The sequence below is a fragment of the Talpa europaea genome (genome assembly GCF_964194135.1).
Source record: "Talpa europaea genome assembly, chromosome: 15".
NCBI lineage: Eukaryota > Metazoa > Chordata > Mammalia > Eulipotyphla > Talpidae > Talpa > Talpa europaea.
In genome coordinates, this window is record NC_140083.1 from 73118180 (window position 1) to 73362508 (window position 244329).

The 244329-nt window shown below is 48.2% G+C and overlaps 7 protein-coding genes across 19 annotated transcripts; 3 read left to right on the top strand and 4 right to left on the bottom strand.

Moving 5' to 3' along the window:
• Window positions 1–30064: 30064 nt before the first annotated feature.
• On the bottom strand, window positions 30065–79702 carry TULP3 (TUB like protein 3; the record flags this gene model as incomplete). Of its 2 annotated transcripts, none has more annotated exons than XM_084255512.1 (11): window positions 30065–30198; window positions 31249–31420; window positions 32784–32882; window positions 34753–34867; window positions 35406–35518; window positions 37858–38055; window positions 38445–38575; window positions 40331–40507; window positions 41208–41367; window positions 51011–51062; window positions 79662–79702. In XM_084255512.1, 11 exons carry the CDS (start codon window positions 79700–79702, stop codon window positions 30065–30067), a joined length of 1392 nt encoding a protein of 463 aa, XP_084111638.1. The 2 variants fall into 2 exon arrangements, with proteins under 2 accessions (XP_084111638.1, XP_084111637.1); XM_084255511.1 differs by having other exon boundaries at window positions 79650–79702.
• A 1837-nt stretch (window positions 79703–81539) lies between these two features.
• On the bottom strand, window positions 81540–83547 carry RHNO1 (RAD9-HUS1-RAD1 interacting nuclear orphan 1; the record flags this gene model as incomplete). Of its 2 annotated transcripts, none has more annotated exons than XM_084255665.1 (2): window positions 81540–82159; window positions 83422–83547. In XM_084255665.1, 2 exons carry the CDS (start codon window positions 83545–83547, stop codon window positions 81611–81613), a joined length of 675 nt encoding a protein of 224 aa, XP_084111791.1. In that variant the 3' UTR covers window positions 81540–81610. The 2 variants fall into 2 exon arrangements, with proteins under 2 accessions (XP_084111791.1, XP_084111790.1); XM_084255664.1 differs by having other exon boundaries at window positions 83380–83547.
• A 6728-nt stretch (window positions 83548–90275) lies between these two features.
• On the top strand, window positions 90276–101297 carry FOXM1 (forkhead box M1; the record flags this gene model as incomplete). Of its 11 annotated transcripts, none has more annotated exons than XM_084256477.1 (8): window positions 90276–90798; window positions 91390–91541; window positions 92414–92605; window positions 95578–95706; window positions 96373–96417; window positions 97037–97106; window positions 97290–97465; window positions 100272–101297. In XM_084256477.1, 8 exons carry the CDS (start codon window positions 90276–90278, stop codon window positions 101295–101297), a joined length of 2313 nt encoding a protein of 770 aa, XP_084112603.1. The 11 variants fall into 11 exon arrangements, with proteins under 11 accessions (XP_084112603.1, XP_084112606.1, XP_084112607.1 ...); XM_084256480.1 differs by having other exon boundaries at window positions 90276–90774; window positions 97034–97106; XM_084256481.1 differs by having other exon boundaries at window positions 90276–90774.
• Window positions 101298–103007: 1710 nt separating this feature from the next.
• TEX52 (testis expressed 52) lies at window positions 103008–107903 on the top strand (the record flags this gene model as incomplete). The annotated part of the gene is made up of 3 exons (XM_084256109.1): window positions 103008–103101; window positions 103988–104538; window positions 107618–107903. The coding sequence occupies exons 1-3, from the start codon at window positions 103030–103032 to the stop codon at window positions 107901–107903; spliced, it is 909 nt and encodes a 302-aa protein (XP_084112235.1). The 5' UTR covers window positions 103008–103029.
• A 9942-nt stretch (window positions 107904–117845) lies between these two features.
• On the top strand, window positions 117846–124713 carry NRIP2 (nuclear receptor interacting protein 2; the record flags this gene model as incomplete). Its single annotated transcript, XM_084255833.1, has 6 exons — window positions 117846–118037; window positions 122581–122733; window positions 123546–123628; window positions 123960–124078; window positions 124311–124363; window positions 124621–124713. The coding sequence occupies 6 exons, from the start codon at window positions 117846–117848 to the stop codon at window positions 124711–124713; spliced, it is 693 nt and encodes a 230-aa protein (XP_084111959.1).
• Window positions 124714–127234: 2521 nt separating this feature from the next.
• Window positions 127235–139472, bottom strand: ITFG2 (integrin alpha FG-GAP repeat containing 2; the record flags this gene model as incomplete). The annotated part of the gene is made up of 12 exons (XM_084254685.1): window positions 127235–127338; window positions 127431–127604; window positions 129426–129543; window positions 130284–130375; window positions 130471–130524; window positions 130687–130784; window positions 131155–131303; window positions 132060–132199; window positions 132959–133130; window positions 133294–133335; window positions 134386–134481; window positions 139377–139472. The coding sequence occupies 12 exons, from the start codon at window positions 139470–139472 to the stop codon at window positions 127235–127237; spliced, it is 1335 nt and encodes a 444-aa protein (XP_084110811.1).
• Window positions 139473–145050: 5578 nt separating this feature from the next.
• On the bottom strand, window positions 145051–153001 carry FKBP4 (FKBP prolyl isomerase 4; the record flags this gene model as incomplete). The annotated part of the gene is made up of 10 exons (XM_084255834.1): window positions 145051–145275; window positions 146611–146850; window positions 147373–147558; window positions 147822–147905; window positions 148006–148096; window positions 148788–148944; window positions 149204–149324; window positions 150128–150270; window positions 150655–150799; window positions 152897–153001. The coding sequence occupies 10 exons, from the start codon at window positions 152999–153001 to the stop codon at window positions 145174–145176; spliced, it is 1374 nt and encodes a 457-aa protein (XP_084111960.1). The 3' UTR covers window positions 145051–145173.
• Between the last annotated feature and the right edge of the window lie 91328 nt (window positions 153002–244329).

Sequence of the window (244329 nt, forward strand, 5' to 3'; positions counted from 1 at the left end):
TCTTGCATAAGCATCCTGATGATTGCTTAAACCCCAAGTGCTGGAAGTGACATCACCTCCTATTCCAACATGAAGTCATGCAATTTACGATGGAGCATTTCTGAGGATGCTTTTGCTTCCTCCACGCCACCCAACATGGTTCCAAGCCCCGAGCAGCAGATGCCCAGGGCACACCTGTTCAACAACCGTCCGGTCATCAGGGTGCTGCCATCTCTCACTTCCAGAAGGCAGGCCCTCTTTGCGGCAATAGCAGATGAGGTCTGTCTGAGAGATTCATGACGTGGAACTACAAGGCACAGACACAGGCCTACCAGTGAGACCAAAGGGCCACTACCACTGGGTTTTTCCAAGCGCATCATTAGCCTCTCCCTCGCTCACATACTAGCTTGTGTGGGATCTAAGGACCATTTACAGGTCATTTACTTGATAAACACTTACACAGTGTTTAGCATGTGCCATGCGAAAAACTAAGCACTTCACAGATATCAACTCATCTAATCTTCACATCAACCCTATGGAGTCGGTTCTATTAATATTCTCAGCCACATTTTGCAGAAATAACTTGCCCAAGGCCACATAGTTGATAAGAGGCAGAAGAGACACTGAAAACCTGGCAGGCTGGCTGTACAGCTGCTGTCCAAACCCAAGTCTCCATACCCATGTGGCTAAATGAGCTCTTAAAAAGTGGCAGCCCAAGCTAGATGCTGTTACATGGAGAATACACGCTCGATTTCTCGTGCTTTATAGGAAAAACTTTAACTATAACCATCTCAATTATACTTTTTACCACTCATTACCTGTTTCGATGGTACTATTTTAGACACAGTAGCTTAATAAAATATATAAGCCCAATTCATTTTACCCATTTCTTTTTCTGTCTTGGCTCCTAGATAACTGAAATGAGGCACCTAGATAAATCACATATCAGCTTCATATCATATTTCTACAGGACGGCACAGCTCTGAAGTCGGGGCTCAGAGCCGCCACTCATGCTGGGATGATGTGCCCCTGCCAGCCTGTCCCAGCTCCTTGCTCATTCAGTTGTACAAGGATGATGGGGCACAGGCAATTTCTTACATCACTCCATTCTGCCCCCTCTAACTTCTCAGGACTGCCCTTTCATACCCCACATTTCAGCCTTACCTCCAGCCTCGGGGGTGGCTTTATCTCCCTCCTGTGAAAACATCATCAAAGAAAAATACTTCCCTTACCACCTACTCTTGACATAATACCCACCTAAATACAGGTGGAGAAACCGAGGCCCAGGACCACATGGAGGAGACCTCCTCCAAAGCATCCCCAGCAAGTTCTACCTAACACTACACCATGAAATTCCATGTGGTCTACATGGAGAAGTCCAGACTTCTGGTCCAACACAGAGAAGTCTAGACTTCTGGTCCAACAGACCTGTTCTGCTGTTGCTCCAAAGAGGATGTGCCTTCTGGAAGTGAGAGATGGCAGCACCCAGGTCCCTCACAACCTCAGCTATGGAAGGGTATCACCAACTCAATACTTAACAGGGCTACGTGGACCCACCCTCCAGCTCCCAAGGGGGCTGGAGCATCACACAGCCTAGTAGACAAAGGTTTTCCATGACGCAGACCCCACCATAGCTCCAGCCCACCCAGGGTTTAGAGACGCAGTGGGAAGAGTCAGGCTGGCCTGGGTTCACTCTGCAGCCCTAGCATGATCTCCTTGTGGCTTTTCCCCCCTTTAATAGAAGTTCAAAAACAAACAAACAAGGGAGTCCCTGGTGGTGCAGGGGATTGAGTCACAGCACTGTGAGGCTGTCAGCGGCCGCTGGGGCACAAGGTTCAATGCCTGGCCTGGGAGGTGACCCAGTCTCACCCACTGCTCCCCTCAGCTGTGTATTTCAGCAGATTTGCCTGTTCTGTTTCCCACTCTGTCTGTCTCTCTCTGTCTCTCTCTCTCTATCACACACACACACACACACACACACACACACACACACACACACACAGTGCCTCTGGCCTGTGCCCCAGTTCTTGCATGCATTTAAAAAAAAAAAAAGCAAGCAAACCCTATCTCAAGGAGCTGCTATGAGGCTTAAAAGAGACAATATAGGCTGAAATGTCTAGAACAAAGCTTGACACCTAGTAAGCACTTAATAAATGCGCGTCTCCCTTCCCCTTCCTTCATCAACAAAAAACCTCAAGTCTTTCCACAAACGCGATAGTAAGTTCATAGTCTGCATTTATATAGTTGATGTTTTGAACTTGAATGCAAGACTTGACATTTAAATCCATCAGATTGCATTTATAAGTTTAACACTGCCAGATGTCAAGTAATTTTCAATGGCTAAAAACTGAAAACAATTTTTAAAAGTCTAGAAGTTTGCAATTAAAATGTATTCATGTAATATTACCCACGTCTTACAATTATAGCTTTAAATCATTGTTTATGACATGGAATATTACTATAAAGTATTCAGTAGGGCCTCCCCTGGTGGCGCAGCGGGTGAGCACTGGGTTGCGAGGCTGCCCGCAGCCTCTGCAGCGCCAGTTCAATCCCTGGCCACCGGGGAGGGTCCCACAAAAAAAATAAAATAAAATAAAGTATTTAGTAGGGAGAAACAGACTAGAATATAGTTGCAATTACATTAATATACAGATTTGCATGGACACGGATTTAGAGGCATCTACACGAAAATATTAACCATGCCCATCGCTGAGTTGGTACTATGTACCACTTTGTTTTCTCCTTTAATAAAGATTTTCTGGGGCCTCCCTGGTGGCGCAAGGGGTTAAGACACAGCACTATGAAGCAATCCACAGCCTCTGCAGCACAAGTTCCATCCCCGGCCAGGAAGGCACCCACCTGGCGCAGCAGACCTCCCCTGCCTCGCCCACTGCTCCCCTCAGCAGTGTATTTCAGTCAATCTGCTTTTTCTGCTCCCCACTCTGTCTCCGATGAAACCTCTCACCCACACACCTCTGGCCTGTAACCCAGTTCTTGTCTGCATAAATAAATAAATCTTTAAAAAAAAAAAAAGATTTTCTACAATGAGCCTGTACTAATTTTAACAGGGAAAAAAAAAAGTTTATTTCATATTTCTGCTAATCTCAGCCCTCTAGTCCAGTAACACAGTTTCAAGTCTTGGCTCTGTCTTGCCATCGGCTTGCTCTCCTAAACACCCACGGAACTGAAAGAGGACAAAGCCAGAGAGAGAGCTCTGTGGTATACCACCGGAAACACCCCAGGGTGCTGGGAGCTCAGTACCCAGGGTAGTTTTTCCACCAGTTACAAATCCATCTCACTGCTGGATTGGCCTGATGGTGTTTATTTCTCTTGAACCCAAGAAAATCATTAGATTCAAAGTCTGTTCTGAAGGTTCCGCCACCCAAATTAGAGTCTTTTCCCAAGACTCAGAGGAACACCTGTTGGTTACTCAACTTCATTTTTGAAGTTCCCACAAATTGGTTGTTCAAAAATCTGACCTGGATTTTGGCAAGGGATCAGTAAGACGTTTACCAGCCTGTCCTTTCCAGGAGCCCCTGGATATCTCAGGCCCCTGAAGAAACAAATCAGGACTGTATTTGTTATTTAGCCACCCTTCCCTTCTCCCATTCTTCAGGGCTCCTCCCCAGCCCTGCAGTGTTCTGTGGTCACCCACTGCCGTCTTTCTCTCAAAACCTGATCAATAGGTAAGAATCTGGTGACCTGAACTCACAAAAGCAGCTCAGTGAGCCCTAACCCTCTTCTCCCAAAACTCGCCTCAGCACTTCACAAAGTCTGTTCTATCCAGACAAAGATGAATGCGAGATAAGAGTGTTCTGCCTTCCAGAGCATTCCACCACCTGCTTCAAGCAGGACTCTCCCTCTACCTGTCCTGGTTGTCTTCTTGCTCTGACAGTCGCTAAAAAAAAAATCCCTCCTTGTTACCCAGCTGACCCGGGTCTATGGACTCCCCACCCAGAGCTCCGCCAGAGATCACCTCCCCAGTCAGCTATTGCTCAAGGCTCCATGCCAGAATGGAGGTCAGCCAAGAAGAATCAAAAACGAGCCTTTTATCCCAGCCGGGAGGATTCACACAGACATCTCAGGGGGTTGAAGGGGAGGGGAAGACCTGGTTTTGGCAAGACTGAGTTGGGTTGAATGGAGGCTGGCAAAGACCACAACACCTTTGCAAGCAAGACACAAACCAGCAAAGCAGCCAAACAAAGGGCCCTAAGCAGCTCAGGTTTCACTGAGTCAACAGCCCCCTCGGAGGAGAGGCCCACCCTGTGTGTCATCAGCCCCTCCCCAGTGCCCTTTGCACTGCCCCCAATACCCTGCGTTTCCTTCAGGCCGGATATGCGATCCCATCCCCCAGGAGGGTCACCCCTGCCTTAGCACAGCTCCCATTTCCTGCCCCTGGTGACTCCTCTGAAGTCTATTGTTCCCATGAAGTTTGGGTCAAAGGAAGCAAGTCCCCACCCATGGGGGCCCGCCTACCCTCACCGCTGCCAGGGAGCCTGCCAGTATAAAGGCCGGAGGATGTGGGCAGGGATCTTAGGGACAGCAGTTCCAGTGAAAATTTTCCCAAAGGTCCAGTCACTACCAGCAGAAAACTCCAGGCCGGACCACATAGGAGACGTGCAGTTATCTAGAGGACAGCTAAACTGACACAGCAAAAGCCAGGGAAGAACTGTCATTCCAGAGGGGTCTAGGCAACACTGGAATTACAACACAAGAGTTGGAGACTGTACCCCAGTATTAAGCCCTGCCCCCAATTCCACCTGGGCCCCTAAGTCGGTTACCCCCCTCCAGAGGGAGAAGGCTGGAAAACAGCTGTTCAGCTCCAATTTCAGAGCTTTAAAGGGAGCTGTTGTCCCAAGTCTGCCAACAAAGGGTCATGAGGGGCAAAAGAAGACAGGCAAGGTAAGCCACCCTCGTAAGTCCTGCATTATTCCCCCACTGCCCCAGGGCTGACCTCAACTGAGCAAAGCTGATGACCAGAATCCTCAGGCTTCCACCGGAGGGAGGGGAGGAGCCACAGGCCAGTCACAGGTATTGCCCTGTGACCAGCACAGGTATTACCCTGTGACTCCAGCACGGAAGCCAAAGGAGGCTATGACATTATGTGAATCCCAGGAGATCTGGAAAGACAGGAGACCCACCTCTACCTGGCAGAGTAACATATAGAGGTTGAGGAGGCATCATTTTAAAGACCTCCAGAAGGACCCTTCCATAACAGGCATCCTTGGATGCTATAGTTCTGTGCATTCCACTGGGATGGAGGGGAGTATTTCTGCCTCCGAACCACTTTATCTGAGCCACAAGATGGACGACACGGCCCAAGGCACACTGTTCCAGATACACGCCTGCTAGATGAAGGTGGCTTGGGAGTCTGGGCACTGGGATCCTTGAGCAGGAGACAGAATGCTAAGTGAAAATGGGATTCTGGCCCAGTTCTGCTACTCACTGGTTGACCTTACTATCCTCTGGGCCTCAGGCTCCCCATCTTTAAAATGAGGGTATCAGGGGCCTCCCTGGTGGTGCAAGGAGTTAAGTCTCAGCACTGTGAAGCTATAGGCGGCCACTATCAGCAGCCACTGCAGCACGAGTTCGATCCCTGGCCAGGGAGCTGACCCACATGGCGCAGCAGACCTCTCCTGTCTCGCCTGCTGCTCCCCTCAGCAGTGTATTTCAGTCAACCCGCCTTTTCTGCTCCCCACTCTGTCTCTGGTGAATCCTCTTACCTGGCCCCCCACCTCTGGCCTACATCCCAGCTCTTGTATGCATAAATAAGATAAATCTTAAAAATAATAATTAAAAATAAATAAATAAATAAAACGAGGGAATCAGATGCTAGCATTTAGAGTGTCCACACGGTTTACCCTGGGGTCAAAGCAGAAGTGAAATTAGAACACAGGTGTTAGGAGACACTGTGATAAAACCCTAGCCCTACCTCCACCTGGGTCTCTAGCTATCCTGGTTCCTAAACATGAAGAACTTCATGCAGGGCCTACTGTAAGTGCTCAATTCATGTTTGCAAAATAAGCATAAATGAACACAGCAGAGCTGTTCATAAATGAACACAGCGGTGCAGAGAGGTCCCTGGGAAAAGAGGTTCCGAGCTGAAAGAAGCTTAGCAAGCTGGCTTTTGCGTCTCCGGGATGTACCACACACTATGCCAGGCTCTCTGCAATCACCGAATTTTCACAACCAACTAGACAGATATTAATTAGCCCCCCTCCTCTATTACTCACCAGGGAGCTGAGCCTGAGAGCTTAAAAGTAGTGAGTGACTGTCAGGATTTGTACCCAGATATTTCTAACCCCACGCATGAACCCTCTCAGCTCCGTCACTGCTGCCTTAGGACGTGGACACCCTGGATGCCCCAGGCACGTACTTGGTCTGCACAGGTGCAAGTGAGGAGGCCCCCACCAGGACATCCGCATCCTTGGGGTGAATGGGGGAACAGCACCGAGAGAGCCACTTGTTCCTTCCTTTCCAAATGTCCTAAATATCATGCCTACAGCATCTTGCGGGGATGAAGAAAGAAGTGGGGCCGGGGGTGCCTGGGTGCACCCCCATCATCACCATCACATACCAGGTCACTTCCGCCAGGCTCCTGGACAGTGTGCCTTGCTCTCTGCCATTCATGTTTCCAATGGCAAAACCCCAGATGGAAAAAAATAGAAAGCAAAGAAGAAAGGAAGAAATGGGGTAACAGAGAGAGGGTCTTCTCACAGGTCACCTGTCAAACCAGAGGCAGCCTCACCCTGCTGGGATTGATGCCAACAGCACCCCACCCCAGGCCCTTGGCCACGGCCCCCTGGCCACAGCAAAGTGTCAAGTGGTGCAACAAGTGGTGAAAAACGAAGGATTGTACCACTCGATTCTAGACCCACAGGAAGGCGTGCCTTCCGGTATCCAGCAATTCCGTTTTGTCCTTGGGGCCAACTTTAAGAGCAGTCTATACAAATCTCAAGATTCAAAATGGTCTCCTCTTTCTGGGGGTCTCCACAATCTGCTCCACCAACAAAAGTCAAGGACCTCACCTTCCCTGCAACCTGGCCGTTCCCTAAACTGTTGCCGGCAAGAACAGAAGCCCCTCTCCGGCAGAAAGACAGCTGTCTGCCTGAGGCAGGTACAGACAGCTTCCCTCCAGCTCTGCCCAGGCCGGAGGGAATGGAGCCTGGGGGCCACACACTCCAACCACCTCAAATGATCCCTGAACACAAACAACCCGGGGAAGAACAGCATGCCTGGAACCAACATCCTCACCGAGAAACGCACACTGAAGAGCCGTGGCCAGGCACGGAGTACTCAGTACTCAGCGGAGATAGTGGGGTTTCACACGGACTGTGCTCTTCCCGGTGGAAACACACTCACGTCCAACACAAACACGGCCTCCCGAAAGCCAGGGTGAGTCACATGCGATCTGCTATCACCCTCACCTACCCCCAAAGCTACAAAGACAGGGCAGTCGGCAGGCCACGCTAGCTCATCGCAGGTTCCCGTTCCTCCTGATCTGAACCCTCCTTCACTAGGAAAGGGTGCGCTGTGCGGGTTCTGCTCCCCGGACCCTCCAGATCCCAGGATGGTACACAACAGGCTTCTCATGCCCCGGAGAGCTGGGACCTTTCGTAGAGGTCCCCTCCACTGCGGCAAAGCGACTTCCAGGGCTGTCTCCCCCAAGTCTGAAAGCGCCCCGCTGTTCGGAGGCAGGGGCGCTGCGCTGCGCGCCGGGACACCCGTTCCCCCAGCCCGGTCCCTGCGCCCCGCGCCTCCGCACGGTCCTCACCCGCCGCCCCCACGTGCCGGCTCCCCCTACCCCGACCACCTCCCCAGATGCCGGCCCCCGCGCAAATTCCCACGAGCCCCCCAGCCTCCCGCCGGCTTACCGGTCCCAGGGTGCGGGGAGGCGGGGCGGGCGCGCTACGCCAGTTCCACGGGGCGCACCGCGAGCGCAACCTTCCAGCCGCGGCTCCGCCGAGGTCCCGGGAGGCCGGCGCCGGCGCTGCAGGACGACAGGACGCGGGTCAGGCGCGGGGGCGCGGGCTCGGGGCCGATCAGCTGGGCTGGGGGAGGGCGGGGCCGCGGGACCGAGCCGACCCCGCGCGCGCCGAACCCAGTCGCCGCCGGCCGGCCGCGGGGCGCGGAGCGGAGCGCGCGGAGGGAGGAGTTTTCCCAGAATGGGACTGACGGGAAAACACCGGAGATCCCTATTCCTGGCGGAGTGAGTCAACGCGCGAGAGGAAGGCAGCCCGGGGGCCGCGGGTCGCGCGCGGGGAGCGGGCGCGGGGGACGGTCCGGGGCGCGATCGGGCGGAGCGCGCGGAGGGCGAGGGGGAGAAAGGGCAGGAGGGCGCAGCGAGCCCGGGCGGAGAGGTCCAGGGCGGGAAAGGGGCGCGGAGCAAAGAAAAGAGCGAGCGGCGCACGCGGCCCAGGGGCGCGCGGGGCGGGCGGGGCGCGCGGGGGGCGGCGGGGCGCGCGGGGGGCGGGCGCCACTCACCTGCGGGGCACGCGGCCGCGGGCGGGGAGCCGGGAGCTGCGGGCCCTCCCACCCCCGGGCCTGGAGTTTGAAAGGAGCGAGCCTGGAATGCGCGGAATGAGGGCTGGTATGAGATGCGCGCAGCTGAGGGAGGGACCGCGAGGGAGTGGCGGCCCCGCCACCGGCCCCTCGGGGTGGAGATTGCGCCGCGGGCGGGGGCGGGGCGGGGCCGAGGGAGGGGAGCCCGCCGGGGGAGGGGGCCGCCGGGACCCTTCAACTTTGACCTCGGTTTCTGGATCCGGCCTCGGCCGCTCCCCCGCGCGCGCACTTTCTCTTTGATCTCCGGGCGCCGAGCCGTCCTCGTCCCGGGCCCCCCTGTTCCTTCCCTTCCTGGCGAGTCTCGGAGGCTCCTTCGCTGGAGCTCGTGGAGGCGGGGGCGCCCCGGGGTGCGCCCTGCCTCCCGGGCGTCTCCAGCGTCCCCCCGCGCGGGTCCCCGAGGGGCAGGCGAGGGGCGGGCGCGCGGCCGCAGGAAGGGGGGCTCCCTCCCCCGGCCCCGCCGGAGGACACTTGCTCGCCAGGAAGCAGGAACTCGCGGGCTCCGTTCCCAGATCCGCCGCCCGTGCCCCCGCACCTGCCCTCCCCGGCATCGGCCTGTCCAGTCCTTCCCTTGCGTCCCCCGCGGCCTGAACAGCCGTCGCCACCGGGATCCAGCGAGTGGGGGGAAGGGCGCGCAAAGTGGTCACGTAGGAGACACCTTTTGGGCGCGAGGAGCTCGAGGAGTACTTAGCCAACGTGGATTATGTGTCCACCAGAAGCGGTGAAAGCAGGCATGGAGGGTAGGAGAGCGCAGTATCCACCCTGAAACAGCTGATGGCTTACTGGATCGAAGAATCCTGCCGTAAAGTGGGAGTCTCAGATCCAAACCAACGTGCCCAATGTATTTAGTGTCTCCCTGAGGAGCGAGGTCCTCGCGATCCTCTTTGGAAGGCTCCCAGACGCGTTGGCCTAAAGCTGTAGGTTCCCCCTTGTTTGGGAGGCTGAAACCAAAGGACTTGTGGCTTTTTCCGAAAATCAACCCCAAGCGCTGAACCCTGTTTGCAGGGGTTGTCCAGATCTTATCTCCCTCACCAAACAGAAACTTCCTTGAGGACAGAATAAATGTCTGATTTATCTGCTTACCACCCAGCGCCAGCTCAGGGCATAGGAAATGTTAAAGTAATGAGGGAAGAGGTTACCATGGAGGATATTGACAAGAAAATGCTATAACACCCAAGTCGTTTCCAGAAGAGTTCCCAAAGTGTTTTGGGGCAGTGACGGCATCACCGGACCAAGTACTCAATCTCGTTAGATGAAGACTTTGAAGGACGCAGCTCTCATTTGGATATATAACTTCTGGTATGCTTGTTAAATAGTGAGTCACACCAGGGCTTGGTCACACCTTACACGCATGAGAACACTGCGGCACAGGGCAATCGGCAGGCACCAGGTGAAGGAGGAATTGTGAGCACTGGCTGCTTTACGTAACAAGTATGTTTTTGAGTGTCTGTTGACTTGGAGCACCGTGCTCTGTCCGCCCAGAGAGAGGCCGCTGGCCTGGAGGAGCTGAGACTCCAAGTGGGAAGACAGACAATTGTACAGAATGCAGTGGGAACCCAAGGGAAGGGACTGTGAAAGCCAAGATACAGTGGTAGCATTTATCTTGCTGTAGAAGAATCTGCCAGAGACTGGACAACCCGCAAAAGTGTGGTGGTCTAGGGCCTCCCTGGTGGCGGAGCAGTTGAGCGCTGGGTTGCGAAGCTGCCTGCAGCCTCTGCAGCACCGGTTCGATCCTTGACTGCTCCCCGGCCACCGGAGGAGGGTCCCATATGGCGCACAGACCTCTCCTGCCGCCCGCTGCTCCCCTCAGCAGTGTACTTCGGTCCTTCTGCCTGCTCTGCTCCCCGCTCTGGCTCTGGTGAATTCTCTCACCCTCCTGCGCTTCTGACTGTACCCAGTGCTTGTATAAATAAATAAAAATAAATTTAAAAAAAACTTTATAAAAAAAAAGTGTGGTGGTCTACACAGAAGGGATGTTTGAGAAAAATCTTGTAAGCTGGCATGGCTGAACAGAAGACAGAGAAAAGATTCTAGTAAGTGGGTGCCAGGCTGTGATGATCAATTGTATGTCATGCTGAAGAGTTTGGGTATTCAAAAGACACAGGGGTGACAATGCCACCATTAGAATGTCCCCTCTGTTGGGATTGGATTGGAAATACAGGGCCCCCTAAACTTTAGCAGTGGTCCTGGGGTTTAGGAGCAGCAAAAAGTTTTGAGAAACAGACAAAAAGGCAAAATCAACATGAATAGGTGACTAGTTTGGCTGTGAGAGGAGAGAGGAAACAAAACTTCCCTCTAAACTTTGGCAACTGAACAATGGATGATACCATTAACCAAGATAAGAATTCAAAGGGAAGGAGAAGTGGGCTGAGATGAAAGGTGAGGGCAGCCAGGTTCAGAGGCTTGAGAGGAAGGCAGGCCAGGAGTCCAGAGCAATCTTTGAACATACAGGGCAGAGGAAATTTGGAGATCACACTGGCTTGTTCCCTCCAACTCTGTTAACTGCCCAGGACAGTTAATGAGTGACCGAGGCTGGAATGGTAAGTCTCAGGTCTTCAGCCTCTTAGGCTTCCAGAGAACTCTGTGCCTTCAGCAATCTCACACTCCCAAGCTGTCCGCATCCCTCTGGGGAAAGGAAAACACGTGGCCAGAGAAAACTCTGCAAGGTTAATAAAGACTGACAGTGATTTTTAAACCCATGTCCTGCCCTGACCAGGGGTATGTCCATTTCTTAAGGAACAAGACTCATTCATAGACTCTGAGGAATGACTTTGCTGGAAATATTTCAGCTGTCTGGATCAAGCTAGAAGAGGTACCTGTGGCTGTCCTCAGATTAGATCTATAATCCATAACTCACTTCCTAGTTATCCAGAGGATCCCAGATCCTGGAACCCACCTGTCCTGAAATGGAACTTCCCTCACTCAAGCTGGATAATGAGGGGTGCAGAAAAAGGAGGTGGGGTGGGGTCAGAGCAGGTTTTGATGTGGGGATGATACTTGTGTTGACCATAGTCCAGAAATCAAAGTAAAAAAAATCACATTAATTACTTTTATAATATGTTGCTTGGTGTTATTTCTATTTCTCTAATGCATTTTGTTTTTCCAATGCATGTGGTCAGTTAAACAAATTATCCATATGATGCTGTGTTAAATTCAGCCACATCTATGTGATCACATTCTTTGTAGCTGTTAATAAGATGTTTTTTAATCAACCAAATGTTCATGATGTAATCATTGGAAAAGCAGATGCTAAAAACAGAATCTATAGAATACTGGGTTTTGAAAAATAAATAGACAAGTATTTTAGAGTGTTTATCTCTGACAGGTTAAGATTAAAAGGAGTTCTTTATTTTCCTTTTTTTTCTTTTTATTTTTTTTTTTTTAAAAAGCTTTATTTATTTATTTATTTATTTACTTATTTATTTATTTATACAAGCACTGGGTACTGTTGGAAGCATGGGAGGGTGAGAGAATTCACCAGAGCCAGAGCGGGGAGCAGAACAGGCAGAGTGACGAAGTACACTGCTGAGGGGAGTAGCGGGTGGCAGGAGAGGTCTGCGCACCATGTGGGACCCTCCTCTGGTGGCCGGGGAGCAGCCGGGGATCGAACCGGCGCCGCAGAGGCCGCGGGCAGCTTCACAACCCAGCACTCAACCGCTGTGCCACCGGGGAGGCCCAGGAGTTCTTTATTTTCTATAACAAAAACTTGTACTTCTTTTATAATGGGAGGGAATGTGACTAGAACAAGATACTTAAAACGCATACCTAAATTCTCCACAACTTTGAAGAAAGGATCATCCACAATTAGATTTAACAGTCTAATAAGAAGGTAAGGTGGGCAGAGTCAAGGAAAGAAGGCCTCCTAACCCATACTTAAAAGATTTTTCCAAAGCAGGCCCCTGCCCCACCTTTAAAACTATCCTGTGTTGACTTTCAGCATGGTTATGGCAACTGAAATTGAAGTTATTTTTTTTTTGTAGCCGCCCTATTTTTATTCCTATCGCTTTCTTCCTTACGATGTTTCACTCCAGGGCCTCCCTAGTGGCACAGGGATTAAAGATAGCACTATCAAGCTATCACCAGCCACTGCAGCACAAATTCGAGTTCAATTCCTTGGCCGGCCAGGGAGTTGACTCCTGTCTCGCCCGCTGCTCCCCTCAGCAGTGTATTTCAGTAGATCTGCCTGTTCTGCTCCCTACCCTGTCTCTGGTGAATCCCTTCATGCCTCCACCCCCCACCACCACCCCCCCCCGCACCTCTGGCCTATACCCCAGCTCTTGTATGCATAAATAAATAAATCTTTAAAAAAAAAAAAAAGACTTTTCACTCCACACCTACTGAACTGCATCTTGTGTTTTGAGTGACTAAACAGAACTTTATTAAAGTTGTTTGCAGTCTTTTCTCCTCTAAAGAAGAAAAACAGGGCCTCCCCGGTGGCGCAGCGGTTGAGTGCTGGGTTGCGAAGCTGCCCGCAGCCTCTGCAGCGCCGGTTCGATCCCCGGCTGCTCCCCGGCCACCAGAGGAGGGTCCCACATGGCGCACAGACCTCTCCTGCCGCCCGCTGCTCCCCTCAGCAGTGTACTTCGGTCCTTCTGCCTGCTCTGCTCCCCACTCTGGCTCTGGTGAGTTCTCTCACCCTCCCGCGCTTCTGACTGTACCCAGTGCTTGTATAAATAAATAAAAATAAATCTTAAAAAAAAAAGAAGAAAAACAGTCTATGTGACAGAGAATAGATTCTAGGTGGACAGTCTAGGGAACAGTGGATGACAGGGCTGAATTATGTGCCCCTCACCCAAGCATGTATTGAAGTCCTAATCTTCAGTACCTCAGAAGGAGAGTGGATTTGGAGATAAGGGCTTTAAAGATGTCTTTCAATTAAAACAAGGTCTTTGGGGTGGGCTCTAATCCAATCTGACTGGTGTTCTGATAAAAGGGAAAGATTAGGGCACAGACCACCACAGCAGGACATGTCAAGATGCAGGGAGAAGACTGCATCTCCAAGCCCAGCAGAGAAGAAACCAACCCTGCCAGCACCTTGACCTTGGACTTCTAGCCTCCAGAGCTGTGAGAAAGTTTAAATTTTTCTTTCTTTCTTTCTTTCTTTCTTTCTTTCTTTCTTTCTTTCTTTCTTTCTTTCTTTCTTTCTTTCTTTCTTTCTTTCTTTCTTTCTTTCTTTCTTTCTTTCTTTTCTTCTCTCTCTCTCTCTCTCTCTCTCTCTCTCGCTCTCTCTCTCTCTCTCTCTCTCGCTCTCTCTCTCTCTCTCTCTCTCTCTCTCTCTCTCTCGCTCTCTTTCTTTCTTTCTCTCTCTCTCTCAGAAGAACCAGGGCACAGGCCAAATATGCGGGAGGGTGAGAGGATTCACCAGAGACAGAGCGGGGAGCAGAACAGGCAGATTGTGAAATACACTGCTGAGGGGAGCAGCGGGAGAGTCAGGAGAGGTCTGCTGCACCATGTGGGTTACTCCCTGGCCACCGGGGATCTAACTAGTGCTGCAGAGGCTGTGAATTGCTTCATAGTGCGGTGCTTAACCCCTTGCGCCACCCAGGGAGACCCCGAGAAAGTTTCTTTCTAAGCCACCCTGTCTGTAGTACCTTAAGACAGCCTTTGAAAATTAATGTGTTCCTAGACTGAAACAAAACACTGGGTTTCTGGAGCTTTCTCTACATAATCCTCAAGCAAGTGTTTCTCCAGAGTTCCGAGGGGTCTTTGGGATCACCTATCCAGGATCTTCTAGGGAAAAAAAATCAAAAGGAAGGAAAGGCTCTCTCAACCTTATTCAGATAACATTTTCATTTTCTGTAACTGATACAATATCCTGAAAATGAAAGTTAACAGCAGCCATGTATTATGATCTTACTAGGAAGTTAGTGTGGGTTCAAATAACAACCGGGCCATGTACTAATTATGACCTTAGATGCTCCTCTGAGGCTCAGTTTCCTCAGCTCTTACTTTTTCCATTCCCCATTTATTGAACATGCATGTCTTTGACTCTGTGGTAGGTCAGCACTGGAGACAAAGGTCACAATCCCTGTCCTTCAAGTAATGGTCTGATAGGGAAGCTAGACAAGAAACAACTGCTAAATGTTGTTCCGAAGATAATTAAGTTTCAAAAACCTGAAGCTGAGTTTTCTGTAGATCAAAATTCTCCAACAGAATTTTCAGCTGTGATGAAATGTTCTTTCGCTACACTGTCCAATGTGGTGTTCGCTCACCCAAGTGGCTAGAGAGGGCCTGAGACACAGCTATCCTGAATGTTCACTAGATCTGAACTTCATTTATTTAATTTAGATCTGAATAGCTCCTGGCCACCGCTGTGGTGTTTGACGGCTGTCCGCAGGCAGTTCGGTGACGCTGCAGGGCTGGGGATGAAGGTCAGGAGAGCGAGAGACAAGCAGCATGAAGATGGAGGTGTGGGGTTACTGAGTATGAGAGTGAGAAGAGGATTAAAATGAATAATGCGTCCCTGAAATGCTACATACTTCAAATACATTGATAGAATTTCTTAGCATGTGAAGGGTTGAGTATGGGGCACCAGCTAGGAACTCCACAGCACCCCCACAGTAAAATGCTTGTGAGAGGGGCCTGTGGGGACAGAAGAACATCTCCAGGGTATAGTAAGTGAAGGAGCAAGCTACAGAGCCGGGTATAATATGATGCTCTTCGTGGGCCTCTCTGGTGGCACAGGGGTTAAAGACAGTGCTATCAAGCTATCGCCAGCCACTGCAGCAGGAGTTCGAACCCTTGCGGCCAAGGAGCAACACACAGGGCGCAGCAGACCTTTCCTTCCCCACCGGCTGCTCCCCTCAGCAGTGTGTTTCAGTCAATCTGCCTGTTCTGCTCCCCACTCTGTCTCTGGTGACTCCTCTCACCCCCCACATCTCTGGACTACACCCCAATTCTTGTATGCATAAATAAATCTTAAAAAAAAAAATAAAAAGCAAAAACATGATGTTCTTCTGTGCACCAAGGCTGGGAAATGACACAGTTTTGGCTTTGCGTGAAGAAACACTGGAAAGAAATGAAAAGTGGCTTAACTATAGGAGTAGTAGGATGGGGCAAAGGAAATAAAGAGAGATGTGGGAGAAGTCTGTATTTATAAGCTTACATTTAAAATCTTAAAATTTAAGCAAAGAAAAATAGTAAGTCTTGAAATTTATCTATGTATTTGATACAGAACAACCTAAGACAGGCCAAAGGCAAACTCCAGACATATTTTGAAGCTCACATTTTTATTTCACGTGGATATTTTTTTTTTTTATAGAGGCATGCTTTATTTGTTTGCTGGTTTGTTTGTTTGTTTTGTTTATACATGCACTGGGTACAGTCAGAAGCGCGGGAGGGTGAGAGAATTCACCAGAGCCAGAGCGGGGAGCAGAGCAGGCAGAAGGACCGAAGTACACTGCTGAGGGGAGCAGCGGGCAGCAGGAGAGGTCTGCACGCCATGTGGGACCCTCCTCTGGTGGCCGGGGAGCAGCCGGGGATCGAACCGGCGCCGCAGAGGCCGCGCGCAGTTTCGCAACCCAGCGCTCAACCGCTGCGCCACCGGGAGGCCCTCACGTGGATATTGTTGGTCCTGCGCACGCATTTGTACCCTAGAAATTGCATTTAGAGCCAACTTCTAAAATCTCCATCTCATTTCTAGCCTTCCCCTGCCTGTCACCCTCCTTTTTCCTCAGACTGTGCTTCCTTCCTAACTTTCCTGCCCCCAGACTACAAGAGAAAGAGACTAGTGGGTTGTTGTTCTTGGAAGACTTGGAAATCATAAGCAGCAGCCTCTGGGTAGAGGGCTCTGCTGGCTGCTAAGCCCTGAGATACTCTGTTAAATCACAGTGGGTAAGCAAAGGTGCTAACAGCAGAACCATCCACTCTCTTGCTTTGGCCCCTCCAGCTTTTTCCTCTCCAAGGCTCACTCCTCTCTTGTGCAGAGTTCTGGACCCTAGCCACGCTGGAAGGCATCTGCCCAGGAGCTCACGCCTGCAGGAGTAAAGGGCTAGGCAGAGCCAGAAAAAATCATGGTGTTGTAGAGCAACCCCGATACAAAACGGGGTGCCTGACTGTGGGTCCTCACCCGCGCGCTTAAAAGGACTTATCAATGCTCTACTGCAGGCACACGTGAAAGGTTAATAAAAGGTTTATTTACAAGGGAAGGGGAAATGAGGAAATATACAGCTCTGGGAGAAAAGCGGGAGACAAAGTTTTAAATGAGTCCTACCCGATCCGCCGATCTGGAACCCCAAAATGGCGCTCTGAGAGCTGGCCGCCAGCCAGGAGCGGTGAAGCCGGGAGGCGAGCGATCGCGAGCCAGAGAGAGCCCTAGGCCCACGTGTTTGGTTTTTTATATCCAACCTGGCTGCCCAACTCCACCCTCAGGTCCCAGCCACCCTCCCCTTGGTGGTGATGGGATTTGTCTTCCCCAATGTCCTGATGGTTTTAGTCTGGAGTGGGGGTGGAGTCCACAAAGCCTGTATGGGATTAACTCAGGACATCACTTCCCCCTAACAATTCTCCCCTTTCACTTTTTGCCACCATTTCCATGGTGATGAAGATCAAACATATGGATGCTGGGATACAGTCTCAGATGAAAGTTTTCCAGGGTTCCAGTCTGAAAGAAAACGAATCCCTCCAGGTATTGTCCATTGTGGAAAGCAAAAGTCCTCCATTCCTGGAAAAACAGTTCATCAGTCCCAGCCGAAAAAAAACATCTGGAGGCATTAGCCAGAACAAGACAGCAGATATGTCAAGATCACAGGAAAAAAAATGTTAAAATGGTTCAACTTATGCAAAAATGAATTCTCTCAACCTTGATCCCAAACTTTAACAGCATAGCAAAAGTTTGCAATTAAGTCTACTTTTAAACCATTTTGCCTATTTTTGCATAAAATCACAGGGCAGAATAACTAAGCAGCAATTTTAGCTGGCTTTGTTGAAATACTCCATATAGGATCAGAGCGAACCATTGGCATCCGGTCAATGTAGGCTTCAGGTACAAAGTTAGTCTCATCAGACTCCACCTGGGCTTTCCTCTTCTCGAGGGTACCAGGGCATTTTCGTTGGCCGGGTTGTCCAGTCCTGCCAATGGAGGCAAGCTTCCTCACCTTCTTTGGAGGTCTCTGGAACCCTACAAACAAGGCAAACAGGTTCTCCTCTTCTTGGTTCAGCTCTGTTTCAACTTTCTGGAAGAACTCCACACAAAGCCACACAATGAAACTTATGTCCAATTTTTTTCAGTTTAAACAAAATCCCTATGGAAGTTATACAAAAACAGACTCTGAGATAAGTAGTAAAAGATTACTACCACTATTTTTATGCTGTGTTGGTATCAAGGGGAGAGAAAATGCAAATACAAGTTAGCTTTGTTGGAAAAAAAAAAAATTACAACCTTGCTGCAGATCCTGGTCACCAAAACAAGAAAACTTTGTGGATTTAGAGCAAAATGCAAAAAAAATCATCAGTATTATTATGTCAAGGAAAACTTAGTAAATATGAGGCGTATGTCCAAGTCTATTCAGTCCTTAGTAGAAAAGTTTTACTCTCAACAGTTCCATCAATAGGAATCTGTTGAGACCTTTTCTCCCTATATTTTCAGAAACAATTTCTGTAGATGTGAAACAATTGAATTATATAATATTACAAGGTGACAATCACCATTGACAATTTACATACATACCAGATACTACTGTTAACATTTTGTACATACCAAAGTTTTACCATTTTCCCAAGTGACAATGCTTCCCTTCCAGTTTTACTTCATTAGGTAAAATCCAAATAGAAAAAAATTCATCTAATGCCTTTCCCAGGAGGAAAGGGAGAAACTTTGTGGAGTGTCTCAGGAGCTCTACTGAGGTTCCACAAAATTTCCTTGCATCAGCCAAATGACAGGCTACCAAATTTGTACTTGAATTTAGATTTCTGGGAAGCTTTGCCATAAATATCAGAAAAATAACAGAAACAACAATGTTCAATCTCTATGAAGGCACCGGCTTAGTTCAGTAGCACAATGTTGACAATCAAACCATAACCTTTAGTTTTTTTCTCATAACTGGAGACTCTCTTTTTTTTTTTTTTTTTTTTTTTCAACGTCTATGGGCACCATGTATACCAATTAGTCAATCACTTGAGGTCAAGACAAGGACACAAGGAAAGGACATACAGACATACAACATATAGACACAAAGAGCTCATTAGTTACCATTTATCACGCGTGGGATATCTCATGCAACTGCAGTTTCACTCATTGGCCAAAGTAACAAAAAGAAAGCAGAGAAAAAAATCTCAAAGGTAAAAAAAAAAGCAGAAAGTTAAAAAAATAACAAAATCAAAATCAAGATTGAAAACCTTTCTGTGTAAAAAAAAATAGTGGCACCATATGCATGATCCTAGATGTTATTTCACGTCTCCTAAACTTTGAAAAGAAGAAGATTGGTTAGAGCATGTTAGTTTTCTCAGGGTTTCTTCAGGAAAAAAAAATGAGTCCTTGGGTATCCTGTAACAATAACTGGAAAAGAAGTCAGTAACATTCAAGTTTTTGTCTGTTTCTTAAACAAATACCTCAAGTCCTCAATGGGTTCACAAGACCAGTGGGACTTCGTCTCTGGGTCAGTTCCTCCTGGGGCTTTCTTAACTCTGGAATGATGTACCCAGGGTTTTATGCCTGCAAGTTTCAGAGAAGTATGTGTGCTCAACAAGACATCATAGGGACCAGTCCATTTTTCTGACAGCTGGTTTTGAGCATCCCCGCTCTGCCAAGTCTTCAGTAAGACCTGATCTCCAGGTTTGAAGGGATGCAATGGTTGATCAGGAGGCATAGAGATCCTTGAGGTTGCAAAGTTATGAATCACTGCCAGAACCTCCTGGATGTGTTTCACATATTGCGTGATCCGGCAATCTTGTGTTATTTCCGGACTGGCTTTCAGAACTGAGGCCTGAAAAGGTCTTCCAAACACAATCTCAAAGGGGCTTAATTGTAGCCCACTTCTAGGTGCCACTCTTATGCGGAGGAGGGCAAGGGATAGTACCTGGTCCCAACGAAGTTGTGTTTCTTGGCACAGTTTTGCCAAGGTTTTCTTCAAGGTGTGGTTCATCTTTTCTGTTTGCCCGGAAGACTGCGGTCTCCAAGCAGCATGCAATTTCCAGTTTATCTGTAACGCACTGCTTACTGCATGGGTGACGTCAGAGACAAATGCCGGCCCATTATCACTCTGGATAGAGTCCGGCAACCCAAAGCGAGGAATTATCTCTTTCAGTAGCTGTTTGGCAACCTCGGAAGCTTTTTCCGTCTTTGTGGGAAATGCTTCCACCCATCCCGAGAACGTGTCGACAAAAACCAAGAGATATTTGAAATTGCCTGTTGTTCTAGGCATTTGTGTGAAGTCCACCTGCCAGTCCTCAAAAGGACACTTGCCCCGATATTGAACCCCAATGGCTTTAGGGTGGGAGTTAGTCTTGGGGTTATTCCTGGCACATAATTCACAACCTCTGCTGATCCGTTGTGCTATTTTGTGTAAATATGGGCCCTTCAAATATGGGCGCACTGTTTCTAATAAGGCATCTCTCCCATAGTGAGATCCCTCGTGAAGATGTTTTAGCACCGGATATACCAGGGCCTCCGGGAGGAGTATCATCCCATGAGAGTTTACTCTCCAAGTAGAGCTGGGATCAAACTCAGTAAATCCCCATGCACGAGCTCTCTCCTCATCCCGCTCGGTGTATTCAGGAGCATACTGAGTCAGGTCCACAAGAGGGATGAGTGCACCCTGGAGGGCAGAATGGGCAGAACGGGCAGCGGCCTTAGCCACCCGATCGGCTGCCCTGTTGCCCTTTGCCATGTCAGACCCACCCTTTTGGTGGCCAGGACAATGCATCACGGCAACAGCTGATGGTAAAGCTACTGCCTTTAACAGGGCCAGGATTTCTAATGGATGTTTGACATCCTTGTTACTGGCAGTAAGAAGTCCCCGCTCCTTCCAAATGGCCCCATGCATGTGGAGAATCATAAAAGAGTACTTGGAGTCGGTAAATATATTGACTCTTTTACCTTTCGAGAGTTCCAATGCACGGGTCAGGGCTATTAATTCAGCTTTTTGCGCTGATGTACCTGCCGGAAGAGCCTTGGCCTCCACGGTGTTCTGGAGCGTCACCACTGCATATCCAGCACATCGACGGCCTTGGTCCATGAAGCTGCTGCCATCTGTAAATAGCTCCCACTCTGGGTCTGGCAGAGGCTGGTCAGTTAGATCTGGTCGGCTGGCATACACTGTGTCTATGGTTTCTAAACAATTGTGGATTAAAGTGTCATCCTCAGGTCCATCTGCATTGCTTGGAAGCAGTGTGGCGGGATTCAGGGAGTTAGAAACCTGCAGCTTCACATTAGGATTGTCTAACAGAGCTGCTTGATATTTTCCCATTCGCCCGGCAGTCAACCAAAGTCCACCCTTCTGCTCCAGCAATGTCAAGACCTGATGTGGCACACACACAGTGATGGGCTGACCCAATGTAAACTTCTCTGCCTCATGTAGGAGGTCACAAGTGGCAGCCACAGCACGCAAACATGGAGGCCATCCCTTGGTGGTGTGGTCCAATTGTTTGGACAGATATGCAACGGGCTGCATTTCTGGTCCCAACAATTGGATTAGTACTCCAAGGCCAACACCCTGTCTCTCATGTACATAAAGTTTGAATGGCTTCCTAAGATCTGGAAGCCCTAATGCTGGTGCTGAAATCAACTTTACTTTTATTTCTTCAAAGGCCTTTTGACATTCTGAGGTCCAAGACAAAGGTTCAGAGTCCAGGCCTTTGAGAGCATCGTACAAGGGTTTTGCTATTAATCCAAAGTTAGGAATCCAAATCCTGCAAAACCCAGCCATACCCAAAAATCCACGCAACTGTCGCCGGTTGCTGGGGACTTTAAGGGCTGAAATTACTTGTTTCCTTTCTGTCATCAAGCTCCGTCTGCCTTTCCTAATTTCAAACCCCAAATACGTCACCGTTTGTTTACAGATCTGTGCCTTTTGGGGTGACACCTTATAGCCACATTCTGCCAGGTGGTTCAGTACCACTATGGTATTTTCCAGACAAGATTTGTAGTCTGGACTTGCAATCAATAAATCATCTACGTATTGCAACAAGACGCCCTGGTTTAATTGAACCTTCCTGAGATCCCTGGCCAGTATTTCCCCAAAAATAGTTGGGGAGTTCTTAAACCCCTGTGGAAGCACAGTCCAGCAATACTGGAGAGTGCTCTTGGACTTAGGGTCTTGCCACTCGAAGGCAAAAAGCGGTTGATCCTGGACATCTATTGGGATACAGAAAAAGGCATCCTTCAGGTCTAATACCGAAAACCACCCAAAATCACCAGGTATGGCAGTTAATAAGGTGTAGGGATTAGGCACAGTGGGATGTAAATCCCGAACAATGTCATTAATGGCCCTTAAGTCTTGGACAAAACGGTACTCGCCTGTATGGGGTTTCTTCACTGGCAGAATCGGAGTGTTATACGGTGAGCGACAGGGCCGAATGAGTCCAGATTGAAGGAACCTTTTCAATACTGGCTCAATTCCCCTCAAGGCTTCCTCCTTTAAGGGGTATTGCTTCCTCCTCGGGGTTCTACTCCCCTCTATCACTTCTATCTTTACAGGTTCAGCATTTTTCGCACGTCCTGGGGTTCCATCAGCCCATACCCATTTACTTACTCTTTCAACAATTTCTGGAGGTAAAATTTCACCTTTCGGTGGAACATCTTGAGTAAGCAACATCTGGAACCGCAGAGCATGCTCTGGAGGCACCTGTAGGTGAAGCCTCTGATGTTTTGGTGAGAATATAATTCGTGCGTTGAGCTTACTTAAAAGGTCACGACCAAGGAGAGGGATTGGACACTCTTCCATGTATATGAAGCTGTGCTGGAGCTGTGTGGTGCCTAGCCGGCACTCCAAAGGTTGCAGGAAGGGTGTCTGTTGTGACTTCCCTGTAACCCCAATGACTGCTGCAGTCTTTTTGCTCATTTTAGTTAATTTCGAATTCAAAACTGAGTATGTTGCTCCAGTGTCCACCAAGAAATCAATCAGACGATCCCCCACAGCGAGGGTTACCCGGGGCTCTGAGGGGGTTATTCTAATGGGCTTCTCTAGATCTAGTGGAGCCCCCGGGCACCCCTATTCTGCATCTGAACTTTCTCCATGAACTATCATTTGTCTCCTTTCCTCTGCACTCGACTCTAGATTCCTCCTACTCTGTCTGTATTCCCTCCTATCTTCACCTGAGGCTCTACCCTGTGCTGTCATTTGTCTCCTGTCCTCTGTACTGGGCTCTCGATTCCTTCTCTGTCTGTATTCCCTGTCATCATCTGAGCCTCCACTCTGTGCTAACATTTGTCTTCTTTCCTCTCTCCTTGGTTCCTGGTTCTGTGTGCTCCTTCTATATTCCCTCCTGTAACCCCTACGTGAATCATCATGTCTTGGGGTTCTCTGTCTTCTATCCTGCCTTCTATAATTATTGCATCTGCCGCTTCCCTGTAACCTGGGACAACTGTACTTCCAATGTCCCTCTTCCCTACAGAAAGCACACTGATTTCTTCCTAGGGGTTCACGTCTCTGTCCATTATTGTTTCCCTGAAACCCTGTTCTGTGTTCTCTTTGTAAAAAAACAGTCGCAGGTTTCGGTCTCCTGTGCTCTCTATTATTATAAACCCTGAATGCCAGGTCCACTACCTGGGACGGACTCATCTCAGTGACGCCGTCCACCTTAGCTAACTTTTTCTTTATGTCTGGGGCACTATGGGTAATGAAAGCCGTAGTGATCAGACGAGCATTTTCTGGGGCATCTGGGTTTATGTCCGTGTGGTTAGTGTAAGTTTGAATAATCCTCTCAAGGAACTCTGACGGATCCTCATTAGCTCCTTGCTCGAGTTCCAATATTTTGTTAAAGTTTTTTTGTTTGGGGATCCCCTGCTTCAGTCCTACCAATAAGCATTTTTTATAGAGATCCAACATCGCCGTTCCTCCATTGTTAGGGTCCCATCCAGGATCTCTCTCTGGGACAACAATCTCCGGCTCTGGGGACTGCCTATCCTGTTGGTGGAGACGGTCAGCCTCCTCCCTGGCTTTCCTGAATACCATCCTCTGCTCATCCAGCGTTAATAAAGTATGCAGCATGGACTGTATATCTGCCCAGTTAGGGCGGTGGGAGACAAAGATAGAGGCAAACAAGTTCGCCATCCTCTGAGGAGCCTGCCGGTACGAGGGAACAGAGCTCCTCCAATTTAGGAGGTCCGCAGTACTGAACGGATGGTGCGACCAAAAGTACCCAGCAGGTCTCCCATGTTCATTTAAGCCACCCATTGGCATCTGGCGAAGGGGAAACTGCCCTGCCTCAGGTTGATCCTTCCTGCCAAAATGGGTGCCGAGTCTAGTGTGGGGAGGGGACGCCATTTTAGTGTCCTCCCCAGAGGGCAGTGGAGGCTGTGCAGCCTCAGGGGTCTGTACGGGAGGGGCTTTGTCACGTGGAAGAGGATTTTGTCCTCGTGTATTTAAAGTATTTAAAATATGATGCTCCTCCTCTTCTAACTCTGCTCGCTGGCTGTCCTCATGGAAAGGGGAAGGTCTATCCTTTCTCTGCACCATTAGCCTAGCCTTCGCCTCCGCCATATCTAATTTATGGAGGGCGGCCTGCATCTGGTCCTGCATACCTTTAAAAGCTGACTCAAAAGTCCGATTTTGTTGTTGCACTTGAGACAGCATGCTTTGATAAGCTGACTCAAAAACGTTACGATTTTCATCCCTTATACTCTTAATAGTTAAATCAAAAACCTGATTTAGTTGTTGTATGGCCACGTTAAAAGCCTGAATTTGTTGTTGCACATTCTCAGTATGTGAAGTAGAACTTCTACCTCTCACAGAAACAAGAATGTAGCAAACTGCGCTTACACATATTACCAAAAAACCACCCAGAAGCACAGTCTGTAAAGGGATGGCTTGTAAACCACCCATGTATGTATACAATAGTAAAATCACGTGCCATACACCAGGCTTCATCAAATTATTTATATTAATGAAACTGGTGGTGATATTTAATGGAAGAAGGCTGCTCAAATTCAAGGCCGGAAGGAAACTGAAAGAACTCAGGCTAGGGATGAAACTGTATAGGCTCATGGTTGAGGCCATATTTGAGTCAAAACACACCCACAAGGGCTGTACGCACAGGGAAAAAAAAAAAAAAACAGACTTTTCAGGACTAGAGACAAATATTATACTGCTAGTCCTGCAGAACTAGTGCGCTTATGGTGACCAACGCAAGGAATGTTACTTTGGGCTGGTCAACCGCGGGTGTAACTTGGAAACCACGCTGGGCGCCAAACTGTTGTAGAGCAACCCCGATACAAAACGGGGTGCCTGACTGTGGGTCCTCACCCGCGCGCTTAAAAGGACTTATCAATGCTCTACTGCAGGCACACGTGAAAGGTTAATAAAAGGTTTATTTACAAGGGAAGGGGAAATGAGGAAATATACAGCTCTGGGAGAAAAGCGGGAGACAAAGTTTTAAATGAGTCCTACCCGATCCGCCGATCTGGAACCCCAAAATGGCGCTCTGAGAGCTGGCCGCCAGCCAGGAGCGGTGAAGCCGGGAGGCGAGCGATCGCGAGCCAGAGAGAGCCCTAGGCCCACGTGTTTGGTTTTTTATATCCAACCTGGCTGCCCAACTCCACCCTCAGGTCCCAGCCACCCTCCCCTTGGTGGTGATGGGATTTGTCTTCCCCAATGTCCTGATGGTTTTAGTCTGGAGTGGGGGTGGAGTCCACAAAGCCTGTATGGGATTAACTCAGGACATCACTTCCCCCTAACAATGGCAGCCATTTTGATAGAAATATTTCAAAATTTCCATTAACTCCAGGTCTTTTGTTGTTGTTGCCTAGGCTGTTACTCTGAGTAGAAGAGGAGATGTGTGTAGACAGTCAGAGATGTGAGGTAGGAGGGGCCCCAGACTGGAACTTGGATGGTTGGTTACCCAGTTAAACTGTCCTTTTTCTTTCCCGAAAAACTACCTACAATTGCTATATAAGCATTTATAGAACGTTTATTGCAGCTGTGTGGCTACAAAAAAAAAAAAAAAAGTCAACTGAGTTGCACTGTTCCTTTTTTAAAGAACATTAATGAAAGTGATAGATTGATATTTGCCACTCTCCTACCCCGAGTGCTTGTGCTTAGTATGTGCCAGATCCCAGGCATTTTACCCGGCGGGAGGCAACTGGCTTCTAGACTCCAGACCTCCAGGAGAGAAGCATGCTGCAGCCCAGGGTGCTCAGGGAACACAGCACAACAGTCCAGCTGCTGAGTCACTGGGCCCTGGGGACTCCAAGCACAGCAGGAAATCTGTGCTATTCAGTCGGTTTAAGATGCTTGTAATGTGCATCACTGGTCAGCAGGTGGCACCATGACACCACCTACGGTTTAATTGCCAATGGGTCTGACTGGGCCCGAAGGGCGGTCCTTCATTTATTGTGGAGTTTCTAGGATTTTGTGGGTAAGGGAACAGTCTGTGTCAGTAATGACTGTGATAACTAGGAGACAAAAGTGGGGGGAGGATGCAAAACAAATTTTTTTTTTTTTAATATATAAAGATTTATTTATTTATTTATACAAGCACTGGGTACAGTCAGAAGCGCAGGAGGGTGAGAGAATTCACCAGAGCCAGAGCGGGGAGCAGAGCAGGCAGAAGGACCGAGGTACACTGCTGAGGGGAGCAGCGGGCGGCAGGAGAGGTCTGCGCACCATGTGGGACCCTCCTCTGGTGGCCGGGGAGCAGCCGGGAATCGAACTGGCGCTGCAGAGGCTGCGGGCAGCTTCGCAACCCAGCGCTCAACCGCTGCGCCACAGGGGAGGCCCTAGGATGCAAAACAAATTGATAAGCAAATTGTCAAAGGTGTGTCTGGGGAGGTGGGACAGAACAGGGTTAGTGCTTGGCAAGGCCCGGGCTGGGGTCCCTGAAGGGAGTGGAGAGAAACCTGTGCAGCAGTGCATGGGCAGGAGAAGCCTCTCTGTCTCGAGGGGCTGGAGGCTAGAGGCCGAGATTTTATCTGAAGCAAAATGGATTCCCCCACGGCTGTGCTTTCTCAGCTGAGATCATCCATGTGCTCCCTGCTATTCCAGAATCTTCCAGCCCAAGACACACACAGAATCTCTACTATCGTCTCTTCTCATGAACTTTGTCACTTCATCCAGGAGGCATTAGCCCAAAATGTGTTTTGTCAAATCAAATGAAACACATTTAGGGGAATTCCGGGCTGCTGTCAGCCATGAGTGGCAAGAATCATATAATCCAAGAGTTGAAGACACGTAATTCAAAACCTTTCACTCTGTAAGTGAAGGCAGAGGCATGTGACAAATCACTGGCAGAAAAGGGGCTGGGACCCAGGGCTTTTGCCTATTGAACCATTGCTCCCCCCAGCCCCACCCCACACCTGTAATGCTGTGTAAGGAAATGAACTGATGCTAGATTGTTTATCATCTACTCTCCTTCTGATCAAAAAGGAGCCTTTTGTAGACCTGGTTTAGATTTTAAGTAACACCTGCTGGTATCTTTTATGTGAACAAGTATGTCACAAGTAATCTAATCAGCCATGCTCCCAAGCTAAAATGAATTACACAAAAAAGAAAAATCGAACTCGTAAGATTTAGACTCTGAGTCCAGCTGTCATCTTGAGTTTTAGGTTCTTCCTGCTTCTTTCCATGTAACTCCTGGTCACTGCAACACTGGTAAGAGCAGGAAAGCTTAGTAAAAATGTGTGAACATGTAGTTATTTTTCATTTGTCTGTATAAAGTAGCTTTAAGATTGTGGACAGGGCCTCCCCGGTGGCGCAGCGGTTGAGCGCTGGGTTGCAAGGCTGCCCGCGGCCTCTGCAGCGCCGGTTCGATCCCCAGCTGCTCCCCGGCCACCGGAGGAGGGTCCCACATGGCGCGCAGACCTCTCCTGCCGCCCGCTGCTCCCCTCAGCAGTGTACTTTGGTCCTTCTGCCTGCTCTGCTCCCCGCTCTGGCTCTGGTGAATCCTCTCACCCTCCCGCGCTTCTGACAGTGCCCAGTGCTTGTATAAATAAAGATAAATCTTTAACAAAAAAAAAAAAGACCATGGACACTTAGAGGCAAGAGGTAGAATCAGTTTCAGTGTTAAGAATTAATTTTGTGCTGATTCAGTAAGCAGAACCAACAAGATGACCCCCAGGGGCTGAGCAGTGCAGGTGTCCAGAACAAAGGAACCCCCTACTCCCTGTGACTCTCTGTGCTCAGCTCTTAGCTCCATCCTCTGTCCAGAAGACATGGCGCCAGCCAGCGTCTGGATACAGGTTTCTCAGCCTGCACTCCTGCTGTACCCTAGAAGGAAAGCTGATGGTGATACTTACTTGGCTTAAAATAATTGACTAGTTCACTGTTTCCAAGTGGTGAAAATGATCACAACATGTCAGAAGGAACTCAATTTTTTTATATAAATTATTTTTATTTCTGTAGCATACAAAAGGTATAAATATGATTTATATAAAACCAGTCACCTGCACGCTTAAGCAGAGAGTTTATGAAGCTAGGGTCTGTATCTCTCCAAGTCAGAGAGCACAGGAGGGAGCAGGATTGGATCCAGTTGCCCCGTCAGATCCCCGTCTCCGGACGCTGTCGTATACTGCGGCTGGAGATGAGCGAACCGCTTTCTGTTTTCGATGAGGCAGCTTATTCGACAGCCCATGGGGACAGTGGCACTGGAGGCCTGAAAGGCTTGCGGGCACTTCTATGAATGAGGCACTTGATGGGGCGCATGCCTGAGATGGAAACTGATCATATCAAAAGGAAGCAGGGAGGGCACTCCAGAGGAGGGTGAGCAGAGGGTCTCTGTCTCTTCCGGGTCTCTTCCCTTCACACTGCTGTTTGATGTGAAACAAGTAACCAGAAACAGGGGCGAAAAACAAAGTCCTTGAAGGGAAATGTAACGGTGAACAGCCATCAATTTTTTGCCACATGCTGGCAAACAGCTCGGTGCTCGAAGGCTAGAACTGACGAAGTTCTTCGAGCCTCAAGATTCAGGTACATTCTGAGACCATGGACTGGTGGTAGAGTCACAGGCTCTGCTGGGAGGTGCTAGCAATTGAAGGACGGGGCAAATATCGCATGATCTGAGGAAGTGACAGGAGCATAATCTGCACCAGGCCTCAGGGAGCTGGTAATAGTAAGTCAAGGAGCAAGGCCAGGGCACTGCCCTACAAGGTTGGCAGAGCTCAAGTGCCCACTGGTCTGCACCAAAGCTCTCCCACCACCAGTATTGATGACAATGACAGTGTTGACATATGATGTTCTCACTCGCACACACACTACAGGTGTGTGTCCCGCTATACTAATGGCTCCATGGTTACAGTGTGGGAGGCACTCCTGGGTTGAAAATGAAGGCAAGTGTCAAATTACTGTCTTCACTAGACTAAGGTGCCTAGAGAATTTATGCTTTTCAGCCTTCACTGAAATTAAGACAATTATCAATATAAAATCCTTAAGTGACGGATCACAAATTTGGCCACAGGCACTGTGAGATTAGTGCCAGGCAACCTACTGGGGCGGGGGGGGGGGGCGGGGGGGGGCGGGGGGGGAGATGGGGCTGTGACATCAGTACCTCCCAAGACCCGTGGGGAAAGCAAGTCAGTTCTCAAACAGATACCACCTGGAGAACACAACTCCAGGATTGTTTCCTGGTGCGTTAAGTTCTCCTCTTAGGCACTGGATGGCATTGCCTCTTCATGGGCAAGTAAGAAAGACAAACGAAGCCAACTGTGTGGCTCAGAATGCTCACTGACTTTGGGTTCTCCTGGCTGTGACAGTAGAAGATACTCGAAATATCATCGTAGTCCACTTCCCACCAGTGTGGTCTCACACCCACAGGCCCTCTTGGGGAGATGTCAAGCATCTTTGGAGATGAACCTGGAGCGGGTATATTCTGGCCCACAGGCCCATCAGGCCTGCCTCCTGGTTGCATCAATGAAGTTTCCAGGGGCACAGCCGCACTCCTGTGTCTATGGCCGCTTTCATGCTACATTGGCAGAGCCAAGTTACCATGAGTGAGACCATCTGTCCTTTACAGAAGTTTGCAAACCTAGAGACTAGGGGCAAGTTAGAGAACCTCTCTGAAAAGGTCTTCAAAAGATGATCCGAATATTTAATTGTTAAAACCTGATTCTAGCTGCAAGTTTCCAAGCAGAGGAAATCTGACCTTGGGGCAGGGAATCTGTGGGGCAATTAATGTGAGGACGTTACCAGTGTGCTCTGGACAAGTGTCTCTGCCTTGACTATCTCACCCACATTAAGCTGTGAAACCCAAAGAGGAGTGTGTATGTGTGTGCGTACGCATGTATGCACACACAAACACGTGTGTACACACATACACACACTCATTTCCAGGATCACACCAAACAGGGTAGGCTGCCACTCTTCATGTCCTGGGGCAAGAGCAAGGGAGGCCACGCTGCTCTGGAAAGGCCTGCGCAGAGAAGACTGGCACCGCAGCTGGCTCATTCACACGCTAGCTTGCTGTCAAAGCTGGAGAGTCCGATGGCAAAGGCCTGAAGTGCACACAGCGGGTAATTGTAGTCCAGCGTGAACACGTCATCCGCCACACGTCCAAACTGCATGACTATATAATCCGCTAGAAATAGAAAGAAATCAGGATGTTAGAAGAGAATGTGGTGGGGCCTCCCTGGTGGCGCAGGGGTTCGAGACAGCGCTAACAAGCTATCACCAGCCACTGCAGCATGAGTTTGATCCCCGGCCAGGGAGCTGACCCTCATGGTGCAGCAGACTCCTCCTGCCTTGCCTGCTGCTCCCCTCAGCAGTGTATTTCAGTCCGTCTGCCTGCTCTGCTCCCCACTCTCTCTGGTGAATGCTCTCTCCCCCCACACCTCTGGCCTTTACCCCAGTTCTTGTATGCATAAATAAATAAATGTTAAAAAAAAAAAAAAAGAAAATGTGTGGTTATACTGGGGGAGAACCTGTTGAGGATACAGAAAAATTCTCCAAATAGGTCAGTTAATCACCAGGTCTCTTTAACTCCCACTAAGAGAACGGGGGGCTGCTCCCGACAGAGCGTGATAGGGTGAGAGGAGGAAAAGAGAAGAGTCGGTGTCTGGTGAGGAAGCTTAGTGAGGGAGGCCTATTTGCATCTGCGTCCCACAGTCTCCCCTGAACTGCTCTGATTTGCCACAGGAAGTCTCACTCTTCTGCCCTTGTCAATACGGTGGTTGAGAAGTTTTACTGTGAAACTGTAGCTTGATGTTTTGAAGAAATCCTCTTGAGCCTCCCCTGGTGGCGCAGCAGTTGAGGGCTGGGCTGCGAAGCTGCCAGTAGCCTCTGCAGCGCCAGTTTGATCCCCGGCCACCGGGCGAGGGTCCCGCATGGCGCGCAGACCTCTCCTGCCGCCCGCTGCTCCCCTCAGCAGTGGACTTCGGTCCTTCTGCCTGCTCTGCTCCCCGCTCTGGCTCTGGTGAATTCTCTCACCCTCCCGCGCTTCTGACTGTACCCAGTGCTTGTATAAATACATAAATAAATCTTAAAAAAAAAAAAGAAATCCTCTTACTTCATTATTTAAATGAATCTCTTTTGACTATAACTTCCTATCATGATGCTCTTTTCCCCATTGAGGGGCAGACGTGGGAACCTTTTCCCTCCTGGTCCCACCCGACCCTTCTCAAGGACCTACGGTCATTTCCGTGGACAATCTGGAAGTTCTTCACAGACGCCTGTGTGACGCGGCCGTGGAAATTCAGGACGTAAGACTGGGTGTCATCATTCCAGACCGGGGCCTTGTTGTGCAGTTCGATCAAGTTCTCCATGGTTTTGTTTTGCCATTTTGAAAGCAAGCTCTCATGGTCCTGTGTGAAGGAAAAGGCAATACTTTGTGCAGAGCACTGTACAGACTCATTCATTTTCAACTCTGAGGTAGAAAGGAGAATAGGGGCTTTTTGTTTGTTTTTCTCATTTCAGAAAGTAAGACTAAAACAAAGGCAAAAATTAAGCCACTTTTCTTGGTCCTTTAAATCCAAGTACATTGGTTTTCTAGCCAATGGGAAACCAAAACAAAAATTTTGTTAATCTGGGGCCTCCCCGGTGGCGCAGTGGTTGAGCGCTGGGTTGCAAAGCTGCCCACAGCCTCTGCAGCGCAGGTTCGATCCCCGGCTGCGGGCGAGGGTCCCACATGCCGTGCAGACCTCTCCTGCCGCCCGCTGCTCCCCTCAGCAGTGTACTTCGGTCCTTCTGCCTGCTCTGCTCCCTGCTCTGGCTCTGGTGAATTCTCTCACCCTCCCACGCTTCTGACTGTACCCAGTGCATGTATAAACAAAACAAACAAACAAACAAACAAACAAACAAACAAATAAATAAAACATGCCTCAAAAAAAAAAAAAAAAAAAGAAGAAGCGCAGGAGGGTGAGAGAATTCTTCAGAGCCAGAGCGGAGAGTAGAACAGGCAGAGTGACGAAGTACACTGCTGAGGGGAGCAGCGGGCGGCAGGAGAGGTCTGCGCGCCATGTGGGACCCTCCTCCGGTGGCCGGGGAGCAGCCGGGGATCGAACCGGTGCCGCAGGCAGCTTCGTAACCCAGCGCTCAACCGCTGCGCCATCGGGGAGGCCCCTCCTGCGCTTCTGACTATACCCAGTGCTTGTATAAATAAAATAGATAAATCTTAAAAAAAAAAAAATTGTTAATTTGTTTGATTCTTTTTTTTTAAAGATTGATTTATTTATTTATACAAGCGCTGGATACAGTCAGAGGCACGGGATGGTGGGAGTATTCACCAGAGCTAGAGCGGAGAGTAGAACAGGCAGAGTGCGGAAGTACACTGCTGAGGGGAGCAGCTGGCGGCAGGAGAGGTCTGTCGCACCATGTGGGACCCTCGCCCAGCAGCCGGGAATCGAACTGGCGCTGCAGAGACTGCGGGCAGCTTCCCAACCCAGCGCTCAACTGCTGTACCACCAGGGAGGCCCAATTTGTTTGATTCTTATATAGCCCTTCTCTTTGCAAACCAAGTAGTTTCAAATTCACCACTTTAGCAACCACTTTTCCACAGCAACTTATCCTTAGCTTCTGGAGTGCTGGCATTCCTAAATAAAAGTGTGAGCCTTAACCTACATTGTTCAGGTTCTGGGAGAATCAGTTTTTTTTTTTTTGCATTGACCTCCCCTGAATTGTATTCTTGTCTCCCAGGGTCTACTGCTGATTAAATCTGTTTTTACTTACATTTCGTGGACGAAATGGGATCCGTTCATGGCTCATATTCATCCCAGGAATGATCACAGACATTTTTCTTGGACCTTTAAATCCAAGAACATTGGTTTCCTAGACAATGAGGAAATAATACAACTTGAAAATAGAAAGGAAAGAGACTGCATTCTTAACACAAGACTTTCTTGGGGATGGAAAATGTTGACAATGTCAAGAGCACTGAAAACTATTTAATGATTTAACGGTAGTTAAACAAAGGGAGACATAATCCAGGATAGGAAGGTAGTACAGCACCTTTTTTAATACCTATTTTGAACACTTGAATTTAAAATAGATTCTGATGGCTTGAAACTTTTCTTTTTATTTTTTAGTCTTTTTTTTTTTTAAAGATTTATTTTTTATTTATACAAGAGCTGGGGTTCAGGCCAGATACGTGGGAGGGTAAGAGGATTCACCAGAGACAAAGCGGGGAAGCAGAAGAGGTGGACTGACTGATACACTGCTGAGGGGAGAGTGGGTGCGGCAGGAGAGGTCTGCTTCGCCATGTGGGACCCTCGCGGGCCCTCCAGGATTGAACTGGTGCTGCAGAGACTGCAGACAGCTTCACAGCGCTGCGCTCAACTGCCTGCGCCACCAGGAAGGTCCTATTTTTTAGTCTTAAGTGAAATCTGAGACAACTGTGAGCAAACTCTAATTTGATCATCAATAATAAATAGTGATTTCCCAATGAGGGCACAACACTATGTGGTATACCAGAGAATTACAATTTAAATTAAATAGGTCTGTACCAGGATATAAAAAACTCAAATGCCTATCAAGTCAGGTAGATTATATGTGAATAAGTACATTAAATAGGTGGATATAGATGTCTCTATACATGTTCATATGCATACATGTACATACATGAAAATCATGCAGCATTAACATCTAATTGATGTTGAAGCTGAGAGAGAAAATACTATATGTTGTAAAGGGCTAAGTAGTTGTCAGTCACAGAGATAAAATCAAATCATGAAATGAATCCCCACTGAAGAGCTGAGACTCTTGGATCAAAGCAACAGGTGAGTCAGGTTAATTCCGTCTTCTTTCTTGCATTCAACTCTGCACGCCTACTGTGCACTGGGCCTGTGTCAGTGTGGTTGTGGCTAAGATTAAGAGTTTTGCACACTCAATCCTTTAGCCATTTGAATCAGATTTACTGTTCCAAGTCACACTTTTCTAACCATTATGTGGGTAGATTTTGTGTTCATTATATCCTAGTCTGTAATTTGTATAAATTGACCACCTGTTGTCATTAAAAAATGTTTGCAAAACCAGAAAAACAGTTTAAACACTGTTGAACAGGTAATAACAGGAGGCGCAGGCATCACAGGACACGTACAGAGGGTACCACGCCCAGTGGTCAGAAAACTTCGCTGATAACATCTTGGGTGCTGATTAGGCAAAGGGCAAGGAAGGAAGAAAGGAAGGCTTTTAGGGTACAGCAAAGGAATTACAGGGGGCCGTGAGGCCAGAATGATGGGAACAGGAGTCTGAAAGGAAGTGGCAAAGTCTCAGGGCTGTACGCCGCATGCTGCGGGTAATCATGACAAGATCTGAAGCCAAGACACGATCAACTGGAGCTCAGGTTGGGGGAGATTTACCTGGTAGCAAGAGAGAATGAACTGGATAGAAAAAGCAAAGAGATCAGTTTCTAGTTTATTGTAACCTCTAGCCAAGGAAGAGGTAATGAGGTCTGGCATTAGGAAGAGAGAACAGCAGATGAGGCCAGAAAGGTTTTAAAAGTGGAAAATAACTAAAGTTGGCAATTCACAAATAATTAAAATCTGATACATAGAGAAAACGATACCAGCAACAGAAAAAGAGATAACAAAGTAGAAGCTAGGTGGGAGGGAGTCTACACTTCAGCATCAGTCCCGTGGCGTCTGAAGAGCCGCAGGATATCTTGGAGACCGGCGAGGAGCAGCTCTGGGGACAGACTTACGTAGCAGATGGCAGCCAGCTCCTGTCGGGTGTAGGCCTTCTCCACCAAACCTTGGGCCTTTGTTGGGCTGACACCATGGTCATAAACTGTAAACTTGGTCCCCATGAGGTTGGATCTGGAACAGGAGAAAAAGTGATCACGATCATCTGTATTTTCCTCTTACACAAAGGATGTGGGAGACGTAGTAACAGGATCAAGCCTATCTGCCCAGTCTCCAACGTTCATCATCCTTTTTTGTTTTTTTTTTAAAGATTTATTTATTTATGCATACAGGAGCTGGGGTGCAGGCCAGAGATGTGGGGGGTGAGAGGATTCACCAGAGAAAGAGTAGGGAACAGAATAGGCAAATATACTGAAATACACTGCTGAGGGGAGCAGCGGGCGAGACAGGAGAGGTCTGCTGCGCCATGTGGGTCACCTCCCTGGTGGGGGATCGAACTCGTGCTGTAGTGGTGTCTTAACCCCTTGCACCACCAGGGAAGCCCCCATCATCACCTTCTTAAAGACCTCTCATTAAAACAAGTAAGAGCCTTAGATTTTCTTTTAATTTTTTTTTTTTTACATGCTCAGTGTAAAAAAGATAGGAACTGTTCTAAAACTACAGGAATAAAAATTTCAGAAAAAACAGGGCAGCAATACAAGGCTGTGCTCACCTGAGTTTGCCAATATAACTTTCTCCTTCACGAGACAAGTCTGTTGGGTCTGTGGAGATAAGGTAGTTGGATGTTTTGCTCTTTTTCCGCTTCCGACCTGCAAGAAGAAATATCTAGAAAAAGAAAAAAAAAAAAAGCCAGTCAAAAATGAAGTCAAGGGCCTCCCCGGTGGCGCAGCAGTTGAGCGCTGGGTTGCGAAACTGCGCGCGGCCTCTGCGGCGCCGGTTCAATCCCCGGCTGCTCCCCGGCCACCGGAGGAGGGTCCCACATGGCGCGCAGACCTCTCCTGCCGCCCGCTGCTCCCCTCAGCAGTGTACTTCGGTCCTTCTGCCTGCTCTGCTCCCCGCTCTGGCTCTGGTGAATTCTCTCACCCTCCCTCCCACGCTTCTGACTGTACCCAGTGCATGTATAAACAAAACAAACAAACAAACCAGCAAACAAATAAATAAAGCATGCCTCTATTAAAAAAAAAAAAAATGAAGTCAAAAGAAGCATCATGGTTTGTTCTACCTATTTCTTGAGCAAATGTTTAGCCAGTGCCTATCATGTACCAGTCCACCTTTGGTTCTTCTGTATACATTTTTTACAGGTTTAATTTACTTTCATTAATTTTAAGCTCCTGGACGGCCCCAGTGGAAACCTGGGTTTCTGGTGTGGGTCTTTTCAAGCTGGTCATATGCTGACAGGGAGACCCAATACAGAGGTCAGGGTGTGACAGCTGAAGGCTGGGAGATGGCTTCAAAGGTGCTCTTGGGGAAGCTGCCTGGGGTGGCTGAGGTGCAGCAGCCATCAATGCCAGCAGCGGCTTCTTGGGCACAGAAGCTGAGATGATGCCAGTGCCTCTGGGGCAGGCAAGAGGTGCCCCAGCATTTCTCTATCAGGGTTTCCCTATAATACAACTTATCTAAATTCACTAGCTTGATTTTCTATACAACTTTATCCCTTAAACCTCCAGTGACTTTTTAAAAACACTTCTTCCAATTCCTTGCTTGAGCCTTTGCAACCTTAGGAGAGACTGCATTCTGACTGCCCACCCTTTCTGTCATCCTTAGGAATGCCAATGTCTCTCTCTCTCTCTCTCTTTTTTTTTTAAAGATTTATATATTTATGCATACAAGAGCTGGGGTACAGGCCAGAGGTGTGGGGGGTGAGAGGATTCACCAGAGACAGAGTGGGGAATAGAACAGGCAGATTGAAGTACCCTGCAGGGGAGCAGCGAGCGAGACAGGAGAGGTCTGCTGCGCCATGTGGGTTGCTCCCTGGCTGGCCAGGGATTGAATTCATGCTGCAGAGGCTATGGGCAGCTTCATAGGTTGTGTCTTAATTCCTTGCACCACCAGGGAGGCCCCTGGCAATGTCTCTTAATGCGCCCTTTCATTACTGGTCTAACCCCCTGTGACTTCAATGATATGATCACTGTCGTGTTTATTCTCCCTGCCTAAACCTACTAGACTTGGACAGTAATAGAGAAGCCGGGGTGGCAGAAGCTAAGGGAAGAACTTTGGAATCAAACAGGGGTGGGTTCCAATCTGGCCCTGTCACTTGGAGTAGTACGTCATTCCCTAAGCCCCAGTTACCTCCTCCATACAGCAAGAAGAAACCCTATCACACATGGTTGTTACAAGTGTTAAGTGATAATATATCAAGCAGTTAGCACACACTCTGTCATAAACACTCAATAAGTTGTGGTTATAGTTAACAATGACATCTCCTACCCTCACCTCATTTCTAGGCTCTTAATATCAACCACCAGAACCTGGTTTTAATACAAAATAGGTTTTTTGTTGAAAGTATTAAATTGTCGGGACTCCCTGGTTGTGCAAGGTGTTGTCTCAGCACTATCAAGGTATTGGCAACCACTGCAACATGAGCTCAATCCCCGGCCAGGGAGCTGACCCACATGGCAGAGCAGACCTCTCCTGTCTTACCCACTGCGCCCCTCAGCCATGTATTTCAGTAGATCTGCCTGTTCTACCTATACCCCAGCTCTTGTATGCATAAATAAATAAAATAAATCTGAAAAAAAGTATTAAACTGTCTCAAATGTATATGCAGAGTTAATGAGAATTTCTAGGGTGAAGACATTTCACTTGCATGTTCTTTATTTTTAACTCCATCTATTCCCAAAAATGTGCGCTTTCTTCTACAATGTCATGTTCTATCTTAACACAAATAAACAATAGCATAAGTGACACCCTTGCCACCATACCCCCCCCCCAATAAAAAGGATCGAGTTAAAAATAATTACCTTTAAATATTTCCGTACATTCTGGGCAAAAGTCTTTTTCTTGGGGTAGGATGGGATACAGACTCTGCCTATTAGACCGGGAACTCTGTGAAGCACCTGGGACTCAAAAGCCACCTTCCTCTGCTCTGATCCCAGTGCTGTTCTCTGTCCCCACAACACTCTTCCCTCTGTCTCAAGGTCTGCCTTGAGTATCAATTTTCCTACCTTCCGATTTTCATCCTTTTCCAAGTGCATATAGTAAGTGGGGAAAAGACCCCGATCCATTCCCTTTTTGTCCCTGGTTATCCGACACTTGACGGTGATGCCTCGAGGGGCAGGACTATAGGCAAAGTCCTCTAAATTCTCCACTTCTCCCAGCTGGTTATCAGCTTGTGGGGCTGCAGTACTGGAAGCGCCTGTATCCTGAGAGAACAGTCACAGTGGGCAACAGGAAGTTGTCAGAAAACCTCAAAATCTCTCTGAGAAACACTTAACAGACAAAGTCACTTAATGAGTGATCCCTTTGTCTCCAGTCTTCTCACAGGGGGAGGGTACTCTGAAGAGCTAAATAAGTACATGCAAACTGAGAGTAAGAAAGGCGCTCAAAGGCGCGTGGGAGACAGCTGAGCAATAGCTGGCATGGGACAGCAGATATCAGAGAGGTGAGGAACTTTTAGTTTGAACTAGAGCAGAAAGCTTTTGAATCTTATTCAGGGATGATCTTTAAATACTGAAGATATGTTTGGGAAAGATCTAAATTAGCTGTAATTTAACTGACTGGCTTTAGCTAAAGAAGTTTCAGAACTACATACTGTGGTTGACTTCTGGCTGGATGCAGAATTGGGTCTGTCTGCTTCTGAATGTGGAGAATGAGCTCTTAACTTTTTTCCTTCTTCTTCCCCATCAGTCTCTTCCTCATCAAAGTTCAAACTACCTGAGATACCTGTCAGACAAGAATGGTCAAAACCTGTAAACACTGGTTTAAAAAGGCAATCTTTGAACCAAAGATAATTTTAATTTTTTTTGCTTAAAACATTCCAAACTATAACTCAAGACATGGCTCTTGTATCTAAAATCTGACAAATCTTCTTTGTATTCTTACTCAGGGCCTTCCCTTATTGTCCTTTCACTGTTGCCACCCTAATTTAGCACTTTGAAACATTATATACATGGGAAAAATATTTGCAAATCATGTATGTGATTAAGGATTGATCTCCAGAATATATTAAGAACACTTACAACTCAATGACAAAAAAAAATTTCAAAAAATGGGTAAAGACTTGAATAGACATTTCTCCAAAGACATATACGTGGTCAATAAGCACATGAAAAGATACTTAACATCATTAATCTTTAGGGAAAAGGCAAATCAAAATCACAATGGGCTACAACTTCACAAGCAATGGGATGGCTATAATTGAAAAAAAAATCGAACCAGAAAACACCAAGGATGTAGAGGATGTAGAAAACTCAGAGCCCTTTTGCACTGCGGGTGGCAAAGTAAAATATATAGCCACTGGAAGAGAGTACGGTGGCTCTTTCAAAATCAAATATAGAATTACCGTATAATTCAGCAATTCCTCTCTGAGAAGTTTCTCAAACCTTCAACTCTGGTTTGGGCGCCTCTCTGGGTGCTTTCCTCAAGGTGTAGGTGCATAAACACTCAATGAGGATAAGCACTCTTTGAGGACAGGGGCCACGTTTGCTCTTGGATTCTAAGTGCCTAGAACAATGTCTGCTGTGCAGTATATGCTCAATGAATCTAAATAAATGGATAAGCGTATTTGTTTGCATGTGCATCTCCTGATCCACACAGTCCGGGCCCAGCAATGCCTATCCCAGTGGAGGCGCCAGATACCCACTATTATAGGACTTTGGTCGTCTCATCTGAAAGGGACATGATCACTTCGTTCTCATTATAAAATTCTTTTTCTAAGGAGACTGAAGATTACAAAGGACTTCTAATATGTATGGAAATATTTATGGAAATGGTAACTCCAACTGGCAGAAAGTAGGCCCTGGTAGGAAAAGTACCAGCTTAACTATATTTTGATCCAGTTTGCCACTAATCTGGTTATTTATCTTATCATTAGATCAGTATAATTGTGAAATACAGGCAGAGGAGGGTTGTTGAGTAACAACTTTCTCAAAGAAGAAGGGCAGGAACAAAAATCAAGAGTCATATAGGGCCTTCCTGGTGGTGCACTATGAAGCAATCACAGCCTCTGCAGCATGAGTTAGATCCCCGGCCAGCCAGGGAGAAACCCACATGGCACAGCAGACCTCTCCTGTTTCACCTACTGCTCCCCTCAGCAGTGTGTTTCAGTCAGTCTGCCTGTTCTGTTTCCCACTCTGTCTCTGGTGAATCCTCTCACCCCTGCATCTCTGGCCTGTACCCCAGCTCTTGTATGCATAATTAATCTTTGAAAAAAAAAAGAGTCATATATAATAACTAATGCTGCTGCTATTTTATAGTTATTTATCTTATTTTCCCCAGACAATAGGATAAATACTTGTATTGCTGACAATGACCAATACTCAGGGGTCAAAGATGCCTGACACAGTCATCTCTTAAAACCTAATGTCACATCACGAGCAATTTTGAGTCATTTATATTGTTAACCAAAAATGGAAGTAAAGGAAAAGATGACAAATGACTCGGAAGAATAATTGTCTTAAAACCATGACTAATGTTCACCATGCTTTTGGAGAATCTCCTGAAGATCTGGCTTGGGAGCAGGATCCAGAACACTGTCCCCATCAGCACTCCCTTCAGTATCCTCTTCTGTGGCAGAAGAGCCGACTGAAAGGACATGAATTTTGGTTTCCAAATCTTGACTATCTGACTTCAGGAAAGCAGCTGGCCCATCAATACCTAGGAATCAGAAGGAAAGAAAAAGAAGGAAAGTAGTATCTCCACGTTGGTTGGGTGGTTTAGCTGCATGTGACAAGAATTAAGAGCTATGCAATCACTTTACTTACCTTCCTTCCTTAAGGTCCACAAGGATATCTGTTAATAGAGTAATTCAGGGCTGGTGTTCATCTTATTAAATTTTACTAAAGCAAAATGTACTTGATGTTGAACTATAGAAACTTAAGAAAAAAACATGAAAACAAAGTTTTCCAAAGCTGAGATCCTATCCAAGCCAATCAAGTTCAGGGGAGTTGATTTAGGAGTTCCTGATTTAGGAGTTCTTAATCCACATTTAGAAGCTCCTTTGCATCCTCACCATCTCTCTGAGATGATCGTTTGCGTCCTATCTGTTGGAAGAATGGACGCGCCCCACCTACTCCTGGCTTCATGGTTAACTCTGCTATGACGTAACAAGGCTACATGCTCTTCACAGGCCAATCTGGACTAACTCACTGGCATCTGAAACAGAGGTTCTGGGATGGACCCGAATAGTAAGGTCTGTCCCATTGATCAGGTTTATTCTAACTCAAAAACCCAAAACGTGATTTTAATGATTTCTGAAGATTCCTAGTATCCCTTGGTCTATCTGAGAATGTTCCTGCCTTCTCTTAGTTTGTGAGAAGGGTGCCCCAGCAGGCAATGCTGCTGTCTAAATACACACCGTGGAGGATGACATCATTGCGCAGGGCATGAGGCTCCACCAAAGGGGTTTGCTCCTCCGTGCCTCTTGGCTTTGACCGACGTAACCTGGCTTCTGGATTTGGCTGGACCATGAGCGGCTCAAGGCGCTTTTTTCTCTGCTTCTTCTCCAGCAGCGCTCTCTAGGGGACAATCGGGACATTATAGCCAGGAGATAAGACCAAGATATTGCAAACACTCAGGTTTTCATGGATCCTCACAAAACCGCTCATAAATTAATTTTTCCCACCTCAGAAGTAGGAAACTGACGCACACAGAGGAGCAGGGATCCGGTCACTTCAGTAACAAATATTTACCAGACATCTGTCAAGATCTATTTGAAATGGTACAACCCAACTAGCCAAGGTGAGAACATGACTCAAGTCTACAGAAAAGATATATTGTTACTGTATTATTAATGGCACCATGATCACAAGTTTAAAATACAAACACATATGCCTGAGGGGAAAGATGAAAGAACACAGCAATGCATCTCAGGGGGTAGCATATGGACAATTTTTCCCCTTTTTCCAGTTTTCTATATTATCTTACTTTTGTGACTGGAAGGTGAAAAAAATATTATTCTCTCACCCCCACATTACTTTTACATCTCAATTCACTAAAAAGCAGTATGTTTTGCTTTCTTGTTCATTTTACATAATTAGATGTCAAACAAATCAGGGCAAAGGATAAGAAAAACAAGAGCAGCTGGGAAATTCCAAGTAGAAAACAGTCAACTCTATGGGAAAAGCAAGATAAAGAATCTGGTGACAAAAATAATCAAGAAAGAAGCATAATTTCTGCACAGCAAAAGAGACAATAACAAAAACAAAGAGAAACCCCACCGCCTGGGAGAATATTTTTGCACCCAACACTAATGATAAAGGACTGGTCACAAAAATCTACAAAGAGCTGATGAGACTCAACAACAACAAAGAAAATAATCCAGTCAAAAAATGGGCAGAAGAGCTAAAAAGAAACTTCTCTGAAGAGGAAATGCAAATGGCCAACAGGCATATGAAAAAATGTTCAACATCACTTGTCATCAGGGAAATGCAAATCAAAACTACCATGAGATACCATCTTACCCCAGTGAGAATGGCACATATTAAAAAAAACTAGCAACAACAAATGTTGGCGAGGGTGTGGAGAAAAAGGAACTCTTCTACACTGTTGGTGGGAGTGCAAACTGGTCCAACCACTATGGAGAGCTGTGTGGAGATTTCTGGACCTACTAAACATAGAGCTTCCATATGATCCAGCAATTCCACTCCTAGGTATTTACCCAAAGGACACAGAAACATCCATTCCAAAGAACACCTGCGCCCCTATGTTTATAGCAGCACTGTTTACAATAGTTAAGCTTTGGAAACAACCCAAATGCCCCAAAATAGATGACTGGATCAAGAAGATGTGGTACATATACACCATGGAATATTACTCAGCATTCAAAATGAAAAGGAAGATACTAGTATGTCTACTATTTTTCTTTGTCTTTGCACTATAGAGTTTATCACGCAGGCAGCCACCAAGGGAGTCGGTAGGGTTGATACCCTAAAAGCAGGCTCGCTGAGTGGCAAGCAGGGTGCCATCATTATGTTTGAGGGAAAGGGTGTGAGGAGGTGCAGGATGTAGAGGAGGCAAGGGGTTTGTGTTCTCAACCTGAGGAGGTGCTGGGCAGCACATACACTTTTTAAGGCTCAGCAAATAGGAATTTATAATTCATAGAACTCATTGTGGGCATGGGGTATCCCGGAATAAAAATGTCAAGCCCCAAGCTAAGAATAAAGTCGTAATTGGAAAGCAAAGATATGGGCCTCCCTGGTGGTGCAAGGGGTTAAGATGTAACCTATGAAGCTGTCCACAGCTACTGCAGCACGAGTTCAATCCCCAGCCAGGGAGCTGCCCCACATGGCGCAGCAGACCTCTCCTGGCTTGCCCGCTACTCCCCTCAGCAGTGTATTTCAGTTGATCTGGGTTCCCCACTCCATCTCTGGTGAATCCTCTCACCCCCCACCCCACACCTCTGGCCTGTACCCTGGTTCTTGTATAAATAAATAAATTTTTTAAAAAACGAAAAACAAAGATATTATAAGCTATTTTATGGTTTCTTAGGCAAAAAGCTCTCCACTTACTTTTTCGCAGGATAGTGTTTTCAAAAAGGGCCACTAAAGGAAGCATTACTCCAAGGGGGAGAGCACCAGCAGGCCAGGAAGTGTGTTTTTCCTGAACTGAGCTGATGAGAGCATGCAGATTGATTCGGGGACACAGAACTAACAGAACTGTTCTTTTTTACACAGTCCTGCACACAGAGGAAAGAGCGGGGTAGCTGAGATAATGTGCCACTATGGCCTCTGCCATCGAGCAGGCTGGGAGGAATGACTGGGGAAGGAATCATAGTAGCCCCAGGAACAGTGAGCGATGAACAGAGACTGGAAGAGGAGCGCTCCCCCTGGAGATTCATGATACTTAGCTGTTAGAACTCTTTGCCAAAGGGGCTGGTGACGTCTCAGCGCACCAACAGAGCCATGCTCTCAACCCTGTAAAGGGCATTCTAGAATCGTGGTCACTGGGCTGCTATCAAAGTGAGTGTATGGCGAAGCCTTCCTCTGTCAACTTCAACACCTGTCAAACTCATTTAGATCAACAACTTTAAAAACAGCTGTAGATTCAAAGGGTGAACTTCAGGGTCACAGTTACGACAAGACAATGTTGAACAGATCTGCCACTGTCCAAGTTTGTGAACAAGAAAATACTATAAAATATCTGCATATGGGAAAATTATCAACTTGGTAAATCTGTCACCTGATTCAGCATTGTAACCACCCTCACATGGTTGGATGGGGAAGGAAGGAGATATTGACTGAGTTTCAATGTAACAGTGTCAACTCATATTTCATTTATGTCTTAACTTCCCTGAAAAGCTGAGGGCTTGAAATGAGGGTACATGAACAAAGAACTCCTCACCGAGTTAGGGAAAGGTCAAGGGAGTCAGGAAGGACCAAAGGTGACCAATGCCCTAAAGGTAATGAAAATATGGCACCTTCAGGACTTTAAATTTCATGTTAAATAAGCCTTTAATTTCTCCGATTTCTTTCAAAGTTGAACACTAACTCAAAGAAACCATCTTCTCCAAAATCTGATGGTAAGTACAACTATCATTTCTGGGGATCAAAATGTTGAATGATGATGCCAAAATCAATGAGGAAATAGAAATTAGATGGGGTGGGGGACAATTTTCCATGAAAAGGCTTTAACCAGGGGGTTAAGACACAACCTGTGAAGCTGTCTGTAGCCACTGCAACACGAGTTCAATCCCCAGCCAGGGAGCAACCCACATGCCACAGCAGACCTCTCCTGTCTCTCCTGCTGCTCCCCTCAAGCAGTGTATTCAGTCAGCCTGCCTGTTCTGTTCCCCACTCTGTGTCTGGTGAATCTTCTCACCCCCCCCCCACACCTCTGGCCTGTACCCCCGTTCTCATATGCATAAACAAATAAATCTTTAAAAAATAAAGGCTTTAACCAGTAAAATAATAAAAGATCAGTCAAGCTTCAAATGAATACTAGCCATTTGAAGTTTAAATGACTTCACTGATTTCTCAATTTTCCAAACCCCCTAGAGAGGACTGACTTTATTTATTACATGATGATGATTCATTACATCAGGCGACTCCTGAAAGAGGATCACTGACCGAGGGACCATTAGCAAGAGCAAAACAGTTACCTGGGGGTTATTTGTTTGGCTAAAAATAGCTAACCTTCCCCGCCCACAAAGTGAGCTCATAGGGAGACAAGGCTAAAAGTTTTAAATCAGACTTTTAAAAATAGCAATTTAGTGCACGGATGACCTCTCTTAGAATGTTCTGTGCAGAGAGATGGGCAACCTGACACAAAGGGTCGCGGCTGTACTACAAGAGATTGGCCACCAGGTGGCGAAGATGTTCTCTACCCAACATGCAGCAAGTCAGTCCTGTCACTCGTGGGTCTGAAAATCTTTATGTTCTGTTGTCAGCCAAGGGGTCCACATACCTTGAAAATATGAGGACCAGAGTGAGACCAGTAACAAGAAAAGAAAAATATACTCAATGGGAGATTTTTAACAAATGGTGCTGGGACAAGCAGATATCCACGTGCAAAAGAATGAAGTTGGATCTTTCCCATACCACACCATTAAAAAAAACAAAAACAGATCACAGAACGTCTATAGCTCTTAGAAGGAAACACGGGAGCAAGCCTTTGTAAGCTTGGTTTAAGTAATGGTTTCTCAGATATGACACCAAATATAAAAGAAGCAAAAGAAGAAATAAAACTTTTGTGCTGAAAATGTCACATCAAAAAAGTAAAAAAACAAATCACCGAATTTTTACAACTAATATTTCTGAATTGGAACTTTGATATAGAATATATAAAGAACTCCTTTACATTCAGCAACAAAGACAATTTAAAAAGAGGAAAGAATTTAGATAAATATGTTGCCAGAGAAGACATACAAATGGCCACCGAGTCCAAATGCTCAACACCCTGAGTCATAGGGAAATGCAAATCAGGACTGTAATGAGATGCCACTTCACAGACACTAAAAGGGCTGCAATCAAAGTGAGGCATAAATAATACGCATGGGCAAGGAAATCATTAATGTACGAGAAACGGAAACCTTGCACACCACTGTCAGGAATGCACAATGGCTCAGTCACTTTGGAAAACAGTCCGGCTGCTCTGAAATGCTAAACGCAGAGTTACCATCTGACCAGCAGTGCCACTCCTATTGCCCAGGGCATGTTAGGTACACCTTGGTGTACATGAACTTAGGTCTATTACCTGATGATATGAAAACATGGTGACACAAAAACTTATATATAAATATCCCAGCAGCATTATTTGTAATGCTGGAAACAATCCAAATGCTCATCAACAGATGAATGGATAAACAAAATGAGGTCGACCCACAAAATGGAAGGCTGTTTGACAATAAAATGGGATGAAGTACTGATATATGCAACAACATGGAAGGACCTTAAGTCAAAATGTCCAGACACAATTTATATGCATAATTCCACTTATCTGCAATCTAAAGTCACTATCCTTCAACTAGGTATATACTTATGGCATGTGATTTAGCTCAATAAAGCCATTCAAAAATCTATATGGGACAAAAACAGCCATGTGTAAATTATCTGTGAGCCTAGGATTTTTAAACATTAAATTCTAAGAATATACTGTCATGAAAAAAATATAGTTATGAAAGAAACTAATTAGTAATACTATAAACTGGATGTGGACAAAGAAGAGAAATGATCTCTATGGAGATAAGGCAACACGGAACCAGAGTGCAAGATTTACCTTGCAGGAGTAGCCAAGGAGGCCAGTGTCCTGGCCAGACACCAACATATCTCATTCCTTTGGCAGGGAGAACCCTTTAGTAGAAGTGAATTAATTATACCATCATACATTAATGATTTCTATCACAAAGATCATTTCACAAACTCTACTTACTCTGATTTCAAACTCACTAAGTCACTTGCTAATTTATACAGACTAAAAGGAATGTGATGAACAGCTGACTCAGGCACAGAGTTCCCTACAAATTACTGATTTGGCTTTATCACTTAAGGTATTTGTTAGTATGAACCAATCCTCATGAGACTGCTTCACTTTGGTTGCTCTTAGCAAACAATGGCTGATCCTGTAAAGCTCACAACCAGAGACTGGACCATGGGGACACTCTCACTGCAGGATGTCTGAGGACTTAATCTACCATACACCTGAGGCAGGGGTGGGAGAGAGGCTCCCCAGAGTCTCCCACTTCTATTAACAATCACTGTCACGGCAAGTCACTGCCACTGCCTCTGGCGGAGTGCACGGGAGCCCCTGGGTGGGCCTCCACGTGCTAAGCTGTGAAGCGCACACCAAGACACCACCAGGTGATACAGCACCTCACCTTCCTCAACATGCCTCCATCTTGTAGGTCCCATACTCTACGATGCTGTCTAACATTCTATTATTTTGTCCAGATCTCCTTATAAATAAAATAACTAGGGCCCACAGAGTCAAGGGTCTAACCTAATCGCACAGCTAATGAATGGCAGAGCTAGAACTAGCCCGATGTCTTATTTATCACTTGGCAGCGCTGCTTTCTTGCTCTGGGCCATTCGAAGGCTCCACTGGCATGGGCACAAAGTTCCACAGTCCCTGCCGAGTCACTTCTTTCTCGTGCAGGTGGCATTCAGGGCTCTAACAGTATCCCACACTACTTAACAGTGAAATGTATGCATCAGGTCCAAAGAGATCTTTTTTGAATCTAAAAAATTTCCTATAAAACGTCTTTACAGGGCCTCCCCTGGTGGCGCAGCGGTTGAGCGCTGGGCTGCGAAGCTGCCCGCAGCCTCTACAGCACTGGTTCATCCCCGGCCGCTGGGCGAGAGTCCCACATGGCGCGCAGACCTCTCCTACCACGCCCAACCAGTGCTTGTATAAATAAGAAAGGAAGGGAAGGAAGGGAAGGAAGGGAAGGAAGGGAAGGAAGGGAAGGAAGGGAAGGAAGGGAAGGAAGGGAAGGAAGGGAAGGAAGGGAAGGAAGGGAAGGAAGGGAAGGAAGGGAAGGAAGGGAAGGAAGGGAAGGAAGGGAAGGAAGGGAAGGAAGGAAGGAAGGAAGGAAGGAAGGAAGGAAGGAAGGAAGGAAGGAAGGAAGGAAGGAAGGAAGGAAGGAAGGAAGGAAGGAAGGAAGGAAGGAAGGAAGGAAGGAAGGAAGGAAGGAAGAAAGAAAGAAAGAAAGAAAGAAAGAAAGAAAGAAAGAAAGAAAGAAAGAAAGAAAGAAAGAAAGAAAGAAAGAAAGAAAGAAAGAAAAAAACGTCTTTACAAGACATCTTTACAGACGTACCACCCAAAGCAGTGATAGTGAAGGCAAAGGTCAACAGCTGGACTACATCAAATTAAAGAGCTTTTGCACAGCAAAAGAGACAATAACCAAAATAAAGAGAAACCCCACCAACTGGGAGAACATTTTTGCACCCAACACTAATGATAAAGGACTGATCACAAAAATCTACAAAAAGCTGATGAGACTCAACAAAAACAAAGAAAATAATCCAGTCAAAAAATGGGCAGAAGAGCTAAAAAGAAACTTCTCTGAAGAGGAAATGCAAATGGCCAACAGGCATATGAAAAAATGTTCAACATCACTTGTAATCAGGGAAATGCAAATCAAAACTACCATGAGATACCATCCTACACCAGTGAGAATGGCACATATTAAAAAAACTAGCAACAACAAATGTTGGCGAGGGTGTGGAGAGAAAGGAACTCTCCTGCACTGCTGGTGGGAGTGCAAACTGGTCCAACCACTATGGAGAGCTGTGTGGAGATTTCTGGACCTACTAAACATAGAGCTTCCATATGATCCAGCAATTCCACTCCTAGGTATTTACCCAAAGGACACAGAATCATCAATTCCAAAGAACACCTGCACCCCTATGTTTATAGCAGCACTGTTTACAATAGCTAAGCTTTGGAAACAACCCAAATGCCCAAAAATAGATGATTGGATCAAGAAGATGTGGTACATATACACCATGGAATATTACTCAGCAATCAAAAAAGATAAACACATGCAATTTGCTGCAACATGGATGGAGCTGGAAGGGATCATGCTCAGTGAAGTAAGTCAGAAAGAAAAAGAAAAATACCGGATGGTCTCACTCATAGCAGGAATCTAGAAAACTTAAATATGGACCAGGAAAAAGAATAACTACAAGAAAGGAAAAAATCAAAATCAACAAACAACTATGAACCAGAGACACTCTTTGGGGGGGAGGGGAAAGGAGACATTGGGGTCAAAATTGGGGTTGCAATTGTATGGGGAATATAAAAATAAAAAAAAAAGTCAAAAAAAAAAAATATGTCACAGAGCAAAAAAAAAAAAGACTTTACACCTTAAGGGTGTGATCCTATACCTCCAAATCAAATTCAAAGTTGTAAACCAACATGCCCCCGACCATAAGACAAATGTAAAAAAACCATTGTCTTTGTATCCATTCTCTCTCTGAAAGGATACATTAGAAATCAGTCACAGCCTCTGGAAAAAAGCCCAGAACCAAGAAGAGGAAGAGAGACTTTCCTCAAATATCTTTTTTGTGTTATTTTAATTCTTATATATACATTCATTACCGATACGAAAATCATATTTTTTAAATTGAGCTATAAAAGGGCTTATAACAGTCCCCAGCACTTATACCACACATGTACCGCATGAAGCATTCTCAGAAAATAAAAATTAAAAAATATTTGGACCATTTTCTTTTACTTACAGAAAATATATTTATATTAAAAATTGTGCCAGCGGGCACATCAACCTCAGCAGAGGTTTCAAGGCAGCCAATCCACGCAAAAACCCGGCTCTAGTCAGGCTCGGCTGGGCCAGGACTCCACGGTGGCGCTCACACCCTGTGATCCCCAAAGCTGGAAGCAGATTTTTCAGAGTGGCCTATTTCGAGCTGGGCACCTACAGGGATGCAGGTGCCAGGCTGAGAAGCCCCTTCTGTTCCGCCGGGCATAGAGGGGAGGCTCGCATGTGGCCTCAAAATCTGCACAGGGGATCTTGGGAGCAGGGGTTCAGAGCAGGGGTGCCAGCCTCGCCACCCGCTCTCTGCTGCACTCCCCACGGGCCGTGAGGCTGTTGCCGGGTAGCGGCAGGTCGGCAGCGGCTCTGCAGGCCCTCGAGGTTGGGCTGCCCTGTCCCCGGGGGGCACCAGGGGAGGCAGCCTTGGACCTGATCAGGGCAACAGCACCCGAGAAAGGAGGGCGCTGGCGGTCTCCTGGGGCGCGAGGCCCACTCCAAGACACCCCTTCCTGGCGCACACACACTCTGTGAAGATGTTCCTCCTAGTTTTCAGTGACTCCCCTCTGAAGCAATTTATTGGGCTAGAAGTCACTTTATTAATTCCAATGACAACATAAAGAAGCAGGATAAAAATCTGCGGTCATTTTAGTCACCTCTGGCACTGATTACTGAGGACCCTACGTGGGCAAGACTAGGCTATAGACGACCCTGAATTAGAAAACACAGGGAAAAAAACAGGCCAGAAAGCAATACAGGTTGGATGTAGGCTCTGAGCTGGCTAATTATGAGAATCATAGCATGAAACAACTTAAACTCTTCATTTATTCCTTCCTCTAGTCAAGTATTTTATGAAGGACTATTGTGAGCCCAGCTCTCTACTGGGAGCTCCTGATGTGATGGTCACCGAGAACAGACCTGGTTCTGTTCTCATGGAGCTGAGTCTAGTGGAGGAAACGAATATAAGCCAAATCATTGCAAAAGAAAAAAAAAAAAAGAAAAAAAAAAAAAAGAATTTAATGTGTAACTGAAATTGGGACCAGTGCTGTGAAGAAAATTATTCCGTAGGCAGTGGAGGCTTTTAAGCAGCACCGCAGCATGTTCAGATCTGCATTTTAGGATTAAAAAAATATCATGTAGTTAGATGAAATTACAGTGTAGAGAAGTATTTAAGGCAGCAGAACCAATTTACTACATAGAAATACAACACTAACATTCTTCTAATTCTTATGAAAGGCACTAAGGAATTTTCAGTGATTCCAACTCCAAAGTCAGTTTTCTTGCTGATGTCCCAAAAACACTTTGGTCTTGTCAGAGTCCAGGCCCTGGTTCAGCAAATACTAACTCCAGACATTATTTAGTAAGATCAGAACCTTTTTCTGTCCAGTATCTCCACGGCCCAGCTAATACTGCAGTTCATCAGCATCACGATCACTTCCTTCAAAAGAGCTCACCTGGTTATCTAGTTTCAACTGGCGAAGCTTCATAGTCTCATCTTCAAAGGCACTGTATGATAAAATGAAAAGAAAGTGCATCAAGAGAAAATTCTTTTAAACCATGTCAACTTCATCTTTTCTACCTAGCTACTCCGTAGAGTTATCTGAACCAATTAATTCCATCTTAGGGAAAGCATCAGTTTCTGTAGGACTTGCCATCCATTTTTTTTTTTTTTAAGATTTATTTATTTATGCATACAAGAGCTGGGGTACAGGCCAGAGATGCGGGGGGTGAGAGGGCTCACCACAGACAGTGGGGAGCGGAACAGCAGACTGACCGAAGTACATTGCTAAGGGGAGCAGCGGGCGAGACAGGAGAGGTCTGCTGCGCCACGTGGGTTTCTCCCTGGCCCGCCGGGGATCAAACTTGTGCTGCAGAGGCTGCGGATTGCTTCAGAGTGTGGTGCTTAACCCCTTGCACCACAAGGGTGGCCCAGACTTGCCATCCTTAATGCCACATTTATTCCTGAGACTGAAATGGCCAAAGAATAACAAAGAGGTGTAGAACAGTGACCCCTGGCATGCTGAGATTTTTTTCTTTCAAATCATATATATATATATATTGAGTAGTCATTATATCCTGGGCACAATACTAAGTATTACTATGTATTTCCATTTATTACTCATGACAACTCTGTAAATTAGGTACTATTATTTTTTACATATGAAGACAAAGAAACAGAGACTTGGACAGCTGTGCATAGGTTAAACAGAAATTGATGTTCACACTGGTCCCTAGTTTCCAGAATCTAAATTCTACATACATATATACATACATACATATACACACTTTACTTCTTTTTTGGAGCTAATTCTGGAAACTAGGTTGTGTATAAATCTTACTATATAGCTCACTGGTTTCCTTAAGATTTGGCAAGTCTTTTAACTTACTGGGTTTGCCATTAATAAAACGTTGTACCAGTCATCAAAGGAGGCTGTTAAGTAGATGAACAGACAAGATTTAATAACACTAGGAGACAGATGCACTTGATGGAAGGAAATAACTATAAAAATGGAATCAAATTACTGTCTTCCATTGAGAAACTAAACACTCTGAACTTTTTAACTTTCTGAAACTGTTTCTACTTTTGACAGTTTCCTAATGAGGATTTTATTTCATGACTCAACAATCTTGGAAAGAAAAGTATGAAATAAGGCAGAAGTGGTTCTAAATTATTCATATTATAAATCTTTACTGTGAACTTACTGTAGGCGGAAAAAAGCAACAACTGTAAATGCAAAGTCCTATTTGAGAAGACAAATCTGATGGCCACAAAGAGAAACACAGCTTTTCCTAATTTGGGGTTAATACTCCAAAACATCTATGGCTTAATGGCTTACCACTGCATCCTGACACTTCAGAAGGTTTTATATTTATTGATCATGCTTACCAACCTGGAATTTATGTACTATTTCCAAGACCCTTCCTGTCTATTACCCTGTAAGCAGATTTCATAACCTCTTAGAGACAGGAGTAGAGGTACATTGTGAGTCTCTGACAATTCTTTCTACTCATTTCCTTATAGTCTTTAAGTTTAAAAAAAAACAAGCTGGATATTCAAAAATAAATCATCTGCTTTCCCCCAGTTCAAAGAGGGACAAATAAACATGATCTACTTCTGGCCTTGACCTTCTAGCTCACTGCATTTCTACTAGAGATATTCCTGATTTCCTTTATGTTCTAAAAATCCCTGTTCACATATTTTAAAACCCTCGTTTTATGAATACAGTGCTAGAATATTATTAGCATTTTGCTATGTTGGTATAAATTTGAAGAACATTCTAAATAAAATGACTAAGAAATATGTCATAAAAAATGTTATTATACAGAAAAAGGTAACTTGGTGAAAAAATGACAGTCATGGGGCCTCCCTGGTGGTGCAAGGGGTTAAGATACAACCTATGAAGCTATCCATAGCCACTGCAGCATGAGTTCGATCCCTAGCCAGGGAGCAACCCACATGGCGCAGTAGACCTCTCCTGACTCACCTGCTCCCCTCAGCAGTGTATTTCAGTCAATCTGCCTGTTCTGTTCCCCACTCTGTCTCTGGTGGATCCTCCCACCCTCCACACCTCTGGCCTGTACCCCAGTTCTTGTGTGCATAAATAAATAAATCTTTTTTAAAAAAATGACAGTCATAGACTAGTATTTCCAACAGCTACTTCTATGAATGTTTCTCCTCTAACTCACTCCACCCTTTACTAAACCAGAAATGCAAAACATTTTAGCATGAAAAAAAATCATTCCATCCTCTCTCCCTTACCAAAATGCTAAAACCTCAACACTGCTAAATTTTAAAAGACAACTGAAGTCCTTAAGCATTTTCTTAAGACCTGTAATAGTGAAGAACCAGGTGTGTCTTCAATGCCCTGTTTTGACACCACTTAATTCCTTTCATCAAGTCTGGGCAAGCTGAACAATTTAAATAAACAAGGTATAATCAAAGCATTTTGGCCTGAACAGAGAAGAGACACTAAGGGATGCGATATAATTCTAACATTTAGAAGGCTTCATACATCACAAGTTATACATCCTCTGATCTTTAGTTTTAAAATTATAACTTAAGTAAAAATAATAAAGATATTTTACATATTTACATTAAATCTACTCTAGTTTCTAGTCTAAACTAGAATATGATCTGACTAAATTTGCATTTTTCCTTTAATATTCCCTGTCCATTCCAAATTAAGATGTTGATTAGCAAGCCTAACCAAGCCTGGTTCATAAATCAAAACAAAACAGAAAGAGTTCCTACAAAGAAATGGCAGTACTTACAGTTTTCTCATGGAAAATTTCCATTTACTGGATACAAACAAGAAAACTCCAAGAAACATACATCTTGAAGAAACAAGGATCTATCACTCAACTGTGGCAGGTGCGATGCCCACAAACACCATCCTCTTGAACTCTCCAGTGACTCACCAGCCAAAGTCTCAATGTGAGAACACCTCTAAAGCTTTACCACTGCAAAATACACACAGAAGCTTCTGAGCCTCGGTTTACCTATCCACCTTTGATTATAGGCACCAATTAATAAACACAGAATGAATGATAGAACATCGCCATTTTAAAACCATCACATGAATAACTGCCTCTTGTAAGAGACATCAATGAATGCTATAACCATTGCATGAAGCAGGATTGTGAACATAATCAAGTGTCTCTGCATAGATTATATTAATTAGAAAAAGGAAAAGGTAATTTTACAATGACAGAATCTCAGGAGACATCACCTTAGCCAAGCGATGGGACAGAGCTACTATATGTACTGGACATACCGGGAAGAATGTAATGAACAGATGTGATATTCCTGTCAACAATGTTTAACCTAAACCTTCTCAGAAGGAAATAATCCAAATGGAGGTAAATTCAGCACAACAATAGTCAGAACTCTTCAAAAATGCTGGCATCAAAAAAAAAAAAAAAAAAAAAGAGGGGGGCCTCCCTGTGGCACAAGGGGTTGAGACGCAACCTATGAATATCTGCAGCCACTGCAGCATGAGTTCGATCCCTGGCCAGGGAGGTGACCCACTTGGCACAGCAGAGCTCTCCTGACTCGCCCGCTGCTCCTCTCAGCAGTATATTTCAGTCAATCTGCTGGTTCTGTTTTCCACTCTGTCTCTGGTGAATCCTCTCACCCCCCTACACCTCTGGCTTGTGCCCAGCTCTTGCATACATAAATAAATAAATCTTTAAAAAAAATAAATAAAGAGCTCTTCTGGGTTAAAGTAGAGATTTAAGCGATTTCTGAGAAACGAACACAACACAGTCCTTGAATTCTGGATCAAAATGTACACATGGTAGAAACTACGGATGCATTGATGTACATGTGATGCACATGTAGAAACTACGGATGCATTGATCCGTAGAAACTACGGATGCATTCTACACATGGTAGAAACTACAGATGCACTGAGGTATCTGACATTAGCTAGAGAATGGTGAATGTGGCGTACCCCATGTGTGCTCACAGGATCGTGGTTGGGGGAGTACGTCCTTCTGTATAGGAAAGCCTTTACAAAAGAAGAAACAGGACATAAGGATGGCACTGCCACACTTCTCTGAGTACCCTGGATCCCTGGGTCATAATAAATGAATCAATGAATGAATGAAGGAGTTGGTTACAGAAAAAAACACAATTAATAAAGATAAAAGGAGGGCCTCCCTGGTGGTGCAAGGGATTAAGAAGCTACCTACGAAGTTATCTGCAGCCTCTGCAACATGAATTCAATCCCTGTCCTGCCAGGGAGCTACACACATGGCGCAGCAGACCTCTCCTGTCTCACCTGCTGCTCCCCTCAGCAGTGTATTTCCGTCAGTCTGCCTGTTCTGTTCCCCACCATCTCTGGTGAATCCTCTCATCCTCCCGCACATCTGACCTGTACCCTCTTATATAAATGAAATAATCTTAAAAAAAAAAAAAAAGAAGTGGAGATGGTGTGAAACAATAAAGAATTACCCAACATCAAATGTCTGCGAAACCGAGCGCCTACTTTAAAACACCACTCATGTGCTTGCTACCCTGAAGCAGGACTAGCAGACCTTGTGGTCCATTTGTTTGAAACATTAACTAACATTTCAGTGACCTACTAGATTCTCTAAATATTTTACACTTTCAACATTCCTGTCAAGTTCCCTCAGCCTGCAAAAAAAAAAAAAAGAAAAGAAAAAAGAATGAATTTCTCCATTCAGGGGGAAATCGGGGGTGTCAGCTGCCTCCTGCAGGTAATCAGGATGCGCTTAGCTGTAACAGCGCTTAGATGCAATTTGGCCAATGATCAGGAGGCTAAACAGGTCCTCCTGTGGTCCTGAAGGGGGTAAACACCATCCTTGCCAGGAAAGCAGCAGGATAAGACTTGCAGAAATGAAGGCGGTGAACAGCCCGTGGCTTTTTTAAGAGTAAGTGGCATGAACACCTCCTTAACTGCTCCATAACATCACAAGTGGTATTTTTCTGTCTCACAAAATAGTTATAGCTAAGAAACAACAGAGAAGGAAAGGCTTATCACTACTTCACTCAATAAATACCATAAATGCTAATATGGATTGATAAAGAGGTCAAGTTACAAGACAACTGATTCATTTGAGGTAGAGGAATGAATAATTGTAAATCCTTAATTAGTTACCTGCATGAAGTAAAAATACATACAATTTATAAACATTTGGTTCAACACAACCTATCAGAAATAAATGTACTATGTGTGACAAGGAATTACTGGAAAGATGATTTTATAGGCAAGATGAAGGGAAAAAAGGCTTACCTCAAGACAATAGCTACAACAACGTAGTTTTTTTTTTTTTAAGATTTATTTTTTTATTTATTTATACAAGCACTGGGTACAGTCAGAAGCATGGGAGGGTGAGAGAATTCACCAGAGCCAGAGCGGGGAGCAGAGCAGGCAGAAGGACCGAAGTACACTGCTGAAGGGAGCAGCGGGAGGCAGCGCCATGTGGGACCCTCCTCCGGTGGCCGGGGAGCAGCCGGGGATCTAACCGGCGCTGCAGAGGCTGCGGGCAGCTTCGCAACCCAGCGCTGAACCGCTGCGCCACCGGGGAGGCCCAACAATGTAATTTTTAATTCTTAAATCTAGCCCTTACTTCATGCTTAATCACAGATTTGACTACCAACCCTTTGGGAGAAAAATGTAGGTTTGATTATTATACTTTCACATAAATCCATTCACATACTTTAAAAAATGAACAAAAAGTCAACAAATTGGGACCTCCTTGGTGGCACAAGGGGTTAAGATGCAAACTACAAAGCCATCCACAGCCTCTGCAACGCGAATTCGATCCCCGGCTGGCCAGTGAGCAGCCCACATGGCGAGGCAGACCTCTCCTGCCTCGCCCACTGCTCCCCTCAGCAGTGTATTTCGGTCAATCTGCCTGTCCTGTTCCCCACTCTGTCTCTGGTGAATCTTCTTGCCCCCTGCATCTCTGGCCTGTACCCCAGTTCTTGTATGCATAAATAAATAAATCTTAAAAAAAAAAGTCACAAAATTGGACTTCATCAAGATTAAAAAAAACTCTTGTTCTGCAAAAGATATTTTTATGAAAATTAAAAGTCAAGCCATATACTGGGAGAAAACATTTGAATATACATATCCAAAAAAGGATGGATTTAAAATGAAAAGAACTCCTACCAGTTTACTGAGAAGACAGCCCAATTAAAAAACGGACATAAAATTTCAACATTCTTTCCATAAAACAAGATACACAAATGGCCAGTAAGTGAATGGAAGAAGCTCCACATGATTAGTCGCTATGAAAACCACAAGCCATCATCAAAACATACTCACTAGAAAGGCTAGTGGCACCACCCAGTGTCCAGGCACCATCTGCCACTGGCCAAGTGGGCCCCTGCCTCTCTGGTCCCCTCCGTGCCCTCTGTTTTCAGTCTAAGGGTGGGTTTGGTTGCTGGCTTTTCTCCCCATGGCCAGTGCCGGGGAGGATGCAGAGCAACTTGAACTCTGCTGTAAGCAGATAGAACATGAATAACCACTTGGGAAAACAGTTAATTTCCTTAAAATGTCAAACATAGCTACAGTTTGATGCAGGCACTCCATTTCTAGATGTTTACCTGAGAAATGAAAACATATGTCCTCACCCACCCCCAACACAAAATCCTACCCTATATGTGAATGCTCCTAGCAGCCTTATTTGTAGTAGCTAAACACTGAGTACAATCCAAAGGTCCATCAGCGGGTAAATGGATAAACACATTTTCTCTGGGATACTACTCAGCAAGAAAAAGAAAAAAAGCTATTGCTACACTCAGTATAATGGGTGAATCTCAACATCATTCCAACTCAGTACATAACAAAAAGGAAAGCATACTTTAAGATTACATTTATAGGAAAGTCTAGAAGATGCCAACCAATCAGTGGTGACAGAAAGCAGATCTGCGGGTGTCTGGGGTTAGAAGAGAGGGATGATAGGGGAGTAGAAGGAAACTGAGGATTATGTTCGCTCTCAGGACTGTAGTGAGGGTTCCCGGGTGTACACATTGTCAATATGCATCAAAATGTGCAGGTTAGGCCTCCCCGGTGGCGCAGCGGTTGAGCGCTGGGCTGCGAGGCTACCCACAGCCTCTGTAGCGCCGGTTCGTTCCCCAGCCGCCAGCGAGGGTCCCACAAAAAATAAATAAATAAATGAATAAAATTCACATACAAAGGAAGCTAAACAAGTAAATAAAACTGATTCAGAGATTCCATATGAATTCAACATGGGTATAATACACTGTGCACATCACGAAAGCCCATTTTGCTCTATTTAAAATTTTTTTTCTATTTATATATGTATTTATCTTCTTTTATTGTCAAAATTCATCTACATCTCATGCTTTAATGATAAAGTGTTCTATTTCCCAGATAAGATGTGTCCTCTGGAATTTAGAAAACCTACATAAGGGACCAGGATAAAGACTAATTATAATAAAGGAAAAATCAAAATCAACAAGCAACTATAAACCAGAGACACACTGGGGGGTGGGGGGGGCGGGGAGGGATTAGGGTCAAAATAAGGGGGGGTGGCAATTGTATGGGGAATATAACCAAGATGAAAATGCATACATTGTGCAAAAATGAAAAATGATGTAAAAAATACATAAAATAAAATAAAATAATATTTGAAAAAAGATGTATCCTCTGATGAGTAATATAAAAAAGGAAGGCAAAAAGGGAGCCATCTCAACTCGGGGTAAAATCTGAGTGGGGAGAAGGTTGTTGAGGGCTAGACCCCAGGTGCAAATGCAACCAGCATGTCTGGCCATGCCCAGATACTCCACCACCCAGAAGAAAATTAAAGCAAACCAGGCAGGTAAGTCAAAGACCACCCAGGGTTGCAATCTGACCAATCACAGTTTAATAAACTTATAAATTAATCTTAACAACTCAACCAAGTTTAATACATCTATAAATAGAAAAAAAAATTTTAAAATAGAGCAAAAAATGGATTTTTGACATGCACAGCAAATTATACCCATGTTGAATTCATAGTGTGTTAAAGTAACTTAAAGTCAAAACTGCACGGACTGAAAACCTTGTTTGCATAAAGTCGACTTGAGTGTGGTTCTGGTCCCACCTTTTTATGTCTGTAAGTAATCCCCACAAAGAGCTACTCCAGGGCCTCCCCGGTGGCGTAGCGGTTGAGCGCTGGGTTGTGAAGCTGCCCGCAGCCTCTGCGGCGCCTGTTCGATCCCGGGCTGCTCCCCGGCCACCGGAGGAGGGTCCCACATGGCGCGCAGACCTCTCCTGCCGCCCGCTGCTCCCCTCAGCAGTGTACTTCAGTCCTTCTGCCTGCTCTGCTCCCCGCTCTGGCTCTGGTGAATTCTCTCACCCTCCCGTGTTCTGACTGTACCCAGTGCTTGTATAAACAAAAAACAAACAAACAAACAAATAAATAAATAAAAAAAAACCAAGCGTTTCTATAAAAAAAAAAATTAAAAAAAAGAGGGGGCGGAGCAACATGGTGGCGAGGAGACGCTGCGAGTAAGATCTCCCATTAAAAAAAGTTAATAGGGAGGAAAAGCAGCAGGTCCCAGTGAGAACTGGGACACGGAAGATAAACGGACGACTCCAGCAAACTGCCCAAAGAAGAAAGTGGCCATAAAAGAGGACCAGAAGGGAGGGAAGCGCAGAACCCTGCTCCCCTCCCCCGCCCACAGAGGCGGCACTCTCCGACCGGCAGAGAGGAGGGAAACAACAAACCAAAACGGCCAACAAGAACAAAGGACGCAGCAAGCAGGACTGTGAGTGGAAAGGAACTATTTCAGCCACCACACCCCGTGAACGGGAGCTGAGGAGAACCCTGCAGGATCCGCCGTGGAGGTGAGCTCCAGGCGCCATTAAAGAGAGCCCCGCCCCCCAGGAGGAGACCAGCACCAGCACACAGCCCCGGCCGCCCGGTAAGCTTGCGCGGAAAGTGGCGCGCTGGAAAAGCAGACGCGGATCGGGATTGCGCGGAAAAGCAGTGCGGTTGAAAAGCAAATGCGGATCCAGATCGGATCGCAGCTGCCCAGGTCCCAGCGCCTGCAACCTAGGCTTGCGGGGAGACCGTGGAGGCCCTCCCTGAGTGAGCAGGAACAAGGCGCCCAGGCACGGGAGCGGTGCAAAAGGCGCCATTCCCGCGCCACTGATCTGGGCTACAGCCCGCGTCCTGGAACTGAGGGCTTTGGAACTGAGACCCGGGGCACGAAATTAGGGGCGTGGGTTCCCCACGACGGTGGGGCACAAGGCAGACACAGCACCCCAAAGCCGTTGAGGTGTACCCTACCATCCCCGCTCTGCTCCCTGTCCCACGGGGTGGAAAATCAGCTCCCCAAGGGCTCTAGGAGAGATCTCTGGCGCCACCTAGCGACTTGACCCCAGCACAGGCTACTGAAGGAGCTAGTGGCCAGCTGGGGAGTTAGCCCACACCGGGCTCCTTCCGAACAAGTAGTCTGAGCCCACAGGGAGAGCGAGCACCCACAGCCGGGGCAGACCAGGCGCGCAGAAGAGTGTGCCTGAGACCAGACGCGCAGGGAGTGTGTCCCACATCACCATTTTAGAACAGGGACATTTCTTCAGTAAAGACTACCTGCAGAAGGCTTCCTCAGGAGCCAGAGGTGAGCGGGGGAAGTTCGCCCACGCCAGACCCCCTCTGGCCTGCAGTCCAAGCCCAGAGGGGAGCAGGAACCCACTGCCGGGGCAGACCAGGCGCACAGGGGAGTGTGTCCCCACATCGGCATTTTAGAACAGGGACCTTTCTCCAGTAAAGGCTGCTTGAAACTGACAGATGACTCCTGGAAGAACCAGAGGGGAACAGAGAAGCCCACCCAAGATGCCGGCCAGTCCCAACAACACAGTGTCCCAACGCATACGGCAAATTAGAAAACAGACAGTAGGGAGGAGAAGAACCACACGCAACCTAGCAACTCTCCAGAGAAAAAGCACACCACAAAAAGAAAACCAGCCCCCAGATTGCAACGACAATAACTTGGAAGAATATCTGAGCCTTCCAGAAAGAGAATTTAAAATTGCCGTGATTAAAAAACTGACAGAAGTCATAAAGGAAAACAATGATAAGGGGAAAATAATCAACGATCAGAAGAATGCAATTGAGTCCCTAGAGAGGGAAAACAATGGTCAGAAGAAAGAAATTGAGTCCCTAAAGAGGGAAGTAAAAGAAATGCAGGAGATCAAAGAATTAATGGAAGAACTAAAGAATTCTGGGAAAAGCAATGAAAGCAGAATAGATGAAATGGAAGAACGAATAAGTAATCTTGAAGACACAGAAATAAAAAGAACCAAAACAGAAAAGGAAAGAGAAGTACGAAGGAAAAAGAACGAAGAAAGACTTCGGGAACTATCTGACTCCATGAGGAAAGGAAATATAAGAGTTATAGGAATCCCAGAAGGAGAGGAGAGAGATGTAGGAACAGAGAAAATATTCAAAGAGATAATTGAAGAGAACTTCCCAAATGTGAAGAAGGAGCTGAAAATTGATATACAAGAAGCAAGAAGAACACCAAACTTCCACGACGAAAGGAAAAATACAGCAAGACACATAATAGTAAAGCTCCCAAGAATCCAGGACAAGGAAAAAATAATGAAGCTGGCAAGAGGGAAGAAACAGATAACATTCAAAGGAAAACCAATCAGGCTGACATCAGACTTCTCCGAAGAAACACTACGGGCAAGGAGAGAGTGGAGGGACATAGTCAACAGACTCCAAGAAAACAGATGCCAACCAAGAATACTCTATCCCGCAAAGCTCTCCTTCCTCTTTGAAGAAAGAATATGGACCTTCCCAGACAAACAGAAACTCCGGAATTTCATTGCAACTAAACCCCCACTCCAAAAAATACTACAAGGAGTCCTAAAGCCAGAACCTCAGAGGGACGAATAACAATGAAAGAAGGCCAAAAAAAAAAAAGTTATTAAAAGAATAAATAAATAAAATCAAAGGAAAGACAATCACAATGGCAAATACAGATGTGAACATATCAATATTAACTCTAAATGTAAATGGACTAAACTCTTCAATAAAAAGACACAGAGTTGCAGCCTGGATTAAGAAACAAAACCCAACCTTTTGCTGTCTCCAGGAAACACATTTAGCTACAAAAGATAAAAATAGGCTCAAAGTTAAAGGATGGAAAACAATCCTACAAGCAAATGGACCAAAAAACAAAGCAGGAACAGCTATACTTATATCAGATAAAACAGATTTCAAACTCAAAAAGATAAAAAGAGACCCCAATGGTCACTACATTATGATCAAGGGGACAATACTTCAAGAAGAAATAACACTCATTAACATATACTCACCAAACGAAGGAGCACCAAAATATATCAGACAACTGTTGTCCTCTCTGAAAACAGACATCAGAGAAAACACATACGTAGTGGGAGACTTCAACACACCACTATCAACAATGGATAGATCAACAAGACAAAAAATAAGTAAAGAAACCAAAGCTCTAAATAAGGACCTAGAGCAATTGGGCTTAACAGACATCTATGGAACACTAAACCCCAAAAAAACGGAGTACACATTTTTCTCAAGCGCACACGGATCATTCTCCAGGATCGATCACATACTGGGGCACAAGACAAACATCAACAGATACACCAAGATTGAAATCATATCAACCATCTTTTCTGACCATGAAGGCATCAAACTAGAAATAAACCATAAAAAGAAGGCAAGGAACATTCCTTCCTCATGGAGATTAAAAACCACACTACTGGAAGACCACTGGACTAATGAGGAGATCAAAGAAGAAATTAAAAAATTTTTTGAATTGAACGACAAGGAGGACACCAATATCCTAAATGTATGGGATGCAGCAAAAGCAGTAATAAGAGGAAAATATATAGCAATAGAAGCTCACATCAAGAAACAAGAAAGAACGCAAAGAAACAACCTAATCTCGAAGCTCAAAGATCTAGAAAAAGAACAACAAAAAAACCCCAAAACCAGTAGAAGAAAAGAAATAATAAAAACCAAAGCAGAAATAAATGAAATTGAAACTAAAAAAACAATCCAAAAGATCAATGAAACCAAGAGCTGGTTCTTTGAAAAAATCAATAAAATAGACAAACCCCTAGCCAGGCTCACAAAGGAAAAAAGGGAGAAAGCACAAATAAACAGGATCATCAATGAAAGAGGAGAAATCACAACGGACACAGCAGAAATCAAAAGAATAATCAGTAACTACTATGAACAGTTATATGGAAACAAGTTTAACAATCTAGAGGAGATGGACAAATTCCTACAACTCTACAATCACCCAAAGCTAGATAAAGAAGAAATAGAACACCTAAACAGACCAATTACAATTAGCGAAATTGAAATGGTAATCAAAAACCTCCCCAAAAACAAAAGCCCAGGACCTGATGGATTTACAAATGAATTCTACCAAACATTCAGAGACGAATTAGTGCCTATCCTTTACAAACTCTTCCAAAAAATTGAGAAGGAAGGGACAATACCAAACACGTTTTATGAAGCCAACATTACACTAATACCAAAACCGAACAAGGACAACACAAAAAAGGAAAACTACAGGCCAATCTCCCTAATGAACACTGATGCAAAAATCCTCAATAAAATTTTAGCTATCAGAATCCAACAATGTATCCATAAGATAATTCACCACGACCAAGTAGGATTCATTACAGGGACACAAGGATGGTTTAACATCCGAAAATCAATCAACGTTATCCAACACATCAACAAAAAGAAATATAAAAACCATATGATAATATCAATAGATGCTGAGAAAGCTTTCGACAAAGTGCAACACCCATTCATGATAAAAGCCCTTGAAATTCTTGGGATACAAGGAACATACCTCAACATCATAAAGGCCATCTATGACAAGCCAACAGCCAGTATCATTCTCAATGGTGAAAAGCTGACAGCAATTCCATTAAGATCTGGAACAAGACAAGGATGTCCACTCTCACCACTGCTTTTCAATATAATACTGGACGTCCTAGCCAGGGCAATAAGACAAGAGAAAGACATCCAAGGAATCCAAATAGGAAAAGAAGAAGTCAAACTATCACTATTTGCAGACGATATGATATTATACATAGAGAACCCCAAAAACTCCACAGAAAAGCTAATTCAACTCATCAATCAGTTCAGTAAAGTGGCAGGATACAAAATCAACACGCAAAAGTCAGTAGCCTTCCTATACACAAACAATAAATCTGAAGAAGAAGAAATCAAAAAAACCATCCCTTTTGTTATTGAAACAAAAAAAAAATCAAATATTTGGGAATAAATCTAACAAAAGAGGTAAAGGACCTATACAAAGAAAACTATAAAACACTGTTAAAAGAAATAGAAGAAGACACAAAGAAATGGAGAGACATCCCCTGCTCGTGGATTGGAAGAATAAACATTATTAAAATGGCCATCCTTCCAAAAGCAATATACAGATTCAATGCTATTCCAATCAAAATTTCAATGTCATTCTTCAAAGAAATAGAACAATTATTGATGAAATTCATATGGAATCACAAAAAACCCCGAATAGCCAAAGCTCTCCTGAAAAAAAAAGAAGGGAATGGAGGCATCACACTCCCAGACTTCAAACTATACTACAAAGCCATAATCATCAAAACTGCATGGTATTGGAACAAGAACAGACATACAGACCAATGGAATCGAATAGAAAATCCAGAAATAAACCCACAGATTTATGGTCAACTAATCTTTGACAAAGGAGCAAAGAATATGCATTGGAGCAAAGAAAGTTTGTTCAATAAATGGTGCTGGGAAAACTGGGTCGCTACATGCAAAAGAATGAAGCTTGACCACTACCTCACACCATACACAAAAATCAACTCAAAATGGATTAAAGAACTAGACATAAGACCTGAAACCATAAAATATATAGAAGGAAATATAGGCGAAACACTACGTGATTTGCACATCAAAGACATCTTTACAGACACATCACCCAAAGCAGTGATAGTGAAGGCAAAGATAAACAGCTGGGACTACATCAAATTAAAGAGCTTTTGCACAGCAAAAGAGACAATAACAAAAACAAAGAGAAACCCCACCAACTGGGAGAACATTTTTGCACCCAACACTAATGATAAAGGACTGATCACAAAAATCTGCAAAGAGCTGATGAGACTCAACAACAACAAAGAAAATAATCCAGTCAAAAAATGGGCAGAAGAGCTAAAAAGAAACTTCTCTGAAGAGGAAATGCAAATGGCCAACAGGCATATGAAAAAATGTTCAACATCACTTGTCATCAGGGAAATGCAAATCAAAACTACCATGAGATACCATCTTACACCAGTGAGAATGGCACATATTAAAAAAACTAGCAACAACAAATGTTGGCGAGGGTGTGGAGAAAAAGGAACTCTCCTGCACTGCTGGTGGGAGTGCAAACTGGTCCAACCACTGTGGAAAGCTGTGTGGAGATTTCTGGACCTACTAAACATAGAGCTTCCATATGATCCAGCAATTCCACTCCTAGGTATTTACCCAAAGGACACAGAAACATCACTTCCAAACAACACCTGCACCCCTATGTTTATAGCAGCACTGTTTACAATAGCTAAGCTTTGGAAACAACCCAAATGCCCAAAAATAGATGACTGGATCAAGAAGATGTGGTACATATATACCATGGAATATTACTCAGCATTCAAAAAAGATAAACACATGCAATTTGCTGCAACATGGATGGCGCTGGAAGGGATCACACTCAGCGAAATAAGCCAAAAAGAAAAAGAAAAATACCGGATGGTCTCACTCATAGCAGGAATCTAGAAAACTTAAATAAGGGACCAGGAAAATGAATAACTATAAGAAAGTGAAAATCAAAATCAACAAAAAACTATGAACCAGAGACACTTTTAGGGGGGCGGGGGCGGGGGCGGGAGGGGAGGGATTGGGGTCAGAATGGGGGGGCTGCAATTGTATGGGGAATATAACAATAAAATTTATAAAAAAAAAATTTTAAAAAAATTAAAAATAAATAAATAAATAAATAAATAAAGAGCTACTCCAACACACAGCTCCAGTGCTTCTTGGGTTTGAACATACTTCGCTGTAACGTGTGACTTCGAGTACCTTTGCTGTAACAGGTCCTTACTAAAACCAATGAAGAGATTCCTCCTCCCAGACCCCCATCTTTGTTTCTTGAGGTGTCCTATTTTTTTCCTGACCAATTCTTTTAAGTATCAGCGACATTGCAAATTTCACACTGCTCTACAGAAAATCACACAACAAAACATCAAAGAGAAAGGGCATTTCAAGACTGCACTATATTTACAAGAATCCTACAACTGAATTAAAAAACCAAGGAAAGTCAACAACTGAAGCGAAGAGCTTTGCTCATGACTCCTGGAAAGTTTCCTCCAGAGTTGACATAGAAACACAAATACAAACAACTCCTCTCTGCGGAGCAGAGTGAATAAATAATCATTCCTGTTTCCTGCTACCTCAGCTCTATTAGATTTTTAAACAACACACCCTTGCTTGTGAATTGTTTTGTTAGTGTAAAGATTGAAAATCCGCTAAGATGACAGATAAAATAAACAGAAAGGACAAGAGCGATCTACTTAAACATACAAATTGCCATCTTAGTCTTAGTGAGACCAGTGACTGCTCACCGGCCACACTGCTGCAGTCCCCCTGTGAGGGAAAGTCTGCTCCCCTTCTCGCCTAAGATCTGTCTTACGGATACTCTTTTTTTTTTTTAATTTATTTATTTATGCATACAAGAATGGGGGTACAGGCCAGAGGTGCGGGGGGTGAGAGGATTCACCAGAGACAGAGTGGGGAGCAGAACAGGCAGATTGACTGAAATACACTACTGAGGGGAGCAGCAGGCCAGTCAGGAAAGGTCTGCTGCGCCATGTGGGTTGCTCCCTGGCTGGGGATCGAACTTGTGGTGCAGTGGCTGCGGTAAGCTTCATAGGTTGCGTCTTAACCCCTTGTGCCACCAGGGAGGCCCATGTCTTATGGAGACTCTTAAGCTGAGAACACTGACTTTAGGCCCTTCCAAGGCATGATAACTCTCTGGGCAAGCAACTCGAATTTCCAGCATTTCCCTTCTCTAAGACAAGTGACAATAGCGATGACCTCATAAAACATCTAAGAGAAAAGTAAAATCAATCAAAATTTAGAGGAATAATTTAAGCACAAGCTTGACAAATGACTTACTTGGACAAATGACTTAAACTCTGCCCACCTCATGCACAATGTGAGGATGTTAAGAATACGTCTTTTTTTTAAATAATATGTATGTATAAGATTTAAATGAATAAATATATGAAACTTAGCTAGTGTCAGGCACATAGCACTCGTTAGATCTGTATTCTTTTCTGAAATGCTACTTGCTTGTGTGCTGGCTCAGCATAAAGAAACCCTTACTGTTCAAAGCAGCTTATATCTATTTTTTAATTTATTTTTTAAATTTTTTACATCATTGTTCATTTTTAAACAATATTTGCTTCCCCCCACCCCCTCAGGTGTAGTCCCCACAGAATTTCCTTCACCAAGGCAAACGTGCACCATCACCTCAGTTCCTTGTGTTCCTCCCTCCCTCCCTCTTATCCCTCTCCCTCCTCCTCCCCTGCAGGATGTCTCCAATTTATAATTGTCAAAAGCAGCTTGCATTTAATGTGTTTTTTTTTTTTTTTTTGGTGGGACCCTTGCCAGTGGCGGGGGAACGAACCGGCACTAGAGGCTGCAGGCAACCTCGCAGCCCAGCGCTCAACCACTGCGCCACCAGGGAAGGCCCAGTTACATTTAATGGTATTAACAATAGTAAAAGTTAAAGAAAATCTTAGTGTCAAAATAAAGTGGTCTAATTGTAAAATAATGAGGACTCCATAAATTGAAGCAGCTACAAACAAACTGTGACCTAGTTTAGTATAATTTATCCAGGTGTGGGAGGCTTACCCTAAAACTTTCACAAAGAAGGGCCTCCTGGATGGTACAGGCGTTAAAGACACAGCACTATCAAGCTATCACCAGCCACTGTGACTTGAATTCACCCCTGGCCAGGGAGCTGACCCACATGGCATAGCAGACCTCTCTTGTCTTGTCTGCTGCTCCCCTCAACAGTGTATATCTGCCTGTTCTGCTCCCCACTCTGTCTCTGGTGAATCCTCTCACCCCCAGCACCTCTGGTCTGTACCCCCGTTCTTGTATGCATAAATAAATAAATCTTTTTTTTAAAAAACCTCATGTTTAAACTGACAGAATTATTTTTATGTTTCTCATTAACTTATTACTTCCAAACTTTAGTCAATTTTCCAGTATGATTATAAATTAAATGTTACGATTTTTGCTATTATTGTTTGTAGTAGCAAAAGACAGCCCATTCTAATGTTCACCAACAGGAAACCGGTTAAATACACTGTATACACACAATGGAACAGCACACATCTGTGTTTTAAAAAAATAAAAAAAGAAGCCATGAATGAAAAAAACACAAATTCTTAAAGTACTGATTTGAAGTGATTTCCAAAATGTTCTATTAATTGGAAAAGGTAAAGTGCAGAACACTGGGGAATATATGCTACCATTTTGAGAAGCAGCTCTCCAAGGGGTTTGCTTTTCTAGTGGTAGACTATGGTAGACTATGGTTTTCTCATTTATGGAGGGAAAAAGATAAATATGCGTTTTTCTTCTTTTTTTAAAGATTCATCTATTTAGGCATACAAGAACGGGGGTGGGGTATAGGCCAGAGGCGCGAGGGGTGAGAGGATTCACCAGAGACAGAGTGGGGAGCAGAACAGGTGGATTGACTGAAACACACTGACGAGGGGAATAGTGGACAAGCTAGGAGAGGTCTGCAGCACCGTGTGGGTTGCTCCCTGGCAGGCTGGGTATCCAACTCGTGCTGCAGTAAGCTTCATAGGTTGTGTGTCCCACCCCTTGTGCCACCAGGGAGGCCCCGAAATATGCGTATTTCATTTGAGATGCAGAGAATATCTTTGGAAAGAGAGTCTACCTGCAGGCTGATGTCAGCAGTGCTTCAACAGGCAGGGGATGGGAAGCAGTCTTACTTTTCACTGTGTACTTTTTAATCCTTTTAATTTTTGTACCACATAAAGGTATCCACAAATATATTAAACATCAATTTTTAGCACATTAAATAAGAAGAATAAAAGAACTTGAAATTATAAATGGTTAAAATCAACATAGGGGCCTCCCCGGTGGCGCAGCGGTTGAGCGCTGGGTTGCGAAGCTGCCCGCAGCCTCTGCGGCGCCGGTTCGATCCCCGGCTGCTCCCCGGCCACCCGCGGAGGGTCCCACATGGCGCGCAGACCTCTCCTGCCGCCCGCTGCTCCCCTCAGCAGTGTACTTCGGTCCTTCTGCCTGCTCTGCTCCCCGCTCTGGCTCTGGTGAATTCTCTCACCCTCCCGCACTTCTGACTATACCCAGTGCATGTATAAACAAACAAACAAATAAAATAAATAAATAAATAAATAGAACATGCCTCTATTTAAAAAAAAAAAAAAAATCAACATAGGAGGCAGCTATGCCCTGTTGTATATTAATCAGCCCCTTCTCTAAGTTACAGGAACAATCATCTGCTCTCTGCTAACTGCCACAGAGGCTCACTTGCAATATGCTCAAAGGTTCCAAATGGCTGCATTTTAAAATGGAAAAAAAAAAAGACTTTAAATTATGTTCATTATCTTTAAACTAGAAACTGAAACAGAGGCCTTAATCACAATTAGCAACACCAGCTCTCAGAACGCCCTCGAAGAAGGCTGCATTTTGGGAATTCAGCCTGACTTCCTGCAGGGATCTGTTCAGGAATGAGGACACACGCCTGGTCCACGTGCAGGCTTACGGGAGGTAAAGCTGCCCGGGTCTGCCTCGGTACCTCCCATGGGCGCCCGTGCTGCAGCTGTAGCATCAGGAGACACTCTCCTCTTCTCTGGGAATTCTCTTGTTTTCAACTAGAACACAGCAACTGCCAAAACAGTGCCTCTGCTGAGCTCTGAAGTGACATGCGTAGTAATTTCTTTTATGGCTTTAGAAACAACACTTCCAACACTCAAAGAAAAGCAAAATTACAAAAGAATCTTACTCACCAACTTTCTAACATTACTCATATTATTAATGGCATGTAGTTCTTAGAACATAAAAAGGTTGATAAATGAATTTTAGAGACAGGTGACAAAAATTCCTCTCACATACGCCTTAAACAATATTCTCATCCATCATCCCTTGCTTTGACTTTGCAAAGTAGGTAAAGATTAGGTATTATTATCCCCATTTTATAGTAACGCAGCTATGGCAAACAATTACGAAAATGAAGGCCCACCTAGTTGGTGACCTTGCCTAATGATGAATTACTGTAAAGTGAAATTCATCTTTAAAAAACCTTTGTTTTTTTAATCTCAGATGAACCTTTTACAGACTTAATAGAACATATCTCTCCTGTTGGCAGCACACGCTACCACAGTCCACCACTTAGGGCCTCCCTGGTGGCGCAAGGGGGTTAAGTCTCAGCACTATGAAGCTATCTGCAGCCAGTGCAGCAGGAGTTCAATCCCTGGCCAGGGAGTTAACCCACATGGTGCAGCAGACCTCACCTGTCTTGCCTGCTGCTCCCCTTAACAGTGTATTTCAGTGCATCTGCCTGTTTAGCTTCCTGCTTTGTCTCTGGTGAATCCTCTCACCCCCACACCTCTGGCCTACACCCCAGTTCTTCTATGTATAAATAAATACAGTAAATCTTTAAAAAAAAAGATATACAAATGACCCCCCCCCCCAAAAAAAAGGAAAAAAATTTCAACATTATTCACACTAGCGATGAGTAAATCAAAACCACAAGGTGCTACCTCATATCCACTAGCTTGGCTATCATTAAAAAAATAACCAACCCTTGGGAGGATGTGGAGAAACTGGAACCCATCTACATTGCTGGTAGGAATGCAAAATGTAGCAGTCTGATAGTTCTTCAAAATTTAAAACCAAGAGTTACCATGTGACCCAGCAACTCCATTTAAAGTTGTTGAGAAACGCAGGCAAAATTATAATATATGGGGCCTCCAATATATGTACATACAAAGACTCAGATGATAATGTTCACAGATCATTATTCATAAGAGCCAAAGACTGAAAACAAAGCAAATGTCCATCAATTAATAAATGAATCAATAAAATCTGGTAGAACCCCACAAGAGAATACTATTCAGCAACTAAAAGGAATATATGCAACATCAGTGCAACATATGCATTAATGGACCTCAAGAACATTTTCAGTCAAAGAAGCCAATCACAGAGCATCACTTATAGTATAATTCTATTCATAAGCAATGTCCAGAATAGACTAATCCAAAGAGGCAGAAAATAGATTGGTTACTGGCTTGGGCTAGGAGTCAAGAATAGAAGAAAAGGGCCTCCCCGGTGGCGCAGTGGTTGAGCGCTGGGTTGCGAACCTGCCCGCGGCCTCTGCGGCGCCAGTTCGATCCCCGGCTGCTCCCCGGCCACCGGAGGAGGGTCCCGCATGGCGCGCAGACCTCTCCTGCCGCCCGCTGCTCCCCTCAGCAGTGTACTTTGGTCCTTCTGCCTGCTCTGCTCCCCGCTCTGGCTCTGGTGAATTCTCTCACCCTCCTGTGCTTCTGACTGTACCCAGTGCTTGTATAAATAAATAAATAAATCTTTTGAAAAATAAATAAATAAATTATGGGCAAGTAGTCTTTAAATTCTGATTTTGTACCTGATCACCTATCACTGGTGCACTGGTTAGTAAATGGCTTAGTGCAGCAATAGTTTCATCTAAGTGGCACTCCTTGATGAAGGAAGGATTTCCTGCTCCAGAGGAAACTGAGGAGACAGAGGGAGGCAGCCACAGCAAAAAGACCACCAAGAGTGGAACATGTGCTCCTATGAAGGGCAAAAACGTCACCCCCAAAATTAAAGTAAGAGAGGCCACCCATAGAACAATATATCCTTGGAGCCTAAAGTTTTATCTTGAAAAATAGTGCAAATTAGTGCATTCTACTCAATAATGTAGCTGGTTCTATTTTAATATGACACCCCCCCCCCCCGACTGCCCTTATAATAATATATATGAGTGTGACTTTCCAGGAGGAAATCTTCTTATAGTGTGACTTAGTATAGGGAATGACAGTCCGGGTCCAACTTGGCGCACTGCTTATTTCTGTATTGCCTGTGAGCCAAGAATAGCTGTTTTTACATTTTTAAAAGGCTAAAACAATGAGAAGACTAATATTCTGTGACATGTAAATGTTATGTGAGCTGCAAAATTCTGTTTATAAATCATGAAACAGTCATGTTTATTCATTTGTGGCTCAGTCCCCAATGGACATCCTCCCTGGCTTGCACAGCAAAGCTGAGTCTTCTGGACTGAGACCGTTACGGCCTGCAAAACCTAAAATATTTAGCATCTGGCTCTTTATAGAAACGGTTTGCCGACCCCTGGCTTGGCATACAGCAACTCAAACTAAGGGACTGGACACCCCATTTAGACAAGCACGGGTGTGCAGTTAGAGCAGTTTCCAACACAACATAACCTCACAGAGCCTCGTGTTTCCTGGTCTACAAAATGAGCACAAAAATAATGTATAATGTTAATGTGAACCTTAATCTATAAGAGTATTGTGAGGATTAAATAAGACAGCCCATAGTAAGCACTCAATAAAAGCAAAGCTACTATTGCATGAATCTTTTCTCTCTGGTGACCATTTTAATACTCAAATATATTACCTTAATCTTGTCTTCTCTGACAAGCCTTTAAGCATTTCACCTCTTTTATTTTTTTATAATTTTTCCACAAAAGAACTAGGGTGTAGGCCAGAGTTGCAGAGGGTGAAAGGATGCACCAGAAACAGAGTGGGGAGCAGAACAGGCAGATCTACTGAAATACATTAAGGGGAGAAGCTAGCAAGACAGGGAGGTCTGCTATGCCATGTGGGTTAGTTCCGTGGCTGGGGATCGAACTCAGGGTACAGTGGTGATATCACTGAGACATAACCTTTAGGCCACCAAGGAGGCCCAGAATTTCACCTTTTAAAAACTTTGTAGCCTTTCTATTAGTGGAAACCTAGATCTTTCTTAGAATTTTCCTTGTATTAAATCAATCCTCAAAATTTTGAATTTTTATTGATATTGAAAGTGTTCATATGTTATCCAGTTGCCAGTGTAGTACAGTTCCACTTAGGGAACAACTATATACTGTGTGCTAGAAACTTAAACACAGCCTCATCTAAATCTCATGATAAATCTAGAATCCCATTTTCAGAGATCAAACTATTTGCTCAAGGCCACATGGCTTCCCACTGAAAGACAGAATTCAATCACCAGCCTCAAACCCCTCCCTCTACATGCACCCCCCACTCTCAGCATGGGCTTCCCGCTCTGCATGCCCCCTCCCCTAGCATGCATGAACGACCACATGTATTTATTGGGCAGCCGAGTCTGGAATTTTATTATTAGGGTATGTCAACATGTTTGCCAAGAATCTTTTCAGTTAAAATGCCAGTCCAGCTGATATTTTTAGGTTTACCAGATTTTCTAAGCCAGTGAATGGATTTCTTTTTTTTTTTTTTAAAGGTTTATAGAGGCATTTTTTTTTTTATTTGTTTGTTTGTTTTATACATGCACTGGGTACAGTCAGAAGCGCAGGAGGGTGAGAGAATTCACCAGAGCCAGAGCGGGGAGCAGAGCAGGCAGAAGGACCAAAGTACACTGCTGAGGGGAGCAGCGGGCGGCAGGAGAGGTCTGCACGCCGTGTGGGACCCTCCTCCAGCGGCCGGGGAGCAGCCGGGAATCGAACCAGCGCTGCAGAGGCTGCGGGCAGCTTCGCAACACAGCGCTCAACCACTGTGCCACCGGGGAGGCCCGAAAGGCACTATTTTAGCTTCTACTGCCATACCAAGAACACATCTGACTAGAACAGGGCACATATACATCAAATGAGAACTCCCAGAAAAGATTCCGTGGAAGTCTATCCTTTCTCATCTGAGGAGAACGCTAGTATCCTTGGCTTGGCTGTCTTCGAATTGAATGACTGCCACAATCTGGAGCTAATTAATTGAAGCTGGAGAATGAAAATCCATTTCCTATGAGGCCCATTCAGTAGAGACACAATCAGAGAAGGAGAATTGCTTGGGGAGACAGCAGCAATGAGAAGGAAAAGTTGGCCACTGATTTGATCACTCATTTGGCCCCAAAGAAAGCCACAAGGAAAATTACTTTAGTGTGAACCCCCTCTATTTTGCAAGCCCCACACAGCAAATGCAAAAACCATTCTTTTCAGTGAACAAAACAGTTATTTAAAATGTCTGGTTTGATCCAGAAATGAAAGACTCTCTTCTTTATAGACTTAAAAAGGGGCATTACTCAAATTCAAAGTTCACTCTACCTTCGGCCTGATTCTCCCTGACTCAGGAGTTGCATTTTCTCTCTTCAGGAATGGGACTTATTTCCCTTCTCCTTCTGGTGTAAAGATGAAAGTATATTCTTTTTTTTTTTAAGATTTATTTATTTATGCATACAAGAGCTGGGGTACAGGCCAGATGTGTGGGAGGGTGAGAAGATTCACCAGAGACAGAGCCGGGAACAGAACAGGCAGACTGACTGAAATACACTGCTGAGGGGAGCAGTCTGCGAGACAGGAGAGATCTGCTGCCCCATGTGGGTTGCTCCCTGGCCGGCCTGGGACTGAACTTGTGCTGCAGAGGCCGCAGATTGCTTCATAGTGCGGTGCTTAACCTCTTGCACCACCAGGGAGGCCCCAAAAGTATATTCTTTTGCCTAACGATACCAGATAAATATTTCTGCTCCCTTCCCACCGGAAGAAATGCATTCTCATTTGAACTTTACTAAAATGTCTTGATTTCTTCAACTGCTTGATCCAAAAAGAATCCAAGTGTAACCAGTGTCAGTGTTATCAGTTATAAGCACAAAAGGGGCAAATGGCGCCTGGAACATCGGAAATAGATGTCCTGACAGTGGGTGAGAAAAAGAAAAGAGGAGACAAGAGCTCAAATGCTGGATTTTATTTTGACTACCTCAATTACTTGTCATGTTACCCTTAGGTATTCCGTATCCCTGAGTTAAGGCTTCATTTCTCCATGTAGAACATGAAGAAGACGCCCTCTCTGCTTTATCAGAGGTAAGGAGTTTAAAATAGATCATGTATGTGAAAGCCCGATGAACTCTGCAAAGGCACACAAATGTAAGCAGCATTACTGATCATTTTTTCTTGACAGGTCTCCCCCTTTTTTGTTTTATTATTATTTATAAATGTATTATTATTTATAAATTAGTGTCAGTCAGATCTTCCCTTTAAAAAAAAAAAAAGGTATCTTAAGAATTGTTCTCAATCTGATAGGGGGAGATCCTAATGTTACTTCAATTAAAATACATAAATAGGGCCTCCCTGGTGGCGCACAGGGTTAAGACGCAACCTGTGAAGCTAGCTGCAGCCACTGCAGCACGAGTTCGATCCCCAGCCTGCCAGGGGGCAACCCACATGGCTCAGCAGATCTCTCCTATCTCGCCGGCTGCTCCCCTCAGCAGTGTATTTCAGTCAATCTGCCTGTTCTTTTCCCCACTCTGTCTCTGGTGAATCCTCTCACCTCCTGCACCTCTGGCCTGTACCCCAGCTCTTGTATGCATAAATAAATAAATCTTTATAAAAATACATAAATTTATTTTTAAAAAAAACTTTATTCACTCAAAACTGAATTTGCCTCTAGTTTATGTCACACAGCAAATCACTGACAAAATGACACTATTTCAATAAGGAAACAAGCCAATCCACCATTAAAATAGTTTCACACTAAAACCTACAATCAAAGGCAAACTATAGGTTTACTGAAGTTTCTTCCTACAAACTTAAATACTAATAATCTATCCTTCAGGAAGTCTGTCTGAAAAATAGTTCTTGTTTTCTTCTTACAGCCTTATTTTCTATACATTAATAATAACCAAGGAAACTTGCAGTAACCATAGGTCTTATGCTAAAGATACATTTTGCCCATGATAAAGTAGAAATCTGATAAGGTATCAGATTTGAGATTGCCATATTCTACCCTGAAACTTAAAATCATCAAATTTTAAGAATGGGAAAGGAATATTGAGAGATTATTTAACACAGAATATCTTTGGAAGTTCCCCTAAGAAACCTACCAATGTATGAACAGAAAGGTGACACAAAAACTATGAGAAAAGAAGATGTATCTTTTTATTGAGTATCAGTCTGTACCTTTTGAAATTTGAGCCATGTGCAATTTACAAACATATGTACTTGTTAATCAATTTGCTATCAATCACTGAGGGAACACAAGGAAATCCTCATTTTCCGAAGGAAAACACTTGAGTCAAAGAAGTTAATGAGCTGCTGAGACACTGCTAGATGGTGAAAAAAACTGGAACTAGAACTTAGAAACCTACTAGAAGCTTCCAGTGTTTCCCACTTCACATAATGCTATGTGGTAAAATAGCAAATGCCCTCTTATAAGTGATAAAAATATTACAATAATTCTTTTCAGAATGGTGGCCTTGCAGGGGTGCTGGTGACTCGTAAGACACAAAGCTGATCGTTAATGTTTCCATAGAAGCTCCAAGGCAAAGGGACAGAGATGACAATTCTCATTACCAAGACTTATGCCAAGCAGAGTTAACAGAGACAGCCCATAGATCAACCTGGGGATAGTTAGTTTCCCTCCTCTATGGCATAATGGGATTCAAGCTTGTAATCAGGCCAGGAAAATTCTGCAGCATTCCTAATTGCTAAGAGTCAGGGTGTCTGATGAGGCAGAACAGCTTTAGTAGTACAAAGAACTTATTGCTAGAGAATTGACAGGAAATCAAGCAAAAGCAGACTACAGGAAATTTCTACTTTGAAAGAAGTCATAACAATTCCACTGTGGAATTTGTCTTGAATGGGAGAACTAAAGAAATAACCAAGGGCCCCTTCCAGTCCAAAATGATCAAATACAGAGAGGCAAGAGGCAGTTCCAACTCCTAAGTAATTCAAGCATACTTTTCCCCTTGGTAAAAACTGTTAATTTTATCTTTCAACGGGCACAAATGCAGGAGCAACAGCAGGGGAAGAATAAGAGACGCCAGACATTAAAATGACCCAAGGATCTTGGAAAAAAGGAGATTTGTTAGGGGGCTTATTCTTTGCTTTCTAGGACTGTATGTAGCTAGACCTTCACATTTGGAGAAATACATGCATGTCAGATGTCCACTGTAGCTAGGGATTCGTTATTTTTAAGCACTGGGTAAATCTGTTTGCCAACAATTAATGATCTGATGAAACATTTTAAAAAGAGAACATGAGAGAAGATAACAAGACACATAATTATGTCAGGCCAGGAAGCCATAACCCACAGCCACTGCGACTGTTCATATTTCTAAAGAGAAATTGTGGCTTATGGACAAAACATAGGCCAAGGCTTTCTATGTCAACCCTGGGTCACAAAGTCACATCACCCCATCCAAGTCTCTCTCATCACATCTTCTATTCTCTAACAGGAACAAAAGGCTCAAGTTCTAGGGCCTCCCTGGTGGCGCAAGGGGTTAAGCACAACACTGTGAAGCTATCCGCAGCCTCTGCAGCACAAGTTCCATCCCCAGATGACCAGGGAGCTACCCACAAGGTGCAGCACACCTCTCCTGTCTCGCCCACTGCTCCCCTCAGCAGTGTATTTCAGTTAGTCTGCCTGTTCTGCTCCCCGCTCTGTCTCTGGGGAATCCTCTCACCTCCCACACCTCCCGCCTGTACCCCAGCTATTGTATGCATAAATAAATAAATCTTTGAAATGAAAAATTAAAAAAAAAAAGGCTCAAGTTCTTGCACTTAACCAAGCACTGCCATCTCCAGGGAATGGAGCATAAAAAATGTCTAGCCTCAGCAAAGGTCCTAAGAGTCCTCTTTCAAAGTCCTTCTCCAATTTTCACTTAATATTTCAGATAAAGGAAAAATATTTGAAGTTGACTTGTTAATAAATTTTCTACATTGTTGAAAATCAATTGGCCTCATGGTAAAACAGGCACATCATTAAAAAAAAGAAAAAGTCACTGGAAACTTTGAGGTTAGATGATATCCTTCCCATTTAAAGGTATTCATATTAAAAAAATCTATCAATGTATTTTATAGAAAACAGTAAACACACAACCCGAAGTTAAAAATGCAAGAGAAACATTTCACTTCCTCTCAGCAATAAATGAGTTAAACAGAGATAGAAGCTGCACTAAACATTACCAAAGGCAGGAGAAACATTTGGTGACTCACATTTTGCTTTGATGTCAAGTTTAAAATTAAAGAGCTGGTTTCTTTGGAAAGAAAATGAGGGGAAACTTTTATGTTATCCCTCTAAACATCAGGACCAATAAATGAAAAACTGTTTTTGCCTCCTAATCCCAATTTCAAAGACAATTCCTTTATTTCCCCCCCAAAATCATGAGTCATATCAAACATCTGGCACCATGAAATTTACTGTCTAACATGCATTCAGTGAAGATTAGCGCTCACAAGTACCATCCGAATTCATCAAATACGCTAAATTTTAACTTTTACCTCCTACCACTTCCCTATGTAACCTCGTAAATTACACTTCTCTGGGTCTGAAGAAAAGAAAAAAAAAAAAAAAAAAAGAGCAAGGAACAACTCTCCCGTAGCGCAGTTCTCACAGACATAAAACTTGCTGAAAGAGGAAAATCGGTGTTCTCTACCCCAGGGCCTCTTTAGTGACCATTTTAATGGCTTAACCTTGTTTAAATATCCACTAATCTGAACAGCAGACGAACCCTTACCAAATTTTTCATTGCCAAGGTAATGGAATAAAAAAAAAAAAAAACAAGGAATGCAGTTGATGTGAATTATTCAAATCATCAGACAAAGCCCAAGTTTCAAGCTAATGACATTACCCTGCTCCCCATTAACTTTTCGTTAGCCTCGCTTACAAGAAATTAACAGGCTGAGATTTAGGGCCGGTTTATTTCCCCGGCTCTCCCTCTGGCGGAGGCAGGAAAAAAGGGGGCATCGCAGAGAAAGAAAATCACAAGCCGATGGCACATTGCAAACAACTCAGTCCTGCAGCAGTGATCGTCTTACGGAGCAGAGAGAGGGGAAACAGGTCTGCCTTTTCAGCACCGGACTCGGGCTCCAGATTCCTGCACTCCCTGCCAAAAGCACCGGCGTTTGCGCAAATTACTAAATAATCACCCACAACCTGGTGCCCCGACCCCCGGAGGAAAGACTTTACCCAGCCTCAGCGCTGACACCTAAGGCAGCGCTTGAGGCCCCGGGCCGGCGCGCTCGGAGAGAGCGAGGCCCGCAGAGGGCAAGGCGAGCTCCTAAGGAAGGACACCCCCAAGTTTCCCAAGCGGGGACCCGAACACCAAGTCCCGGCCCCGGTGCAAGAGCTGCAGCGTCGCTGCCCCCCGCGGCTCCCCGGAGAAGAGCAGACGCTGCCCCGCCGGGCGGGGAGGGGGCTCGGAGCCTGCAGCCCCTCAGTCCCGCCCGCACGCCCCCGAGCCCCCGCCCGCGCCCCGCAGAGCCCCCGGGCCCCACCCCACGGGCTCCCTGCGCCCCTCCGCGCCGCTCTAGGGGGGCTCGGCCACCCCCTCCCTGACCTGTCCCCGCGGGGAGCGAGCCGGCAGCGCGACGTCTCCATCCCCGCCGCTCGGAAGCCGGCAGCGCAGCCAGCCCCGGGACGCCGCTGCTAGGGTGGCACGCCTGGCTGGCGACCGGGCCCCGCCCCCTGGCAACCGCACCCCGCACTGTTGCCGCCAGCGATTGGCCCGCGCGCGCGCCGCTCCCCTGCCATTGGCTGCGGCCGCCGCCCGGCGTGCGGGGTTTCCAAGGGGCGGGGGCGCGGGGGGCGGACGGCGCCTGCGCCGGGCGCGGGGCGGACGCGCCGGCCTTGGGTCCTGGGAGCGCCGAGCCTGGAAGGGGCTGAGGGCGGAAGGACGTGTTGGCTCCCGCTGCAATGCCCAGCCACCCACTCACTGTCACTCGGGGAGCGGCCTCCCCGCCGCCCTTGCGTTTGTACCCAGAGACCACCCGGAGAGCTCCCAGCTTCTGGGATGTTGGGACTCACAGACCTGCGGCCGCACCCCTGCCCTGCGGCCCCTGCTGACTCCAGCCTTCCCAGGACCACGCTTGACACGCCCGGCAGCCATTCCTCGTCTAAGGCATCTTGCATAGTTTGCTGGTCTGACACCCCAGCCACGAAAGTCCTGCACGTCCTGCTCCAGCCCAAGCTTTTAGAGCATTCCTACCCTGCTCTCGGGACTCTCCTAGGAATCTTTTCCATCTGTCTCTCTCTGCAGCCTGTGGATTGTCTTCAAACATCCATATCCCGTAGGAGAACTGCTGTTTAAATGGCTACTCTTATCCGATAAAAGCCTTATCCCCCAACCATCGTTTTCTCTCTCATTATTATCAACTTATATACAGCGTTGCAAGTCCCTTCAGACACCCTGACAAGTTACTGCATGTTGATTTCAGTTTACAGCATCTGGAGGTCCAAGCTGTTGGCACATTAGTTTGAGTTTCCAGAAGAGCAGAGCACCTCCTATCCAGCCCTCCGTGTGACCCTGAGCATGGCTCATTATCTACTTGTAAAATAAACCTCCAGTTGTAAACTAAACAGAGCAATCAATCCCTGGTTGTCTAGCCCAGGCTGGACCGCTGACACCTGAGATGCTCTTTGCTTGGGCAAAAGGGCGATGGGGACACTGTTGACCTGGCAGTCCTGCATTAATCACAATAAGAAGTAGCGTTCTCTGAAAACTATCCACATTTATTGGCATACACTTTAGACATTTATGAAAGAATCATTTTCCCACCCTCGTTAGTATTTGACTAGCTCCTTTGGTTGGCAACAAAAAAATAAAAACCAGCAAATCTAAGTAACATACCTCCCCTGACCCTGATGTATTCAATAAAACAAAGCTAGCTGCCCTTGCTTCACGGCGCCCTTCAGCAGATGAGCCCGGGCAGCTTAACTATAAAGTCAGTGTGCTTTGATCTTTTTCTGCCCATCATGTCATGGAGGTAGCTCCCACAGAGTCGGCATTCAAAAATGTACCAATGAATTAGTCTGTATGAGGGGGCTAAGGGATTAGTGGTGAAGGAAATAAGAAAGCTTGTGTGGACTAACAGAGGCAGGGTTCTCTAAAAACATTCTGTACACATTTATTTACATACATTTTAAACAGTTACTAAAAGATACTTTAAAGTTTTAAACAGTTAATATTAGAAAAATATAAAGTAAACTGTTTATGACACTAAGAACTGTTTATAATACGAGATATTTTACACTTGATCTTAGCCAAAAGGCTGAGAAGCGATAATAAAACAAGATATTTTAAAAAGCAAATCCGGGAATTCAATTTCCTGTAACTCCAGGGCTCTAGTTAAAATATCTTTTTTCTATTGATATTATTAGTGTTATGTTCATTTTATTCTACTGATGTATTCTCCTGTGAGCCACAAAAGTGACATAGCAACGTTATGAAAACCAGCCATCCATTTCTTGCGACTGCTGAGGAGGAAGGCTAATGTCTGAAAAATTCAGTCAGCTTTTCACAAGGAACTGGCTTTTACTCAGCTTCCCTGTCTCCTGGAGATAAGTTAACAAGTGCTGCCGTCGCCTCCACGTGACCTTTATCCCATACTTGTCCTCTGGAGTGTCTTCAGCCAGAACAGGCACAGGCTGTGGGGTCTTGGGAGTACTAGTGTAAAGGGAGCCTCTTGGAAGGCTCTTCCCCCTCAGATCTGAGGGAGTGGGCCCTTCCTTCACAGATGACTCTGGGGTCTGGATATCAGGTGGGATGAACACATAAGGTAAGCTTTGAAGTGCATGTACTGACAGTTCCCCACAGCTTTGGGGACTGAGCATTGGAACCAGGGGCCCTCCAGAAACGTCCTGTTCTGGTTGAGCTGGGCACTCCCTGATTGAAGGGATCTCAATTGAGGCTGAACTGGAAGACTGTGGTGTCTCAAAAGTTAGATGGGGGAACTTGGAGGTGGTAGATTTTCGACTTGAATGTCTTGCCTGGTCTCGGCGAAGAGGTTTCCGGTAGGTTGGGAACCAGCTTTCTGTTGTATCAAATTGAGGCGATACCTAAAAGGTAAGAGAACCAAGAATAAACTTGAGAAAGGAAACTACATCCAATGACCAGAATCCAAAATGGGAGCCCACTCAGTAGCACGCATGAAACACAAATAGTCACCTAATGGGACGCATGAGTTTGCACAAGTTATTCTTTCACACTAACCCCAACACCTAGCAGAATGCCCAGCACAAAGGTGGCCCCCAGTAAATAATGAATGGCTAACTACAAGAATAGGCAGTGAGACCTGGTATGAAAAGTAACTCGCCTAGGGCCTGATCCATAAGGAGTTCTCAATAAATGGTCATTCCTCTTCATCATCCATAGGATTCTCACATTAAAGTTTCCTCACCAGTCCTAAAGCATTACTAAGGTTCTTCACAAGCAATCCTGCACAAGTCATATTATTAAGCACTTTTATGCCAGCTTTATATTTTTACCTGGCCCTGGCCCATTTGCTATCTACTTTCCTGACATACAATAGCTATATTCTCTTCCCAGGGCTTTTTTTTTTTTAAGATTTTGTTTATTTATTTATTTATTTATACAAGCACTGGGTACAGTCAGAAGCGCGGGAGGGGGAGAGAATTCACCAGAGCCAGAGTGGGGAGCAGAGCAGGCAGAAGGACCGTAGTACACTGCTGAGGGGAGCAGCAGGCGGCAGGAGAGGTCTGCGCGCCATGTGGGACCTTCCTCCGATGGCCGGGGAGCAGCCGGGGAACGAACCGGCGCTGCAGAGACTGCGGGCAGCTTCGCAACCCAGCGCTCAACTGCTGTGCCACGAGGGAGGCCCACCCAGGGCTTTTAAACAGTCGATATAACATGTGCTGTTTCTGTAGGATATTTTTCAAGGTTCGCTCCATTACATGGTGAAGAGAGTACCTCGCTAAAAACTCCCTCTCACATGACGCTCAGGGAACAATCTCATATTTTACTTATTCTACCCTCCGTCTGGCTTTCTTTTCCATCCACAGGGCCATGAAACTTTTATACCAAATTATTTCAGAGGAATGTTCAATGCCTCAGTTGAATTTGGAAAATATACCAAAAAGAAAAAAAAGGAAACAAACAAAAATCCAGAGAAGATGGCTGACAACAGAAGGAGTGCACTGCCTTCTTGTCCCATGAATCTTCCTATTCTTTGGAGGCCCTGGTGCAGGGGCAGAAGAGGCAGTAGTCTGGTAAGGCTGACAGAGCAGAAGTAAAAGTAAGAACGCCATGGCCTGCCTACCCAGGAGGTGATGGTGCTGTGGTCAATGGGCTTGCTGGGTACCCGTCTGGTGTGGGTGATGGGACGCAGTGGCGCTCTAGAGTGGTGTTTGGGGCCCTCCAGTGGTGGTTGATGGAATAGCAACTGGGCTTTCTGGGCACTTCGACGTCGTTTTTTTCTGGGAGGCATCAATAGGCGAATGAAGACCAATTAGTAGCCACATGGTGCTGGATGTAGTGAGACTGGGGGAGAGGCTCCAGTTCCAACCCATGCCTGCAGAAAAGACAAAAGCTGGGATCAAATAATTCCTACAATTTCCCCATGTTTCCTTAAACTGTCATTCTATAAACTACGACCTCTGCCCACAAAGTGGTGGAGAACATGGCTTCCTGTACCACTGAGGAAAAGTACAATAGTTCACACTCAACAACTTTCATTCAGTTAACATTTATCAAGCACATGTTAAGCACCATGCTGGGTGTTAGGAATTTAAAGATGAATAACCATTTATTGTCAAACACCTATAGGACACAAAGATCAGACCGTCCCTGTCTTCAAAGAATTGAAAGGTTCCTAGAGGGAGACAGTAACAATAGTGAGAAGAATGCTTTCATTCACCCAGCAGAGGTTTCCCGAGAGGCTGACCGAGGGCTAGGACGGTGAAAGCAAAGCATGCTCCAGGCTGGGGAGCAGCACACACAAAGGCACACAGACAGGAAGACTCACAGATGCCATGTCGCTGGACTCAGGATATGAAAAGATGAATGGCAAGAAATGAGGCTGGACCTGGTGTCAGAACTGGGTGTGCCATGTTAGTTTGGACTTGAGCTTCAATAGTCACTGAAGATTACCCAGCAGAAGGATATGATCACACTTGGGTTTTTAAAAATTTCTTACCTCCTGACAAGTTTGAACAAAATACAAAAGCAGACTGAATAGTAGATTGAACCTCAGAGTACCCATCGCTCAGGCAAACACCATCACCCATGGCCAATCCTGACAACTACATCACATTCACTCCTCTATTCTGTATTTTTCTTTAAAGATTTTTATTTTATTTATGCATACAAGAACTGGCCAGAGGTGTGTGGGGTGAGAGGATTCACCTGAGACAGAGTGGGGGAGCAGAACAGGCAGATCTACTGAAATACACTGCTGAGGGGAGCACTAGGAGAGTCCTCAGGAGAGGCCTGCTGTGCCATGTGGGTCAGCTCCCTGGCTGGGGATCAAACTCATGTCGCAGTGGCTGGCAATAGCTTGAAAGCACTGAGATTTTAACCCCTGCACCACCAGGAAGGCCCCCTACTCCGTATTATTTTTAAGAAAATATGATGTTCCCAGCTAGTATATCATCCCCACCAGCACAACTAATATATAAGTTTATATATTATATTTACATATTTATATAATATACATTTATATGCATTGATATTTATAGCTATTAGTTCCCTAATATCATCAACTATCCCATGTTCAAATTTTCAATTGTCCCATAAATGTCCTAATTGGCTTTTTGGTTGTTTTTGTCTTTTAGACACATTGTCCTGGGAACAGCTATAAAGGAGAGATTAAGTATCCTGGAAGTAGGGGGTACAGTTAGGCGCTTAGTGTGTTACCTAGTGAGAAACAATGAGGCCTGGACCTTGGCTATGTCAGTGGTGACAGGAGGCTAAAGATAGAGGCAGGACCATGAGAACCCACAAAGTGATAAAAAGTCTGGCAAAATGTTCACTGAATCTGTTAATCAGATTTAATCAGAGCTTCATCAATGGAATGGTGGGAAAGATGTTTGCATGCAACAGGCAGAGAGGCAAATGGGCGTGCAGCTGAGCATAGTGAGAAGTCACTCAAAGGGGCAGAGAGGTTCCAGTCTACATTCATGATTTATTCTGTCAACAAGTGAAAAGTAATATACGCTGACTTAAGGTCACTAGGCAGTGGAGATACTGGTTAAAAAAAAAAAAGGTAAAGTCTCTAGCCTCAAGGAACCAACATTTTAGGGAGAGCAGATAACAGATACATCTATGTGTTTGTTCATTCATTCATTCATTCATTCATTCAATAGTTACTGCATGCGTAGTGTGTGGTAGGCACTGGCCCGGGTGCTGCAAATCCACACCAGAGAACAAAACTAAACAGCTCTTACCTCCAAGTGGTGAGTGATGAGAAGTACTAAGAAAAATCAAACAGGACCAGGCCCTCCCTGGTGGCTCAGGGGTTAAAGTCTCAGCACTATCAAGCTATCGCCAGACACTACAACATGAGTTTGATCCCTAACCAGGGAGCTAACTCACGTGGCACAGCAGACCTCTCTTGTCCCTCCTCTGTTCCTCTCAGCAGTATATTTCTATAGATGCACCTGTTCTGCTCCCGACTGTGTCTGGTGAATCCCCTTACACACACACACACCCCACACCTCTGACCTACACCCCAGTTCTTGTACACATAAATAAATCTTTAAAAAAAACAAACAGGACCAGTGGTTGAGTTGACCGAGTGCTATTTTACACAGGCTTGTCAGTGGAGGTCTGGCTGAAGACGTGATATTTGAGCAAAGACCTGAGTGAAGAAAGAGAACAGCAAACAAAGCAAAGAACAGTCCAGGCTGAGAGGATTTTAAGTGCAAAGACCATGAGGTAGGAATATGACTCATTCAGGAAACAGTAAAGTCAGCGTGGCTAATTGGAGAATGCTAGATGAACCAGTCCATGTGACCAGACTCTACAGGTTAGGTTCTGAATTGAATTATTCTTAGTGTGACCAAGGAAGCTGTTCTGGACAGGTGACAGAATCTGATCTATACTTTCAAAAGTATAAATAAGCACTTTGTAGACGACTAGGGATGGGGGTGGGAGTGGAAAAGGAAGCAGGGGACCTAGTTAGAGGGCAGCAGCCATCTAACTAGCTGAGACAGGATAGTCATCAGCCATCCTGCTGTAATTAGAGCTCCACCCCCTTAGCTACCTAAGGCCTTTCCCTCTGCTTATGCTTTGGGGCCTTCCCGCTCGCTAGACAACCTGACCAGTAATCATCTGTTCAGCCTCAACAGCCACTTCAAAACACTTAAATAGAAATACTCAAGTATTTATATAATCAGCTTAGAATTCTCCACACACTTCCAGCTTCAGCTCACACAAGCCCTTCAGGTCTCTTAGCTCAAATTTCTCAGATGCCTTCTTTGCATATAGGATCAGATCCCGCTGCCTACTGACAGCAACTAGATGTCTCACAGGCACCTCAACCGCAACATGTTATAAGATGATTTCATGATCAGTCTCCCGCATCCTATCCACAAAAGCGATTCTCCTCCAGGGCCCTAGCTCAGGGAAGGGGATCATCATTCATCCAGTCATGCTTGCGGGGCCTTGGTATTTCCCCCCCTGACCCCCCATCCAATCCAGCCCCAGCCCTGTCAATGTTATATTTTAAATTCCTCTCCAGTAACCCCAATTCTACCTCTCTCTGTCCCTCCCCCTCATTCTGGCCCCCCCTATTTTCTCTCACCACCCTCCTTCTAGTTCCAACTATTCCAGCCTGGAGTACAGCCATAGCCTAACTGGTCTACTTTAATCCACTGGGACACCCCCTGCAGAGGAACTTTTTAAATGCAAATCCCATCTTAAACTCTTCCGCGGAAAGTTTTGATTTTTGGATAAGGACAAAGCCCTGCTGGCTCCCCTTCCAGCTTCATCTCACACCACACTCCCTTCAGGTCTCTGACTCAAAATCCCCACACATTCTTCAGCCCTTGTACTCACCAGGCCTCCTCCAGCCAACTGGCCTTTGCCAACCGCATGCCTCTGGCTTTGAAGGTCTCCAACTGCCTTCTTGTATAAAGACATCAAATCTCAGACTAAGCTGCCTTTCACCCGAAAAGCCCTTCCTGGCCCCGCCTAGGGCAAGACCTCCTTACTGCAGATACCCCAAGTTATCATAACCTCCTGTATCGCTTCCCGGCTACAAGGCTCCAGGTTTCCTATCTGACTCCACGAAGCGCTGGCACGTCCCCTCTCCCGTTCGCCCGGCTCTATCCTTGTGCCCACCCCGAGCCTGGCACGTAGTAGGTGCCCAATAAAACGTGTTTCCTTACAAAGCCCTGTCTTACATATGCTGGGCTGGGGGCGGGGCACGCGGCAGAAGAGGGGTAGAGACCTAGAGCTGAGAGGAAGGGCTGATTTAGGGGGCGTGGGTGGTACTTTTAGGGTGGGGGGGAACTTGAACAAAACCACACGCTGAGCCTCCCCTGGTGGCGCAGCGCTTGAGCGCTGGGCTGTGAAGCTGCCCGCAGCCTCTGCAGCGCCGGTTCGATCCCCGGCCCCGGCGAGGGTCCCACATGGCGCGCAGACCTCCCCTGCCGCCCGCTGCTCCCCTCAGCAGTGTCCTTCGGTCCTTCTGCCTGCTCTGCTCCCCGCTCTGGCTCTGGTGAATTCTCTCGCCCTCCCGCGCCCTGACTGTACCCGGTGCTTGTATAAATAAATAAATATTAAAAAAAAAAACAAACACACACGCTGCTGCCCTCAAAGAACCCCGGGTCTAGACGGCCGGGGCCCCGAGCGACCGTCGGGTGGAAGCACTTGGGGCTCAGTCCCTTCTCAGGGAGGAAGTCCAGCCGCGCTGACTGGGGGGCCGGGAGACCCGGCTGAGGCGGCGGCCGGGGGGGCGGGCGGGCCGGCGGGCGCCCCGGCAGCGCCGCTCCCCCCCCGGCCCCGGCGCTCCCCGCCCGCCCGGCACCGCGGGGGCCCCCTGCGCCCCCCGGGCCGCCCCACGAGCCGGCGCCGCCGCCGCCTTACCCGCCGGGCCGCGAACCCGGGCGCCGCGCCGCTCCGCTCGGCCGCGTTCGAGCCCGGAACGCGGAGACACGGGCCGGCGCCGATTGGCCGCGCCGCGTCACGTGACCGCAACGCTCCGCCGGCGCCAATTTCAAACAGCGGAACAAACTGAAAGCTCCGGTGCCCGACCCCACCCCCGGCCCGGCCGGCACCCCCTCCCCTCCCGGGATCCCCCGGGATTCCCCACCCCTCCCGCTCCGCCGGGGTCCCGGCCGGCCCGGCGCGCGTCCCTGTGCGGGGCCCTGGCCCGGCCCCAGGTCGGAGGAGCCCGGAGCCCGCCCAGGAGCCCAGCCCGGCCGCGGCGGCCGCTGCAGCCCGGAGGTGAGCGGGGCGGAGGCGTGGAGCCCGGCCCGGCCCGGCCCGGCGGGGGCTGCGGGCGCGGCCTCGGGCGCCGAGACCCGGGGAGGGCGAGCGGCCGGCCTCGCGGGGCGGGAGGGAGGTTTGGAGCCGCCCGGGAGGGGGTCTGAGCCGGGTGCAAATTTTTTCTGCATCCGCCCCCGCCCCCCCCACCCCCCATCCAGGGCTTGTCCGGGCCAGAGCACCGCCGGGCCCGCCCTGGAAGTTTGACCTCTGCACCCTGCTCGAAGCCTGGAGGGGCCGGGGGCTCTGCTTGCTAGGCAGGCCGAGCTGGGAGGAAGACGGAGGTGGTTCTGCACGGCCACACGCCGGCGTGTTCACACACCCGCTGCCCCAGGTGCCGTCACCGCTCGGCACCACGGCCTCGACCCGGCGGGGCCCTTGTCCTGGTTCCGGAGAACCCTGCAGGGCTTCCCCTGGTCAGGACCCGCTGGGGCCAGAGTAGACACTCTGGAAGTCCCCCGGATTGTATATGAAATGTTGGCGATGATAGGAAGTGGGTGGGGGCAGAGAGTAGAAGGGCAAATTAACCCTTAGCCCAAGAGGGTATTTTAAGGGTGAGGAATGATTATAATAGCTACTGATTGATGGGGGGCGGGGTGGGGGGGAGGCAGGAAGATACAGGAGGTGGAAGTAAAACTGAGATTTGAGGCAACAGAGGTACAAACGGAAAGGGAGGAGGCAAGGTGGAGCACCAGCCTGTGAATTTTAAGCAGGTGGCAGGGTCCTGAGTGTGACAGTCATTTCAGGGAGACTGAAAAGAGTCAGCCAGTCATTACTCTGTCTCTCCAAGTCCTTCTAAAAAGAATCACCCAACTTTACAGAATGGTAAGGTCGTCCATGTGTCTATTAAAATCAACAAAACACTTTTTTAAAGATGAAACCATTTTAACATTAGAAAACCAACTCTGCATATTGACACATTCTATTAGTCAGAAGATAAGATTATAATCTTAGTTCTGCAAGAGAAATTAGGGAAAAGCTTAAAATATGAATAAGTTACATGCAAGTAGTAAAATGTCACTATTTTGCTCAATGTGAAAAAACATGTATGTATGTATGTATGTATGTATGTATGTATGTATGTATATGCATAGAGAGATAATGGTCTGTGAAATGAATGGTTCCCCTTAATGTTAATGGGCCTTGAATAGAACAGTTTCACTATTTTCTGAGTTTTTGTAAACTGGGAGATGATTCTTCTGTGGTGTGGCCATAGAGCACTAGTATCACACTAGTTTCTATTTGTGTGGGCGCTGATCCTTTTATTTGTAAAGGCTGTACCCTAGAATAACTTTTGGGATCAGACTCCTCATTACCAAATGTCCTCCTATTCCAGCATTCCTGTCCCTACAGTCATGGCAAGTGATCTGTATTGTAAGCAGTAATAGAGATTTCCACATTCTGGTAGCTGCCCTGTTTATTTCTGTAGCCAAACATTCTTAAGCTTCCAGAAGACCTTTGGCCATTGTAACCTCCCCAATCCCACTTGCCCCCTTTGAATTGCCTATTTCAGTTTTAGCTTTGTTAGCAGAATGTGTCTTGTATAGTCTGAGGTCTTTACAAAGGCCCCAGGAGCATTCACATACTCCTGGTCATAGAAAGAGGAACACCTCCCTCTAATCGGCTCTCCTTCTCAGCCTAACAGAATCTCTGACATCCTGCTGCTCTGTGCCCTTTCCAGGGTCCATGCTTGTGATTCTCAATGGAGAGTGAAAGCACAGATTCATAATGAAAACCAGCCCCCATCGGCCACTGATTCTCAAAAGACGGAGGCTGCCCCTTCCTGTTCAGAATGCCCCAGGTGAAACAGCAGAAGAGGAGCCCAAGAGGTCCCCTGCCCGACAAGAGGCTGGTCAAGGGCAGGCCTCCAAGGATGAGCCTGAGTCCAACCCTTGCAGGTTTCCAGCTGGAATCAAGATTATTAACCATCCCACCATGCCCAACACCCAAGTGGTGGCCATCCCCAACAATGCCAACATACAGAGCATCATCACAGCATTGACCGCCAAAGGAAAAGAGAGTGGCAGCAGTGGGCCCAACAAATTCATCCTTATCAGCTGTGGGGGAGCCCACACACACCCACCAGGACCCCAACCCCAAGCACAAACCAGCAGTGATCCCAACAGGACAGAAGTGATTCCTGAGACCCTGGGGCCAAAGCCTGCAGCGAGGGATGTGAATCTTAGACTACCTGGAGCCCTTCCTGGGCAAAGATGGGAGAGCTGTGGTAGGTGTTCTGCATGGCAAAGGGGTGAGGAACCCAGCCTTTCCTTTCTGGAGGCAAGGACTGCAGTCAGTCGTGTTGATGCTTACAACAGACAGGCATCTCGCCTGGACCAGGAGAAAGTCTTGCTTTCTTCATCCTGAAACCTTGACCTAGATCCTCTGAACACTATCAAAAGGGTTGTTGCAGTTATACTTTAGCATTTCTGTTGCCTTCTTTCTATTGGAAAAGGATTTGTTTGTTGTTTCTCTTTATGCTTTCCATGGGCTGTTTAAGAAAGCAGAAATCTTTTCTCCATCTTAATAAAGGAGGAAAACAAGCATGAGGAAGAAAAATGACTTTCTTTGTGCAGATACTCAATAACCCCTTTGTAAGTCGCCTTGGCTGTTCTCCGAGGCTCAGTGTGGCTCAGATTGAAATGCAATTAGAACTATGCTCCCAGATTTCTCCTGGAATCTTTTAAGGGGCAGAGTACCTGAGAGCCACAATAGACTCAGGATGCATTCCTGCTCTCAGAGGGTAGAGATCTTGGAAGGGTGACCCCCAGCCACCCTTTTGGTGGGCATGCTGGGCATCAGATCAGGTAGCTAAGTGGCATCTTGGATTGTCTCCCCTCAGCTGGCGGTGAGGCAGCAGGTTGCACTCTCGACAATAGCTTGACCAACATCCAGTGGCTTGGAAAGATGAGTTCTGATGGACTGGGTTCCTGCAGCATCAAGCAAGAGATGGAGGAGAAGGAGAACCAGCACCTGGAGCAGAGTCAGGTTAAGGTGAACTGTTCTGCCACTCACTAGGGAAGTCAGGGCTGGCGCAGGAATTTCAAGGAAGGGCAATGGATAGAGTGACCTGGGGAAACAAAATTTCCAAGTCCCGGAAACAAAATTTCCAAGTCCCCTTGGTGTTAGTCTGTGTAACCTTTGAGCTACTTTTCTGCCATCAGTGACATCTCTTCCTCCCATCAGTGACATTTCCTTGAGGGCGGATTGCTCTAATATCCCATTAGTGAGTTTGGTACTCTGTCCTTAGCAGTACTTAGCAGGAGTTCAAGAAATGATGTAGAAGTCTTAGTTCAGGGTGCCACTGAAACTTTTAAAAAGGCATCCCAACAATACAAAAGAAATAGAACATCTTTAACAAGATAATTTTGTTAGAAGATACTAGCAAATAAAGGGAAGAAGACTTAACCAAATGCCAGCTATGCAGATGTGTGTCTGTCCCCTACTCTTGGGACTGGTTCTCTCATACAAATATTGAAATGAGCCGACTTTCTGTATATCACATCAGCAGTAGGAATCAGAGTAAGACCCAGGTCTGAGAAATGGCCATCAGGGCTTTAAGAATCAAGCTATGCTCAGGCCTTCCTGAAGGGTTGCACCTAGAAAAGACTGGATGTGAGCTTATTAATGGGAAAAAATGAACAATGACAGAGAGATGGTTCTGTATCGTTTAGGAACTGAGCTATATCATCTCTAAGATCCTAACTAGAACTGTATTCTATGGAATAGGATTCTAAAGGGATAAAAGTTTCCTTTAAGGGATCTTTTTTGAGGTGGTATTGGCGGGGGGGGGGGGGGGGGGGCTGATGGTCAGGTCTCCATGTTAACCCCTTCTTTCCTTCCCCCTGACTTCTCATAAACCTCAGGTTGAAGAGCCCCCCAGCACATCCACTTCTTGGCAGGACTCGGTATCTGAGCGGCCCCCCTACTCTTACATGGCCATGATACAGTTCGCCATCAACAGCACAGAGAGGAAGCGCATGACCTTGAAAGACATCTACACTTGGATCGAGGACCACTTCCCCTATTTTAAGCACATTGCCAAGCCAGGCTGGAAGGTACTATATCCCAGAGTCCAGGTCTCTTTGGCCAACAGTTTGACACAGATTTGAAGGAGTTTGTGTCTAGTGCCTTGGGGGAAACAACTGAATGCAAAGGATGCTAGAACTATAAACAAGGGCCTCCCTGGTGGTGCAGGAGTTAAAGTCTCAGCTCTATCAAGCTATCAGCCACTGTGGCAATAATTGGATTCCCAGCCAGGGAGCTGACCCACAAGGCACAGCAGACCTCTCCTATCTCACCTTGTGCTTCCCTCAGCAGTGTGTTTCAGTAGATCTGCCTGTTCTGCTCCCTACTCTGTCTCTGGTGTATCCTCTCACCCCCCCTCACCCCCCTCCCACACCTCTGGCCTATACCGGGGTTCTTGTATGCATATATAAATAAAAATAAAAAATCCGCTGGAAGGGATCATGCTCAGCGAAATAAGCCAGAAAGAAAAAGAAAAATACCGGATGGTCTCACTCATAGCAGGAATCTAGAAAACTTAAATAAGGGACCAGGAAAATGAATAACTATAAGAAAGTGAAAATCAAAATCAACAAAAACTATGAGCCAGAGACACTCTATGAGGGGTGGGGGCGGAGAGGGGAGGGATTGGGGTCAAAATAAGGGGGTTGCAATTGTATGGGGAATATAAAAATAAAATTTATAAAAATTAAAAAATATATATAAAAAAAATTTTTTTAATCTTTAAAAAAAAAAATACAACTATAGGGCCTCCTTGGTGGCACAGCAGGTTGAGCGCAGTGCTGTGAAGCTGTCCGCAGCCTCTGCAGCACTGGTTTGATTCCCCACCAGCCCAGAAGATGCCCGCATGGCACAGCAGACCTCTCCTGTCTCACCCGCTGTTCCCCTCAGCAGTGCTTTCGGTCATTCTGTCTGTTCTGCTCCCCACTCTGTTTCTGGTGAGTCCTCTCACCCTCTCATGCCTCTGGCCTGAACCCCAGCTCTTGTATAAATAAATAAAATGTATAAAAAAAAAGTAAACATATCACTTAGAAGTGACCCAGTGTTTAAAAAAGAAAAAATACAACTATAGACCATGTAGCTTTTGGATTGTGACCTGATCCTGCCACATCCAGGCAAAATCATCAATAAGGGCTCTGTACCCACTTTATCTGTACTACCTAAGGTTTGTGGCAACTCTTCCATGTAGCGTCAAGCCCATTTTTGTGCTACTTTTTGCAGCATTTCTGGGTCACCAGCTAGAAGGACTAAGTAGGTTTATGAAAAGATCTTTAAAAAAAAAAAAGATTTTATATTTATTTTTTACATAGAAGAACTGGGGTATAGGCCAGAGGTGCAGGGGATGAGAGGATTCAGCAGAGATAGAGTGGGGAGCAGAACAGGCAGATCGACTGAAACACACTGCTGAGGGGAGCAGTGGGCGAGACAAGAGGTCTGCTGTGCGATGTGGGTTAGTTTCCTGGCCGGGGATCGAACTCGTGCTCAGTACCTTTATAGCTTGATAGCACTGAGACTTAACCCCTTGCAACCAGGGAGGGGTTTCACCAGTTTATGAAAAGATCTTTTTTTTTTTTTTTTTTAGATTTATTTATTTATTTATACAAGCACTGGGTACAGTCAGAAGCGCGGGAGGGTGAGAGGATTCACCAGAGCCAGAGCGGGGAACAGAATAGGCAGACTGACGAAGTACACTGCTGAGGGGAGCAGCGGACGCGACAGGAGATGTCTGCGCACCATGTGGGACCCTCGCCCGGCAGCTGGGGATCGTACCAGAGGCTGCGGGCAGCTTTGCAGGCCAGCGCTCAACTGCTGCGCCACCAGGGGAGGCCCCTATGAAAAGATCTTAATGAAAAAAAAAAAAGTATTGTTGTCTGTGAGGCTCATGACTCAGGATTCCCCTCCTATAATGTCACATATCCCCTCTGGAAGGCAGGGCTTTTCACTTTACTCAGGAGATGCCTGGGAGACATCATGGCTCACACTGCAGTGTCTGAGCCAGCGCTCCTCACAGGCACTCAGTTCTAGACCAAGGGGTTTGTTATTTTGCCAGTCTTACCTCTACTTGTTTTTTCCTTTCTTTTACTATCTATTATGTGTCATGGTCCCACTCCTCTTTCCTGGGAACAGCTGTCCAGCCTAAGGAATGTAGGACAGGTGGTAGGCTGGCTGAGGTATGCTCTGCCACTCAGAGGCTCAGGGAGAGAGTGCTAGGTGGCAGGATTGCAAGGACACGTGCCGGCCTCTGCTGGTACAGTGGGAGAGGCCTGGAGCTGACTTCCCTTCAAGGGCTATCAAAAGTGATGTTTCTCTGGCCCAACCACTATGGAGAGCTGTGTGGAGATTTCTTGACCTACTAAAGATAGAGCTTCCATATGATCCAGCAATTCCACTCCTAGGTATTTACCCAAAGGACACAGAATCATCAATTCCAAAGGGCACCTGCAACCCTATGTTTATAGCAGCACTGTTTACAATAGCTAAGCTTTGGAAACAACCCAAATGCCCAAAAATAGATGACTGGATCAAGAAGAGGTGGTACATATACACCGTGGAATATTACTCAGCAATCAAAAAAGATAAACACATGCAGTTTGCAGCAACATAGATGGAGTTAGAAGGGATCATGCTCAGCGAAATAAGTCAGAAAGAAAAAGAAAAATACCGGATGGTCTCACTCATAGCAGGAATTTAGAAAACCTAAATAAGGGACTAGGAAAAAGACTAATTAATACAAAGTAAAAATCAAAATCAACAAGCAACTATAAACCAGAGCCACACTACAGGCGGGGTGGGGGGTGGCCGGGGAGAGGAAGGACTAGGGTCAAAATAAGGGGGGGGTGCAATTGTATGGGGAATATAACCAAAATGAAAATGCATACATTGTGCAAAAATGAAAAATGATGTAAGAATTATATAAAATAAAATATTTTTTAAAAAAAGAGAGGAAAAAAAAGTGATGTTTCTGAGGCTCACGCAGCTGATGACTGGGTGTTGTCTCTTTCAGAACTCCATCCGCCACAACCTTTCTCTCCATGACATGTTTGTGCGAGAGACGTCTGCCAACGGCAAAGTCTCTTTTTGGACCATACACCCCAGCGCCAATCGCTACTTGACATTGGACCAGGTGTTTAAGGTGAGTGTCCTGGTTTCAGTTAACAGAGCCAGAGCTGCCGATCATGCTATCCTTCTCAAAAGGAATCCAGAGCTCGCGATGCTCTTGTCTGCTCAGGGAAGACTTAGAAAGCAGCCAGCTCATTGGCGACTTGCATAAAACTCACTGAATTAAGAACAGCTGACCAGTACTGAATGCCACGTTTCTGTGCAAGGCCTGTCATGGGGACAAGTGCTCTGATGCCAAACAGGGCTTCCAGGGGCGGCGTCTCCCCAGCTCCCTGTGCCTAACAGTGTTAAGATACAGCTTCCCACACGCTCTCTCTTGAGACTCCTGATTCAGGGGGTCTGGGATGAGCCCAGGAAAATGTGTTGTCAACAAGCATCTCAGTTGCCACCTGGGAAACCTCAAACAAAAACTTTCTTTAAAAAAAAAAAGTCCTTTTTCTTCAGGCTGGAGACCAGAAACTGAGCCACAGGAGCATCTTTTCAGAAAGAAGCAATTGTTTGGGAATTTCAGAATGCCCTTAAATGCTGCTGGCCACTCTGACAGTCCTCCTGGGAGGGAGTTATCTGGGGTGGCCCTCAGCAGCCATCAGGAATAGGTGTTTTTCCCAGTCTGGTCAGATTGACCCCATCAGTGGTAACTTCCTCTCCTTTTTTTCCCCCAATGCCTGACCACCACCAGCCACTGGACCCAGTGTCTGCACAATCGCCCGAGCACTTGCAATCAGTAAGATTCTTTCCTCTGGCTCGGGGCTTGGCCTTGCTTTCCTCTCCCTGCTCAGCATGGCTTTAGTGGACAGGGACAACAATAAGCAGGGGACAGGGAGCTTGTGGCCATGTGACTGCCAGCCCTAACCACGGGACCCCCTGAATTCATGGGAGTAAGGAAGTTTGCGACCACCACGGCATCTCCCCAGAAGTAGAGCTTTGCCCACCTCACCATCCCCCTCCCACGGGCATCATGAAGGTGCACTGAGCAGAGCAGGGCATGCCAGGAGGCACAGCTATGACAAGCACGTGGCATAGAACTCACAGGTGACAGTTTCTCTCCCATGGCTAGCTGGCTTTCCTTTGCCACTCACAGAGCTAAATGCTTTAGCCTCCCCTGGGGACACATTCGGAAGAGGTGGTAGGACTGTCCTGCCATTATATATCTGTGCGTCCACCTTTCCCCACTAACCAAGGCTTTGAGACAGTGCTGACCTGCACCTGCTCCCCAGACTGGCCTTTTCTTTCTGGGCTGTCGGACAGCTTGGTGCAGTGCCAGAGCAGCTGGTGGGGTCCTCCCACCTGTTCCCCTGCCTTATTAACCCAGGTTTCTTTCTCTCCCTATCTGCCACAAGCAGCAGCAGAAACGACCCAATCCTGAGCTCCGCCGGAACGTGACCATCAAAACTGAACTCCCACTGGGCGCACGTTAGTATGGGAGAGTGGGCCGCAGGCCTGGTCCTAGTTCGGGGGCATAGCTTTAGGGATCAGGCTCCGGGATTCTGTTCCCAGCTCAAAGGGATCTGAACTCAGAAGGCGAGCACAGCTCCTGGGATTGAGAAGGGGTGTGTCCCTGGACCCCTGCTCCTGATCTCTCTTATTTCCTCCTAGGGCGGAAGATGAAGCCACTGCTGCCACGGGTCAGCTCGTACCTGGTGCCCATCCAGTTCCCAGTGAACCAGTCTCTGGTGTTGCAGCCCTCGGTGAAGGTGCCGCTGCCCCTGGCGGCTTCTCTCATGAGCTCAGAGCTTGCCCGCCATAGCAAGCGGATCCGTATTGCTCCCAAGGTGAGTGACTTCTATTATTCTCTGAAGAAAAGCTTCCATCAATTAAAAGTGTTGAATCTATGGCTTGCAAAGCACTCTACTAAGTGTTCCTTGCAGAGCCTATAAATCTAGTTGGGAGGACAGGGCATAAATATATAGGAAAATGTAATGGTATTATGAGAGCTAAAAATGAATTTAGATTCCAATGTAAATATTCAGTAAATACCCAATGAGTTGACAAGGGTAATTATGATAGATGGACTTGGGTAATTAAGTTCACAAGGGAAGTAGGTTTTAGAAAGATTTGGGTAAACAGCCAAGCTTGGAGAGAACATTCTAATGTGCAGGCCATCAAGGCAGGAAATACCAGTTTCTGCTTAGAAATAGGAGAGTGGATGGGTGTCAGCCCAGCTCAAGGTCTCTCAGCTTCGGTACTATTGACATTTAGGGCTGAGTAATTCCTTTGGGGGTGGAGGGGTGCTGTCCTGTGCACTAACGGATGTTTGCAGCACCTTGTCTTTCCCCACTACATGCCAAGAGCACCCCCGCCCATGTCACCCACTGCCACCCCTCCGCCCTGTAATAATTTTAAAAATGTCTACAGACATTGCTAAATACCCTGAGAGGGGGATCACCCCTGGCTGAGCATCACCCATCTGGCTTACAGGGAAGGTGAGGAGTATAAGTTAAGACCATAATGTAGAGGGCCTCCCTGGTGGCGCAAGGGATTAAGATGCAGCACTGTGAAGCTACCTGCAGCCACTGCAGTATGAGTTCGATCCCCAGCCTGGTGGGGCGGCGGTGAGGAGCGGGGGTGACCCACAGGGGGTGGCGCAGCAGACCTCTCCTGACTCTCTCCTGCTGCTCCCCTCAGCAGTGTGTTTCAGTCAGTCTGCCTGTTCTGTTCTTCATTCTGTCTCTGGTGAATCCTCTCACCCCCATGCCTCTGGCCTGTACCCCAGTTCTTACATGCATAAATAAATAAATCTTTAAAAAAAAAAAGACCATAATGTAAAAGGGGGTGGGCAGGGTATAAAAATAAAAGAATACTAAGAAAAAACCACGTTGTGATGGGCTACCAAGTCTGGACTCCGCCCTATGAAGAAGGGTCTGTGGGCAAGAGCTCATTTGCAGCAAAGTTAGGGACCTCTGCCCCCTTCGCTGAGATCAAAGTAGCATGGGCTCGAGTTTCAAGAGACTTGGGTTTACTTTTTGTTGGTGGTACTAATTTTAAAAATGTTTTGAATTATTCATAACATCATACATACCACCACATATAATTTTACATAAATTCATTCATGTGGTTATAGCTTATTTACTGTTTTTGTTGTAATATAGCCTTTCAGACCCCCTTTTTTTTGCTTCCCTCCCCCTGCTTTTACCCACATACCTCTGCTCCCCCAAATAGCCCAATGTACTATTGTTTTCCATATTTTTCCACACTCTTGAGTACAACAGACATACATGTACAGCTAAAGGCATTTTACATATGCATTCACACACACAGAGCACTTGGAAGTGGGACCATCATGTGCACACTTGTGTCTCTTACATAGCTCTAATCCATTGTTTCTTAATGGCCACATAATAGTCCATGGTGTGCTATGCCATACATTTCTAACAATGCCACTTGTATGAGAACATTTTGTCTCTAGGTCAATATTGTGATCAATATCTTTGCAAGTATCCTCATTACCAGAGCTTCTATGGAATAGAACCCTAGACATGAGATTGTGGAATGAAGGAGTATTTTAAATTTTACTAAATGCTACTGCTTTCCAAAAAAAATCTGTGATAATTCACATTTCCATCCGCAACACACAACAAGACCTGTACCGTGATCAACTGTGGCAGTGTTCGTCTTCTAAATATTTGTCAATCTACTATTTATAAATGACAGCCCCTTCTTTCATTTTATCTCTTTGCTTTTTTTTTTAAGAATAATTTCTTTGATTTTCCTGTACTTTATTTTTTTTATATATATTTACTTATTTATACGAGAACTGGGGTACAGGTCAGAGGTTCGGGAGGTTGAGAGGATTCACCAGAGACAGAGCGGGGAGCAGAACAGGCAGATTGACTGAAACGCACTGCTGAGGGGAGCAGCGGGCAAGGCAGGAGAGGTCTGCTGCGCCATGTGGGTTGCTCCCTGGCGGGCTGGGAATCGACCCACGCTGCAGAGGCTGCGGGCAGCTTCACAGCGCAGCGCTCAACCTGCTGCGCCACTGGGGAGGCTCTTATCTCTCTTTGCTTTTCGGTAAATTTTAGCACCTTCTGGCTGTGTTTAGAATTGTTCAGTACGAGATGTTTATTTATGGACAGTGACCCTCTTTATACAGAGCTTATATAGGGTTTTATTAATAATTTGTGAGAGTTTTTTGTTATAAACGTATTAACCTTCTGTCTTTTATGCTGAAGATAAATATAATATATATATATTATATATTTTTTTAATTTCTATTGTTTATTTCTTAATCTTGCTTATGGTATCTCTTGCCACATTAAGATTTTAAATTTTTATGTTCTCAAATACCTCACTCTTCTCTTTTACAGCTTCTGGGTTTCCAGTCTTGCTTAAGAAGATGACCCCTACCCTCAGATTGTATCTGTAGTCTCCTAGATTCTCTTTCAGGATTTGTATGGTTATAATTTTCCTCTTTAAGGCTTTGTCTATCATATTCTACATATTTAATAATCTTTAAGACGGAAAAGACAAAAAGGATGATGACCTACGCGTCACTTACTTTCATCTCATCTTATGTGGTGACTAAGTTGACTCGCTAGGCCTTGGGAACCCCCTCTCACCTGCCCCCTGCTTCCCTTTCAGGTGCTGTTGGCTGATGAGGGCATTGCCCCTCTGGCCGCCACAGAACCAGTGAAAGAGGAGAAACTCCTGCTTGGAGAAGGGCTGTCTTCTCTGCTTCCAGTTCAGTCCATCAAGGAGGAAGAAATCCAGCCCGGGGAAGAAGTGCCTCACGCAGGGAGACCCATCAAAGTGGAGAGCCCGCCCCTGGAAGAGTGGCCCTCGCCCTGCCCTTCGGTCAAGGAGGAATTGTCTCGCTCCTGGGAGGATTCGTCCCACTCTCCCACTCCCAGGCCCAAGAAGTCCTACTGTGGGCTCAGGTCCCCCACCCGCTGTGTCTCTGAAATGCTCGTCATCAAGCGAAGGCAGAGGAGGGAGATGAGCCGGTCTCGAAGGAAACAGCATCTCCAGCCTCCCTGTCTGGATGAGCCTGAGCTGCTCTTCTCCGAGGGCCCCGAGACCTCCCGGCCAGCCACAGAGCTCGCTCGTGCCGCAGCATCCTCTGAGTCTTCCTGTCAGCCTGGCTACTCTCAGGTGGAGGGAGAACCTTTTAAGACACCCATAAAGGAGACACTGCCCATCTCCTCCACCCCCAGCAAATCTGTCCTCCCCAGGACCCCTGAATCCTGGAGGCTCACACCCCCAACCAAAGTAGGGGGGCTAGATTTCAGTCCAGTACGAACCCCCCATGGTGCCTTTGGCCCCCTGCCTGACTCCCTGGGGCTGACAGATCTCAGCACCACCCCACTGAAAAGCATCCCCCTCTTTGACTCACCCCGAGAGCTCCTCAATTCCGAGCCCTTTGACCTCACTTCTGACCCCTTCAGCAGTTGTTCCCCATCAAATATGGAGGTCCCCAAGCCAGACTCCCCTGAACCACAGGTTACTAGCCTTTTAGCCAACCGTTCTCTGACAGAAGGCCTGGTTCTGGACACAATGAACGACAGCCTCAGCAAGATTCTGCTAGACATCAGCTTCCCTGGCCTGGAGGAGGACCTGCTGGGCCCTGACAACATCAACTGGGCCCAGTTCATTCCCGAGCTGCGGTAGAGACACGGCCTTCCCCTTGCTGCTCAAGCTGTCCACTCTCTGGGGGTTCATGTCACTGGGTAGTCCAGGCCCTCTGAGAACAGCAGGCAGAGACCGTCCGCTCCTCCAGCCCCACCTTGCCTGTTATGCCAAGACAGACGTCACACCACCGCTGCCACCGGGCCTCGGAGAGCTGCGAGGCCCTGGGAACCAGTCTTTTCCACCTTATGCCTCCTGAGAGATTCTGATTCCCCACTGCCCCTTCAGGGTGGGAAGAGCAAAAACAAGGGTGAAGAGAAATTAGAAAACTCCCCAGTCTACGGCCATACCACCCTGAACGCGCCCGATCTCCTCTGATCTCGGAAGCTAAGCAGGGTCGGGCCTGGTTAGTACTTGGACGGGAGAAAACTCCCCAAACTTTGCATTCTCCGCCCAGCAGTCTCTCACCTTCCCTGTAAATAGTGTATATTCTCCAAATTATCCTCTAATTATAAATGTAAGCTTATTTCCTTAGATCATTATCTAGAGACTGCCAGCGGTGGGTAGGATGACAAGGTTTCAGTTGCTTCTGTTCCTTGTCTTTCGTTCCTAGGGAGGCAAGGAACTGCAGTGCACGGTTTCTTCCAGGCTCAAGGTTCCTGGCTCGAGGATTTTTACTATAGGCACCCAGCCAAGGGCATCTGCTTGCCAGAGCCCTTCCCTCCACCAGCCCACATTTCCAAGTCAGCTTTCCTACAAGAAGAAATCCTGGTATAGAAAGGTCTTTTGTAGTGGGTCAAGAGTTGAATCGGGGTGGGGGAATGGGCTCATCTGAAGCAAAGAATTTGGGTGCCCAGATGTGCACCCATGAGATGTTTCTCTGATAATGTCCCTAATCATGCCAGAGAGACTAGCATTGATAAGAACCTGGCCAGAAGCTCAAGAAGGCTAAAAGGACCCTGACCTGCCTGGCTTCCTTAGCTTGCATCTCAGCTTTGCAAAAAGCCACCCTAGGCCCCAGCTGACCGCATGCATGTGAGCCAGCTAACAACACTACTGTAACTACCTGCTCAATAAAATCCAGGGTGGAAATGCTGGTCTTTGTGTTGGTATCTGGTCCTCAAAGCAGAAGGCGGGGTTGGAAAAGAAAGTGGGTGATGAACGTAGCAGTCACAGAAGAGGCAAGGTCTAAAGCTACATGAAGCAGCCCTAGAAGGAGAATGCAAATGACTTGAGTGTGGGCCACCTGCCCAAGCTCCACACAGGCTCGCATCCTTTCTGACACAGAAGCTAGCGGTTTTCCCAATGCTGGGCCTGTACAGTTGGTCTCTATAGAGCCTATGGCCCTGCTGGTTAATTGAAGCCTTTTACAGCTCCCCAATGATGGTAAGACCTACAGAGCAGAAAACCTCCCCCGATCCCCGCCACATTAAGTGCTTCACGAGCACCCCTACTGCCAAACCAAGATCTGGATGCCAGCCTGCCCTGCTTTTCTCCTCCCAGCCCTCCTAGGCAAGCCCCTTCCCAGAAGCAGCTCCTGTTGCCATCTATTGCAGTCAGAATTTGAGTCCTATACCCTGCGTGTCTCACCTGGAAGGCATGTGGGAGCAAGGAGCCCAAGGGACTGACAGGTCTCCCAGGGAGGTCTAAGGGCTTCCTTGCCTGCGTCACTACCCAGGAAGCATCACCATAGCAACCCCAGCAGCAAACAATGCTGCCTGGAAAGCCTTCACCACAAAGCTGTCCCTCCTGGCAAACAGACCCAGGAAGCAGGATGGCCAGTAACCTACTAAGAACACCCCGAGGATGGAGTAGCCCATCCCAGGACAGAGAACCCTTCCTGCAGGTAGGGGGTGGAGTATCATCTCCTAAAGTACCTTTTTGCCCATGCTGGGCTGGGGGCTGTCCCCTGGGTGGGCAGCAGTCCTCCTGGCCACTGTCTTCCTCTCAGGTCTGTGATACTGTGAACATGGCGAGGAGAGGCCTAGTTAGAACCACATCTCCCAGGCCCACCCCAATGATCTTGCAGGAATGACTTAGGGGGCGGGTCCAAGAAACAGGTGGGAGCTGGGAATCAGAAAAGTCCTAGGGGCGAGAGGAGGGAAAGGCAGACAAGCCTTTCCAGACAAGACAGGCTCTGCTGCTCTCACTGCCTTGCGGGAGTGACCCCCACTAGTCTCGCTTTTGGCATCTCTGAGATGGGGACCATAATAATACTTGCTCACACGGGCTTCAGGGTTCACTGACACCTGGATAGGTAGCACATACTGGCTACTGTTTACTGCATAGGGATGGGGTGCTAGAAAGGGAAGCCACCAACATTCTAGATGCTTTCTTGTATTTTAACAAGAGGTGAGGGGAACACACCAGTGACAGAAAGGAGCCATAAGACTTTCCTTCTCTGCTCAGGAAGGGGCCTCTCCCCTCCCATCTTCCTTAGCCTGCTGTGCCTGTAAGGAACATGGGGGCACCAGAATGGGCAGGAGGGAGGAGGGTGGGAAATTAAAACCAATCCATGATTGATGGAAAGAGAAGAAAAGCCAAGAAACCCATGAGGATAGTAGAGTAGCCATAACTTCTGGGGCAGGACAGGAACGGGAGGGATCCCCTGCCAGGCACCAGTGTTGGTGGGAGACCCTTGCATCAGGAGAGGCTGGCAGCATGTTCTCTGCCTGCTCCCAGGAAGGAGAGGCAGAATGCTGTGCCCCAGGTTCCTTTTGTCTCTCCCCCAGATGGTCCATTCCCATGAGTCCCAGCCGACCAACCAAACATGGGCTCAGCGTGAGTTCCTGCTCCCCAATGAATCCTGGGAGCTGCCTGGCTTCACCACGCAACGCTACCACCATTTGGCCCTGAAGCCACCACCCCGCACAAAAACTAAGTCCAAGGTGCATCAGCAAGTCCTCTCCCCTTGCAAGGACGCAAGCCAGCACACCTGGGGCTTCCACACGTGGCTCGACGTGGGGCGATTGCCCCCCACCTTTCCCACCCGGCCCGACGAGCCCTATGATAGCAATGTCTGGCGCTGGCTGACCGACCCCAACGCCCATCGGCGCCTCCCAGCAGAACCTCCCGTCCCCCCTCCCTCCCTGCTGGGCCCAAACAGCTTTCTGGCCTTCATCCACTCTACTCCTATCTTCTTGGACGTGAATAGGAAGAAGCAGGTCATTTGTAAGACCATGAAGGAGCTGAGGGAGGTGGAGAAACTCAAGCTGAGGAGTGAAGCAAGGGCACCCCCCCTCGATATCAATGGCAACATCCTGCCCCCAAAGAACTTCAAGAAGTAAGAGGAACCCCTTCCTTAGGGAGCTCACCCAACCTACCCATGTTTGGCTGGCCCCTCCCCCTCCCGATTTCTCTTTAGGATGGCCGCCCTTCCCACCTCTGGGTCATCTGAAACCAAACTCTTTTTCCGTAAGGAGCTTGAGGGAAGGGATGGAGACAAGGTGAGGACAGACAGGCAGGGCTTCCTTAGAGAACTGCACTTGTATGTGTACAACTGGACTTACCGCCTGCTGGGTGATGGGAAGACAGAGAAAGGGCATCAATCCCTGAGCTCAAGTTGCTCACGAGAGGCCCTGCATTCATGCATGCGTGACAAGACAGTTGTCAGTGCAAAAGCACACGCGCCAAGTGCCCAGAGACTGGGCTGAAGGATATCGACTGTTAGTGGAAATCGCTAAGACCTGGAGGCAGAGGCTTGGGTTAAAGTCCAGACGGTTTTATTTGGACAAATTGCATAGTTTTTCCAGACTCACTTCCATCATTGATAAAATGGGGGTGGTAAATACCACGCCTGCCTCAACGGGTAAAGATAAAGTGGATTCACGAAGAGATGAAAGCATTACCTGCACAAAAAAATAGACACAATGACAGAAATCCAGAAGAGGGAGGGAATGCTGTGAGCTGGAGCATTCTCCCAGGATGGCTACATGAGAAAACTGGATGAAGGCTGGAAGGAGGAAAGGTCTCAGGCAGTGCTGACTGAAGGGGAAGAGGCAGGACTGGGAAAGGAACTGAGAACCCACAGGTCCCCCTCCCTGCCCAGCAGGAACCCCAGGTATCTCCACACCCTTTGCAAACCAGGCACTGGGCATGAAAGGTAGAATGTCTCAAACTCCAATTCCAAAGACATATTAGCAGGAACACTGAGGAGTTGGAGAGGGAAGCTGTGGAGATTTTTTTTTTTTAAGATTTATTTATGCATGCATGCAAGAACTAGGGTACAGGCCAGAAGTGTGGGGGGTGAGAGGATTCACTAGAGATAAAACAGGGAGCAGAACAGGCAGATCAACTGAAATACACTGCTGAGGGGAGCAGCAGGCGAGACAGGAGAGGTCTGCTGCGCCATGTGGGTAGCTCCCTGGCCGGGGATCGAACTCGTGCTACAGTGGCTGCGGATACCTTCATAGGTTGCGTCCTAACCCTTTGTGCCACCAGGGAGGCCCGTGTGGAGATTTTTAATCTTTAAAATATGTATACCAACAGCTGGTGATTGTGAGAGATTATCCAGGACCTCGGCTTCTCTCTGCTGGCCTTGCATGAAGGTGATTGACTGCTAATATGTGCAAATGCTGGGCATACAAAGGTGAATAAGACTTAGATCATGCCTCAAAAAAAAAAAAAGTCAGTTGAATGTGTTGGATGTTGTTCTAATCACTTTAACTGTATTATTTAATCTTTCTACTGCACTCTGATTAGAGACGATTATCATCAAACATTTCACAGACGGGGCATCTGAAATACAAACAGGTCAAGGATCTTGCCCAAATTCTCATGGCCACTCAGTGGCAGAGCTGAGATTTGAACCCAGGGAGTGAAGCTTCAGAGCTGCCTTCTTAACCACTATGCTCTACTTCCCCTCTTTTACAACTAGACATGTCCACAGCTATTTTTAATATAATATGATGTTCTAGAAAGGAAGTATAAGAAAAATGCAATTATAAAAAGAGCTTAGCACAGTACTTTGGCATACAGTAAAACATGAAGGGGTGGAGACCAAAGCAGGAACCTCTGGAGTCAAGAAGACCTTCAGATTCAGCCGGCTCCACCACACACTTCCTCTACAACCATGACTTTCTGAAATTCATCTGGGCCTCACTTTCCTCAAGTATGCATTGGTTCTGTGCCTGTTACTTTGCAGGGTAGTTAGATGATGAGAAGGCAAGGAGCTTGGCTTAGCGAGAGGGCCCTATGAACTGTTGCTATGAGGACAGGGTCTCCATGGGAGTACGATCCTCTTTTGACTTGTTTGCTGCTGTAAGTCCCTTCCCTGGAGCCAGGAGGGAATAAGGCTTGCTACTCACGGAGCAGGTGGTGTTTGAGCTGGACCTTGAAGGATGCATAGATGTTCACCAGCTGGGAACAAGGAAGAGTAGCAAGAAGAGAGGCCAGTTGGGTTCTGATGAGCAGCTCTCTGAAGGGCTGAAAGCAATTGCTCAAATGACTCTAAATGAGTTAGAGAGCAGGTTCTGAGCATGAGAGACTCAGAGGACTTCAGACAGGTAAGAAAATGTCTAAGCTTCAAGATGCTCATCATCTTGCTGAGGAAAAGAACATTTATGTACAAACCCTGCCATTCTCAGTTCCGGTAGTAGTAGAAACACCAGGGTCTCTCTTTAAAAATGTTGGAAAAAGAGTTGAGATTTTGAGCTCCACCTGGGAGAATCTAACTTAATTGACCCAGGGGACAACCTGGGCAACAGGTATTTTTACAGAGCTCCCCAGGGTGATTCCAATGTGCAGCCAAGCCTGAGAACCTCTGTTGTCAACAAAAAACAGCCAAAGGGCTGTCTGTTGAAACAGATGCCAAGGAGTCAAACCAGAGGGTTTTTGCCTCCATACCGCCATGGTTTAAAAAGTCAATTTCCTACTGTTGAATCTAATACTACAGGCTGTAGAAGAGGGAACCAGCAGCCCAGGTGGCAGGTGGCAGCAGGTAGGAGCGGGAGGGGCTCCTGGACACCACCACATTCACTGGCGATGAGAAGGAGCTTTTGTACCGAATTCACTCTTGGACGCACAGATGCTGCATTGGTGAAGGAGGTGGGCTTAAAGAAGTTAGGGTCTGGATAATGGTATTTATTATATGCCATACGTCAAAAGGATGAAAGACTGGCCATCTCAACGACTTCACTTCATCAACCTAATGCCAACATACACAGAGGGTACAGACCACTTAGCATAGAGCAGGATCCAATGAAGAGGAGCTGGGGAAAGCCCCCCCCCCCCCGCCCTCCAACAGCCTGAGGGCTCCTAACCTGTGGAAGGCAGCACTACATTTTCCCTCTCACCCTTCTGCCCTGCCTGGGTCTCTCCTTTGACCTCTCTCTCTGTTCTCTCCACACCCTTTTCCCCAACAGGTACCAGCACTTTTCAGCTGGGGGAAGGTTCGAACCCCGTGGCCTCCAGCTCATGCCCAACCCACTTCCCAATGATTTAGCCAAGGGTTGGCCCTGCCCGAACCCTCTGCCTCATTACCAGGAGAAGGTGCAAAAGCTAGCCCTCTTGCCCAGCGCGCCCCTGAGCCGGGACCTTGTGAACAATTACCAAAGCCTGCTACAGGATCGGGTTGCCCTGCCCCTCTACTCTCTCTCCAAGGCAAAATTTTTCATAAGGATGAGCAAGAGAAGACCTGGATACACGTAGAAGAGCGTCCAGGCGGGTAGGGAGCACAGTGGGCACAGAGACCTCAGGCTCCTCTGTGCTCCTCCAAGGCCTGCCCCTTCAGCTAGAAGATTTGGGGTGGCTAAAAGATGTGAGGCAGAACAGAGCCTCACCATGCCCCCAACCTCCAGCCACTTCTGTACCCCAGGCTCCTGGAGACATTCCTGAAACTAAATTGTTATGTCTTCCTCGGAGGATTCTCATAACAGGTGGGGAGACTGGGGGATGAGGTAGGGAGAGTTGGAAGAGTGAGATGTCTAGTTCCCAGAGACAAAATGAGGAGTAGGGGGGAAGAAGGGGTATGTGGCTGGGGGTGGGGAGGGGAAAGAGGCCCTGTAAGAAATGTGGATAATTAGAAATTACCTCCATGTCCGTAACCCAATGCAAAGGATCAGGGGTACAAGCAGCTTCACAAGCTGTAATAGCCTTGGTTCCACCTCTCCCTGGGTCATTTGATGTCTGGACAAAGACTGGAACTGCAACTCTGATGGATGGCAGATCCCCACATAGGGTTTGGGGGAGCAGTGGTCAGGGCAGAGCCAGGAGGATGGCAAATCAGGTCACAGGAAGGCTGACCAGGCCTCAGCAGAGGGACAAGAGTAGACCAAAGTAGAGGTGCAAGGTACAAATCAGAACTCTCTCCCCAGAGACTGAGCCTGTGCTGCCATTGACCCCAGATATCTTGGCTTTGGGGATGGGGTGGGGGAGAGGCTGCAGAGACAAGCAGCTAAAGTAGAGGCAGGTGAAGCACATTGGTCAGAAAGCTGCTGACCCCTCTGGAGAGGAGATGGGGTGGAGGAGGGCCTGGAAGAGGCCTGATTGGGAGTGACTGGACAGGGGGCCACCTCACCTCCTCCTACCCCCGTCTCACACTGCCAAGTTGGTGATCTTCCCCTACTGGGCTTCTCTTGGCCTTCTGCCCCTGCCCTCTGTACCCACTCTTATCAAGCCTGCAGGCACCTGGGCATCGAGACCCCACCCGGGTTCATTTAACCACTAAGCAGCCATGTTACCCTTACACAAGTCATCGTGCCCTCGGGCATTCAGTTCTCTCATATTCAAACAGAATAAACAAAGTAAGCCCAGCTCCCACAAAGTATCTGGCATGTGTCAGTCCTCCATAAATGAAGCTGCCAACCGTTATTCATAGAATAAAAATAATGAATTGATGGAATATTATTCAGTCATGATAAGGAATGACGTAGTGATTCGTGCTCCCACAGGGATGAACCTTGAACACAAAATGCTGAGCGAAAGAAGCCAGACATATATGATTCCACTTATATGAAATGTCTAGAATAGGCAGATCCACAGAGGTACAAAATGCATTGGTGGTTGCCAGGTGCCAGGGACAGGGAGAGTGGGGCCTGACAGCTTAAAGGAGGTGAGGTTTTGCTTGGTGTGATGAAAATATTTTGGAGCTAGATAGAAAGGGGTGGGGTGAAACATCATGAATGAATGAAATGCCACTGAATTGTGTAGTTTAAAGTGGTAAATTTTCTGTTATGTGAATTTTCTCTCCATTAAAAAAATCATAATAAATAGTCATAAGTAGAGGATTTCAAAATTTCCTTCCAGTTCCAAATCTATAATTCTGTTAAATAGTCTTCCTCGACACCTCTCCCCATATCTGTGGGGGTATGTGTGTGGGAGCCGGGGAAGAGTAGGGAAGACGAGCAAAAGGACAAATGGGCATTTCCTGAGTGTGGGGGAGGGGTGCCAGGGTTCTGGGCATGGCCTCTTCTTTCCACTGTGGATTAAGGGTGGCTGGAAAGCAGGCGGTCCCTTTACCTAGAACTGTAGCTCGTCAGAGGTGGGCAACCCATTAGGAAACAAGTAGTGTCTCCCCAGTGTTGTTTTTTTTTTAAAGATTTATTTATTTTTTTACTTACACAATAGCTGGGGTACAGGCCAGAGGCATGGGAGGGTGAGAGGATTCACCAGAGACAGAATGGGGAGCAGAACAGGCAGACTGACTGAAATACACTGCTGAGGGGAGTAGCTGGCAAGACAGGAGAGGTCTGCTGCGCCATGTGGCTAGCTCCCTGGCCGGCCAGGAATCGAACCTGCGCTGCAGAGACTGCAGACAGCTTCACAGCGCTGCGCTCAACCCGCTGTGCCACCGGGGAGGTCCATCCTCAGTGTTTCTATGGGTAAACCAAGACCCCTGGAGGGGCTTTGTTGTTCCAGGCCAAAAATTCAGGCTGTCTCCCCACCCCCTTGCAGATAGAATGGGAGGTACTAGCTGAGAGCTCTGCCAGGACCCATGTTGTCATCAGTTTCTCTACTGCCATGAAGCCCAGGTTGGGGGGCGGCAGCAGGGAGGAAGGTCAATGGGATTCTTCAGAGAAAGTCTCCTGCTCTCTGGCCTAGAGTGAGGGGCGAGCAGAGAGGCAAGTTGCACTTACACAGACCCCTGCCTGGCAGAACCAGACCACAGAGGCTGCTAGCCTCGCTACAGGAGTCCCACCTTCCTGCTCTGCTGTCTGGAGAGCCCCCTCTTCTCTGCTGGCAGGGGACCTAGCGGCTCCTCTTGTCCTCTGGCCACCAGAGATTCGGGAGTGAGTCTCCTGCAATTCCTGAATCTAGCAGACAAGAAACTGTATGTGGGACAAGACAGTGACCTCCTGCATCTGGAGACTCTTCTAAGGCGATGCCCTCGCGCAGGCTGTAAGCATGAGCACCCCCATGCTCTCACACACACTGATGAACATGGGGTTCTCAGAAGCCTTTGGTGGGAGAAATGGGGACCCCTGTCACCTGGACCTGCTATATAGTATTCCACCATGTGACTATACCACATTTAGGAAATTTAGGTTATTTTCCCCCTCGGAAGCATTTATATTAATGTGCATTCCATCAGCAAGGTATGGGGACAGGTGTCACCTCCTCTCCAAATCAGGGTATCAGACTTTTTAAAGCCTTGGTCATCTGTCATCAGATTTTTCTTTCTAGCCTTTCATCTTCACCATCATTAAGATGCATTGATAAAGCACCTGCTTCTGTGTGTTGAACATTCTCAGACTGAGTACCCCACCTGAGCCCTGCTCCCTAAGGGTGCAGTCTGATCCAGACACCATGATTACTAAGAGGGGATCTGAGAGGGAGGCAAAGATAGACACCCTCCTTCCACAGACCCAGAACACGGGGTTCTAGAAGACCTGTGCTCTGTTGTCTAAGACCCCCTGCTTCTTGGACACTGATTAATGTCACTGCAAGAGGCCTTTGGTCACTTCTGGGCCCACACCTCCGCTTCCACAGGCACCCTCTCCCTAAGCCCAGTCTTCATCTCAGGAGCTGGGTTGCTGGAGTAGTTCCTGAGTTGCTGGGTCTGAGGAATGGTGGGGGGTTGGTCGGTGAGTGCTGGAAGCTGTGGAGGCAGCCCCAATCTCCGGCCCCCCCACTCCCCCCCTCCACACACACAGGGAAGATAGAGGGCCAGTCACATTGCCAGTGATGAACTTCAGTTTTCCTCTGATGGTCTGCCAAGGTTGCCCATCTAATCACCATACCCCCCAAAACCCCACTGCTGCTCCCTGAGAAGGCAAATCAGAGCCAGGATCACCTTCCCCAGCTGCCTCAAACTCACCTCCCACTCTCCCTAGGAACGCCTGGCTTATCATTTCTGCCCATTGCTGACTCACTTGCTCCAAGTCCTTTGTCTTTGAGCTTCTCCTCCGCCCGAGTCCTCTCCTCAGTCGTGCTGTCCACTGAGTCACATACATTTATTCTGTGACTATTCACATAGTTGCCTGTGTCATGTTAGGAGCAAGTCAACACGCTCTCGGTGGGCCCCGGCACAGAACTTCACAAATGCCCCTGTGCTCACGCTGCTGCTCTGGTCATGATCCAAGGTCAAGCTTTTGTTTTGTTTTTTTTTAAAGATTTGTTTATTTATGCTTACAAGAGCTGGGGTACAGGCCAGAGATGCATGTGGGGGGTGAGAGGATTCACCAGAGACAGAGTGGGGAACAGAACAGGCAGACTGACCGAAGTACACTACTGAGGGGAGCAGCAGGTGAGACAGGAGAACTCACCATGTGGGTTCTCCCTGGCTGGCCAGGGATTGAACTCTTGCTGCAGAGGCTGCAGATTGCTTCATAGTGCGGTGCTTAACCCTTGCACCACCAGGGAGGCCCCCCCAAGGTCAAGCTTTGCTATGCAATTTCCCTTATACCACCATCACCTTCACAGGGTACATTGACATGCTTCCTACAAAATAGTTGGTGACATCCTTAGCACTAAGATCACTAGAAAGTGGGGGTGATACCCGGGGTGCCAGGAGAGGCCCAGAGTTTAAGCAAAGAGGAAGAAAAAACTGCAGGGAAATAGAAGTAGGAGAGAAAGCAGGTAAACAAAAGGAGGAGGAAGAGAAATGCTGAAACCAGTGAAAGGTGAAATGGCTGTCTCTGCTAGAACTCAGAGGCCCAGATATCAGATAGATTTTCTGAGGGCACCCGCAGGATCAAGGTGGGGGTACAGAGCCCTAGGGATGAGAGGGACTGGCATATATGCCGCATATGTACAAGGGAAGAATAAAGAGGGGTCTGAGTGACTGTTGATGGCATCAGCTGGATTCTGCAACTAAAAATATCAGGTGAGGTGCTCAACTGGCTATTCTAGTGTCTTGTCCCCTGAGTGGTCGGGATAGGAATGTTATATTTCTCCTGGATCCTTTGGAGTCTTGCCTAACAATCCATCCATAAATTTTGTATAACAGAGAGAAGTGGGGAGAAAACGTACCCTGCCCTTATAAAGCCTAGGATCTAGTAAGAAGATGGACACATATGCCAGTATAACACAGTGTGAGAAATAGAGGAAGAGATATTTGATCTAATGGGACTATGAGAACAAAGATGAGTGGCATTTAAGTTCAAGAACTTAAATGTGTATCCAGTTCCCAAATGACAGTAAACATTTACTCAGCACTTGCTATGTGTCAGGAAATGTCTTGAAAGCTTTTCATGAATCAACCTATTAATTCTCACAACACAGTGAGCTAGGTCCCATTATGACCTTCATTTTAGAGATGAATAGAGTCAGAGTGAGTTTTTGACTATTTTGTATTCTGCCGTTCACTTTTCCCCCCAAAGATTTATTTATTTATGAATAAATAAAGAACTGGCATACAGGCCAGAGGTGCAGGAAGGTGAGAGGATTCACCAGAGACAGAGTGGGGAGCAGAACAGGCAGATTGACTGAAAATCACTGCTGAGGTGAGCAGCGGGAGAGACAGGAGAGGTCTGCTGCACCATGTGGGTAGCTCCCTGGCAGGCTGGGGATGGAATTCATGCTGCAGAGGCTTCTGGATAACTTCATAGTGCTGTGCTTAACCCCTTGCACCACTAGGGAGGCCCCCGCCTTTCATTTTAACTTCATGGCAACTCTACAAATTACATATTATTTTAACTTTATAGATAAGGAAATAGATCCCAATGGATTAAGCACTTCACCCAAAGCCCACCAGTTAGTAATGACCGAGTTGAGAATACTTGACCAAGCAGATCTGAGTTCAAGTCTGTGCTTAGTCTGCTTTCATCCATACAGACAAACACTGGACCTTTTTGTGCCTTGGGTTTACCATCCATAAAACAAAAGAAAGTCATCCTCATGTCAAACATAAAGGTCTGATATTCGAAAGACCTACTCTTTTGGGGTAGAGGTTGGGAGTGATAAATTTCAAAACTGGCACAGGGTTTCCCGGACCCGTGTTCGGAAGGAAAATGATGGAAAATAGTTTCATTCCTGTCTTCAGAGATCTAACAGGGCCAGAGGAGAAAGCCTGAAATAGAACTGGCTGCCCTTAACCTTGCAGGGACCTCAGGGAGCTGTTTATCTAGCTCTGAATACCCATCGATGAAGAATATTCTGGGAATTTCCTTATGTGGCAGGGTATTTGACTGGATGACTTCACTGGGTCAAGTGAGTTCTCCTTCCCTTCCCTACCAGCAGAGATAAGGATTGGCACTATTTAAAGTGCCAATTTAAAGAATTTCCTGAGTGTCTCAGGGGGTGCTGGTGCTCTGGGAATGGCCCTTTCTTCCCACTGTGGATTAGAAATGATGGTGGAAAGTATAATGTCCCTCTACCTAGGATCCTAACATATCCAAGGTGCACAGGCCAATAGAGAATAAGTTAACTCCCCTTAGTGTTTCCATTTAAAGGCATGAAAGTTTATCATAAGGAAGGTGGGAACGAGCTAAGCTCCATCTCGGCTGAAATTTGGACAAGAGGGCAGGGATTCTGCATATAGCTACAGGGATTTAGGCTAGACATAAAGAAGGACTTCCTGACATACTTGAGAGATATTGGAGAAGACTAGATCAGTTCAGAGGAAATGAGCAATGAGTCTGTTTAGACCAGTGTGTCCAACAGAAATATAATGGAGTCATATATATAACTTTGAGATATTTAGTTGCCACATTAAAAAAGTAACAAGAGACCGTTGAAGTTGATTTTTCTAATGCATTTTATTAAATAAGTCCAAAATAGTCTCAATACAAAATCAATCAGTCTAAAAACAATTCATATTTCCCTGTTTTTCATATAATTTTCAAAATCCAGTGTGTATTTCGTGCTCACAGAGTATCTCAATTCAGACTAGCTCAAATGCTCAATAACCATATGTGGATAGTAGCTACCGTATTGTCAGCACAAGGTCTAGAATTGCTCATGATTTTCTGACACCCAATGACAAATACAAGGTATAGCCTGTTTTTGTCTAAAGAAAGTTCTTTAGAAGACCTGAGGGCCTCTAAAGAAAAGGTCAAGAAAATCTTACCTTTTTGAGTCCTTCTTAGCCTTCATCATCACTAGAAATGAAAAGACTCACTGCCATGCACCCACTCAGCAGCGATCTGTACTTCTTTCAGTAGGGACACCTCTAACTCCCCAAGGCCTGTCAGATTAAGACTTTGGTAGGGGGCCTCCCTGGTAGTGCAAGGGGTTAAGCACAGCAATATGAAGCTATCCGTAGCCACTGCAGCATGAGTTCGATCCTCGACCAGGGAGGTGACCCACATGGTGCAGAGACCTCTCCTGGTTCACCTGCTGCTCCCCTCAGCAGTGTATTTCAGTCAGTCTGCCTGTTCTGTTCCCCACTCTGTCTCTGGTGAATACTCTCACCCCCTGCACCTCTGGCCTATACTCCAGTTTTTGTATGCATAAATAAACAAATCTTAAAAAAAAAAAAAAGATACTGAAGAATTCCACACCAAGGAATGAATTTCTAAGAATCCAGTTGGAAGAGATGCCTTTCAGCATTGCAGCCCACCCAGCCTCTTACTGTGCAGGTCCCTCACTGGCCTGTCACTGAGTACAGTTAGTCCTACAAAACAACCATAGGAACCCAGCACAAAATGTCAGCGGATACTCTTCCACCTCCATCCCAGGCAGATGCATGGTAGTAATAGAAGTTAAGGCATAGAGTGAGCTGGAATATTCCACTAAAACCAAATCTAAATGAAGCCAGGGTTTGCACAGACAGTTTGATAAATGGAATCATGCTGCAGTTTGGTTTTCATTTAATTTTAGTCTCCATCAGTATTCTCCTTTTAGCATAATGGAAACTGAGCAGGAATTGGGAAATAGAACATAATGGTTTGATTCCTGATGCTGCTATAGGGTAAGTGAATCTTGGGGGAGCTTTCTAAGTCTCAGTGCCTAATTTCTTGGTGCTGCCATCATAAAGTACCACCTACTGGCTGGCTTAAACAACAGAACTTTATTGTCTCGGAATTCTAGAGGTTAAAAGCCCAAACTCAAGGTGTCGGTTCCTTCCAAGGGCCAAGGAAGGATCTTTTCTATGATTCGCCTAGCTCCTGCTGGTTTGTTGGCCATCTTTGGCACTCCTTGACTTACAGATACATCCTCTCATTCTCATGTCATTCTTCCTGCATGCATCTCTGTGTCCAAATCCTTTCTTCAATAAGCACACATAATTAGGTTCCACCCTACCAACCTCATCATAATTTGGTTGTCTCTATAAAGATCTCTCCAAACAAGGCCACCTTCTGAGGGCATAAAGTGCTAGGCGCTTAACACATGTATCTGGAGGGACACAATTCAACCCGTAATGCTTAGTTAACTTCCTCATCTGTAAATGGAGATCATAATATAATTCATCCTCATACAATGATAGTGCCTACAAGGGGCTTGGTCCATAGAAGACCAGTGGCTATCTGGTTTATCTGGATATGCATGTGTCTTAGTGGTGTCTGGATCAGACGGCACCTCTAGGGAGCAGGGCTCAGGTGGGGTACTCAGTCTGAATGTTCAACACATAGAAGCAGGTGCTTTATCAATGCATCTTAATGATGGCGAAGATGAAAAGCTAGAAAGAAAAATCTGATGACAGATGACCAGGGCTATAAAAAGTCTGATACCCTGATTTGGAGAGGAAGTGACACCTGAGGAACCCCATACCTTGCTGATGGAATGCACATTAATATAAATACTTTGGAGGGGGAAAATAACCTAAATTTCCTAAATGTGGTATAGTCACCTGGTGGAATACTACATAGCAGTTAAGGTGTATGAACTAAAGCTATGCATATCCTGGGGATTGATCTCACTAATAAAATACTAAGCAAAAAGTAAGATGCAGAAGAATATATAAAATGTATCAGACAGAAGTGAGTAACATACTGCTTAGGACTCTAGAAATGTACACTCATAGAGAATATAAACAGAAGTACAGAATGACAAACAAATTCAGAAGGGGGTGTTATCTGGGGAGAAAGAGAGTATATAGGGAGCTTCAGCTATATTTGTAACAGTTTATTTTTTTAACTAGGTGGTAAGTCAAGGGTATTGGTTATTCTTTATAACTTTCTGTATGCTTGGATTATACATTTTTTAAAGATTTATTTATGCATACAAGAGCTGGGGTGTAGGTCAGAGGTATAGGAGGGTGAGAGGATTCACCAGAGATAAAGTGGGGAAGAAAGCAGGCAGATCAACTGAAATACACTGCTAAGGGGAGCAGCGGGCGAGACACGAGAGGTCTGTTGCACCATGTGGGTCACCTCCCTGGCTGGGGAACGAACTTGAGCTGCAGTGGCTGCAGACAGCTTCATAGTGCTGAGGCTTAACCCTTTGTGCCACCAGGGATGCCCCCTGTACAATTTTTTTTCAGTCAGCCAGGACTCAGGAAGGCTTATATAAAACTGGGCCCTACTTGGAAGATTCAGAGTTGCTCTTTCCACCCCCTGGGACTCAGAACCCAGAGTAAACTCCTGAAGATTCATCTAACATCGGTCACACTGACAGGCAGAGACCCAGAAAGGTGAAGCCCTTCCTGTCTCAGAGAAGAGAAGAGGAAAGGACTTTTGGATGCTGCCCCCCTCTGTTCTCAACTCCAAGTCCTTGGCTACAGAGAATCCCAGGTGGAAGAGTCTGGGTGGGTGCAGAGCAGACCAGTGCACACGCATATGCCTGCAGCCCACACACACACCAAACACGCAGGCAGGCTGCCGCCCACACATTCTGACACATGCTTCTGTCCAAATAACCTGGCACACAGGCAATCTGACAGTTTACAACACCGCTACCTACACCTAATTGTGTGCGTGCCTGTACACACACACACACACACACACACACACACACCCTGACCAGGACCCCAGAGTTGGAGCCGCCGCAGAGCCTGCCAGCTGCAGGCCAGCCCTCCCTCTCTTCCAGTGCTGGGCTTTTCCAGCGGAGCCTCACTCCCTCTACTGCAATCTCTGGAAATTGGTGTCTGACGCTGCTGCTCTTGCACGTTATTTATTTATTTCCTCTTTTCCTCCCGCTGAGACCCTCCTGTCAAGAGACCGGGCCGTGGGAAGCTGCAGGGACACACACGGCAGCAGAGAGGACAGACAGAAGGCCCACTCAGAAGCCCCCACCCTGAACATCCAGATCATCAAGTCCCCCGAAGGGGCCATGAGCACCGGGCAGGAGGCCAGAAGAGAGGAGGGAGACTCCAGGAGGAGGGGACAGGAGGCAGAGCTTCGGGACCGAGCCCACCTGAGCCAGCAGCGCCGGCTCAAGCAGGCCACCCAGTTCCTGCACAAGGACTCAGCTGACCTGCTCCCCCTGGACAGCCTCAAGAGGCTCGGCACCTCCAAGGACTTGGTGAGGCAGCCCTCTCCCCTCCCCACCCCCCAAATCTCCCCAATCCTTTCTCTGCACCTCCCCATATCCTGAGGAGGGGGTGGTAAAGTGCAGACCCTAATCCTGCAGATCCCCCCCCCCCATTCAGCTGCTAATGGGGGAGAGGTAGTCGATTCCCATGGCTTGGTGGCTCTGAGGTATGCTGTTCTCATTGCTCAGTTTCCCCTAAAGGGCTTGCAGTTTATCTGGGTGTGGTGGGGAGCTGTGTTGTTTAGGAAGAGAGGCTTCCAGGGACACAGGCGCCCTCTGGGGCAGTTGGAACAGCTGGGATGACTGGCAGGTTTCAGGGTACAACTTCTCTCCCCTCCCTAAACTGTAAATTCCCTCATACCAGGTCTGTCCACTCATTTGCTTCCCTCTCCCCCAGAGCCCCCTCCCCCTCCCCCCCCCCCCACAAAACCAAAGCATTAAAGGTGCCAGAGCACCGGGGCTCCCATATGGCTGGTGCCTGGGCCACCTGGTCTCTGTAAGCTCCCTCTCCTCCCTCAGAGGCAGGGGGCCCTTCTAGGCGCCTTTCCTTCCATCCCCCTGCAGCAGCTTTGGCCTCCAGCTGCCATGGGGGGTGGGGAGGACTAAGGAGGAGGTGAGAGGGTCAGGGGAAGCTGCATAGACGCTCTGAGAGACAGTGGTGGAGAGCATGGGCTTTGAAGCCACTTCACTTGGGTGTGGATCCTGGCTCTGCCACTTACTAGCTCAGGCGAGTTTCTTTATGTCTCGTGGCTTAGTTTCTTCCTCTGTTAAATGAGGTTAAATTAATAGCACCAAGCTCCCAGGGTGGTTGTGAGAGTTAGCTGAGCTAATACCAATAAAGGAGAGTTATCTGAGCTAACAGCACCTGGGTAGGAAAGAGTCTATGTAAACTCTAACTGTTGTTCCTCTGGCTACAGTTTCATTTAGTCTGGGAGAGAGAGCAAACTCTGAGGCCCCAGAGAATACAGTGATGAATCTGGCCTCTGGTTCAGAGACAAAAGGACGACTTTTGTAGAAAGGCCTGGAACAGCAGCTGGAGGGTCTGAGAGGAAGGCACTTGAACACACTGAGCAGACAAAGCCATTTCCACGCCCCAGGCCGCTCTAGCAGCTTCCTCGCCCTGGGAACTTGGAGGCAAGCACAGTTTTCACTGTCTTTCCTTTCTTCCTACCTTTCCACACTGCTCCCAAATGTCTACGCACCCCCAATCCCATGCCCCCCAAGGAATCCAGCCCATAGGCCCAGCAAATCCCTACTCCCATGTCAACAGCCCCCAAAGAAGCGTGGTCAGAGGAAGAAATCAACTCAGGGAACCACCAGGGACTTGTTTCTGTTTGCTTGGTCAAGAAGCAGGGATGCAACAGGAAAGCAGGCTCTGTGGCTTCCAGTGGCTAAGACCGTTGGCTCCCAGGGACTAGGACCCTGTGGGGACCATCCTCCATCTACCTGTTCCTAGAGAAGAAGGTCTATAAACATTGCCTTCCCAGAGTGGCAGATCCAACTTTCTGATGAAAGTCCTGGGCACTTTTTACCCCTCGCCTGTGCCTCAGGCCCTCCTGAATTGATCTCCAGCAGTTACCTGTGTTGCTTTGGGAGTGAAGACATAACAGGCTGGGAGCACCCACTGTCTTCTGCAAACAGCACGTTGGTGGGAGGATCTAAAACCTGTATCCATGGAAAAGAGGGAGGACGGACTGGGAACCTCAGGGCCCCTCTTTCCGACCAGTCCCAGAGCTTGCTGCCTTTTTCCCAGAGCCTGATCTCCTGCTGGCAGCCTTGCTGGCAGGCAGCAGCCTCCAGGGTCTCATTAAACCATGGGTGGAAAAACAATCCCAGGCTCTTGAGGACAGAAGGGAGAAATATGTGTAGAGCCTGGAGGGCTACAGTCATTTTTCAGCAAGCACTTATTGAGTACCTACTGTATGCTGAGCCAAGTCCTGGGATAGAGGGCCTCCCTGGTGGCACAGGTGGTTGAGCGCAGCGCTGTGAAGCTGTCTGCAGCCTCTGCAGTGCGGCCACAGAGACACCCACACGGTGTGGCAGACCTCTCCTGTATTTTAGTCGCCTGCTGCTCCCCTCAGCAGTGTATTTCAGTCAGTCTGCCTGCTCTGTTCCCCACTCTGTCTCTGGTGAACCCTCTCACCCTCCTGTACCTCTGGCCTGTACCCTGGTTCTTACATGCATGAATAAATAAATCTTTTTTTTAAAAAAAGTCCTGGGATATAAAGATGAATGAGATACAGACCTGACCTCAAGGGGTCTCTAGGCTAACAGGGAGTGAAATCCACAAATATCTATGAGAAGCTTGACAAAGGCAGCTGCCCCAGCTTGGTGTAGGAGTGGAAGAGTACAAAGAGCTCAGTGAGGGCTTCCTAGAGGAGGTAAATCCTGCATTAATTGTAAGATATACATGAGATCCCAGACTTAAGATCAGAACCACTCTCCTGAGCAAAGTGTGTTGAGCTGGTTCTCTAGTCTGGCCTAAGGAGTGAGAAAGAGGAATTTCAGGAAGGGGGTGAGCAGGAGCAAAGGCAAGAAGACGAGAAACAGCCCAGCAAGAGCAGTAGCAGCAGGGGCACTGGGACAGATGTGCAGGGTGGGGGGAGATAAGGCTGAAGACTGAGGTGGTGGTCACCTTACAAAATCTGGGCTCTACCACATGAGCTTGGAGAGGGGAGAGGGCTTTTTTAAAATTTTTTTTATTTTTGTGGGACTCTCACTGGTGGCCGGGGAACCAACCGACGCTGCAGAGGCTGCGGGCAGCCTCGCGGGCCAGTGCTCAACTTCTGCACCACCAGGGGAGGCCCAGGGGGCAGGGCTTTGATGGCTTTTAAGCAGCAGAGTAACATGACCAGTTTTATGTTTTACTTTGGTGCTTCCAGAACTTTAATGTGCACCTAGTCATGTGGGGAGTCTCCGATTCAGTAGGTTGCAAGTCTGCACCTCTAACAGGCTTCCAAGGAACATGAAAGCTGCTGATGTGACATTCGGAGCAGCAAGTGTTTCAGATCATTGACGGCTCAGGTTCTTAGGGACATAGGGAGGATTCCAGAGACACGGGAGGGCTGTGGTGAGTCTGGAATCAAGGTGGTAGCAGAAAGGAGGCATGTGGTCTGAACGGTTGGTACCCACGGATGGTGGCTACGTGGCTTTCTGGCGGAGGCAGGGAGTGTCAGCTGCAGCCTCTGGGCTGGGCCGAGCTGGAGCTGCGCTGACAGTGGAGGCAAGGCAGCTGACTGGAGCCATGGCCAGCACTGGGGTGGCAGTGGCTGGAGGGTGGCTGCTGCAGGATTCACAGGCTGTTGTGTTTGGGATCCATGAAGCATATGGAGGCTCAGGTCAAACAAGTTCTTCCAGGTCTCCCCAAATCTGCCTCCAGGGGTGGCTAGTACAGAGGTGGGTTTGAGTCCAAAATCATGACATAAACAGCAGTAATACTAGGCATGAATCCTGCTGCCAATAAAGGAAAATAAGAGCTGTTCATCTACAAGTGAAGCTTTTAACTCATCCCCCACACAAGGGAGGATCTCCTTAAATAGTAGCCAAAGCCAGGGAAGCCAAGGATTTATTAGAAAGTCAAGCTAGGGCCTCCCTGGTGGCGCAGCGGTTGAGCGCTGGGTTGCGAAGCTGCCCGCGGCCTCTGTGGTGCCAGTTCGATCCCCGGCTGCTCCCCGGCCACCGGAGGAGGGGCCCACATGGCGCGCAGACCTCTCCTGCCGCCCGCTGTTCCCCTCAGCAGTGTACTTTGGTCCTTCTGCCTGCTCTGCTCCCCGCTCTGGCTCTGGTGAATTCTCTCACACCCCCCCCCCCCCGCGCTTCTGACTGTACCCAGTGCTTGTATAAACAAAATAAACAAACAAACAAATAAAACATGCCTCTATTTAAAAAAAAAAAAATCAAGCTAAAGCAAATGTATGATGAATTTTAAGTTCTATTTATGTCTATGAGTAGAAAACATTTATAATAAAATGAGTAAAACTGAAAAAAAAGGAGGGAAGCAGTCTACTATAAATTCAGAGGGCACAACTGGCAGAACCAGGACTGAAAAGGGTGGGGTGGATACAGGGGAGAGGCGCTTTGAAGATTTTGATTTCTTCTTCTTTTTTTGGTTTTTGCTACTTTGACGTCTCATCACACCATCAACCCTGAGATCTGTAACCCACTGAAGGATGACGTCAAGGGGGGAGGGTGGGAACAGGGAGAAACGTGAAACAAAGTGTTGTAGACTTGAGAGAAAATGTTTATCAAACATAGTAGTATGTTCGACATAGTCCCATCAGCCAACAGACCCATCTAACCCAGAATGGCCCATACTCTTCCCATTGCGCTGCTGACCAACTTGGGGTTCCAGAGAAAGAGTCTTATTTGCTATTGCTATAATGATCTGACCGTTGTGTAAACACCTACCTTTCCTTTTTCCTTTGAGACTGGGGTGGCCTTTTGGGGGAAATCCGGGACATCTTCGGTGGGGACTGAGCAACCTGTACACTTGGGTTTAGACTCATCTACCTTCATTGTTTTATGATGGAGCCAGCAGCCGCACAGCGTGATCCAAAGACGCCTGGTGGAAGGAAACCAGAGTCGGCTTCAGGGCGAGACTCCCCTGGTGCAGGCCCCGATTCCTGGCCAGGAGGACAGGAGGAAGATGGGCAAGGCAGAGATTCCAGCTCTTCTGGTCAACTGCAAGGTGAGTGTCTCCCTGGCTTTCCTGAACACTCCTGCTCACCACCGCTCACTTTACACACTCACGTTCTTGCCTGGGCAGGGAGGGCAGCAGGAGAAGCAGCGTCTTCCCCTGCAGCCTGCACCTAAAATGGGTTCCTCCAGCTTCTTTACTCTGCTTCCAACCATCCTCCCTCCCTGCAGTTCACGCTGTCACTGCCACTTCTTCCTCTCCTCTATTGAAGTATAGTCTTCCAAGGTATATGAATCCTCCTGAGTGTGCTCCACGTACATGAAGATGTGTGCTCACGCAGGACGCCATCCTCCTGGATCGTGTTGATGGCCTTGTCACCTTGTCATTTAACCACCAACCCACACTGACCTGTCCCTCATCAATGCTGAGGCTCTTCTGCCTTTGCTCTGTCTCCCCTGCCTGCTCTCCCATCATTCTGTTTCTACATTTTCAAAACAAGATTTATATATTTATGCTTACAAGAGCTGGGGTACGGGCCAAAGGTGCAGTAAGTGAGAGGATCCACCAGAGACAGAGTGGGGGGCAGAACAGGCAGACTGACTGAAACACACTGCTGAGGGGAGCAGCGGGCGAGACAGGAGAGGTCTGCTGCGCCGTGTGGGTAGCTCCTTGGCCAGGGATGAACTCATGCTGCAGTGGCTGCCGATAGCTTGATAATGCTAAGACTTAACCCCTGCTCTACCGGGGAGGCCCCCCTTCACTTACTTCATGAAAGAGAATCATCAAAGGGCTGGGAGAGGTGAGAGGTCCAACCCCGCTGCATTTTCCCAAGACTCACTGCACCCCCCGCCCCTCTGTCTCAGTGTCGGGACCAGGTGCTCAGGGTGGCCGTGGACACAGGCACCCAGCACAACCAGATCTCTGCTGGATGCCTCAGCCGCCTCGGGTAAGAGTGTGGCCCAACGGTGGAAGGGGGGTGTGTCTTCTTTTGGGGCAATGAAAATATTCTGAAATTAGACAGTGGTGATGGTGGCCCAACTCTGTGAGTCCTCAAAGCCACTGAACTGTACTGTAAAAGAGAGACTTAGAGCATATGAACTCTATCTCAGTAAAGTTGTTAGTAAGAGAGTGGATGAGGGTTCTGGAGGGAAGACTCCTGTCTAAGGATTGGGCTAAAGATTGAATGGGAACCCCAAATGTGGTGGGGAGGGCTATTAGCTGTATACTGGGGAGGAGGTGGGTAGTGTGGTGGCCCTAATCCTTGTTCCCCACCACAGGTTAGGGAAGAAGGGTCTAAAAGCCCCAGGGGACCTGGCACCTGAGCCCCCAACCCAGGTGGAGCAGCTGGAGCTCCAGCTGGGACAGGAGATGGTGGCGTGCTCGGCCCAGGTGGTGGGTAAGTTTTCCCTGCAGTAGCCCACCTTCTCACCTCTTCCGCCTTCTTCTCCCCAGGGGGGTAAAGGCAGAGCCTTTCAGCCCTGCCATCACCAGAAAAGTACACCAAAGATGCTCTGCTTCTCCCCAATCTCTGTCAATATTCTTGACCTGGGGGTGGGGTAGGCAGAGAGTAGGGCAGCAGGCACCACCGGGGACCCCCCAATCTCTTCTTTTCCAAATGTTTCCTGCAGATGTTGAGAGTCCTGAATTCTGTCTTGGGCTGCAGACTCTGCTGTCTCTGAAGGTAAGGAGGCCAGTATACTCGCACCTACACTTAGGGCCTGACCCAAAGGGCTGGGGAAAAGCAGCAGGAGACACAGGTGTGGAAGTGGGGTTCAGGTTCCCATGAGACATGGAGAGGGGCGATTTCACCTTTGCTTCCATACAGCTTCCTTATTTGCCCACCAGTGAGAAATAAGAGCTGTGTTCCCCCCCACAGGGGTCAAGAGCCAGGGGGAGGGGGCTGGGAGGTGAGCTCACATTTCCCCTCCACACCCACAGTGCTGCATTGACCTGGAACGCCGAGTGCTGCGGCTGCAGGCCCCGTTCCCAGAGCTGCCCTTCCTGCCTTTGTACCAAGAGCCTGGCCAGTGACTGCTGTTCCAGGCGGTCCCCAGGGGAAAGACCTTGCCTTCAGGAGAGCCCTGTGGGGTACAAGGGCATGTCTAGAGGCAGGTAGCTGGGGACTGTGTCTGTCCTGACCCTGCTGTCCCCGTCCCTCAGAGACCACATTCCTCTTTGCTTCTCTGCAACTGCCCGACGCCCAGGAGTTTTCACGAGAGAGGCCAAAGATCTCAGGGTTCTGGTGTCCCTGTTCTCCCTCACTCCCCCCCCCCCCCCCCCCCCGAGAACAGCAGAGCCCAATCAGGGCTGCAGACAAGGACATATGCAAAATGGGGTTCCAGGCTGGGCTCTGGGCATGATGGGAACTGGCCTGCATCAAAGGCTGCAGCAGACTGCTGTTCTCTCCTTGCCCCCCAACTCCACCCCAAACTCCCCTGACAGCGCTGTGCCCACGTCTCTCACTTCGCCTCCTAGGGCTTACTAGACTGCCACACCTCATCCACTGGGGTCCTGGCCCTCCTGGTGCCTACCTTTCCTACTATGCCCATCCCCCACCACGGAGTAAAGAGAATTCAATCCACCTAGGAAAGTGAGTTGGAGGAGCCCCCAATGACCAGCCCCCCAGTCTGGGAGCTCCTTCATGTGTTACCTTTTCTGGGCTTCCAAACCTCTGAAGCCAGTTACTGATGGTCCCACTCAAACCTTGGCTAGCTCGCTGATATTTACTCCAGATATTTATCCTCCTCCACTTGTTTTTTCACCCCTGAGTCCCCTGACTTTGGGGGGTGTGTGGAAGGGTTCTGGGGAGAAGTGACTCCATAAGGATGGTGGTGTTATCAGTACACACACTTGGATGAAACAGTATTCTTTCTTATTTCTAGAACTATCCATCATATTAGGCCTTTACCTCTGGGCCTTGGAGTTTGAGCTCATCTTGTTTTGGAATCAGTGGCTTTTCTATCCCCAACCAGGCTCTGTGCCAAAGCACACAACAAGGATTCTCCTTTGACTTCCCGGTAAAGAGGGGAATCCAAACCTTAAGGAACCAGATTCCCTGAGTGCCTCTCTAGCTGGTTTTTCTCTCAAGTCACGGATTAAGGGTAGAAGCCAGTCGTGTAACTAACCTGAACTAGGGAACTAGGATACTTGGGCTGCAAACCAAGTTGTGAGCCTGGGGTAGATCAGAGAACCAGGAGCTGCCCCGTGGCACGTGGCATGGCCTTTCCCAGCTCACGCCCCTGCCCTCGCAGGGAAGGAGCAGGGCGCCCTATCACGCGTGGAAGAGTACCCTGGCCCCACACTGCCTTGCTCATGACCTCGGCTTTCCTGGGTCCCACCTGATTCGCTCCCTTCAGCCTCTGCTGCTTCTGTAACTGCAGATCCCGGGCCCAGTGGCGGGCCTTAGCTCAGCTGCTCTCCTTCTGAATAAACACCTGTTTCTCTACACCGATGTCCTCTGTCTGGCTCCCTGCTTATCAGGAGTTGAAGATCCCTTTGCCCTGATAGGAAATATGAATGTAGACCCCTCCCAGGTCAGGATTATTGAGAGGAGTGGCTTTCAAACATGTTTGGGCACCACTTAACAGCAGGAAAGAGTTTACACTGTAGGCACCACACACACACGTACGCACGCAACACCCAGCAGTGCTAACCTGCGCTGTGAGCAATACTCTGGTATCTTCCATTCTAATTTATTCTTTTCCATTCCATTTATTCAAAAAATGTTGATCACAGTCTACCAAAGAATTACAACCTATAACTTGAAAGACACTTATTTAGGGCACGCAGAATCAAGAGCAGAAGGTATAAAAGTGGTCCAATATCTGATCTGATGCTGTGGTCTGGTTCATAAACCGGCATCAGATTTTAAACGTCTCCTGTCTAACCATGAGGTGTTTTGAGAGGGAGATGGAAGCAAGGCCTGCGAAGCTGCATGGTACCTGAAGAACACGGCTACTGAGAATGTGCTGAGCTAGTGTCTTTGGTAATCATCTCAGGGTTGCTGGGAACACAGGAAGACCAGACTGTAAATTGTCTGTAAATTTTAATTGAAAAATCCCTCCAAACCAAAGTTAGTTGTTTGTCATTCCAGTCAGAGCTGCTGATGCGGATGGCTTCTGTGCCACAGCGACGGTGCTCAGGAAGGGGTGGGGCCCTTACCTCACGGCTCTAGCAGCATCTAAGCCTGGTCTCCTAAGGGTGTCAGGGCCACACATAGATCTGTATCCCCTCCTCACAAACAAGTCTGCCTTCTTGACAGAGGGAGTGGGAATTCTGGGCATAGGAATGTACCAGACGATGTGGAACAAGGTTGGGCAGACCTGCTGACGCGTTGGGTAAGGTACGCAAGGAAATGGGCAGAGGGCAACCTGTCTCGTCTTCCACCAAAAAGACCACGAGATCTAGAGTTGACAGTTCTTTAGTTGACCCCAGGGTCACTGCCATCCTGCCGTGCTCCTCTGTCATGCAGAGTCCCTATCCAACCAACAACACGGTACCTTGAAGGGTGGGGAGGTTCAAGGAATCTGCCTCAGCCAAGTGGCAAGCCCAGCTAGGTGGGATCCTGGGAGTTTGTGGGAGCACACTGTGCCAGCTGGTCTGGATGGTAGAGGGTTTGGTGAAGCAGTTTGCGGGCAGCTGGGAGGTCATCAGGATCTGAGGGCAAGAAAGGGACTGGTAAGAGGCCTCGGGTTTTCTGGGCATTGTGCCATCTGGCTCCCCTGGGCTGCAGTTCTGCCAGCACTCACCAACGCCCAGCTCCTCCAGCAGGCTCTGGTACTCTGGCTCGGCCTCCAGGAGTTTCAGCAGGTTGGTGGACTCCATCCGCTCCAGCTGCACCTCCCAGTACACGTAGATCTTCTGGTTGAACGTGACATACACGAGGCAGGGGCTGTTGCGGCCCTCTTTGCAGGCATATAGGCCTGGAGGCGTGGGTGGGGAGAGAAAGGTCGAGGAGTTTCAGTCCCAATGGTGGGAGGTCAGAACGCGATGCAGACATTAGAGTCAGCAATTCTGACCCTCCCATAGAAGTCAAGCAGAAAACTAAAGGCCCTCTTTCTAGTTCTGCTGCTGGGAACTCAGTAAAATAAGTAAAATAGGGCCTCCCTGGTGGCGCAAGGGGTTAAGACAGCCTATGAAGCAATCTGCAGCCACTGCAGCACGAGTTCGATCCCTAGCCAGGGAAGTGACCCACATGGCGCAGACCTCTCCTGACTCCCCTGCTGCTTCTCTCAGCAGTATATTTCAGTCAGTCTGCTGGTTCTGTTCCCCACTTTGTCTCTGGTGAATCCTCTCACCCCCCACACCTCTGGCTTGCACCCAGCTCTTGCAAACATAAATAAATAAATCTTGAAAAAAAAATAAGTAAAACAGTAAAATCTGGGCCCATCCCAGATAGGAAAGAATCATAGTAACAAAAACCAGACAGAAGAGCATCCAAAAAGGTGACACCAGTTGATTTTAGCAATCAGCTGGAGTAATGAAGGGCAGGGTTCCTAGTCCCTGGGGTAGAATAGCAAAACGTTATCAGAAACCAAGGCTTCTCTTGGGGGTCAAGCCCCCTTCAGAGGTGTACTCACCTCAGGACTCTGGAGTATGTACATCAGAGCACCAATTTCTATCACTTCAGTAACCAAACAAGCCCCTAATGACCCAAAAGAACTGCTTTCCAAGGTCCCAATTTGATACTAATAAGAAGGCTCTGGGGGCCTCCCTGGTGGCTCAAGGGGTTAAGCACCACACTATGAAGCAATCCATAGCCTCTGCAGCATAAGTTCAATCCCCGGCCGGCCAAGGAGCAGCCCACATGGTGCAGCAGACCTCTCCTTTCTTGCCCACTGCTCCCTTCAGCAGTGTATTTCAGTAGATCTGCCTGTTCTGTTCCCCACTCTGTCTCTGGTGAATCCTCTCATCCCTCCTCCCGCCGCATCTCTTGCCTGTACCCCAGCTCTTGTATGCATAAATAAATAAAATCTTTTTTTTTTTTTTTTTAAAAGAAGGCTCTGGGGCCTCCCTGGTGGTGCAGTGGGTTGAACGCAATGCTGAGAGGCTGTCCACAGCCTCTGCAGCGTGGGTTCAATTCCTGGCCGGCCAGGGAGATGCTGCATGGCGTGGCAGGCCTCTCCTGTCTCGCCCGCTACTCCCCTCAGCAGTGTATTTAAGTCAATCTGCCTGTTCTGTTCCCTGCTCTGTCTCTGGTGAATCCACTCATCCCCTGCATCTCTGGCCTTATACCCCAGTTCTTGTATGCATAAATAAATAAATCTTTAAAAAAATTTCAGAGCTGGAGAGCTCACTTTACTTTTTTTTTTTTTAATTTATTTATTTATTTATACAAGCTCTGGGTACAGTCAGAAGCGCGGGAGGGTGAGAGAATTCACCAGAGACAGAGCGGGGAGCAGAGCAGGCAGAGGGACCGAGGTACACTGCTGAGGGGAGCAGCGGGCAGCAGGAGAGGTCTGCGCGCAGGACCCTCCTCCGGTGGCCGGGGAGCAGCCAGGGATCGAACCGGCGCCGCAGAGGCTGCAGGCAGCTTCACAACCCAGCGCTCAGCCTTTGCGCCACCAGGGAGGCCCTTACTTTACTTCTTTTTTAAAACTAATAATGGCAATCTAGTCCCCATCCATGACCCTTTAACAAAAAAGCTAGAGAACTCATTGATGCATAAAGGCTTCTGCTAGGGACCCGCCACGAGTGGAAATGAGAGGCAGATGAGGTTAGAGGGGCATGGGGCAGGGTCCCACCTGCGCAGAAGGCACGAATGTTCTCATCCACTTGGAAGCGGACAACGGTGCGGTTGTGGTCGATGATGTACGTCTGTCCGTCCCAAGCACAGGCCACTACCTCCTCATGCCCGTTACCCTGAAAAAGGGCAGAGAGAGGATGCAGGGGAGCAAGATCTAATGATGGGACCAGGTGAAATTTAAAGCAGCAGTGGACTTGGCTCTGGGAGCCAAGTAGCAGGTCAGGAAAGAAAACCACCATGTGTTTCTTATCAAACTTCTCCCCCACACCAGGCACCAAAGGAGGTAATCAAATGAGCCACCACACTAATGCTCACAACAGGCCCCTGAAGCAGGAAACATCACTCCCAGGTTTATACTGAGGAAACTGCAGCTCATGGAAATAAAGTCGCTCCCCAAGGACACTCAGCGGGGAGGCTGCATGATCAGAACTCTGTCCCAGGCCTGTCCTACCTGACCTCAAAGCCTCGAGCCTCTCCTAAACCACTGTGTGCACGGTGGCAGCAAAAAGGGAAGCTTCAGCTGCCACAGCCTTGGTAAAGACAGACCAGATAACAGACACCTGGTGTTGGGACTTCTAGACCCATCTAGGCCCTAAAAGTGACTGATTTCTCTTTGGGGTGCTTCCTTCTGCTGAAAGGTACTGAAACAAGAGGTTTCCCAGTAGGAGAATAGAGAATGATGGTAAGCCCCAAGGAGGCGGGGAAACAAACCCACTTCAGGTAGAACTAGACACGTCTAAACAGAGACTTCAGGGCAAAGAGTTGAGTGTGAAGTGAGAAGGGCCTGATTCAAAGCTCCTATCTCTGTGTGAAGAAGATAAGGACACCCTCACCCAACTCCAGGCTCTCCACCCACCGTGACATCCAATTTCTCTAGAGCGAAAAGCTGGTGATCCACCTGCACCGACCACAGCAGCTTGTCTGCGTCCTCCATCAGCTTGAGCGTCCCTGCAGGTGCAGATGCAGGTGGGGCAGTGGGCAGGACTCCTGAAGGGGCTCCATGAGCACACACCTCCCACCCAGGCATGACCAGGGGAACTCACCATCCAGGGTGCAGAGGGCAATGAGGCCGGAGCCACTGCTCTCAGGGCTATGGCCTGTGGAGGGACATAAGGACCAACAGAAGAAACTGAAGGGGGACTGAGATCAGAGCATGAGGGGGCGGCCAAGGGCAGGGACAGAGGGGTAGGACCCTGCACCTCCCCTCCCCTGGAATGCATGTCAGCCCTCAGCTCCCTCTCAGGCCCTATCAGCTTCACCTCGTTTGATGTTGCCCACGAGGTGAGTGGAGACATTCTTGTTGTGGATGCGGCCAGAGGTCTGGTGCAGCACGACATCTCGGGCCGCTGGGCTCTCCCTGCAGGCAGGAGGGTTAAGCAGGGACACAGGGACTCAGTTCCCTGGGAACTTTGTGGGCCCATCTGTAAGAGTTTCCAAGGTGTGAACCAGCTTGGAAAGATATTGCTGACCCTGTCCAGCCCATGTAGCAAACAGGAAAGAAAAGGAAGGAGTGGCCGGTTAGAATCTAGGAAATCTGCAGCACGGGTTCGATTCCCAGCTGCTACAAGGTTAAAGCCCAGGGATTCCTGGATCCCAAAATAATCTTTCATGAGACAAAGATGCTTGTGCTAGACCTCGCTACACAGCTCTGCCAGCCACAAGCCCATTCACAGCTGTGTGTACCTCGTTCCCATACACCCACACCATCCACAGGCTACACCCCTTACCTACTGCCCTCTGGGGTGCTCTCAGAGGTAGGGGGTTGCTCAGTGTCCTTGTTCCAGGTACACAGTAGGATTGCATAAGCACAGCCTGGCTGAGAAACCATCAGTTCAGGAACACCCAGGGGCCCTGGAGTCACTGACAGACTGTCCACCTGCACCAGAAAAGAGGTGCATTAAACAGTGGGGTTCCACAGAGAACAGGGGAGACCTGGCGGAGTCCCAGGTTTAGAGGGCTCCTGCCCAGGTCACAGGGCTCCTGCCCAGTGCCACCCTCTCAACAGAGACCATCTGCTTCGATCTCTGCATGCCTTGACTGAGGTCCTGATCCCGTCACAGATCCCTTCACCCCCACTTTAGATAAGCCACCTCGCCTTATGCTCACAACAGCCCCCCAAAGCAGGAAACATCACTCCCAGTTTTATACCGAGGAAACTGCAGCTCATGGAAATAAAGTCGCTCCCCCTGACACTCAGCAGGGAGGCTGCAGGATCAGGACTCCATCACAGGCCCATCCTACCTGACTTCAAACATCAAGCCTCTCCTAAACTACTGTGTGCACGGTGGCAGCAGGAAGGGAAGCCCCCCGCCAGCTGTGGATCCAGGGCCACAGCCTAGGTAAAGACAGAAAACAGATATCTGGTGTTGGGATGACTAACTCACTTCCACACCCTAAAAGTAACTTGTTTCACACACTCCATTCATGGCTCCGTTTTCCTCCCTCACTGCCGATTAGTAGCAATTTCCCCCAAGACCCAGATTTGAAATGATCTCCTTCTGTTCTTTCTCAAGAGGGCAACTGTTCCTTCTTCCCACCTTGCACCCTGCCCCCTAACTTTCCCCCACAAGCCCCTTAGGAAGGCTTTCTCCCTGCCCCCTGGGCTCCCCAGGTCCCACACTTAGCCTCTCACCTGGCCCTCCAGCATCCACTTCTTGAGAGATACCAACTGCCCCATGGGATGATCAGTGCTCTCTCCCAGATCTTCCCAGCGGAAGGCACGCACCACGCGGTCCGTGTAACCTACCAGCAGCTCACAACGTCCGTCTCCGTCTGTGGATCCAGACAGTAAGATGAATTTGGAGCCAAATGTGTATTTGCCAGCTCGAATCCGACAAGCGTCCCCCTCCCCATGCCTCCGCTAATGCCAGCAGACCTGGCATTCTCTACTGTTGACTTCAGGCCCATTTGCTGTGCCTAGCCCCTGACACCTGCAGTCAGCTCCCTGCTCTGCTGCCCTTCCAGGCGCCTGCAACTCTCTCCCCACCTGTCAGCTCTGCAGGTGCTGTCACTTCTCCCCTGAGCTGCTTCTCTCAGATACACAAGACATCAGCTCCTGTCTGCACAGCTCACCCCTTGCCGCCTTCAATTCTGGAGCAAATGTCACCTTCTCAACAAGGACTTCCCTGACAACGCCACTGAGAAATGCTGTGACTGTCTAGACACCCTCTAATCCCTTTCCATAACTGACTGTACCCGTGGTACTTATGCTTCTAATATGTCGTTTAATTTTCTTATAATGTTTATGTTGTATTTTCTGTCACTTTCTAGTAAAGAGCCAAGAGGGCTGAGATTTTTATCTGTTTTATTCACTATTGCTATCCCAGGGCCTACAATGATGATTGGTTTATAATGGGAACTCAGCAATGAGACATTAAATGAACGAGAGCTCAGGAACTCAACATTAAATACCTAATAAATGCACAAGTGAATACTGACCAACCTGCCCCCCTCCATCACAATTCCCTTGAGCTGTGCTCTATTCCCCACTGACTCCTGCCCCCCACCGCCAGCAAAGGCAGCCATGCCCACCGATGTCGCTGATCAGCATGACCTTGGTGTTGGCAGGGATGTGCTGCTTGAAGATCAGCCGCTGCTCCTCTCCCATTAGTGTTTCATGGTGCCCAGAGGCATCCAGGGCCTTGGTGGGTGTTAGGTCACACAAGTGAAACCAGCCTTCAGCGCTCACCGCCACTACCAGGTTCTGGGAGAAATGGGCATGGGAGAGGTGGGAGGCAGGGAAGCCTGGGCACAAGCCCCAGCTGGAAGAGCATAGAGGTCAGGTCTGAAGCCTTTAACTTTCTACTGATTTCCACCTTGAGATAGGGACCGAGTTCCACTGAGTCCAAGGACCCCAAAGATCTTACCTTTCCTTTATTGCACACATCTCCAACCCCGACGCAAGTCAACTGCAAAAGAAGAAAGGGAGGCTCAAGGAGACACAGTGAGGGGCACCCGTCCTCCTACTGTGCGTGACGCAAGGAGGAGCGGGTTAGATAATTGCCATCACCTGCTATGGAGCCATCTGCCCTACCCTGACAGTCTGCATGTGTGTAGACTGCCCACAACCCACCCCTGTGCTGTCGGCTGGGTTTACCCAGACAGTCATGTGAAGGCCCAAAGTAGTCAGGACAACGTGGGTTTAAAAAAAAAAAACAAAACTCCATCTAATATAGTCAGACTATCCTATTTTTAGATTTAGTCAAATTACGGGCCCTATTTTCTATGGTACTTTATAAGATCAGACAACTCAGGGGCCTCCCTGGTGGCGCAAGGGGTTAAGCACAGCACTATGAAGTTATCCGCAGCCTCTGCAGCAGTAATTTGATCACGACCAGCCAGGGAGCTACCCACATGGCGCAGAGACCTCTCCTGTCTCTCCCGCTGCTCCCCTCAGCAGTGTATTTCAGTCAATCTGCCTATTCTGCTCCCCACTATCTCTGAATCCTCTGACCCACCACACCTCTGGCCTGCACCCCTGTTCTTGTATGCACAAATAAATAAATCTTTAAAAAGAAGTCAGACAACCCAGGCAGCTTCCAAAATAGCGCCTTTCCATGAAGTCATTCCACATGCTAAAAAAAAATAAGCCAACCATGTGTACATGTACATGTTTGTGTGCATGCATCATGCGGGTCTGTGTATGTTTGTGTTTCAATGTGTGTGCTGGTATGTCTGTGTGTGTATGTGTTTCTGTGTTATATGTGTTTGTGTCTATATGTGTGAATGTGTTTGTATGTGCATGTCTGTGTCTGTATGCATATCTGTGTGTGTGTGTGTGTATGTGTGTGGAACAGATGGGAAAGCCTCTCTCTGAATCAAATGATTGGTGAACCAGTGACTGGCAAATTAGAAAACTCTGGTGAACTCTGGCTTGGGGCACACCCTTGATAGTTCCTGGACAGAGGCACCTCCTCCCGCCCCCCACTGCCTTGAGACCCAGGGAGTTGAATACTGACCATTCCCTGGCAGGAACAGGTGAACCATGGCCGGCTGTCATCATTCTTATACACGGACAGCTTTCCGTTGGTGTCGCCCACCACCAGCTCATTTAACTTCAAGTGGAGAGAGAAGAGGGTGTTAGGATGGAAACCTCCTGTTCCCTTCTGCCCATCCTGCGGAAGTCACAAGCCCTCAACTTGTATCTTCGACATTTTTGAAAATCTTTTGGAACCAACACAATCACAGCTCCCCAGTTTGTGTGTGTGTGTGTGTGTGTTTGTTGGGGCTAGGGGACGTTAGACGATTGGGGCAATACAGAATCTAGGCCCATCCTAGAAAAGTTGGACATCTGAACAGCTCAGTGCCCTGCATGCCTGACTTGCGGCTCCTCTAATCTGTCTACCACAAATGGGCTGAAAATAACCCCACATATTTTTTTTTGGAGAATGTAATGTCAGACCTCATATTTAATCAGGGGCCAAATAAAATGACGATGTTAGCTCTGGGGGAGGTGGGTCCTCCATCCTCTAGCGGCAAACAGAGGGATGGAAGTCCCCAGGGGACAGTAAGAAGGGGTAGCTGGGTGTCAGCCTCCCTGCTCTGTGCCTCTGGTGCCCCCAAGTGGCAGCCAAGCTCTCAAGAGGAGAGGCTCCCTGCATGGAGCCTCTTCTCCACTACGTGGGTCCATTTTCCCAGTGTCTCCCCAAGGCTGGCTGCCCTTTCTAGCAGCTAATGATGACAATGAGGTGGTTCCAAACCCAATTTCCACAAATAGTTCCATGATATCCCTGGAGTGGGGGTAGGACATCTAACACCCCTTACTGACCTCAAAAGAGAGGGAACTAATATCTCATTCCCAAGAGATTTAATTCTAAAGGTCACAAAGACAAGATAGATCAACAGTGAGGAAAAGTTAGCAACAAACTGGGATTTACTAATAATGATTAACTTGATTTGAATGTAGTATCTGTTATATTTTAATAGTTAGGGGAGGGCCTCCCAGGTAGCACAAGGGACTAAAGTCTCAGTGCCATGAAGCTATCACCAGCCACTGCAGCAAGAGTTTGACCCCTGGCCAGGGAGCTACCCACATGGTGCAGCTCCCCTCAGCAGTGTATTTCAGTCGGTCTGCCTGTTCTGCTCCCCACTCTGTCTCTGGTGAATCCTCTCACCCTCCACCGCACCTCTGGCCTACACCCTACCTCTTGCATGCACAAATAAATAAAATAAATCTTTGAAAAAATAGTTAGGGGAGTTTTGGTGTGATTATTAAAACATAAAACAAGTTTATTTACACGAAGCCCTCAGCACGTGAGGTTTCTATCACAGCTTCCCCTTGTGGGCTTCCAGACACATTCAGGAGCTAGGCTGAATAGCACAATTGAGTGGCAGTTGGCAGATTTGAATCCAGTTCAAATCCTGTTAAACTGTTTCATCTGTCAAACACAACAGCCTTTGAGGGGATGGCTCCCTCAAAGAAGGGTCCCCACCCTTCGTTTCGCCATCAACATGGATGGCATGTTGGGAATACACATCAGCACGCACAAGGACATCCATGAAGTGGGTTTCGAGAAGTGTAACCCCTGCACACTCAGAGATTCCTGGAAACTTGCCATGAAGGAGACGGGCCCCCCAAATGCATGCACCGACTGCACTCAAAGCTGTCTGGATTAAAGGAGTGAGAACACCTCGGATGGTACCCATGTGTGGTTGTCCAGAAAATGCAATGAGGATGAAGGGTCAGCAGATGAGGTATACTTTGGTCATTCATGTACCTGTGACCACTTTCAAAAATTTGGTTAGTGGATGAGAATTAACCACCGACTGTCAAAGTTATAAAACTACAAACAAAACAAAACAACAACAACAAAAAAAACACCGAAAAACCAAACAAGGATAACAAGAGTATCTGCCTTATAAGGTTGTCACAAGAGCTGAGCTAATAGAGAAAAGCATTTAGGACACTGATTGGCACAGATGAGTAATAATACCAGGGAGTTTTTAGCCTCTGGTTAAACACCCCAGAGACTAGGGGACTAAGCATCTTTCACACTACCCATTTCATTCTTTTTTTAATATTTATTCCACAAATGCCGTAGTCCACAGCAGGCCCTTGGTGTTTACTTAACAGACAAAAAAGATTATTTAAAAGAAACAAAAAAATCAGAATGAAAGAGAATGCCCAGCCAGCCCTGCAGTTTTCAGGTAAAGCTGGACAACCCGCTTGGGGTACAAAGATAAATGGCAAAGAATGCCTTCTGAGAGGTACCTCAAAAGTTTAATAGAATAAAAATCATAAAACAATGTGGCAAGTGTAGTGAGCAAACAGATGGGACTCAGCCAGGCAGAGAGGAAGGTGATGGCAGGCAGCCTGGAAAGAGACATTTCCTGGGCTGCCCAGCTTCTCTGTGGTGGGTCCTGGCCCCGCCTCTGGCCATCCCTCAGAGACACTACAGGGCACAGGCTGGAGACTGCAGCATGGGTCAGAAATGCTAAAGCGGGAAGGAGGTGAGGTCTTTCTGAGACCAGCTTCTGCCTTCTAAAGGCTTTCTTTCCTGGGAGTAGCAAGGTTTGCGGTGGAGTTTTAGGTAGTCTTAGAGGGTGTATATTCTTTTCTGGCTTCACTCTCTGACTTAGCAGGAAACAAACCCATTTCCAAGAAATTTAGGCTAATGGTTTAGTAGAATAAAACAAATCTATCTTCTGCCCCAAACCTCCATATGCCTTAGGAACCAATAATAAAATTTCTGTCCACACTCATGTAGGCAGAGTGTATCATACTTGATCACTCACCAACTATCTCAACTTGCCCTCCTTTCAATTATATTTACCAGTACCAGGAAAAACCTTTCTCATCACTTTGACACACAAAATCACACTTGCTTTTCATAATAGTCCTGTTTCTTCAACAAACATTTATGGAGTGCCTATTATGTGCCAGCACCATTCAAAGTGTTGGGAACACGCAGTGAAAAAAAGATACAAAATTTCTGTCCTCATGGAGCTTATAATAATGTAGCTTCACCCTGAGTTAAAGAAAAGCAGCAGCAAGTACAATGTGCCTAATTGCAGAACTGAGTGTGTAACAGTGCACTTCACTTAGAAAAGCACAATTTCCCAAAACGCTGATGCCATAAAGCTATGGGGGTTAAAGGAAGCATTTCCTCCTTTTAAACAAAGAAAGGCAATCAGATAAAATGAAAAATAGCGCACATTAAAGTCACTTTGTTAATTTACTACTTAAAAATGCCTCCCTTGATTTTCTCATAAAATTGTACTGCAGGAATAGGAAGAAATGTGAAAATCCAGAGAACATAATACAATTTTATGAGACTAACTCTTCCACCCCAGAGGGGATGTAGCCAAAGGGACGCCTCATAAAAATACTTTCTCCATCACAGCACGACGGGAGTTGGCGGAGGATATTTTAGCATTTGTTTTATTTCCAAGGAAAAAAAGAACACAGAATAGTGAAGTAGTGAGGATGAGAACCAGGAAACAGAGTAGAAAGATGGGACAGAGGGTGGGAGAGCAGGGCAATAGGTGCTTTGCATCAGACCCATGAAATAAAGCAAATGAGTGGAAAGATTAAGTCTGGAAAACAAGAGCTTCTCAGCCTTGAGCCTCCTCCACCCCCGAACCTTTTACATATTTTAAATCAAAGCACTTCATTACATTTTGTGACTTGTGTGACTATCACCCAATCTCATCATGAACTACCTGAGGGCGGAGACCATCGTGTTCACTTTTGAATTCCCAGAATGTAAGAGAGTCTTTGACACAGTTCAATAAATACTAACAACGCTGGCACTTCCAGAGCGTTAACTCCGTGCACAAACATTTTTCTACCTGCTTGACCAGTGTTGGTTCATTTAGACAACGAGAAAAGGAACGAGTGCAGCGGAAGAATAGGTAGATTTTTGGTAATTCAACACAGGGGAGCGCTTTCGGGTTGCCCAGGTGTTAGGGAGAAATGATGCCCTGAGCTAATCCCATACAGGCTTTGTGGACTCCACCCCCACTCCAGACTAAAGCCATCAGGACATTGGGAAAGACAAATCCCGTCACCACCAAAGGGAAGGTGGCTGGGACCTGAGGGTGGAGTTAAGCAGCCAGGTTGGGTATAAAAACCAAACACGTGGGCCTTGGTGGGGCTCGCTGTTGCTGGCCTCCTGGCTTCACGGCTCCTGGCTGGCGGCCAGCTCTCAGAGCGCCATTTGGGATTCCTGATCGGCGGATCCAGTAGGACTCATTTAAAACTTTGTCTCCCACTTTTCTCCCTGAGCTGTACATTTCCTCATTTCCCCTTCCCTTGTCAATAAACCTTTTGTTAACCTTTCGCGTGTGCCTGCAGTAGAGCATGGATAAGCCCTTTTAAGCGCGCGGGTGAGGACCCACAGCCAGGCACCCCGTTTGGTATCGGGGCTGCCCTATAACACAGGGTCTGTCAGGGAGTCGACTACCTGCTCGCCCACCGGGGAGCAGACGAACACTGACAGGGGGCGGTGAGGGCATCGCTGGCCCCGGCCCGAGGGGCTCAGTCTACTAGCAGGGAGGCTGGCGGAGAGGCCCAGCGATCTGCTCCAGGGCAGCCTGTTCTGAGGTGCTGAGAGGTGACAGGTGAAGTGATTTGAGGGGTGACGCCGCCGGAGCAGGCTGGACCGCAGAAGCAGTGAATCAGGAAATCCGACCACCACAGCGAGCAAGCTACCGAATTAGGGAGCGGGTCAGTTATCTAGTCCCCTAAAAGAACGTGAGACCAAGGCACAGACTAACTAGCTCACGACGCGCAGGGAAAGTGACCCGACGAGCTCTTCCCGGCCCGCGCCAGCCGCCCGCGCCAGCCGCCCGCGCCGCCCGCGCCGCGCATGCTCGCTGCGCACGCCGCACGCCGCGGGCGGCCGCCCCGCTCCCCTGGCCCCGCCCCGCTCCCTGGCCCCGCCCCTCCGGCCCCGCCCCGGCGCTGCGCCGTCCCGGGCTGCGTCTCTCGCAGTGCGCATGCACTGACCGTATCGTTATCCACGTCTCCGAGACAGATTGCGTGCGGGAAAAGGCTCCCGCTAAACTCCAGGGCCACGCGCTGCACGTAGCTAACCGATCTCATCGCACTTCCAAGGGCCGAGGCGCCGGGGAGCCCGCCAGATGGCCCCCGAGCCCCTCCCGCCAGCCGCCCGAGCGGAAGGCCACCCAAAGCGGAAAGTGATGTCACCGCCGGCGCGTCCAATCCCGGCCTCGAGCAGGCGGGGCCCGGGGCGGGCTTACCGGCTCCTGATGTGAGTGACAGGGCCGCGGGCCACTCGTTTTTTCCAGGGGGCTGGAGCGCAAAGGTAGACTAGCTGTGACCCCGCCCATCGGTTCCCTTGGCAATGGGATCTCTAGGGCTCGACCTGATAACCTTGACCTCTTTTCAGATCACCCTAAGACTCATACTAATCGTCATAACTGACAGTTGTATGATTTCCAACAGTTTAAAAATACTGCCCAGGGCCTCCCTGGTGGCGCAAGGGGTTTTGACACAATACTGTGAAGCAATCCGCAGCCTCCGCAGCACGAGTTCAATCCCCGGCCAGGGAGCAACCTACATGGTGCAGCTGACCTCTCCTGTCTCGCCTGCTGCTCCCCTCAGCAGTGTATTTCAATCAGTCTGTCTGTTCTGTTTCCCACTCTGTCTCTGGTGAATTCTTTCACCATCTACACCTCTGGCATGTACCCCAGTTTTTATATATGCATAAATAAATCTTTTTAAAAAATTAAAAAACTGCCCATTAGGAGTCACGAAAACAATTTAGTGACCATCAGAAAAATACCCAAAGTAGAACAGAAAATACCAGTGACTCGAATAGTAAGGTAAAGAAAAGTATTTTTTAATCATGTGGGTTTTGTGCTCAACAGTTTGAAAATCACTTGCCACAGAGCACATTTCACATGTATCACTTCATGTCATTGGCTTAATAATGCTATTAACTTGTAATACTATCCCAGTTTTTTTTGGACAAGGAAAAGTTTTGGCAAGATTCAGTAACAAGGTGGAAAATGGAGGTGGGATTCAAATCAGGATTGTTTACTCCCAAATCCCAGGTCCTTTCTTTTACTACCATAGTTCCTAGCCTCAGGCTAGAGGTCTGAGCTGCTGAGATTATGGATCTGCTCAGCCCCCTTGAACCTGCCACCCCACCCTAAACCCTCCCCAGCCTAAAGCACTCGCCTCCCTCTCTCAGTGGCCTTACTCCATAACATAAATTGGACTCATCCATCATGGCTGGTCTTTTCATGTTGAATCAAGTCCGGTCTTCTTTGGGGTGCCTCATTAGTCAGGGCATCAAAAGTACCATTTGTGACATCCTGCAGTTGTGCAATACATTTTTAGGTTTAGGTCTGCAGGCTCAGGCTGGTCTTCACATTGACCTTTCAGGGGTCAACATTGTAAAAACACAGATATCTATCTTGCCTGGGGGTGTTGAACCTGGGACTGGTTTTTCTTACAAGTCCAAATAGAGTGGGAGAAGGCACTGGAAAGCAGGACTTTTTTGCTTGGGGGTAGGAAAGTGGGGTGGGACATTTTGTCCTAGGAGTCCCAATGGATCTGACAGAGTAATAACAGCACAGCAAGACAGCAAACAGGAGGCTGTCTAGGCAAATACTGGGGCCGCAGATACACTCGTTTCTGTTTCTGGTGGTGTACTGTGGGGTTGGCCTGGTTCATTCAAAGGTTCAGGGTCACACAGGCCTACCTGATGCTTTTATGTCACCGAGCTCGACCACATCTCTGTTCTCTCAAAAGCTAAGCTTCAGATTAGGTTTTAAGGGATGGGAAAACAAGACTTAAAAAGCGTGTTTAAGTGGAAAGTCAAATAGTTTTGGTTTCATTTCACTTTCTTCGGTTTTCTTTTTCCAGCCCTGAGTGTAGTTGCAAAATAATGAATTATCCAGGGCAAAGTAGATGACAATCACCCTGCTTCTGTCACCAAGTACCTTGGCCTAACCCAGTTCTCTGAAATCATATCCTGACCCAGCACTTCACAATGCTTGTCTTTTCTTCCTCAGCACTTGGGATTCTTGTTCTTGACTTTTCTGTGTCAAGGGGTGACTGTTTTTGTGTGTTACGTTAGTCATGAAGGTCATGTATCATCACAACTTGGATACCATGCATTCTGACTTGTCAGGAGAGCCAAGTCAAGAGAGAAAAGGAGGAAAGGTGTCTTCAAGGAATATGGCTGGATCAAGTCTTTCTACTCCTACACCTCTCCCCACCTTACATCAGTTACCTGAAATGCATGGAGTGTTGTTGCGTCCCATGAAGTGTAACACAGGATGAGGCCATTCAGAACCATGTGGCAGACCCCCGCTCCACAAGAACCCATTTTTGTGTGTGTGTAGGGGGGGAGGGCCTCCCTCGCCGTTGGCCGGGGAACGAACCTGCGCTGCAGAGGCTGCAAGCGCTCAACTGCTGCGCCACCAGCGGAGGCCCAAAAACCCCTGTTCTTGGCCCTGGCACTTAGTATGGTTGGTGGGTCTCTACTGGCACCATCTAGAGCCTGCCTTGTTTAAGCCATGCACCCTTTCAGCATGGGTTTTGACTTGCTCCCCAGAACTGCCTAACTAGGTTATCTCCAGATTAGATGACATGGATATAGTTGTGTGGGTGGCTAATCCTTTACCACCCAGTCCAGCAATAGCATCAATAGAAACCTGCTAAAAGAGGAGGTGGGGTGAGGGATGTTATGTGGAATGGTTTCTAGGGAGTCTTTTTTTTCTACTTCTTCTGAGTCCAGGATGTCCTGTCCAGGTTCTGTCTGCCTAGGATGCCCAGGTACGAAATAGGACCTTTCAAGTACTTTCTACACACAAGGTTCAGAGCTACTCAGCATCCTGCAGGCAAGACTGGGGGCTTCCTCGTTTCCTTTCCCTCTCCAGTTCCCAGTGTGCCCTAACCCACTCAAGGTTCTGTAAGTCGTGAAGTCCAGAAACCTTTTTCTCATATGTGCTTGACCTAGACCTCAGTGGAACAGCAGTGTGGGCAGCCTGCCCTAATAGTGTGGTGTTCAGAGCTGAGTCCCACCCCCTGCCCCAGGGGTTTGGCTGTATCAGGACCACAGCTCTGGGAGCCTTTAATCCTAGATCTGTCAGGGTTATTGTCTGTTCAAGACGACTGATTATGAACTGTCATGAGGAAATGACCTTACAATGCAGGGATGATGAAAACACTTTAAAAGACTAGAGGTAGTGGTTGCCCAACATTGCAACTGGCCTAAACGTCCCTGAATTGTTCACTCATGATGCTTAATTCTGTTAAATGAGTTCTCTTCAATAAAGAGGGGAACCTCAAATAGTAGGAGGAGCCTGGGGCTCTGAGGAACATTTGGACATGAGGGACGGTATGGCTGGACCTTCACTAGCCAAGAACTCTCCATAGTTCACTAAGGCATTGCTTTTACAGGACCATTCCTCCTCTTACACTGCCTCACAAATGGGGGTTCTTAGGGTTATTCACTGCACATCAAATATGTTCTTACTGATTCTTGGATTGTGTAACTGAGGACAATTAATACGTTCAAGTCATCTAAAGTTGGTGACTAGAAAACTACAGCTGTCAAATTGGTTGACAATTTGAACAAAAGTTTACCCTTTACTTAGAATATCTTCTCTTTATGTTGGCTTAACACGGTGCTGCCCTTAGCCCACTGTCATTCCCACTGAAGGGCCACTAGGCACTGAGGTTTCTGCATTCAGGAAGGGAAGATCAGTCGAGACAGGAGAGGTGTGAAAGGTTATAAAAAGTGAATTTTTCCATCTTGCCTAGAATGTCTTTCACAGTTTCTCCAGTGGGAATGAAACGCACGGCTCACACCCAGCTCCAACCAAGGGGATGCAGCCAGTGGAGACAAATGTGTGCATACTGGTAAGGCAGGCTGGGCCAGACCTCCAGGGTTTTGTGGGTCGCAAGTGCCCTTCAGCTTACATGGGAAGTCATTGGAAGGGCTTAAGCAGGTGAAGATTGGGAAGTGAGGCGGTGTGGACTACAGGTGAGGCACCAGGCAGAGCCTTTTGTGTGGTGGAGAGGGGCTCTAGAAAGAAGGGAGAATTTATAGTACTTCTTGTTCATATCAGCATGAACTCAAGGTAGCTGCTGTTTCAATTCTTCCAGAGACCCTTTGCAAATCTGCAGTAACGGCTGAGTACTGGTTGCTATTAGCTTTCCTTACTCTCTCCACGTGGAAAGCTGTATTGGTGAGGAAGGTGCAGCTGACTGGGAATTAAACGTGATCACTGACCCAGACAGGAGTAAATGGTGGGTTTATTTTTAACCTTAAGAGACTTACAGCTGGGGCCTCCCTGGTGGAGCAAGCAGTTAAACAAGGCACCATGGAGCCATCTGCAGCCTCTACAGCATGAGTTCGATCCCTGGCCGGCCAGGGAGCAACCCACATGGCGCAGCAGACCTCTCCTGTCTCCCCGCTGCTCTCCTCAGCAGTGTATTTCAGTCTGCCTGTTCTGTTCCCCACTCTGTCTCTGGTGAATCTTCTCACCCCCCGCATCTCTGGCCTGTACCCCAGTTCTTGTATGCAGGAATAAATAAATCTTAAAAAAGAAAGACAGCCACTTTAATAAAACACCCTCGCAAGACAGTTTTATATTACATAAATCAAGGCTTGTCCAGCTCCAGGCTTCTACACAAGTTCTTGGCTGGATGCCGTTCGTTCCTTCCTTAATTGTGTAAAAGGTGTCTGACAGGGAGCAAACTAGGTATTTTACTATGTGAAACCAAGAAAGTTAAGTAGAAGAACCAAACTTCACAGTATTTCAGTCATCATTTCCTCTTCCGAAATGTGAGGGAAGAAACCCAGAGCTTCTACAAAACACCAGGCTACTGGGGGAGGGTGTGCTGCAGAGCTGTGGCAAGGCCTTCAGCACAGGCCCAGTTGGCCTGTGCCATGCCCGCGAGGGCCATATATTTGGCTCCTGTATCAATGGCTCCACCATCTCTTTGTCAGCATGATAGTCACCCCATTGGTGATGTCGCAGACTTCCTAAATGTTGCCCTTGTACGTAGTACCCACCACACCCACCCTCTGAAGACTGACCCAACAGAAAGGGTTGCTTGACACCCAGGTTTTACTGTTTCCACTTTATTGCTCAAGCATGGAACTTGAGGCCGGTCTGGACCTTCAGCGACATGTAAAGAAGAGGCTGAGGGAGTGGGGACACAACCCGGCGGATAAAGGAAACTAACGGGAGATACTGGAAAGCGGGGGCAGGGGGTGGTCACCAGGATACCAGAAGACATCAGCCACGCCACCTGTGGCGAGGACGGGGACAGAGAGAATGGGCACAGCAGTGGTTTCCTATGCCCCTAGCACCCAAGTGGAGGCCACAGTTGGAAATGGATTGGGAGGAGGAAGGGATGAGGAAAGTGGCTGCCCGGGAGTCTCCCTCTCCACCCTGGTTTCACATCAGACCCACAGCCCTACCACTCGTCCCCTTTGACCATTTGAAAAATGGACACAGCAAACAGAGGAGGCAAAATAAATTAACATTCTGATGAGTGTGTATGTGGGTGGACATTCGTTCAACACAAGTAATGGGGGCGGGGAAGAGGGGGTGACACCATCTAAAATGATCCCCCACCTCAATCCCCCAGCCTACTCCTTTCCCCCCTTCCCCCAAAGCCACCATCCAACCAGATAGAAAAATAAAGGTCTAATTCGCTCAAAATTCTTCTGTTTTTACAAAACTAACAGGGTGGAGTAGGGCAGGGAGCGGGGAGCAGGGAGGCAGGCAGCCTCGGGAGGAGGGCGCGAGAGAGGCTATGCTTCCGTTTCCACCGGAGACTGGCTCCCTGCCATGTTCTTCGGCTCCTTCATCTCTGTGTCAGCAAGACGGTCTCCTGCAGCTACTGCTGCCTTGGCCTGCAGGGGGAACGGGACGAAAGAGATGAATTCCATTCTCACTGGTCCAGTCCCTCCGACATGAAAGGTCGCTTTTACTCCAGGTCCCCACTCTTGCTTGCCTTCACCCAACTGACGGAAGGACACCCCCACATTCACCGGGCACACCAGCACCTGCCCTGTATCCACAAATACCCATCCCTCAAAGTACAAACGCATGCACTTTAATCGCTAACAGAATTACGTAGACACAGCAATTTCCTTCTAGATGTCCTAAAGGTACACATATATTTGCGCACATACAATTTTATGAATTCCGAGCTCAGGCACTGCAGTGCTGTTCAGAACGGTACTTGGCCAACGTGGGAAGCTTTGGCCAACATGGAAAGCTATGCCTACTTGTGGCCGAGAGCACTTTATTTTTTTTTAAAGATTTATTTATTTTAGCATGCAAGAACTGGGGTACAGATCAGAGGTGCGGTGGGGTGGGGTGGGGGGGTGAGAAGATTCACCAGAGACCGAGTCAGGAGCAGAACAGGCAGATCTACTGAAATACTCTGCTGAGCGAAGTAGTGGGGGAGAGAGGAGCGGCCTGCTGCACCATGTGGGTGGGTAGCTGGCTGGCTGGGGACCAAACCCTGCTGCAGAGGCTGCCCATAGCTTCACAGTGTTGTGCTTAACCCTTTGCGCCACCAGGGAGGAGCAACCGAGAGCACTTTCAATGCAACTAGTTCCAACTTATGTGTCTTAAGTGTAGAATACATTGGATTTTAAAGACAGTAAGAGATAAATACTTTGAATGCAACTTTGAAGGAATGTGAAAGCTCTTTTATATGCTGATGTGAAGAAAGTGCAGTAGAGAAAATAACAGAGCTTGTTGCCTTTTACTGGGGAAAAGGGAGAAAACATAACTGCTTGTGTCATATATAATACACGGAAATGATACAAAGAGCCTGAACTATCCGTTCGTTGCCTCTCGGTAGGAGAGAGACTTTTTACTACATGTTGTTCTGTGCAGTTTCTTTCTTTTTTTTTTTTGTTCTGTGCAGTTTCAATTTAATTATGGAAATGTGGTAGCTATTCCAATGTAGGTTTTATGCACACAAATGTGTGTTTTAAAAAGACAGAGAATGCAATTTGGGAAGCACCCTCACAGGAGCTAACTCCTGACCTTCAGGCCTCTCTGGATGCTTCCAGCCCCAACCAAAGGAATCCTGCTGGGATTTTATTGTGGTAACAGGGTGGTGCTCCAGGGACCAGCTCCCTATCTGGTTTCCAGGAATGGCGGATAAGTACCAGCACAACATGTCCACACTAGTTGGGTTGTCCACCCAACACCCTCTTCTGAATCCTCACCTTGCTTTCCTCCTCAGCCAGCCTCTCAAACATGTTGGCATAGAGCTTCTTCTCCCGTGCAAGCTGCTTGCGGATCCGCTGCTGGCAGATAGCCAGCTGGGCCTTGGCCGCTTTGTTGTTGGGGTAGAGCTGCAGGACCTTCTGGAAGTCAGCCCTTGCCAAGTCAAAGTCATTCACTGCCAGGTGGGCCTCTCCCCTGCGGAAAAGGCCCTTCTCATTGTTGTTGTCCAGTTCCAGAGCCTAAGGATGCAGAAGGAAGCAACAGTGAGACCTCGCTAGAGCTCATCCGCTTAAGACTGGGTCCTACTGGTACCCTCCGCAAGGTGAGGTAGAATGGAAGCAGCTGATTCTACTCCAGAAAGAGTAAGTCTGGGCCACTAAATGGAAAGGAGCACAGTTTAGGGAAGAACTCTACTTTGTTCAGGGGGCAGGTCCTTTAGATAAAGGACAAGAGCCTGTGTGAACATTTACATTCTCTTCAGGAAAAAGCATATATATATATATATATACATAAAAGAGGCTAAGAACCAGGGGAGAGAAACTCAAAAGTGGTTCTTATCCTGTATAGTCTTCTACCACCATGCCAACTCCCTCCCATTTAAAGCCAAGGTACTTGCTTCTCACATCCTTGCTTCCTGGCCTTTCATCTTGGAGTTCTCATTGGCACATTCTGCTACCTTTACTCTAGTCACAAAAGGCAAGTTTCAGACATGCCCAGAACTCGCCACCCCTGCCCATATGTCCTCTCTAAAGAAACCTCACCTTGTTACAGTTTTCAATTGCAGCCGAGAAGGCCTGTAGTTTCAGATGACACATGGCCAGGTTGAGGTGGGAGGCCAGTCGAAGGGACTGTGCCTTCTGCGCGTCCCCATTAGACAAGCTCGACTCATATTCCAACCAGGACACAATCTTCTTGTACTGCAGTAAAGCTTGCTTGTACTTGCCTTCCTAGAAAGGGAGGGAGGCTCAAGCACCTGCACAGTTTCAACAGTACCAGGTCATCCTGACTGAAGACATCACTGTCCTGGGAGCATGACAGAGTTCCCCTATACCCCCAAGACAGACCAGCTAGCTTAGAAAAACTAGATGAGGACTACAGGTGTCAACCTGTCCACACCCTGGCAGAAAATTACCCCCGTCTCGGGGGGTGGGGGAGCGTAGGCCCAGAGCAATCTCCCTGGAGTGTCACTGGGGCCAGGCTGCTAGCTCACCTTGAAGTACATAGTGCCCCGCTCCTTCACTATGGTGCTCTGTTCCAGCTTCTCCTCTGCATTCATCTCCCAAGACTCCTTGGCCTGCCATATCCCAAGGGAGAAACAAAGTTGTCAGCTACCCAAGTGTCACCTACAAGATGGGACCTGCTCTTCAGGACAGGGAGACCTTGAACAAACTCACCTTATCAAAATTCTTGAGATGTAATTCATATTTTAGCTCAGCCTGTGGTGGGATCTGGAACTTTTCCTTCCCAACACTGCCAAAAGCATAGCTACAGGGGCAGAAAAAACTCTAGGTCATCCCGGTAGCACTCACCTGGCTCCATGCTCAAACTACATCCTCTGGTCCTTCCTGGATGGCCCTCCAGCCCAAGTTCAATACTCCCTTGGCTCCCAGACTGTTTCCTGGAAAATACCGCCCTGTTCCCTTTGAGACTTGGTTAAAACGTTTCCTGTTTGGCAAAATCTCCTCTGGTCTTTTCACGCATTAGTTGCTCTTGTAGCATCTTGCACATCCCTTTAATAACTCATGCAACACGCTGGCGTGATTACTGATTGGAAAGTGGTCTGCGTTACTGGGAGGTAGGAACAATGGCTTTGAATCCCCAGGAATTTTCAGTACTGTGTCTGATGCATAAGTCATTACTGAACAGAAGAATGAACTGGAGATGGCTATCGTGATGCTGGTAGAGAAGGGACTCTGCAACAGCCATGACTAGAAAGACCCGGCTTTGATCCAAGGAGAGCTGACTACTGTACAATGAAGAGATCGTAACAGCACACGTTTGGTGTGCCCAGAGGCACGGTGAGCAATCAGGAACACACAGTCTAGGGAGGTTCTGTGGGAGTACTGAACAGCCAGACTGGAAAAGACATGGACTAGCCAGCTATACAACTCACTGTAGGTGTTTATGGCTCTGACCTCCCTTTACCTACCTTCTCTACAAAGTGCCTTGCTCCTACCTGGGCTTGAAGTACACAATGGACTGTTCTCCTTTTTCCATGCGCTGAATGACTCTCTCCAGCCCACAAGGCAGATCCAGACTCTCCCCCTCGCCAATCTCAAAGCGGAGCTCCCGCCGGTCAAAGATCTGATCTTTGTAGTACCCTTCCAGTGCGACTGGCATGAAAGAGGGGCAGTGCACCAGGGGCATGAGTAGGCAGGTGACTCAGGAAGGTCGCTCTCAGTCTTCCTCATCCCCGCCCCTCATCAATTCCTGTCCCCAAGATGCCCTTGGGATGATCTCAGATAAAGATATTAAGAGGGCGTGGGCCAATCTCATTTTGTAGACAAGAAAGCAGAGTCAGAGAAAGGATGTGATGTAGCCAAAGTCAAAGCTACCCAAGAGCTAAGTATCAGAACCCAAATGCAAACTCACCCTCCACCATGGCGCCCTCATTGGGCCTGGCATAGCCTTCACCCTTAATCCGTATTCTCCGGATGATTCCACCATCTTCCTCATCTGTCAGATCCTCTCCCTTGAACTCAAACAACTCCACCTGCAGAACAAGACAGCAGGTGACCCGACTCCTTTCCCACTAACTCATCACTACTGACCGGGGAGATGGGGGTCAGTTGTGACCACACTCCTAAGTACTATGAAGAGACTAATGACACTTCTGCTAAGTTCTTGGAAGCTGCCCTAGTCTCTCAGCTTTAGCAGATGTGGGGAGGCCATATGAACTTCAGTTAACTCCAGAAAAATCAACCCACTCCACCTAACAAGGACACGTTCCAGACAACCCCAATGCAGCTACTTGCGAAGCCCAATGCGTTAGGCATTAGCAACAACATGCAGTCTCAACATCCTGCAAGTACCCACTGATTGGGCCTCAACTATTTTCAGACAGAACCCTGCAAGTTCCATTTCCTCAGCAATGGCTTTCTTCACCTCCCTGACCCTCGAGGGAGGCCTCTACCCCTCTCTTCTGACCTTTAGAGCACAAATATTCCAGTCATTTATGACTGTATATAGGGCCTGACTGAGTTAAAATTACAACCACTGTTCTGTAGGTACTGCTCTTGAGATGAATGTGCCTCAACCCCTTACACTGCTTTCTGTCAGAAGAGGGGTTCATGGCCACCTCTTCCCACCTGGGACCTCCCTGGCCACTTTCTTCTAACAGCAGGCTAAGTGCACAGCAGAACCACCTGCCCACTCCAATTCACTTCCTCCCCTAGGGCCAGGTCCTCAGCCTTGGCTACATTGTCTCCAAGCAGCAGGAAGGGCTGGAGGGCAGCCAGACCCTGGGCTGAGACAAGGCCTGGCTCCCTGCCTTGTGCTCTGTGGCCTGACGCTCACCTCAAACACAAGTGTAGAGTTGGGGGGAATCTTCGGAGGGCTGCCTGCTGAGCCATAGGCATATTCTGGTTTGCAGGTGATGTGGCACACTTCCCCCACCTTCATGGTTGCTACAGCAATGTCCCAAGCTTTGATGACTTCCCCTGCAGACACAGAGAACAAACAGGTCCTCCTTGGAAGGGATCTGACTCTGGGCTAAGTGGTGGCCCTAGAGAGGCTTACTGTGCCATGCCCACCAGAAAGCTGGACATTCTTTAGACATGGGACCAGGAAGGTAGGAAACCTGGCTGCAGTAAGTCCTGCCAGTCAAATCAACCAACCAACTCTGGAACAAAGGAACAAGGCAGCCCCACTCCTGAAAAGGAAGTGAGTTACTCAAAGGTGATCATGGGAAGGAGTTATACCGGAAGAAAAAGGAGTAACAGACCGTATTAAATAAACTACTCCTTCTTCAGTTTGGTGCCTAGAATATGGTTTGCTTATCTCTTTCTCAAAGTCTATCCTACCTACTCCCTAACCATACCTACCTTTTCCCAGATCAAAAGAAAATTTGTCCTTGGAGTCCAGACTGGAGTCAAATTTGGTGCCATCTAACAGCCAGCCAGTGTAGTGGACAAAGACGCGATCCCCAATCATGGGCATCTCTACACCTGTGCCCTCTCGCTTGATGACCTGGGAAGAAGGCAGAGAAGGTGAGTATACCCAGGGATGGGGCACAAAAGGGTCCCCAAACGGCCTGCATGCCTCTGATGGGAAATTAAAATGGACTCTTCCTTCTGTTTCCTTGTAAGTAGATTCCAGGGAGACAATCCTCAAATGATTCTGATCTAGAGCTTGGCTAGAAGCTCAATGATCTCCCATCTTTCTGGAGGTTTGAAAAACTGGAGACACCCCCCTGCCAAAAAAGAAAAAGTTCACGTTCTTGCAGTATGATCTTGGATAAGTCACTTAAACCCCCAAGACCTTATTATAAAGTAGTGGTGATAACCCCTTTCTCTTAGACTTGTTAGAGGCCGGAACTGATAAAGGACTGAATAAATGATTATTACCCCCAGCTAAGGGAGAAGTTTTTATGCTACATTTCCTCATTCTTCCCAAATGCCCATGGTCATCAGATCAAAGTCTGGCTTGTAGATAAGGAGTAAGAATAACTGAAAGAGGAACAATCTACCAAGGGCAAAAGACAATAGCAGGTTAGAGATGAGCACGGGGGCTGTAAATCAGACCCTAAACTCGGGACTTGGGACACGCATTCCTGACTGGTAGTCTAGTTAGGTCCTTTACTTCAGGGCAGCTATTTCCCAGGAACTTATAAGCCTGCCTCTCCTCCTAAGCATTTACAAAAGGTCACTTCAGGGACCCCTGGGTGATGTGTGGCTGCTCTAAAGGGAAAGCCTCCATGATAGGAATGGACAGGGGGCTTGAGTAGGAAAATAAAGGCGAAAGAAGATGAAAGGGGGAAATGACCCTTCTTAGAATAACCTTGCAGAACCAGGGCACTGGCGCGAGAAGGGGAAGCCACATGCCCACTGGGAGAGCAGTGTGAGATTCCCAGATCTGGGGCAAAGCCAGACGCATTTCTGGAACAAGTAAGGGCTCATCCAGGTCTTTAGCTTTGCCCAGATGATGCACACGCGTGGAGGTGAGCAGCGGGAAGCCAAGATAAGAAACCCTTGGCTGGGGAAAGTGCCAGAAACCGGTCTGGGTTTTCGTCACCCTGGTCCCTTCTGCGTCGACCCACAGTTGGTTTCCTGCCCGGGGTCAAGACGCCCCAAGTCTTAGATCCCCTTCCTGGCCACACGGACCATTTGTCGTTAGGTGGTTACACGAGCGAAGCACTTCTTCCCGGCAGGGCACCCCAACCCCAACTCAAGGAGGGCCTATCGGAGGGGGGAGGGGAAGGCGAGACGGGCGGGGAACTACAGGTCCCGGCATGCACCGCGCCCCGGCTTTCCCGGGCTGGGGGAGGGGCGGCGCGGCGAGCGGGTGACCTAGCTGAGCCCCAGGCTCGGCGCGCGGGTAACGAGGGCGGAGGGAGCCGGGGCGCGCCCGCCGCCAGACTTGAGCGCCAAGTTGCACAAAGGCCTCTGGGCCAGGCAATCACTCCTCGGACCCGCTTCGCGTCCTAGCTAATGATTAACTGTCACGGGGAGGCGAACTCTCGCAGCGCCGCCGGCCAAGGCGGCCCAGGGCCCCCCGGCTGCGCCCGGGAGGAAGACGCTGGCCCCCCGGCCGGGCCGTGGGGTCGCGGCGAGGTGAGGGGGGCGGTGTCGGGGCAGGCCGGGCCGGCGCGCACGCCGCCCGAGCCCCCGGCGGCCGCTCGCGTGCACCGCCGCGGCCGCCCCGCCCCTCTCGGCTGCAGGGCGCACGCCGGACTTGGCGCTGCAGCCCGGCCCCTCTCCCGGGCCCGGCGCCGCGGGGCCGGGGGCCCCGGGGAGTCCCGAGCGCGGCTTTTCCAGGGGCCCGGGGAATGGCCAAGCGGAGAGCCGCGCGCCCAGGCCATCCCCCTTCCGAGCGGGGCGCCGCTCCCCCCCCCCCCGAGCACCGCGGCCCGGCCCGGGAAGGCGATGCAACCGGCCGCCGGCTGCACGACCCGCTTAACGACCGGCGGGCGGGCGGCCGTGCCCGCCCCGTGCCCTGGCCGGGGGCTCCCCCGCTCGGCGGAAGGGCGCCGGCAAGGAGCGCCCCGGGCTCGGCCGCCCCCAACCGGCCCCGAGCTCCCGCCGCGGCCCCCGCAGCCGCCGGCCCCGGCCCGCCCCCGCCGCTCACCTTCAGCACGCCCTCGTCGCGCTTGGGGCTGATGTCCACCCCCTCGAGGGGCAGCGGCGCCGATGGCGCCCCGTTCTCCGCCGCCTTCATCTCCTCGGCGGTCATCGCCGCTCGGCGCGCCGTTGACTCGGGAGCCGGCGCCGGGCGCGAGCCGAGCCTGCGGCCGCCGGGCCTCTGCACGGGCGTCGGGCGGGGGGCGCCGGCGGGCGGCCGCCGCGCTGCGAACCGGTCGGAGGCGCGAGCCCCTGTGCGGCCCGCGCGCTCGCCTGCCGCGGCGGAGTCGGGCGCGGGCGCGGGCGCGGGTGGGGAATGGGCCGCCGTGGGGAGCGATTGGTCCCACCCCGCCGCGGAGGGAGGGGCTGGGAGGAGCTGGAGGGGAGCGGGGGGCGGGGGTAGAGAACTTTCTAGAGGCGGCGGCGGCTGCGCCGGCCGGGCGCCGGTGTCCGCGGGCGCCGCGACGCGTTCCCCTCGCCCGGCCCGCGCCGCCGCGGCCGCGACCCCCGCCCCCCGCCGCCGGGCCCCGGCCCCGGCCGCCCCCCTCCCCGCCCGGCGCGCCCCCGGGCCTCCCCCGCCCGTTTCCCGGTTTGACCAGACTCTTCCAGATCCTTCTCGATCCCCTACATCACGGCAGCGCCGAGCCTGCCGGCCGCCTCAGGGCCGCCCTGTGGGTCGCAGCCCGCGGCGCGGCGCGCTCAGGCGGCGCGGCCGGATGTGAGTGGCGGCGCGACCGGCTCCCCGCGGCGGGAGACGCGCCCGCGCCCGGTGAACACGGACGGCCGGGCCTCCCCGCGCGCGCGGCCGCGGCGCCGGCACCCTGGGGAGCAGCAGGGAGTTCCCAGGGGCGAGGGGACCGCGTGCCCCCCGGGCAGGGCGTCGGGGAGCAGCAGCCTCGATGTCCCCACAGCGGAGAAGAGGTGGCGCCGTCGGCTCTTTAAATGCTAGGAGCGGTCGAATGGCAAGAAATGAACCACCAAGCTAAGGGCTTTATTTACTTTTGATCTAATACATTTATTTATTTTTTAATTTTTGTCCATCATTGTTCATGGGCGGAGCACAGGGGACTGAGGGGATGGTGCGCGGGTGCCTTGGGGAAGGAAACTCTGTGGGGACTGCACCTGAGGGGTGGGGGGAAGCGAATATTGCTTAAAAATGAACAACGATGTAAAAGAACTAAGGAGTTTTCAATGGAGCGTGTATTAAAAGGAAGGCTCTTCCCCGGCAATAATAAATCAGCCGTTACGATTAATACTTAAAAAACAAAAATATGGCTTCAGCTCACAAAAAAAAGTCATTCCGTTTTGTCGGAGGCCCACGGGCAGGATATTTCGTCCCAATATTTGGTCCTCAAGTGTTTATCGACAGTGGAATGCGGCGGATCTGTGCGGTAGGCCAAAGCTCTGTGGCATCTGGTTCCCTAAACTATAGCTTCCTCTGGAAAAGATCCATTCAGAGAGGGTCGAGTTTACCTCGCACTTAAGCCCGGGTTAGTTTAGTGCCTGGGGAGTGAATTTGTTATTGACTGAGTGAATTTGATTGCACTAATAATCAACTTTTTTTTTTTTTTTTGAGCCCTCACTATATGCCTGGCACTGTGCTGTTACAATATGCCTGGCACTGTTCAATATGCCTGGCACTGTGCTGTCCGGGTTAGGTAGGTAATTAAAAGGGTATCACAGATGAAATTTCAGTACTGTGACCTAATTCGAGAATTCATTGTAGTAACTGCTGATGAAACTTGCCCTGAAGGGCATGTGGAATAAAGCAAGCCATGTCCTCCGGCTATTTAGAGCAAGTGGGTGTAGGTGCAATTTAGGTAACTCAAGAGATCCTCAAATACTAAGGGGATTAAGTCTGGTTCTCTTCCACGCTTTCTTAGTAGGGTAAGATGTGACAGTTCCAGGGCCCACCAAGGAAGGCTCCAGGGGTCTGTGAGGGTGAGCAAGGTGCTGGCGTGACAGGTGGGTGCAGCAGCTTATGCACCTGCTGCCTGGCAGGATGTGCTACTTTCTTTTGACCTTAGAGTCATAGGATATTACCTGGCAGCACAAGTTGGCATAGAAAAGTTCACCTTTAAAACAATGCTTTTCTGCATCTTTTTCTTTTCATTGGAAATACAGTGTAGGTCTGTGCCTTTCCAGCCCTGCTAGAACATCATAATTGAGCACCTGAGATGTGCCTGCATTGCAGACATATGGCTTCATAACGGCAGAAAGGGCATGTGCTTTGAAGTTAGCGAAGAGTTGGGTTACCCTAGCTTTTTGATTTGGAGAAGGTTCTGGGGATGGTAACATCTGTTGAGGAGTGCAGTTGTGATGGTAAAAAAGAGGGTTTATGTGTCAGGTATCTAGAACAGTGTGTATCTCATGTGGGCGGTTAATAAATAATGGTCATTATTCCAGTGTGGTAAGTGTCTGGGTGCAGAGGGGGACAAAGTGCTGAGAACACAGGTCTGTGTGAGAGGGGAAGGTTTCCAGAGAGAAAGCTCTGTTTCCTGTCAGTGAATGAATAAAGGAGGGACTGGAGATGGTAGTGAGAGGGGGTGGGCAGAGGCAGTGGGGTCTTGAATCCCGGAGCAGGTATTGTTTCTAGAACCTTTTCTGACTATTTGCATCGTATTTTTTCTATTGTAAAACTTACAGAATCTTTTTTTTTCCCAAAGATTTATTTATTTATGCATACAAGAACTGGGGTACAGGCCAGAGATGCGGGAGGTGAGAGGATCCACTAGAGACAGAGTGGGGAACACAACAGGCAGATTGACTGAAATACACTGCTGAGGGGAGCAGCGGGCGAGTCAGGAGAGGTCTGCTGACCTCTGGCCGGCCTGCCGGGATGGAACTCTGTGCTGCAGAGGCGGTGGATTGCCTCATAGTGCGGTGCTTAACCCTTTGAGCCATCAGGGAGACCCCGACGCCCTGATTTTTAAAGTTGCTGTTTTGGCCTAATTAGACTGCCAAGACTCTTAAACATTTTTTAAAATGATGTAATACTTGAATCATTAAAAAGAATGTGAGGCGAGTATGTGGGTAGGCATGCACACACACTCAATATGTAACATACCAGGAAAATGAAATTTGGGAATATATCACCCAACCTAAGAATAAGAACATTACCAATAAGATTTGTGACAAAAAGGTTAAACCAAAAAATGTCAAGGACCCTTACAGAATCTCTTGCTGTATTTGATCTTTGAAGTGTTTTCATTTGTTGTGTGGCAACCCCCTGGATCAAGATATAACATTTCATCATCCCAGCAGGCTCTTTTGTCCCCTTCTAGGCAGTAATCGTCCACAAGAGTAATTCTGACTGTCACAATAAATTAGTTTTTGTTTTTGTTTTTTAATATTCAAAAGGCGGCATGTAGTATATACTTATGTGGGGACTGGCTACTTTTCATTCCACATTTCGTCTATGAAGTTAGTGCATTTCATTGCTTGTAGAAGTACATCAACTTTCATTGCGATATAGTACTTTGTTATAGATGAAGTATTTCATTATAGATGCCACAATTTACTTATCCATTCTATCACTGATGATATTGGAGTTGTTTCCAGTTTTGGGCTGTTATGAGGAAGGCATCAATTAACATTCTCATACACGCCTTTGATAGACCTAAACACTCATTTCAGGTTAGTATATGCCTGAAATGGAATTGCTGGGTCGTGGGCTTTTCTTATATTTAGCTTTAGTTGATACTGCCATGTTTCTAAAGTCATAATATTAAGAATGTACACTGCAAAGAGCGTATGAGAATTCAGTTACTCCACATTGTTGCCAAAACATGAGGTCGTTGGTCCTTTGAATTTTAGCCCATGTGGGGGATGCAGTGCTATGTAATTTCTATTTCCCTGACAGTAAATGAAGTCAAACACCTTTTCTAATACTTACTGGGTATCTGGATAACCTCTTGTGAAGTACCTGTTCAATTTTTTGGCCCATTTTATTTATTTATTTGTTTATTTATCTTTGTAGAGGCATGTTTTATTTATTTGTTTGTTTGTTTGTTTGTTTTGTTTATACATGCACTGCGTACAGTCAGAAGCGCGGGAGGGAGAGAGAATTCACCAGAGCCAGAGCGGGGAGCAGAGCAGGCAGAAGGACCGAAGTACACTGCTGAGGGGAGCAGCGGGCGGCAGGAGAGGTCTGTGCGCCATGTGGGACCCTCCTCCGGTGGCCGGGGAGCAGCCGAGGATCAAACCGGTGCTGCAGAGGCTGCGGGCAGCTTCGCAACCCAGCGCTCAACCGCGGGGGGGTGGGGGCTCTTTGGCCCATTTTAAAAGATTGGGTTGTTTATCATCTTTTGGTTATTTGTAGAATTTATGTTATAGATAAGATTTTATAGATACTGTGAATAAGATTTTGACAGATATCTTGCTATAATCTTCTGGTCTGTGGCATGCCTTTCCATTTACATACTGGTGAGTGAATTGAACTATTTTTAATGTTAATGAGTTTCCATTTATTAATCCATTTTTTATGGCTAGTGATTTTCTTTATCGATGTATTGTTTAGAACAGTTTTAGGTTCACAGCAAAATTGAGCAGAAGACACAGATGTCCATAGCCTCCCCTATATCAACATCCCTCACCAGAATGGTACATTTAATAAATGGGTGAACTTCTATTGACACATTGTTCGCACTCTTGGTGTTGTGCATTCTGTGCCTTTGAACTGATTTATAAGGCCATGCATCTCCATTACAGTACCACACAGAGTCATTTTACTGTCTAAAAGTCCTCCATGTTCTACCTGTTGAGCCTCTCCCTGGCTGATTTATTTTAAGTGTCTCTATAGTGTCTCTGTAGTTTCTCTATAGTGTCTCTATAGTTTCACCTTTTCCAGAATGTCATAAATTTAGAATGCTACAGTATGTAGCATTTAGTAATTGCACTTAAGTTGCCTCCATGTGTTTTCATGACTTGATAATTCATTTTTTAGTCTTGAATAATTTTCCATTGTGTAGACATACCAGTTTGCTTATCTTTTCACAAAAGATGAGCACAAAGTGAAGAACATCTTCCTTTGTGCCTTCCAAGTTTCATCAGTTATGAATAAAGCTGTATAAACCTCCCTATGCAGCTTTTTGTGTGGATGTGAATTTTCAACTCCTTGGTGTAAGTGTCAACATCCATGATTGCTGGATTGTCTGCTGAGAGTATATTTAGTTAAAAGTTAACCAAATATGGGCCTCCCCTGGTGGCGCAGCGGTTGAGCGCTGGGCTGTGAAGCTGCCCGCAGCCTCTTCAGCGCCGGTTTGATCCCCGGCCATGGGCGAGGGTCCCACATGGCACGCAGACCTCTCCTGCCGTGCCCGCTGCTCCCCTCAGCAGTGTACTTCGGTCCTTCTGCCTGTTCTGCTCCCTGCACTGGTTCTGGTGAATTCTCTCACCCTGCTGTGCTTCTGACTGTACCCAGTGCTTGTATAAATAAATCTTTAAAAAAAAAAAAAGTAAACCAAATATGCTGTCGCAGTAAGAAGCTGCCCAACTGTCTTGCAAAGTGGGTGTTATGCATTCCTACCAGCCTTGGAGGAGATTCACGATTGGTCCATATCCTTGTCAGCATCTGGAGTTGTCCATATTCTGGATTATGGCCATTCTCATGGGTGTGTAATGGTATCTTCTTATTATTATTTTTAGAACATAGAGGGGATTTACTGAAATACACTGCTACGAGAAGCAGCCGGCAAGATAGGAGAGGTCTGCTGCGGTATCTTGTTTTAATTTGCTTTTTCTTGATGATATATGTTGTGGAGTGTCTTTTCATCTGCTTATTTACCATCTGTAGATCTTCCTTCCTTAGTGAGGTGTTTGTTAAGGTCTTTAGCCCATTTTTTAAATCATATTGTTCATATTGTTGAGTCTTAAAAGGTTTTTTTTTTAAAGAAAGATTTCTTTTTTTTTAAGATTTAGTTATTTATTTATACAAGCACTGGGTACAGTCAGAAGCGCAGCAGGGTGAGAGAATTCACCAGAGCCAGAGCAGGGAGCAGAGCAGGCAGAAGGACCGATGTACACTGCTGAGTGGAGCAGCAGGCAAGATAGGAGAGGTCTGCTGTGCCATGTGGTCAGCTCCCTGGCCAGCAGTGGAACTCGTGCTACAGTCCCTGGCAATAGCTTCATAGTGCTGAGCCTTAACCCCTTGCACCATTAGGGAGGCCCTTAAGAGTCCCCCCCCCCCCAAATCTATTTTGGATAAAATCCTTTATCAGGGCCTCCCTGGTGGTGCAGGTGGTTGAGTGCAGCGCTGCGAAGCTGTCTGCAGCATCTGCAGTGCCGGTTCCGTCCCCTCTGACAGCGGAGATACCCACATGGCACGGTAGACCTCTCCTGTCTCACCCGCTGCTCCCTTCAGCAGTGTATTTCAGTCAGTCTGCCTTTTCTGTTCCCCACTCTGTCTCTGGTGAGTCCTCTCACCCTCCAGCACATCTGGCCTGTTCTTGTATAAATTTATTTATAAAGTTACATATAAATTTATCTTGTATAAATTTATTTCTTTATTCCCGGTTTAATAATAAATTTATACAAGAACACCGTTTCTTGTATAAATAAATCTTTAAAAAAATCCTTTATCAGAGATATCTTTTGCAAACATTTTCTCCTACTATGTGACTTGTGTTTTTATTGTATTGACAGTGTCTTTTGCAAAGCAGACATTTTTAATTTTTAAAAATTAATTTTATTTTTTTCATGATTGTTCATTTTTATATAGTGTTTGCAGACATTTTTAATTTTAATAAAGTCTAGACTCGGTTCTTTAATGAATCATGCTTTTGGTGTTATATCTAAAAAGTCTTAGTCAAGTGCAAGGTCATCCAGATTTTTCTCCTATGTTATTTTTTAGGAGTTTTATAGTTTCGGGTTTTATATTTAGCCATATGATCCATTTTGAGTTCATTTTTGTGGCGGGTATAAGCTCTATGTCTCGAGATTTTTTTGTCTTGTGGATGTCTAGTTGTTCCAGCAACAGTCTTTGTTAAAAAGACTGTCTTTGCTCATTGTATTGCCTTTGTGTTTATCTAAGTCTATTTCTGGCTTCTCTTTTCTGTTCCATTTGAGAGAGCTCAGGTAAAAGAAATTGTGAGCCAGTAGGATGAGTTCCCCCAAATCCCCTTTGAGCAGGTGGATTGAATCATGGATTGGCAAGTCCTGTGCAAACATCTTGGCCCCCACATTGACCATGAGACACCATGATAGATAAAAAGCATTAGATCCTGACTAATGATTATCTCACAATTTGTGAGAAAGCTGAGGGAGAATGCGGACAGCCCACATGAATAGTTGAAATGTAACCATCTATGCATGGCTGGGCACACTCCAACCCAGAACAAGCTATGTCCCTGCCCTCTTCCTCCCCACCTAGTAGACATACGCTTTAGCTCCCCTTAACTCCCTTCAGTGAGCCAGGCTGCGTTCCTCTATCCAGCACTGCGCCCGCATGCAGGAGTCTCTCTAATAAAGCCTAATGTAGGGCCTCCCAGGTGGCACAGCGGTTGAGCGCTGGGTTGCGAAGCTGCCCGCGGCCTCTGCCTCTGCGGCACCGGTTCGATCCCCAGCTGCTCCCCGGCCACCAGAGGAGGGTCCCACATGGTGCGCAGACCTCTCCTGCCGCCCGCTGCTCCCCTCAGCAGTGTACCTCAGTCCTTCTGCCTGCTCTGCTCCCAGCTCTGGCTCTGGTGAATTCTCTCACCCTCCCGCGCTTCTGACTGTACCCAGTGCATGTATAAACAAAACAAACAAACAAATAAATAAATAAAACATGCCTCTATTTAAAACAAAAAAAAAAGCCTAATGTAGCTGGTTCAGCTACAACTAGTGTTCTCTGGTGAATTCTTTCGCTTGAGGGCAAAGGACCCGCTCTTCTGGGTCGAGGCCTGCAACATATTGATCTGTTGGCCTAGTCTTTCACCATTCCACACTGCTTTGATGCGTGTGTTTTGAAATCATGTGGTCTCATTTCTCCAAGTCTGTTCTTCAATATTGTGCTGGCTATTCTAGGACTTTTATCTCTTCCAGTGAATGATATTGACAAAATAACTTGCTGGGATTTTAATTTGGGTTGCATTGAGTCTGTTGATCAAGTTGAGAAGAACTGACATCTTGACAATTTTGAGTCTTCTGATCCATGAACATAAACGCCCGTCTCCATTGGCTAGTCCTGCTTTGGTTTCCTTCATCAGTTTTGTAGTTTTCCTCCTACAGATCTCATACCTGTTTTGTTACATTCAAACCTAAGCATTTCATTTTGAGGAGTGTTTTTGATTTAAATTCCACTTGCTCATTGCTGGTATAGAGGAGAGCCGTGGACTTTTTTTATATAAACTTTTTTTTGTATCAAGGTTGTGTCCTGCAACCTTTCCATTTTCCTTTATTAGTTTGCGTTTAAAAAAAAATTCTTTTGCATTTTTTACTTAGGCAGTCATATCATCTGTGAACAAAGAAAATTTTATTTCTTCGTTTTCAATCTTAGCTAGTGATTTTTTTTATAAGTGTCTTGTTTAAGAAATCTTTGCCTATTGCATGGACATGGGCATGAAAACAAAATCTCCTTTTGGTTTTTGTTTAAATTCTAGAAAAATTTTTATCACTGCCATTTAAGACTATGATCCTTCTCAAGGTTAATTTTTATTCCACATGGATATACAATTGATCCAGCACTATTTATTTATTTTTTAAAGATTTATTGATTCGTTTACACAAGAACCCGGGTACAGGCCAGATGTGCAGGAGGGTGAGAAGATTCACCAGAGACAAAGCGGGGAACAGAACAGGCAGACTGACGAAATAAACTGCTGAGGGGAGCAGTGGTGCGACAGGAGAGGTCTGCGCGCCATGCGGGACCCTCCTCCATTGGCTTGGAGCAGCCGGGGATCGAACCGGCGATGCAGAGGCTGTGGGCAGCTTTGCAACCCAGCGCTCAACGCTCAACCGCTGCGCCACCAGGGAGGCCCCCTCTACTTTTTTGGGGGGGTGGTGTATGGCTGGGGAGTGGAGGGAGGTCTCTTTGGTTAAGACGATCCCTCACAGAGCCAGCAGAGGGCAGCCACCAGGTTATAACCTCAGACTAACTAGAATTCCACTCACATTTTTCGTAGTTCCTGAGCATCATGTGCAGGCTACATGCTGGGTGCTGGGGAAGCAAAGCTAAGACAGGGGTCTCTATTCTGGGGGAGCCTGTGATTTCAAAAAGTGAGGCAGACACAGAAACAGGTACAGCGCTGAACAGTCAGGCGCTAAGGCAGAAGGCTCTTCAAGGGACTGTGGTTTTCCAAGGAAGGTTGGGGAGGGGTTAGTTTAAAAATGCCTCACAAGAAGAGATGCCAGATCTGGGTCTTTTTTTTCTTTAAGATTTATTTATTCATACATACAAGAACTGGAGTACAGGTCAGACAAATGGGAGGGTGAGAGGATTCACCAGAGACGGAGTGGGGAACAGAACAGGCAGACTGACTGAAATACACTGCTGAGGGGAGCAATGGATGAGACAGGAGAGGTCTGCTGTGCCATGTGGGTCAGCTCCCTGACCAGGGGTCGAACTGATGCCACAGTGCTAGCCATAGCTTCTTAACTCTGAAACTTTAACCCCTGCACCACCAGGGAGATCGGGAGATATTTATTAAGTACGTACTATGGCAGGAGTTTTAAGGAAGTTCTGAGAAAGCCATTTCTCTGCAGGAGTCACACTTATGAGAGGGGGCTGCCTTCTGCCTGCCGTTCTTTGGAATAGAAGGTGTGGGTCAATTCCAAGTGGAACATTCCAAGCTTGGTTGCTAAGGTGTGATTATTTCCCAACAATTAGATGGTATTCCAAGGAGATACTTGCTCTGTGTCTTCTGAACTTCTTCCTTGTAGTGCTGTTTTCCATTTGTGTGGGTAAGGACAGAAAGACTGGAGCAGGGGCAGGTCTAGAGAGACTCTGGGGTGGAGGTGGAGGTCAGTTGCAGCCCCTGTCCTAAATGAACCTGGACAGGATAGTGGCTGTGTAAGGGAGGGATGGACTCGAGGGAGCTTTTTTTTTTTTTTAAGATTTTATTTATTTATTCAAGAACTGGGGTACAGGCCAGGGGCATGGGATGGTGAGAGAATTCCCAGAGACAGAGTGGGGCACAGAAGAGGCAGAACTGATGGAAAACGCTGCTGAGGGGAGCAGTGCTGAGAGACAGGAGAGGTCTGCCGCACCATGTGGATATCTCCCTGGCCAGCCGGGAATTGAACTTGCGCTGCAGAGGCTGCAGATAGCTTCACAACACTGCGCTCAACCCGCTCTGCCACCGCCACTGGGGAGGCCTCTGAGGGAGCTTCAATAAGTAGAAGCCTCTGCCTTTGAGTGGGATGTGGGTGGTGCAGGAAAGGAAAAATCAAAGATGACTGAGATAGGGGTTGAGTTTGGATGGAGAGGATAATGCATTCAATGTAGGATGTATTGAGATTGAGGTACTGCAAGAAACGAAGGGAAATGAAAATTTAGAAATAGGAATTTGCGGGGCCTTCCCGGTGGTGCAGCGGTTGAGCTCTGGGCTGCGAAGCTGTCCGCAGCCTCTGTAGCGCCAGTTCAATCCCTGTCCGCCTGCGAGGGTCCTATATGGAGCTCAGACCTCTCCTGCCGCCCGCTGCTCCCCTCAGCAGTGTATTTCGTCACTCTGCCTGTTCTGCTCCCTGCTCTGGCTCTGGTGAATTCTCTCACCCTCCCACGTTTCTGACTGTACCCAGTGCTTGTATAAATAAATAAATAAATCTTAAAAAAAGAAAAAAAAAGAAAGTCTAGTTCGATGATAGACCTGTCATCTATCATCCCGAACAAGGTAAGCATCTGTGAGGTCTTTGCAGCCTTTCAGCCTCCCTCGTCTCCTCTTTTGTGTTGTGTTGTCTGATATTTTAATTCTGTCCTGCTTTTAACTCCCTCACATTAATGGTGATTATTAGATATTTTTTCTTTTTTTCTTCTCCTGGAGCATCTGAAGCCAAAAGAATAGCATATCAAGATTATCTGCTGGATTGTTTTCTCAACCAGTTTTTCTCGTCTCCCCACAGCACAGGTTTGTTGTTCTTACCTTAGTTGGTCAGTGGGAGGCAATGCTATGGGCAAATGTTCCCATTTGTTACTCTAACTTTATTTTTTTTTTTTAAAGATTTATTTTATTTATGCATACAAGAACTGGGGTACAGGCCACAGGTGTGGGGGTGGGGTGTGAGAGGATTCACCAGAGACAGAGTGGGGAGCAGAACAGGCAGACTGACTGAAATACACTGCTGAGGGAAGCAGAGGGCGAGACAGGAGAGGTCTGCTGTGCCATGTGGTTAGCTCCATGGTTGGGGATCAAATTCGTGCTGCAGTGGCTGTGGATAGCTTCTTAGTGCTGTGTCTTAACCCCTTGTGCCACCAGGGAGGCCCTGTTACTCTAACTTTAGACTTTGCAGGCTAAGCCCATCTTCAGGGTTATTTCAGTTGTAAAAGCTTGCAAATAAGGGCCATCAATTACATTGGTAACTGTACAGTGACTGACACATGGTGATTATTCAACCCTTCACTAAATAAAAAAATAGACTTTATATTCACACTTTGTTTATAATAGTAAAAAAATCCAAAATGACTTTCAATTATTAATATTAATACCTTTCCTCCATTCTTCTTGAAATTCTTTCAATCTGTCCTCCATGTTTGTTTATTATTCTTTTATTAAAAATTATTTTCTTTATTTTTCTGCATTGTATGTTGGGTGAATTCCTCAGAACTGTTTTCCAATTCCCTCTATAACGGTTCAGTCTTGATTATAACCTGTTTGTTAAGATAAAATTTGAATGTCTATATTTTTAGTTTTAAGTTTTCTAATTGGTTCTTTTTCAAATCTACTGTCTGTTTTTACTTTTTAATATTTTGGTCTTTTAAAACGGGAATGATTTCTTCATTGTTTCAAACATCCTAAGCATATGTACTTGATGATGGTGGTGAAAATGATTTTCATTATTTTATTAAATAAAGTCTCTCTTTGAGACACTGTTTTTATAAAGTCAATCTCCTGTGAAGTAATTTCATGTTCCAATTATTGATATTGTTGGTTATATTATATAGCATTAGATTTCAAAACCCTACGGAATTTGGGTTTTGTTCTTTAAGTGGCATCTCTGTTTCTCTTGCCTGCCCTTTCTTCTCCCCTCCATGCATACACTTCCTTTCTACTTGCTGTTTGGGTTATCGCTCCTGCACCCTTGCCCCTGATCCAGTGTCCCGAACCAGGTCTTAAAATAGCAGTGAAAAAACTCTTCTTCAATAGAGATACGGGGATCAGGGTGCCTCCAGGTTCTCTTTGAGACTAATAATGATAATCAGCATTTATTGAGTTCTTATTATATGGCAGGCAGTGTTTTGCATTTATTATGTCATAATGTTCCTCACACTTACGAGGTCATTCCTACTATGACTACCCGTACCACTGCCACCACCGTTTTACAAATGAATAAAATAAGGCTTGTTAAAATGTTAAGCAGTGTGTTAATGATCACAACCCAGAACATTTAAATAAATAAATAATCCTTTCTGGTGATAGATAACCTGAGCCCCGACTAAATAATTTCTGTTGTTTTTGTTCTTTCTGTCACTTTTAATCAAGACTGAGGGTGAATGTCACCGGGATGTGTTTGTGAGGAGCAGAGTCTGAGTAGGGAGCCCAACTTGTGTTTTCTGATTTGTTCTCTATTTTTTTTTAAGATTTATATTATTTATTTATGCATCTAAGAGCTGGGTTACAGGCCAGAGGTGCAGGGGTGGTGGGTGAGAGGATTTACCAGAGACAGAGCGGGGAGCAGAACAGGCAGACTGACTGAAATACACTGCTGAGGGGAGCAGTGGGTGAGTCAGGAGAGGTCTGCTGTGCCATGTGGGTCAGCTCCCTGGCCAGGGATCAAACTTGCGATGCAGTGGCTGCCGACAGCGTCATAGTGCTGAGACTTAACCCCTTGCACCACTAGGGAGGCCCTGATTTCTTATTCTTAATTCTTGTTTTCATCATTCCATGACCCCACCTTTAAGGAAAGACTTACTTCCAGCAGGTGGGAAACAGCTTCCTCTCTCTCTCTCTCTGTTCCTTACAAGCATATTTATAGCTATGACAGGCTCCCCAGAGACCACTTGCAGGGACTTGGCATGGGGTGTCTCAGAAAAGACCATTGAGAACTTCAATGATGCCCTCCAAATTGCTGGTCAGGTGAGGGCACCTCTGACACCTTCCTGACTCCAGCCAAGGTCTAAGACCACCTCCATCAAGGAGGTGAGTTGGGCATAGACCCATTGTGCCTGCTGGGGGGATCAGCTGCAGTTGGAAGGCAAGATAACCGGAGTGGTGGTGAGTGGGTTGATCTTTCCCAGAACAGAATGCCAGGGGCCCTTTCAGGGTTGGGATGAGAGGACTATCCACATGTATGTATGTTGCCCTTTGTGGCAAGAAAAGGGTGATGAGCAGCTAACTCCCTGCTTCCCACACAGCACTCAGTGGATTGGTCATCAGTGTCCGGAAGCATCTGGATCTGGGTGCCCACGTTGATGAAGTGATGGACATCACACAGGAGGCAGTGTCCATCAAGGCCTACCATACTCTCTGGGTGCTCTTGAACTGTTGGCACACAAAGAGCAAGGGAAACAGAATGGGAGCTAGTAGGGGTCACGGTGGGCTGAAGGAGTGAATTTTTTTTTAAAGAATTATTTATGCATACAAGAGCTGGGGTACAGGCCAGGGGTGTGGTAGGTGAGAGGATTCACCAGAGATAGGGGAGAACAGAACAGGTGGATCTATTGAAATACACTACTGAGGGGAGCAGTGGGCGAGACAGGAGAGGTCTTCTGCACCATGTGGGTAGCTCCCTTGCCGGGGATCGAATCTGTGCTGCAGTGTCTGTGGATAGCTTCAGTGTTGCATCTTAACCCCTTGTGCCATCAGGGAGGCACTGAAGGAGTGAATCTTGCGCCAGAGATGTCCACGGAACGTGAACTCACTAGACTTTTCTTGGAAAGGTGGGTGACTCTCCTCAGGCTCCTGTTCCCATTGTCCAGAGAGGGCACAGTGTGTGCTAGGCCCTCGGAATACCAAGACAGCTAAGACCAAGCCTGAGGGCTTGTCCCACCTTCCTCCCCGAACTGAGGCCTGTGCGTTGTGTCTCCCTGGGCACAGGAGGCAGAGCAAGCTCTGGTCATTGCCGGCCACCTCTTCTTCCTCATTGCACCATCCAAACTCAAGAACCAAGTGAACCAGTTAGTCCGCTGGCTGATGATGTTATTCACCCATGTGACACCTTTCTACATCTCCCAGGTCAGCAGGGTGGGGGTGAGACTGTTGCCTGAAATCATCATTGCTGTGAAGTGAATTCAAAGGTTCATCAAAAGAGCAGTCTATTAAGGAGACTATTCAGAGCCAAACTGAGGACCCAGGCCTGGGAGACTATGAGAATATGTCTCTATGGTTTACTCTCAGTTTCCCAAAGAAAAAAATACACCTACTTAATTTCAATCATTTTCTGTTAACCAGTGTAAGTTGGTTCTAATTTTCTTAGCTAATGATAAAGAATAAGTCCTTTTTTAAGTGCAAAGTGATCTCTCTCTCTTTTTATAGATTTATTTATTTAATCATACAATAACTGGGGTGTGCGAGGATTCACCAGAGAGAGTAGGGAGCAGAACAGCAGATCTGAGCAGCGGACGAGATAGGAGAGTTCTGCTGCGCCATGTGGATAGCTCCCTGGTGGGCCGGGAATGGAACTCATGCTGCAGAGGCTGCAGATAGTTTCACAGTGCTGTGTCTTAACCCCTCGTACCACCAGAGAGGACCCTCTTTATTATTTTTTTATTTCTTTATTTTTTTGCAAAGTGATCTCTTTATCTTACAAAGCCAACTTAGAGCTGTCTGTGTGGAAGATGGATAGCTGACTTTCTTATTCTAGAATAGGCCCCTGTAGATGCAGTAAGGTGCAGTTAGGCCATTATCTCAGGCTCTTTCTTTCAGCAACTAGTAGCATGATGGGTGGACTTGGTCTGTGGAATTTTCTTCTTCTCGCCTCAGGCTTTCCTCACAGCAAACAGATGTTACTGTTTTGCTGACTCCAACCTCTGAGATGACTCTGCAGTATGGTCACAGAGGAAGCTATGGTTCTAGTAGAATGTAGAATTTTGTCTGTTTTTTAGTCCACAGTTGGACATTTAACTGTGGAAATTTTAGTCCACAGTTGCGGTCCGTATTTATTGTTATAAATAGTTCATGCTGCAGTTGGCAAAGTATGACCTATAGGCCAAATCCGGCCTTAAATTTGTTTGATAAATAATATTCTATGGGAACTCAGTCACATTAGCTGCTTTGCTTTTCTCTGATTTTTAGCTGCTTTGCTTTTCTCTGATTTTTTTGTATCTGACCTTAGACTTAGATTATCAGGTTCATAAGATTGGATCAAGCCCACCTGGGGAATCTCCCCATTTTAAGCTCAGCTGATTTGGGGCCTTAAGTATAGCTGCAAAATGCCTTCACATCTACCCCTACACCATGCTTGATTGAATAACCAAGAGGAAAGCAAGAGTGAAATCCTGCACTCCACCATTATCATGGTCCAGGCAGACCTCAGACTTCTGAGCAGAGAGACAGGACGCCTGGGCTGGGAGGGGGCTTGCTTGCTTGACACCTCAGGGTCGTGTAAAACAGAGAGGGAAGGCTGTTCGGAATGAGAAGTGAGGCTCCCCAAATGGCCCCAGGCTGCTGCCTATGGGTTACATTGGGATTCTTGAAAGCCTGAGGAGGGTTTGAGGAGCAGACAGGTGGTTTCTACCTATTTTCTGAGGCTTCTCTGTGGAAAGTGCTGGGGTGTCCTACTGGGATGTGGTGTTCTAGAGGATACTAGTTCTGTCTCCTGAGAGTTCAAATTGCAGAGAAGCCCTCAAGTGTGTCTGGCACGAGGCTCAAGAAGCCGCCTTTCTACCAAGTTCTACAGCTGGGGCTGCAGGCAGCAGTGTCAGCTGCCAACTCCAAGTTATGCAAGATGGGGTGGGGTGGGGTGGGGTAGGGGGGCAGGTGCTGTAGGTGCCAAGTGGTGGACAATGCATCATCCCTAAAAGCAAAGTCCTCAATCTTCAGAAGGTTAATGGAGAGTGGGGATCTTGAAGGATGGACCCTAAGAACTTGTGGAACTTGTTCCTGGCTTTCCCAGGCACGAGACCTTTCCAGAGCTCAGATCCCCACCGCCCAACACTCCCACCAAAGTCCTGCCTCTTGATGTAAAGTGTGGACAAGTAAACACTTCAGCTTCTCTAAGAGGTTGGCAGAAGCCAAAATGGGTTGGATTCTGGGGCAGCATAGAGAGTGGTCAGGTTCAATCACGGGTGCTCTGTCACCGCCGGGACCCTGCTGAAGAGTCACACTTGGACTTGGGGACCAGAGATCTGAGTCCCTTGAAGACACCCCACCCAACTCTGCTACTCTGCGTCCTTACCTGGAACCCCAGTGGTCACCCCAACGGTCCCTGCCGTGCTCCCTCTCTCACCCTGATCTGTGACCCCACAGGTGAGGAAGGCCCTGCTGAGCTTCATCGAGTGCTGCGGCAGCACGACCACCTGCCCCAGCCCCAGAGCAGCATCATCCTCGATTACGTGGTCAAGCTCAGCAAATGTGACTCCTCTGTTAGCATAGGTGTGGGTGGGAGGGTGGAGGGCAACAGAGTGGGTCCTGAGGCTTAGAGGAGGGAGCAAGAAGAAGGCAGAGTTGGGAGCAGGAGGGAAATGAGAGGAGGGTATGGCTGGTGCGAGGGTGGGGAGGGACTTTGGCATCCCCTGAGCAGTGAGCCTGGGAGGTCTGAACCAGGAGACTCAGCGGGCACTGGTTTCAGAATTAACACCTCTTCTTATTCCAGAATGAAGTGGACATCCGAATACTGTGTTCAAAGATTCTCCAGATGGTACAAGCAGCCAGGGGCAAAGAGGCTGTCCATTTCCTCCACCCTTGCTCCTCGTTCCCCCCCCAGCCCCTAGTTCACCCCTCCTCCATCCAGCCTCTTCAGCTTTCTCTTCTCCCCCTCCCCCACTCCAGAAATGCCCACTCGCGTGCCCAGGCTCCTCTGGAGGGTGTCTCAGGGCCAGGAGAGGACCTCTCCCGGGGAGGCTGGAGACTGCTCTGGAGTCTTCTCATCCACTTTATAGCTCTAAAATGTTGTGTCAATTGCTGTCTGGGCTGCAGTTTTCCCATCTGTCCGCGAGGGGGGGAACGTGCATCCCGCCTGCCACAGGAGCCTCTGAGGGTTCTTGAAGGCTGGAGGAGCTGATGTGTGGGTCAGAGTCTAGGTAAGGGCTTAAGGGAGGAGCACAGCTGGGATTCCCTCTCCGTCCTGGAGTTACAGCTGCCCTCCTCCTAGCAGGCCGGGCCTCCTGACCCTTCCCAGGGCTTCTGTCCTGGGATGTTCCCCTGTGAATTCCAAATTTCAGGAAACCCTCTCTCTAAGCAAGTCCTTCTGGCTGTGATTTTTATCAGGACCTTGTTTGTAGTTTACCACGACGGAGTGGTGGTGCTGCTGGTGGTGGTGGTGGTAGACGTGGTGTGTCTGTCTGTCTGTCTGTCTGTGGCCTGCAGGCCTCAAATGCCCTTGTAGGAAAGGAAGACAAGGTTGTGGGTTGGAGAACGTGGGCCCGGGCTTATCTAGGCTTGCCAATGAAACCCTTGCACATCCCTGCCAGGTCTCCTTGCCAAGACTGGTCACCGTAATGTGGGAGCCCAGCAGTGTCTTGGCCTTTGTGCCACTGTGTGAGACAGTCTTGGAAATGGCTCTGAAGGCCCAGTCCCAGGGCAAGACCCCCTACCTCAGCGGCTTTCATCTCACACGTAAGTGAAAAGTGGAGCACACGGGGATGGGTGCGGCTGTGAGTGTGCAGGCTGCGGTAGGAGGGGTGCCAGGCTAGGATGCAGGTGGAGGCTCTGCAGGGCTGGGACATAGGAGAAGGTGCGATCTGGGATGGGGGTGCAGCCAGAACCGAGGCCGGGATGGGCCAGGCCAGGCCAGGGGTTGGGACAGCAGCATCCCACAGATGACATGTGGGACATTCCAAACACAATTCCTTCTTGCCTGTAGTCTTTCTTTAAGACACTAGTCAAGATGTAAACACAGTGATATGAACTGGAAAGCTATGAGTACGCGGACAAGCCTGTCTCTTGGTTCTTCCCAAGCTCTGACTCTACTCACCCCATCCATGACTGCTAGGGTTGGGGTGAGGATGTCTGCTCGGGCCTTAAGTCAAAACGTCACAAGCCTTAAATGTTGGCGCCTCTTCTCTCCACTTTGCTTTCCTCCTCCTCAAAGTACTGCTGGGGGCTGCCGTGGGGGGCTGGAGGGCTGTTTGTGCTAGAACTGACCCAAACCGTGTCCTTTGACGTTACCCTCTCTTTCTCTTAGCCACCCAGTTTGCAACCCCACAGAACCTCCTGTCCTGCCTCGTGGTAAGTGACGCTGGAATGAATAGTACATCTCTCTCCCTCCGTCCATGCGTCCATCCCTCCATGCAACCAGCATTCCGCAAACCCTCAAGTCGTGCTTTGTTCTAGGCACTACGCTGGATGTGGAATAAGGAGGTAGGGCCAAGGATCCAGGGGGCTCCCGAGAAAGGGAATCCATGCCACAGAGCTTGGAGGAGGGAACTGGCAGCACACTGGTGGGGCCTGGGGATGGGGGAGGCGTGAGCATGGGGAGGGCTTGACCTTAAGCAAATTAAAACTGGGACCTGAATACAAGTTTCTTGATTTCTCATCTGTTTTCCTGGCACTGAGCAGCACTGGTTTGGGGCGGTGAGAGGAGTTGTCCCAGGAAACAGGTCTCATTCCAGAGACTGATTATGGAAATGGGATCGGAATCCGATGCTAGGGGACAGGGGGAGGCCTGCACTGGAGTTGGGGAATGACTTGTCCTGTGGGGCTGGACGAGCGGCTTTCTCAGAGGTCACCCACCAGCTAGGTTGGCTCAGGACCATCCTGGTTTTAGCAGCTAAAATTCAGGGTCTGGAAAACGCCTCAGTGCCAGGCAAGCTGAGAGCATCGGGACGATGTGGTCTTTTGCGGGCTGGGGAGGCTGGTGCCTTAGAGCAGATTTTGCAGAAGCTGAGCCTGAGGTGGGGGATCTTGTCCAGGAATTGAGCAGGTGGGACATTCTCTAGAGAAGCCAAAATAGAGCAGAGCCAGGAAGGAAGCGCAATGGGGGAGGAAGAGGCTGAGCAAGAGGCTTCTCCACCTGAGCCGGTTGCACTGCAGAGCCTGTTCTGCCTGGGGTCAAGTGCATATGTGTGAGGGGCCTTCAGACCCACGCCCCACCGCCCACCGATGATCTCTGCCTCCCTGGCTTCTGGCTGCCAGGGTTGGTGTGGAGCAGGGAGGGAAGACAGAAGGAGGTTACTCTGGGCAAGGAGATCGCAGAGAGGCTGCAGGCTGCAGGGGAACTGTTCTTGCAGGGCCTGCAGCCAGTGAAAGGAGGGCTCCTGTGATCTGGGGCCAGGCGCCTCACCAGCTAGAGGGGTAGAAGGTGCCCATAGGGAGGGGCTTTTAGCAGGTGCGTGGAAACCAGGGGAGACTTTCATGGAACAGCGGGGGTATCCTGTTTGCCTCACTCCCATGTCATGCCCTGTCAGCAGGGTTTGATCTTGGAGATGCGAGGTTGGGGCAAGTCAGGAGCTAGCCAGTCACACACACATAGGAAATGCATGAAGATGAGGCTCTGAAAGAGAGAAATAGGAAAGTGAGCTGGAGAGAAACTTCAGAGGTCAGGGAAGTCTCACTAGCCACGATCTCAAAGATGAGAATCTTGGAGCTAAGATATTTTAAAGAGCCAGGGAAAGATTGTTCCAGGCAGACAATACAGGAAATGCAGGCACCTGGAGGCGTAGGAGAGCGGAGAATACAGACATGGGTGTTTCAAGGCAGAGAGGGCAATGCTTAGTAAGCAAGAATTAAGGCCACTGAAATGCAGAGGCAGGAGAGACCCAGGTTATATAAAAGTACTTTTTTAATTATGCAATCTTGATTTGAAAACTTTGCAAATTTTAGGACCTGTTTTTAATTCCTAGCTGGAAGTGACAAGTATGTGGATCAGGAAAAGTTCCTAGAGGATGATCCCTGCCCTGAGAAGCTGAGAAATTAGAAAGGCAACTCTCTGTCCCTGAGCTGTAAGGTCACGGCCTTATCTCCCCCCCCCCCCCCAAGCAAGAGGGACGGGGTGGAGGAAGGAGAGGTGGGGGCGGGTGTGGCTGCATTTCCGAAGCCAGCCGGGCAGTGGCTGTTCCTTACCTCATGCCCAGCCAAGCAAGACCCTTCGCTCCCACCTCCCTAGACTTTCCTGTATAAATTCTTTGGCTTCACCCTGTGGTCCTCAAGTGACAAGACACTGGTGCAGATGATGATCACCGCCTTGGTCCTGACCACCCACGAGGACTTGGCAGAGCGGGAGGTGAGGTGGAGGCCGCCGGTAAGGGAGGGACATGAAAAAGAAACTATTGCTGTTGAAATACCATTATTTTATACCCAGTCTCGTGCTTTTGACAGTGTTGGGTGGGGGACACTTTTGTTCTTAGAGGCAGGGTGGCAGGGTGGCCGAGAGCCTGGGCCTGGCACACTGGGTTGGAAACCCAGCTTTGCTCCTCGCTGACTGTGTTTCCTTGGGCAAGATGCTGACGCTCTCTCTCTGTGTCTCGTGTTTTCTTCTGTAAAATGAGGTTGTGATTCCTCCCTCAAGGATAGTTTCTAAACTATTTTTCATTTTGAAATAATTTCACATTTATTGAAAAATTACAAAAACCAAAGAGAACCTGTAGAGTCTATTCTTTACCCAGGTTCCCAGATGTTAACCTTTCCCGATTCCCTCTCTCATTTTGTGAAAAGTTCATGATTTCCAATTACCACTAAATGTGTATAAATGCACGTGATGTGTATTATCTAAAAATAAAGATACTCTGGATGGAACCAGCACCATGATCAGAATCAGGAAGTTAACGTCGCTGCCGTGCTATTCTCTAGTTTGTGCACCTGATTTGAAATTTTTCGGTGGTCTCAGTAATGTTCCTTAGAGCAAAAGAACATTTTTGTTCTCTGTTCTGGGATCCAGTCCAGAACCACATGGCACTTTGCTTGTCTCGTTTCTCTTTACTCGTCTTTCATCTGGAGCACTAGCTCAGCCTTTATCTTCCGTGAACTTGACATTTTTTTACTTTCCACACCAGTCCTATTGGGGTTGCCTCCTATTTCTTCATGATTAGCTCCAGATCTGCACTTGGGGTGGGCGGGAACCCCACATCAGTGCTGTGTGTCAGGACAGGAGTTTGAGGATTAACAACGTGAAAGCACTTAGAACCACGCCTGGCACATGATGCCCTCGAAGTGCTGGTTGCTGGTGGAGTTGGTGCCAGCGCTCTCAGGCCTCCCCTGTACCCCCAAGATCCAAGACCTTGGCCCTGCCAGATTCTCAGAGCATCTGTCACCATGACGGCTTGCACCCCAAGCTGCCAACAGCATCCCTGGGGAGACTGCAGGGAAGAAAGCAGCTAACCCTTCCGAGAGCTGAGCCGTGCCCTGAGACACCGTGGGTGCCTGGGCTGGTGCAGACGGAGGTGTGAAGCCCCTCCCATTTGACATCATATTCCGAGTCAGACTCAGGAGCAAGAACTTTAGGGGATTGTCTAGAAACAGTGAGGGGCCTGCTTGGCCTGGAATGCAGCGCTCCTTACAGTGAAGGACACGGGAGCCCCCTGTCAGTACTGGGGTCACCCTGGATACAAGGGGTGAAGATAAGAGATCGTGGGGTGCCCAGGATGGTTCTCAGACCTCTGGCCAGAGGATAATGGTATCTTTTGCTGAGACCAGGAGCTCAGGACAAATGGCGGAGGGGGATGATGGGTTCATAGTTTTTGACAAGAAAGGGTGGGGCACCCCGCGTCCCCGGGTGGTGATGTCTGGTGTCATTATTCTGGAGCTCAGAGCTGAGCTGAGTGCCAGATCTGGGAACCATTGGATTTACTCTGCCTGTAACACGAGGAGTGTGTTCAAAGCTCAGAGCTCTAGTGTGAGGATCAATGAGAGAAAACGTTCAAAGCTGGTATTAATTTTCTGATAATGTAGGTGATGTGGTGATGCTGGTGAGGAGGGGGACCAGGGGTAAGGACTGTGATGACTGCAAGCCTATGGCTAGGGGAGGGCATGGAAATAGGGACAGACTAGAACGCCTCTGTTGCTCAACACAATCTTGCCTTCTAGCTGAGCAAAATATCCCCTTGGGGCCTCCCTGGTAGCTCAAGGGGTTAAGCACAGGCTGTGTGGCTACCTGCAGCCTCCACATGAGTTTGATCCCTGGCCAGGGAGCAACCGACATGGCGCTGCAGACCTCTCCTGACTCGCCCGCTGCTCCCCTCAGCAGTGTATTTCGTCAGTCTGCCTGTTCTGTTCCCCACTCTGTCTCTGGTGAATCCTCTCACACCCCCAAATCTCTGGCCTGTACCCCAGCTCTTGTATGCATAAATAAATCTTTTTAAAATAAATCCCCTTCATCTACTTGGAGGCCAAAAGTCTAAGAGTGCTACCAATACTTCTTCCATTCTTGAGGACTTGTGTCCTGGAGCCACTGTCACTGTCCCCAGTTTCCCTCCACTCTGCCTCCTTTTACTGCAGAGTCTTAGTGGCAGCTCCTCTCACCCAAATGAGCAGGTTGGAAAACAGCTGGCGCTGTGTCTCTGTGCTGGGGATTCTTGCATCTCTGTGCTGGGCATTCCTTTAGCTCTGTGCCCAGTTATTCTTGTTAGGTCAGCCCCAAGAAGAGGCTTAGCTCCCACTTCAGTCCAAAGAGCCTTGTACGAGGCAGAGGGATTTAAGGTAAAAGACTGATCCTGCCAGAAAAGGCAGCATCCCCAGGTTTCCTGTGCTCTGGGCTCCCACCAGGTTGTCAATTCCCAGGTCCACACTTCGCCCCAGCTTTCAGATGCACCTGACATTTCTAGTTAGTTGTCCTGCCACTGAGTCACACACGACACATCCAGGAACTCACTGCTTCCTCTTTCCCCAGCCCCAGACAGGTCACCTTTTCCACCTGCCCACTTTGCTAAGAGTTGCTGCTGTTTCCTGTTCTGCTGGACTAGAAATGCTGGTGCTGTCTGTAAATCTCCCTTCTCTCCACCCGTTCTCTGACTGGCCACGTGAGAACATGCTTGGTTTGTTCGTCTCCTCCTCTCTCAGAGCAACCCTTCTCTGGGTTCCTAATGCATATACATATTTTCTACTCTGCGGTGTCGTGTTTGGAAGTCCCCGGATTGTGCAAATCTGTTTCATAATCTTGGCCACTTTACTCCTTTTTTAAAGATTTATTTATCCATGCATACAAGAACCAGGGTACAGGTCAGAGGTATGGGGGTGAGAGGATTCACCAGAGACAGAGTGGGGAGCAGAACAGGCAGATGCATTGAAATACACGGCTGAGGGGAACAGCGGGCGAGACAGGAGAGGTCTGCTGCACCATGTGGGTCACCTCCCTGGCTGGGGACGTTTAACCCTTTGCACCACCAGAAAAGCTGCTAGTTTATTTTTCTACCGGTTACTAAATTGGTTTGATTTTCTTTATGGTCAGGCCTTTCTTGGTATAGTTCTGATAAAGATGAGGAGAAGTATTTTGACAGGATTACCCCATGTTTGGAGCAGTCTGGGAGTCCCAGTTGCCCTAGTGAGGATAGTTTTGCTCTAGAGGTAGATTGATGGCGAGCACTTTATTCCAGGGAAAGTTGCCTTTCTCTTTCCTCCCTTGTTAGTTTCTACTGAGCTAAGTTGGTCACAAAGATTGCTTTGCTTCTCCCAATAGGAAGTCAGTTCCCTAGAGCATTCAAGACAGATCACCTACTTTCTTTGCAGGTTGATATGGTTACGGGGAGGGCCACTTAGTTCATTAAAAGGTTAGAAGCAGAAATCCTTCTAGCTTTTGTGAATCAGCTCCCCTGCACCCTGCCAAGCAGCCCTCCACCCTCCCTGGCACTAGCCAGTCTTCAGTCTGGCTGCCCCCTGGGCAGAGCCTAGAATGAGCTCGGCTTAGGGAGTGGTGATGGAGGATGGCTGAGTCATCAGGGAACTCCTAGTCCACTAGGACAAACCACATGTCAGGCAGACATTCATGCCCTGGTGAAAACCACAGAGGAATCATTCAAGTCCTAAACTGCAGAGTTTAGGACTGTGACGTTGGGGTTCCCTTTGCTCCACCCCTTAGGCCTGTGGAGGAGCCCTGACCAAGTGTACTAAGGTGATTGTCTGCTTGTCACTCACGGAGGCCTTCCGGCACACCACCCTCAGCGACCACATCCATGTATTGAAGAAACGTGCAAGTACCTGGTGAGTGAGCCTGAAGGAGCCAGAGCACAAAGTCCCTGCTAGTGCCTCACTGGCAGGCAATCCTCATTCCTTATCATCAGTAAACTCAGACACCACATTGGAGATCCCAGTTCTTGGGCCTCCTTGTCTGATCCTCCTGGCATCCATCCTCTGCCTTTAGGGCTCAGTGAGGTCATGCAAGGTCAGGGGATGGCCTGAGGCCTGCCCTTGTGAGGGCTGTAGGAAGGGCTGTCCCCAGGGCCAGGGCTTCAGTGAGATGCCATGGAATTTAGTCTGTGGCTCCTTGCAAGTCAAGCACAGGGCAAGATTAGGAATCCTTGTCCAACAGTAAACATTTAAAGGCTAAGCAAGTGGGTTCGGGACTAACAGGAATAATTCTAATATGATGAATTGTGAGGCTTATTGCCTGACACAGGTAGAACGTTTTACAGTTGACAAAACGCTTTTATACCCATTATTCCATTGGAGCTTCACAGTTCTGTGAGGGAGGTTGCACAGGTTTAACTTCAGCTCGCGAGCAAACTGAAGGTTCTAAACTTCCAACCTGGGTCACCTGCTCCACAGCCGAAGCCCTTTATGGGCTTCCTCCTGAGTCTGCACTGCTGCTGGCTGGTGTGCCCCAGCGTGCAGGTTGAAGCTGGCTGAAGATGCCATGGTTCGGCCGTGGACAGGCTGAGCGGCCACGGCTGCAAAAAGGGTCTTTAGCTAAGAGCCCAGTAGCCCCAGCTCCCGGTCAGCGCCATCCCTGTATGACCCCACAGGTGGGCACAGGCAAATTGCAGCTCATGGGGGACTTACTGTCCCAGAGCTTTGACTTCCTGAAGAGCCCCCAGTTCTTCCTAAGGGCAGCTGCACTCAACTTCATAGGTAAGGCGACCCTGCCCCTCTCTCCAGCAGGGGGGCCCTCCTGGCCCAGCTGCTAAAGGGCTAAGTCAGAATCATGGTACCATGAGGCAATTCGCTCCCTTTCCTAACTCTGGACTAGTTATTGAGCAGGGCCTGTGATCAGGCCCAGGGAGGAAGAGGGGGCTATATGCCTTTGCCCCAGCTCTGCATGTCTGGGGTCTCCCATCTGTCTGTGCTCTGCTTTGTGAGGAGAAGAATCAGAGACATTTGAGAGGGGAAAAAATACTGCTTCCTCTAGAACCCCGTGAAGTTTTCAAAGTATGCTTTGTTTCAAACTACAACAGTAGTAGATGTTCGAGTGAGAAAACCTAAAACATTCAGACTAAAAGAAAAGAAGAAATAATGCCAGAAATTCCAATTTCATTTGGAATGAACTGTTAACATTATAGAGTTTTTCCCCTAAGAATATATCTCCTCTCTCCCCTCTCACCCACACCCTCATATTCTCTCCCTCAGGCATAGCATTTTTTTCAAACTGCAAAATTTGGTATGGTTCTTTGGCCTTACTGCATCACAACCACATAGATCACATACTTTTAAACATTCTTTTTAATAGTTGTGTAATATTAATTCCATTGGATGGATGGATTTATGCATCAGTCCTTTTCAAATATGAAGGCATCGTTTCTTTTAAGCCAGTGCACAGTGACTAAACCTCTGTGCATCATCAGGATTATTTTGTTAATATAAATTCTTTAACAAATAGAATTTCTGGGTCCAAATGGAATGGATTTCTGTGTTTATTGCCAAATTACCCTCTGAGTCATTTCTTATTGTCCTCTGTACTGTCTGCAAGTATCCATTTCTCCAGACATTTGTTGGCTCTGGGTAATGTTTTAAAAACCATTACCGATTTGATAGCTAAAAAGAGTAGCTGCTTGTTTTGTTCATATTTTTTTAATGAGCAGTGGCGTTAAATATTTTTACTCATTTTTATGGCCAGTACCTACTTTATTTTTGCAAAAGAGTTGCCTTATGTCCATTGTCGATCTTTAATTGGTGTAGGAACCCCATGAAGTTTAGCATCGTGGGCTCATGTGCTACTTCTCACCTACTAACAAAATTTTCGGGGCCACTTCTGCTCTGAGGGTTGTTCTTTGACGATGACACTCCTATCCAGGTCCAAGGCAGTTCTTAGATACACATTCCTTGCTAGAAATGGTTTGCAAATATCCTTGCTCATTCATGAGCCTGGGGAAGGGGGCAGCCGAAGGCCCAGGACTTCTGGACGGACTTTATACCTTTTACATTTAGGGTTCATGGGGAAGAGGCTAAACATGAAACTCATCCACCCCAATGATGTGCAGCTCTTGCGGAGTGGTGAGTCTCAGCCCTGTACCTCTGTGGGTTCCCCGGGGGTTGGGGCGAGGTAGAAAGGAGGATGGGAAATCATAAGGACACGTTTCATTATTTTAAGAAAAATTTATTTTCACCATTATAAATGTTATCAAAGTAGACAATAACGAAAAGTTGGAGGAAGAAAACAACTTCTCTGTTGTCGCGCTAGTTGGATAAAAACTGCCAGCACAGAGGCAGGTGCTAAGGCTGGTGATGCCCCCTGTGGTCAGACACAGTCCCTGCCCCCTGAAGAACTAGCAGCTTTGTATTCTTTTTGATTGTAGTAAAATATCTTCAGATTAATTCATATGTAGAGGACCTACATGACTGTACTCTCTTTGCAAAATAATAGGTTAACCTTAGCAATGAGGGCTAAGTTCCACTAACCCCCAAGTCTTGCTTCTTCTTCCCTATTCCCCTGCCCGATTGCTCCACAATCCCACGCTTTGTTTTTGGACTCACAGAATATATGCATGGATTATAAACGTGTTATATATAAGTTTCTGCAACTTGCTTCCCCCCCCCACCCCTGGCCCCCACTTTTCATATGTTAGTACAAACAGGTCTTTTTTTTTTTTTTTAAAGATTTATTTTATTTATACAAGAACTGGGATACGGGCCAGAGGCACAGGAGGGTGAGAAAATTCACCAGAGACAGAGCGGGGAGCAGAACAGGCAGACAGACCGGAAACACTGCTGAGGGAAGCAGTGGGTGAGACAGGAGAGGTCTGCCGCACCATGTGGGTATCTGTATTGCTTGCCGGGAATCGAACCCACGCTCCAGAGGCTGCGGACAGCTTCACAACGCTGCGTTCAACGTGCTGCACCACCGGGGAGGTCCCAAACCTGGAATTTAGATGCTTGGATTACTGTTACTGTTGGTATTTTATGCAGATATATTAGACTTCCATACAGCATTACCTGCACACCGTTCCTTTTTGTGTCTCTGACATCCTTTGAGGATCATTTTTCTTCATCGTGAAATACAACTTCTAGAGGTTTCTTTAGTGCAGGTTCCTTGATGGTTATACTCTCTCTTCATTTTTGTTTATTTGTAATGATTTTTTTTCTTGCCCTCATTCTTGCAAGTAGGCTTTCCTTGTAACACAATTCTAGGCCAACAATTATTTTCTCTCTTCACTTTAAATATTTCAGATGATTGTTTTGTAGCTTGTTTGTTGCTACTAAGAAACCTGGTGCTGCTCTAGTGTTTGTTCTTTTGCAGAAATCTATTCCTTTTGTCTGTTTGCATCCTTCAAAGTATCTTGTCTCTGCCCCTAAGTGACAAGGTAGCAGCACCAGCACCTCTGGGCCTTGAACCCTGGCTTCTGTTCTGACCCTCACTTGCTATACCTGCTCATTTTGTGGAACTGCTGTCTGGATAGAAGGATAGAAGACCCCGATTCCTAGTCACCATTGTGGAATTTCAGGGAAAGTCTATCCAGACCAGAAACCCTAGACTCCTCCCCATATCCCAGGGAATTCATGTTGCCCCCCTCATCCCATCCCAGAAAGACGGCGTAAACCACAAAGACAGGAGGCCAGCCTCGTTTCTGTTTTAGGAGAAAGGACATAACACAAAGCTGTACCCCACCGATGGGTGTGAGGACCCTTTTCCTTTTGTGAGCCAAGATTCTTCCAGTTTTCTTGATTCTTTGCATGCTAAGCAATTCCCTGTCCCCATCCCCTCGGTTCCCACCTGAATCTAAACCCCCAGCTGCCATTCCTCTCTGCTCACTGGACCACTTTAACCATCACTGTTGTGCCCAAGATCAGCAGACTCGGCGAGCATAGCCTCCAAGAATCCAAAGACAGCTGATGCAAATGCAAAAGGGAGTTTATTACGGGCTCGAGACCGGGCCCTCGACACGCACTGATGCAACGGCAGAGGCCGAGAGCCCTGAACAGAGGAAGCAGGGGTATCTTATAGGGTCGCGAGTGGCGCGAACTTTGAAAGAAGCTGGCAATTACTCATTGGCTACTACAAAGGCATTTTGGCGCGCGCAGTTACAGTTTCAAACTGATTGGACGGTTAGAGATGCTGTCCCATTTATGGACAGGACTGCCCTCATTGGCGGCTGGGGTGGTCTGCTTTTTCGTCACCAAGTGGAGTGAGGGTTGTGACTGCTGAAACTATCTCCGGAATGTGGCTGGACAAGGACTAACATATCAAGGTGGAGGATATACAAAATGGCGAAACCTCGGCTAAGCTTGGTTCCACAATGACAACACCCTTTTTCTCTTCTCCACTCTATTCTCCCTCAGCAGCCAGTTCTCCTTAGCTCTGTGCACCTGAAACCATAGCACCCCTTTACGGGAAACTCGTCAGTAACTCTGAGGGTAGCCGCTGGCCCCTTAACCTGGCCACAGGGCCCTGAATGAGCTGGCTTGTGTCCCCATCTTTCACCTCCATCATGGCCCCCTTTACTAGCAGCTGCGGCTAATTTCGACAGCAAGATTCCATCACCCTTCCTCCCAATGGAGATGTTCCCCCCTGCTCTTCATGAGACTGGCTCTCCTGCTTTGGATCTTAGCTAAAATGTCGCCTTCCCAGGGGCCTTTCTGGTAGCACAAAGGGTTAAGACACAGCACTGTGAAGCTACCCACAGCCACTGCAGCAGGAGTTCGATCCCCAGTCGGGGAGGTGACCAACATGGCTCAGCAGACCTCTCCTGACTCCCACTGCTCCGCTCAGCAGTATAGGTCAGGCAATCTGCCTGCTCTATTCCCCACTCTGACTCTGGTGAATCCTCTAACCCCCTGACCTCTGGCCTGTATCCCAGTTCTTGTATGCATAGATAAATCTTAAAAAAAAAAAAAAAAAAAGTCACCTTCTCCAAGAGGCAGTCCTTGACTGGTTTATCTAAAGGAGCCCTTCCCAGGTATTTGCTTTCATCACTGTGAAATGTCTGTGCTTGTACTTAAATTTGTCTTCCCTCTACTGGAATTAAGTTCTAAGGGTAGAAAATCTGTCTGTTTTGTTCATCTCTGTGTCCCCAGTAGTTCGCACAGCACCTGGTGGTAGTCAGGGCTCAGTAGATGGTTGTTGGGCAAATTAACGATGACTGTGATGTTCATGTCGTTTTTGGAGTTGTTGGGTTCATGGGGTCCTTGGGTTCACTCTAGAAAAGGTGTCACCATCGCTCCCTTCCACCAGCATCGGCGAACTCCCCAGAGAGCTTCTCCAGACACAAAGACGTTAGTTACATCCGAGAGGGCAGGTTTATATAAAAGGGAGAGAATAAAGGACACTTGCATAGACACAGATCAGCAGAAAGGGTTGCCCCGAAAGGGACAGGTTTGCTAAGAGAAAGGCCTGCATGGTCACAGGTGGGCAGCCTTGAGGAGAGCTGCCTCAGCTTCAGGAGGTCAGTGAAGCGAATCTCCGGCCTGGCACAGGTCACGGCAGGCAGAAAGGCTGCTGCCCTGCGGAGGAGAGAGTTGGTGAAAAGGAAGAACCTGCATAGACACGGTGGACAGAGGACTGCTGCCTGGGACACTGCAGAGCCTGCACTGATGTAGCCTCCTTCTCTTTGGGAGGGGCTCACTCCTTCCTGGAGTGGTTTGTTTGTTGTTGACTTGGAGTAAACATGTAGAATTTGAAAGGGGCCAGATTTCTACAATGGCCTCCATCTGCAGATCTTCACCTTCAGGTCTGCACTCCCGACACCCCCTCCAGCAGTCTGATGCCTGCTTGGGTCTTGTGCTTTGTGTCTAGGCATTGGCTAAGGATCTGAGTTCCCTTAGCTGGGTTAAAGGGTATGTTAATCCCTCTACCTCTACCTTCAGCTCTTGGCATTGTGTGACCCAGGTTTCTGGTCTTGTGGTGCCTCCTTTCCAGTTTTTTTATCCTTATCCTCCACCAATGTGGATAATAACAATAGTGAAGCATTGCAAAACACTTAATTATCTGCTAATGGGGTCCATCACAGAAATGATAAAATGTATTGAATAGTGTCAGAGTGTTACTGAGCAGCCCCGATATAAAACAGGTTGCTTGGCTGTGGGTCCTCACCAGCGCACTTAAAAGGGACTTATTAATGTTGTGCCCAAGGTTAGCAGACTTGGCGAGCATAGCCTCCAAAAACCCAAAGACAGCTGATGCAAACACAAAAGGGAGTTTATTTCAGACTCGAGTCCGGGTTCACGGCACCTACCAACGCAGTGGCAGATACGGAGAGCCCCAAACAAAGGAAGCGGGGGTCTTTCAATAAGGTTAAATTATGCTGGCAGTTACTCATTGGCTACAAGGATGCGTTCTCCAACTTTGCCAGGCTATCATTCTAAGGTGACTGGCCAGGCCAAGATGCAGCTCCAACCTGCAGCTCCAATTACAGCAAGTTCACCCTCATTGGTGACCAGAGAGTAAGGGTGGAGTGAGGGTCCAAACTATCTCTGGAATGCAGTCTTTTCCCGGGACAAGACCTGCAAGACCTGAAATTCTAAAATGGCAGTTACACACAAAATGACAAAGCAATGGCTAAGAATACTTATGCTTGGTTCCACAATTAATACTCCACTGCAGGCACACACAAAAGGTTAATAAAAGGTTTATTATTTACAAGGGAAGGGGAAAATGAGGAAATGTACAACTCAGGGAGAAAATAGGGAAATAAAGTCTTAAATGCGTCCTACCCGATCTGCCGAGGAAACCCAAAGGCACTCTAAGAGCTGGCCGCGCTCTGCGAGCTGGTGGAGAGCCCAAAAGGGAACCCCCCAAAGCCCACATGTCTGGTTTTATACCAACCTGGCTGCTTAACCCCACCCTCAGATCCCAGCCACCTTCCCTTTGGTGGTGATGGGATTTGTCTTTCCCAATGTCCTGATGGCTTTGGTCTGGGGTGGGGGTGGAGTCCACAAAGCCTGTATGGAATTAGCTTTAGGACAGCCTTTCCCCCTAACAAGAGGGGCTTCCCTGGTGCCACAGGGGCTAAGTCTCAGCACTATGAAGTTAACTGTAGGCATTGTAGCACCGCCCCCCCCCCACCTCTGGCCTACACCCCAGGTCTTGTATGCATAAATAAATAAAATAAATGTAAAAAATAGTGTCAGGTATTTAAAAAATACTGCAAGGAAAAGTATGAAAATATTAAGTGTTATCTCTGAGGATGAGTGACTTGTCTCCTTTAAATAAAAAAAACAATTTGTCTTTAGAATTTTTCTATCATCAAACAAGCATTACTTTTAATAAAAGTTAAAAGTTATTCTGGCATGTGGGTTGTAAAATAATGGGGTTTGGCAATGGAGGGTCTGAGTTTCCTCTTTTCTGTTTTCAGTTCTAACATCCCTCAACAATGACCCTATGGAAGATATCCCGATTTTGGCCCATAATGTCCTGAAGGCCATCGAAGACTCTCTTGCCTCGGGGTATGCCTCTACTTCCAGGCTTACTCAGATAAGCAGGCACTTCTTCAAATGGTCCTGCCTGAAACACACAGAAAGAAAGAAAGAAGCGACTGTTTAAGACTGTCAAGCGGGAAAAGGCTGAGAGCGATCAGAAAAGGACACCCCGGACCTGGCTCCAGAGCCCTCTCGCCTCATTGCGTAACTGGTACAAGTCACTGTAAATCTTTAGATCTGGGGACACCAGTCCTTGCAACTGTTGGCCCATATGTTGAGCTCTGCCCCACGGCATGTGCTCCCATCTCCTGTCCTCCTGGGACTACATTGGCTTAAACTCCAGGAAGCATTTTATTTAAATAAATGTGTCTAATATTTTATTTGACTTACAAATACTTATATATCTATAGTGAACAAAATTCATTTGCATTACTATGAACAGAAATCCTTTGTGTTGCTCCAGATAGGAATCATTTCCATTGTTCTCATCTTTCTAAACTCAACTTCTACTACTGCAAAATTGTAAAACAGTCCAAATCCAGAAAGTCAATCAACTTTGCATACCCCTATGAAATCAACAATCTCCAGAAGAACCTTTAGTTAAATATCCAGTGAAAGGTCCATGCAGGGGACAGGAATGCAAAAGCCCACCTAGGGGCCTGATGATATCATCTGAAAACAACTTTTGTTCCTCCTCAAACCAGTTCCTCCACTTGCAAGCCCGGTTCCCCTCTCCACATCCTATAAAAACCTGACTTCCCCTGACTAGGCTTCCGACCCCCACTTTGGGTCTGTGAATCTCACCTGGGGGTACAATAAGTTTTCTCCAACTTTGAGAAACTTGGCCTGGCTCTCCTTTTCTTTACTGCGCCAACCCTTTCATCTCGGTGCCGAAACCCAGGAAGGCTGTGTCCCCTGGCAAGGGGGCCGCCTTCCCGTCCCTGGGACCTCTCCTCTCCATTGCAGACACCTCACATCCACCATCGCGCTTGATCCTTGGGATAAGACACCTGTCTGACCCTCCTTCTTGGGAGGCCCTCGCCTTTGGCTATCTGGCTCCTCTCCTAACTCTCTGTTTTGGTCGGCTGTCCTATAAACCATGGGCCCACGTCAGCCGACCCCCTGTCACACTTAGGCCTGGATTTGGGGACGCCCGTCCAGACTAGGTGCCCGGTTTAGGCAACATCCGAGAGGTGGAGATGACCCCCTCGCTTGTTTGCCCCCTGTCCTGTAGGCCAGAACCAAATCCTGGGACACCGCGATCCTGGGTCTCTGGCCCCTATAGGCCAGGTCAGACTCGTGGGACACTGTGTTCCTGACACTGTGCCCCCTGTCATTTGGGAAAAGGATCCAGGTTAGCCACGGGATTTGCCAATTCAAAGCCGAGCCCAGCCACCCCACTGTGATTCCTTCTGTCAAATCTTGATCCGTTGGGACTAAGGCCAGATATACACCCTAAGCGCCTTGTTTTTTTATTGCAACACTGCATGGCCCCAATATCAATTGGACAATGGCTCCCACTGCCGTGAGCATGGCACTTTTGACTTCTTGGTCCTTACAGACTTAAACAATTTCTGTCATTGCAGTGGAAAATGGTCAGAGATCCCTTAAGTCCAGAGCCAGGGTGGGACTACCAGGCTGACACAGACACGGGCCCCCAGGGCAGGGTTCACCGAGACCCATTTTATTACCTGTCTCCTAGCTGGTCTCCAAGCAGCGGCCAGTGCAAAAAGCTGTAAACTTTGATAAACTCAGGGAAATTACCCAGTCTGCCTCAGAAAACCATGCTTCCTTCCTTAGCCACTTCACTGAGGTGTTTCAGCACCATACCAGGCTTGACCCTGACTTGCCTGGAGGCATCACAGTTCTGGCTATCCATTTTATATCCCAGTCAGCCCCTGACATTAAAAAAAGTCTTAAGAAGGCTGAGGACAGTCCTCAAGCCTCTGTCTCGGATCTGCTGAATATGGCCTTTAAAGTATTTAACAACTGGGAGCAACAGGACAGGGCAGAGAGGGAACTCTGTAGTCACCAGAAGGACAAATTCCAGGCACAGGTCCTGGTGGCTGCTTTGAGACCGTCAGGACCTGCTCTTCCAATGACTGGATCAATGTGGACACCTGCTGCTCTCTTTGGGATACTGCCCACAGGATCCTGCTTCAAATGTGGCCGAGAAGGCCACTGGTCCAGACAATGTTCCAACCCCTGACCTCCGCTGGGACCATGCCCCATCTGCTGCATCCAGGGTCACTGGAAAAGTTGTTAGGGGGAAAGGATGTCCTGAACTAATTCCATATAGGCTTTGTGGACTCCACCCCCACCCCAAACCAAAGCCATCAAGACATGGGGAAAGACAAATCCCATCACCACCAAAGGGAAGATGGCTGGGACCTGAGTTAAGCAGGTTAAGCAGCCAGGTTTGGTATAAAAACCAGACATGTGGGCCTTGGGGTCTCTCGCTCGCCTCCTGGCTTCATGGCTCATGGCTCGCTGCCAGCTCTCAGAGTGCCATTTGGGATTCCAGATCAGTGGAATGGGTAGGACGCATTTAAGACTTTAATCTCCCACTTTTCTCCCTGAGTTGTACATTTCCTCATTTCCCCTTCCCTTGTGAATAAATCTCTTAGTAAAATTAAGTATTAAATGGAGTATTAAGTCCCTTTTAAGCTCGTGGGTGAGGACCCACAGTCAGGCAACCCGTTTTATATGGGGGGGGGGGGGAGGCCTGTAACAGTTTGGCGCCCAACGTGGTTTCCAAGTTACACCTGTGGCTGCCCTGTAACAAAGTGACTGTCCCTCCACGCCTGGCTGTGGTGGGCCAGTCCTTCCAGCCCCTGCAACTTCTAGCAGGAAGTAGCCAAAGAAAGAGCCATTGCCCCTTTTTATATCAACAAAACGCTGGTATGAAAGGTCAATGCAGGGGACAGGAATGCAAAATCCCACCTAGGGATGAGACTGAGGAAGCCCACCTAGGGATGGGAATGATGGCCTGCTAATACCATCAGAAAACAACTCTGTTCCTTCTCAAACCAGTTCCTCCACCAGTTTCCCTCTCCCCACCCTTTAAAAACTTGCCTTCCTCTGACAATGGGCTCAACTTCACCAACCCCCACCTTGGGTCTGTGAATCTCACCCAGGAATGCAATAAATTTTCCCACCTTTGAGAAAACTTGGCCTGGCTCTTCTTTTCCTTACCATACCAACCCTTTCAGTCGGGAAGGTTCCTGGTGGTTGTTTATGTCTGTTCCTAATTATCCAGTAACCAGATCTTACTCCAGGTGGTGGCTGGCTCAGCAATATTTCAGTAAAGCACTTCGCTTTTCCTGGGAGCTGTTTTGTTTCTTCTGTTCCTATATTGTTTCAAATCACTGTCCCCTGTCTCAGCTTTTCCCGTTCCCCACTTGATACTGAACGCCGGCCTCAGTTTCCCCTCACCCAATAAAAGGAAGTAGAATTTGAGGAAAAGGAAAGTGGTTTAATTTGTTGGCAAATGAGGAGGGCAGTGGACTCATGTCTAAAAGACAACTGTCCTGCTCTTTGGCAGAGTGCAGGGGTATTTATACAAAGGAAAAAAAGGGGGAAGTTGGGCAAGGGTCTGCAAAGGGGAGGGGTGAAGGGGGTCAGCAAAGGGGAGGGGAGAAGGGGGTCAGCACGGAGATGGGTGGGCGCCAGCTTACTTTTTTCCAACTACTGCTGTTTTCCTTGGAATGCAAGAAGACAAACCCATCAAGCAAGGGGGGAACTGCAAGAAATATGGAAAGACAAACTGTTAATGCTTCTCTGAGAGACTGGTCATAAAGAAGGCAAACTTGTCAAATAAGGGGGAAGTTGCAAGAGATGGGGAAGACAAACTTGTTAATCCTTATCTGAGAGACCAGTCACTTGTAAGGGCATCATAATTTCTCCTGGTCTCAGCTCCTCTCACTCCCTCTACCACATACTAATTATTACTAATTCTTTGCTGCTACTTCAAAGCTCAGTACTCCCCAAGACTTCCTGGGAGGGGGGAGGGGTTGAAAGTTGAGATCAATCACCTATAGCCCATGGTTGCACATCAATGTAGTGAAGGCATCATAAAAACCCCAAAGAATTCCATTTTGGTGTTGGTGATGGAGGATAAGAAAAGAAAAGCTGGAAACGAGGCACCACAAGAGCAGAAACCTCAGTCAAACAATGCAGGGAGCTGGAGGTGGGGGCGGAAGGGATTAACATAACCATTAACCCAGCTACAGGCACTAAACATCATTAGGCACAATGTCTAGATCACAAGGCCACAGACCCTCTCAAGTATCAGACTGCTGTTAGAGTGTCAAGGGGCACAGGCCAGATGCCAGGATATGGAGATTGAGGGCTATTGCAGAACCTCTGGTCCCTTTCAAATTCTACATAGTTAACCAAAATCAACAAAAACAAACCACTCAAAAAGAAGTGAGCCCCTCCTAAAGAGAAGATGGTCTCAGTGCAGTTCCTGCACTGGCACAGGACAGCCATCCTTTGCCCACCTGTGACTTTGTGGGGGCCCCTTTTTTGTGGGTCTGCTACTCCTAAGCAGCCTGTTTGACCACCATTTTGTCACCTGTAGTTCTAAATCCTAAGCAAGGTCAAAATGGCCTGGTCAGTTAGGTACAGGAGCCCAATCCTTCACGGTGCCCTTCAAACAAGAGCACAAGCTGGATCACGCTGGGAAGGCTATACATCAGGAGGTATGACCAGGAATGCCCAGGGGGCTGAGGACCGATGTATGACAAGGGACCCCAGGAGGAACGCCTTGTTGATAAGATTAAAACCATGGCTGGGGACTATGGTGTGATCTCAATGACAGTACCGAGTCATCAAGTAGATAAGAAGTGACTGGAGGGCAGACTCACAATCCTTAATCTTCTACACCCTTCTCCTTTCTTTAATCTCCTTCCCCTTAATCTCCTTTTGCTCCTCCCCCTTATAACGGATACCATGTGTCAATAAAAAGGCCAGGATCTTGCTCTTCAGCAGCATCCTGCATTGTGTAGCCTGCTCCACAACTCCCATTTCTTTGTCAGTGTGGTATTGCCCGACACCACACCTTTTCACCAAACCTTTCCTTTTATAGAGCAGGGGCAGTGGCCCGTCTGCTGCCTGTGCCTCTGCAGCTGCTCCCCACCACCTACTCTCTCCCTCTCGGGGCAGCAGCCTTCCTGCCTGCCCGTGACCTGTGGCCATGCCGGGACTTCTCCTCACTGAGAGGCAACTCTCCAAAGGCTGCCTGCCTGCGACCAAAAAGGCCTTTTCTTTAGCAAGCCTGTCCGTTTTGGGGGCAACCCTTTCTGCCTGCTTGTTTCTATGCAAATGTACTTTACTTTTCTGTCCCTTTTCCTAATAAAGTTTTTTTTTTTTTTAAATAGAACTATTGTCTCTGTCCTGTGGAGAAACACACTGCGTGACACCGAAAGGGGAGCTATGGTGAAACCTTTCCCGGAATGAAGCCAAGGACCCCACACTCCAAATCCAAACTCCAAGGTGATAGTGTCAGAATTGAGTTAATTGCTTGTGGCGGAAAACATACACCTTGTACAAACTTTCAGAAAAATTTGTAGGGATCATCTAATCCAATCTCTTCACTGCACCAAGGGGACCCCACACCCAAGGAAGGACAGGTATGTTCTGTTCTAAGTAGAAGATGCAATCCCTAGAGCAGGGGTGGAACTTTAGCTTTGTTGTTGAACATGGGTCAGGCTATCTGATGGTACAGAAGCCAAAAACCTTTTGAACAAAGAACCAGTTTAACGCAAGTTCACCTGGCAGGAGACTGAAGGCTTGGCTCAACTCAGTCTCCCCAAGCATAGGGCTTTGGGCAACTTTTAAAAAAAAGATTTATTTATGCATACAAGAACTGGGGTATAGGCCAGAGGTGCAGGGGTGAGAGGATTCACCAGAGACAGAGTGGGGAACAGAACAGGCAGACTGACTGAAATACGCTGCTGAGGGGAGCAGCAGGCGATACAGGAGAGGTCTGCTGCACCATGTGGGCAGCTTGCTGGCCCACCGGGGATCGAACTCATGCTGCAGAGGCTGCAGATAGCTTCATAGTGCTGTGCTTAACCCCTTGTGCCACCAGGGAGGCCTGCTTTGGGCAATTTTTATGGAGTTGAGGAACAAAGAAAAAAATATCAAAAATGGAAGTTGGTAGTCTAAATCACTATTTAGCTCCACTTAGGTCCAGAACTGCAAGAAGACTGAACACCCCTTGCTTCATTTCTGAATGTTGTCTGCTGGAGGATAAGAATAGGAAAAAATAGGAAGCACCCAAGTCCAGAAAACTGGCTCACACAATGCCAAGAGCTGTAGGTGGGGGTAGAGTGATTAACAGAGCCTGCTGCTCCCCTCAGCAGTGTATTTCAGTCGATCTGACTGTTCTGTTCCCCACTCTTTTTTCTGGTGAATCCTCTCACCCCCTTGAACCTCTGGCCTGTACCCCAGTTCCTGTATGCATAAATCAACAACTCTTTAAAAAAAAAAAAAAGAATTCCTAGGACATTTATATGCTCCAGAACTTGTCTCTTTTAGATGCTTGCATTCTATTATTATTATTATTTAAAGATTTATTTATTTTTATACAAGAACTGGGGTACAGGCCAGATGCGTGGGAGGATGAGAGGATTCACCAGAGACAGAGTGGGGAACAGAACAGGCAGACTGACGAAATACACTCCTGTGGGGAGCAGTGGGCGTGACAGGAGAGGTCTGCTGCACCATGTGGGACCCTCACCAGCCCGCTGGGATAGAACCGGTGCTGCAGAGGCTGCGGACAGCCTCGTAGCGCATCACTCAAGCGCCTGCACCACCAGGGGAGGCCCCGCATTCTATTATTTTTTACCTGACTGGTTCTTAGTCTTTTTTTTTTTTCCTTCTTTCCTGTTTCTTATTCATGAAAAAGAAAAAAAGAGGTTTGTTTATGACATCTGTCACCCTTCTGCTCTGAATAAGGCAACAAACAAACCCAATCTTCGTCATTGCTGGGGTCTTCCCTCCCAGATCACCATGTGTTTCTCTATTGCACCCCCTTCCCTGCTTTACTCAGCTGCTGCTTGAAACACTTATCTTTCCTCTCAGTTCTTTGATTTCTCTTTCTCTTATGCAATTGGTTTGTGTTTTTTTTTAAATTTTTTTAAAGATTTATTTATACATCTAGGAACTGGGGTGCAGGCCAGAGGTGCAGGGGGTGAGAGGATTCACCAGAGACAGAGTGGGGAGTAGAAGAGGCAGATTGACTGAAACACGCTGCTGAGGGGAGCAGCAGGCGAGACAGGAGAGGTCTGCTGCACCATGTGGGTAGCTACTTGGCCAATCAGGGATGGAACTCATGCCGCAGAGTCTCAAATAGCTTCACAGTGCTATGTTTAACCCCTTGTGCCACCAGGGAAGCCCAAATTTGCATTATTTTATACCATCATTTTTGTGGGATATGTTACTGGCATAACCTTACCCCCACTCTCCACCCCCTCCGTGTTTGCTGAGTGACTGGAGGCTAGTTATTTTCAGGTCTACCCTGCTGTTCTGATGGCGGGAGCAGTACCCGTAGGTGGATCTGCAGCACAGAGAGCAATAAGACTCGGATGGAGTTGGAGGAGGGGGAGGGGAGATTATTTGGCATCAAATAGTAGATTTTGGAAGCAGAGGGACTTGGGCCTGAGAAGGGGAGAAACCGCCTAGATGCTGGAGCATTTAGGCAACTCCTCGGGAGTGTGGGGAAGGCGGGGTGGGGTCGGCCAGCCATGGGGAAAACAACTCTCTCCAGACTCCTGCACTTGGTTCTTCTTAGAGGACAAGCCCGGCTTGAGGTCTGTTACGAAGCTGATCTTGTTCGTGAGTGCCGGGGAGAGGGGCGGTGAAAGCCATCTCATCCCTCCGGGGCCCTCTGCCTCGGACCAGTGAGCACGCCCCACCCCGCAAACTTCTCCCCACTGGCCTCATCTCACAGACATCTGAGGTGGCTCTGTCAGCCTGTCAGTTGACTCCACCTGCCAGCACTTCACTATGTCTCTCTGCGTGGGCTGGGGCTCCTTGGCATGAGCAGGCAAGGGGTTTGTTGGCGCGAGCTTTGGCAAAGGAGGCCAAAGCCTGCTGTTGTCTGGGGCTGGCAAAGTATGTAGCTGTCTTTTTTGCTGCTCCTGCTCGGTGGCACAGCTCTCTGAAGTGAGAATGTGGGTGGTCTGAATGCTGCACACGTGTCTCCCCACCTCTGGGACTCTGACCTAGATCCCCAGGGTTTGGGATGCCCACGGACCCCTGGACACTGAATTGGTCCATATTCTTTCCTCCTGGCTAGCCTAGGACAGTTCAAACCCAGCCTCCTCCAGGAAGCCTTCCCTGATAGCTATCCTTAATGGAAAACACTGATTTTATTGGCTGCCAATTTTGAATGCCCACTGATGGTCAATTTATGCTATGTATCAAGTGGCACATTCTTGAATCTCTGGAGAAGCAAGAGGGACGTGGCTGCTTTGTCGTCCAGTGAGATCACAGATTCTTGAGGAGAGGGGCCAGTCATTTGCGCCATATCTTACAAAATAGAAACCACTGGAGGACAGCTCTTGTTTTACATGAAGGCAGTGTTTGTGGCCCATTCGATGATTATTGGGTAAAACTCTTCAGGGAGAGGCTGAGCGGACTGGAATATGACACTTCTTTGGAAGAGATCATTTGTTAATTGAAGAGGCATTTCCTTCCTACTGGGGTGGATTCCTCAATTTAGGGCAAACCTATTAGGCGGCTGTAGTTTTACAGCTTTTCTGTGTACTCTCCTTTAATTTGTTTTGCAGCCATGAAATGCTTACTGAGTACCTGTGTGAGAAACATTAAGTACTCAAAGATGAGTAATAGGTTTTGCATGTGCCTGTCTCAGCTGCTCTGAGTATTTAACTATTTCATGTGTCTCACACACAAGCCCCTCTCTCTGGTCCCACGTTCCTGCGCCAAATCCATTTCCTATGTGGGGTGTTTGATTTTGCACGAGTTAAAATATAGACTATTAGCTGTGCAGCCCCAGGAGGAGCCAAGTCAGGGCTGCTCCTCTCCAAGGGGCGTGTGCTTGGGGAGAGGATCATAGTTGGTCAGTGGGTTTGGGTAGAAAGCTGAGAAACCCAGAACATCAAAGACAACCTCCACAGGTAGGAAGATGTGTGAAAGTCAGGTGAAGCTGGTGTGTTGTTTATGTGCGAGAAAAAGATACCTGTTTCATAACAATGAAGGAAAAAATAAGAGATCACCTACTAAATTAAATGGAAACATCAGTAATTATAACAAGAACAACAGAGCAAGAAACAATGCAGGGTTTATAGTTTACTGGGGAAGGCCCACCCTCTCGAAGGTTCTGTCCTCCTTTTGAAGCGGTGACCTGGCTTCGAGAGTGTAGCCCAGACTTGGGAAAGTGAGAGCCGACCAAGGTGTTCTACCAACATCTCAATCCAGTTTACCCCTTTAGTCAACTCATCAATTGCCCCATTTTCCATGAGCATCTTTCTGCCTACCCTTCCTCCACTTTTTTTTTTGGGGGGGGGTGGTGTATGGCGGGGGCGTGGAGGGAGGTCTCTGTGGTTAAGACGATCCCTCACAGAGCCAGCAGAGGGCAGCCACCAGGGTATAACCTCAGACTAGGATTCCACTCACATTTTTCGTAGTTACTGAGCATCATGTGCAGGCTACATGCTGGGTGCTGGGGAAGCAAAGCTAAGACAGGGGTCTCTACTCTGGGGGAGCCTGTGATTTCAAAAAGTGAGGCAGACACAGAAACAGGTACAGCGCTGAACAGTCAGGCGCTAAGGCAGAAGGCTCTTCAAGGGACTGTGGTTTCCCAAGGAAGGTTGGGGCGGGGGGAGGCGGTTAAAAATGCCCCACGAGAAGAGATGCCAGATCTGGGTCTTGAAAGATGATCGTTTGTTGTTTTTGCAGTGTGCATGACCAAAAAGGTCATCCCAGACAGTGGAACTAGGGGGAGTATATCACCCCCCCACCACGCCCCATCTTGAGCAAAGGGTGCCAGAGAGTAGGCAGAAGAGACTCGGGATCCTTGTTACTTCTCAATGCTTTGGTGACAGCCGCTTCCTGATGGGTCTCAGAATATTTAGTCTCACTTCCTGTTGAAATACCAATGAATTCTCTCACTTAATGCATATTTCTCAAGTGCCTATTATGTGCAGACACTGTGACTAGTTCCCTCCTCCACAGAGCCCGTGGTCTAGTGCAGGGCTGGAGATGAAGGGAGAGACAGATCACTGAGCTCATCACTGCAGTACAGTGTGGGAAATGCTCTCCTAAGTGAAGATCGTGATACCACAAGAACTTTCAGGAAGGACTCGTGAGCTGGACTTAGACACCAAGGAGGGTTCTCCAGAAGCCTGACCTCTGGGCTCATCTGGGTGAGTAGAGGCACCCAGGGAGGGAGTGGGCAGCCGCAGGGTGAAGCTGGGGAGAGAGTGTATAAGCAAGACTGCAGGCGAGAGGCTCAGTGCCTGACTGAGGTGTGCCGGGCAGGAGAGAACAAGCAGCCTCTGCCTGAGAGCTCAGAGGAGAAGCAGGACCCAAGGTTTCCATCCAGAGGAGGATATGAAGATAGCCAGTGAAAAACTGAGGCTAGAGGCAAGCGTGTGCAGGCTAGAGGTTCTTGAAAAGACCCAGTGGGTGGATGGACCCTCAGGCCTGGAGGGACTCTACTTTTGAGCCTTCTGCATCTCCCTGAGGTGGAGCTGGCATCCTGGCAGGAGCAGCAGCTGGACTGTGTCTGGGGTTGGGGGGGGGGTCGGCTCTTGAAGAGACTCCAAACCCCAGGGGGGACGCCAGACACCAGCTCTGAATCCCCGAGCTCTGTCTACAGGGCCCTCTCCCACTGGCCTGTTCACTCGGCCTCCTCCTGGGGTTCTTTCCTGCATCTCATTGTATTAGTGTTGATGTTCTCCAGGCTCCTGGGCCTGGTTCTCCTCATTCCCTCTCAAAGTGAGAGGATGATGCCCGTCCCCACCTCTCAGCAGGAGACTAGAAAGTCTCTCTCAGCCTCTGCTGACCTGTTCCCACTGGGAGAGCCAAGAAACCTCCAGCACGCGTGCTCCTCAAGTTCCCGTTGTCACAGCCTCCTCCACTCAGGTGAGCTCCTCTTTCTACGTTTCCAATTTTGAGGCCTTCTTCCCTTTCTTCAAGCCCCACCCGGGGAGTGGTCCATGCGCCTCCCTCCCAGGCCCCCTCCTGTCCCTTTTTCTATTCAGATTTCAAGTTCAGCCCATTTTAATCTCCAGAGTGTCTTCGCAGCCCCTTCTCTGCGTCTCCACGTCTGCTGCCTCCGGCCTGGTGACTGTTACTTCTCGCTGGCCGCCAGTCTTGTTCGCCTCACGCCCACCCTCCTTGTAACTGAGACAGGGCAAGCTAGGGTTATTAGGCAGTTTTAGGGATAGTGCAGGAGGGGACCTCTGAAAAATTTAGGGAGGCTTCAGAGATAAGGACAAGCAAGGGAAAGTAACCCATTCCATTAGGAAAAACAAACATGCCAGGACCAAGGACAACATTGTTAACGCTAGTCCTGGTTTCCTTCAGGTGGTAAAGGGAGGCGGAGATTGGAGAAATGGAGAGTGGTTTAATTTATGGTCACATTAGAAGGGCAGCTGTTTAACTTCAATGCAGGGATGCCCATCCAGAAGACTGGGCCATAAATTTAAAGATGCAACAAATGGGGAAAGAGAAAGCTGTTAGATAAGGAATGTGAAGATCCCCCACTCAGTAGCAAATTAAGTAAGACAGCCGAGAACTAACCAATCACAAAGAGACTGGTGAAGTTTTAGAATAATGAGTGAAAGAAGGTCTATATTCCCTAAGACACGACTCCACTTTGGCTTCCTTGCCCCTCCCAGGCCTGGTTGCCTGGCCTGGGAGTCCCACTTTATTTCTGCTCTTTTTCTCCTCAATAAACTTTTTCTTCTAAACAAACCTGCCTCTTCTCGCTTGCTTGCCTGAGCGTCTGCGAAGTTCCTGCTGCGGCTTCGTGAGACACCAACCCGTGGGGGTCTAGCGGCTGGGGCTCAGCGCTGCCCTGCAGCCTGAAATCCGATCCCGGCTGGGAGACTAGGCCTGACAATTCCGGTATCATAACCAAGGCCTCGTGATCACAGACCCTCTGAGGCTTCTACCCGCCACCACGGGCAAGCAAGGCCTTTCTTCCTCTCTGGCATTGTGGATCCCTTCCCCCCATATGACCTCCTTCAAGGCACTTTAACATATCAGTTTTAACAGCTGCCCAGGGGCTACCCTCCCTAGGAGGTGCCCTCGGCCATCTAAGCCGTGTGTGTACGTGCTCTTTCCTTTCACGGCACGCCTCCTCCCTGGTGCTCTCTGGGTGTGCCCTCTTTGGGAACTTCTTTCTCCTTCCGCCTCATCCCCTCTGCTCCTGGTCGTCCTGAGAACCCAGGCTCACCCGTCTGTCTTCTCAGACACCGTCTCTAGCTGTCAGAGTTGAGGCCCTCCTGTCTTTTTCAGAACACTGTACTTGCCTGTAATATTGCACTTGCTGTCCTGTATTATAACTCTGTGGTGTGTTCTTTACCCACAACTCCTGCGTTCTCGGGGGTCAGCACCTGCACAGTTGCTAGCAGTGAGACTATGGCCAGCATAGAGACAAAGTAAACAGTTTTGTCAAGCTCACCTGGTTCAGGCGTTCTCTATAAACCTTCTTGCAAGTGATTTAAATGCATTTTGAAAAGAAATATTTAATGACAGTCTTGGCATATTGAAAGTAATGTGTTTATTTTATTTTTTTTAATGTGTTTATTTTAAACTGCATGGAATTTATAGAAAATCCCTTAGGAGAAAATAAAAAATAGTTATAAATCTACCAACTACACCACTTTGATGTGCTGAACACACAGAGGTGTTCCTCTGTGTGTGTATATATGTGCACGTATAAATGCATTGTGTATCTGTAGTACACCCATGTGTATATTTTGTATATAATTATTTATGGAACAAAAACTGGATCTATATAGAATGGCATTGTACAAACTTTTTTGTAAACTGTTGTTTTTAGACAATATAGTGTGAACATTTACTTATGTCATTAAATATTTTATAAAAGTATTTTAAACACTACACAGTCTTATGAACTGTAATAAACTATGTATTGTTAAATGTCAAGAGTATTTTGATGTTTTAAAGATAGGTAATGCTAGGTAAACATATTTGTATAGAAATCCTGTGAACGCTTTTGATTGAACATAACAAGTGTTTTTTAAAAAATTCTTTCGTTCTTTCAACAGGGTTTTTAAAAAGATTTAATTATGATCCAAGAACTGGGGTACAGGCCAGAGGTGCGGGGGCCGAGAGGATTCACCAGAGACAGAGCGGGGAATAGAGCAGGCGGATCTACTGAAATGCACTGCTGAGGGGAGCAGTGCGTGAGACAGGAGAGGTCTGCTGCGCCATGTGGGTAGCTCCCTCATGGGGGACCGAACTCGTGCTGCGGAGAGTGCGGACAGCTTCATAGTGCTGAGGCTTAATATCTTGAGCCACCAGGGAGGGCCCTAAAGTGTAGTTTTGAGAGAGTTTCAGCAAGGTCATTGGGGAGTCACTGGGCCAAAGTCTCCCATCAGAAAAGCGCCACGTCTTGCCACAATGGCTGTGTCTTCTTGGACCTGCCATCCTTAGGCAGTGGCTGGGAGAAACCCGTGGGAATCTGGGTTCAGTTGTAACATAGAATGGATTTTTGAGTTGTTGGAGTTGTTGGTCTGTTATGCCCCTCAAAATAGGCACTGAGGGGCACATTTTTCATAACTGCTGAATATGCTAATGTGCGTTTATGAATTTCCAAAAGGAGGAATTTTTTTTTTGGAGTGAAACACCCATTAGCCTCAAGTTTCCAGGGACCAGAGTTCACTGCCACTATAGCACCACCACTTCAGAGGCCCTTTCCTGGGGGTATGAAATGCTGCCCCTCCTCACACATGCCTCTGCGTTTTCTCCATCTGCACCCTGATCACAGTCTCTCACGTATTTGTCCTCCTGCCACATGTCTGCATGTTGCTGTAGAGTAAGGTCTACGCATTTGGAACTGAGGTTTGCTCTGTGGGGACACTTAGCTGGTTGAAGGATGTTACTTGCATGCTCACTGCTGCTAGTCTGAGTGCTTCTAGGTGAGGTCAAGATTCCATCCCATCTGGACTAACAATAGAAATGTTTTCTGAACGACCTTTCTTCCTCTCCCTCCTCCTCTTTTACTCCAAGGATGGTTATAAAGAACTGATATGGGCCTCCCCGGTGGCGCAGCGGATTGAGCGCAGCACTGTGAAGCTCTCCGCAGCCTCCAGAGTGCCAGTTTGATTCCCGGCCGGCCAGGGAGATTCCCACATGGCAAGGCAGACCTCTCCTGTCTCGCCTGCTGCTGCTCCCCTCAGCAGTGTTTTTGGTCTGTCTGCCTGTTCTGTTCCCCACTCTGTTTCTGGGGAATCTTCTCACCCTCCCGTGACTCTGGCCTCTACCCCAGCTCTTGTATAAATAAAAATCTTGAAAAAAAAACAAACTGATATATTTATGCATCCATAGAATTTTTTTTGGATCAACAAGCATTAACCAGCTCTAACTGGGAAAGGCTGGCACATTTGGGGCTCCACCAGGCAGACCAAAGAGCAGGAAATATTAAATATTCAAAATCTAGTAGAGGGATTTCTGCTTATGGCAGAAAGACAGAGTAAGTGGGGCCAAATTTACCATCTTGCTTGAAACAACAAAAAGCACCACAAAGTGTGTGAAATAGGGCCTCCCTGGTGGCGCAAGGGGTTAAGATGCAACCTATGAAGCTGTCCGCAGCCTCTGAAGCATGAGTTCGACCCCCGGCCAGGGAGCAACCCACATGGCACAGCAGACCTCTCCTGACTCACCCGCTGCTCCCCTCAGCAGTGTGTTTCAGTAGATCTGCCTGTTCTGTTTCCCACTCTGTCTCTGGTGAATCCTCTCACCCCCTGGCACCTCTGTACCCCAGGTTTGTATGCATAAATAAATAAGTCTTTAAAAAAAGAAAAAAACAAAGTGTATGAAATCATGGTTCTCGAGACCTTGGGCATCAGGCAGCAATGAGCCGTGATCCCTCAGGGGGAGGAAAGAGACGAGCTGAGCGCCCGGTGCTCCCCGTGGGGCGGGCAGACCATCGCTGCACTCAGCTGTGGAGGAACGAGACTCTGGGACTTCCTTGCAAGGGTCCGAGGACAGTGGGACACGCCGCTGGCTGGGGAAGTCCTCACGGAGGTGAGCAGAGAGGGCTTCCCGGAGGCCGCCAGGGCCCGGCCGGCGTGTGATGACACCGTCCTTTTCCCACGCAGTGTGTCTGCCAGCTCGTGGACTCTCTGGCTCTCAGCGGCTGTGGAGGGGTGAACTTGGAGTCCCAGCTGGAGAACTTGACGGCCATGCTGTTGAGGCTGGTGAGAGCGGAGAAGAGCCCCGGGCTTGCTCTCTGCTCGGAGATGGGCCCCAGCCCTGGGGCCGTCCTCCACACGGCTCGGGAGTCTTTGGGGTGGCGACCTGGGCCACCCCCCTCTGGCTCCCCCGCAACAGGCGGCGCCTGGATTCTGAGCAGGAGCGGGGTGTTCTCTAGGAGCTGAGCAGGACCCCTTCCGTAGGTTTCTTGGAGGAGACAGGCCTTGCTGCCCCCCCAAACTCTGGGAAAAGGCAGGAGGTTCGACCTACTCCATCCCACCTGTGGGAAATGTCAGAGCCTCTGGTTGTACCCCAACTCTCAGAGGCATAAACTGGAGTGGGCGCATGAGTAAGAATAGGACAATCGAACATTATTCGCCTAAAGGTGTTACCTTCCGTGTATTTAGTTTGTGGCCCTTGTCTCCTGTCCTCTGGGAGCTGGGACTGTGGCGTCCTGGGTGCTATTTTCCTGCTCTCCTGATGGTCAAGCACCACACTGGTCGTGGCCACGGGCCCCGGTTTCCCCTCCTGCACCAGGGCCGCTGATTTGGGTGCCCTCAGGTCTCATGGCTTTGGTCTCCCCACAGCTGACCGTAAAGGTCAACACCGCAGACCCCCACTCTGTGCAGAACAGCCACCTCGTCCTGAGGACTTTCAGTGTCCTAAGTGAGTGCTGTTCCCCTGGCCAGGCATGCGGGTGGGTGGCGGGTGCTCAGGACCCCTCCTGGCCCTGGGGTGGGGCTTCCGTCCCGCTGGCAGAGATGCCAAGTCAGCCCTGGGAGCCTGCCTGAAATGAAATGAGTCCCCAAAAGCACAAGCCTGCTCGGCCCCTACCTCCTTTGCTCCCTCCCCTTCACCTCGGAGTGGAGTCATTTCATGAGCCCCAGCTCAAAAGCCGACCCTGGAGTTATGGCTTTGATGCTCACAAGTGAGCGGTGTTGGAACTGTGGGAGCGCCCGGGCAGAGAGGCCAAGTTCCCGCCAGGTGAAGCCTGTACCCCAGGCCTGGCACAGGGCAAATGCCGGGCAGACACCGGCTCTCTTTCCTCCTGCTTCGTTTCACTCACCTGATGGACCCCAGTTTCTCTCTTTATTTTTTTTAATTTTATTTTTATATTCCCCATACAATTACAACCCCCTTATTTTGACCCCAATCCCTCCTTTCCCCGCCCCCCCCCCCATAGTGTGTCTCTGGTTCATAGTTGTTTGTTGATTTTGATTTTTTCTTTCTTATAGTTATTCTTTTTCCTGGTCCCTTATTTAAGTTTTCTAGATTCCTGCTATGAGTGAGACCATCTGGTATTTTTCTTTTTCTTTCTGGCTTATTTCCCTGAGCATGGTCCCTTCCAGCGCCATCCATGTTGCTGCAAATTGCATGTGTTTATCTTCTTTGAATGCTGAGTAATATTCCATGGTATATATGTACCACATCTTCTTGATCCAGTCATCTATTTTTGGGCATTTGGCTGTTTCCAAAGCTTAGCTATTGTAAACAGTGCTGCTATAAACATAGGGGTGCAGGTGTTCTTTGGAATTGATGTTTCTGTGTCCTTTGGGTAAATACCTAGGAGTGGAATTGCTGGATCATATGGAAGCTCTATGTTTAGTAGGTCCAGAAATCTCCACACAGCTCTCCATAGTGGTTGGACCAGTTTGCACTCCCACCAGCAGTGCAGGAGAGTTCCTTTTTCTCCACACCCTCGCCAACATTTGTTGTTGCTAGTTTTTTTAATATGTGCCATTCTCACTGGTGTAAGATGGTATCTCATGGTAGTTTTGATTTGCATTTCCCTGACTACAAGCGATGGTGAACATTTTTTTCATATGCCTGTTGGCCATTTGCATTTCCTCTTTGGAGAAGTTTCTTTTTAGCTCTTCTGCCCATTTTTTGACAGGATTATTTTCTTTGTTTTTGTTGCGTCTCATCGGCTCTTTGTAGATTTTTGTTGATGGGCCCCAATTTCTCCAGTTCCCTGCATCAGTGGTTTGCTCTGAGCATGATTTCCTTCTGCTTACCCACTGCCAGAGAAACATGCCCTTGACTGCCTTGCACTCGCATCCTCTGACAGCTAAGCTGTGCAGTGACCAGGGGGTGTTCTTGTTATGCAAGACCATGGAAACCAGGGACCCGAAGCAGAGAGACTGGACGCCTGGGCTGGGAGGGGGCTTGCTTACTTGACACCTCAAGGTCGTGTAAAACACAGAGGGGAAGGCTGTTGGGGAATGAGAAGTGAGGCACCCCAACTGGCCCCAGGCTGCTGCCTGTGGGTTACATTGGGATTCTTCAAAGCCTGAGGAGGGTTTGAGGAGCAGACAGGTGGTTCCTATCTATTTTCTGAGGCTTCACTGTGGGAAGTGCTGGGGTGTCCTAGGGAATGTGGTGTTCTAGAGGATACTAGTTCTGTCTCTCGAGAGTTCAAATTTCAGAGACGACCTCAAGCGTGTCTGGTACGAGGCTCAAGAAGCCGCCTTTCTACCAAGCTCTGCATCTGGGGCTGCAGACAGCAGTGTCAGCCGCTGGCTCCAGGTTATGCAAAATGGGGGGTGCAGGGGGGAGGGTAGGTGCTGTAGGTGCCAAGTGGTGGACAATGCATCATCCCTAAAAGCAAAATCCTCAATCTTCAGGAGGTTAACGGGGATCTTGAAGGATGGACCCTCAGAACTTGTGGAATTTGTTCCTGGCTTTCCCAGACATGAGACCTTTCCAGGGCTCAGATCCCACCACCCAACACTCCCGCCAAAGGCCTGCCTCTTGATGTAAAGTGTGGACAAGTAAATGCTTCCGGTTCTCCAGGAGGTTGGCAGGAGCCAAAATGGGTTGGACTCTGGGGCAGCATAGAGAGTGGTCAGGTTCAACCACAGGTGCTTTGTCACCGCCCGGACCCTGCTGAAGAGTCACACTTGGACTTGGGGACCAGAGATCTGAGTCCCTTGAAGACACCCCACCCAACTCTGCTGCTCTGCATCCTTACCTGGAACCCCAGTGGTCACCCCAATTGTCCCTGCCGTGCTCACTCTCTAACCTCATCTGTGACCCTGTAACAGGGTGGTCCCCAGGAAAGGGGGAGGTTCCAGGTTTCCTGTCCCACCCAAAAGGAGGGTGGAGCTGAGCAGAGAGAGAAGCAGCTGCAGAGGAGACTGAAAAAGGAAGGAAGCAGGATGGAAAGTCAGGAGGAGACCTGGAGGAGGCACATGGAGCTGAGAGACACGTGAAGAAACTATGCTTGCCTTTTGGTCGTGGACTGGGTGACACTATGTGGGTGAGAGACCTGTGGGGCAGTGACCATGGCGGGTTTTGTCTTGATTTTGATTTTGCTCTTTTCCTTTCAGACTTGTCTGGTGGTTTCTGATCCTTTTCTGTGGGTCCCCACTGGAAGATGCTTTAGACTTGTGGCAGGCTTTGGGGCCTTGCTCTGGGCCAATCCTGCTTGGGTGGACTTTTACCCATGAGGGGACGGGTAACATTGGGTGCTTGATTTAGAAACTGTATTTTTTGCCTTTTCTGTATTGTTTCCTAATTGTATTAAAGTTCCTTCCCATTAAAGTCTCATATGTTTTGTGTTGATGCGGCAGATGGCAGAACCCATTTAGAGCAGGCAGGTTTTTGGGGGTCTGGGGTGCACCTCTCCCTGCCCTGTCACAGATTTGGCACCCAACGTGATTTAGTACAGAGCCATCTGTGGTTAGTCAGCCCCATGGGGAACTTGGGCTTCCCTATGCACTGGCTACCACCTCTTCCTGCCCTGTAACAACCCACAGGTGAGGGAGGCCCTGCTGAGCTTCATTGAGATGCTGGGGCAGCACGACCACCTGCCCCCGCCCCAGAGCAGCGCCATCCTCGACTACGTGGTCAAGCTCAACGAATGTGACTCCTCTGTGAGCATGGGTGGGGGTGGGAGGGTGGGGGGCAACAGAGTGGGTCCTGAGGTGAAGGAAGGCTTAGGAGAGGGAGCAAGAAGAAGGCAGAGTAGGCAGCAGAAGGGAAATGAGAGGAGGGTATGGCTGGTGCGTGGGTGGGGAGGGACTTTGGCCTCCCCTGAGCAGTGAGCCTGGGAGGTCTGAACCAGACTCAGCCGGCACTGGTTTCAGAATTAACACCTCTTCTTATTCCAGAATGAAGTGGACATCCGAATACTGTGTTCAAAGATTCTCCAGATGGTACAAGCAGCCAGGGGCAAAGAGGCTGTCCATTTCCTCCGCCCTTGCTCCTCGTTACCTCCCCAGCCCCTAGTTCACCCCTCCTGCATCCAGCCTCTTTAGCTTTCTCTTCTCCCCCTCCCCCACTCCAGAAATGCCCACTCGCGTGCCCAGGCTCCTCTGGAGGGTGTCTCAGGGCCAGGAGAGGACCTCTCCCGGGGAGGCTGGAGACTGCTCTGGAGTCTTCTCATCCCCTTTATAGCTCTAAAATGTTGTGTCAATGGCTGTCTGGGCTGCAGTTTTCCCATCTGTCCGCGAGGGGGGGGAACGTGCATCCCGCCGGCCACAGGAGCCTCTGAGGGTTCTTGAAGGCTGGAGGAGCTGATGTGTGGGTCAGAGTCTAGGTAAGGGCTTAAGGGAGGAGCACAGCTGGGATTCCCTCTCTGTCCTGGAGTCACAGCTGCTCTCCTCCTAGCAGGCCGGGCCTCCTGACCCTTCCCAGGGCTTCTGTCCTGGGATGTTCCCCTGTGAATTCCAAATTTCAGGAAACCCTCTCTCTAAGCAAGTCCTTCTGGCTGTGATTTTTATCAGGATCTTGTTTGTAGTTTACCACTACGGAGTGGTGGTGCTGCTGGTGGTGGTGGTGTGTCTGTCTGTCTGTGGCCTGCAGGCCTCAAATGCCCTTGCAGGAAAGAAGACAAGGTTGTGGGTTGGAGAACGTAGGCCCGGGCTTATCTAGGCTTGCCAATGAAACCCTTGCACATCCCTGCCAGGTCTCCTTGCCAAGACTGATCTCTGTAATATGTGAGCCCAGCAGTGTCTTGGCCTTTGTGCCCCTGAGTAGGACAGTCTTGGAAATGGCTCTGAAGGCCCAGTCCCAGGGCAAGACCCCCTACCTCAGCGGCTTTCACCTCACACGTAAATAGAAGGGTGGGGCACACGGTGATGGGTGGGCTGTGAGCGTGCAGGCTGCAGTAGGGGTCGTGGCGGGCTAGGAGGCAGGCGGAGGCTCTTCAGGGCTGGGACAGAGGAGAAGGTGCTCTCTGGGATGGGGGTGCAGCCAGAACCAAGGCCGGGATGGGCCAGGCCAGGGGTTGGGACGGCAGCATCCCACAGATGACATGGAGACGCCTTTGGAAGAGGGACATTCCAAACAATTCCTTCCAAACAATTCCAAACAATTCCTTCTTGCCTGTAGTCTTTCTTTAAGACACTAGTCAAGATGTAAACACCGTGGGGCCTCCCATGGTGGCGCAGCTGTTGAGTGCTAGGCTGCGAAGCTGCCCGCAGCCTCTGCAGCACCGGTTCGTTCCCAGGCCACCGGCGAGGGTCCCACAAAAAAAAAAAAAAAAAAAAAAAAAAAAAAAAAAAAGATGTAAACACAGTGATGCGAACTGAAAAGTTATGAGTACACGGACAAGCCTGTCTCTTGGTTCTTCCCAAGCTCTGACTCTGAGCCCCACTCTCTACTCCCCCCATCCATGACTGCTAGGGTTGGGGTGAGGATGTCTATTGGGGCTTTAAGTCAAAACATCTCAAGCCCCTAACATTGGCGCCTCTTCTCCTCTCCTCTTTGTTTCCTTCTCCTCCAAGGGCGGGAGCCACGCTACTCATGTCGTCTGACAAGGGTCCGGGCAAGGGGCAGTTTCCTGAAAAGTCAGGAATCTCGTTAGCTGACTCCTGCTAGATTCTCCTCATTCGTTTATGGCTAGTTTCTGCCATTGTTAAAATATGCATTTAAAAGTAAAGCTGCAAATGCTGTTTGATCAATTACTGAATAGTCAATTTGATGGCAAATGGCACTGAGTGATACAAATATTACATTTTTTATAAAATTAGTAATTCTCTGCCAAAAGGCAGTAATTCAACATTGGGCCTTACATTAACAAGTGAAAAAACTTCTGGGAACAAAAGGCTATAAACATCCCTTGGCTGCGTCTTTAATACAAATATGTGGTCTTTTGAGTCTAGGGCTAAATGGAGAAGGAAATTCTCTTACTTTAAAGACAGCATTTGGGTGGCAGATAGGAGTCACGCTCCAAGTGTAAGAAAATTCCTGATAAGCCAGGAGGCACCCTAGCCGGCTCCTGCTAAATTCTTCCTGTTTAGGGCTGATTCTCCAGGAGGTGACAATTGGTATGGTAGCTGTTAGAGTGTGCATTCAAGAATAAGTCAACAACAATTTTGTGACTGCTTGAGCTAGTAACCATGGCAGCACAAATAATGCACTTGGAAATAGTCAATGTTACAACTACTGCTATGTCACGTATTAACCATTCTGGGAACCAAAAGCTATAACCATCTCCGGCCCTGCCTCCGATGAAATATTTGTAGTTCCTTAAAACAACAATCAGCAATCTTACAGAAAAAGGAATTTTCCCTTGATCTTAAAGTTAGATACGGACATTAGGCTGACAGATAAGTATAGGAGTAATAGGTAGAAAAACTCTTTTGTTAGATTAGGAGAATTCCTCCCTTAATTGAGAGCTTGGGGCTAGGGAAGAGTCAGTGCGGCTTGTCTGGCATTGACACCCTCTGAGCTTGGTTCTGTGGAACCTGTGTGTAACGGCCGTTCTAAAGCAAAAGTACTCTTAGCCATTGCTTTGCCATTTTGTGTGTTTCCGCCATTTTAGTATTTTAGGTTTTGCATTCATGACAAACTGCATTCCAGAGACAGTTTGACCCTCACCCCACCCTCACCCTAGCTCAGGTGGCCAGTAGTGGCAGAGTCAGACCATCCCTGGTCGCCAATGAGGGCGACCTAGCCATAAATGGGACCGCATCTCTACCCAACCAATTAGCTTAAGACTATATCCGCCAAAGTTGGAAAATGCATCCTTGTAGCCAATGAGTGACTGCCAGCATGATTTAATTTTTTGAAACTGCTTGTAACCCTATAAAAAATCCCCGTTCCCTGAGTTTGGGGCTCTCGATATCCGCCGCTGCGTCAGTGCGTGTCATGGGCCCAGACTGGAGCCTGCAATAAACTCCCTTTTGTTCTTGCAGCAGTTGTCCTTGATCTCTTGGGGAACGCGTTGTTCGATCTTTAGGCACAACTGTTCCTTAATATCGAATCAATATTAAAACAATATACTATTAGATGATGATATCTGTATAAAAGCCTTCTTTTTTTTTTGTTTTAATCATATGATTATATGTTAGTCTAAACTTTATAGGTTAGTTAGAAAAAATCCCTTGGTCTCCCATCCCCCAGGTAACTTCCTGTCCTTTGTTTCCCCAGCCCTTAGTTAATCCTTCACCATGGAAATGTTAGTTTCAGTCACAGAAGTTTTTTACTAGTAATAAAATGACTGTTTAAGGTAAATGACTATTCTAACACTTTTGTTTAGCAACTGTGCCTTCTTTAAAACAAAGAATAAGGGCCTCCCCGGTGGTGCAGCGGTTGAGCGCTGGGTTGCGAAGCTGCCTGCAGCCTCTGTGGCGCCGGTTCGATCCCCGGCTGCTCCCGGCCACGGGAGGAGGGTCCCACATGGCGCGCAGACCTCTCCTGCCGCCCGCTGCTCCCCTCAGCAGTGTACTTCTGTCCTTCTGCCTGCTCTGCTCCCTGCTCTGGCTCTGGTGAATTCTCTCACCCTCCCGCGCTTCCGACTGTACCCAGTGCATGTATAAACAAAAACAAACAAACAAACAAACAAATAAGTAAAGCATGCCTCTATAAAAAAATAAATAAATAAAACAAAGAATAATAAATGTCACGACCTCTGCAGGAGGGCAAATAGACCCTTGGCTGTTCTTGAGGAAGATGTGATGATTGTTATCTTCCTGCTTTAATGCATATGCTTATGCACTCTCACGGTTTGCTTGAAATGTATAAATAAAGAGCAGCTGAGACCCTCAGCAGAGTGATGTCTGCACCCTGATCAAGTGTTTGTGTCTCCTCACTCCCTCTTCCTCATCCTTCAGGAACCCCTGACACCCAGGCTGCTGAGGCTGGCTCGTGGCATCTAAGTACTGCTGGGGGCTGCCGTGGGGGGCTGGAGGCTGCATGTGCTAGAACTGACCCAAACCGTGTCCTTTGACGTTACCCTCTCTTTCTCTTAGCCACCCAGTTTGTAACCCCACAGAACCTCCTGTCCTGCCTCGTGGTAAGTGACGCTGGAATGAATAGTACATCTCTCTCCCTCCATCCATGCGTCCATCCCTCCATGCAACCAGCATTCCTCAAATCCTCAAGTCGTGTTCTGTTCTAGGCACTACGCTGGATGTGGAATAGGGAGGTAGGGCCAAGGATCCAGGGGGCTCCGGAGAAAGGGAATCCATGCCACAGAGCTTGGAGGAGGGAACTGGCAGCACACTGGTGGGGCCTGGGGATGGGGGAGGCGTGAGCATGGGGAAGGCTTGACCTGGCTCCTTTGTGGCCTTATTTCTGTTGACCTTGGGCAAGTCCCTGCATCTCATTTTCTTGGCAAGTATATTTTGATTTTCTCTATTTGTCTAGGCATTATGTGCTAGGTGTTGAAAACACTTGGAGAGACAAGGTATAGACCTGTTATTGAGGTATTCACAGGATTAATGGGGGGAGTGTTGGAATAGCATCCATATTTCAGTGTGATAACTGTTCTAATGGAGGAGTACACGTGGCACAATGGGATCTTGAGAGAACAATGGGTTGACTTAGTCTATGGGTGTCAAGGAAGGCATCATCGAGGAGGTGATATTTCACAAGCAGCTTGGAGAATGTGTAAGGGGCTCAGCAGGTAAAAAACAGTGGGGAGGGTCTAAGCTTTAGCTCACATTATGATTTTGTTCTAATTTTCTTCTCTTCCTTTCAATCCTTCTCTGCATCCTCTTGGCTTCTCTTGTTTCTCAGATGCTTTCCATAAGGCCCTACAGACAAAAGAACATTGGTGCAAGCTCCCTCAAGCTACTACATGCCCTGCACCCTATCACCTCTCTGCACCCCATTATCAATTCAGATGTGGGCCAGCTGTGGATGAAAGAGATCCCCAGGATGGTGCAGTTCTTGGAGGGTGAGGGGTTGGTTGGGAGGGGGAAGAAAGGGAGATGGCACAGCGGGGTAGACTCCAGAGACCCAAGGTAAAGGAGGGACCAGCCTCCAGATGCCATTTTCAAGGGTCAGCTTCTTTGAACCATGTCTGCACTGAGCAGATGCTCTCAATCCAGAGTTCTGGGGTGCCAGAGTCCCCAGATCAACTCCTGCCCTTTCCTGTGGGTGGAGGATCAGGGAAGATCCCTTGGAGCCAGACAGACCCAGGTTTCTATCCTTGCTCTGACACTGACCGACTGTGTGTTTGACCTTGGGAAAGTGACCCATCTCCGGGCGCCTCTGTAAAGTGAGAGAGCCATCACCGTGTAGGGTCACTATTATCTTGGAGAATGAAATGAGCTGATGGGCACACAGCTCCTGGTATGGTGTTCAAATGTTGGTTTCTTTTTCCTTCTGGTTGGGTGTGTCTGCGCGCTCTTCCCTTGGCTAGAGCACAATGAGAAGACCCTCATTCAGGAGACGTGGGAGAGATGGCTGCTCAAGGTGAGCCTTCCCGAAGGGGTACCTCCCTCCACACTTGCCCTCAATGTTTCATGTGTTTCTCACAAGAATCCCCGGGGGCTCTTTCAGGTATCAAGAGGCAGTGATACACTCAGGTCCCTCAGGTAACGGGGGCTTATTGTAAGGATACATGTGGAAATAAGCCCGTGCAGGCAGCGAGCAACAGTCGGGCTCTCCCCCTTGTTGGGAACTGGACCATCACAGGCCCCTTGCCCCCCGCTTCCCCCTTCCCCGCCTTGGCCCCATGGTCAAACACGAGTCCTAATCACGAGTTTGCTCTCTGGGCTTCCAGCACTTGCCATTGCTTTAATATCTTACAGCTAAACCCGTCCCCCTGCCAGCCTTGCGGCTTCTCTCCTGCTCTCCCTTTGGCATCTCTGAGTGTCCCCTAACTCCTTGAGAAGGGAGAGGACATGGCACATGGCGGGGCTGGCAGGACCGGAACCCCAGCAAGGCCGCCTGCTGGGCCCTGTTCTGCCTCCAGGCAGCCTCATTTGGCTCAGGCACTGATCCTGTGTTCCCACATTTGTAGCCAGGGTGGTGGTGTCACAGGGTACAAAGCATGATGACCTGTGTGTGTGTGTGTGTGTGTGTGTGTGTGTGTGTGTGAGTGTGAATAGCCTGGGCCTGCTTAAGAAAAGCTTCCCCAAGGGCACGGTGACCCAGGGCCCAAGCTGCGCTGTGGGCTGGAGCCACTGTCAGGCCCAGTCTCTCTAGTGTCCACCAAGCCACCCACCCCTGTCTGCTTGGGTGTGGAAGAACCGCAGCGGTCGCCCGCTGGTGGAGAGAGCGCCTTCTCTGCACCCAGCAAAGGCCCTTCATGGGGACCTGGGCTGGGAAGGCGGCGGGGTCACAGGGAGCCGCCTGCCTGTGGCCGCCTCAGCAGGGGTGGGAGCTGGGGGTCCCGGGCCCCAACACCTGTGTCGAGGCCCCTCCCCCAACTCCTGTTACTGATTCAGCCCCCGCCTCACTTACCGGGGCTTCTCCCACTTGCCTTTCAAGGCCTTATATGGGGAAAGGCAGGAGCTTCGGGAGGCAGATAGAGGCGAGGCTGCCACCGTGGCTCCCCTCAAAGTCAGAATTACTCATTTCAGGGGGAATATTTAAAGTCTGATGGAAAGTGAATCCCCCATTTTAATGAAAGACCACAGTATGTGAAAGCACTTCAGAGCAGAGGGGGGCGTGGGGGGCTGGAAAGCCAGGGAAAACCGCAGAGGTCCCTCACTGCCTAGCACTCGGGGGGTGCGCCAGGGGCCCGGGCCACAGAGGGCGGCGGGGCTGTGTCCGTGGGCCTGACGGTTCTCGTGGGGGAGACTCACTGTCACAGGAGCGAGCGGCTCTGTCCCTCGAGCGTGGTGATGAACCAATAACTCGCTCTCTGTGGCTGAGGCGCCCCTGAGCCTGGGCGCCGGGGGTGTAAGGCCAGAGAGGGCCAGACCCTGGGCCCGGGGAGGGAGTGGGCGAGCCGGCGGAGCGGTGGGTGCTGCCCCCACTTCTGCTTCTTCCCTCCCGGGGCTGGAGCCCCCCCCCCCTTGTCCCGCCGCCCTGAACGGAGAACTTGCCCTTCATCCAGCCGCGAGGCCTCCCCGGGCCAGGTCAGGCTGCGCAGGGGGCTCCGGTGCAGCTTTTGCTCCTTGCAACCGGGGCCTTTTCTCCTCATTCCTGTCTGAACCGTCCCCCCCATTTGGAGTCTGTGCTCCCTGGAGGCGCCTGGCCCAGGACCTTCACCTCCCCCTCTCTAGGCTGAGGCTGGCCGGGTCCCCCCGAAGGGCTCTTCGACGGGCGGGAGCGCAGGAGGACACGGTGATTTCTATTCTGCAGCTACGAGAGCCTGAAACCCACCGTGAGGAGAACTCGGGCCTCTGACGGCGCAGCCCTGGGTCTAAGTCCTGCTCTGTCTCCCGCCAGCTGCGTGACGCGGGGGAAGTTCCTTAACTTCTCTGAGCCCGTTTCCTCATCTGTAAAATGAGGATCACGCGCCCCACCTGGCAGAGGAAGTGAGGCCGGAGCCAAGAACTGAACAGGAACCGGCCGTTCTAGTCACGCTCCGGGCCATGAACCAGGTGGGGCTCATCCAAGGTGCTGTCCCCGGCGAGCATCCTTGTCCTGCGGCGCTGCGCCCACAGCCGCCCCGGCGGGAGGGGAGGGCCGCCAGCCCCTTGCCCTTCTCCTGGCCTCCCCGTCCTTTCTGGCCAAGCTACACTTTCCGCCAGGATGAGGCCTCTCTGTCTCACCTAAAGGTGGAGTCGGCACCTAAGGTGTCCTCGACATGCTCCTGTACCAGGGCCTCCTTGTTGAGAATCTCCTGAAAGCGACAGATCCCCTCCCAGGGAGGAAAGTGAGCACCCACACGCCCACCCACGCCATTTTCTGTAGAATTCCAAGGACGCCCAGAACTTCGGAAGCTGCACGCAAAACTCCTTTCCCAGCTGGAAAGTCAGGACATGCGAGTACAAACCGAGCATCCCGAGGGCTTTGTGGGAGAACGCCACCACTCCCCAGCTCACAGACAGCCCTGTGAAGGGCCCGGATGATCCTTCTGCATGTGCCCAAGGTGGGAGGAATAAAAAGTCAAGGAATGGGGGTGGATGGGCGGAAAGATGGCGCTGGAGGGCTACAGAGTTGAGAGACACGGCCTGGAGGAGCCTCGGCTGCTGCAGGGTTAACACAGGATGGTGGCCACCATTTCCTCCCTCTTGAGTAAGAATGGAATGCACAAGAGGGAAAAAAAAGGAAGTGTCATGAGAGAAAATGGAAAGAAACCCTCCAGCAGGGAAAAGCAGGTGAACAACAGAACAGAAGCTGTGGGTTCTCTTAACAAAAAAGCTTTAAACAAATAGGACAGGCATCACGTGTCTTCTCAGAGCAGCTCAGGCCTAGCAGAGTAAGGTGAGGACTCACCTCGTTTGACCACACCTGCCATGAGTCCCAGAAGGATTGTGCCACCCCTGGTGCCAGAGAAACCTCTCAATCCCTCTATGCAGGGGCTGGGGGTGCGCATCTTATCAGAATGAGATGCCATTCTCTGTCTTTACCCCACTGGTATAGGAGTGTGCTCTGCAGGGCCAGGCTGGGCCCCCAGCCCCAGCTGAGCACTGCCACCCTTGCTGAGCTGTGGGAGAGCAGAACCAGTTTATTTGCCTTTGCTGGAGCCCCTGGAGCTCCGACCAGCATGGAGGTGCCTGATTCAGCTGCAAGCTTGGAATTCTCTGGCCCCAAGAGCATGTCCTGTTTTGCTAAGCACACAAGCCTTGGACTCTACAGCCACTTGGACCTTCAGCTCATCCTTGCTGCATCAAAAATTTTTTTTCAAAAATAGGATTTTGAAACCACACAAGAAAACTTGGTGAATATAGAACACCAACACAGAAAAGAGTAATACAGAAAACTAATACAGAAAAGAGGAAAATACAAATCACCTGTAATCCTGTTAGGGGGAAATGATGCCCTGAGCTAATCCCATACAGGCTTTGTGGACTCCACCCCCACCCCAGACTAAAGCCATCAAGACTCTGGGAAAGACAAATCCCGTCACCACCAAAGGGAGGGTGGCTGGGACCTGAGGGTGGAGTTGGGCAGCCAGGTTGGATATAAAAACCAAACACGTGGGCCTTGGGGGGCTCGCTATCGCTCGCCTCCTGGCTACACGGCTCCTGGCTTGCAGCCAGCTCTCAGAGCGCCATTTTGGGATTCCTGATCGGCGGATCGGGTAGGACTCATTTAAAACTTTGTCTTCCACTTTTCTCCCTGAGCTGTACATTTCCTCATTTCCCCTTCCCTTGTCAATAAACCTTTTGTTAACCTTTCGCGTGTGCCTGCAGTAGAGCATGGATAAGTCCTTTTAAGCGCGCGGGGGAGGACCCACAGTCAGGCACCCCGTTTTGTATCGGGGCTGCTCTACAACAATCCCACCACCCAGGTTTAGATAGTGTCTCACACTGGTGAGGTCTTTGCAATTAGCCTTTTCCCTCCCTGTTCAGCACTATTTTAACCACGTGCTCCTCTCCTCACTTACACGGGCTTGGGGATTTTTGCCTCAGTTTTCATGTTTCCAAAACATAGGTCCCTGTAACAAAATTACCCAGCTGTTGTAGAGGTGAGTGCCTCGTCTATTTAGCCTGGAAACAGGCTTGTCCATCCGTTCCAGGCAGCAAGGGCAGGAGAGCTGGAGGAATGGGCACAAGCCTGCCAGCTGTCAGTGGAGCCTCAGGGCTCCTCATTCTTTTTTTATTTTATTTTTAAGATTTATTTATTTATTTATACAAGCACTGGGCACAGTCAGAAGCGCGGGAGGGTGAACCAGAGTCAGGGGGGAGAGCAGAGCAGGCAGACTGAGGAAGTACACTGATAGGGGAGCAGCGGGCAGCAGGGGAGGTCTGCGCGCCATGTGGGACCCTCACCTGGTGGCCGGGGATCGAACCGGCGCTGCAGAGGCTACATGCAGCTTCTCAACCCAGTGCTCAACCGCTGCGCCACCAGGGAGGCCCAGGGCTCCTCATTCTTAACTGAAGTGAGCAGCAAAGAAAAAGTTTACCCAGAGAGTTGGCACATTTGCAGTCCTCAAGTGCCACGCATGACAGATTCATCTGGACCCTGTCTTGTGCCCTGTTTCTCTATGACACAAAGTCTGAACAGCAACCAATTCTGAGACGTTACATTCGCTTTCTGGACCAGCCAGAATTCAGACAAAGCTTCCTCTTTTCTGGATCATGTCTGTCCCATTCACCTGCAGTCCAAACAGCCCTCTTCACCTGTCAAATGACATAGGACCGCCCCTTGTTTGGGAAATAGTGGACTCAATGTCTGCTTTGGGGGACTTCTCTGTGCTGGGGTCTCAGTCCATTTGTCCCTGTGGCTAGTGGAGAGTTAACTCCCTTTCCAGGTTGTAATCTGAACCTCTCTTCATCTGGGGCTTCTGTGAGGGTTTCCCAAACCTCCAGGAGGAAGGTCAAGGCCTGGTTTATTTGCCAACGTGCTCAGAGGGGGGCCACTTGAAAATGATAGCCCCATTTGCTTAGTACTCCTCCATCTGCTTTTCTTTTTCTTTCTTTTTTTTTTTTTTTAAGATTTGTTTATTTATTTATACAAGCACTGGGTACAGTCAGAAATGCGGGAGGGTGAGAGAATTCACCAGAACCAGAGTGGGGAGCAGAGCAGGCAGAAGGACCGAAGTACACTGCTGAGGGGAGCAGCGGGCAAGGCAGGAGAGGTCTGCGCGCCATGTGGGACCCTCCTCCGGTGGCCGGGGATGGAACCGGCGCTGCAGAGTCTGCGTGCAGCTTCGCAACCCAGCGTTCAACCACTACACCACTGGGGAGGCCCCATCTGCTTTTCTAGCAGGGAACCTTTCCTTAAATTGTGTTTGTGCACAGCATGAGTGGGCATAGGCATTTCTTTTTCCTGAGATGGCCTGAGAGTGGAGGGCAGGGCCACAGTTCCAGCTTTTATCTTTCAGACAGACACCTCTGCTCCCCAAACTGTTCTGGGAACAGTTATTTTAGAAATAACTTTTTCTAAAATAAATATTTTAGAAATAACAGAGCCAGGATTGACCGATTGGAAATGCAAGGACTTCTGGGTAGAGTCAAGCAACTTTGACTATGTGGAAAGCACAATTCTAGCTTTGGACTTTTTGTGGCCCCTTCAGTACTTGTTTTTTGATGGAAGAGATAGGCCCTGTACCCCTCCCCAACTCTCTATTCTCTCCCCCTGACAGGTCTACCTACCAAGCATGACTTCAAGCCAGCCCTGATAAGGCTGATTTCCTGGACCTCAGCATGGGGTGTGGGGTGGACTTGGGGCTTCTCCTTGGGCAACTCCCTAATAAATTGTGTTTGTTCTCCTGAAAGCAATCTTTGACTTTGAACACGGGCATTGTGTTTTCTCTTACACAATTGGAATCAGGGCCTCTTGAATCCTACCTACAAAATTATGCAAACAATATGCAAAAGTTTGTGATGGGAAGATCTTTTGCAGGGGAGGGGCAGCTGACTCTGATACCTAACTGGAGACTGTTTTGGGGAGGGGACACAGGGTTCCAAAAGAGGGTGGAATCTACTGACCTCCCTTTGGACTATTCCAGATGCCACTTCTGGTACTGAGAAAGAAAGAGTTTGAGAGGGCCAGAGTCCTCTGACTTTCCCATGCCATTACATTTACATCCAACAAGATACATACCACCCTGTAGTTGATTTCAAATGAAAACATTTTAATGCCCTTCCGGGAGATTAAGCTTTTATGTATTTTCCTTTTCTATGATCCCTCTCTATTCTTCAAATCTTAAGTCTCAAAACTTGAAGGTGCTTTGGCGAGCAACTAGTTCACCTCATTCATTTAACATACGAAGGCTCAGTCACCAACCAGTGGTTTATCCAGGCACAGATCTAGGCCCTAACCTGGCCTGCAGCTCTCTGGTCTTTCTTGACTGAGCTGCAGGCTCTCGCCATCACACATGGCTCTTGCCATGTGAGATATCTGGGAGCAAAAAATGCTTGTCTTCCTTTAAAGCATTACTCAATGAACATACAGCCCCGGTACTCTTAGATAGCTTCATGGACTTCACCAACTCCTAGCTGTGCTGTTTCAAAGCCCATGTGGTTGGTCAGCCCTCTGAGCTTGCTCTAGGCTGTCCAAAACTACCTAGTTGTTTTGATTGTCTTGCCTTCTGACCATTCATGGGCATGATGTAATTAGAAGTTATGGAGAGAACAAGAAAGAAAGGAATGGCAGAACGGGGCCCAGGAGTAAGAAGAAACATTTATTGAGCACTAACTACATTCCTGACATGATGCTTAGTGCTTTACCCAATATTATCCTCATTTTACAGATTGAGGAAATTGAGGTTTAAGGAGGTTAGGTTATTTTCCCAAAGTCTCACATCTAGTAAGAGGTCCTAGGACTCAAACTTGGAGTGTCCTCGTTTCAGAGTCCAAGCTTGTCGTGCTCATGTTGGTGATGCTCACAGCCAAGAACGATTCTTTCATGGCCACTGTCGCTGTGGTCGTGATTGGCCTTGATGGGATTTTCAGGCTCAAGGTGTAAGTGAGGGCAAGCAGAGGAGGGCAGGTCCCTGTGTCAGGCCACTTTTTCCTGGGGCTTCCAGATTGGGATTTTTCTAGCAGGTGAGGCCAGAGGACGCTGGTCCTTTACTTTTGTGCTGATGGAGGCAGTTTCCAGATTACAACAAGCATTTTCAAACATCTCCTTGTCATTTCTTGAGCCAAATAACTTCGCATGGTCACTGACCCAGAGCTCCATAACCTAATTCTGACAAAGCTTTTTGTAGATTTTCTAGGACAATTTTTATAGCCTTTTTTAAAAAAGATTTTATTTATTTATACAAGAACTGGGGTACAGGTCACAGGCGCGGGAGGGTGAGAGAATTCACCAGAGACAGAGTGGGGAGCAGAACAGGCAGACTGATGAAGTACACTGCTGAGGGGAGCAGCGGGCGCAGCAGGAGAGGTTCCTTTTATCTTTCCCACTTCTCAGCTATTGCTTTACCAGCAAGAACCTGTACAATGAAGGGGTGGAGAAGAGATGAAAAAGTTGGGTTGCCTAACACTTGAGCTGCAGTTTTGGGGGGGGATATGGAAGCCAATTGCTATCAAGAGGTTTTGGCACTATTTGTGAATGTCCCTTCTCCCTGCTCTGCCATTTTCTTGGGCACTTAAGTGAGGCTCATGATAGAAGGCCCAACTGTTCCCATAAATATCCATCCCAGCATCCTCAGCTCAACCTTAGAACTAACTGCCAGTTGCCACTTGCCTGCCCCAACGGAATTAACGGAAGCTGCCAACAGCCCTGCCTGACCTCATTGGACAGAGCCGTGTCTTTAGAGGACATGAGTTCCTTTATCTTCTGAGATGGCCTTTCTCCTGTCTTGGAGCAGGAAGTCCTCTCACATTTCAGATAAGAAGGGGGTTGGGACCATTCATTTATTCCCATCAAAAATCTCATTATGTGCTTCAATATGAGTGTCAGGGATGATGCTAGGAAGAGCTGCTGGCAGGGGCAGAAGGAAGCCAAGGAGAGGGTGTATGAAGGAATTAAAGCAGTCATCTGGGGCCCTCCTGGTGGCGCAAGGGATTAAGACACAACCTATGAAGCTACCTGCAGCCTCTGCAGCACAAGTTAAATCCCCTGGCCAGGGAGCAACCCACATGGTACAGCAGACCTCTCTTGACTCGCCCGCTACTTCTCTCAGCAGTGTACTTCAGTCAATCTGCCTGTTTCATACCCCACTCTGTCTCTGGTGAATCCTCTCACCCCCCACCCACGCCTCTGACCTGTACCCCAGGTCTTGTACTCATAAATGAATAAATCTTTAAAAAAATAAAATAAAATAAAATAAAGCAGTCGTCTGATGGGAACCCATGTAAAAAAACCGCTGAACTGGCAAAAGCCAGTTAGTGAAGTCACTGAAACCTCGAGCTGGCTAGTCCTTACCCCTGAGACCTTGCAACATAGCTTCAGGCAGGTGAGAAAGACATGGGAAGGCTGAATCACTGCCCCAGTCTAGGCACTTTTCCCTACTGGAGGGACATGCATGGTGCAAGTCCCCAGAGAACATGTACAAAAGGAGTGAAATTAGCAGAAGAAAGGCACTAGGACTCAAGGTTTGGTTCTGGTCAAATCAGGGACATCTATGAGGATGGAGACATAATTCCAAATCATAAGTGACCTTGATAGTAAGACTTTATGACAGAAACTATGTGACCCCGGGAGTTTCTTTCTAGCTCCTGGCTCCAGACTTAAGGTTATGGTTCACACGTGAACATGTACACACACACAGGTACGCCCATGTACCTGTCTGCCTTGGACTCTGGGAGATTTTATCTGGGCTGACGATTATTAGCTAGGTAAGAATATCAAGGAAGGTTATAGTTGCTTCTCTACATTTTGCCAAGAAGTTGAGGTTCACTGCAGCTTAGAGGAAAAAGCATTGGATTTAGAATTGTAATCTTGGCCCTCCAAGTTCTGTGCTCTAGGACAAGTTACTTAACATTTTCAGCTTGTTCTAGAAAGTGCAACATCTATCTTGCAGAATGACTTTAGTGATGAAGAGGAAGGATAACTAGGAAAAAGATGTGAAAAGCCATGTCACTCTGCTTTGGTGATGGTGACGACCTTTACGCTCTTGGGATGTTGGCCCATGATCCCTGTTCAGATCCATTGTATAGACGAGACAAACCTCGCAGCTTGGGGCTCTCAACGGTCAAAGCGGACTGATAGTAGCTGCGTTTAACAGAAACAGCCACAGGAGAAGGTTTTGTCACAGAAGCTCTAGGGCGAGTTTCTCTGTGAGCTAAAACAAGACCTTGATTACAAATGAGTGGAATGCGTGAGGGGGAGGGGATCTTTAACAACCTTTGAGGGCAATATGAACGGCAAGTTATTTTTGTTCAGGCACACAAAGCAAACATTAGCAGTGAAAGGAATGCAAACCACATCTTGCCTATTTAAAGCAATAAAGGAAGGGAACAAAATTATACAGGCACAGAGGTTCCTTTGTTTCCCCAGCCATGGATTATGGTTAACAACGGCCTACACAGCGAAGAGAGTGGGTACCACCTCCCCAACTCCTGACAGAAGGTGTTTCTTAGGCTTTAGTGTATTTCTTTAAGAAAAAAGAAGTCCTCAAACTAAAGCAGCGTTGCACTTTTCCTCAACTTGCTACCTCATTTGAGTTTCATGTTTATCTTCTGTTGAGTAAATCTCAAGGCATCATGGCTGTGTGAAGATGGTTGTGAAGGGACAGTGGGTCGTTGGGGAGACAGTATGGAAAGTGGAGATGGTGGGTTTATGGCATTTCCCTGCAAACGGTTGTGGGGGAGGGTGTGAGAGGAGAAATCATGTGCCAGGCAAGGGAAGTTTGAAGCACCTCTTACCCTCTTGTGGGCTGAACTTTCGGGCTGCTGTCACCAAGGTTGAGGACACAGGTGTGTGCTGGCTGTTACCCGCAAGGGTGTCGGGCTGACATTAGTCCCTGTGTTTCTGTAGACTTTACCATGAGCCTTAATGGCCACAGGTGGGATGGATGCCTTGGCTCCAGGAACAACTTTTGGTTTCCTAATCTGGTCAAGGTTTTCACTGCCCGGTTCCCGTAGTAACTCTTCAGTTCCCTCTATCTGTTTAAAGCCTCCATCCTTGTCTGTGAGGCAAGGAAGAGACAAGGTTTTTTGGTAACCCTATAAACCCCAACAGTTACCTGTTTTCAGCAGTAGCTGAGGCCTCCCAGACATGGAGGGGAAGGATAAATGTAAATTTTCTAAACACACACTCAGATGCTTCCTTGATATTTATTTATGTTAGGCGCTCGGTGGGGTGAGGATAACAAAAATAGAGAGATCCTGTTTCAGGGAAGGAGAGACATATACCCCCGTATCTGTATTTTGGTAGAAAGTGAGGTGTCAGGAGACAGAACAGGTTGGGGGTTCCCAAGGAGGAAAAGCTATTTCTAGTACATCTGATCTTCTGGGGGGAGACCGAGTGCCTGAGAGGAAACAGTGGGCGACAGCACTCAAGGTAAATGAAACCAAATCACAGGGCCTTGCATAACTGGTTAAGGACTTGTGACTTTATTTTGAAGTCATAGGGAGTAATCGAAGATTTTTGAGCAGGGAAGTAGCATGATCATCTGGCTATAAATAGACCCTGAAATTTGGAGTCTCAGTTTTGAGAATGAACTTAGAGGATAATTGCACAGGTAGATTTAAGGAGGACTTGAGAATGTTTAAAGTGGAGCCGCCGTTTTGGCTCGCCTTCTTGCTAATGTCACATTTGCTCTTCTCACACTCTGTTTAGCGTGGGGAAGCGTGCACATGTGCACAGGAGAGTTGAGTTCTTTGGTAATTCATCTCTGTGGCCGAGATAGCCTCAGATGCTTAAGAAAAGTACAGGACACTTCTAACTAAAGTGCCAAGAGAGAAATTTCATGTGACCGGAAGGGAGGACCTGGCTATCCCAAGCTGGAGAACCTTTTCATAAGAGAAACGGCATCAAAGTAGGACACAACGACAAGCTCCAGCAGCTGGTGAGGGTGAAAGTAGCAGTCCCCAGTGAAGGGCAAGATGCTGCAGGTCACCAGACTCTGCAGATCACTGTTCAAGTCTGGGCATTGCCACTAATTTGCTGTGTGACCTTGAACAAGTCACTTTTCTTCTCTGGGCCTCAGTCTCTTTATCCATAAACTAAGAGGTTAGACTGGGTGGTCTCTAAAGTTCCCTTAGGCTCTGATATGCTGCTGATCCCCAAGCTTCTGTCTCCTTCATTGGTGCTGGGGTGCGATTCAATCAGATACACTTTTGTTCAGGTCCTGGGTCTGAGTTCAAGTTCTAGCCTTGCTGGAGTTGGTAGTATGAACTTGGGCAGGTCATTTAACCTCTGTGTCTGTTTCATTTTCTGAACAATAGATAAATTAGCATTTTAATGCCCTCCAAAGGCTAGTCCTTTTCAACAAGGAAGGTAGAGTCAAGCTGTAGGACATTCATCTTTGACATCCTGATCTTGCTGGGTTGCTAAATTTTTGTTGCTCAGGATCAGGAGGGTGTCATTGGATTAAGGTTCAGTTCTTCTGGCCTATTATTACTGTTATAGAGCAGCCCCGATATTAAACGGATTCCTGGCTGTGGGTCCTCAACCGCGCGCTTTAAAGGGACTTATGAATACTCTACTACAGACACACACAAAAGGTTAATAAAAGGTTTATTTACAAGAGAAAAGGAAATAAGGAAAATGTACAACTCAGGGAGAAAATAGGGAAATAAAGTCTTTAATGCGTCCTACCCGATCTGACGACCTGGAAACCCAAAGTCACTCTCAGAGCTGGCTGGACGCTGCGAGCTGGCTGAGAGCCAAAATGGGGGCCCCCAAAGCCCACGTGTCTGCCTTTTATATCCACCTGGCTGCTTAACTCCTCCCTCAGGTCCCAGCCACCTTCCCTTTGGTGGTGATGGGATTTGGAGTTCCCAGTGTCTTTGGCTTTGACCTGGGGTGGGGGTGGAGTCCACAAAGCCTGTATGGAATTAGCTTTGGGACATCCTTTTCCCCCTAACATTACAAGGCAAGTTGTTGCCTCCTATGACTCGATAATGGCTGCACAGTAGCAGCAAAGACCCTGGACAGTGAGTTCATATGAACAACCACTACCCAGGCAAACACCAGTTCTTAAAATAGGTCTTAAAGCCAAGGGACCTACATTATCAAACTCAGACAATGAAAACATGTCCTCGAATGCATCTGGATCTGCTTAGAGAACCAGGTGTCTCTCTCCTTTACCTACTTGTCCTATAGTATTGGCATAAGGGTAGCAAGAGGTGTTTGCTATCATTTTTCTCTATGCCTAAGAAGAAAGTCAGGGTGTGTGATCACCCATGATTAGTCAGCCAACTCTGGCTATGAAGTTTAAACTGATCTGCCAGATTTCTAGTGCAGAGGTTGCTGCCATTTATGGTGTCTGTCTGGGTCAGAAAGTAATTTGGATTACCTTCCTCGGTTACATTCATCCCTGCTGTGGGAACTGTAGCTCTCACAAAATGCATGATATACTCTGTGCTTGCCTCATTTGGAGGTTTCTGGGTACACTTTCTAGGGAAGCTTTATCCCACTGGGAGAGGACATCATTGGAAGCATCTGAAAAGCCTCTGACAGCTACCCAGAATATGCACAGGTTAAGTTAGTGTGTTGGCAGAGAAAAAGTAATCTGCTTGCAGGGCACAGACTAAATTAGAATAAGTAACATTTAGTACAACAGCAGTGAGCCAGTTTTCTGTTTCTCAAGGTGGGCAAATTCCTTGAAGTCAAGCAGTTTCTTCAAAGTGAGAACAGACTGACTCTTTGAGCCTCCGTATTCATTTCAATTCCTGATGGGCTAGGTTTTGCTGATGGGTTATAATACTCTCAGCAGAAGCGTCTTGTTGAAGTGGGGTTAAGTTTTGATTTTGAACGCTTCAAGTTTAGAATTAATTATGTGAGGGAAACGTACAAACCAGAAGGGATCGGTAGAAGAAAACCTGCTTAAGTGTTTAAAGTAGAGTTATTAAATTTTGTTAAAAATCTGCTAAATGCTGAGTAGCAATTTACATTGACAAAAAACAGGAGGGCTTTTTTTTTTTTTCTTAAGTGGCAGAAGACTATAGGGAGTCAAAAATAAGAGGAAAGTGAGGGGGCCTCCCCTGGTGGTGCAGCGGTTGAGCACTGGGTGCAAGGCTGCCTGCAGCCTCTGCAGCGCAGGTTCGATCCCAGGCCGCTGGCAAGCGTGGCTTGCAGACCTCTCCTGCTGTGCCCGCTGCTCCCCTCAGCAGTGTATTTCTTCGTCAGTCTGCCTGTTCTGTTCCCTGCTCTGACTCTGGTGAATTCTCTCACCCTCCCGCACTTCTGACTGTACCCAGTGCTTGCATAAATAAATAAATGAATCTTTAAAAAAAAAAAAAAGAGGAAAGTGAAGCAACTCATATTGAGAAAAGAGAGGGTTGAATTACAGCCATAAACAGATGACACGCACATGAACCAGAATTTCAAGACATTTTAAATGAGCTTCCCCCAGCCCCTGTCCCAGGAGCCATTATCACAGTCTAGTAAGTTGACTATAACTTTATATGCATATATATACAATTTTAAAATTTTTAAACAAGTGATAGAAGCAGCATAACTCATATCATAAAACCAATGTGTGAAACTTAGGAAGTTTGAATCATGAGAACTTCACGTGGCTTTAATTAATGCAAGCCACAGTGTTGACATTATTTGTCTAGAACTGGCTAATTTTCTAAAGACTCTGAGTCAAATCCAAGACTCTTTATCTTGGAGCTGAAATTTCATCTCACAAGTAAAGTAAAATAAAAAATTAATATAAACTTTTTAGTTTATATTCAAAGGAGCACAGTTTTATAACTTCCTTTTCAGACATTTTTGACTGTCTGGAACTAATGCTGTCCCCAGAAAGCACGCACAACTGTTACAGGGTAACCCCGATATAAAATGGGTTGCCTGACTGCGGGTCCTCACCCGCACGCTTAAAGGGGACTTATTAATACTTAACTGCAGCCACACACAAAAGGTTAATAAAAGGTTTATTTACCAGGGAAAGGGGAAATGAGGATATGTACAACTCAGGGAGAAAAGAAAGGAGATAAAGTTTTAAATGCATCCTACCTGGTCCATTGACCTGGAATCCCGGTGGCACTCTGAGAGCTGGCCATGACCCAAGAGTCGTGAAGCCAAGAAGGACACCCCCAAGACCCACGCATCTGGTTTTATACCAAACCTGGCTCCTTCCACCCTCAGGTCCCAGCAACCTTCCCTTTGGTGGTGATGGTATTTGTTTTTCCCAATGTCCTGATGGCTTTGGTCTGGAGTAGGGGTGGAGTCCACAAAGCCTGCATGGAATTAGTTCAGGACATCTTTTCCCCCTAACACAACAACTGAATGGTGTTTGTGATCATTTGATTTTACAGTTTCCCTCAAGAGGGAAAAGTAAAGGGATAGAAACAAAAAATCAGAGGGAAGTGGCTTCTTATAAGTATGAAATTGCCACTATAAGGCTAATTATTAGTTTCCTTCTGCAATGAGAGGTTAAAAGAGAAAACCAGATTTTGACATATATACTCAAAGAGTGCATTATACTGTTTTAGAGAGCAGGCTTGGATCTTGACCATTTTATCAATTGCATGATAAAAAACCAGCATGTGGTGATAATCCCTTGAAGTATAGAAACAAAGGGGGAGATTGTGTCTCTGATATTAACCAAAATGGGGTCTCTCTCAGACACGCTCAAGCTCTTCGTGAGTTTTTCTTCACTTTCTGTCTATACACAAAGGAACAGACACCTGCATGCTGTTTCCCCATGTGGCCATTGCAATTCCAAACTGTCTCTCTAATATGATAAAGAATATGAAAGAAGTCGGGGTCTGGCCCAGAGAAGTGCCGTTTTTCACTTAAGAAGACCCCAAGGAAACCAGAAGAGTCTATAAGGAGATTTTATGCTTTACTTTTAAAATAAATGTTTTGTTGAAGTGCCATTGGTTTACATCCTTGTTAATATTTTGGACGTGTGGGTATAAGGAGATTTTGTATCTCAGGAGTAGGGTTAAAGGCCAAAGGCATTTAATGGTCACTAATCAGGGACTGACTCGAAATCCACTAGATTTGAAAAAAAAAAAAAAAAAAAAAACAGTTCCCAGAAATAACACAAAGATAAGATTGGGGAAGAAACCTTCCCTAATATGGTTTTGGAATGGTGACTTCTGGGGTAAGAATTGTCCCCAAGGAGGACAAATCTGAGAAAATCTCCTGAACTCTCTACCCTGAGATCAGCTCATGGATGGACTTCTGGCCCTGTGTATGATCTTTCTATCATCCTGTTGACTTCTCTGTCTACACATAACACTTAAGACATTAGAAAATTTCACCAGGGAGCAATCTCAAGCTGATGAGATAACCAAGAGCTCTCATAGCTCCTCCCCTTAGGAAAACAAATGAGCTCAAAACCAAAGGGCCTCTGGGAACTTCCGGAACTCCACTCAACCTGGGACCACCTCCCAGCTATGGGCTGCATGGGGCCTCAAACAGGCAGACACCCAAGAGGTTTCAGCTATGTATGCCACAGGGAAGACCAGGGCTCAATGTTGGGGTGCTTCAGCTGACTCTCAGTGGAAACTCCATTTCTGCCAGTACTCTCAAGTTAAAAACCACCATGAACAACAACAAAACCACCAAAAATGCAACTCTAGTCCAACAAAGTTGGGTTTATTCATTTATTGCAAGAAGGAAGTATACAGACTGTTAAGGAGGGTGTTATAATGTAAAGGATTTGGGCTCATACCTGGTGATTTACAGGAGGGTTTAGGAAAGTGGGATCTTTCTCTGGATTGAAGACTATTGCATGCAGGTGGAATGCTATAGTTGCATATGTTACTAGTGCTTATCTGGAAGGTGGGAAAAGCGGGTGGAGTAAGCCTCCAGTCTGGGGGGTAAAGCAGCTGCAGTTCCTTGTATCACCCGCATGGGAGATGCTTGATAGTTTCATGATCTGCCCAGTGACCTCAGTTTTGTCTGTGCTTAGACAAAATCATGAAGTAGTCCTGCTTTTTGTCTCCCTTGGCATCACAGAGTAACTATGTCTGATATTGGTGATTATGGGATTAAAGCCCAACAGAACACCATGATCCAGTTGTGTGTGTCGGGTCAATTCCTGGATGTTAGAAGTGATTTTTCTTATGTACAGCAATTCTTCAGTGCTACTGGGAGACTCTAGATAGAAATAGCTATGAAAGGATTTGTAAAGTAAACAGCACAATGGAAATAAATGATGCTTATATAGACATGTATCTGGGAGACACTTACCCAGAAACCTTGGTCATTGGGAAAATAATCAAGAAATCAAAGCCCTTGAATGCCCCATGTTTTTATAAGAACTCACAGTTTTACACAAGATCTTGCTACTCTGTTTTGCACATGTTTCTAACACATATGGTTATCATGCTGACAGAAGATTAAAAATGCAAGGGGGAAGTTAAAGAGGGGAGGGTCAAAGCAGGATCAGGGAGAGTAGCAACCAGCACTGACACACAAATTGGCCTTGACAAGTTTATGCTAAATGAAAGATGCCAAGCACCACAGAATGCGTGGTTCCACCTCTGTGAAAATGTCCAGCAGAAGCAAATCCAGAGAGACAGAGGACGGGGTAAGGGTTTTATTGGGGGAGTGATGAAAGCATTTGGGTTTACGGTTGCATTGCTTTGTAAATATACTGAAAACCACTTAGGAGATAAATTTTATGAGATGTGAACTCTCTCTCAAAAACATTTAGATTTTTTTAAATGAGGAGCCTCGAGATCTGGCAACCCGATGGCTTGATAGTGAGGATTCCAACGATGAGGAATGTCTTGCTCACAAAGCAAGGCCGTCTTTAGCCATAAGCTCTTAATTGCCTCCTGTCCCATAACCATGCATTCCACATCCCTACACGCCAGGGATACACAGGTGACTAAGACACAACCCCTGCACTCTGGAGGGGGTGTCCCACCACTCAGAAAGCATCATTCACACTAACAACCCCCAGCGAGTCCTCATGGAAGGGTAGAAAAGCGGGTCATCAGTATAATTTGTAAAAATAAAAATAAAAATTCTTTGAAAATTCCCAAGCTTAAAAAAAAATAGTAAGGCTTTTACCCTGGTGTCAAATTTCAGGCACCCAGAAAGATGATGCATGTGGAACAACAACTCATTTCCGAGAGAATGAGATGCTGCTCTATCCGTGGAAAGGGAACGTCCCCATGGACTTCGGCCACCCCGCGAGTGGGTGATTCACTGAGCAGTTCAGGCTCCCGTCTCTTGGGCCCCCGGGGTCGCATGTGGACTGCGCTGATTGTGTGTCTGTTTGTCTTTTCCCAAAAGACTCCATGTGCCTCTTATTCAGGGCTAACAACAGCACAATGCCGTGGGGAAGGGGCTGCACAGAGCGGGGCTTTGGTTGGGGAGCCCTTCAAGGGAGGCCTGTTTCAACCTTCCCACTTTCCCTGGACTCTGTGATCTGAGTTTTTTTCTCAGGGAGGAGGAGACGCGTGTGCTCCCTCCCTCCATGGGAAGGCCCTGAAACCGTGGCTGGCATGGAGTTTTCTGATTGGAGGAGATGGGACACCCACTGAGCACCCACCTTAGAAAGGCCTGTCTCAGGAGGGAGGAAGATTTTCCGTTATAAACCCCTACTGCTGGCTGGCAGTTGTGTCCGGGGGCCTCGAGAGAGCCTTGGGGGGAGGGGAGAGGACAAGGGGCACCCTCTCTCAGTGGGACATCACTTTGGAGAATTGGGATGAGCTCCTTAGCTCTAAACTACCTTCCCTCTGGCAGGCTGCCCCCAGGGATCCCAGGCCCCAGCTTGCACAAGCTTTGGGACACTGCTTTTTAAAATAAGCCTTGAGGACTTTTTCAAGGCACTAAGTTCCAGGGTGTTCTTGGAAAAGGTATATTTAAAGGCAAGATCCCTGCTCCATGCTGTGGCCTTCGTGGGAAACAGTGCTGGAGTCCAGGGCTTGAAGGAGAGCTGCTGACCCCTGTCTTGACTTCTGGGGGACTATGACCAAGTGAGTGGGGGCTGGGAGAGCAGGCTGGATGACGGTTTCTTCACTGAGAGCTGGTGGGCAGTGACGGCGGTGAGTGGGGATGCTCCAACAACTGCATCTTCAGAGACTGGATAGAGAGCCGGATCCTGAGCCCGGGGCTTCCAGTCAGCCGTGCTTGGCAGGAATGGGGAGTGAAGAATGTCAAGAGTTGGAGTATTGTGACTCACCCCTGCTCTCGGTGTGCCTCCATCCTCGCCCTCTAAGCCCCCACAGGTTCAAGAGCCTGTATATTAGTCAGCCTCTCTTAGAGGCTGAGAGACCCTTTGGGGTTACCTTTGGTAATGGGGATTTATTGTAAGGATATTTCTGGAAATACACACGAAGGGCAGATTGGCTTCCAGGTACTTGGAGCAGGGTTCTGCCTCTCAAGCAGCAGCCACTGATCTGTGGTCCTGCCTGTTCTGCTGCAGGATGAGATCCCGCACCTGCTGGCTCTCTGCAGCTCTGCAGCTCTGCCTCTGCGGGTCCAGTGCTCTCCGCCAGCATGTGGTTTCTGCTTATTCATGGCTTCTGCTTACTTGTGGCTTCTTTCTCTGTGTCTTTTAGCTTCTAGTCACACTACCAGCTGTCTTTCCTCTCAAAGTCAAACTTCTCGAGATTCTCTGAGGCCCATTGTCTCTACCGTAGCCCATGCCAGGAGCCACTTTCACACTGCACCACCTCTTGGGCCCCTGGCTGCCGTAAGTCTGGTGCCCATCCCTGGTCCAACCAGCCATAGCTGGGACAACGGGATCACAAAGGACAACCACCCTTCATGTGTGGCATAGGAGATCATGGTGGTGATGAAAGGCCATGCGTGTGGGGCCATGGGGAGGGGGGAAGCAGGTTTTGAATTAGGGAATAGCAGTGATCCCGAAGGCCTCTGCAGTTAGCATGGGAGAGACACCACGCCTGCACTCCATTTCTGGAGCCAGATCTCCCCACTGGGTTATAGAGTGGTAGGTCTGGAAGGGACTGGAAAAGGTGCCTGGAAAGGTTTGCAGAGCCCCTTCTAGCTACAGGATATGACTGCCCTATTGCCACCAGAAATGACTTCCACTCTGCTCTCTTACTTGATACCCCAGCTGAACCACTCGTTTTTCTTTTTGTACTTAACATTTCTGAGTTTCAAAGTGGTATTTTGGAGACTAGCAAATGCTCAAATGTTTGATATGAATGAATGGATGAATGAATGAATGAAAACATGAAACAAGGAACGGTGTCTTGGAGACTGGGGCAAGGTGCCTGGCTTGGGCGGCAGGAAGGCTTAGCTTTGGATCTCGGTTCTGCCACTTACAAGCTGTGTGACGTTGGGACAAGTTACTTAACTTCTCTGAGCCTCCCTTTCCTCAACTGTAAGATTACGATGAAGACACTTGAAAATTCTTTGAGAAGCCCAAGTGACTGTTTTTTCCAGAACAAGGTCTGGCACAGAGTGCTTGGGTGTTGAGGGCTGTAATTGCTCGGTGAGATCTAGGGTCTGGGCAGGCAGGACGAGCTCCCTTGCTAGACAGACAGGAAGATGCAGACCCCCTGGGAGATTGCCTGTGATTTGGTCACGCCCTGGGCTTGTCTTGTCTTCATTTCCCAAGGAGTCAGCAAGGCTACAGTTCCTGGACGAATAAGTACCAGTTCCAACCAGTTCCAAACAGGGCTAGGCTACAGGTCCGGCAGGCCTGGGCTGTGTCCTGGAAAGAGGTGGGGAAGCCCAAGATCCAATACAAGACTAACAGCACCAGCGATGCCAAAATCTAAGTGAAGCCTTAGAGTCAGAGACCAAATCTAAGGGTCAGTTTGGCCTTGGGGGCAAAAGCTGTATGCAGAGAGACCACAGGCCCAAGAGCAGGAAGCCCGGGGTGCGGGGCAGCATGCTGTGCATCTGGGGACCTCGGTGGAAGGCCAGGAGCTTCCCTTGGTGACTTAAAGATGCAGCTCTGGAGTCCAACATGTGGCAGCCTGTTGCCAAGTGAACCCTTACAGTCTGAGCCTGCAATGCAGCTTGGACATGAAGGGAGGGGTCTGCAGCAGGGAAGGGCACTAGGTTTCCAGGGATGCTCCAGGGGTGACTGGGACCAACCAATGGGACGTGCCAATGGAAGCAAAATGACTACGATGAAGAATCTCCATCCCGGACGTCAGAAGAATTACCCTCTTCCTCCTCCCGTCGACAGCGGATGTGCCAGTGTCCCTTCCATCCCAACTCCCTGTCTCTGCAGTTTCCTGCCTTGTGACCTCAAGGCCTCATCTAGCATCAAGGGCCTGGCCTTTCCTCTCCTCGCGCCATCACTTGCTTCTTGGGCACCCATGGCACCGGCAAGACTTCGCCTGCTCTGCCGCCCTGTCTGCCCATTTCAGCCAGCACAGAGGAACCAGCCCTGACTCAGCCCAGCTGGAGGCCTTCTCTGTTCCTCCGCGGGGCGGCTGGGAGCTGCCAGGCGGTCCCTGAGCTTAGTTAGTGCTTTGCGTTGCCCCAGAGCCTGCCCTGGCTTTCCGTCCTGCCCCGACACTCGCTGGTGCAAACCCCGCTGTCTCCGTGAGCTTTCTTTGCTGCTAACCCGCCCCTTCCCAGCCCCTCCTCGCAGCAGCCTCGCTGGCTGCTCCCCAGTAAAATCACGTCCACGGTGTGGAGGCGCCGTCTTGCCCCCCCCCGGCCCCCCCTGCCCGCGCCCCCACCGCGGCTCAGCCAGGACAGCCGCGGGCTCTGGTGTCTGCGTGACGCCCACACTCCCCCGAAGCCCAGGGGCCTCCCACCCCTCCCCGGCGGAGTTCATGTCATTTTTGGTCCTTCTCTCTTAGCCTGAATCTCCTCGCTGCCCGCTAGCCCCGCAGCTCCCGCCCGAGAGCATTTCCACCTGCTCTGGTGCTTCCCTCACAGCCGGCAAGGAAGCCCCCTGGCCGGCCGGGGCCGGGAAGCGCTGGCGCCGTCGTGGCTTTTCTCGAGTCGCCGTCTTGGCGGCGCCGGCTGCATCCACCGGGCTCGGCCTTCCCCCCTCGGGCGGCAGCGCCCTCCCGTCTGCTTCCACGACGGCCTCCTCCGCCATCACGGCTCGGCTCGCAGCCTCCCGGCACACGAAGCCGAAGACCGCAGAGCCCCGGGGACACCGCTCCTGGGCCCACACGCCCGGGGGGCTCGGGAGGCCACGGCCCGGCCCCCAGCGCCCCGGGCCGCGGCTCCCTGGACAGCGCCCTTGCCGGCTTCTCCCCCCGCCTCTCTGACTTCTTTAAGGTCTTCTCCAGTCTCCTTCCCGGTCCTCCTCCTCCGCTGATCCTCCTCAGAGACAGTTTGCCCAGAGGTCCGCATCTGTTCTCTGCAACTTGCCTTCTCCGTGGGCGAGCTGGTGCCCTGCCGGGGGGAAGGCCGGGGTGCTGCTGGCTGCGCACGGAGCAGACGCCCCCGCGGCCTCTCCTGCGGGCCTGCCTGGACGCCAGCTGCCAAGTGGGAGTCTCCTCTTGGCGCCCCCCAAGCTGAGTTCCCTCCCTCGCCCCTCGGCGTGCTCCTTCCCCTTCATGCCCTTCCTTGGGAAACTCTCTCTCCAGCTACCCCCCTGGGCAAAGGGACCCGGGAGACCCGGCTCTGACTCAGTCCACCCCCGCCGGGCTGCCGTCTCTGCGGCTCCCCCTGGTCTCTGTGGCTCATTCTTCAGGCCCACCCCGAATCCATCACCCAGTCCCGTGGCTCTGCTTTCTTCCTGCTTTGGAGTTTGTCCTTCACCTCCCCTGCCAGGGCGGTCCTTTAAACCCCTCGCCTCTCCTGCTGGGATTCAGGTGGCTCCGGCCTGCTCCCCGGGGCCTTACTGGGAGCCCCGCCCCCGTTCAGGGCCAGGGCTGGCTGCCAGAGTGAACCAACAGCGCAAATCTGCTTCCACCATCTCCCGGCTCAAAATTCTCCAGGGCTTCCCCGATGCCTTCAGGATAAAGTCCAAACTCCTTAGCGAGGTGTCCCAAGATCCTTCACAGCCCGCGGTCATTGTGAGCGCCACGAGCAGGACTCAGCTAGACTCGCGTTCAGTTCCTGGCAGCAGCGTGTTTGCTGTGTGACTCCGAGTAAGTTACTTAACCTCTATGAACCTCCATGTTCTTCAGGCTAGAAGGAGGGAAAATACGCCTCCTCCCCAGGTGCTGACACTAAAATGGAGTCCGGCATATCCGTCTTTGTCTTTCGGTCTCCAGCAAAGTGCCTTGCTCAGTGCAGGCGCTGTGAGGGGACCACTGTTCCCTTTCCCAGGCCCTCCCTGCTCTCTCTCAAGCCTGTAGCTTTTCACCAGATGCCCCTGCCCCAGCGCTCCTGAGCTGCTGACCCAGCAGAGGCTCCCCTCCTTCCTGAGTCTCCACCCGGTTCTCACTGTCTGCAGCCCTGTTCCCGTCCAGCTATCTCTTTCTCTCTGCCTGAGGAACTCCTCGTGATAGTTTAGGGTTCTTCTCAGGAGTTACCTGCTGGAAGTTTCTCGTGAGTACCAGGATGTAGAGGCCGCTCCGAATGCTTCCACAGTGGCCAAGGCCCTCACTGCATCTTCTTGGAATTGATACCGAATGCTGGCCTCAGTTTCCCTCAGCCAATAAAAGGAAACAGAGTTTGAGGAAAAGGAAAGTGGTTTAATTTGTTGACAAATGAGGAGGGCGGCAGACTCATGTCTGAAAGACAACCGTCCTGCTCTCTGGCAGAGCGCAGGGGTATTTATACACGGGGGAGATGGGCAGGGGTCTGAGAGGGGGAGGAGTAAGGGATCCGCACAGAGACAGTTGGGTGCCAAGTGCCAGCTTGTTCTCATTAGGGGGTGGGGGAAGGTGTCAGCATGGAGACCGGTGGGTGTTAGCTCATTTTTCTTAAGGGAAGGAGGAAGCTGCAAGAAATGGGGAAAGACAAGCTATTAATCTTGTTAATACTAAAATAAGAGGAAATTGCAAGAAATGGGGGAAAGACAAACTTGTTAACTGTATCATACTCCCCACTCTCAATTATAACCTTCCATTTCTCTGGGAGAAAGGGGAGCCGCATCTTCTGGCTGCTTCCTGCTGGATGGGGTTGTCGTGGTGGGGGTTTACCATGGAAGGCCTGCACTTGCTGGTGCCACAGTTCCTGACATGATGTTAAGGCTTTGGTGGCGGTGTGGCAGCAATGAGATACACGGCATATCATAGTCCTAAATGTAATAGGGGTTACTTTTCTCTTCCTCAAGATGATGACATTGAGGCTGCAGCCCTCAGTGAAGAGGACCAGAGACTAATATAGTTACTGAGACAATTTTTCTCTACCTTCATCCCAATTCTGTAAAATAGTAAACCAAATCTAATTTTAAACAATTTTCCCTATATTTGCATAAACTCATAGGGCAGAATAAACAAGGAGAATGTTGTTGGCTTTGTCGAAAATTCCACAGAACTTAAAGTGAACCTTTTAACGCCCAGTCCATGCAGGCTTCACCAAAGTCACAGTCTTACCAGACTTCACCTGAGATTTCCTCATCTCAAGGTTCCCACAGCTTTCCCCAGGATTTTCCCAGTCCTGCCAATGGAGGCAAGCTTCCTCACCTTTCATGGTGGTCTTAGGAACCCCATAAGCATGGTGACAGGTTCTTTTTGGCTCGCTCTTCTCAGCTCAGCTCAAATTTTATTCCCAGAAGAATTTCAATCAAAGGGCCTCCCCAGAATCAGTTTCTTTTTGTGAGTTTTCTGAAGAAAAAACTCAGCAAACAACCTCTAGAAATAACAAAAACTTGACAATGACCATACCTAAAATCATGGTTTGAGGTGAAAGACAAGGATGTTTGCTCAATTTTGTGACACACATACACATATATATTTCAGAATAATCAGAATTGTCCAGAACATACTACGTTTTAAAAATCTCATATTTTAAAACACTTTAATCAATTTTTATATATGCTGAATGGGTAAAACTTTTTCCCTCAATGACAATGTTTTTTCTATGCAGTTTAACACTTCTAGATTGTTCTAATGTGTTTTAGCATTTTCCTACTAGGAAAATAACTTATTAAGAGTCCTAAGACATCAAATCATTTTACAGATCAAAAAAACAAACAACTCTACTATGTCTGAAATTTGACTCCAAGAAAAGTTTTGTCACCGGCTTAATAAACATATACAGATTTTTATAAAACAACACTAAAGTGGGCCTCCCCTGGTGGCGCAGCGTTTGAGTGCTGGGCTGCGAGGCTGCCCACAGCCTCTGCAGTGCCGGTTCGTTCCCCGGCCCCTGGGGAGGGTCCCACAAAAAATAAATAAATAAATAAACAAACAAACAAAAAAAACCCACTAAAGTACCCAGAGTGATAACTGAAAGGTCGATGCAGGGGGCAGAAATGTGGAAGCCCACATGGAAAAAAATCAGACAATAAACCTTTTCCCGCCCTGCAAACCCAGTTTCCCACCTGACATTTCCTCACCCTATAAAAGGACATCTCTCCCCCACAAGGGGTGCAACCTTGCCGACCCCCTGCAGGGGGGCGCAATAAAGTTTCCTGCCTATGAGAAACTTGGCCTGGCTCTCCTTCTCTTTACCGCACCCATCCTTTCATCTTGGTGCTGAAACCTGGGAAGGCCGTGTCCCTTGGCACTGGGGCCTCCTTCCGTCCCTGGGACCTCTTCTCTCCATTGCACACACCTCACATCCACCACTGCCCTTGATCCTTGGGGTAAGTCACCTGCCTGACCCTCCTTCCTGGGAGGCCCTCGCCTCTGGCTATCCGGCTCCTCTCTAACCCCCCTCCCCACCTCGGTTGGCTGTTCTGTAAACCGTGGGCCCACATCAGTCGACTCCGGTTACACCTAGACCTGGATTTGGGGACGACCGTCCAGACAAGGTGCCTGGATCCTAGGCAACAAACGATTAGTAGAGATGTCCCTCTCACTTGTTTGCCCCCGTTCCAAAGGCCAGGATCGAGTCGTGGGACTCCGTGATTTGGGGTCTGCATCCCCGAAGGCCAGATCAGGTTTGTGGGACTCTGAGCCCCCATTAGTCGGGAGCAGGAGCCGACTTAGTCATGGGGCCTGCCAATTCTAAGCCTGATTCGGCCACTCCACTGGGATGCCTTCTCTCAAACCTCGATCCATTGGGAGTAAGGCCAGCTACATGTCTAAGCGTCTCATCTTCCACTGCAACACTGCCTGGCTTCAGTATCAATTGGACAGTGGCTCCCACTGGCCTGAGCATGGCACTTTGGGCTTCTCAGTCCTGACCAACCTAAACAATTTCTGTTACCGCAATGGAAAATGGCCAGAGATCCCTTATGTCCAGGCTTTCTTTCTGTTGCACTCCTGGCCCTTCCTTTTGTCCCTCCCTTCTGAAAACCTGCCGCACTTTCCAAGTCTCAAGACTCCCCTCACTCTTCACCCTCCTGTGACCCCAGTCATGACATTAAAAAAAAAAAAAAACAAAAAAAAAACCTCTCCAGACCCCTCTTCAGCATTCTCTGATCCTCTAGATTCTCTGTCTTCACCTCCTTCAGCTCCCCAATCCAGCCCCCCTCTTTCGCCTCCTAGCCACCACACCCACTCTCACAAGCATCCTCTTCTCTGTCCCCCTAGGGAAGTGGCAGGGACTGAAGGAGTAGTTAGGGTCCACGTTCCTTTCTGTCTGATCTCTCCCAACTTGAAAGGCCTCTCGGCTCTTTCACTAACTATCCCAGTACTTACACCAAAGAGTTTCGTTATCTTACCCAAGCCTATGACCTTACGCGTCATGATTTACATGTTATCCTCTCTTCCACCCTGACCTCTGACAAAAGGGAACGTGTTTTTCGGTCTACTCAAGATCATGCAGGTCAGGTCCACTTAACTGATGCAGCCATGCCCCCAAGCTCTGAAGCTGTTCCCCACCAAAAGCTGGGGTGGGACTACCAGACGGACACGGACATGGGCCCCTGGGGCAGGGCTCACTGAGACCAGCTGTCTCCTAGCTAGTATCCAAGCAGGAGCGCATAAAGCTATAAACTTTGATAAGCTCAGGGAGATTACCCAGTCTGCCTCAGAAAACCCTGCTGCCTTCCATAGCCGCCTCACTGAGGTGCTCCAGTGCCATACTGCTACAGGGCAGGAGAGGGGCACCCCAGACCCCACAAACCTGCCTGCTCTAAATAGGTTCTGCCATTTGCCGCATCAACACAAAACACATGAGGCTTTAGTGGAAAGGAACTTTAATACAATTAGGAAACAATACAGGAAAGGCAAAGAATCTAGTTTCTAAATCAAGCATCCAAAGTTACCCATGCCCTCATGGGTAAAAGTCCACCTAAGCAGGATTGGCCCAAAGCAAGGCCCCAAAGCCTGCCAAAGTCTAAAAGCATCTTCCAGTGGGGACCCACAGAAAACGATCAGAAACAACCAGACAAGTCCGGAAGGAAAAGAGCAAAATCAACATTAAGATAAAAGCTGCCATTGTTACCTCCCCACGGGTCTCACCCACATCTGTGTCACCCAGTCCACGACCAAAAGGCAAGCGCAGTTTCTTCACGTGTCTCTCGGCTCCATGCGCCTCCTCCAGGTCTCCTTCTGGATCTCCATCCTGCTTTCTTCCTTCCTCAGTCTCCTCTGCAGCTTCTTCTCTCCCTGCTCAGCTCCACCCTCCTTTTGGGTTGGGCAGGAAACCTAGATCCTCCCCTTTTCCTGGGGACCATCCTGTTACAATACCAGGCTTGACCCTGACTTGCCTGGAGGTGACACAGTTCTGGCTACCCATTTTATATCCCAGTCAGCCCCTGACATTAGGGAAAAAAAGCTTAAGAAGGCTAAGGATGCTCCTGGTCCTCAAACCCCTATGCGGGATCTGCTGAATACTTTAAACAACCGGGAGGAACAGGACAGGATGATAGAGAGATCCGTAGTTGCCAGAAGGCTGAGCTTCAAGCTCAGGCCCTAGTAGCTGCCTTGAGGCCGTCATGCCCTGCTCCTCCAAGACCGCAGCGGGCCCCCCCCCCTCACAGAGGATGACAGTGAGCCCCAATCGAGAGCCTCCTGGAGCCTGCTTCAAGTGTGGCCTGGAGGGCCACTGTCCAAACATTACCCCAACCCCCGCCCTCTGCCAGGACCATGCCCCCTCTGCGGCATCCAGGGTCACTGAAAAAGTGACTGTCCCTTCATGCCTGGCTTGGCTGTGGTGGGCCAGCCCTTCTAGCCCCTGCAACTCTGCCACCGGCGGTCTTGGGTTTGGCGACTGAGGACTGAAGAGGCCCGGACTCGTCAACCCCGATAACCTTCGAGGAGCCCAGGGTAACGGTCAAGGTAGTAGGTAAGTCCATCTCCTTTCTGGTCGCCATGGGGCATAACTTCTCTGTCCTCCCCTCCTATTCCGGTCAAACTTATCCTTCTCAGATCTCAGTTATAGGTGTTGACAGCCTTCCTTCTCAGCCCAGGACCACTGGACCCCTTCAATGTCAGCTTAATAACAAACCAATCGTCCACTCTTTCCTAGTCATGCCCACATGCCCCACCCCTTTATTAGGATGGGATCTGCTGGCCAAATTGGGAGGTGTGATCTCATGGTCTCCTGACCCAGCAGAAGCTTTCATCCTTCCCTTGGTATCTGACTGCGATCCCCAAACCCAGGACACCCCTCTACCTCCAGACCTGGTTAACCTGCAAATATGGGATGTCTCTACCCCAAATGTTGCCACCCATCGTACCCTGGTCCTCATTTGCCTCAAGAATCCCTCTTCTTTTCCCTCTCGCCCCCAGTTTCCAATTTCCCTCACTCACCTTCAGGGTCCCAAACCCATCAGCCAACGACTCCTGGGAAAGGGACTCCTTACTCCTGTCAACTCGCCCTGTAACATTCCCATTCTCCCCGATAAAAAGCCCAACAGTTCTTACCGCCTCGCTCAAGACCTTTGCCTCATCGACGAGGCGGTGGTGCCTAACCATCCCGTTGTACCAAACCCCTACACCCTTCTAGCTCGTATACCATCTTCTACCACACACTTCTCTGTACTTGGCTTCAAAGATGCTTTCTTTACCATCCCTCTGGATCCCCAATGTTACTTCCTATTCGCTTTTACTTGGGACGATCCGGACACACACACTTCCCAGCAACTGGCCTGGACAGTCCTACTTCAGGGTTTCTGGGACAGCCCTCATGTGTTTGGTCAGGCATTAGCTAGTGATCTCTCGTCATGGCATCCTCCACCCAGCACTCTCCTCCAGGATGTTGTGACCTCCTCCTCTGCCACTATCTCAGCAACACACGGCACAACTCCTCACCTCCCTGTGCTCCAAAGGATACCGTGTCTCCCCATCCGAAGCCCAACCTGCAGTTCCCACAGTCGTCTATCTGGGTCTTCCACTAACTCCTTCCTCCAAACAGCTGACGGTGGACCGCAAACAGGCCATCCGGGACCTTCCCTCCCCTGAATCTGCAGAACAAATCCTTTCCTTCCTAGGTTTGGTCGGATTCTTCTGTCACTGGATCCCTAATTTTGCTTTCCCAGCCAAGACACTGTCGCAGCAAAAGCTTCCCCCGAAGGCCCTCTCCAATTCCCCGGCGAAGGCCCTCTCCAATTCCCCGGCAAGGTCCGCAGAGCCTTCCTTTTACTCACACATATCCTTCTTAAGGCACCTGCCCGTGCCCTTCCTGATCCAGAAAAGCCTTTCTCCTGTTCACAGACAAACGTCGGGGCATTGCGGCTGGCAGCCTTTCCCAACCTCTCGGGCCAGCCCTGCGTCCTGTCGCTTATCTCTCCACACAGATGGATCCCACTGTCAGGGGCTGGCAACCGTGCCTTAGAGCCCTGGTGGCGGCAGCTCTATTCACCCGGGAATCCCTCAAACTTACTCTGGGAAGACCCATCCAAGCACATTCCTCGCACCACCTTCAGGACCTCCTGCCTCACGGCTCGCTCTCCACTCTTACTCCTTCCCGCTGACAGGACTTCCATATGCTCTTTATCGAAAATCCTCTGGTGAGTCTTACTCATTCACATTCTCTCAGTCCAGCCACTCTTCTGCCTGTCTCTGGCCCCCTTCTGCCGCCCATTCGTGTCCTGAAATTCTGGACGAAATGCAAACCTCCAGACTGGGTTTGACTGACTCCCCTTGGTCAGATGCCTATTGGACTCTGTTTGTAGACGGCAGCTCTTGCGTAGATGCGCGAGGTCAGCGGAGGGCTGCCTAGGCCATTGTTACCGTCGATCAGGTAATCGAGGCAGGAAAGCTGCCCGGAGGAACCACCTCCCAAAAGGCAGAACTCAAAGCACTCACCAGGGCCCTTACCCTCAGCAAACATAAGAAAATCAACATCTATACGGATTCAACATATGCCTTCCTTATTGCTTACAGTCATGCTATGATTTGGCAGGAAAAAGGGGGTTCCTTTCCATCAAGGGGTCACCCATCACTAATGCTAAACTTATCCGTAAGTTTTTAGCGGCCTTGCAGCTTCCAACTGAAGTTGCCATTATCCACTGTAAAGGACACTAAACTGACAATTCTTACGTTACCACAGGTAACCAAGGTTACCAAGGCCGATGCAGTGGCAAGGGCCCTCACAGCTGACTCTGCTGCAGACCCTGTCCCTATTCTCTATCGGTCCCCTCCATCCCTCCGACTTAGGAGCCTAATGAACGCCAATTCCTGAGTCCGCTCTTCTTCCACCCCCTCCTTGAGTGCAAGTCGGGCAGATAATGTTCCCGTTGTCAAACCTGTGCTCCCGTGTCACCTCAAGGGGGAGTTCGCCCACCTTCTTCTTTTGCAGCTCACAGAGTGGACACTTACCCGGACAAGATTGGCAGGTTGATTTTAATCACCTCCCTACTCACAAAAAGGTTAAATATCTGCTAACAATGGTTGATACAATGACAGGTTGGGTCGAGGCCTACCCTGCAGCTAGAGAAACGGCTCAGGTGGTAACTGAGGCCCTTCTTAACCACATTATCCCACACTTTGGCCTCCACACCTCTCTCCAATCTGACAGTGGTCCAGCTTTTCTCTCAAAGATTACTCAACAGGTCTCCGTGGCTCTGGGTATCACTTACCCAGTCCTGCCTTGGATCTCGACCTTCTCAACCAACCTTCCCCACCACTGCATCCGGGAGACCAAGTCCTGCTCAAATTGCTTCAACCAAAGCCACTGCAGCCTTGGTGGGCCGGTCGGCACACAGTCATTCTCACCACACCTACAGTGGTAAAACTTCTGGGAGACCCCCTTGGCACCATCTATCATGGGTCAAATGTGCCCCTGAAGACAAACAGTATGTGTGTCATAACCTGGGTCCTACTAGGATGTGCATTTCTTGTCAAAATCTCTCCTAGCCCAGTGTGCTATGTATGGAAATTCAAAATTAGGGAGGCCTATGTCTCAGGGTCTACCGAGACCACCCACTTGGTGAACACAGCAGACTGCCCGTTAGCTGGCTGTTCTGCAGAAATCTCAATAACTCTTAAACTTGGCTCAGTAAGCACCATGTACCAACCTTTCCTCTGCTTTAACTATGATCAAACGTGACACTACTGCAAAAAGGGGTCCATTTATGGGGAACAATACGGAGGCTGCCCATATTGGAACTACAAGATTCATTTGTCTCGCCACACATGGAGCCTCTTTCCTCCTGAAAGGAAATCAGTTCATGAGACCCCTGGGACACAGCCTTATTTCTGCCCAGGATTTTTATGAATGAATAGGTATCTCCTTAGAAAAAATCCATGGGGGGCCTCCCCTGGTGACGCAGCGGTTGAGTGAGGCTGGGTTGCGAGGCTGCCCGCAGCCTCTGCAGTGCTGGTTCGATCCCCGGCCACTGGCGAGGGTCCCACAAAACAACAACAATAACAAAAAACCCATGTGTCTTTAGCATCATTACAAAGACAGCTCACCTCCCTGGCATAGGTCACTCTCCAAAACAGGCGGGCTCTGGACTTGTTAAGGGCTGATAAAGGGGGTTACCTGCTTGTTCCTCAGGGGAGAATGTTGTTACTCTATCAATGAGTCAGGGATTGTGGAACAAAATGTGGAAGGCTGAATCAAACTAGCAAAGACATGGAAAGGGAAAGCAACATGGTTTCAAAATCCTATAGTCTCAAGGCTCCTCCCATTCTTGGGGCCAATACTAATGATAACCTTATTTTTTCTTTTCGCTCCTTGCTTCCCAAAATTCATACAGGCTCGCATTCGGGAAATGTCCTGTACCACCTTTAACCAACTCCTTCTCCACCCATATTCTCGCATCCCTGCAGAAGACCTTCATAACCAGCCCTTAACCACCCCCCCCCCCTTGGTCTTTGCCCCCTTCCAGTAGGAAGTAGCCAAAGAAAGAGCCGTCACCCCTTTTCCTATCAACAAAAGGCTGGTATGAAAGGTTGATGCAGGGGGCAGAAATGTGGAAGCCCACATAGAAAAAATCAGACAATAAATCTTTCCCGGCCCTGCAAACCTTTTCCGGCCCTACAAACCCAGGTTCCCACCTGACCTCTCCTCATCCTATAAAAGGACATCTCTCCCCCACAATGGGCGACACTTCTCTGACCCCCGACAAACCTCGCCAGCCCCCGGGGAACAATAAAGTTTCCTGCCTGTGAGAAACTTGGCCTGGCTCTCCTCTTTACCCGCAGATCCTTTTGTTAGGGGGAAATGAAGTCCTGAGCTAATCCCATGCAGGCTTTGTGGACTCCACCCTGACTCCAGACTAAAGCCATCAAGACATTGGGAAAGACAAATCCCGTCACCACCAAAGGGAGGGTGGCTGGGACCTGAGGGTGGAGTTGGGCAGCCAGGTTGGATATAAAAACCAAACACGTGGGCCTTGGGGGGCTCGCTATCGCTCGCCTCCTGGCTACACGGCTCCTGGCTGGCGGCCAGCTCTCAGAGCGCCATTTTGGGATTCCTGATCGGCGGATCGGGTAGGACTCATTTAAAACTTTGTCTTCCACTTTTCTCCCAGAGCTGTACATTTCCTCATTTGCCCTTCCCTTGTAAATAAACCTTTTATTAACCTTTCGCGTGTGCCTGCAGTAGAGTATGGATAAGTCCTTTTAAGTGCGCGGGTGAGAACCCACAGTCAGGCACCCCGTTTTGTATCGGGGTTGCTCTACAACACAACCTTTTTTAAGTAAACACATTTAACATACAATAAAACTATTAACTCCCAACATTAAAATCTAAGACATGCATGCTTTAATTAAACCATTACTTTTTTTTAATTTCTTTTTTTTTAAGATTTATTTATTATTTATACAAGCACTGGGTATAGTCAGAAGCGTGGGACGGTGAGAGAATTCACCAGAGCCAGAGCGGGGAGCAGAGCAGGCAGAAGGACCGAAGTACACTGCTGAGGGGAGCAGCGGGCGGCAGGAGAGGTCTGCGCGCCATGTGGGCCCCTCCTCTGGTGGCCGGGGAGCAGCCGGGGATCGAACCTGCGCTGCAGAGGCTGCGGGCAGCTTCGCAACCCAGCGCTCAACCACTGCGCCACCAGGGAGGCCCTAAACCATTACATTTTGAACTAGTTTTCGTTTACCAAAAATTTTAGATCACGATGTCAAAATTTGCGTTCTTTTCTATTAGAATTTATATAGGTGCCATTTATAATAATTTTAACACAGCAACCCTCCAGGGGAAAAATACACAAAGGCAAAGACATCTCTTTCATTTAGAATTTTGGCCATTTGCACTAATTTTTTATAGAGTTATTTAACCCAACATTTTTGACAATTATTAATTTACTTTCAAATATTCCTTTTTAACTAGCTCCTTCAGATAAACATTTCTCAAGTTTTATTTCTAAGAATGCCCCTTAGGTTCTAAAGAAAGTGGGGCAGAAAATTCCCTATCAGTTTTCTAAGGCCTATCAGTTTTCTATGGCCTACCAGAAAACTCCCTATCAGTTTTCTGAGCCACGAAGACAGTAGTTTTGTTACAGTACAGGGAGAGGGTCACCCCAGACCCTGCAAACCTGCCTGCTCTAAATAGGTTCTGCCATCTGCCGCATCAACACAAAACATATGAGACTTTAATGGGAGGGAACTTTAATGCAATTAGGAAACAATACAGGAGAGACAAAGAATATAGTTTTTAAATCAAGCACCCAAAGTTACCCGTCCCCACGTGGGTAAAAGTCCACCCAAGCAGGATTGGCCCAGAGCAAGGCCCCAAAGCCTGTCACAAGCCTAAAGCATCTTCCAGTGGGGACCCACAGAAAGGAATCAATCAGACAAAGAGCAAAATCAAAATCAAGACAAAACCCTCCACTGTCACCTCCCCATGTGGGTCTCTCACTCACATCTGTGTTACCCAGTCCACCACCAAAAGGCAAGTGCAGTTTCTTCATGTGTCTCTTGGCTCCATGCGCCTCCTCCAAGTCTCCTCCTGGCTCCATCCTGCTTCCTCCTCCCTCAGTCTCCTCTGTAGCTTCTTCTCTCCCTGCTCAGCTCCACCCTCCCTTGGGTGGGACTTGGAACCTGGAACCTCCCCCTTTCCTGGGGACCACCCTGTTACAATTTGAAACAGTATAGGAACAGAAGGAGCAAAACAGCTCCCCTGAAAAGCCAAGTGCTTTACTGAAATATTGCTGAGCCAGCCACCACCTAGAGTAAGATCTGGTTACAGGATAATTAGGAACAGACATAAACAACCACCAGGAACCTTCCCCACCATGTAGTGCCTAATCAATAGTTCGGCACATTGGACAACAGGAGTCTGACAGTATACAGTCACACACCGGGCTGGAGTGAAGGGGCAGCCTCCTGTGGACCCCTTCCTGCTGTCAGGAGTTCTTTCCTCTTGCATCAATAAATCCACACTTGCTTGCTCTCACGTTGGTGTGGCTGTTGTTACTCTTCAACCAATGTACACACCCCAACCCACAAACATCCACTCTCCTAGCAGGAGCAAGGATTCAAATTCCATTTGAGAATGATTTTTAAAAATCACTTGGAGTGGACTCCAAATTTATCCCAACAATATTGTCACTTACTCTGTGGCAATCTTATGTGTTTTCCTAAGTCAGAGATACGGGATGGAGCTACTAGCTCCCCAACCCTTTATAACTTGCACCCCACTTTTCATGCTCTTGATACCAAAATTTTGGGTTTTCAGGCCTAGGCTCCCAGCCAGGAATGATCGCAGGCTGCAGTGGCAGCGCTAAGTCCCAGCCACTAGACCACTACCAGTTGGTGGCTCATGAGGCTGCAGCAGGAACTTCGCAGACGCTCAGGCCAGCAAGCGAGAAGCAGCAGATTAGTTTAGAGAAAGAAAAAGTTTACTGAGAAAAGGAACAGAAATAAAGTGGGACTCCCAGGCCAGTGGAACCAGGCCAGATAGGGGCAAGGAAGCCAAAGTGGAGTCTTGCCTCAGGGACTATAGACCTTCTTTCCCT